Raw genomic sequence first — 257,380 nt, forward strand, 5'->3', positions numbered from 1 at the left:
TGCACTGGGGATGCCTACACAGCTCTGATGCTCCACAGAGCATCTCTGTGTCAGAACAAACAATCTTTACCTGGGCCAGTGTAAGTGGGCTGCTGCTGGTCTCTGCAAATGAGCCTTAGCAGCTATTTACCACCAGCAGCACAGCCCTCTCACACCCACCCAATGTCACTGCTCCCTCCTTCCCTGTTCTCTCTAGGTGACACAAATATCTAAAAACTCTTTTAAATAGTTGTGTGCTTTTAACTGATCATTTTCACAAAACACAGTATGGACCAACTAATCATGCAAGTTATCCTTGAGGATCCATAACCTCTGGGCCCAGCAGCCAAGAGTGGCCATGCCAGCCAGCCCAGCTGCAGCCAGGACAGGCTGAAGCTGCTGCAGCTTCACTCAGGGGAAGGACGAGCTGGTTCAACTTGTGAGCTCAGCTCAGAAAGGTCGTTGGTTGTTCCTATTCCCATTTGTCCGCTCTACCACCTGCCTGGAGTTTCTAGGCATTGTTCAGCTACTTAATCAAGATGTGGCCCCACAGAAGGTTGTGTTCTGCCCTAGCAGATAAAGCAGCCCAGAGCCTGGTTTTCCCCAGCACAGCAGGCTCAGTCCTTCAGAATGCTGAAAAAAACACTAGAGATGGTGCTGAAGGGAAAAGAGATTATTAATGGAATTCAGTGGATGGATGCTGATCAGCACATTTCTGGGGTGAGGGAGCCATGTGCAGGCTTCTGTCCTGGCTGCACCCAAACATCCTTCATCAACACAGTGGGGTGAGCTCTGCCAGGAGAGTAAACCCTGGCTCAAAACACTGAAGAAAGGATTATTACCAGGTATCTTCTTAAAGTAGCACCTGGCAGGCTGAGCAGTGATGGGCACCCCTGGCCAAGTGCTACACCAGCAGTGTGCCACAGAGCCTGCAGTGGGCTGGGGACTGGCAGGAGTGGGGGCACATGGGTGTGAGAAGTCCAGAGAAGGCTGTATTGATTTTTGAGGAAGAAAGCCAAAAAGTAGAAAACAAAAGGGGAAGGCAATAAAAGCTAAACTCCCACAGCTCCTTTTGATGTTGGAAAATAACAAAGAGATTGACCTGACATTATTACACCCCTCACTCTCTCCCTCTGGGTTATGTTTTTATTTCCCTGAACCAGTAATGATCAAAGCCAAGAGCCCCTCCATCACTGTGTGTTTTCCTTTTCACTCCAAACAAAAGCTGCAAAGGCTGCAACGCTTTCTCTCACGCCTGTCCTGGTCCAGTGGTCTGCTTCAAACAGAGCTGTTTGCAGGAGCAGCAGCTCCCATGGTCTCAGTAACCTCACCTTCACACTGCAGGGGCAAAAAAGCCCCACCCAGGCAGGGGAGAGGGAAAGTGATATACACCCTCCTTGTGGGGTGCATCTTGTCAAAACAGATGTCACAGCTTTTACAACTTGAATTGTTTGGGAAGAGGTGGAAATTCGATGTCAGGTAAGGCTGGAGTAGAAGCCTCCTTGAGGCCAGAGCATGGACACTATCTACACAGGCAGATAGTGATAGGGCAGGGGAAATGGTTTTAAACTGAAAGAGGAAAGCATTAGATTAGAAGTAATTCTTCCCTGTGAGGGTGGGGAGGCCCTGGCACAGGTTGCCCAGAGAAGCTGTGGTTGCCCTATCCCTGAGATTGTCCAAGGTCAGGCTGGACAGGGCTTGGAGCACCCTGGGGTAGTGGAAAGTGTCCCTGCTCATGGCAGGGAGTGTGAAACCTTTAAGAGCCGTTCCAATCCAAACCATTCTACATTTTATGACATCTGTAACCATAGGGAAGTGGTGAGTGACACGGAGGCATCAACTGTGCCATCACTGCAAGAAGCTGTGCCTGCAGGCACTCAAGACATCTTAGAATGAGAGAACCATTTAGGTTGGAAAAGACCCTTAAGATCATCAAGCCCAACTGCACTTAACCCAACACTTCCTTGAATTCTTCTTCAGAGAAAAAAAAGAAGAAAGAGAAGAAAGAAGCTGAAGTCATGACCTCCTAGCATACATTTTTCCAAGTATATTGAATAATGTGTCAGCCCTCTTCACTTCTCAGAAAAAAAATCAAACCCAAAATTATCACAGGCCACAGTATTTTCTAAATATCATGATTATTTTGTCTTGCAAGTAACACGAGTGAAGCAGTGAAGATACAGTATGTCAGATAAAGAGATGATAAATGCATGCCAAGTAAAACATCATTTGTAGTCTATTTAAATTCAGGAAGCATTGGTATTAATCTGGCAGATAAGTTGCTACATTGTGGTTACAGAGCTGCAGACACAATTATTAGCTGCTATATAATCTAACACGTCTTTTACTTGTCGAGGACCAGACTGCTGAATAGAATTGGAAAAAAAGTCATTGAGTCACTGGAAGAAAACTTAATTGAGTAAGGGTCAAGCAGTGGAAGCTGCAGTGATAGGCAAGAGGACTCAGTGAAGGAAGAAGCTACCAAGGCTTATTGCTGACTGGCCGCATAAGCATGGCAGGAAGATTCATGGCCATGTAAAATGGTCAAAGAAAATTCACCTTGGCAAACAAGAGCTGCTGGAGCTGAGGGTTTGCTTGTTTCTGCCATCTTCACAAATGGAGTTTTAGTACTGGAACACTTCTAGAAACAAACAGAGACTTGGCAGCAAAATATTCACATTGGATTGATATTTGCAAAAAAAAAAAAGGGTGGGTGGGGAGAATGGTTCAACTCTATTTAAATGATTATTTAATTGGGTCATATTTAGGTTGCCTGATCAAATAATCTTGCAAATACAGATGTGTAACACTGGGTTTTTTTAAAAACAAAACAAAACTTAAAACATCTGTTCTTCAGCTGCAGTATTTATTCTGTGCAGTTAAACCGAAGGCATGAGATCAAATCTAAATGTGGTTGGGTTATTTGTGAGCATCTCAGCCTGAAATGCTGCAGCTGTAGCTGCAGTACCCAATGAAACAGGACATGTGGGTTTAGACTACTGTTCATTGAATTCCTCCAGGTAAAACTGAGTGTACAGAGAACTTCTCTAAGCATTGTGACAATTTGTTTCTGCTGTTATTGAGTAGATACAACTGGAATTAGCACTGAAGGAGTAGAAATCAACACTGGACTTGGAAAATAGAATAATTTTATCTATTTATATAGTGTAATAAATAGGGTCCATTAAATCATTGGATATCCTCAATAGGATAGACACAGCCCTACAGCTTTTCCCTTTTGACCTTGTTTTTCCATGGGTGCAAGGGGAATCTCTGGTTCAGGGAAGAACAGCCCTTGCCAATGAGCTGCATTCCCCTCAGTGCTGCAGAGAAGCCCCTATGGAGAGGGGGCCAGTGGGTCCTTCCCACCTCACTGAGGGTTTAGATCCATCCTTGGCATTATACAGGAATAGCCAGAGTTCTTATCTCCATTCAAAAATGCATGGGTTTTCTTCATCCAAAAAAAAAAAAAAAAAAAAGGCAGAATATCAGAACTGGCCAACAACTGACTGACAAGAACAGTAGAGATGTGATAGCAGAAATTTGAGAGGAAGGGCAACATGGTCAGGAGCCTGCAATAGAAAAGGTATTTCACACCTCCACAAGCAAGTCCTGGCATCAGATTAAAGCTGGGTATCGAGTGCACTTGTAATCCCAGCCCTGAGAATGGGAGGGCTGCATTAGCACAAGACAAATTGCTGGTTGCAATAGAAGCTGGGGGATGCTCTGGGAAAGATGGGTTGTTTTTCCTGGAATACAAAAGAAGATGGCTTATCTGTGAAGGAGTATTCTTCAGAGGACACAGGTCCTGCTGGGGGGAGCAGGCTGGGCCGTGCTGCTGAGAATATCTGTCACCAGACTCCTTGGAAAAGGGATCTTTATGATCCTTACAATTCACACTTTCCAGCCAAGGATCTCATGCTGTCTGTACTGCCTGTGCCTGTGCTGCCTGGGAGCTCTCCTTCACCCCATTTTATGCTTATAGACATGCCTAAAAAGAGATTTATTCCTAAAGAAATATTTTCTAGAGCTGGTGATGAGCATTGCTGGTTGCCTTGAGGTCATCCCACTGAGCCTTGCAGGAAGAAGTGAGTGACTTGAGGCAAGGATCCTTAAAATGTCTGGTTTGGTGTTTTTATTAAAATAAAGGCAGGTGCTGGGTAAAATTGGTGCAAAAGATTTTGCGAAGTCCATGTGGGAGAGATGAGGAGGGCTTCCCTTCCAACTCAGAGGGAAGATCAGAGCAAATTCTCCACCTACTTGCTCAAACACAGGTGAGCGAGTTTTGATGCTTCACTGCACTCAGCTGAGCTCAGCAGAGCCTTTCCAGGGATCCCAACAGAGCTTGGAGCAGGCAAGATTGTTTCCCAAGTGCTTTGGCACAAGACAAAGCATTACCCAATGTCTGGCACTTCTGCTGAGGCTGGGAGCAGCCCATCTCCTGGGAATGCAAACCTTGAGAGCTCAGCAGATATTTGCTTTCCTTGCTGCATCGAGCCTGGATAAAGTCCAGAGAGCAGGACAGTAACAGCAGCTTGCAGAGCATCCTGTAAGGATTTCCTCTTTTGGAAGAAGCTCTGCCCTTTGATCTGTTCCACCTTAGAGAAGGAAAAGGTGATTTTAGTCCTGAGATACAGTCACCATGTGGAAATACCCTCAATTAGAAGCTGACTATAAACGCCAGCTCCCTACACACATGTGCACATACACACATCAGCCTCTATTCCATTGACTGTAATTAGTGGTACCATTTTCTGTTCTCTTTTGATCAAAGTGTTTTATTTCAGTCTGTCCAAAAGTCTCTTTTTGATTTTTTTGTCCTATACTTTGATTGAAAGCTTTAGTGAAGGAAATTCCTCCATGAGTTCAATAATTGGCATGCCAAGCCCTGAACAAGGCACCCAACAAACAGAATAATTCCTCATGACAAAGGTCCCATTTGGCAGCAGATGTTAACAGAAGCCCAGGGCACTTTAGGAGCATGTTTGACACTTGGTTTTAGCAACTTCAGGCCATAACTTAGATGCATGTCACCCCTGTAGTGACAGCAGGGGGACAGACATCTCAGGGGAAGGGCCACACAGTGGGACAGCCACCACTCTGTTCCCTGCCAGCAAAGACCATTAGACCACAATTATTCTGCAGTTTTAGGCTTTGATTGCCAATATTTTTGCAAGCAGTTATGTATACAAAGACAGAATTAATAAAATATTATTTAAAGCAATCCTTTATAGAAAGGCAGATTTCATTAAATATGTTAAGAGCTCTTCATAATGATTTTTTTTTCATTTATTATATTATATTTCATACTTATGAAGGATGCCAAACTAAAACCTCTAACCTAGTGCATCCCTGGGATGGAAAGTGCAGGTACAGGAAGGTGGCAGAACTGCACTGGATAACAGAGTGGTATTTAATAGGGCAGGTTTGGATGCATTAGATGCATCCTGCTGCCTGAAGCAGCCACAGAAATACAAAAAAATGTAACATTGAGGAAAGAAACTTCACTTCTAGGCTTATCCTCTGCTAGTCAGACAGCAACAGCTCACATGTGCCATCTAGTGATGCTGCTATGTCATACATTGGGAGTTCTTCAGGCAGGACCAAAAATACTCAGCAAGACTGGAGGGCCCATAGCCACGAGAGTGGCCACCACCAGAGCTGTACAGGCAGCCCTGTCTGACAGCCCCTCTCCATGCACAGGCTTAGGATTGATATGAACCCAGAGCTAAAAATAACCCAAATCAAATTTCCCAAATACAGTAGCAAGGCTTGTGTTCAAATCCACATATTCTTTTGTGCACGTGTATAAAAAATACACTTGGTAATAGTAGTATAACTAAATAGCCAAGAACTAAATAATAATTACTCTGAAACTAGATTAACTTGGAACTAAATAGCACCAGTAGAAAGCACCAGTAGAAGGCACCAAAGCTTAACTCTGAAGAAAAACCAAGATTTTTAAAAACATGTTAATTGAAGATGTCCTGGGACCATGATCTGAGCAGATGGGCAGATCAAAGCCTTGGCATTGTGTAGGATTTATAGGGACAAAGTACCAGAGGCAACAAATGAAGGGCAGACATTTACCATTGTAATTAAAGGAAGTGGGTTTGAAGGGCACTGACAGAAGAAGGATGTGGGAATAACCATTCCATTAAAAATGGAAATGCCTTTTGCCAATACGCTTACTGCTGCATTTGTCACTGGGATGAAGAACAAGTTGTGTGGAGTTTCCCATCTGAGGTGGGGAGGAGATGGGCTTGGAGATGCCCCAGAGCCTAGAGCCTCTCCCATGCCAGTGGGCTTCAGGCCATTTCATGTCATGTTGCTGAGGGCTGGAGAACCTCGGCACCCACTGCTCAGTGCTGGTGAAGAAGCTCTTCCTCAAGAGCTCAAGGGGGTGAGCAGCTCCAGAGCAGCTCCAGCAGAGAAAATGAGGCAAGAAGGGCGGGATGGAGAGTGACCAAAGGCTGCAAGTCCAGCTGCCTCCTAGGGACTCCATGGCTTGACTGGTGCTGTCAGAGCAGTAACACACTGAGGGCACAGGGGCTGAGAGCCCAGGCTCTGCTGATCCCAAACACTCACTACAGCTGTGAGATGAGTGTTTGGTGTCCAGCTTGTCCAAAGAAGTTTCCATATTTACTGATAACATCTCCATCTTTCATGCTTCTATTTACCCTCCTTGATTGCAGAATATTTTCAGCCTTTTTCAAGGCAGTTACATCTCACATAGGATGGCTGTAGCCACCTCCTACTCCAAGAAATACATTTTCAAAGCGTGAGATGCAGGGAGAGGAAGGGATCAGTGTTTGCCTTCACTGCAGGCACTCCACCATTGGAATTCTGCTCTCTCACACCAGCCTCTCCAAGGGGTTGGCTTTCAGGGATATTGAATCTCAGGGATGTGACCTGACTTCTCCCTTTGCTGCTTCAAGTCCTGTATTGTGCAGATCTGCAATATTAAAGACACCCCAAGATCCTTCCCAAACTGTTTGTTCCCCTGCTTCTTAGTTAGTAAGATGAATGGTTCAGCTAACTTTCAACCACCAAGTTGTTGCCCTTTTCCCTGAAATAACTGCTGATTTTATCTCTCATTTCCCTATACACCTACTCCCATATTTCTTTAAGTTTATCCCTGAAAGCCCCAAGTTTTTTCTGCTCACTTTTCATGGCCTGCAGCTTTTCTTTTAATATTAAGAGCATTGTTTCTGGCAAGACATTAAGGTGCTCATCAAATGCCAACATAAAAGCCATAAATAATACCCCATTTGCATTCATATTTTGATAGTCCCTCCATCTCTGCTGCGATGGTGTCTCACCCTGTCTGCATCCTCTTGGCCCAGGCTGTGTTCTTTCACCCAAGCTGGGATCACACCTTTCCTCTTTCCATCATGGGTTATTCCACCTGTGACAGTTGTCCATTCAGTGCAGCAGCAAAGGATATTCCTTCACTTGGACTTCAGCCTCTCTTCTTCACTTTCAAAAATCTCATCTCCTGGAGAAGATCATGGAAGTTTTGGCAACCTGCAAACTCAAAGATTGCTCCTCTTTCATTTTGCATACTGTCATGAAAAGGTGCTGCTGGTCTCCAGCGGTGGCTTGTGTTCCTCCAACAGCTGTGCTGCAAGGAGGTTCAGCACCACTCTGAGTTAACTGCAAGGTTTTAAATGCACCAAATGCATTACAGCCTGGCTCTGTGTCCACAAACACCCACCAAGAGGGGCATTGCTTGAACGTCTTCAGCTGCAGACCACATCTCTGTACACATTTAGCTTCAGCAGAGCCTGGTCCTTTTTTCCCCCCCTTGACTTAAGATCTGTCCTCTCCCAGGTTTCCACCACCTCACATGTTCCAGCCTAGGATATGTCACGAGAGACAAGATCTCAGTCTGCCTTTATTGCTGAGTTATAGGAAATGCTTTAAAGCTGGCAAAATCAGATCTCTGCTGGAGATGGTTTCAAAAAAACTTTGATTACCAGCTGATTTCATTAGGTCTTGTCCCCTTTTAAATAAATTTCAGGACTTCAGCAACAAGACTTGAACACTGAAGGTTAGGAATGGGATTAAGAGCAGCCATAAAATTGAGCAAAGCTCTCAAAAGTAAGGGCCAGCACCATGTATCTTCCCAATTATCAGATTCTTATGCTCTAGGGAGAAAATATCACTCAGCTTTAGCTTTCCTGCCTTCCTTGGGGAGATTGGTTGCATAACTCTCCTTTTTAGTAGTTCTTAGTAGAGAGAGACATGAGTTAAAGAAATTAAATCATTCTTGCTTTAGACCAGTAAGATTTGCACTGCCAGCAGTACACATTTGATGGATATCCCTGTAGCTGCTCTAAATTTAATCTTGTAATTCAGAGATTACAACTTAGAAATTCCTCAAAGAGTAAAACTCCCATTCATCACTTCCAAAACTATGGATGGTGTTTTCCAGGTTGCAAATGCTTCCTTCTTTGAGTTTGGAGTGTGCAGGGAAAAAAGGCAGAAGAGAAGAAAAATCTTAAAGTAAATTTACTCTGTTATCTTACTTTCTGAGGCTGGTTTTGGAGGTGGATAACAACATCAGCCCTCGCCCTCAAGCCCCAGCCTTCCTGGAAGGTGCCCTATTCACAGGCTCTCTGTGGCAGCAGCATGGCCATGAACACATGCAGTGCACCCACATTATTCTTTGAACCCCAAAATGGAAACAGGTTGTGAACCCAGCACAGATCACATGTGGGGTGTGATCATTAACACTTGGTCCTTTGAATCCAAGTTCAACCTTACTTAGGTCTGTTTTGCTCCTTCTTTTAGTTCCTTTGACATAAACAAGCTCACCTGGAGCAGCACAGCAGCTCAGAGGTTTCCTCCCACCCAACCACCCTTTCTGTCCAGCTCAAAGACTCAGGGTACAGGGGAAGCTTTTGAGCTCTGCCACATCTCCACTCTTCACTCCTCTGCCTATACTCAGCCAGCACACAGTAGTGTTTAAGCAGAGACCATGCCATGAGCACAGCCCAGGCTGAGACTGAGCAGCTGAAGGGCTGGCAAGAGCCACACAAAAATTCCCCCAAACCTCTACAAGCCATGCAACCAGCAGAGCATAAAAGCCAAGGTGCAGAGCACTGCTCTGCACAGCAGCTCTCACCCTCAAGTAGGTCACAGGAGACATAACACAAGGTTTTCCCCTTCATGCAAGAAGAATCATGTGCTCTTTATGTGGCAAGGAACACGCAGTGGAGGCAACTCTTGCAGCCCACTGTGCAAAGTCACATTCACAACCTTTTTCAGAAATTGAGTTGTGTGAAAACAAAGGAGTTAAAACCTTTTAGATTTATGGAAAGGAGTTGGGGTGTTTGAGGAATTGGTTTTTGTTTTTTTTCAGTCAGACTAAGAAAAGATAATTTGTTTTAATGATGGCTGTTTAGTGGGTTTCCTGATCAAAGGCAGCAGTGTCTGTGCAGAGATCACTTATGAACGTCAGGTCTCTCCAGCCCCCAAATAATATTGTTGCATTGGGGAAGTTTTCTTCAGGCTAATCCTGCCAGCCTTAACCACATGAGCTGGCTGGCAGAGGCATGGTGTGACTAACCTGGATCCAAACCCCTGGACTGGGACAAAGCAGGCAAATTGGTGCCAGCAGGGCCAGAGGAGGTCAAACAGCAGAGCTGGAGCACTGCTGGCCAGTACCCTTGCTATTAGAGTTGGGATTTTTTTCTGGGTTAGTCTAATGGTCCTACAAGATTTAAAGGCCCTTTAGTTCAGCCTCTCGTAAAAAAATTACTTAGTGGCAGATTTTGCCCAGTCTCCTACAGACTCCCAAACATCCTCCAATACCTTTAAAATCAGGGAAAACAGTCATAAAACAATCATACTCCTTCACACTATTAAAAAGGAAGGGACAGCCCTTTGCTGGCCTCAGCTATTAATGCTCCTACGAGCAGGAACAGTGACTGGCTGAGCTGGGCAGGGAAGGAGAGGGCTCTGGAGGACGACACTGACAGCAGCACATTCCAGGCTATGAGTACAGCACCATGAGGGCTTTCCAAAACAGTGACACCAACAAGCTGCACCAAAGTGCCCCCACATTGCCCAGCAGCACCACATACTGTTATTTTTTTTTCTTGTAATAGGAGCAAAATTAATTCCATACCAACAGCCAAACTACATGCAGCTACCTCTGACACTGGTTAAAACCAGCCTTGTGGTTCTTTGAACATTTGCTTGGCATCTTCCTGAAGCACTTGACCTAAATCTTCCTCCTATTCTTCCTTTTGCTTCTGTATATTCAAATTAACAACTTAAGGGAGCTGTTTTTCTGTGCTTAGCACTAATATAAACTCTAATGATACAGAGAAAAGCCTCATAGATCAGTCATGTGTTCAGCCTGTGACATCTGCCACACACCTTATTTATAAAGCAAATCCTCCTTTCCCTTTAGAGTAGCTCATGGGTTGCTGGGGCCCTTCTATACTGCACTAGTCAGACTGGAGATCTTAATTGACACTTACATGGTCTCTGCAGGCTGTAGGAGCTAATGAGCAGTCTCCATTTGACTTGCTCAAGAAATATTTAAGCAGAGCTGGACACATTTCATCATGTCTCTCCCCTGGACAAGGGTGGTACCAGATACCCACTTACCACCAGCTCCTGGGCTATCCCTTCTCCCCTGTATCCCAAATACACCCCAACAAGCCAGGGAGGAGCAAGGCGTTGCAGCTCCAAGTAATGGATGGGGCACTGGATACCTCCAGCAGCAGCAGCAGCAGCGTGGGATGCTGTCTGTGAGGATCACCCAGCACTGCTGCTTTTGTCAACCACTGCCCATCCGCAAAACACACAGCTGCACTATGGCAAAACCTGCTTCCCACATGCTGCACAAGAAGCAGCTTCTGGCAGACTCCCAGCCAGGAGCCTGCTGGTGCTCACACAGTGGCCTCCCAGTGCTGTTTACTCCGTTACAAGTAAGCACTTTGCACTAATGGCATGCATGGCCTTAAAGAGCCATTAAGTGCTATAGGAGAATTTGGGCTAATTAGTAAAATCCACATCAGAAGGTGCAAGTTCCTGCTATTCTTCCTGTTTCATTATGAATACTAGATCAAGAAGTTAAAGTCCAGCCTTTAAAAGGTGACCAACACCTAAACACCTTGGCAGTCTGGCCCCAGGCAGTTTGTGTGGGGCTGTGCAGTTTAGGGTCAGAGCCAGGATCCTTTCAGAAAGACATTTACTGCAAATCTGGGGTTTGTTCTTATAGACACAAACCTCCTGTGACCTCAGTAGCAGCCCCATTTGCTGATGTACAGAGGTGACCTTAGCAGTTGGCAGAGCAGGGCCACAGAGTCTAAGAAAATGAGTTTTGATCTTCTGAGCACACCTGAGAAGTCCAAGCCATTTCCACTGCTCAAACAGTGTGACTCAAAGCTCAGCCAGGGACAGATGAGGGATTTAGAACAAGAAGGGCATGATCATTTTAGGTATTTCTCCCAAGCTACTTCCACAAGATTGAAACACCCGATACCACAAAAGCCATGAAGAGCCTTTACGTACGACGGGAGAATGATTCCCATGAGAAGATCGTAGGTGTGGATATTGCCCAGCCCAGACATGTCTTTTAGGTCAAGCAGTGGGTGTCATTGTCCAGTAAAGGTATCCCATATTCATACCAGCCTTCAACTCTGCCTATCCCTTCAACTGACCACCCATGAGGAAAAGGTAAAGTTTTATCCCCAGCACAGAGTGATGCTTTTGGACTTTGGACCCTCCTCTCATACACAGAAGTGGCAGAGGGGAATTCGTGCAGCTGTTTCTGCAGACAGAAGCAGGAGGTTGGATTTAGCCAAGCAAGCGCTTTGCTATGCCAAGAACATTTTCATGTCACATTGGTATTGTTAGTTTGAACTCAAAGTACAGTGCAAGGGATGTTGGTTTGGCAATGAACTCCCTGTCAGGTTACTTAGTATTCACAATCCTGGACAGGAGAGCAAATCTACAAACTGTTTCTTAAAGAAAATATAAAGTGTCATTTTATTTTGATGTTTCAATAGTCTTTTTTTTAAGAGAGGTGATGCGCTTGGAAATACAAACCCTTCCGAATTCTTTCTATACTTTGCAATATGCTGTTTTGCCAGAGAATTGTGGTTCTGTTACCCAGCAAAACAGATAAACTTCCTTGTGCATCTTGATCACCTTGCCGGAGCATTGGAGTTTCCATGGTCGTTGGCATAGAATCAGCATCCCTTGGGAAGTTCTTCTGGAGATTCTGACATTGTGGTGATTACAGACTCAGTGGCCACACAGCCAGGTTTAATCCTCATCAATGTACTCATTAAAGCTTGTAGGTACAGCTGAACACCGGATAAAGCAGAGGAGTGGAATTGCTGTAGGTTTAAGCAATTTTGCTTATGAAAGATTATTTCATGGGTATCCTTAAAACTGGAATTTAGGTAGTTCTCAATAAGACCTCTATAAATCTCCTGATTACTTGCTTTTTGCTGACTTTCTCACTGCCAATTATTATTGTGGTTTACCTGTCTCCCAGTAGAACCTTTCTTAGTTTCCTAATTAAAATTCCATTGTGGGCATCATCTAAGAACTTGCAATCCAAAAAAACTCAGGCCATTGCACAAAACAGATCCAACTCATCCTTAATGTAAGCCCATTGCAATGGAGTCAACAGCTACACCCAAAACCAAAGAACCAAAGCCTGTGAATAGCTTCTGGGCTCCTCCAGCCTGCCTTTCTCCCACTGGGATTGCTCTCTACCAAAACTCCCAGGGATTTATAGCAATGTCATTTTCAACAAACTAACCTGGGATTTAAAGATCTTGTTTGAGGGGCACATCCTGATGTTTCGTCTGCATTTTGCTTTTCCCCATCCTTAACTGCCACTCCACACACTGCACTAATAAATGGTGACATCCCCAGTGCTGAGTCCCACCAGCATCACAAGCCATGACCACCTTAAGCATCTCTTGGCTAAGTTTGACGTATTTTGCTGGTTTAACCTTTCTTCTCCAACACTCCAAATATTTCTGCCCTTCTCACAAGGCTTAATTAGCTAAGGAAAAGCTCCAAACCCCAATGATGCCCAAACCTGAGCACAGCCACTGATGAGGAATATGTAACATCATGTGGTAGTGGGTAATACCATGAAAATGCCCATTTGTCTGGATAACTGAGATTCATTCCAAATTCATGCCTAACATGGAAACTAACACACCACCCTAATGCCAATTATTAGCTTCAAAGACAGCAGCACAGACTAATGCTGTAGACAGATAATATCAGACATCCCTATATTAAAGAAACACAAATGATTTAATTTCATTTCAGATTCACCTAGAAAACTCTGGCTCTCCCATATTATTGTGCTGGTCCCCGCTGGGAATGGCATCAGCTGTGTTCACCCATCCTTGTTCCATCCCAGATGTCATTTCTGTCCATTTGCAAACGTGGGCTGGTGGCACCACGCCTTGACCGACAGTCAAGACTGTCAATGCAACATATTCTAATAGCAGTTCCTGACTGTATTAAGGTGAAAATAAATCTCTTGGGGAAAAGTTAATCATTAATTTCAGAGATTTAAACCCCCAAACCTGTCTCTCACCCAAGTTACAGTGGGTTCTCATCTGATTCTGTATTAGAAAAATGAGCATCAAAGAAGTGTAAACTGATTTGGGCAGCAAAGTTGCAAGGTATTTTCTGGTTCAATCCAATTTTAACCAAGCATTTTATTTTTTTGTTTAGGAGCATTTCAGTAGCTCTCAGAGAGTTTTAACTAACTTGTTTCATGGAATAACAGGTTGCAACATGTGCTGGGTACCTTGTGGATGACAGGTAGTCTGTACTGACTAATTTGTGTAGGTCCTGTTGGAGAAACCACTCAGGTCAGTGGGAATTGTCCAAACTGAAACCAGCTGTTAGTGCAAGCTTTTATATGGACCTGGCTCTTTTCAAGATTTAACTCGCATTTGCTCTACTTCCTGTCAGAGGACCAGATCTTCTCAACTACTTATGTTTCTGGACCTTTCTGTTCTGTGAACAAAATACCCAGGGAGTTCACTCCCATGGCCAGTGTACCATGATGAGCTACACAGGGTGATGAGGAACCATGCTGGAGTCCAGCATGAAGTCCTACTCCAAATGGATTACATGGAAATGCAAGGAAGGAGTATAGTGCAGTTAAAAGAGAATATCTGCATAATGCATATTTACTTTGCATTGCCAAGAATAAATTCCATGAATATTTTCAGTGCCTTTTCCAAGGTTTCTGGCTTGTATTCTTTACAAAGTGACTTTCAACACCGTCTTGTGCATCTGTTTTCATTCATTAAAGAGTTTGTTTCCTCATATGATAAAAACAAATCTGGCAGCTGAAATATCTGTGCAGTGCAATAGCAGTGCCAAGACATCATCAAGGCTTTTGCAGTTTGAGGCTGGATCTAGACCTCACAAAATATTCCACAACCTTTTCTCCTCTTTCTCAGCTAAAATTCCATTGCAGCAGCTACAGCAGTGCCTTCAGCAAGCAAAATCTGAGAAGAGAGTTCAATTTCATGGGCAACTCCAACAGGATGCAGGCAGAGGGGTAATACCTCCATAAACTCATGCATCAGCTATTCAGCTACCCCATGCCAAAGCACTGGTTGTAGGAAACTGTCATACTATGGGGGTGAAAGCAATGCAGACCTATAAAAACATTACAAGGTTATATATAAAGTGCTGCAAAACCAGGGAGTTTTGTTTATATTCTCTCCTTATACATCCTGTAGAATTCTGTATGAGTCTTATTCATGCAATGGTTATAAAGCCAGCAGATTCTTTATAGTCATATTAATTTTCTACAATTCCCTCCAGTACTTGGACATCAGAGGGATTCTCAGGGGTTGCAGTGTATGTTAAGGGTAGCTAAAATTTCTGGATGCCTCTTTTCACATGATATAAATCTTTATCTCTAAGGGCTAACTTGGAGTGAAACTCGCAATCAGACAGTCAACACAAGGGCTGCATTTCAATTAAATGTCCCTTAAACTGTGAAAAGGGTATTTCTTGTGACTTTGGCAAAGCAGCAAATTTCACTCTGACAATAGTAAAACCATCAGCTAAGGTATGTACAGTATATCAGCTAGACCAGCCCCTGGAATACCTAGGAAATGTTTCCTATCTTCTCCCAAACTGTGAATTGGTATTTCCATTGCTAATCTAATGGCTTTCCATCAGTTACACAACTACTTATGTTGGTTTTGTCCATATATTTTTGTTGGAGTTTGTAGAGGACCCTCAAGGAACAACTCAGCCTTATCCCTTGGACTCATTCTAGAAGGGATGTGTAAGAGAAATACTTTCATTATGGGGAGTTTCCTCTATTAAGACCCTGTGAAATGCCAAGCCTAAATGTATACAGCCACCACTGGGAATAGTCACCAAGAGAGCAAATTGTAATTTCATATTTCAGGATCAAAGCAAAATGCACATTTCCCAGATGATAAAGTTGAGCTTTATACCAGACACTGAAACTGAGAAATACTTGCTCCTGAAGAGGGAGCAGAAGCATATTGTGCAACACATACACCCAGTGAGAAACAACAGGAATTTACAGTCCAGAGACACCCACAAATGGCTCAGAAATAAATCATTCACAGACTTGATTCAGGGGACAGTATGGAATAAGGAATACCCTGCAAATGACTGCAAGGACCTTAGATAGGCACAGGCAGGAGCCTTCTCCTAGAGACGGAGATCACAGCGTGGATCTGCCAGCCAGGGCACGCATTTCCTGGCCATGGCACCTCACCACAGGGCATGCTGGACCATGCTGGACCACACACAGCTGTGGCACAGCCTGCTCCTTCCTTGGAGCAAGAGCAAGGAGAGGAGGCAGCTGCCCATTTTCAGGCAGGCTTCAGTGGGAGCACAGACATGCCCAAGCCCTGCCTCAGCACAGGGTCGAGCACTGCAGGGCTGTGCCCAGTCTTGCAGCCACCTGGATTGTGATCCTGTCCAGGACTGCTGCTGTCCAATCAGCCCATTATCTTTCCTTCCTTCTCCTTTTTAAATTCCCAGTGAATTGCTGGGAAGTCTTTAAAATACATCAACTCCATGCAAGTAATTTTTAAACAAACAATTGGCAAAAAAGCTGGACTGCAGTGTAATTGGTAAGCCAGGATTTGATCAGTATGAAATCCTACCTCCAAGTGTTGGGATATGATTTTTTTTTCTCCTTTATTTCACAAATACTGTGGCAAGAAAGCTTTCTAAAATCATAGAATGGTTTGTTTTGGAAGGTACCTTTAAAAATTATTTCGCTCAGCTCCCTGCCATGGGCAGGGACACCTTCCAGGTTCAAGGTTGCTCCAAGGCTCATCCAGCCTCACCTTGTGGATCCACATCTTCCTTGGACAATCTGTGCCAGGGCCTCATGAGGAAGAATTTCTTCCCAATCTAACTTTGCCCTCTGCCAGTCTGAAGCCATTCCAGTTTGTTCTGTCACTCCATGCCCTTGTCCAAAGTCCCTCTCCCACTCTCCTGGAGCTCCTTTAGGCACAGAATGGGGCTCTAAGGTGTCCCTGGAGCTTCCTCTTCTCCAGACTGAACAATCCCAGCTTTTCCAGCCTGTCTCCAGAGCAGAGCTGCTCAAGCCCTTGGAGCACCTTTGTGTCCTCCCTGGCCTTGCTCCAGCAGATCCACACATCCTTCTGATGCTGGGGGTCCCAAAGCTGGAAACAGCACTGCAGGTGGGGCCTCAGGGGAACAGAGTGGAGGGGTAGAATCACCTCCCTCAACCTGCTGGTCAAACTTCTGATGAAACCCAGGGTACTGTTGGCTTTCCAGGCTGAAAAGGCACATTCCCTGGTCATGTCCAGCATTTCAACCTCCAGAATATGACAAGAAAAAAGTTTTGTCTGTTTTTCCTTATTTTTGAGTATTCAGAGATCAATGGGGAGAATAAATTGTGGTTTTCCTCCTTGGGTTCTGGGTTTTTTTTGTTGTTTTGGGTTTTTTTCCCTCAGTCCTGACTGATCTACAGAGCACCACTATAAACACCATTTTCTGTGATCCAAACTTGAAAGTCTTATTTCTGCCAGTCCCAGAAAGCAGCCCCTTATAACACCCCTGAAAGCATGTCACAGCAAAATGCATCTCTTAACACATCTTTTGACAGAAAGGTTTGTTATGTGAACTCCAAAGCACATGAAAACATTTTGCCTTCACAGATCTCAGCAGGAGTCACCTTATTTTTGTTTTCACATCATAAAGTTCTGCCAATTATTTTTAAACAGAAAAATGAGTCCAATTAGGAGAATGAGAAAGGAGGAACCCAAAGACTGACACATATGAGTTTGACCCATGCTGTCAGAACTTGCATTTAATGGTTGAGGTCCATTACCCGTTTGTGCAAGTCCTGACCGAGCCCTTTGTGCTCCAGCTCTCCCAGAGAGGTACCCTGGCTCTGTGGTAATAACAGCTCAGCTGAAACTGAGCCAAAGCCCCAGACTTCCTTTCACAAAAGATGCAAAAGAAGATTCTACAGAACACCTGTGTAAAACATTATACCCTTTTTGCTTTGCTTTTCTCATGGGGCGTGAAGGCAAAATTTAAATCTTTGTTTCTCTATAGATGAATTCAAAATGCACCAGTTGGAAGACTCACAAACTCAGAAGCAAGTACCAAAGCAGGCATACAATTGTTCGTTTGGACAAAGTCAGCAGAAGGAGTTAGTGGATCTTTCCCTGTGCACCAACATGGTTTCTTACACTGAGCTTAAAGGATGGTTGCAGAGAGAGATCAAAGCCCAAACATTATACAGAGACATTAGCTGAAGGTTTATCATACCTGTCATGGGATGCAAAACCATGTTCCTGTGGTCAGCAGAGAGCTCATGACCTCTCACAAGAGCTGACCACAGAATCCTGGTCAAATACCAATAGCTAATTACATTTTGGCTTTAAGCACTGTGTGAACCAACCACGGGAATCTCTGGTGTTGGGTGCAGAGAGCCCTACCAAACCTCACTGCACCTGGCTTTCTGTGAGGAATGGTGCAAGGGGCAGGAATCAGAATTTATTAGATGATTATGAGCAATTTAGGTATTTAAGGCAACCTGTAGGTAGATCTGACCCTTCCAGTACAAAGCTGCAATGCAGGGGGGACATGCCTCAAATGCTGGGTGAGCATGAGCTCCCCTTCTGCACAACACCAGCAGCACTCGGGATCACTCCCGTAGATAAACTGGCCTCCATTTGCTGCCTTTTCATCAGGACTGGGCTCACCAAATATTTTGATTGGCAATACCCCAGAAGTAGGTTTCCTGAATACAATCACTTTCTTTTTTCAAAGTATGTCAATAAAGGGAAAATGAAAAAAGTTGTTCCTTTGAAGCTGAGATTTTGAGGTGAATAAATATGGATGTGCTATCAATGCTGTTAAGACACATTCCTCCCAAATACCATGGCAACATAATAGAAAGAAAGCCATTTTCAAGGTCCCCACACCTTCCCCAAGCACAGGTCTCATCCGCTCCCCACACAGATGCACAGTGCCTTTCCCAGGGCAGGACAGGAGACAGGAGGTGCCCCAGGGCAGCCAACAGCTTTACCACGGACTTCCACCGGGTTGTAGTTCCACCTAACATACTGCAAAACCTCAGCATGAACAGCACAATATAGTTAACACCAAAACTCTTCCTATATTTGCACACATTCCACTGTGGCTGATGAGAGATTAATGTATATTCTGGAAAGAAGAACTGGCATTTACTGGTTTGGGCCATTCTTAGAGTAAACTTCCAACAACATATCCAGCCCTGGCTTCACAATGACATCAGTAACACCATGAAAGGTCTGGCCCTGTAAGTCATATATATGGTATGGCCATAAATTCATAATAGTTCAGCTTTTATACCTTAATTCAAATTTTGAACAGAACTCACACAATTCTTACAGCAGTTTGTAGCAAATGATTGTAGAAGGAGCAGTAGGTGTCTCCAAAGAAGCTAGCTGCTGTTTCACTGTGCTTCATTAGCTCCAAGCTGCAGCCAAGAGCAAAACAACAAAAAAAAAAAAACCCAACAGTTAGCTTAATTGGTTGAAAAGCAGTCATTTTCATTTTCTGTTCTTTGTGAGGTTTATGCTCCTGTGTTTTCTGATGTGGTTGCCTTCATTTTTCTTAGACCAGCTCCTCATTTGCTTTCTCCCCTGCTCACAGAGCGCTTGTGAACTGGAGAGCCATAGGGATAGGGAAAAGCCTCTTTTAAATGAAAAGATAGGAAACTGAAAAATCACATGAAGTGTTGTTCAGTGCTAGGGATGAGACACAAGCAGTGGCATTATTTGAGGTTGCAGGGCTGTTCTAAACCAAACCAGGGCAGCCCTTGGTGGCATTTCATGGGACTCTCCCCAGGGTGATCCACTTATATCAGCTTTGCTCGCATAAAGCCAAGACCTTTCAGTCCTGCAGTTGCACTGGTGTTGGTGGTAGGAAAAGTTACAGAGTAAATGCCAAGTGCCTTTCCATTTTCTGAAGGTGTCTCCTACACTGAGCTGCACACCCAAGGATGCACATCCAGGGCTGCTGCAGAGCAGGGGGGCTGCAGGGCTCTGCTGAGGCTGCCAGATAACCCAGACTACATGAAAGAGTCCAATTTTGCCTTTTTCCTCACTATTTTTATGACTTCTTCTTCTCCTAAGCAAGAGAGTGCCTTGCAAGCAGCTCAACTCCCCAGGGCTTTGTATGGTGTCTGTGGGAAAGGCAGAGAGAAATGGATGCACCAGCTCAGGCTTTGCTTTCACAATGGAGCTTATGGATGGATTCCTTGATGATGCACACAGTGTGGCCCACCAGTGACTCACAACCAAGGAAAACTCAAACCAAAGCTGCACATGAGGGGAAAAAAATGCCTTAAAGTTACATTATTATGTATAGTGAGTGGGTCTATAGTGCTGAAAATCATTTCCGAGAAACCCACAATGCCAGGCAGAGTGCCACAACCCTCTTCCTGCTTATTGTGCCTTCTCAGCATCAGTAATGGGAAATTTCTGCTTTGATTAATAGGTCCATGGCTTGTTTTTCTGCATGGAAACAACCCCTCTAAAATCAAGCATCATCACACAACAAGTGGTGTCACCCTCCAGCTCTTGCATGGGGGCAACTCTGAACGCAGCAGCCCCCTGCTGGGACATCACAGAACCCACTAAGGGCTTTCTGGACAGAACAAGGGAGGGAAATCCAGGACAAACACACAATATTGCTCATCTTCGTTTTTTAGCATTAGACAGAAAAGCAAGAGCTCAGCTTTGATCCTGACATGCAAATGTTTCACACATGGGGGGATGGCACAGAGACCTGAGCAGTGAGCAGGGCATGTCTCCACTCTACATTTGCTTTGTAAACTGAATCAAAACACTAACTAACATAACCATGGCTGTATGATTAACACACACACACACACACACACACACCTGATGTGTTATTGCCAGTGATTATATTTTATCTACTCACAACTCACAACATCTCCACTTTGCAATAGCCTGAGTGCTCAAGAGCACAAAAGTCTCCCACAAAAGGATCTCTTTTCCTCCTGCATGCAAACACCTTTAAACACAACCCTCCAGTTAAAAGCTTTCAGGTGGGGTGGCAGCTTTATCTGGCAGATTTTCCCTCTGCTCCTGCTTGGGAGCAGCTCGGTCTGGTTCAACCAGCTTTTAACTTGCCAATTAGCAAAGCCATGGCGATAAGGGGTGAAATGAATGACCAAGGGGCAAAGCCTGCAGGAGGATGGTGCCACAGCTGCCCCCGCAGAGCCAGAGGGAGATGCCACTAGGTGGTGACAGTGCCCACAGAAATCAAACGACCCAGGAGAGATCCCTATCTCCAGTACCAGGGCACCGGGAACGTGGGTTGGAAATAAATGGTTAGTGCTTCTTGTTTGTAAGGAATGGGAACTAATGTACTTGGTGTTGTGGGCAAGACGACCACTACTGATAAATACAAAAGCGAATGAATTTGCCTGCTTGGTGTGAGTGTGAAATGAGCTGTTTCTGCAACAGCCACAGAAGTAAAGTTTGTTTATCTTCATTTCCCCATGCCCTCTTCCTTGCACTTCCAGTGCCCTCAGACTGGGATCAAGTATAATCTGGGCTGTGGGATCCCCCTGACATTCCCAAATGGAGCTGATCATACTTCCATGGAGTCACTCTTCCATGGAGTGACTTCAGTTGCTCTGCCCCTTGTGCCAACACAGCCAAGCTCTTGGTTTACAGCATATTCAAAGCAACACCTCAGCAGCTATATGGCAGTCCACTAAATAATCTTGAATTCAGTAAATATGGGTGGTTGCAGATAATCCATCAAATCTATAAATGCTGATAAGCAGGGATTGGATTGTACCTGGTTACCTTGGTTTTTTCCTGTGCAAATACTTGTGTAAGTTTTATCCTGCAAAAGGCTTCTCTGCTACTTTCCTGAAATCAGAGTTGTATGAGAATTCACTTACCTATTTCATCTAAAAGTGTGACACATCATCAGACACTGGATTTGTCTTTCATTTTTTATTAATCACCTAAAGGATGCATTCAAGAAAATGTAAATTTTTCAATAAATGGCAGCAGAGGAGAAACTTTTTCCTGGCATTTAATTATCTTTGTCATCTCAAAATGAAATCAAGAGCTCATTTACATCTGGTTGTCTTGTTACTGTAGCATTCTCATCTCAAACATGAGAAGGAACCCAACTTGAAAAAACCCTGTAATACCCAGATTCTTTAAAAAATCCATGTGCATGTTGTGACCTGCTCTTTATTAGACCTGTGCTCCCTCTTGACTTGCTTCAGAGCAGCATTTAGCAAAGATAAAGTGATCCCATCATTACCACAGAGCAGACAACAAATCCACTGAGTTTTCTTCTGTTAAATATATCTGTTAAATATTTCTTCTGTTAAATATATCATATATATAAATATGATGAGAAGAGGGGGATGTCTGGAAAGGACAGAGAACTTAGAGAACACAGTGATAATATTTGCAAAACTACAGGAAAAGTAATGTTATTGCGGAGATGGAAAGACAAAAAAATCTGAGGATAGTTCTAAAAAAGAGCAGGGTTACTGATATGTAATTCATATCTGACTTAGGGTTTTGTTTACCTCTTTCTTAATCCAGCAAAAATGTTCTTCTCTGTCCCAAAGTGCAGCCCCACCAGTCAGACCATGTAGCACTGCAGGTCAGGGCTCTGCACTCAGGGAGACAAGAGGGAATGCAGGTGAGCTGTGCTGAGCCTCAGGTCAGTGCAAATCAGAGCAAATCCCATCATTCAGACCACTGCCATAAATCACACTCCAGTACTCATGGCAGAATGGGATGCAAAGGAAGCATGGCAAGTGTCCCTGCAGTGATGGAGCATTCTCAGAATCACAGAATTGTTTAGGTTGGAAAGGCTTTCTAAGATCATCAAATCCAACCATTAACCCAACACTACCAAGCCCACCCTGAACCATGTCCCCAAGTGCCGCACAAACACCTTTTATAATCCCTCCACAGATGGTGACTCCACCACTGCCCTGGACAGCCTCTGCCATGGCTTGGCCACCCTTTCAGTGAAGAAATTTTCTTTAATATCCAATCTAAACCTTCCTCTTGAACAATTTGGGGCCATTTTCTCTTGTCCTATTGCTTATTCCCTGGGAATTCTCTGCTTATTCCCTGCCTGGCTCCTACCTCCATTCAGGGTGTTGTAGAGAGTGAGAAGGTGCCCCTTGGAGCCTCCCTTTTCTGCAGCCTGAGCTCCTCCAGCTCCCTCAGCTGCTCCTCATAAGGCTTGTGCTCCAGACCCTTCCTCAGCTCCACTGTCCTTCTCTGGACATGCTCCAGCCCCTCACTGTTGAATTTGGTGATCTTAAATGTGGTATTTTGAATTTGGTGATCTTAAATGTGGTATTTTCCAACTTTAACAATTCTTATTTTACTAATGTCGTTCTTGTAGTGAGGGGCCCTACCACCCAACAAAAAAGCATTTACAAAACCAGTGTTCAAGAGCATAGAAAGGAAAAGAAATCTTCTCTGACTTGGCAAACAGCTGTCAAGTGCATCTGCAGAGCATTTTCAACTTCTCTTCATGAGTGATGCTCAAACACATTAGTTAGTGCTTAGCCCCAAATGTGTGTTTTGTAAAGCCCAGTTCTCACATGGGAACACACACACATGTATGTCAGCACAAACTGAGATATTCCCACTGCAAATCCCCTTTGCTTAATGATAGCACAAATTTTACTCATTTCTAAACAAAGTCTCCTCTCTTTATTCAAAAATCACTCATTTCTAAATGGAAAAAAAAAGAAAAAAAAAACAGTGAATTTTTTAACCAAAAAAAAAATCAGGTTTCAATTTTACAGTGAGTGTGAAGTACCCAATTCAGTATGTTTTCACTTTTATTAAACACTGCATTTATTTGCACAGCCCTTCTCTTACCCAGGCTGGTAAGTGACTGGAAAATCAAGGGTTTGCCTCTTCCAAGGCCATGTAACCCCTGACAGCAGACATTGCCAATATGCCAGCTTAGCACTGGGTTCCTTCTCTGGAATGAGGTGGGATGCCCTCAACTCTCCTGAGGAACAGCCACCAAGGCGACACCTGACATGAGTGTGTCCTTGCACAGAGATATGGGTGCTCCAGGGGAGTCCCCCAGGATGGAGGTGTCCTCAGCTGCCAACAGTTCCTCTGATGGAACCACAGGCTCGGCTGTGGAGAGTATGGCTATGAAAAAATACTATGCTAGAAGGTGTAAATAAAAAATATTTATTTTCAAAGCTGTGCTGGTTTTGTTTGTTTGGTTTTTTTTTCTCAGCTGTACAAGCACTTTCATAAAAACTGGAGACCAAAAGACCACTCATGTATGGAGCCACCTGGAACGAAAGGCAGCAGAGAACTTGAGACAGAAAAGGAAATCGCTTTCCCCATGTTCCCATCATGGGATGTTGGCAGGGAAGGCAGGGGGTTCCCTGGTATGATACAGCTTTTGTGTTCCCCTCTTTGTGCCAGCTGTGGGCCATGGGCTGTGAGCCAACATGCATCCCAGACCATGGGATTCTCTGAATCCACCCCCTTTTCTCCCTGTGCTGCTTCTGCACAACAGAAAGATGACCTTGACCAATCACCTGATTGCTGGAGGTGACACCCAACCTTGTCCACTGCCACAGCAAACCTCAGGGACTTTAAAACCTGATGGGAAAATATCTTTAGTACTAATTTACTGGTGGTTAATTGGTGCTTGAGGTCAAGGCTGCACCATTACTCTTGGGGAAGCTGGGGTGGGAAAGAGCTGGTGTCCCCGCTTTGGCAGCCAAGCTCAGGGCCAAACAAACACCTCATGGAGGCAACCAGAGATCTGGGGAAAATACATTCAGTGTTGGAAGATTAAAGGCAGGGTGTCAGCAAGAGCAAGCAGGTGCTCTCAGCATGTGCAGCTCCTGTCCTGGTTCCCCAGCCAGCGCTGTGCTCTCAGCCCCAGAGCCCCACATGCCTCAGGTGTCAGGTGGGGACAGAGCAATGGGAGGGACACACAGCCCATTCCTGCCACAGTGCAGTAACAGAACGGCTTGAAAACAAACTGCCTGTGGTTAGTGCAATGGAAAATATGCAAGAACGTTCTTTTCCCCAGTACACACTTGCCCTGAGCCTGCTCCACAGCTGGTGCAGAGCTCCTCCTGTGCCCCACGCCTTGGGTCCCAGCGTCCATTTGTGTGTATCTCCATGAACAAGGAGATTTCGTGACTCTTATTCCAACCATTAATCCACATCGCCAACATCATGGTACGCTCCAAAACCCCCTTCAGGACCACCTTGATGCTGAGCAGATGTACGAGAAGCCTTGTCCCCATATCAGTGAGGGCAAACATCTCTAGTTTGGAGAATTCTGCTTTCCATTGTGGTCCAAGGTCACCCACAACAAGAAGAGGGGTTCAATTTTAGAACCAGTACCACCAAGATGTCAATTACTTTTCCAGACTTATGAAAAAAAATCATTTAAATATTGCATCATATAAGCAACCTGATTCTTGAGCATAGGCTCTTTTATTCCCTCCCAAACCAGATGTGCAATGGAAGATGACAAAGCAAAAAGACCACCAAATAAATGTTTTCTACAGACACAGTTTATCTAGCCTTCATTGAAATAATCTGCTGTATCCCAGCACTGAATGCTGCAAATTGACAATGATTTCCATGTTTCCCCGACTTTCTGGCATGCATATGGAAGTGTGTTGCTATAAAACATAGGCAAGAATTTCAGACTAATTAAAGGGATTTTATCTGGTTAAAATCATATCTTTTTTTTTTTTTTTTAACAGACATCTCCTTGCCTGTGTGTTCTAAATAGCATCTTAGATTATTAAAGTTTTCAAAGCTAATTTACATCATGCTGTTTATTGTCTTCTGTTTATTTTTGCATGTCTCCCTGTATAGTCTAGTCAGCTCTAGCTTTCTTCCCCAGAACTAGAAAGTGCAAATCAATGGCATTTTCAGACTCTCTCGCCCGAAAGCAGGAGACAGGATGGATCAGTGGTTAGGGCACTAGACAGAAATACAACTCCCTGCTGCCAACATCCCGTGGGATCCCGGGCAAGGCGCTCACCCGCTCTTTGTCTCTCTTCCCCATCTGTAAAACACCATTTTCCTAACTCACAGGGCTGTCCCAAAGCACTCAACATTTCTTTTGAGTCAGGTAATGAGGTGCAGACATAGCTCATAGCCACCTCTGTGCCTGCCACCACTGTTTATCAAAAAAAACCCTACAAAAGGACTGAAGGGAGCTGCCTAGTGTAATTGTAGGCAGGAATGAAGCTGTAGGTGAAACATCTGACTTTGAAGAAAGGAGATACATGAAAGTGTGCAAGGGCGCCTCAGTCCCTGGGGTGGAATGTAAATACAGCTTTCCAGGCAAACACTCCGCTCTGAAATTGGAGTAACTTTGTTCAGGTATAAATACTGCGCTTTAAATAGCACAGCAGTGCCTTATCTGCTTATCTCGGCTATTAAGGAACCCTTTGTTTTCAGCAGATTGCCACTGGCCTGAGTGACGAGCTTGTGACTCCTGTGGTGAGCATTAACCAGAATAGGATTCTGCACAGCAGCCAGGGATGCTCGTTTTTCCCTGGTGAAATCCTCACACATTGCAGACAGCCTGGCCAGGTGGCTGGATCCGCACAGCGGAAAGTGTAGGGGTAGCAGAAGAAGAAGGCAGGACCCTCTTGTTCCCCACTACATGCCAGCCTGACATCTTAGAGGTTATTTATGGCCTCGAAGACATGAAGCACCTTCCCAAAAGTCCCAGGTCATCCCTTTAAAAGGGCATCCTAAGGCAGCTGACCCACCACAGGGCAGGCTGCAGTTTCTCACATGTATGTCTCCCTGCCCTGCTGCCCAGTGTAAAGCAGACAGGTACCAGAGCATCAGAAACAAGTCCTGATCCCTCTCTCTGAGCTCTGTTGGAGGCTAAGGTGTCCCTAGTAAATCAATATTGTTACCTTATATTGTCTATCAAGCAAAGGTTCTGGAGCAGAATCTGTAAAACACTTTATTTAATTCAACCCATTGTTCCTCTGTCTTCTGTACTGTACAGTACGATAGTAAGAGACATGAAAGGATATTGATACAGAGTTTCCCATTTCAAACAGATAAAATCCAACCCAGAGTCCAAGAGAATTTCTGTCGAATAAGTCTGGGGCACCAGGTTAGCTCCTTCTCTGACAAAGGCAGCGTCAGGCAGGGCTGGCCCTGCTGCAATTCTGGATGGACTAAAGGGGAAGGGAGCAGAGATAACACTCACATCAGACCCCACAGGACTCACCTGGGAGAGCACCACCCAGGCAGGCAGATAGGCTGGGCCCAGGCAACTCCAGCATGCAATGGCCCTGGTAAAAACATTAAATATAGTAACAAACAGATTTTTACAATGACAGAATTCCCAGAACTTGTCTGTGCTGGTAGAAGCCCAATTTTCTGGCACACTGCAGGGAGTCAGGAGCTGCACTGCTCTTTGGGGCATGATGTTACATTCTCCACAGGCCCGTTCAATCAGTTTAAAACCCTACACAAATACCAATGAACGTGTTCACCAGAACTACAGTGGGTGCTGAGTTACACAAGTTCTTAATGCATGTGCTAATCTGTAGCAATGTGAACCATTTGTTTTCTAAAGGTTACAGAGTGTCAGATTTCTTATTTGTAACAGAACCCTTCAAATAGAACCAAATTTATCTGTTTTCTCCTGGATACACAGGCTAGTAGCAATGATCTATCATTCAATTGCTAGCAAAATAAAAATATGCACCACTGTACACACACTGGTAACAGCACTACCTGCAATTACTGGGGAAAGCCCATTTGCCCCAGAAGATTAGTTGATTGCAATTATATATATTTACCAAATTTCAGCTCATCATACCCCTGTCTATGCAGGGATCAGCAGCATTTTCATGAAGAACCCTCTGGACATGGTGATCCACATGGAGCATTGAATTGCCTTTGGGGAATGTAAGCACCAAGAACTGATCCATTCCATCAGTAACTCTGGTGACACTGGATGGCTCTGAGGATCAGCCCCTCTCTAGCCACCCTAGGCAAGGGAAGCCCAGCCAGGCACATCTGCAGAACCACATTCATCACCAGCATCCTCTGAGTCAGGATCAGCCCCAGGGAATCGCGAGCAGTAAGTGCGGATCCCATGGATAACGCGGGGTGTCAACCAAGTGGACACATCAAGATATATTTCAAAGCAGAAGGCAAATAATTAAAAGCTTGTAAATGCTCTAATGCTCATTTCTGATAAGAGCTGCTAATTTGAACTGTGGGTACTCATTTATTCAGCAGGATGTTTGCTACAGCATGGCCTTAGCCATGTAACCTATGTCCATGTTTCTTCTCTGAATCAGGTTTCCAAGCAGCCCATACCTGGAATATTTTTTTTTTTTACTGAAGCTTCATTAAATATTAAGAGTTAGAAAGAAAATTAGAAAGCAAATATTTCCTTTACTGAGCACAAATGATTCCTTTCTTCTTGGCTCTGGTTTACAAGCATTTAAGGCAGAGGTGGATAGACAGAACAGGAGGTGACAGGCCTGCAGCTGCTCAGTGGGAGCACACAGAGCACCAATGCAGAGCTGTACAAATATCAAGACAGTGCTGCTTTTGATTGCAGATTTTATATAAAATGTTTTGGCTCCTGAAACAACTACTGGAAAAATACATGGAATCAAATTCAATCATCTGGGCAGAAATCCTATTGGAAATATAGAAATAAAGATATAAAGATAGAACTTTTCAGCAAATTACTGAAATGGTCTGCATGATTTCAAGTGTGACAGGTGGTTCCCAAAGGCTGTTTTACCTTTTAACCTGGTATTCCTCAGGGCAGCTCAGGGGTACCCACTGTCACACATGCCTCTGCCATGGCTCACCCCTGAGAAATTCTGACACCTCTTTGCCTCTTCCTTTGGGATCCTATAACCATCATTCCAGCATTTGTCACTCATAGTGAGTATTACTAGTAGTCATACTGTTATCCAGCTGTTTGCTTTGAGAGTTTTATTAAAAGGAAAAAAAAAAAAAAAAGGAGAGAACACCATATTTAGCTTTATGGACTCTTTTCTGTAACAAGACTTTTCCAGATGTTCCACCCCTTGATGATACAAGCCACAAAAGCATGTTTTATCAAGACATAAATACAAAGCAAGATGAAAGTCATGGAAATGCCTGTGTGTTCTTTTCTTAACACAGTTGTATTTGAATTGGGTTTTTTTGCATCTGTCAAGCATAAATCAAATGAGGGGAAACAATCCTCAGAAGTCATCCATTCCTTCACAGAATCAGTGTTCTCTGCCACAAATATTAGTCTTTGTCAAGAGTTGTTCTCCACTATGAACTTCCACTTCCCACATTCATGGAGAGGTAAAGTTAAATGTTATTAAAGCATTTCCAAGCCTGGACTGGAAAGTTCTGAAAGTTGGTGAAAGTTGCTACATTTATTGATCTGCATTATGAAACATTAAGTAATGAGTACGGTGCAAGGGGGAATGCATGGCATCTGTAAATCCTAATTTCTATTCCCAGCAGTCCCAAAACATTAATGAGTGGCTGTGGCTAAATCGCTGATCTGGGTATGAGGTTTTTTTCATATTTTCTGGAGACATGATAATTAATCATTAGTTTAGGTGTTCAGATGAAACTTCCTAATCAGTGGATACGAATAATTGTTCAGTTTAAACTTTTCGTTAGAGCCCTGGCAAGCAGGATATTGTATAAATGACAAACAGGCTGAAGTGATAAAAAGTGTTACTGTGTAAGCACAAAATGCAGCGGCACCAGGAGAAAGAGCAGCCAGTTTTTTCTGACGTTTCCCAAGCAGAGCACTGCTCGCAGTGAGCCCTCGGCTGTGCATTACCTATATCCTGTATGAATGAATCCCTTTTTTGTGTGGTTGCTCAAAGCCAATGTGTCCGTTTCTACAGAAGCACCCACAGGATCACTGAAAACCACATATTCAGTTCTTGTTAATGTCAGCAATGACGTACCAGAGCACATACTTGTTTGTCCTGTAGAAATAGAGGACTTCCACCACTCGAGCATGAGCCTGCTGCTGAATGCCTGTTCAAACAGAAAAAAAAAAAAAGAAGAAGAAGAAAAAAAGTTGTTGACATGAGAGGAAAAACCAGGTTTCCTGTTTGAACTCTTACAGGTACTGGAAGATATGAGTAACATCAAATCTTGGTCTGCTCTAAAGGCAGTCTGTGGTCAGGGGGTTCTCACATTTGTTTGTGTGGAACAGCTTTGAATTGTTTGCAGATACCGCGCAGAAGAAACTCAGAGATCCTTATCAGGGCAGAGGGCCTGTTATGAAATGTGTGCGTTTGTGAGTAGGTTACAGGAGATCAAAACGGCTCCAGATGAGATGCCTCACATGCTGTAAATGTGGTAGATGCTCCCGAGATACCTCCAAAAATACCACTTCGCAGCGTTGTCGAGTACAGGCAGTGGCCACCCTTCTTTCCATTTGTCACTGTGTGGCAGGCGAATGGAGTTTGGGGGATTTTTTCCAGATCATTCTTTGGTTTTTTGTGTGTGTGTGTCTGTCTGACTGTTCTAATTAAAAACTTTCCTTGGTTATGATTTTCACTAACAGAACTACTCAAATGGTTTCTGAGGGGGAAACCTGCAGCAAGGACAGACAAGGGAGATTCTGTATGAGTGGTACAGAATATTCTCCAGCAGAAAGGAAGGTGAACAGACCTGGATGGGGATGCAGCAGGCAGAGCTCTTGGTGAGCCAACAGGACAGGCCTGGACCACGGCACCCAGCGCAGCTCTGAGAGGGGCTGGTGAGAATTGTACCATTCGTAAGAGACTTCCCAAGGAGCCCTGTCAAAGTGATCAGTCAAAACTGCCACCAAAGCTCCATCTCCCTCACAGCACAGCCAAAGGGATACTGCTTCCTCCCATGTCAAAGATCAACCCCTAAACATTCCTCTTTCCTCGCACCTTTGGGCAAAGTCTAACCTGCTGACCAGACACTTCGCCAGGAGCTCAGCCATCCCTGGACCTGGAGCTTGCTCTCCAGCCCAGGACTCCAGGTGAGAAGAGCTCAAAGGGCCCTGCTTGGTCCCATCCTTGTGACAAGCAGCTCTCCAAGTCAGCATTCATATCTGTGCTCAAACACTTGCAATGCCTTCTCCTTTTGACCACCCCAACACCACAGTACAGTGCCTTTGTATACAAAAAACTAAGCCTCAGTTTCCCCCCACACTCTAATGTAAAACACGTCTTTCAAAAACTCTATTAAAAGGCCTCCCAGAGCCCTCCTAAACCCAAGTCTATCAGAGAACACAGCTCATTCACAGCTCCGTGTCAGCTTCATGAGTATTTTAGAGCTGCTTCAGCTCATTCGTTGAGGCAAAGCTCTCCTCAAAACTGTGAACCACAAATTGATGGCATCAGAGCTCTTGTAGCCCAAACTGAGCCCACACAGGAGCTTCCAACAAAACCAGAGGCAATTCTGCATACACTCCCGAGGAAGGGAACATGGTTCTCCAGGAGAAACACCCTCCTTGGAACATTAACCCCTTGATCTCTCACCAGGAAACCACCACGTCCCTTCCAACCCAAACCATTCAGCGATTCTATGATTTATTTTTATTTCATTTTTCCAGCTCACGTGTGTGAGGTGCTTCTACTACAGTCAATGCCCAGAGAAAGCAGGCTTTCACTTTGCAGGCTGTAATACGCATGGCAGTAAATTGAAAATTAAAACCATTGAATCAAGGAACAGAACAATTCTGTAGAACAACTTCAGCCAGTTGTGGCTCATAAAGGGGATTTATCTGGGCTAGCCACAAATCCATTTAGCTTGCAAAAGTCTTTCTTGAGCTAGTTGTAGTAACTTCTAATAAGCTTGAAGCAGAAATAAAAGCTACAAGTTTCTTACAAACCTGATGCACAGCTCAAACCCTCAGAGTACATAACTGAAGGTTCAGAAACTCAGTAAATAATTATCTACTTAAAATACTGAGTACTGTGTTTGTCTTCATTTCTAAGCTAGAACCCTGTCAGATAAACTGATGATTTTCTACACTAATTTTTGTAAACTTAGTGGAGTAGGAGTTTCTCCCCATAGTCCTGGATGGATTTTGCCAGCTTGGTTTTAAGTGCTGGTTCTGGCACAGAGGACACAATTAGCAGTATGTTCCCAATGGCCTCATACTGAAATTCCCCTGGTTAACTTAATACCTGTGTTAAGAGCTTTCATGAACCACAGCTATAAATCCTCCTGGCAACAAATCATTGACCATTTACTACTTATTTGATGATATCAGGATTAAGCCATTAATTATTTTGTAGTAATTCATACCAGTGTTATTCCAAATGAACTTATATCATTAAAAGTACATAAGATGAAACCTAACTCTATCAAGAATAGGAAAAAGCCTGTAGAATCCTAACTAGAAGTAACATTGAATTAATTCAGTAGTACATGATGGCCATGAAAGATATTAAAAAATGGGAACCCTGGTACAGCACTTCAGCATTATAAATTTACAAGAGTGAAGAGTTTGTCTTAAATACTAATCCATGACAATTTTTAATAACTTTTGAAGTAAAACTCTTTGAAATAACACACTACAAGTCTTTGTTCCTTTAAGTCTCCAAGTACTGATGTGAATTATTACATTCAAAGTGCTGTTCTCATCTACTCAGTCTTGTTTTAGCAAATAATTAGGCCAGGTGTGCTCATAATCTTTGTATCTTTTGAATATTAATGGTAAATCAGGAAGATAATGAATTTTACCCAAGAGGTAATCTTAATTCAATTGTTAAACATAATTTCTGTTTGTTACATTCTTTTAGTACCATTTTGATATGGAATTTTCCCTTTTTAACTCTTCATGTTTAAATGCTGCTACCAAATGTTTTCTTATTTGAATAAAATAATTACAAAAGTCCACTTCATCTTACTTAAATTTCTTCTTTTCAACATCTCCTTTTATTTTGGATTTGAGACAGCCAATAAGGTGCAAAAAGAACTCTGTATACACTGAGTAGAAGCTTTATTTCTTAAATCCAGACTTTCCTGGTAGCAAACACACAATACGGTCCTGCTCTGAAAATCCCACTGTATCACTCAAATTCCAGCTCTCAATATTGCCACACACTGTATGTGCCTCCAGATCTGAATTAATATTTATTCATCACCAATATTATCTGATTTTATGTTATCAAATACAGCATGCAGAGGGTGAGAAATGAAATAGTTTATTGGCTTATTAAAAATAAAAGAAAAATTTCAAAACATATTTTTAACAAAGCAGCTCATTTTCAAAGTGCCAAAATCTTTTTGTCTTTTTCTTTTTCTTTTTTTTTTTTTAATTCTATACTTTCAGAATATCTAACCACAAGCATTTGAGCAAACTAGAGAAAAGAAACTGTTGGTAATGTTCTGCACGTTTCAAAAGGCAGCAGGATATACACACAGTTTATGTTTCTATCTATAGAGAGCTGCAGGCAAACATACAGTGGAACAAAGATAGACATCAAGGTATATTTGTACCTGCTGCTTGTGTGCCTGCATGGAGATAGATTCTTAATGAGATAAGTAAACAATGGAAAGTTTTAAAATTCATAATTTAAGTGTTCTCAGCTCTGTATTTCTCTCTTACCTCTTCAGTAATAATTTTGTAATGTGCTTTCCATGAATTACAGCCGATCCCAAAGCATCCAGCACTGCTGGGAGAGCAGCTGTGGGTTCTGAGCCTGGCTTTGACCTGCACCAAAGCACAACCAAACATATAAAAGTGAAATAATTGTCTTTAATTCAAATATTTCTTTGGTGTTCTAGTAGAAAAACAATTTCTGAACCCCTGAGTGAAGCAGTTGCAACGTGGAAGATCCTGAGCAGAATTCACTGGTACACTTGACATCTCACTGCTTGTCCCCATGGCTTTGTCTGCCCAAAGGACAGGTGGAGTTTGTGCCAACGCCCAGAGCCTGGCTGAACGTGCAGGGAGGTTCCTCTGACCCAGCTAATGCTTTATTTCTAGTATAGAAAACACTGAGCACATGTTTGGGGGGAAAAAGAGACTCCATCATCATCTAGTGGGAATGACTGAAGCCCTGGGGGCTCAGCAGGACTATGATAACTCACAAACTCACACAAGATTCAGTTCAGCCACAGGAACTGATCCAGAAGTTGATGAGATCCATGTGCTCGTTTCCCAGCACTGCTGGAAGATCCATTCAAGCATCCACAGAAATCAACTGCTGCTAGCAAACAGAAAAGCAATTTGCTCTTTTTTTTGATTAAGCTTTCTTTTCCTTTTTACTGGCAAGGAAGCAAAAGATATTAATAAATATTTAAGAAACCATGCATTATTTTGTAATAGCTATGACATTGTGTTTCAAAGCTCCATCCCTGGCAATCTGTGTTAAATATTCATCCCAATACTTAAGCAATTCCAAAGAGGATATACATTTCTTTGCAATCAAACTTTAAAAATTAATTAAGTGAAATGACCAAATCCAGTAAAATACAGGTGATGACTGACTAACTTTGCTTTCTTACAGAAATCCAGTGCCTTCAAGCATCTTCTCTCCTCATGGTTAATAGAGTTCAGTTGTAAACTGATGGTTTCTTTCTTGGTCTTGGTAAAAAAGAATTTAAAAATACAACTTTGATAGTAATATTTGTATGTAAAACCAGAATGTGAAACAGAAATTAAGTAATAGGCTGAAGGCTTTCCTGAATTTATCATTTCATTCTCCAGTAAAAGTCCTCCTGGTGCCCAAAGACAGGAAGAATGTGTAGCAGTAGGTTTGGGAGAGAACAGAAAAAGGGTGTTCTTGAAGAACACCAAAAAAGGGCATGTGAGTTGAAATACTGTAAAATCATAAATGTAGCATAAGTTTAAAAAAATGTACCCTTCCTGTAGCCTTCCTGGGGGTTTAAAGCAGTACACTGGAACATCAGTATTTCTTGGGCATCTAAAATAACCTCTGAGTGTAGGAGAAAATGTAACACACAGGCAGGTACACATGTAAAAAGGTCAGATCAATATAACACATAGTTGTGTTTCATCTTGTGCAAAATCCAAATTTTGAGTGCTTGTTAAGAATGAAAGTTGGCATCCGGATGAGGTCAGCTTGGTACCTTCCATTTTATGTCTTTCTTCAAATTTCACAGGAGCTATAAAAGCTGCACAGATTTTGTGGCAATCCCTCACTGTATTTTATTCCAAGATAGAGGAACAATAGAAAGGAAGAAAGAGAAAAATAAAGCCATGATTAATTTAAAAAACTTTACTCTTAAAAGAAAAAGGTTACTCTCAGGTTACAAATGCCATTTTTCAGTTGATTAATTTCTCATTCCTAGTATATGTTTCTGTGATTATTTTTTCACTTTCAAGGTCTGGGTTATGTAAATGTTTTATTTTTGGCCACAACAGAGGCTGCATGTAACACCTTGGTGTGTTCCTGGGGCTCCTTTTGATGGATTCTCTATAGTAACACATTTTGTGAATTTACCAGCATCAATTTTATCCAGCCTATGTGTGGCTGGTAAACTTGAAAGTACTGCACAAAATGCAACGGTGGGAAATCACCATGGGATTTATTACCAGACTTCCACACTAACTCTTCAGTAGCTGGAAATCCAGCCTAAGAACAGTAATTTTGTCCTTTCAATACAATACAAGCCTGTAGTGCCAGGACACTACAGCAAAACACTTCCCCCAGCAAAACAAAAGAAAAGGCATAAATTAATGAGAGTCGTCAACAAAGTTCTACTACAATTCTCTCCTAAGTGCTTTGTGTCAGGATGATTCCTAAGTGCTTTGTGAGTGTCAGCTTTTTGGTTAAAATCCACACCACCTTCATGCTCCAGGGTCATACAACTTCACTTTGTCAGCTTTCTGGTCATGATCCCTCTCCCAGACACATTTCTTTCTTGGGATATCTGGAGTTACATTGACTTTCTGCTCTCAATCCCAGTTCTCACCTAGCCACAACCACTGAACCGAGCACCCAAACCCAGATCATGCCTTACCCATACGCTGCTATGTACAGCACAAGATTTCCCAGACAGTAATGTGCACATCTATATGTGCATTAGCAAAAAAACTACTCTGAATGCAAACTTTCCTGAACCCTTTGATGACAGCAATAGAAAGTGGGACTGCAAGTGCTGGTGCGACTCTGCTTACTTGCATTTCTCATTATTGTAACGAGCAGTCTACAGGCTCTGGAAACCAAGCAGCAGACAGAGACTTATTCTCCTGCAATTGCTACCTGCTGCTGATAAAACGTTACTGCACAGACAAATTCTGCCCTCAGACTTTATGTAAACACACGAACACTTGCAGGCTCACAAAAGGCACTATCAGCACCACTTTTAGTAGTGATTAGAAGGACAAGGCAAAAGGCAGAGTAATTATCTGTCTGGGGAAAATGCTGCATTCAACCATCCACATCACACAGCACCTTTAATTGAATGGCAGCAAAATGTTCAAGTAAAGAGGACAATGGGAAGGAATCTGCATGGCACTGGGTCCCAAAGACACCCAGAGCCTACGGTTCCATCATCCCTGCTGCCCACGGAGGTGTTGCACTGAAAACAATGATCAGTTTTCACTGTGGAAACCATGATGTACTCTGTACACAGACAGGAGAAAGTAGATTTTCAAAACAGAAACCCTAAAAGGGTGCAGGATAGCACACACCACCTGGAGTTTCAGAAAGTCAGAAGTTTGGTTTAGTTTTTCAAAATTTGTTGTATTTCTGTTTTAGTTTTATTCTGTTCCACCTCCTCTTTCTCTCTTTCAAGTCCTGTGTTACCATAATTATTCAATTCAAAAGGGCTTTCTCTAAACATTTCCAAGCAACCTGGGGAAGGCTGTACTTCCAGAGTCCGAGAAGTTACTACAGAATGTATTTTCCTCTCCTATCATAACAACCTTTCTGCTTCAACAGTATAGCTTTTCTTTCTGTGCCCCTCTTTAACAGCCCTCCACATGGCCACGAGGTACCAGTCAGAGAGTTTCCATTGACTTCACCAAGCTTTGGTTCACACTTTCTGTTTGAAAGTTTTCTGCCCCTTCTTATCTTCAGATCCCTTTACCGCAGCACTTCCTACCCACACAGAAACTACTTGGTACAAGCTGGAAATCTTATGAGGCTGTGGCTCTCAGGCTGGTCCCAGTCCCCAAAGAAGGTAACCTTTTAGCCTGCAGGGGGGTAACACCTGATCTGGACTGTCTATTAAAAAAAACAAAAAAAAAAAAAAAACCAAAAAAAAACCAAACAAACAAAAAAAAAAACAGCCATAAAAAAGCCTCAGATTTGGGCATATTTAGACAAATCTCTTGGGAGTACTTGGCCCCTTTTTGCCCTATAAAATCTGAGTGATTCTTCAGTGTGGGTGTCGAAGTGGCTACCCCCATTCCTCAGGACCTCGGTATCCAGACAGAGCCAGAGAGCCAATCAACACCTCATTATCATATTGGTTCATCAAGGATCTTCAGGAAACTCAATTTCCAGATAACGTGGATGTGGAAGCCTTGGCAAACACATCAGAGAACAAGAGGAAGAGCAACATGATGTTTACAACAGAAGTAAAAATCAATGAAGTCCAATATGGACAAGTATAAATGAAATTAATAAGCACAAATACACCCCTGCAGATATATCCTGCCAAAGGGTAACACCAAACAGGAGTCAATAATTGTGATTTGTTCCCCAAAATAAAAAAATTGAATACGCAGTATTTCCTGTAGTATACACAACAAAATGCAACAGCTGTGTTCTGTGTCATTGTGGTCTCAGCTGTGTCACCACCAAGCCATTTTGGGGATTCAACTTCAAGAAAGATTTGGAACAGTTGGAGAGAGTCCAAGAATACAAAAGCCAAAGAGAAGAATTATCAGACAACTCAAATATATGGCCCATGAGAGAGGACTAAGAAAATTGAGGTTGCTGAGCTCAATGTATGGGCCTCCAGCAAGGGAATGACATGACCACACTCTCTAAAAGATTTCCAAGCAAGAAAACATTTTATTGGGCATGTCCACAAAAAAATCAGTGAGGAGGATGGACTTAGACTCTGGCAAGAAAGATTCGGCTTAGACATCAAGAAAACCCTTTGAATGAGAGGAAAGCACTGGAATCAGCTGACTGGAGAGGCTGTGGAGCTCCCACATGGGAAGTTATTTAGAGCAGATTAAAGAGTTTTTCACCTGAATGATGAAGGCAGTTTTTCCTGTAGTGGTTCAGGGGATTGGCCAAAAGACGCGAGACATCCTTTCCCTGCTTATTAAACAGCTAACTATGGTTAGATTCTCCAGGCAGATCAAAGTGAACACTAAACCAAGCACAAAGAACTTCAGATCCATGGATGTTGCAATGATACAATTTTCTAAATTTTTTAAACCCTCAACAACAGTTGGTGGCCAGCCTTGCCCAGAAAGTCCACAAAGATGATGCAATTTCACTCTGCTGAGAGAGATCTGTGGTGGGAACAGGGAAGAATTCACCTTGATTGCTTTTCACTTCCAGTTCAAGAGTTGTCTAGGAACAGGCCTGGCTTGTGTGAGGAGGATGGAGCACTTTTCCACAGTATGATCTGCATGGCACACTTGGGCTCGTTTTTTTTATTTTTAGGTCTTTGTCTAACAACAATAACTACAAAGGCACTGGCACAGCTCTCAGATTTTACATCATTCTGTTCCCATTCCCACACACCTTCTGGCTGTCCCATACCCCCTCCCACCACCTTCTGAGCTCCCTGTCAATCTGAGCATTGACAGGGACATTAAGGATTTGTCACTTGTAGAGGTCATGTCTGAGATCAGCCTTCCCAAGCACTAGGAGACAGGAAGAAATTAAGTAGCAGAAGAACCAGTAACAATAATTGCCAACCAAGCAGCAGAATTGGACTTTCCTTGAGCAAAACTACTGCTGCTCCAGGAGCTCCTGCCACACACCCCTATCCTTCCTTCCCTTATTCTTCTCAGAATTGGCCAAGGCAAAGGTAAACATCCAACAGAACATCCTGCACTTCAAGCAGAAGCAGGACATAGTAATCATAAACCCCGGGCCAAATCCACACGTTATACTGATGATTTATCCCAAAGGAAGGTGTGGCCGCCCATTTCAGCCACGGTCTGAATTATTGTTCACGCAAGCTGTGTGCATGAGGCTCACTTGGGTTATCCTCCCTTAACTGGGAGGATATTTACTTACACAATCATTTCATGTAGACTTACTGTTCAAGCTTTTTCTTTTGTTCTTGTAAAGATTAACTTCTTTAAAAGATGTTCAAATAACAAAAAACTGAAATATATTTCTCTTGGTGTCTATTTCAAGAAATTAAATACTTGCTGGTCATTATATTTCACTGCTAGTACTTAGTGTTTCAGAAGTTGGGGTTTGTTCTATGTATACACAAAATTTATCACAAAAAGACTCGTAAACATAAATTTATCCAAACTTGTCTATTACAGAATAAAATCTGAATGTTGTATCAAAGAGGTTAAGTCAAGTCTCTAAATATTCTTACCCAAAACTAACTCCACTTGCAGACTTTAACTGCTTATTTTCTAGATAAATATAAAAGTCCTTAGAACAACACACAGGCTCATATACCACAACCAGTCAGAAATCACAGAGTCACAGAATGGTTTACACTGGAAGAGACCTTAAAGCCCATCTCATGCCACCCCCTTGCCATGGGCAGGGACACCTTCCACTATCCCAGGTTGCTCCAAACCCTGTCCAGCCTGGCCTTGAACACTTCCTGGGGTGGAGTAGCCACAGCTTCTCTGGGAAGCCTCACTGCCAGAACCTCACTACCCTCACACAGAAAAATTTCTTCCTAAGATCCAATCTACACTTATTGTATCTCATTTGAAGCCATTTCCCCTTGTCCTGTCACCATGTGTCACTATAAAAAGTCCCTCGCCAGCATCATATGCCATCACTGTCACAAGAAATACCATGGTAGCAGGAATCCCAGAGCACAGGAGACAAACACTGCAAGCACAGATCTTGGTCTTCCGCACTCAGCAGATAATATTGACAGAGATTAAATTGTGATTTAAAAAGCAAGTTATATAACTTACAACTGTGTCTCAGTGTCCATTCCTGCTTGTAAAAAAAGCCAGGTGAGGAAAGATCTCTGACACTAGAGAAGTCCTCAGAAAAGGATTTTTAAGTCATCAGAAACAACTATCTTCTTCCCCCATCAGTCATGCTTGCCATCAAGACTTTATTCTGGGTAGATATTTAACTGCAAGAAGCATTTGATGTGCCATACTCCTGCTTGCAGAGCATCTGGTTACATGGTGGGACAAGGAACTCACTGGTAGTGAAACTTCCCCTAGCTAAGAGAGTGGGATCAGCCAGGTCTGTACCCAAAATACAAGCTCCATGCATCGTGTGGATTTGGGAAGGGGAGAGAGTGATGGCAGAATGAGCCTCTCAGAACCCCTCATAAAATAATATTTATAAATGGGAAGCTGTTCAGAGCAGGGCTAGGAAAATAATGAAGAGCCTGAGGGAACAGGTGGTAGAGGGAAGATTAGAGGAATTACATATTTATATCTTTGACCAAAGGAAATGGTCCAGAAGCATCTGACAGGTACCTGCTTCACATGGAGGGGAGGGAAGCAGGTGGGGTGGGATAGGATGGATATCTTGGAGCAATTACAGGAAACTTAATAAAGAGAAATTTAGACTCAATATGAGAAAAGAAAATCAAATAAGAAAATTAGAATATTAAGTACTTTGAGGGTAAAAGGGTAATTTGTAGAAACTTCTGCACTGCAGAATTCAAAAGCCAGCACAATAAAGCACTAGCAAATATTCAGCAAGGAGAATCATCCTTTGTGAAGGAGGGAAATTGTCTTGGTGACCCACTAATGCTTTGCCAGCTGTAAGATCCAGTGCTCTACTTATACCTGACCACATCATGGGATGCAATGAGGTAAAGATCAATATCCTGGTTTTTAGGAGAGTCTTTTCTTGGTATCTCTGTTTGATGCAGCTCCACAGACCTGAGCTTTTGTTGTGCTCCACGACATGACCACCGGGGCCAGCAGGAGCCAAGTACAAACGGTGTCAGTCTGAATGGCGACCAGAGAGCAGGGAGAGCTGCCAGGTGCTGCCCTCGCCCTGGAAGGGTGAAACTCTGGAGCAGGGCATGCCATGAGGTTGTTCTCCTTGCTGCGGAGTTTACATCTACGACACAAACACCATGGTCTCACCCCAGCATTTATTTCAATAAACACTGGGAGAGCTTCCAAAGGCCTGTTGTAGGCAGTTATGAAATCTAACCATTGAGCCATTATATAAATGATCTTCCAGGCATTCATTATTATGGTTAGTGCTGGAAAATAACAAGACTTTGAGGGGCTTCCACAACAGTAGAGTCTTGTTTATGATCCCAGAGGCTCTATTCAAGCACATCAGAACTAGTCTAAACTCTGACTGAATTGCGAGACACTGTGGGGTTAAAACCATTACTGCATCAAGATTAAATACATCTGTTGTGAAAAACTCCTCTGCTTTGCATACATGATTCAATAAAGACTCTTAGAAGGATAATTGTTTTGCCCAGGTTATTAACTAGAATTTTCTTGCTCTTTTTTTATTACTCCTCAGAATAATTCTTAAGGCAAGCAACTCCTAATTGTGCAAGTATTGCATTAAGTGGAATGCTCTACCCTGAGTGTCCATTCCCAGATATTATGTTCTATTATCAAAAGTCATCCTTGCATTAGTAAATTAATTTTATATTTCAATAAACTAAAGCTGACAGTTCATCTATGAAATACATTTTTTTAAAAAACCCGGGAAATTGTGTTCTGAATATCAGAGTGTGAATTAGGTTTGTACAAAATCAGAACTAGTAGAAACCAGCATCCGAACCAGGGATTTGAGTTTGACCCCTTGAGCAGGGATGGCTCCCTAGCTCAGAGGTTAAATCACTTTGCAACTATTGTCTCTTGGGAGAGATATTCTTTCTTTAAAGGTTCAAGATGGATAAACAGGAATAAGAGTTTTATCCTAGACTAGTGGTCACTGAGCAGCCGCTGGAGCCCTGGGCCCTCCGCAGCAAGCCGCCCGTGCTGCGGGAAGTGCAACGCGCGGGGCCCGGCCGTGAGGAGCAGCCGGAGCGCTCCGAGGGGAGATGCGGGAGGAGCGCTCCGAGGGGAGATGCGGCAGGAGAGCTCCGAGGGGAGATGCGGCAGGAGCGCTCCGAGGGGAGATGCGGGAGGAGCGCTCCGAGGGGAGATGCGGCAGGAGCGCTCCGAGGGGAGATGCGGGAGGAGAGCTCCGAGGGGAGATGCGGCCGGAGCGCTCCGAGGGGAGATGCGGGAGGAGCGCTCCGAGGGGAGATGCGGGAGGAGCGCTCCGAGGGGAGATGCGGCAGGAGCGCTCCGAGGGGAGATGCGGGAGGAGCGCTCCGAGGGGAGATGCGGCCGGAGCGCTCCGAGGGGAGATGCGGGAGGAACGCTCCGAGGGGAGATGCGGCAGGAGCGCTCCGAGGGGAAATGCGGCCGGAGCGCTCCGAGGGGAGATGCGGGAGGAGCGCTCCGAGGGGAGATGCGGGAGGAGCGCTCCGAGGGGAGATGCGGGAGGAACGCTCCGAGGGGAGATGCGGGAGGAACGCTCCGAGGGGAGATGCGGCCGGAGCGCTCCGAGGGGAGATGCGGCCGGAGCGCTCCGAGGGGAGATGCGGGAGGAGCGCTCCGAGGGGAGATGCGGCCGGAGCGCTCCGAGGGGAGATGCGGGAGGAGAGCTCCGAGGGGAGATGCGGCCGGAGCGCTCCGAGGGGAGATGCGGGAGGAACGCTCCGAGGGGAGATGCGGCCGGAGCGCTCCGAGGGGAGATGCGGCCGGAGCGCTCCGAGGGGAGATGCGGCCGGAGCGCTCCGAGGGGCAGCGCGGCCGCCGGCGCTGCCCGGAGCGGCACAGAGCGCGGCGGGGGCAGCGCCCGCTCGGGGCCGCCAGGGGGCGCTGCCGGGAGAGGCCGAGCCCCCGCGGGAATGAACGGGCGAGTCCGGCCCGGCCGGGGGGGATGGGAACACCGGGAATGATGGGAACACCGGGAATGATGGGAATACCGGGAATGATAGAACACCGGGAATGATGGAACATCGGGAATGATGGGAATACCGGGAATGATGGGAATACCGGGAATGATGGAACACCGGGAATGATGGAACATCGGGAATGATGGGAATACCGGGAATGATGGGAATACCGGGAATGATGGAACATCGGGAATGATGGAACATCGGGAGGGATGGGAACACCGGGAATGATGGGAACACCGGGAATGATGGAACATCGGGAGGGATGGGAACACCGGGAATGATGGAACACCGGGAATGATGGGAACACCGGGAATGATGGGAACACAACACCGAGAGCGATGGAACCGCCGGGAATGATGGAATCACTGGGAGGGATGGGATCACCGGGAGTGATGGAAACACCGGGAATGATGGAAACATCGGGAATAATGGGAACACCGGGAGCAGTGGAATCACCGGGATCAGCGCCCTGTCCAGAGAAACTGTGGCTGCTCCATCCCTGGAGGCGTTCAAGCACAGGCTGGATGGAGCTTAGACCCGCCTGGTCTGGTGGAAGGTGTCCCTGGCCATGGCAGGGGGCTGGGATGAGATGGACTTTAAGGTCCCTTCCAATACAAATCATTCCATGATTTTAACCTAGCTCAGACCAGTGCCCTTGAAAGCCACATGACACTGATTGTTGTTTTTCCTTAAAGGCTTGACCCAGGAGAATCATTGGAATAGATTTGCTAGAACAAGGTAGTGGCAGTATTCCTCTCTTCTCCAAAGAAGAATTCAGAGTTAGGACATGGTTTGGGATTCCAGGAGCATAGGGCCTTACCTCTCCCCAGGTTCAGGATTTCAGGAGCATAGGGCCACAGCCACCCCCTCCATAAGCAGCATCCTGGCTCCCAAGCAGCAGCAGGCTGTGGGCAACAAAAGGCTGTGCATAAATCCTGCTCCTGATGCTTTTCCCTTGCATGGAACAGTTCCAGGCAGATTGGACTGGAGAAAGGGAACAAGGGTGGGATAATATTATTTCTTATTCCTGTTTGTTCATCTTGGAGCTTTAAGAGAGAACATCTCTCCCAAGGGACAATAGTTGAAAAGTGATTTAACCTCTGAAGTACTCTGAAGGGCTCCAACACCCTTCCCTGTGTTCAGGGAAAACTGCCATTTTGCAAAAAGCCTGATCCATCACAAGTATTGTTGGAGGAGTCCTACAGGTTTCAGCCCTTCCACAGAGGCAGAACTTTGCCTACTCGACAAATCCAGCCAGGGCAGAGGTGTTAAATAACAGCCCCAGTGTCGCAATACTCCTGTCCTTGCTCAGCTGTCACCCAGCCTTAGGGACTTCTGGAGCTTGCTGATGCCTTTCCTGTCAAACTTGACAGGAGCTGTCCCAGAACTTGAACAGCACAAAGAAGTGTCCTGCAGGGCTCTCAAGAGTCCCATTTTTAACTCTTGAGGGTCACTGGCTGAGTAGCCATAAGGGATAAAACAGATAACTGGAGATGCCACACTGGAAGCACAGAGAGCCACTAGTCAGCATTGCAGCCTCTGACAGAAAACACATTGTTTCTGCTATGTGGACAAACGGGTTGGACTAATTACCACATATGATCGTTATTATTTATGCTCTACAGACATCAGAGTTTTGTCTTTAAATGAATTTATAGATGGGGGAAAAAGATCACGAAGCTGAATAATCCCTATAATTATATGCTTAAAAATCCTGAATGGAAGAAATTAGGGGACACAAAGGAACACATAAACTAATTATTCCTTGTATTGCAGCTAACGTATTTCTATGGTAACCACTAAGGTCTTCAAAGAAATGAAATTATTTTAAATCACTTCATTGGAAAAGTCACCCAGTAAAACCACAAAACAAAAATCTCTCAAATAAATCTAAAGATGAAAGAAGAAAGCATGTATTTTCCTAGCTGTGGATTATTAGAACTATGAAACTGTAGTTTTATTAAGACCACTAAATAGGTTCTCTCTTACATGCTATGTGGGAGCTTGGTGGGTATGAACATGGGCACACAGGCACATATGAATGTGTGGGTACAGAAGAGAGAATTTCACCTCTTCTATACACCATGTGTCAGTATGGCCACGTGAACAGAGCACAAGAATGTATGGGTTTTAATAGTTGCATTTTGTGCTTCTTTTTCTTATTACATTGAAAGCTTTGTCCTAATCCTTACAGAACCTCATTTTCCCCTACACCCTTTTGCTAAGTATTTATTTGAATGTGGAGTGTCCCAATTCTGCCTCTCCCGTATGTGCAAATGTACATTAGGTAGGCAAAAAAGGCATACGATTTTTGTAGACCCACAACATGTGAAAAGCAGTGTAGTATTTAACAAAGACCAAGTTTACACATTTTTTTCCTCTTGAAATACAGCAAATTAATCAAAAACATGCACTTAAAACCTAAACCAGCCTGTCACCAGCTTCGTATTATTTAAGTTTAGCTCAGGGGGTGTATTGCCAGAGGAATAATTCAATCAGAATGGCCCACAAAGCAGGCAGGCTCTGGCTCTGTGGGAGGTTCAATTCTTCAGACTGTGCAGAGCTTGTAGCCAAAAAAGTTCATGCACACATGCCTCACTCTTCTTTTGACCACACCACTAAAACCAGTGGCTTCCCCTATCACATCTGTGGCCATGCTGGCAGCTACAGATAAAGGAGTTAACTGAACAGGCTCATATGAAGGGATCCTCAGGGTTCAGTTAGGAGGAAAGTCCCTGCAGTTGTAGCTGAGGAGCAGAGTTCAGACCTTTTTCACAGAAGTCAGAATTCTCTTCCTCCCTTTCAGCTCTGCTTGGCACTTTTACTGTCACCTTCTCAGATGTCTGCCTGCCTACAGTGCTGTGACCAAAACAGGAACTTTACTGCAGAAAACTCAGTTGAGTTCTGTACACCATCTGCCTCCCTCTGCTTGGATGAACTGTCCCAAAGAGAAGAAATACCAGGAAACTTCAGTGTCTCAGGCACTAAAAGGCTGCATAGCTCCCTTTTGTATAACTTGCTACAGAACAGCCATCATCAGTTTTACCATTTCTCTGGGATAGTTTTTGGCCACAGCTTTGCAAGGATATAAAGACATGGCACACATCCAGGCACAGTGCAGCAAGATTCATCCCTGCCTTTGGTTAAATAAGATTATTACTGCTCTTAATAATAGCAATAACAGTTCCTATTAAAACATCCTGCTGGCTTTGGAGAACAGGTTTCTGTTTTCCTCAGGTTCTAATTTTAGAAGCTTCTTGGGACTATGTAAACATGTGAGCTGGAAACAAACAAAAGAACCATATAGATCATTTGCTGAAAGCTTGGGGTGGGTGGTCAGACCCAAATACCCTGCTGTACTGAAGTCACTGCCCTGGGCTTCCACAGAAGAGTGCAGCACAGGGGATCGTGGGTCTGGCTGGGCTACTGCTGAAAAGAGCAGCTTTCCCTTCTGCTTCACTGGGAAAAGGCAAATCTGGGACAGATGAAGATGTACTGACAGCCACCAACACTGGGCAAACACTCTCAGACTGGGGAGAGGCAATGAGGATGTGCAGAGCCCGTCTAGAACCTCATCCCAGTAAGAGAAACCCGCTCTCGTTTGATGCAAAGCTCCTCAGCTCTCTGTGCCAAGCTCGTTGTGGCCCTGCTCTGCCAAATCTTTGTGCCCACTGCTATGTTTAGAAAAAAATGTAGTGATAAAATGTTCATTTTGCATTTGTAGTAACAGCTTTCTTCAAAAGATAAAACAGCTTTTCACACACTAAAGTGGACCTCTAAAGTCAAGCTTGTTCACATCTCATTCTTCTTTTTCATTAATCCAGAGGGGGAAAAAAAATCTACATGACAATTTGCATCACACTTCTAACAGACAGAAGATCTGAAAAATCTTCACGTGTTAGGTATTTTTTGATTTTGATTTTACAAAGCACTTAAGCAGGAGCTTAATTTACTGTGGGTAAGTAGAATGTGGCTCCAGTGGGACTACGTATCTGATTAAAGAATAAATGTAATTGTCTCTCCAGATCAATGCCATAATTTACTCCTCATTGAGTATCTGATAGATCTTCATTGTCTCTTCAATAAACTCATGCAGTGCAAAACACTAAGTGATGCAACTTACAAAACCAAGCACACACTACTGGAAATCTATACCCAGATATATATTAACATTGCTGTTTAAGTATTTAATTTCTATTAAATTTCCTAGTCAAATAAAATCCTTGGGTCTTTTTCTCTCAGAACTGTATACAAAGAGCTCATAAAAGCAAGCCTCAGCTTGTCCAACAGTGTCTTGACAAATTTCAGACACACACAAAAAAAAAAAAAACCCACACCGAAAAAACGAAAATCAAAAACAAAACTAGCAAACAAAATGAAGCAAAGAAAACCCACTCACTTATCAGGTCAGACCCTACAACAGGGACAAATTTTCAAGACCGTGGAGAATTACTTAAGGTATTTGAAGAATACAAGAATTTTGTATTTGTAAGTCAGCTATAGAGCATAAAATTAGATATTGGGGTTGCTTTTGCTGATAGCTGGAGCTTTGGACACGTGTTCCTTTATCTGCACTTCAGGGACCCTTATTCACTCGGCTCTGAAAGTTAACGCATCCATCAGAGGAATGATTTAATGGCCTTCACAGCCAACAGTGACCCTGCAGGAAGAATAAATGAGTATGTGTTGTTAGCTGAAGGCAAAGGCATGTTTTGCACACATGATGTCACTCTTGCAACTCAGGAAGAGCTAATTGCTTGGCTTGTTGTAAAGTCTCCTACTCGTTGGGTTCCCTTGCAAATTATAGTCGTCTGGAGAGCTGCAGCATGTCATCAGCACACAACAATGTTGTCTGAAGCGTAATTAATATCTGTCTTTCTTTTCAAGTTCCTTATTTACCCTCTTTCCCCCATGACAAATATGTTAATGACCTCTCCAAAACCCACAAGTTGTCATTTTCAAAGAGCCCCCGTCTTTCTGCCTTGAGCTGAACACTTTAGATTAAATCACGGTGAGCCTGTTCTTGCCCCCATTAAAGCTATTGAGGGTTTTGTCAGTGACTTCAGTGTAAGCAAACTCTCACAGTCTGTAATGGGAGTGGGACCACAGACCTATTTTGCTTTGCACCTTCAGCTAGAGGAAAAAAAACAACCAACATACCAAACAAACAATAGGCAGGGATTGCCTTACCATTTCACAGGATTTGGGGTTGAATCAGGAGTCCAGAGCAGCATAAGGATCATCAGACCATCCAGCCTCATGGGCTGAGAAGTTTTTATTGGGTTACAGGGTCTTAGAAGGCCACTGGTTTTGCCTTTGGCTTAGATTTTGGGAATGGGTTTTATATTTTTGAGGTTATTTTCAGCAATATTGACTGCTTATCTGATGCTCTGTTTGTACTTATCTGCAAAGAGTGAAATACTGCCCAGAGTTTAATACAGTTGTATGTGAAAATAAACATATAGAAGATTTATTCAGTGACAGCAATAAACGTATTGGTAGCCCAGACCGTTGTTGGGGAACATTTTGGCACCAGCTCATGAAGTACTGCTCACACTCATAAGGGGCTTGGATAACTCTGAATGCGTGTCCACTTTTTCGTGTGTGACTTTACAAATTAGTCAGGTTTACAAATAATAAATGCAGTTACACTAAAACCAGAAACAGGATCTTCTGTAATCAATTACCCACTTCTGTATTCTACTTTTCTTTTTCATTAAAAAAATCCCCTGACTAAATCATCTACCATACAGCAGAAAATTCCATACAACACACAAAAAAAGGTCCTATTTCCACTACTACTTAGCTTTTAATTTCAGATGTGAATAAAGCATTTCCCTTTCCAAGAGTTAAGCACATGGCAAATCCCCATGCTGCATTTATCAAGTTTTCACATGTTCTATCCCACCCAAGTTAGCAAGGTAGAACTTCTGGAATTCTTAGTGTATTACTAATATGAATGTACTTGCAGGAGGAACTGCAAGATACATTATAAATTTCTTCTTTTGCACATAGAACTGAAAAATAGAGGCTCTGACCCCCTTTTTCTATTCCAAATCGTGTGCTATAACCAGGTTTCAGCTGAATTACCCCTCTTCTATTGATCTAGAACTTTGCAGATCTCTGAGGACCACGACTGGAAGCAGATACTCATCTCTAATTCCAGCTCTGCCTCAGTGGTGATGCATTTGGGGATGAGCACTGTCCCCAAGGGACACTGCAAGGTCTGTGTACTGCTGTGGTCTCAGCTAAGGAGAGGAAAATTTTATCTTGACTGGAGCACCTTTTTCCCAGCACCTTTCCCCAGTCAGGAGCATTATACCATCCTATGAGGTTGCCAGTGAGAGCACCAAGGTCACTATTCCAAGAGGGATTTGAAACCCCAGACTATCTTGTAAGCATAAAATACAGAGAGCTCACGCCTCCCCCAGTGCTGCAGGCTGTGATAGAGTCTCAGTCCTGCTAAGCAGGGGAAGGAAGCCCAAGGTCTGTGAGCACTAGAGCACTAAAGTACAATATTCTAAAAGCCACCTGACATTTACATTGAAAAAAATATTTTCTGTCACATAGGTAGAGCAGCATAAAGCAAGCACAGTATATAAACATTGCTGAATGACAGGCAAAATCCATTTCAGCAGAATGCTTATTTTTAATGACCTATATTGATTCTCATTCCATCATGGTTTAATGTGTTTCTTCAGCATTATGTAAAAACCCTCCTCCTACATTCATCATTTAATAACGATAACCCGCACTGCATTTAAAAGCATGCATAAGTTTATAAAGTCTGCCAGACAAGCCCAGTGGATTTTAATGTTCTTCTCTCCTAGCAATAAATGGAGAGCTCATAGAATAGGGGCTGTGATTCAGGATTCTTGGGTTCTGGTCTTCATTTTGCAATACTATTGCTGCCAAACTATGCTTGACACCTCTGTGCTTCAGCTTGCCTAGTTCATAAATGGGCCCAGCAACACCTGTCACACGCTGTTGAAAGGTTGAGTTAATTGCTGCTCATAAATCACATTGAGAGCCTTGGAAAAGAGAAATATATATATATATATATATATGCAAAGCAGGAGCGATGTTGTAATAGAATTGCATTGCTTTCAGATACACTGTTTAAAATTAAATTCTTGGAGATTCATACATCTAGTATCGCTTTACTACCCATTAGCATTAAAAATTGCTTCCAGAACATTCAAAGCCTGCCTACAATGTTTGTGCAATTCAAGACAACATTACTATGACACAGGAGAAGACACTGGGATAGGAACAATTTTCCCTATCCATCTCCTACTGGAGTGGAGTGAGTTTTGCATTGATTCAAAGGCCATGGGACCCAAATCCATTCACCATTTCTAATCAGCCTGCAACAGCAACACAGCCACTTTATAAAACACAAATCCTACATTTAATAGCTCTGTCACAAACAAATGCTTCCACTCCCTCCTCTTAACAAGCACATTGGGTGGCTGAAGGATTTAAAATTAGGCACCTTCACTTTGGGAAGTGCTTTGAGATCTGACAAGTACAAAGTAGACTGTTAAGATTACCACTCTCACTTTGATTTGTTTTTCACCTTTCTCCATGAATTACTTGCTATCAACTCCAGCTGCTTTGTGGACAAGGAGCAGATCATGGGGTTAGGAATGAGCACTGTGGCTTTCAGGGTGGCATCCACAGAAATGGAGTTTGCAGTAGCAGAAACAGGATAAAGCTATAAAATTTGGATTAGATGAGAAAATCGCTATTTAGACTTCAATGATTTTCAAGGCATCAGTTTTAACTTCTTTCCATTAGAAAGACAAGGGAACATTACAAACTTTCAATCCATGCCCAGAATACTGCAGAATCCAGTAAAGCTGTCTTTTCTTGGGCTTTTGGCTCAATTTCAGCTCTAAGACAGAGCCAAAGTAGATAATTTCTGTGCCTTTTCCATGTTGCAGTGAAGTGGCACAGAAAGCAATAAAGATTCAGGGACGGAGGTGCCTACAGCAGTATGACTCCATTCCTACACATCTCTCCCACTGCTCCCGTGGGTTGAACACTCCCTGTGCTCCAGGCCGTGTACGTGACCACAAGTGGACCTTCGGAGGAGAGAGGACTTGAATCCCTGCTGAGCTGTTCCATCCTGGTATGATTTCCAACCACACCACTACGACAAAATCCCAGTCAATGAGACTCATCCTTCAGCCCTGCCCGGGGTACAGGGATCACCAGCTCCATTCCCAGAGCAGCTGTCCCACAGCTCATGTCCAACAGGCACGTGACAGATTAGCCTATTCTTTAACCCTTTCAAAATGAACTATTCCTGGTTCTTTCTCTGGGTGTGCTTGATCAGGGAAACCTGAGGTTTGCTGTGCTGTCCCTGCCCATAGCTGGGGTTTGGAACAAAACAATCTTTAATGGTCCCTCCCCACCCAAACCATTCTGTGATTCAATGGGGTTTTTTTCCCTTGAAGTTTACATGTCAGAAAATTATGCAAAGGCCTCTTAACATTTAACATCTTAACATTTTAGTAGCCACTTAGCACCAAATGAACAAATCAAGCTACATAAATTCATTATAAGTTATTTCATGCTTGAAATCAAAAGGAGAAGCATTTACCTGGATTACTCAAATCTGAAGCAACCAGATTTTGCAAGAAGTGGCCTGGACACTGAATAGAGCCATCAGTAGTCTGGAGAATGTAAACAGGGAGACAGGTAATATAAATAATCCATGACTGGAGGATTCAGCCCCCATTTGGGGGCAGAACACTGAAACTATAATTGCTCTTGCAACTGATGAATGAAAACAATTACTCATTTTATTTAAGCAGTTGTTAGTTCTGCCAGCACAAGTTTACGAAAGTCTTTAGTCAGACTGCTCATAAAATGAAATAATAGAGAAGTTTGATTTTTAAAAAATCATGAGATTATAAAAGAGCCCCAAAATGGATAAAGATGTTCAGGCATTCTCTTCCTATCTGGTTCAGACAAAAGGGACCTTTTTTCCCAGCTTTTCTTTGGAGTAATGGAAGCCAGAATTTTTACTATGATTTTTTAATGAGATAGAGAGCAAGCCAAGTCTTGGGACTGGAGGAGCAAGGACTTTATAGCTTCTCAGATGGATGGGGATAAAATTTGGGATGCTGGAGCAGTGCAGGCCTGGGCAGAGGCTGCTGGGAGCGAGGCTCAGCGCCTGCAGGGGCATGGCCCCACAGAGTTCCAACGGCTGGCTGCAGAAGGAGGCCAACTTGAGCACAGCAGGGGCAGGAGGAGGGGGAAAGGCTGGCTCAGCTCATCCTGCAGCAGGATGGAGGGACACAGCTGCCCCTGAGCCTCCTCCTCTGCCAGCACTGCAGGGACAGGTGGCTCCTCGGCCAGGGCCGGGTGCTCGGTGAGCGCCCACAGTCCTGCCAACCCCACAGCATCAAAGCCAGTGAGAAACATTTGATTCTGTGCATTTAAACTCCTCAGGCCCTGGCAGGAGGCTCCTCAGCCACTAAGACAAAGGTTGCCTGCAAAGAGCGAACAGATATTTTATGTACCAAACACTCGGTGCCTGAGGGGAAGAGGGGCAGGGGTGGGTCAGCAGGGCAAGACATGCAGGGGAATGGGATAGGACTTGTAGGACTTGGCATTCCCACTACCTCCCCACTGCGAGAGGCTTGTGGCATCAGGAGTGACAGCTGGGTGGAAACTCTATGCTTTCCAATGCCTTAAAACAAAAAGGATTTGTAAGATTTTTCCCCTTTCCTGGGGAGTGGTCCCAGGTTTGCCTCACAACTATTCATGGCATCAAAAGCACATTCAAGAGATCAGACAGAGCTACAGCAGGAAGAGCAGTTGAGGAAGAGCACATTCTTCAATTTACTATTACTTCTAGAGAAAGTCATAAATGTGCCAATATTTTGGAATGCTGAAACGCCACTGACAGAAAGATGAGAGACAAAGCACATAATGAGGTTCTGGTGGAAGCTGGAAGGGGCCCCATCCCAAACCTTTTCTGGATTCAGATATGCATTGTTTAACCACAAGAAAAGAAAACTTTTATAGCAGATATTTCTATTGTAATAAACAAGTTGATCTTGATGTAGTCTCTAGAGGGTCCAGGCAGTCTTTGTATATGACCTATCATCAATATTGTCTGGATGCTACAGTCTGTTCTTTTCACCTCTGTATTTAACACTGGAAAGTCACCATGCTCATATTTTCTTAAATAATAAGAATATGGCATATTGCTAAAAAAAATGCACCAAGACAAACAGTACTGACATCCATGGCAAGACCCTCTCAGACCACAGAAATCTTTTTGCTCCTTTTAAGCAGGGGAGCAGCACACCAAGAGGTAAGGCACACAGTGCTTACAGGTGCTGCTGCAGCTTCTTTTTGGCTAACTGGGATGTACACGCCTCAAGGGAAAACAGCCAAAGCTTTTACAAACCTCTTCTCTGTCTTGGCTTACAACACTTCTTTCTATGAAAACTGCCACAGTGTACAGTCACTCTCTAGGCAAGAAAGCACAAAACTCCTGCTGTTTTACAGCCCCTAAGGAGAGTCACCACCCCAGACTGAGTCCAGGGGAACAGTTAAACAGGGGCATAGCAAAATGGCACAGCATTAACACCTGTGAGCATACGAGCTCACTATAGCAGATACACCTTCCAGTGTGACAGATGCCAGGCACAAAGTGGACTGATTTGTTTTGAAGATCACAAATTTTACTGATAAACATATATATGTCAATAATCTGGAAAAAATGGCTTCTGGAAGGGGAGAATTTAGCTCAAGTTAAATTCTTTCTTCAGTTCACAGGTTAGAATTTTATTGTACTCAAATACTACTTTGTATGAACAAAAATACCTGGTACAGAACCTAGGAAGGTTCACACTGAGCTCAGGAAATCCTGTGGCATTAGAAATGGATAAGTTCAACTTTTCCTTGCCTTACCGTGGTGTGATCCAATATCAGTATTGAAAGAGAGGCTAAGAAACTTTTAGTTTCTCTCTAACTTCTTACAACCAATATCTAAGCTTCATTTTTCTAATATGTGAAATGAACGCACTTCACTGCAAAGTACCTAAAGAGCAGTGGGTATGAAGAGCTTCATGGATGTGCAATCAAGGGGAAAAACCCAAGGCTTAGACTAAAGCCTTATGCACCACCTTGGCATGCGGAGAAGATCGTGTAGTTTATTTGTAAGAGTAGCAAAAACTGGGATCCAGTTGTTCATTCAGCAATTAAAATTACTACTGAGGAAGGGGCATTTCTCCAAAGCCATTAAAAATTACAACAAGCTTAGAGTTTGCATTCAGCATAATATGAGGTGTTCCAGATCTCCTTTACCCCCATGCAGACATTCTGTTTGTGCTTTTGTTCAATGTGCCTCAAACCCTCATAGCCTAGATATTTTTAATTCTTTCCAAGCAAAAGTTCCAGTTAAACATAGATTAATAGCATGAAGAGTTTAATATTTTAATGATTGTAAAGAGAAGTCTTTTACAAAGTCTAAACAAGACTAATTAATAAGTAAATGTTCTTTGCTTCAGCTAGGCCATCTCAGATATCACAACAAATACCTTTAAGAAAGAAGCTTCATATCCTTCCACCATTTCTAAGTGGAGGGTACTGCTCAAAGAAGTCACTCCATAAGTTATTTCCCCAGCTGGATTTCCATGTCATATGCTTAGAAACAGAAAGGAGCATTTCTGCCATCCTTCTGTCTGAGTAAATCCCTGTGAATCTCTTTTGTCTGCTTGGATTGCCAGGAAGAAGCACTGAATCTCCTCAGCAATGTTTTAATTGGCTCTGTGAGAACATGCTCTCATCACTCCCCTTCATTCTCTAATGTATCTTTCCAAAATCATAATGCCTATTTCTCTAATTACTTTATTTGGCAGCCTGAAAATAAGGGTAATTACAGTCTTCTCTATTAGCTTGTAAGGAGGACAGAGGACTAGATGATTTGAAGGAAAGAGAAATCAGACCAGTAGGTCCTGATTATACTCAAACAGGAATTTCCAGAGGAAATTTGGTTGTCCATGAAGGACTTCTAGAGCAATTTTCCTTTAAACCAATACAAGACAACAGAGGCACAGTGACAATGCCACATTCCCAAATGAGATGTTGAACAAATGTCTTTACCACATGTGGTCATTAAAGATTTGATGTCAAGATGAAAGGTGTTAACCTTGGAAACCTGGCCAGACTCCAACATAGATAATTACATTCTGCCTCCCTGAGCAGTTCTCTGCAGAGCTCCAGCTGGACATTTCAGCCCTTGAACCGTTACCCAGCCTTGCTGTGAGTGGCTCAAGAAAAGGACTGTGCAACTCAACAATATTCTGTGTCAACAACTTGTATTATGGAGATGCAAACCTTAGAGCGGCAGCAAATCATGCCACAGAAATGTTTTTTAGGTTACTGTACATCACTGCAGCCCTTTAACACCCAAGCAGCCCGAGGAATGCCATGGAACCTACAATGCACATAACTTTTGCGGGACAGACCTCCTGAAAAGGAAAAAATATTGTACCTTCAGTCATAGTGCCTTGCTTTGGAAAAAGCTCATAGAGACAGGCGAGGGTTGGTGTTCTACTGGAATTGTTCCAAGTTTGCATCGTGTCACTATTTCTCATGGAAGAAGTCCTGCTTGGATCTGTGAGTTGTGGGAAAATTCTGCAGTCTCGTAACACCACAACCAACTGTGAACACAGCGTTTGCAGCCTGGCTGCTGGATGCCACCAGCACATTAAGAGCCGTGGCACTGAGACCTGCTCTGCAAGCAGAGCATTTACAATTCCAGACACACATCTCTGGGAGGATTCCCTAGAGGCAGATCTGCACGGCTGGGCAGATGCTCCCTCCCTTCCACCCCTGTCCCTGGGTACACACCCAGCCCCGCGCTGCCGCTGTTCCAGGAGGGATGGGCATGGACAGCCACCCCCCACACCACTAATTTCCTTTGCAAGGGTGTCAGGGCATGCCTGGGGATGGGAGCTGCTCTGCACCCCAAGGGGTGCCCAGTGGGTTTGTTGTAGAACCAGGGCAGTACTGAACTGCAGCCCCGATACCATTTTCTGCTTTCAGAGGGCAAACAGAAAGCAGCACGGAGGTTATTTTGCATGAGCTTCCCAAGTGTTGATATGATTGTTATTACCATATGCATCTTTTCCTTACAAAAGGGAATATATTTTAGCTCAAGCAGACAGGATTCTTGGGAGTCCCATACTGAAAAATACAGGCTACATGTAAAAACCCCAATGCAGAGACTCACTGATGTCTGTCACGCGCTGATTTAAATGCGAATGACTTCAAGGACTGCACTCTCAAACGTATCACAGGAAATTGGTGCAAAAGGAAAATTATTGACCATCCTACGAATACAGGAGTAGATAGAAGTAAATCCTTATTTATGCAAAACCCCCTAAGCCTATCTGATCTCATACTGATGGCCATTCTATCTTAGATTCATTTTGTAAGACCTTTAATAAAACTGTGCGATAACCAGAGCTAGGGATGACAGCCCATGTTAAGTTTCTGACACTGCAAAGAACAACGTGGATCATATTCAGAAATTTTCCCAGTGCTCAACATGCCACTTATCAAATTCCCTTCAAGCATTCATCACACCCATGCAAATAATTTATTCTTCCCCACAGAAGCTTTGTGTTTGATCACAATGACAACTTACTGCTTCTGCTCCGCATCACATGCATTATGGAGCTTCACACCCCAGAGCAAGAGCTAAATCACATCGAGGAAACCTATTGAGGTGACCATCCATTCCTGCAGTCCTTGCACACATTACACCTCATGAACTCACAAAGATTTAGTTATGTCAACAAGGTCTGCAGAACCAAGACCACTTTTGAAAAATGAGTTGTTAATCCTGAGAAGGATTAACACATTAGGAGATAAGCAAATGCTTAGCTCAAGATTATTGTTACAAGCTAGGCACTTTGATTATAAACTACATTTTTATCATTTAGGAGTCACCTGTCCTGCAAATACACATGCACTAATAATTTGTCTATGAAATCCCTGGGAAACCACAAACAGGTTTTAGAATCTACTGATCAGGGTAAGTAGTCTGTCAGAATAGCTTTAGCAAATAAAAGAAATGCAAAATACTGAAACATACCTAGAGGACAGAGTCTTCTGGCTGAGTAGGGTTGTAGGCTGAGACCCAAAGAGCTGGTAATTTGGGATGGAATAGCTTTTATAAATCAATCAGTGCAGAAAGCCAACATCACACAAGTTATGCATTTACCAGGCAGTGTTTGACAGCAAGAAAAAAGCTACAGCACAGAAAATTTCTGTGTATTTTAAGCCTCCATCCCAAACTGACTCCTCATACAATTCATCTGCAGGCTGTAATTTACTAAATCCATCTGTTGTTCCTACAGCTTGCTTTCTGGAAATTCTGCATTTCAAGGGTCTGCTTGTTAGAGAAGGTCAAAGAGTAAAGCAGGCCCTTTCATTTTAAGTGACTTGAAAGAAAAGGAAAGGAAATTTATATTTAGAAATAGCAATGATTAACTAGGGGAAATATATTAGAGTATTAAAATAAACGACATAGAATGGCTCTTACTTCCAATTAGGCTGACTTTACTTCAAGAAAAATATTTATATACAAATATAAAAAGCTGGGGAATGCTAACCTATACTAAGATGAAAGCATCTCATAACATAATTCATGTTTAGCCATTAAAATGGGGGATCACATTTTTACATACTTTTTCTTCTTGTCCTTCTAAAGTCTCTGCTTCTGTGCTTTCTTCTCTAATCATCAAAACTTTTCACAGCTTCTCTTTGTTAGCAAACCGCCTATGGCAACTGCACACCTTCCACATCTCCATAGCCTTCAGAAAAGCACCATCTGATGCTACTGCATCATTCTGGATCAGAACAGATTCACCACTGAATTAACAAAATAAGTTCACATACACTCTAAAACTGAAGGTCTCAAGAGTTAAAGTCAGGGCCGGGTCCACCGAGATGTACTCTGTATTCCTGACTGTGTTCAGGGCTTCTGTTTTCATTTCACATATTGGATGATATAAAGAACAGCAAAGCCATTTGAAAAAAAAAAAAAAAAAAAACAAACAGAGGAGAGCTGTGGGTATCTCCTGAGCACACCCCATTGACAGTGAAGTGCTGGTGGTGCAGTCCAGAGCCATGCAAGACAGCTCCCATCATCCCAGGAGCCCCAGGGAGTGTGTCCAGCCCCTGGGGACAGCACTCAAGCTTGTTTAAATCACTGAGCTCACTCACCACTGGTGCTACAGCCATCATCAGAGGAAAGGGAGGGAGCCCTGAGACCCCTTCCTAAATACTGTGCAGCTGATGCTGTAGGTGCCAGGTGTTCACTTCCACCTGATGAGCTAAAAGTGCAGCTCCATGTGTACTTATGGGCTGTGGTAGGCACCATGGTCACAGCCTTAAAGGGGGCAATGACTAACACTATACAAAGTAGATACTGAGGGAAAACATAATTCATACAGCTGGACTTCAACCAGGAGATTAAAATCACCCTCTATATGAGTACCAAAGTCTCCCAGGACCCTTACAGGCATAAGAAGTAGGCTGTCAATCTAAAACACACCCTAAGCTCGGGTGCACTAACGTCATGCAAGAACACTTGTTCAATCCTGACTCAGAAAAACCCTTGTCACCTACTGAGTCACCAAAACCACCCCTTGCAGCGTGGGTTTCCTTGGAGTCCTCTTTGTCAGCCCTGCTTAGACCTGACCCTGTTTTGCCTATAAGGTTTAACACAATGGGAGTCAAAAGTCTTATGATGCAATGAGCTGCAGTTTGTTTTCTCAGGGGCTCTCCCTCCTTCCAACAGCAACCCTACCAAAAGGCTTTTGTCTATGGAGTAGAATAAGGAGCATAACACAGTGTTTGCATTTACTTATGGAAGAGCTACACCAGCAGTTCCTCTCAAGACTCTGAAGTCAGCTCCAGTACAGTTACTTGGCCTAAGTTCATCTAAACTAAATGGGCTGACTTGGTTCAAATGTGTTGCACAACCAAATGATAAAATTTGGGGGGAGCGAGGGAATGACTAGTGATGACACATGTATTTAACACTGCATGTCTCCTCTTTCCAGATTAGGAGGAGCTGGCAAGCTTCAGTCTGTACACATGCCAGCAGCGGATGTCGGCACATATACAACACTTTTCAGAACAACATACTGTTGAAACATGTAGTTCAACTCCAAGGTACCCCTTCTGTTCAGTTAGCTCAAAACAGCTATTAGAATTGTATTGCTTAATATGGTAGGATTTGTAGCACAGCTTTTAATGCTGCTTTAATCTGGTTTTTTATAGCCACTTTGGAAGAACTCAGAAGTTGGTAGGAGCAGCCCTGTTGTGTTTTGCTCAAGATGCTCCACATCCATTCGAGCTGGGGAAAGTGACAAACCTGTTGGCAAGAGGGAAATATCAAGGATAGAGGGGGTGTCATAAGTGATACAGGAATATAATCCTTTCTTCCGCCTTCACGTGCCCTCACTTTCTTTCATTTTTCAGTCTGAAGTACAGAAAAGCACGATGATGACAAGTGTGTCTTGAGAAAGATCTGAAAGAAATAATGTCTTCAAAATAAATAAAAATATATTCCAAATTTGAAATTAAGAGTTCAGCAGTCATTAACAGAAAGCTCTGCCTTGATGACTTCAGATTTTAAAATAAGTTCAGTTCTTTCCTCCTATTTCTTTCAATAACTTTGGTGTGAACATTTATAAATTCATCATCCCCCTCATCCCATATTATTTTTCCTGCTATATTTGTCCCTTCATCTCTTCAATTATTTCATTCTTTGTCACAAACAATCACTAACAATCATTAAAAATAAATAAAAAAAAAACAACAGTGCAGAAAAAACCTCAACTTTTGGTGTGGGTCTGGAGTGATGCTGAGTTTATCAGAAGTAGCCAATACACCCCACATCACATGGGTCAATTTTAGACAGTGGAATAATTTTCCTTTAGTTTCTGGTCTGGCCACTCTATTCCACTACTGTTATCCTGAAAATTTCCCTTTATTCTCACTTCCTAGCAGCTGCTTCCATTTCACTCCCCCTTTCTTTCTGCATGGCTCTGGCTCTGGGGAGGATTTGGTCAGGCTGCAAAGGCTCAGGGAGGGCTTCCTGCCGTGGGACTCAAATGGGTGCAAGGCAGGAGCTGCCAAAGCCTCCAGCTCTGTTCTGCAGAAGTTTGATGTGCTAATGTGGGGATCACAGAGAGAGCTGCAGCCAGCCCTTTCCCCTTTTCCGCAGAAGCACCAGGCCCTGCAGGTACCTCCTGGGGAAGCAGCCTCTGGTTTGGGTCTTGTTCCTTTTACTGCCTTCTAAAGCATCCAGAGAGAGCAATTTTCCATTCAGACGTCCCAGGTCACCACAACTAAAACCAGTTTCACTGTCTGCCACTCACTTCAGCAGTTCACGGCTGCCATCCAGCCCCACTGTCAGCAATGATTCTCATTCTGATCTACCTAACCTAGATTTTTCCAAATAATTCCTAAAATTTCAAAATCAGTCATAGAATCACAGAATCATTAAGGTTGGAAAATACTTTCATCGTGAACAACTTTCAACTAAATACTGCCATGCACACAAAATCATATTCCAAAGTGTCACATTAACCTGGCTTTTGAACAGGAGGTGCCAGGAATGGTGACTCCACCACTTCCCTCCACTAACTCTTTTAATACCAGAGCTGACCTTTAGAAATGAGCTTGTTCAGACAAAAGCAAGCTGGGGAGTGCCTGTGTGGGAAATTACACTGCCCTGTCTGATGGAACACCTTTGGTGGGAGATACACAAGGGAAGAAGCAGTTGGAAGATGGGTCTGGATCACCACCTCTTAACCAGGCTCAGTTGCAGCCTGGACAGCATGTCTGAGCAGAGCCTGAACTAAAAGGACAATATTTGGATTTCTCCTGTACTTTGTCCCATCCAATGTTCAAACAGGAATCCCAGGACAAAGTGTACTTTATGTGAATTGTAGCAAATGCACGGGAAGGGGCTACTTCCAATGGGTTGTAAGGATTTGCTTAAAATGTAAAGAACACTTTAAGAGAAAAAAAGCAGCCCTGTACCTTGGTTTGGTAAAAAATCAAGTTTTATAGACCCGAAAAATCAACATACTTTTCCCTGTAGTTTACGTAAAAATTGTTGTGGAAGAAATGAGTGTGATTCTGCAAATCCGCCTTCGTGGATCCCTTTAATTTAGAGGCATGAGTCATCGGAGCAGGGACTCCTTGGATGATTGTGTGACCACAGGATGCAGCCCTGGAAAAGTGTTTTTGTAAACAAATAAACATGTTCCTTCCTGTTTGAAACTCAGATCTTTCAGCATTGGGCAAGCGCCTGAGAACCTGACAGTGAGAGTAATAAGAAATATTAAATGCAATGCCAGTTGCTTGGTCCAGTTCCAACAGCAAGAGGTGAACAAAACACACAGAGTGAAAAATAGATTAGTCTTTCAAAATCCTTTAATAATCTGAAGTGTTATGGGTATCAGGAACAAAGAAAATACTTGTTAAGTGAAATTTGCCTGAAGAGATGGTCTTACAACCTGAAAAACTCAGAACAGAGAGTAAAAAAACAAAAACTGGTAGAGCTGATGATGGCTTGTGCCATGCTGTGCCATACACACAGGGAGTGATCCAAAGATCACAGGCTCCAAAATGGATTTCACACTATGGTTTTGACATCTGATGAAGTCTTTTGAGAGAGATTATCCTCTTTTCCTGGAGAAAGCAGGATGCTGGCCCCAGTGAGCAGTCTGCACTACCTTTGCTACTTGACTCCCAAAGGGGAAAAATGGAGTCTTCAGTCCTAGCAGCTGGAGGCATTTCCAGAAAAGCATGTAGATATTCGAAAGCAACCTAAATATTGCAGTGTCAGCAAGTCAATTTTCTGTTGGTACTTTAAAAGCAAACTTCTGGAAGCTGTCAGGGAATCCTTTAAGTACATTTAGATCAATGCATGAAGTCAAATAAACACTTAAAATCCCTCAAGACTAAGAATGAATCCAGTCAGGGAATGGCTGAGCCACTGCTTGACCCTTTTTTCTGTCCCAGACCAACCAACCTGGAGGATGCTCCAGCCCACCTCCAAATCCTATACCTGGGCACACAGCAGCCAAGGAAAGGAGAACACGAGCCTTGTCCCTGGCCTCAGCTGGCTCGGGATGTTCCAGTTGCAAACGATAGATCTATTTTACGTATTAGAGCTTGTCTAGACTAAGGAAATGTTCCTGCTATGACTATGCTGAGGTAATTACACCAGTGTAAACCCCTTTGGGCAAAACAGAGCTTTCAGTGGCCTGATTTAGGCTGGTCACTTGCCAGGATTAGTTCAGCTGGTACCAGCCTGTCCTCCAGGAGCTCCTGCTCCCAGCTGGAATCCCGCACAGAAGTTTTCATCCGTCTCATCTGAAACGTTGGCACTGCCAATCTATCAGTCAAGCCATCCTTACGGGATGGTTGTGCAAATGTTTTTCTCCAAAAGGATGGTAAAGATTTATAAGGCTCTTCTTCTAGTGGATAACTGATTAATAGTCTACCAAAAAAGAAAAAGAAAAAAAAAAAAGCTGAAATAAATCCAGGTTTAAATTAATGCACATTTGGATTTGTATATGCGTATCGGAGAAACGTTTGCTGCAAATGCAATGAAATAGGAAAGCTGATGTAGGATGTTTAACCTGCCTGGGGTAGATGTGTCCCTTACCCACATCTAATGAACTTGTGTGTGAGGAAAAAATGTGTCCAAACAGTAAAATGGGAGCTACTCCAAACTGATCAATTCAAATGAACAAAAAAAAAAAAAAAAAAAAAAAAAAAAAAAAAAGAGGAAAAAATTCCCCTAAATTAAATAAATCCAAGGAAGGCCCTTTTAAAGCACAGAAGGTGGAACCCTAGTCTAGGAGAAGTCAGTGGCAACATTTACATTGACTTTAAAGGAGAGGCTTCGCTTACTCTAATGTGTAAAACCACACAGTGCTGCTGTGAATAGCATGGTACAAAATACATGTGCTGAGTTTCACACACAGCATTCAGGGAACACGATAAATGCAGGATGAGGAACAGGCGGACTAACAGACAGACTTGGTTATATTTTAATCTGGTTTACTGTTACCTGCAGGTGTTACAGTTAAAATGTTCTAAAAAGTTACTATATAGCCTTAATTCTAAACAGTTACTGGAAGGACAGCAAGAAACTCTAATAGTAAAGCAAACATGCTCCTTTTAAAGGTTCCTTATTAAAAAAAAAAATTAAAAAGGAGGGGGGAAAGTATGTCTGAAGCACAAAGATGACATCAGAAAAGTTCCTCAATTCACAGATGGCTGCACCTTTAAAAAAAAATTAAAACAGGAACCCTAGATTGATTTAATCACCCATACAAGCGAAAAAACGTAATGAAGATATTTAGTGCCAAATTGGTTTCTTGGGACCTTTTCCATGTAAATAATACAAATCAAACCTTGAAGTTCAGTGCAGATATGATCTGACAAGTAAGCCAGGCTTTTTGTTTTCCTTTGATCCAGCTCCAGAAATATTTTATCCAAGGTAAAGTCGGTTTTAAGTGTTTTCCATTTCGGTTTTTAATTTTGGATATTCATCATATAGGAAACTTGCTTATAATGCTTCAAACACCAGTCAGGCTGCACTGACTCACGGCACCAAACCTAAAGATTTTCTTGTATTTGCTCATAAGAGAGGGAATATCAAGAACTCCCAATGTGTCACTGGATCAATTTCCATTGCTTGGTTATTTTTAAGGGTACAGGAAATATGGACAACCCCAGCTGAATATTTCCAAATATCAAGACAAACCAGCTCCAGTATTTTTTGTACAGTTCCACTTCCCCTAGGTGTGTTGGGGAATAATACTTACGAAGGTAATAAGATGGAGAGGCCTTTGCTTTCAAAGTGATTCCCCAGATTCCCCACATACTGCCATTCCCTCAAGATGCCATCTGGGAGCAACAGTGCCTTCTCTTGGAAGAAAATCTTCACATGTTAGGGGTTTTTTGTTTGTTTTTTGTTTTTTTTTTTTTTGGGTTTTTTTTTTTTTGGGGGGGGGTGGGGTGGGGTTTTTTTTTTTTTTTTTTTTTTTTTTGTATTTTACTTCTCTGATTCTGTTAAAAATAAAAATAAAAAATTAAAAAAACCTTTTTCTATTCCATTTTAAAACCAGGATGTAGATTCTGTGGTTCAGAAATGTATATATATATATATATATATATATATATATACACACACATATATAAACCTGACCTTGTTCACAATTTTTAGTGTTGTATGCCTAAATACAGATTTAGGCACCTTGCTGTAGGCATACAGTTTTCAAAAATTCAGCTCTTGTCAATAATGTAAAATCCTGTGGATTCTCTTCCTTCCACAAATTGGTATGTAGTATATTTAGAATTAACAGGGCCCGTTTTCTCTTTTGACTCGAGTATGTGGTGTAAGGTTAATGAAAATAAGATGGATGTTTTATTTTGGGTCTTACATATAATATTATTAAATGTGCCCACCAGAAATGTAGGATAAAATATTTGCTCTGCTTGAAGATTATGTGATATTTGTATTCTAAGCCTCACCACAGTGGGTTTCTTTAAATAGAAGCTATACTTTACTCCTAAATTGCTTAAGGCAAAGGAAGCAGAGATGATGTTTTTATGAATGTTTAAATGCAAATGGAACTGAGAGTGAATGCTATGCTAGCTAACATCAAAGGCTCACCAAAGTCTCTGCATTAATGAGGCTCTTTGTTTCCTGGATCACAGATTACAACAGGTTTCCAACTCATTGCCAAGGCTTTATCTCCATTTGGGAGGGCTGTAAATCTCAGACGATTTTTTTCACATGCAAAACAAGAGGATCATCTGAAAGAAGAAGGAAAAAATCTTAAAGTAGCAAATATTTCATTCAAATTATTATCCCTCAAAGTGGCTGCATCTTGTTTTATTTTTGGGATGTTTAAAAGAATGGAAATTTGCCAACGGAGTTTCCTATGGGGCAGCTAATTCATTTGGAGGAGAAAACTAAGCAGGAAAAAAGCAAACAGCATCCTTCCCATCTTGTTCAGCCCGGCATCAACTGTGCCCCAAAATCAGAACAATAATTCTATGTCATGCAAAATCAGCAATTAGCAGAAAGAGATTTTGCTCCATTTAAATATATTCAAGTACTTTTCAAAGTGGCTCCAACTAGTTCTTCTCCTCCCCAAAAAGTAATGAGATTATATCCCTAGTAATAATACCCTAATTAAGAAGAAAAATAGGGACCAAGATTTTTAGCTTCCTATTCAAGGGCTGAATGTGACAATATGTTGTATATTGGGTCATAAAAAACAATTTACATGGCGTCATTACAGTCTGTAGCAAAGTCTCCAGGACCCAGGGCTATCTTGTGCAATCTTAATTAAGGAAAATAAATATCGGTGTGTTGTTTTAAGCTACTGGAGACATGCACAGGACCTGTCGTGTGTGATCAGAAGAGATGGGGAGTTTCCTTTTCCATGGGAACTGCTTAAAAAACCCTCCGACGCCGACACACAAGTGTCTAGTGCCTTCGAAATGGGCTGCGAAGATGGTAATTCCTTGTTTCCTGACCCTCGGGGCCAGGCAGGAATACTAATAATTTTCTGCCACCCCACGTCACGTCTGTGCTCCGAAGGGGCCGAGGGCGCGGTGGCGGGAGCACCGCCCGTGCCCGGGTGCGCACGGCGGGTGGCCAGGGGCACCCACGTGTGGCACGGGTGTGTCTGCACCCACAGCTGGGAGTGGGCAGCTGTTGTGGGCGTGGGGGGGTTCACACGTGTGCTGTGTGTGCCTGTGCTCAGACACGCGTGCCCTGATGTGTCTCAGTGTGTGTATGCGTGTGCACACCTGTCTGTCTGCGCGCACACACGAGTCCTGGCGTTGCAGTGTGTGTTTGTACACACATCCCGCTGAGGTTCAGCGCACACATATGTGCTGAGGTGTGTCTGTGTGCACACGTACACGTCCTGATGTCCTGCTGTGCACACACGTGTGTCTGTTCGTGCATGTCTCTCTGTGCACACACACATGCCCTGATGTCTCAGCGTGTGCACACACGTGTTGGTGTGTTCCCATGTGAGCTGATGTGTCTGTGTGCACACATGTGCACTGATGTGTGTCAGCTGTACCATGTCTGGCCTTCTGTCCTCTACGTTTAGTCATGTGCTGCTGGCCTGTGCTTGTAGATTCATAGGTGCATGTGAGCATGCAGATGTGTTTGTGAGTGCAGATGTGTGTGTACAGATGCCTGTGCGTGCCAGATGTGCAGCTGTGTGTGCTGATGTGTGCAGTTACGTGTTCTTTTGTGTTGATGTATCTGGGGCACGGGGCTGTGTGTGGATCCCACTGCTGTGTGCTGCTGTGTGAGTGCTCGTGTGTGCCAGATGTGCCAGATGTGCAGCTGTGCGTGTACACAGGTGTGTGTGTAGCTGTACACACACCCTTGCAGAAACGTGTGTGGGGCTGTGCCGACCCCGACACGTGCTGATGTGCGCTCACACACGTTGGTGTGGGTGCGTGTGAGATGTGCGCCTGCAGCTGTGTGTGTGAGGAAGCACCAACATGTGCAGGTGCGTGCTCAGCTGGGGGCATGCAGGAGTGGCTGCAGGCGAGCTTCTGCCACGGTGCGTGTGCAGGAATGTGGATGGGCACAGATGTGCACGGGCCGTGTGCGTGTGTGCTCGGATGTGTGTGCAGGCACGCCCGTGTGTACAGGCATGTGCACACACAGGTAGGCACAGGTGTGTGCGCAGATGTGCGAGCAGAGATGCGTGTGCATACCCGTGTGTGCCACAGATGTGCACACACACCCGGGGCTGCACCAAGCCCCCGATGCTGCCCACCCTCGGGCCACCCCGCACCCGGGAGGGGGTCACCCCGCCGTAGCGCGGTCGGGGGGACGGCGTCGGCCTGGCTGTGCCTTTAATGCAGGGACTTGGCGTCGCAGCGTGGTGTGTCAGTGTGCCGTGTCCGTGTGTGTCTCTGTGTGCTCGTACGCGTGTGCGCGCCTCTGCCTGTGTCTGTGTGTCCGTGTGTCCCTGTGTGTGCCCGCCCCCGGCCCCGCCCCGGCGCTGCCAATCACCCGGCGGCCGCTTTGATGTCGCAGCGCTCGCCCGCCGCGCCGCCGCGCTCGCAGTCGGACCGGGCGCTCCGTGCTCCGCCAGCCGCCGGCGCCCGCTGCTCCAGCCAAACTTCCCGGGGCTCGGAGGGCGGGGGGGCGGCGGCGGCACGGGGGGGCCCGTGGAGCCCGGCATCCCGCGACGCCTGCCCGCCCGCAGCCTGCCGAGCCCCCCGCGAGCCGCCGGAGCGGGGAGGGAAGAAGGGGGGGGCAAAGAAAAGAGTGACGAGGGAAGAGCAATTCTAATTTTTTTTTTTTTTTTTTTTTTTAAGGAAAGATTTAAAGGGAATTTGGAAAGGGGGAACAAAATTAAAGGGGAAAAAAGTTTAAAAGTTAAAAGGAAAGGAGGAAAAAACTTTAAAAGAAAAATTCAAGAGGGAGTTATTTTTTATTTTTAATTTTATTTTTTTTTAAGAGGAGGGAAAAAAATAATTGAGGGAGAGAAAAAAATAATAATTGCGAAGGGCTTGATCCGGGAGAACAATACTCGCCGGGAAAGTTGCTGCGCGGCGGGGAGGGAGCGGCGGGAGGAAAATGCCGCAGCTGGGCAGCGGCGGCGGAGACGACCTGGGCGCCACGGACGAGATGCTGGCCTTCAAGGACGAGGGCGAGCAGGAGGAGAAGATCCCCGAGAACGCCTTCACCGAGCGCGACCTGGCCGACCTCAAGTCCTCGCTGGTGAACGAGTCCGAAGGCAGCGGCAGCCCGGCCGCCGCCGCCGCCGATCCCGAGGTGAGCCGGGCCGGACCGGGCCCGCACGGCGGCCCCGCGCCCCCCGCCCCGCCGCGGCCCCCGCCCCACGCCCCCGCGCTGCCCCTCTCTCTCCTCCCCGTGCAGGCCCTCCGGCGAGTGCAGGATCCGCAGAGGGTGTACCAGGAGAAGCTCCCGGACCACATGGATGATGGTTAGTCACAGCAACCTCCGCGTGTTTCTGTGTGTCCCCCTCTCCTCATTCCCGGTTCCTGCTGGTCTTCCCCAGTGCGCCCCGTCTAGTGCTCGACCCCCGGTTCCCCAGCCCATCACCCTGCCACCCTTGGGAGTGAGGGATGCTAGCCTGGTCACCACAGCCCCCAGCGGGAAAGCTACTCCTGACAGCACCGAGGCTTCCCAGTGTCCCCACTGTGGGAGTCTGCACCCATGGGGGACCCTGGCACTCCCCAACACCTTCTCTGAGGACTATGGGACAAAAAGACTCCCACAAGATTCTGTAACCTCTTTGGGACCCCTGGCAGGCAGAGGAGTCACCTGTCGTAAGACAAATTTTTGACGGGGAACATTGATTTCAGCAGGTATGAAACATCAGGACCCAGGAATGTATAAAGGATCTGCCTATTCTGGTTACCCTTTCCTGATGCTCTCAGATCCGTATCTGCCCAATGGATCTATGTCACCTCTGGTGAGTTCCTCCTCTCCTTATGGAGAAGTTTTGTGGCCTCTTTCATTGCTGAAGTATGTTGCAGGTATTGTGCAGGCACCTACACGTGCTTTTCTTCCTGACAAATTGGAGCCCAGTTTCTGAAATAGCTGGACACTGTTCTGTCCAAGCCAAAAGGAAAAGCAGTGGGATGGGGGAAGAGATGCTCAGAAGGAAGCGCCTGCTTTGGTCTGAGTTTGCTGGAGGAGCTGCTTTCCAGTCTCCTCATCCTCTAGGTTTGGCTTTACTCTTTCAGTAGTCAAATCCTTGTATCTCATGGAAGAGTGTCCCTTCCTTTTTCTGGGTCACGGGCTTTGGAGAGAGCAGATCCTGGTCTCTGTGTTTGTGTTCAGGGATATGTCCCGCAGCTGAGCTTGTGTGTTAGGGCTCTGTTGTGGATGATAGCCCAGAAAATGGATCTTGTACTTCTAAAATGGCAATAGAGGCTTTTAGGAAAAGGCTTTGTGCTGCTGGAGGACTGTTCCCATCTTTCTCCTGGAAAGTTTTTCCCTCTGAGTTTAAATCAGCTTTAGTAATTCTGTATGTTCTCATGTTTCAAGTTTTGCTGTCTGAGTGATTAAACTAAAGTCTTCTTTACAAAAGTTGTTTTTTTCCATCACCTTCTCGATCAGAACTTCAGAAAATAATGTCCTGACATTGCAGCAGAGAGTCGATGCTGGTGTCACTCCTGGGAGCCGGCACTGCTGCGTTTGTTTCAGACATTGTTCCGTATTAGCCATCAGCAAGTGAGGACAGAATGTAATTTGGTTTATTTCAGGTTTTAACCTTTAAAGGGATAAAGTTTAAAAGAATATGTAAACCTGTCCTTAGTTCCAGTCATTTGTTCACAAGAGGGGTAGGATGTCAAACTGGTATTATGAAAAATGGATGGATTGTGGAGTATGAAACTTAGAATTATTTGTGGAAATCAGTGCCGTACACTCGCACCTGACCCAGCTGGTCTGGGTAGCAGGAGACGGGTACCTGCCTGTACCCCACACAGCTTTTCCTAGGAGATTCAGTTTTCCTGGCTGCAGACTGCTGGAACTTTGCTGAAGTTTGCAGATATCAGGGATCTATCCCTAAATTTTTAAGTCTTCCTTCAGTTTACAGCAAGAAAAGATGTGTTTGCAGGGCAGGGCACACTTACGTTGTTGTAACCCAAATAAGCATTTCTTCTGATGCTTCCCACCTTATCCAGGTAGCAGGTATCCCCCTCATTCACCAAAATATTAAGCTGTTTTCTTCCTAATAAACTTTAAATGTTTTTAAATTTCTCTTATGTAAACACACTTAATTTGCTCCTTGAGATAGAATTTGGGTAAATCCAGAGTTACGTTAGTCCAGTATCTTTTTGCTATGGTGGAATATTTATTTTAATCTTAAACTCTTCTAGATGGGCAGCACAGTGCAATAGCCTATTTATCAGCTGCTAGGCTATAACGTAGATTGTGGTTTAGGAATCACCTTTTTCCATGATAACAGAATAAAATCCGAGCAGTTGCTGTCAGAGCAGCAGACAGGAGCAAATGGACTGTGCAGAACTCAAAGGGGAGAAGATACAAGCGGCAGAGAAGGAAAGATCCCATCCCCCTGAGAGCCATCAAAATCATCCAGTGCCTCAGACAGCTTCCTTTAGGCCTGTTTGGATCCTGCCGTGGTTTATGAAGAGCTGATTTGATGTTTTCCGTTAAAAACCTGGCAGACAGGGGAGATTTCTTCCTCATGAAGGCTGGTCTTGCGTTTTTTTTTTTTTTTTTAACTTATTACAATAACTATTTCAATATATTATTCTGGGCAATTTTGTCTTACATTTCTATTGACTCTGCAAGGATTATCATGGTAAATTATGGATTGCTCTCATATAGATTTATTGCTGCTGTGTACATTATATAAAGTGTGGGCTATAATGTGGTGGCTGCTTCCAATAATCGAGGAGGTCAGATCTGTGACCGAAGATTGCAGATACTTAACCAGCCATAAAAGTGTGTTTAATTAATTCTTTAGCACAAGTAGAGTCAGGGAGGAGGGTTGTGTGAGTGAATAGGATTATGTATCACAATCATGCATGCACTTGATAGTGGAGATTGTATTTTGGTTAATGAGGCTTCCTGGAAACAGTTGTTTGCAAGTAGGATTAATTTTAGAATCTTAAAAAAAAAAATCAATTAAAAAATTAAACCAGGAGTACTTTGGCAAACTGTCAGGGCTTTACATTGAAAACAGTAATTTACCTGATTGAAAACAGAGTATAACTCCCTGAAAGATTCAGAGCAGCCGGCATTGAGGCTGGGGCTGAGCGCATGCCCTGCAACGCTCTGTAAAACCACATTTTTTTCAGTGGGCTCCCCATGAACCCTGTGAGGGAGCTGTGAGTGGCCCTGGACTGGCTCCAGCACCTGCCTGGCTGGGTGTGTTGCTACCAGCAGTACCGGGGTGCTGCTTTCCTATTTTCTTTCTGATTTTGTCAGCAGCACCACTTTTGCTTTGTTTCCCTCAAGGTGGTTGTAGCCACTTACTGTTATGCTGCTCAGCCGAGCATCCTGCACACATCTCCCAGCCAAAATTGCCTCTTTTTACCAAAACACACCCATCCATGTTATTTATGTGCTCTGCTGCTGCTCCAGAGTGATGCTCTGAAGATGGCTGGGTACCTGCTATCAGCAGCCAGGCCAAGCCCGGCTGATGCTCCCTGGAGGGCCAGCAGCAGAGAGGGTGGCAGGAGCTCCCCGCAGCAGGGTGGCCCTCCTTGGCTGAAGGTGGCAAATGCCAGTGTGGGATGATTCAGCTGGAGTGCTGCTGGTTTGGGCAGGCACAGGTTTCCTGGACTGGCAGTGGAGCTGTCGCTGGGGGCGTGGGCAGGGCAAAGGCGCTTCTGGAGCTGAGGACGAGGCAGAGGGCTGAGCCCAGGTGTCCCTTGTTCTGGGAGCTGTGAACCCCATCAGCTGCCAGGCTGGGGAGGGCACCCTCAGTCCGGGGTGTTTATCTTGGCATAGCCTGTGTGTGCATCTGAAATCCTGGCACTCTGCAAGCCTCAGGAGAGCCATCTCTCACCTGGCTCTCAGGTGTTGTGTGAGTGGTCATTCAAAGCTCCACTTTATCCCATCTTCTGCAAGGTCCAGCTTTTCCCTGAGAGAAATATATAGGACTTACGGGTTAAAAATCTGTAAGAAACTTCCAAAGAATATGAACAAGTTGAGGAACTGTTTTTCTAAATTAAATATAAAATCATAAAACTATATCCTTTTTTAAATAGTACAAATGACTTTGAATCAAATTAAGGTACATCCTTAGTAAGAGCAGCAGCCTTTTAGGTGGTTACAAACATTAGAGGTCAGACATGGTCAAACATGTTAACACTTTGATCAGATTAAAATATTTTTCTTGCTACAGTTGTATAATTGAGTTTAGACCTGAGGGGGTTTTCTGAACATTGTTATATCTTGTACTCTGTGGTAGTTAAATGGTAAAAGGAGCTCTTGTAAGTTTCTTTAAGTTCTTTTTGTAAATAGGTTTATAAAACAGGGGAATGAGCCGTGCTGCCCTGTGTATAGGGCACGAGGTCTCCCTGCTCCCATTGATGGGAGAGATTTGAGAGGAGTTCCTCACACCTTCTGTGTACTTCAGATGTGTTTGGTGAGTGTGTGAGGAGTGTAAAGGCAGAATTAAAATGTTCTGCATGTAAAGCTGAGGCACTGGACTTTCTGTCTGTGTGAGAAACAGAAGTTTAAGAGCCTCTTTTTCTTTGGAAAACAGACACTACCTCATTTTCCTAATTACTAAGTTGTCAAACCAGAGCTTGCATGGGAGCAGAAGAATGGGGGTAACCTCCCCAAGCGCTGCACAGCTGAAGTCCCCAAATAAGACAGCAGGACTCACAGATAATGTGGCTTTTCAGAGCCTGGTCCCTGTGGTCCGCTGTGCTCCTTGAGCTTGTTCAGAGGGTATGAAATGTCCCCTTGGGCAGGGCAAGATGAAAGTGCAGTTACTGCTGGCCTAGGGCCACAGGGCCCAAATGCCTAACACGAGGTCATAAAAGCATGGAGCTACAGTCTAGGGCTGCTCCTCACTGGACAGAAGCTGCAGCAGCAGCAGCTGAGGGGCAGGACATGGCTGCTTCTGCTGCATCCCCTTCCCCAAGGCTGCTCCGTCCCTCTGCAGGAGGAGACTGTGGCCCCCACAGCAGCTGGCGGAAGGAAATCTGCAGCTCAGCTGTTTCTCTGCCTCTCTGTCCTGACTTGCACTGTCAGGGCAATAGTTTAGTATTGCTTTTTCCTGTGTTGGGTTCCGATCTTGTTGAAACCAGTGGGAAAGCTCCCCGGAGTCCCCGTGCGATGGGGATTTGTCGCTGTGAGAGGGCTGCTGCATCTCTCTCCAGATGTTGTGTGTGGAGGGAGGAAGGAAGGCAGCTGGGAGCCAGCAGTAGCTCTGTGTGTTCCCAGCAGTGCCTGCTGCTGCGGGAGAGCAGCATCCCAGCCAGGTTCCCTGGCAGCAGGGCTCGCCATCGGGACCTCACCAGGACGGTTCCCTGTCCCCATGAATTGTTACATTCCCGGCACACAGTGTTAGGAGAGCGGTGCTGCTGATGGACCTCCTGGTAGACAGACAGATGAGTAATTTGTTCCCTCCTGACCAAAGCAAATCCACTTCTTTCAGCTCTTCTACCTAGCTTGAAATAAGATGATATTGAAAATAATGTTTTATGTTAAAGCACAGTTTTGGATACGTGGATGTATCAAGGCACAGGGCTTACGAGGTCATTTATTGCATGTCTGATTCAGTCTTGGTTTCCCCCAAGGAAAATTCTTGTGTTAATTTCTGAGTTCATATCACACCCTCAATTTTGAAGCAGAACTTCCCTTTGAAATAAATTAGAGAGTTCTGCTTAAGAAGCAGCGACATGATACAGCACTGGATGTGTGTGGTCTAATATAACCTTATTTTTAAAATTGTTTGGAATGAAAAAGAAAGAAAGCAAAATGTCACAGGGAAACAAAAGCAAGTTTTATGTAAATCTGTGCATGTGAATAAGTGTGCACGTGATCCAGACAGTTCAACAAGATCTGGTCTCCCACTGGGATTCCTTCACAGGCTACCCTGGAACTGGCTTCCCAGGCATGGGATGCTTTGTTGGCAGGGAGTTGCTATGAGATATGTATGGTAAAGGCACTGTTCCTGCAAATTTCCAACCATTGCTGTGTATGAAATTTTATGGGCTTGACCGGTTGAGAATCTGGAGCGAAAAGCAAAAACTTAACATCAACTCGAGTTCCCAAAGCTCATCCATGTTAATGATTAGTGGTTTTGAAATTTTAGCTGTGAAGAACAAAGTGATTTGGGTTTGAGTGGCACATGGCATGTCCAAGATGAGAAGTGCAGAGCTGGTCTGGTATCCAAAGCTGTAACTGAGAGAAGGGGGAGCAGGAGGAGCTCTGCAATGTGCTCACTCATGTGTTGCCTCACAGCTTGTGGTCCCTCTCATGCCATGACTCTATTGGCACCATGAAATTCTTGCACTGGGGTAAAAACCCTGGCTAATCCATGCAGTGGGGTGTGCTGGCATTTGCTCTGGCGAGGTACCCAGTCCAGTAACACGGCGTGTGTTCCTGTGACTAAAGAGACTTTGCTGGCTCCGGAGGGATGACTCTCTTGCCTATTGTCAGAGATCTTCTGCATAGGGCCAGATCTTAATCACAGGCTGAACCCTCTCTATCTGTAGCGTGATCTGCAAGGGAAGCAGGATTTTGGGATATGGCTTGGTGTGAGCTGCACACCTAAGATGGCAATCTGGTGTGGACTGTGTGTGTCTGTGTGTACATGGCATGGTGGTTATGGGCAGAGCAGAGCCTAGTGCTGAGAAACATCAACAGTTTTGAGGAAGCATCTACAGCTTGCCATTAACTTCACATCTGCAGTTCTTTATCTGCCTTTTGGCCGTGATTCATCAAGACCAAATTTAGTCTTTGTTTCCTATGGGTTGGCCTTTGAGCCCCCTTGCCAATTCATCACAGAGGAGGTGAGGAAGGACCTGAGCACTTGTGAGTGTCGTTACTCTGGCAGGGAGGCTGAGCTGGACAGAGTGGGTTTCGGTGAACAATAGTCAGACAGGTGCTGCTCTTCACTTACTAAAATCTCCTGCACCATGTGTAAGCCACAATTTCCTCAACAAATCCTCAAGGATTATCTTCCCTTGTCTGCTTCATTGATTTGAACAGGGACTAGGTGCCAAAACTGCCTTCTTGAAGGCATGGCCACTGTGGGAGCTTCTCTTAATCCCACCCCTCCGAGTCTTTGGCCAGAGCTGCAGCTCCCTTTCCTGTTTGCTGCTTATTTCATAGAAACACAAAATGGTTTGAGTTGGAAGGGACCTTAAAGATCACCACATTCCAAGCCCCTGCCATGGGCAGGGATACCAGCCACTATTCCAGGTTGCTAAGGGCCTTGGTTTCCCATGCCTTTGCCATTTCACCTCACTGCTCAGGGAGCCAGGAGATGGCTTATGTCAGCATCTCTGCCAGCCTGATGTACACATGCTCTTACCTCATCATTTACCAATGGTGGGTGGAGGGCACAGCAATAGGAGAGTAGCTACAAGTTGCTTCCTGAACTCTTTGCAGAGCCACTGCAGCAGGGAAAGCTTCTCAGCCTGATCAAATCCCAGGCTGGTGCCAAGCAGGGATGTGTGAGTCCCCCCTTTAGGCTCTTTCACTGCTGTACTTTGAATCTCTCTTAAAAAAAAAAAAGGCTATAACAAGATACTTGCTCATTAGTCTCTGTGTCTGGAGGATGAAACAAAGGTTTGGTAGGCAAACAGGTGACTCAGAGGGTTGGATACAGGATACAGAGCTGTTCACTTCCTAGTTTCCAGTTTTAATCCAGCTGAATCAGTAAACACCAGGTGCCTGTTCTGTCTGCTAGCTTGTCCAGTGGTCTGTCCAAGAGGGCACAGCTCTCTCCAGGCCCCAGGCAGCGCGTATGTTTCATGGGGTGAATGTCCAAAGATACTGCAAAGTCTGGACCAAACCCTCTGTGAACATCAACCGTGCTCTTGTTCTCACCATGAGACTGCCAGTTCAGCACATGCTGGTGGCTCACAAACCCACTGACTGTTTCATAAAGGAAGGGTTTGCAACACCATGTGCCTCTAAGGCTCGGTTACAGCAGGATCTTTTTCTTGGTGGGTTATCTTGGACAAAGAGCTCTTACCTTCACCTTCTTAAAGAGCAGCTTAGCACTGCTCTGTCACTGGTTTTTGCCTATGAGTCTTTATAATTTAGGATCATAAAGTCATTTGTGCTGGAAAAGCCCTCTAAGATCATTGAGTCCAGTCTTTAACCCAGCATTGACAAGGCTACCACTAAAACATGTCCCCAAGTACCACATCTACACATCTTCTAAATCTCTTCAGGAATAGCGACTCCACCACTTCCTGAACAGCATATGCCAGGGCTTGTCAGCTTCTTCAGTGAAGAAATTTTCCCTGCCATCCAATGTGAATGTCCCCCTGGTGCAACTTGGGGCCATTGCCTCGTCCTATTGCCTCTTACTTGGGAGAAAAGACTGAAGCCCCACCACACCTGGCTCTACCCTCCTTTCAGGTAATTTTAGACAGCAAGGAGCTCCCACCCTGAGCATCCTTTTCTCCAGGCTGAGTCCCTCCATGTCCCTCAGCTGCTCCTCATCAGACTTGTGCTCCAGACTTTTCATCAGCTCCATTGCCTTTCTCTGGACAAGCTGTTTATGACCATCCCCAATGAAGAACTCTTCCACCACCACCCCCTCTGTGAAGTGGCTTCATGGAGAAAGTAGGACACTTGGTCAGTAAAAGGGTTAACAGAAAGTGATGAAATCAGCTGTCCCCATCCAGAGCATCCTGCTGACTGGAGGTGCTGGGCAAGAGGTCACCAAAGTGGCTTTAAACCACTGCTCCTCTCCCGTTCCCCACCTCTGTGCTAAACACAGCTCAGCTGCCATGAGAAGAATCTGCTTCATTGTGTTTCACAGGGTCCCGAAATTAGAATTTTGTGAAAGAAAACAATAAACTCAACAATGATGTGGTAAGTTTTTGAAACCAAAGTAAAACTGGATACCAGAATCTAGAGCACTTTTCCCCTCTGGTTATAACAATTTTGCATTTGAATAAATGATAGGCAAAAAAAAAAAGTCTCAACAGTATCTCCTTTGTTCCATTGAAAAATCTGGAACTGTAATATACAAAGTACATGTCTGCCTTGAGGAGCTACATAGTAATCACAGACTGACCAAAATAAGACAACTTTTTTTTTTTTTAAGTGATTCAGCTTGTCTGCTCTGTGTTGAATTTGTTTTCTGCTGTAGTTTGCTCTGAGGAGTGGTGTAGATGAGTGTAAACTGAGGTTCTGCTCTGATGGGACCTACACAAAAGTAAAATGTGAAATCTCAAGGTCATAAAGTGTGTTTGACTGGGTGCAAGGGGGCTGTGATTATAAAGGCACTTGGGAAAAGACTTTTTGGGTCACTGGGAAGAGACTCTGCAGCAAAATGCTGAGAAAGGATCAGAAATGTGGCATTTTTATTCTGACGCTGAGGATATGGCACTCTGGAGATTGCTTTCATGTTTAGGAAATAAACCATTGTAAGATCTACCACATGAAAATTTGTTTTCTTAGCATGGAGAGGCTGATGAGGTGATTCTTGTTACGTGGTGCTGCCCTGGAATTACTGGTGTGGGAGTCAGGATACTGAGGAGGAGTTGCTGTCTTTGGATTCTAAGTGGGAGACACAGCACAACCCCTGACACCACCAAACACCAGGTTAAAAGTTGGCCTTTGAGCTTTGGCTTCTTGCTATAGCTTACAGACTGTGGCATTGCCAGATTTGGAATCTCACCATCCAAAAAAATATATGGATTTAGAAATCCAAGTGATGTTTTGCAAGATTGCATCATGCTGTGCTGAGTATTCCTTGGAGTGCTTAGATAAATTAAATAAATAGATAAATTAAGTATGAATATTAACCCAAAATTGAAACCAGAAGCAATAACATAAAATAAGAAATAAAATTTTAGAAAAATTAAATAAACATCCAAACCTTTTTTTTTTTTTAACTTTCTCTGATACAAAGCAATTTCTCCAGGACTGTACGCCATATGAAACACATTATAAATGCTATTGTAAAATCCACATCATTATACCACATGAAAGGCCAGGTCCTAAAAATAGCCATTCAGAGAGGATGCAGGCTAGTAGCAATTTTGGTGATCGTGAAATAGTTGTGTTGACATCTCTATGCATGCACACCCATGGAGAGCTTTGACTTTTGAATATTAGCAACTTTATGGAATTTTACATCTCATCCCATGGATAGTCCTTTACCCAAGGGCATCAATTTCTGATCTTATTCCCATTTTTCTAACCCTGATTTTATTGAGAAAATGGATACATTACTCTTTTTTTTGTTTTGTTTTTTTTGGGGGGGGTTTTTGTGGTTTGTTTTTGTTTTTAGATTTTATGTGAAACTCTTTCCTTGCTATCAGTTTGACAGTGGTTGGCAATATCAATTGTATTTCCCTCTCTCCCAGCAGGGAAATATATGTTTTTTTCCTGCAGTAGACACACACATCCCTGGTGTTTTGGGGAACTAACTGTTAAAATGTAAACCTAGAGCATTAGATAATAACACTTGAAGCTGCCACATCTATACAGCCTTTGTATCTGGTGTAGTATTCAAAAGAAAGTAAATGAAATCTGCAGTAATTACTCAGTGATGTATCCACAACAAAAAATTTCTTCCTTGTCCCAGCGATCAGAACTTGGCTTTTCTTTTGGAATATGAAAGGCTTCAGCCTCCTGCCTTCGGTGTGTTCACAGCAAAGCCCTGGCTGGGATCAACTGCCGTAGCTCTGGGATAGACAACAGAGTCCTGCCAGCTGATATCGCTCGAGATCTTTTTGAAGAGCTCATCAGATTTGGTTTTATTGCTGTTGTGTTTCGGTTTTCGCTTGTTATTTGTTTGAAAGCATTACTATAGGGTTAGTTTTCTGAAAAACGTTGGAATCTTCAGCACTGATCTCTCTTGTTTGCGTTTTTCTTTTGTAAGTAATATGATGGTGCTGGAGATGCACACCTTCACTTGAGAGTTCCTGAAGTCTGTGGCTTAAGCCTGTCCTGGATTTTAAGTGTGTGGCCCTTCTAAAACCACTTGGAAACAATCTATATCCTCAAAATAAGTTTGCTTCTGGAATTGGAGCAGGATCTGTGGAGATGGCAAGTGAAATAACAGGGTGTTGAAGAAAATGACATTGCTTCTGAAATAGTTGGCATGAAAATCATGAAGTCTGAAGTTTCATTCAGATCAGAGGCAGCTCTGGTTGTTGTGGGGCAGGACGCGAAGTCGCCCAGCAGTGCAGCTCCAAGGGGTTTACAGGGAGGTGTACAGTTGTTCCAGGTTGTTTTAACCGCAGGGCAGCTCTTGTCCCTTGTCCTGGGCGGGGGTCCTGTTCCAAGGCAAACAGGCTTGCCAGTTTTTACCTTGGTCAGTTGACTTCTTGCAGGCTGTTAACAATTCTGAAGAATCAAATGCTGTAAAATGACATCACAGAAGTGGGTTTGCTGTTGCTAATTTAGCTCCCTAGAACAGCTGGACTAGGGGACATGAGAACGCCTTGACAAGGCAATAGTTTTATAGTGTAAATGCATTAATTTCTATGTGAAGTCATCAGTAATTGAATCTCTTTCCAACTGAGGGCTGATAAATTTTGGCTCCTTTTGGCATCCTCCTATTTATAATGCAACAGACAGTGGTGTTTAGAAAAAGCTAAAAAGTTTTTATGTATCTGGCTTGAAGCTGGCATCATGCTTAAGCCCTTCTCTTTTCCATTATTAATTGGGTGGCTGAAAATGGGGTTATATCTGGTAACATCAGTTTTTTACTATTTTGGTGAGCTCAGGTTTTTCTGCTAGGAGCAGAATTCAAGTAAAAGCACCAAATGTTCCTGGCTGGGACTTCTGACAGCACTTGAATACAACAGTTGTTGTAGAGAAAATTTAATTTCTTGACTCAAGGGTACAGAAAATTACCTGATATGTTAGTGCCAATTGTTTGGCTATTGCCATTTACTGGAACTAATATATAACTACATGCATGTGTTCAAACTTCACAAAATAGAATGTTTTCAAATTGCAATACACTATTTGTACAGATCTAGCACATGGATCTGCTTATAAATGCATAGTGATGGATGAGGCAGGCTGCAGCGAATCCCTGAAAGACCAGCTCCCATATCCAAAAGCATCATTTTTCATCCAAATTTCCTGCTGAAGCCAATGGTAAATGCCTGACTGTGGGGTGGGCGCGTTGCTGTTTCCGTGGGCAGGAGCTGCCTCTCTCCTGCCTGTGCCCCGGGAGCTCGTTTGATATGGGAGACGAGTGATCCTCTTACCAGAGAGCACCAGGTGCTGTGGCAGACGGTGTAAATAGCCAAATAAACAGACATGAGTAGCAGCAGTTGTTTATGTGTTAACACAGGATGTTCTCAAAATCAGGTAAGAAGTGAGGCATGTTACCAAGTTTTATAGCAGAGGAACCGGATAGTCTTGTAACTGTCGTGCATGGCCACGGCAGAGGAAGCATGGTTTTATCCCAGCTTCAGCTCCCAGTCTCAGAGCAGCTTGTTTTTCTGTGACTCAGTTTCCCTCAGGAGCATTAGGAGCTTTATCATTTCATGTGTAAGCAATGCTTGGAGAGCACGGCAATGTCGCTACTGAAACAAAACATAAAATCCCACACAGGCTGCTGCAAGTGGGGATGTTTCGGAAGTGATCAGAGAAGGACTAGCCTAAAAGAGTAAGCTGTGCTGCTTATAAGACCACTTACTTCAAGATAATAAACAACTTGTAATTTCATAATCTTTTAGGAAGTTGCAGGTGGCCCTAAGACCACAACTCCTTCAAGGCAGCTGGCATCTTGCTTTAAAAACAAATCACCTTCTCAGCCTAAATGATAATTTCACAGAGTGGCATCAGCTGGATGGCAGCGATGATGGCATGGTCCAACATGTTGTCTGAAATACACATGACACACAAATCCTTGTTATTAAACCAGGAACAAATGTCATTTATTTACCCACTTGTAATATGGTGATAAGAACAACCTCCAGGATCACACAGCGTAGCTTTTAGACACATGTACCAAACCTCTGGATGCATAATTCAAACACTTTGTCATGAAGAATCAGTCTATTTATCTTGGAACCTTTTTTACTTAAACAGTAATCTCTAGGAAATCATTTAGTAGTAGTTCGCTGCCAGTTTGTCAGTTAATGGCTTGAGGCAAAATCTGAAGCAGATGAAAACTTTTCCAGGGAGATGGTGCTGTCGCATGGGGTGCAGAAAGGTTTATAGCAGAAAGCAAGAGAGGAGGCGGTCAGATGAGTTCAGTCCAACTTTTAGAATCATGAGGAAACTCCTCACAACAGGGCAAAGACGGCTTTTGCAAGCACATCATGTGTAGAATGTGAAAGCCATCAATTGCACCCATGTCAATTTCTAAGCCTAAATTTTCCTTACTGGAGGCTCCAGGTGTGAGTGTGTGGAGGCCAAAACCACATGTGTTTGTGGTGGCTGGGGCTCTGCCTTGCTTCTTTGCATCCTGGGCATTTCTGCATCTCTGTATCCCAGGTATCTCTGTGTCTCTGCATCTTGGGCATCTCTGAATATGTGTCCTGGACTTCTTTGCATCCTGGGCATCTGCATCTCTGCATGCCAGAATCTCCACATCCTTAGGCACCTCCCCATCCCAGATGCGGAGGCAGCCAGGTGGGAGAGCCGGGGTGCAGCCCCCCCTACTCAGCTGGGGTGCTGCAGGGTGTCTGCCAGGGCAGCAGAGTCCTCCAGCTCTCAGATGTTATCGCTTCTCTCTAAAAGTCTAGCAGCGAGTTTCAGTTAGGTAATGAGTTATCTGATTTCCCTTTAATCTGGGCAGCATCACTCCAGCGCGATAACCTCGAATCGCTGTTTATCTCACGCTCAGTGCTGCAGGAATAAAACTGGCAAGAATGGGTGAAAATTCACTGGAAAAGGAGCTGAAAAAAGCTGCCCTGGTCTGCACCAAATTCCTCCTTTTTGCAGCAGGTGCGGGTGAGAAATATCTGCCCTGAGTCGAAATTCTCCCAAGAGGCCACAAAATCCAGCTGAAGTCAATGCCACTTCCCTGCAGCATTATCTCCCACTCAGTGCTGTCTGCCCACAGAGGATGGTAGGGTGTAGGAACTGGCAGGGGATTAATGGCAGCCTGGTTCATAAAAAACTCCGCTGCCAGAAGGACGTGGGACCCAGACAGAAGTAAAGAGGGGCTGGTTCTCTCTGCAGATGCCCCCAAGTGCTATTTGTCTGAGAGCAGATTTTCCCACAGATCTTTGGCCTTCATATTATTTGAAGAACCCCCTCTGCAGCTGCAATCCTTCCCTCCCCCGAGGGAAAAACAGGGTGGTAACTTTGTGAACTGAATGGTGTGGAGGTTTAGGAGTACTGCCATGGGAGGGGAAGATTTGGCTCATTAGCGTGGAACATTGTGTTGCCAGGAACAGAGTTTTGGGGCAGAACTAATAACATGGAAGCAGATGCAGTCAGCTTTTATTAAACTGGTTTGTAGATGACTTTAAATAGGCAACAGTTGTATCTGGGGCTTTCCTTGTAAGAGGCAGAGTGGCAGACCCCAGCAGAAGCAGAATCTGGCTTAGATGCTGGATAAAAAGCACACAGGAGCTAACAAATTTCTCGATGTTAGGAAACATTTCTCCCAAATATATTTTTAAAAGAAGAAAAAAAAAAGCACAACTGAAAACTTTGTGATTGTGTTATAATTTTTAAACTTTTGGAGTGCACACATCTCACTCTGAGGAAGGAGCAAGCAGCTGTAGAGCCACAGTGTTCATAGTCTGAAGGACCCAATGTGATCTCACCTCTGCTTTATCCTGATGCACCAAGTACTCTACGCCATGGACTCCCAAGTTGCACTCAGTTACCCCATCTGAACATACATTAACTGCTTGACAGTGCATTAGAGGCAGGCATGGATAAATTAATTTCTAAGCACTTCTCCCTTGAACCACCCTTTCCGTAGCACCAATTAACTCCATAGTGCTAATCAGCATGAGCGATGGTCGGATGCCATTTCCTGACACATGGCATTCCACGGCCACCAGTAACAATGGGTTGAACTCACTCTGTGATTGCCTCACCCAAGCACACAGGTTGAAATGACCATCAGCCAAATACAAAGTGCCCATCCCAGCCAGCTCCCAGATCTGAGTGAGACCCTTGTTGCCTCTGAAGAGTCACCACAAAGACCATCCATCCTTGGGCAGACCCAGCAATGACAATTGCTGTGTGTCCTTAGAGTGTCCTCCTGGTCCTTCACCTCCTCGGTGCAGCCTGGACTGCCCATCAATGCAGCCAACTCTGCAAATCTCTGCAGAGGTGACTGTTGGGTTTTCTGACATCTCCATAGATGTCTGTCAGCTCCAACTCCAGCCACCATTTCACAGAGCAAAGAGAACCATCCAGAAATCCTTTCCCTGCTCTATGCATCCAAGAGCAGCCTGGCATACCCATCATGTCTTCCTCGCTGTGCTCCGCGCAGCCTCATCATCCATCCCAGTGTGGTTGAATAAAACAAGAAGCCATTTGGTTGCTGTACTCCATCCTGCCTTGGTTGTGCAATACTTTTTTTCTCAGGCAGTTTCTAATCTAGAGATTTTCTGGGATCTGTGCATGGCATTAAGGGAAGTCTCCTCATCACCTCAGGTTCTGTCTTTCGGTACCAAGTGTTTAAGACATAATTCCAGGCGTCCAGGGCTTGCTTTCTCTTTGTGTCTCCTCTTCTGTTGCTTTCATTTGCTAACATGTTGAACTTCAAAGTCTATTCTTTCTCATTCCTAATTTTTATGGAAAAAATGGTCTGAACCCCATTTGCATTTCCTCCCTGAGGATACTGGCAATCCTTAATCCTATATATTAAAGAATCTCAGTTTTCCCAGCAGCCCTTTATTCTGGGACTACTGTTCCACTCTGTTTTCTCCTTGAAATGCTCTCCTGTGGTTCAAAATTGCTCTTCACGGTGCCCCTGACCACTGTCACTTGCTGTTATGAGCTATTTGCATGGATGTTTGATCACTTTTTAAGCCCTTTTCCCTTCCCATCCTGTCCCTTGCAGGTAATTTGTGAAGGTTTCATGCCCATGGCAGTAGATGTTTGCTCTCAGAGGTTGCAGCATGGGCCGTGTGCTCTGCTGCTGGCAATAACCGGGACCTGCTGGAATAACTATTTATAAAGCCAAGAGATAGCAGGATGAAAGTAAATAGGGCACTATTTTATTCAGGCTGATTTTAATTTCACACGGATGGTCTCCATATTCCGTTTGAGTCCCAGTGACCACTGGCATTTACCTGCTCAAGAGGCAATTGCCGTCTGTGCTTCCCCTGCTGTGATGCAGGAGGGTACAGGGACCCTCTGTCTCTCAGTCCCTTGTCCCACTTCCTGCTTCCACACGGGACCACAGCAATTCCCTGTGTTCCCCAACTCCTGGGAGCTGTGGGAAGTAGGTAGAACACCGACTGCGCTGGCCGTGCAGATCCAGGGATTTAGATCACGCAAACCCAGTGTTCTCTCCTACAAGCCGTTCTCAGCAATGTGCTTGGTAATTAGCATGTTCATAAACACTTTGTAATCTTGTGATCATGGCTTGCAGATTAGCTCTTTTGCCAGCTTTGCGATTTCTTTGCCAGTTTTAGTTTTAATTGCAAATCCATTACTGCCAGCTCCCTTGCATATTGTAGCAATAGGCAAATTAAAACACTTGGACACAGTTGGGCGGGTTTCAGTTAAGAAATTAATTGTTACTGCCAACCAGTGCTTTTTAATGTGAGGGTGGCATTTGAGTTTGTTTTTGAGGGCATAATCTCCAAGACTTTCTTTTTTCCCTTCTCCTCCCCCCTCCCCAGACTGCGTTGCCCTGTCGAGCAGCTCCCCAGATGGCATGAAGCAAATGCTTGCCTCTTTGATCTCCTAGTCAAGAAATTTGGAAGTCGTTCTGAATTTATGAGAATCCTGTCTGAAATAAATCTGTCTGTGCACAGGGCCACACTAAGGCAATCTGGAGCTGCAGGCACAGCTCACCTGAACCTCCCGGGGAAGCACAGGATTACATCCCACAGGAGCATCGTGTGATGCTGTAGCGATAAAGAGAAACTTCATGCATATTGTTGAACATGAAAAAGTCTAGACAATCTACAATTTACCAGTCGGGGTAATTGGCTAAAGGCTTAATCCACCCTGATAATCCAGTAATGGTATTGTTGGCAGGACATTGATGTAAATATCACTCAGCAGTGCTGGCAGCCGCTGTCTCCTGTGATTGCTGCCATTCCCAATTCCTTTTCCATAGTTGTTAGGGCTGATGGGGAATTTTCAGAGTTCTGTGAACTTCTTGTCTTTTACAAAATCTGTCTGGGCTCTGTGGTTATTTTTTACTCCATTTGAATAAGTAACATTTTTCACCAGGTTAGAATTTTTACAGACCCTTTCCTCAAGAACATCTTTGTGCCTTGATGTACTTTTTTCCCTCGTGTATTTCTCCCATAGCTCTCTCCAGGCTCCTGATGCTGCTGTCACAGTTTGCCATCGCCCTTCAACACAAACAACATCTGGTCCTGCAGCGGACCTGTGCCAGCACTGCAAGCCACCTACCATGTATGTGTCACCACCAAACCTGGTGGCATTCACTGAGACTTTGGTGGCATCACTCTGCACAAGCCCTGACATGCCACCAGCATGGCTGGGGCTGCAAATACTGCACTGTGGAGGTCAGTGAGCTGAGCAGGGTTCTAGAAATCCCCAGTTTGCAGGGGTGTTTTTAATGCACTTCTATGTGCCCCATGGGGACAAAAAAGGGGATTGTACTACCACATGCAGGGAAGGATGGACAGACAGTCCAGCCTCCAAACATGAGTCTCCCACCACTGCAGTGCTTGTCCCCACATGCTGCCTTCCATGGCCTCTTGATGTGTTAGAGCATGGCTGGGCTTAAATCTTTGTTTAATTGTGCATGAAGCCAATGTCTAGAAACACCTGTCCCATTCTTGTTACTTCATTCTCTTTAATTCGTTGCTTCCATTTGCCTTGGTAAACGTGGTTGTTTTCAGCTGCCTTTACAGCTGAAGCCTGCATAGTACCAAGCACAAATGGATCCTGCCTGACTGGAGTCACAGAATCCCAGAATCACAGTATAGTTTGGGTCAGAAAGGACCTTAAAGACCTTCTCAGTCCATCCTCCTGGCCATTGGGAAGGATGCCACCCAAGAGATGAAGTTGCTCAGGGCCCCATCCAATTGATATGTACAACTCCTCTGCTTCAGAGAGATTGGAGTTGTGTTATGGATTGGAGCTCAGCAGAGGATTCCCTGATGACCGAAGCAGAACCACCCTGGGAATTCCTTTTCTGCAGCAACATTGACTTCATATTGCCAGCTGAAGTATTAAAAACCCTGTAGGTAATAATATATAAACTTATTTTGATCACTGACCCAGCTGAGATGACTGTGAATCCTTGACACCATTCTTAAGGCAGCCTGTAATGGTTTTTTGAACATTGCTTTTTTTTTTCTGCTCAGAAAACAATAGAAGCAGCACAGTTCCGCTGCAAACAAAACCTGAACATGCTCTAACTTACATGTGAAATATCAAAGAGCACTTATTCAGTACACATCACCACCCTTCCGTTTCACAGCAAACACCTTGTCACAGCCCAGAGACCTTGGGAAAACTATATATAGTGTATTCGGGCGAATGTCACCCTGGTAATTATCCCATAGCTCTGGCTCCACAATGTTGTGGCTAACAAATCCAGCTTTAATTGTTCATGATCTCTATCGGAGCAGACATCGGGTTTGAGTTCAGTCGGTACAGAGTCAGGAGGAATAAACACAAAACTACAGTAAGATCAAAGCAGCAGAGAGGTGCACATGTGCTAATAATAATAGCTTATGAAAGCTCATATTTTCCTTCAACAACATCCTGTCATTTATGTATCAGCTTTGAAAAGGGTAAAAAAAAATTCAGTGTAATTTACTTCAGCAAAAAAAATAGATGAGGCAGATATTTGATTGCAGCAGCTCGTGTGTGGTTTGCTATGAGGATTGTAAATTCATTGCATCCTCCAGTGCATGTGTGAGGGGAAGGTGCAGAGGCTGAGCTGGCTGTGACCAAAGTACCATCATTATCTGATTTTTACATACAGCTGGTGACAATGTGATGCAGAAGGGAGGATGAGGTAAACAGTCTCAAAGCCGGTAACCGCATCCACACCTGGTGCACCTCGATAAAATGTCTGTAAACAGTCTGGATAGAGTGAGGTTACAGCGAGGCTGAGGACAGCTAACGGCTCCAGGAGATGCAGGGAGAGGTACACCGAGGTTTGGGGATGGTGTTTTGGTTGGGGTGGAATTACCCAGGGGATTAAAGTGGGGATTTTGCCCTTTCATGGCCGTAGGCAGCTTTGCAGGTCGGCTTTCCTGGCAGTGTGTGGGACAAGCAGTGTGGCCGGGGTGACTGTACCCAGGAGGCTCTTGCTGAGCAAGGTCAGGCAGCCGTGATTTCACCTCCACACAATGTGACCTACTTTGGAAAGTCAGCCCTCAAAACTGGGCACAATGCTGACCATTTCCTCTGTCCTCTTACCTCAAACTTTTGCTATCAGCTTTTTTAATCTAGCACAGTGGCTTAAGCTTCTGTCGGGGGTTTGTCTCACCTGGCACTGAGGTGCCTGGTGAGCTGTGGGGGGCTGGGACACAGGGAACTGCAGGAGCAGAGCCATGGTGGGTGATGTGGGAAAGGAGTCCTGGTGTGTTGTGAGTCTGTCTTACACGTTGCACGCTGTGGTTGTTGACGTTCGGTTATGCCTATAGTTCTCTCTGCAAGCAGGAAAGGGTTTGGGGTTTTGGTGAAGGGAGGAAGGTTGACAATAAAAGGTGACAAAATGTCCCACTGAGTGGGCTGGCTGAGGAAGGAGAAAGTTGTTTAGAAAGAGAAGCAAGGAGAAGAACACAAACAGGAGCAGATACAGGAACAGTCACACTTCCTGCTCTTTCTGCACAGGCTCCTAGGGCAGGGTGTGACGATGGCCATGGGGTGACAGTAGCAGAGGACAGTCCTTGCACTGGGAAGGTGTTTTTCAGGGCTGTGAAGCTAGCTGGAGTCTACTCAGAGTCTGCAGCAGCTGAATCGCAGCAAACAGGGACTCGTTAAGAAACTAGAGCAAATAATAATGATCCATATGTTTAATGCAGCTGAAAGGCGTACTTCAAAGATTCTGTTATCCTAAAAAAGCCCAAGTATAGAGGGGAATATACTTGATCACAGCTTGGAAGTTTTGATGGTAGCGTTGGAAGTAGGTCAGCAAACGGTAATATTTAAATTAACTCCTCTTTCTGGCAACTAGATGGGAATGTAGGTCTAGAAATGGGTAAATGTAGATTCCCTTCCCAGCTCTGCCACTTTGACAAGTCACTTCATCTCCTCGTGCCTAAGGGAAAAATACACCTTTGGGCTCTGCCCAGTAATCATCAGCCAAATGCTTCCCCACCTATCTATAGAGTTTTAGAATATGTGATTGAAAAGTGCAAAGTGTTATTAACATTGAATTAATGTCTGCCATTACAATATGTAATGGAGTATTTCTGCACACACCCCATTTCCTCCTGCTCAAATGTTTTGTCAGACAAGTCCAAGTGTTTACCAGCTTTATAGCTGGCGTAAAAAGAGCCAGCAAGAGCTGGAGCTGCTGGTCGCTAGTGGAGCTGCTGGGCTTGTTTGATGGCAGGATAACTGGGGTGCAGAAACTGGCAGCAGAGCTGTCAGCACACAGCCATGGACCCAGCTTATGGCAGCAGGGTTGGGGTGGCCAGGGTGCCCCCTCAGCAGCCAACCCATGGCTGTAGACACATCTCCTGTGACACCTGCACACTGCGGCACTGTACCAGGAGGCCAGGCTCCCTCTGCCACTGGGTGCACAGTGGGGTGCAAATGCACACTTCTTGCCAGGGACACCCTGGTCTGAAAATGGGGAATGTGCTACTGGAGCACCTCACTTCTCTCTTCTGGGAGCTGAGAGCCTCAGCCCTCCCACCGCCTGCACCTCATGAACTGATGGCGGCATTTGCACTTACTTGGGCAGCACTGGTTCCTTTAATTTCTACCGCCTCTAAAAATATTGATTTTCTCTGTGCAAATAACAGCTGCATGTTTTTTGACGTACAGTTGTATTTAAGGATTCCCACCCCTGGAAATGTTCAAGGTCAGATTGGATGGGGCTTGGAGCAATCTGGTATTGTGGAAGGTGTCTCTGCCCATGTCAGGAGGGTTAGAGCAAGAGTTTTAAGGTCCTTCCCAGCCCAAACCATTCTGTGATTCTATGATATCAACCCAGATCTTTCAGAGCAGCATTGCTCCTTTTTGGTCATCTTCTCATCCCATCAGACAGACCTTCCCTGCCTGCCTTGGGTTTGCCTACCACTCTGCACAACCCAGCCTTCTTTCTCATTATCATGCCCTGCACAAACATTTCCCTTCTTTTCTAAAATATCACAGCACATGGTGCGAGTTACTGTCTAGACTGCATCACTTGAACCAAATGTATTCACTAATATGATATATTATTAGAGCTCACTAAGAGTAACAAACAAAGTACATTTCTTTGTTCACTGTTTAATTGTTAGTTCATTAGCTCGCTTGCTGATTCATAAAATATGAAACGCTCCAATAGGGTATCTAGTCACTAGTGCAAATTAGCTAGTTTCTAATGTACATAAATAAATTATAACCCTGCATTTACAATTTGCCTTTACTATAAGGCTGTGCAGAAATGCTTTATCTCTGCACACAAAATGACAAGTAAAGGCAGAAGCTGGGAGTGCTGTATCCTACACTTGCAGAACACGCTAGTAGCAAAAATTATCTCTTTGCTGGTGAGTAATTTGTTTTCTTTAGCTCTGAAGGTGGAATATGACAATGTTGGGTAGCTACCTTTGTAGCTAGGGCTGGATGTTCAGCTGGTGAGTTGGCAGGGCCATGCTCTGTGTACTGTCAGCAGCTGGGAAAGCCCTGAAGCTTTTGTTTTCCTGGGGCTCTGCATTTTCCTCTGGTTTGTCTGATCCACTGTTGTGCTCTCTCTCCAGCAGCAGGTCTTCCTACTTTTTGGCTATGCTTGTTGCTTATGAATTATTCCCAAAAGACAGCCATGTCCTCAGATTCCTAGGAAACTTCCAGGTATTGTGTGCCCATGTGCAAGACTCCCAGAGCATGTCACATCATCGTAGGGTGGTTATTTTCCTATGGATTTCTGTGGTAGGGAGTGTAATTCTCAAATAAAAATCAGAGAGAGAATTCTTCACTCCTTTCCAGACCATGATCAATGTACTTATGACTAAATGAATGATTCTCTAAAAGTTGTGTAGGTTTCTAGATAAAATTCTGCAGGCAGCTGTTTAATATCTGCATATTACATTGGTTTAATCCCTTCTCTGTTCTGTAGTTCTCTTAAATAAGAAATGCAGGCTATCAGAATCCAAAAGAGAGAGAACCAAAGTCACAGAATCACAGAATGGTATGGGCTGGAAGGGACCTTAAAGCTCATCTCATTCCAACACCCTGCCATGGGCAGGGACACCTTCCTCCAGACCAGGTTGCTCCAAGCCCCATCCAACCTGGCCCTGAACACTTCCATGGAAGGGGCATCCACAGTTTCTCTGGGCAGCCTGTGCCAGTGCCAAACAGCGCAGCAAACTTCTTAATTAATAAAAACTTGTGTCTCATCTGATTTCTATGGATACCAAGGATTTATGGCCAAAGATGCCTTATTTTGCTAAATTCATGCTTACTGCCTCTTCCATGGGCAGCGTTCCCAAAGCCTTTGCTGGGTGTTAGGCTTGGACCTGCAGATGCTCACGTAGGGAAATGATTTCACATATATGGATTTCACATATATGGTCTTGTCAAAACCAGCCTAACAATTGGTGCATAAAATTATTTGTATGTATTTGCAAGTGTTGGATTTATACATGCAAGATCAAGGACTTAATTTGTAAATTTTTTTTTGTTTTGCTACATGAAAGCTTTGCTGACTGTGTACCCAGAGGTCTCTCCTGCATAAATCCTGTTGAATTTCAATAAAAACTACTTGTATGCCTTTCTTGAGTAGATCTAGGTACTTATAAAATTTTTTAATTTATTATAAACTGAAGGATATTTCATCAGATCAGCTCACTGTGAGCTCCACATTTCCAATGACATGTTACCAGGAATCAAGGCCCAAAAATGTCTGGTTTTGACAGAATGAAATACACACTTTTTTTCTCAGCCTCTTTGAATGGCATTGATTAAACAGAGATTAGGATGATGTGGGGTTTGTATCTTCAGTTATTTTACCTCAGTACTGTACCATTGCTTTAACTGACTTTACCACAAAGCCTCTCAAACTTCCTTTTCTTTGCTAAATTAGCTTGTGAATTCTCCACTTCCTCACATGTTCAACACCTCCACCTCTGACAGATGTGGAAAAAGCCTTTTATCATGACATGTCCAAAATGTTCCCAGGCAGTGACCCTGGTGCACTCCATTGCTGTGATGGGACACAGTTTTCCAGACATTGCAGACTGGCTCTTGGGAGGGGACCTCATCCACAGAGTAGTGAAAGCTAAATCCCAGTCCCAAAGACATTTTAGGACCTTTGTGGTATCAAAAGAGAGCATTTTTCTTGCATGTTTTGAATTTGAGAATCCTAAGGCATGATTCATGTGGTCTGGGAGCTGGCAGGGCTTGCGGTGCGCTCTCCAGATGCACCAGGAGCCTGGAATCTGCTGTGCTCCGAGTGTGGGCAGTTAGGTCCTCACACCAAGTGAAATCTTGCTTTGGAAAGCTGGGGGCACCTTTGCCCCCCAGTTTGACTCCATCTGCATTTCACATGAGGCTTTTCTTGCTTGATCACTCAATGGATTTCTGTAATTTGGTCAGTATTGAGCTTCAACAATAAAAGCAAATTAATTCTACTTAATCAACCCCCAAATCTATAATCTCTAGTTCATGAAGGAAAAATATGGAACTGGAAAAATCTCATGTCCTGCTGTTTGAGCCAGCCAGACTGCTGCAAAGGCCTGCAAGCAACTCTTGACAGCATCATTCAGAAAGTCTTGCATGTTCATCTTATTTTGCTTGAATTTCTTCATTTAATTGTTGGGATCATTGGCTGCACTTGGCTTCCTACTTTTTTTTTTATTTTTTTGCCATGTGTGTAATGCTTCCCATGTTTCTTTGTAGATGACCAGATTAGGTGAAGGAAAATGAGTTATGCTTATTTCTGTGCGTTAGGTGTTTTTTCATGAGCACTGCCCTATGCAAAACAAGCAATGTAATTCTTTAATGTTTTCTTTAATCCTGACTCTAATCCAGTCTCCCTAGTTCCTCCTGAGTTCCATGTGAACATAGCTTCCTTCAACATACATTTTTTTCTTAATTGTTGAAGAAGAAATTTCTTGCTAAAGAGGTAGACAGTTCTAGATCAGCATCTCCTTTTTTAGGTTGCTCACTCTGTATTTTTTGAATCCAGGACAGCCATGATGATGAGGACCTCAGCCCCAGCAACAAGCTGTCATTAGGGTTAGGGTTACAGTTCAGAGAGATGCAGAGCTCACAACTCCAGGGACAACGGCACTCAAAAAGGCATTGTAAAAGCACCACAGCAGGGTGCTGTCATTGCCAACTCCACGCTTTTTAATCTGTGCCATTTAGGCGCATGAGGACTTCTGGCCTAGTGCCAAGCTGCCACTGGGGTACGGGTTGGGGTTATGGTTAGGGTTAGGGTTGAGAGAGTCCAAGAGCCTACAGCTCCAGGAGCACTGGGGCTGGAAGAGGCCTGCCAGGGAGATCATGGCAGGGCCACAGAATTGCTGCTGCTGCTGCTGCATCCTTCTGATCTGGACCAGCCGTGGTGCTGGGGCTAGGGTTAGGGTTGGGAGAGTCAAAGAGCCTGCAGCTCCAGGGACACTGGCACTTGAGCTGCATTGCAAGGGCATCACAGCAGCGTGCCACCATTGCCAGCTCCACACTTCTGAGCTGTGCACCTCTGGCCCAGTGCTAAGCTGCACTTGGGGCTGGGGTTGAGAGAGTCCAAGAGCCTACAGCTCCAGGAGCACTGGGGCTGGAAAAGGCCCGCCAGGGCAATCCTGGCAGGGCCCCAACATTGCTGCTGCTACATCTTTCTGATCTGGAAAACCCATAATGTTGGTTAGGGTTAGGGTTAGGGTCAGTGTTAGGGTTGGGGCTGAGGGAGTCCAAGAGCCTACAGCTCCAGGAGCACTGGGGCTGGAAAAGGCCGGCCAAGGTGATTGCAGCAGGACCACAACATTGCTGCTCCTGCATCTTCCTGATCTGGACCAGCCGTGGTGATGGGGACCTCAGCCCCAGGACAAGCTGCCATTAGGCCTAGAGTTAGGGCTGAGAGAGCTCCTTGGACACTTGGCCTGGAAAACACATGTCAGGAGGATCATAGCAAAGCCACAGCATTGCTGCCTCCACACCTTTCAGATTAGAGCCATGCATGATGCTGGGCATCTCAGCCACAGCCCTAAGCTTGCTGAAAGTTTGGTGTGAAAAAAAAGAAAATTCTGAAATGAAGTGAAAACAATTAAATGGAATAAAATGAAATGAATTGCAGCGAAATGAGCCAAAACCTAATGAAATTATTTTCATTGAAATATTGAGGTTTCATTTCCTTTCATTAAATGAAGAATTTTTATTTCATGAAAAGTAATGAAATGAGAAATTGAGGAATTAAGAGAAACGAAAAGTCAGGAAAGGAAATACAGTGAAATGTATTTTCGGTCAATTCAGTTCTCTGCCTTTCCCTTGGTGTTAGGGGCAGTAGTGGGGCTGAGATTCTCTGAGATTCTCTGGCCAGTTCTGGCCATCAGAATTTGACTCTGAAGGCCACCGCACAATTCCTTGAAGAAGACAACTTCCATGCTCTGCTGGTCCTGTCTGATTTCAGGACAACAACTCAAGGCAAAATATTTTACTGCAGATACCAAGAGTTTTAAAGTCATGAAACAAGCTTGCATTTAAAAGGAACAGTTGCTAAATTCAACACATATAATTGATGTATAATTTGAAGTAATAGCTTTGCAGGAGTGTCTGCATAGAATCTGACCTATATATTCCTTAGAATTGGTGACCATGTGGAGGAAGGAGAGAGCTTGACCCAGCTTGACATTCAGATCCCAGAGAAAGGTTGCATGACTAATACTGAAAAAACAGCCATATAATTTCAGTCTTGGAATTGCATCATTAACTCACAGGCTGACAACCGTGGAACCCAATATGGGCATTTTCCGGAGTCACTTCCTGATGCTCATCCACCTGAATTAAGACAAAAGAGTTAATTACTTTCTTTTGGAAAGCAACTCTCCTCTTAAGCACTTTGCCATGTTAAGAACACCCCTTCTGCAGTTGAGGAGGATTTCAGATGTACTCACACTTGCCAGGTGGTGGTGATCCAGCCTTTTCAAAATGCCTCTACATAAAATTATCCCAATCCCACAAACCACTCAGTATTATTTCATTGATGTTCTGCTGGCAAAGAGGCCTCTAAGGCTTTAGAGACTTGAATGGAGGCAGGTGCCTTTTTTATCCTCCAGCCTTCCCAGAAAATCTAGTGATGCTGTGGGATTTCCCCAGTCCTCAAAGGAATTCCCTCCTTGGGGGAAGATAGAGGTTAGAGTGGCAGCGTGGGTATTTGTTTGAATCTTCCTGGGGCTGAGGACTGTATCTCCAGTGCATCCTTCTCCTGCATCCCTGTGCCACCTGGGTGCTGAGTCCTCATTCCCTGGGAACATCTCTGGGCCACTCTATCCTCTCCATTTTCCCATTCTTTGCTCACTGACAGCAGACAGATCACACATGGAGAGAGGAGGTGCAGCAGTACAGTGAGTGCCTTTGAAACAGGGAATTAATCCAGTGACCCCAGTGTTCTGGGTACCAAACTCCCAGGGGAGCCCATGAGATTGGTGCCCCAGGACAGCAGCATCCTTGGGTACCATTTTGGGGCTCCATTATTCCCACAGCACTGCCTGTTGCCCTGCCTTGTAACTCAGCAAATTCTTGATCAGCTTTAAGGAAAGGACTGTTCTATATCAACTCTGTCAATCTCTGTTTCACATGTGTGGAAATGTCCTGACTTCCATATGCAGCACAAGTGGCTGTTGGGTTCATCACTTCAGCTGTAGCATGTAGGGTGCTATTTAGGGTGACTCACTGGGGTGCACTGCTCTGCCTCTTGGGGCATTTGGTTAAGACATAGCGCTTTCTGGGAACATTGGATCAGGAGAGAACAGAAAAGCAGCAAAGTGTTGCTACTCTGATACGTTTTCTAAAACTCAGCTTCTTAAATGATGATCAGAGCATGCCAAGAGCTGCTGGGTGTTCCTGCTCCCTTAGCAGAATCACAGAGGTTTGGATTTTCCCTTGTGACAAGGATGGGTGGAATGAGCTGAAAAGGAGGGAGTCAGCTCTGCTGCCTGATGGAGGGAGCACGGGTGAAGTGGTGTCCTCAAGTGCTGGGACCACCAACAGCAATGGAGATCCAAGCAGCTGCTGGGTCACCCAAAAACATGCCCAGAGAGAGGGAGGGGAGAAGCTTGAGCTGCTGTAATCACAGGTAGGAGTGGAAATGTCTGGAACTGATCCATCAGTGAGCAGTGGGCCGCTCCTTGGAAAGGCTGGGAATGACTCCTGTCCCCTCACAGCAAATGTGTGCTGATCTGGTCTTGGACAGTACTTTCTTTTCCAGTCTGGCTAATATACTCAGAACATGTTTAGAAATAAATTTATATAAAAATCTCTCTTCATGTTTCATTTCCAAGCCACCACACATGGATTTACTTGTGAATAATGCATGAGTCAGCAGGGTATAATGCTCATTACTCAGTGAGTACGCAGGGAGGTACTTGGAGCAGTGGCGAGGGCTGGGTGAATCCCAAATTCATCCTGTCCCTGGATGCTGGGCATTGTTGCCTGGAGCTGCCATACTGCTGATGCTGCAGAACCTGGGATGAGGAATTCAGCTCCTAATTTTTTTTTTTTTCTCCTAATTTTTTAGTTCATTTCTGTTGAGGTAAACTAAGCCTGTGACATGTCATGGAGTACAAGCCAATGCTGAAGTCTAATTTCTGCATCTTCTGCCTTCCCCTGCTGTTTATGGAAGGGAGGTAACAAGTGACGTTGGACAGCCACAAACTTTTAAATGAGGATTACATTGCCTACAAAGAATGTAGGCAAGCAAGATTTGGTGGTGCAACTTTCTGAAGAAAAGCCTGTCAGCCAGTGCTAATGAGAGTACCTGGTCATTCACAACTGGATTAATCTTCTTTTCCCCCAGTGAAATGCTTCTGTTTAAAGCACCTGCTGAAAAGGGAGCCATATTACGAAGAGTCTGGGTGGTAAAAAGTGTTCTTAAAGCCCTGGGTTTGCTTCCCATTCTTCAAGTAATGTATAGAGCAAAGAAAAGGCTCCCATAACATGGGGAACCAGGAAAAGGAATAAGGAATTAGGATCTGGAGAGTCTGAAATACCCAGCCTGCAGAATCTCATGCTGCTGGTTGCATGGAAGAGTGATAATTGAAGCAGAGAGACTGAATTTAGGAACAGAGCAGAATAAATTAATGTGTAGTCCTGGGGGGTGATTATCCCTGCTCCTGTGCCTGAGAACACCTGGGCTTGTCCAGTATCACAGGGAGGCACAGGGGGAGGGTGGTGAAGGATGAGCTTCTCCTTCTCTTCAGAATACAGTTTAGACAAACCCTGGCCAGACCAGAAAGACAACATGGCATGGAAATCAAAACACAGGCTCCTATTTCTCTAATGTACACAGGATACAATGGGCCCAGCATGAGATTCTTTTGTTTGTGGTCAAGAACTTTCTTTTTTCTAACATCAGACACTTTGGGGGTGAGGGTTTCAAATGAAACAGGATTCAGCTCATGCAGAAGTTGCATGCTTGCAAATACAGTGATGTGAGTTTAAACCCTGTGTGGTTTACCATGGAAAATAAAGACATGGTGTTTTTCACCTGAACTTTGGCTACACACAGACCAAAGACAGAGGAGACCGTGTAGCTAAAGCAGTGAAGAATTTGAGATGTGAAACTAAAATTAACTTCCTTGTTGTGCACACAAATACAGATAAACGCACACACCCACCCTGGCTGCTGTAGGGTGATGTCCTCGTGCCATTTTGGCTTGCAGAGCAGTCAGGTTGTAGTGAGCACCTGTGTCTGTGTCAGCAGAGGCTGAGCAGAGCTCCAGCCCCCCGAGCATGGAAGGAAGATTATGCTGGGAAGGACGCTGTGCTGGGAGGGAGTCAGCCCTCATGGACGTGACCTCAGCAATATTCCATACATACCTGGACACACATTCAGTGTCTGTTTAGCCCTGAGGACGCAGGCACTGGCACAGGTTGTCCAGAGAAGCTGTGGATGCTCCATCCCTGGAAGTGTTCAAGGTCAGGTTGGATGGGAGTTGGAATAACCTGGTCTAGGGGAAGGCGTCCCCGCCCATGGCAGGGGGTTGGGACTGGTTGAGCTTTAAGGTCTCTTCCAACCCAAATCCTTCTAGGATTCTGCAAATCCTTGTAAGCATGTTTAAGTCTTTCTTTTATTTGTGTGTGAAAATCCTCCTTGCTTTTGCTCATACAAGACCCATGTGCTTTAATGTCTCCGTGGATGACACATCTTTCCAGGTTAGAGGTGGCAGGGCATGGCCCTTCACTGGAGCTGTGGGAGATAGGAAGAATTACTTGTGCATAGAGCTCATTTAGGCTGGCCCTGCTCTGCTTCCAAGCAGGCTGAGGATTAAGATGGAGGTAGTAACACCCGAAAATACGAAGAGGCTTAGGAGTCCTTTCATGCCTTGTTTATTAGCAGCACAGTTACAGCTGCTGCCTGTTTTCCAGTGACTTGTGCCTGTGAAAGGAAAGCCAGGATGTGAATCTTCATGGTTTTATTTGTTTGGTACCCAATAAGTCAGGGGGAAAAGTATGGTACACCACATTTATAATGCATCATCTGAAATGGATCTTTTCCACCTTTGGGCTGGGGCTAAAAAAGAGACCTCCCATTATGGGTCTATGCAAAGGACACTTGTATGTGTTTATCAGCATGCATTAATGGAGTGGCTGAGGGAACTCCCTTCCACATCCATAAGTCCTTTTACTTTTGATTTCTCCTGCAGTGTTGAAGGTTTACAGCCTGTAACACAAAATATGTGACTTTCACAGGTCAGTCAGCTGGCCCTGGAGGAAATAGATTTTGGGTGTAGTTTCTCATTCTCATTTACTCCTCGTATTCCTCATTAGCACTAAGGCCCAGAAGGAGCTGGCTGCAGAGCACAGCTGGGAAGGGAAAGCCAAGATGTGGTCATCTTTCACATGGTGACAATTTTGTGAGGATTTGGCTTAAATGTACAGTTTAGCAAAAAAGTGTAATCTGTTTTTTGAGTTGGAGTAGGATATGTGTTAGGGTGAAGGTTTGGGCTGGTGGAGACCAAAAGCTGGAAGTGAGCCTTGGAACAAGGACAGAGCAATGACCTGCATGGGGGTTAGGGCTGTTGGGAGACACTGGATAGGAAGGGAAAATGTTAGGACTAAGATTTGGCTGAGAAAAGCCCTGAGACAGTGGAGCTGCTTATGGAATCATGATCTGGACATGATACACTGTTCAATTGGCACTTACCAACTGAGCTTTACCTACTGCCTTGAGCCTTGGCCATCAGTGCCCTGCTGGCTGTGGTTGGAAGCATGGCCCAGGGGCACTCAGCAGTTCTCATGTTGTTTTAGTGATGCCTGTAGTACAATCTCAGTGGTTTCTCCTGGTTCAAGCCCTAACCCTACATTCAATGTCAGCCCAGCCCTAGAAACCTCTCCCAGTTCCCAGACTAAACGAAATGGCTGCAGATATGGCAGCAGAGTCCACCATATAATCTGCTGGATTCAAACTCTAACCCTGAGCTCAGCCTCAGCCTAATCACTGCTCCAGTGACTCCTGGTGACCCCAGATTTCAAAGGAGTCACAGATTCACTAACCACGAGCTTTCCATTTTGGTGCTGTCTCCCCCAAATCTCTTTATTATCCTAGCCCATCAGTGTCTTTTGGACCTTCCAAAGTCATGCAGCCTGCACCAGTTCCAGAGGAAAATCATCTCCAAGAGCTCCATGTCCTCTCCCCATACTTTGCTCATCTGCCTCCACTGAATCTTCTCATGACTCAAATTTATCTATTCTTCCTGACCTGACTTACGATCCTAACATCTACTTCAGCTTCAGTGCCATTGTTTTCCTCTTGCCTAATACTAATCCTAACCAAAATTCTTGCCCTAGTCATAAAGATGGAAGCTATATACAACCTGCCTTAAATCCAGGTGGACCTCCTAGAATGCTTTTTTTGGGTAGAAACTGCACTGAGATCCATAGTCCCATCAGCTGGGACTGGGGTTGGAGCCGAGGTTAATATTGTCCCTCAAATGAACTTTAGGATTTAGTTTAGGCTCATGTTTCACAGGAGCCATGAGCTAGGAAAAAATGGGAAAGTGATGACACTTTCAGTGTCATATCTCCAGTCACTAGTGCTGGTTGCACAAGTGAGTAGGTCAGGAGTGTCCTGTCCCAGATTTCCCTGCCAGCTCTCACATGGATAAAACAAACACAGGTACTGTAGGTGCATGGTCGGACAAAAGTCCTCCTTGGAAAAAACAGACTTCAAGGAAGAGTATCTGATGTCATCACTGAGAGATGACTGGGCTGGAACAGTTTCCTTAATTAACCTGTAAATAAAATGTTAAATAAAATGTTTGACGGACTGCAGCTCCTTGCACAGTGGTGCAAGGATCTATTTCTGAGGAAATTCTTCTGAATTCCAAAAGAGATCAAGATACTCTGACTGAGAAGGGACTGTATCCAATAATAACTCTGAAGTTCACAAATAAGTCTTTGATCTCTTCTGTTTCATGACTCCACATTGCTTTTGAAAGACAGCTGAAATTTCAACCCCCACAGTAAAATTCAGCTTTTTTTTTGTTTTATCCTGTTTACAACAAGCACAGGCAGGTGGCAGGTCCTGGTGGTGTGATGAGTGTGAGGGAATGACCTTCCCTTCATTGCAGCCCAGTGACAAATGAGAGAGAGAGAGAGAGAGAGAGAGAGGGGAATAGAATAGAATAGAATAGAATAGAACAGAATAGAATAGAATAGAAATTTCAGTTGGAAGGAGTATGACAGCTACTCCTGTTTTACATATAACAAGAGGGCTTGGGATTTATGTAATCAACAGTTCAAAAGCTTTCAGAAGAAGAGAAGTTGCAGGCTGTTTGCATGCTTGCTCACAACTGAATGCAAAGCAACTTGAGGCCAAAGTCCATCCCAAATGCATCCCCCTGTGTTGCAGACCACCCCTGTCAAAGCTGTGTGAGGATGAACTGCTCCATTCCAGCCCCGTGCTGAGTGACAGTCAGCCGGTGGCACAGGGACAGCTGGCCATCTGTGCACCTCTCCAGGGAGGAGCACACAGCTGTGAGCACATCTTTTCTCATTTGATGCATCACATGTGAAAGGAGGAGGCTGGAATTCCAAGCTGGCCCCACTGTGCTCATGGCCACAGGGGAGCAAAGCCACATACCCAAAAGTTAGTTCAATGAAGCAGTCACAGGTTTTTCTGTTGATTTCCATTCAGACTTCCAAAGGTACTTTTACTTTTCTCTATGTTTTATAAAGCACTGCATACACCTACTTTCAGCTATAAATAAGAAATAATCGTGTGCATTTAGCACTTATTAAAATTCTTTTTAAATTTATATGCAAACGAGGAGCAGCCACAGGCTCCTGGCAGGTTGCCGATAAAGCCCTTTGTTCTGCAAAGATTCTACACCACTGATGAGGCAGATAAATTTGTCTTCAGTACCATAGTCTTGTCTTTGCTCTGAATCTTTTTTATAACTACTGGAAGGTGTAGGTTGAGAAATGCTGGTTTGATTAGCTGGGCTTGTGGTTGGTCCCTTTTCATGCCAAAATCGTTTAAGTGTTCCAGACATGGCATACACCCATGGAATCTACAAATATATCTCTCCCCAGTGCGTCATAATTCCTGGGGTAGTAAGTGATGAATCATCAGGATCTAATGTGAAGATAAGCTAATTAGCATTAATCAGAGCTCCTGCCCGAGGTGGGAAAATGCTAGGTGAGCAGTCTATTAGCTGCCATCTGACTTATTTAATTATTTTATTTTCATTTCTTTCAATTTTACAAATCAGACTCTTCAAAGCTTCCAAGCTCATAGACTGGTACTCTTTGGTGACATGAAAAATTTAACAGCCTTTTCATGTCCCTCAGTCTCCATCCTACCCTGATCTCACCCACCATCTTTCCTCTTGCATTGCCTGGAAGTCATCAGACTGTGGCTGGGTTGTGCTGTGGCATGGGATGGTTGCTGGGCTTAGAGGTTTCTCCCTGCAAGGAATCTGCCTGTAGCCCCCTCCTGCTAAAGTCTTCAAGTGACTATCTCCAGTATTTAAATTAACTCTTACCTTGTTTCAATATGAAGAATAGAGATCCCATCAGGTGCAGTAAGTGGTGATGAGACATATTTCCCTTATGTAGAGTAGTTGTGGTATCAGGCTATGTTCCCTTCTTTCTACTCGGGGCAATAACTTTTTCTTTGAAATCTTTAAAATTATTTTGCAGCATTTTTCTTCTAGTAATGTACCGTCTAAGAAAAAATCCCAAGCAGCAGGGATGACTGTAAATACTTCCCAAGGTGTCCTTACCCTGGCTGGGGCAGGGCTGTTGTAATCAGAGTTCAAGTCTGTCGTGCAGGAGCACGAGGAATTCAGTCTCAGCAGAAAGATGCCATCAAACACCACCCTCCATGAGTGCTGGCCCATTTGTTTATGGATTGTTTATGGCAAATTCTTTTCCCTATTGGCATCTGCAGCATGCCTCTAGCATGCTTCTGGATTTTGAAATGCATTGGCTTTGGTGGTGTGTCTCCTCACACCTCAGGTTTGGTAGTGGGAATCTCAGTACAAAGGGACCTAGGAATCTGAATTATCCATTAGCATAAAGATAAATAGCTTTCAGTGAGACCCAGGAGGAATTATTTTAAAGATGCTTATTATTTTAAAGGGCACCCAGTGTGCAGCATGGCACCTCAGGGAACCTGGGACTGTCCTGCAGACCCACAGCCCTGGCAGCCCACGATCCATCATGGTCACAGAACACAAAATGGTTTGGGTAGGAAGGGACCTTAAAAATCATCTCATTCCAACTCTCCTGCCATGGGCAAAAACACCTTCCACTAGACCAGCTTGCCCCAAGCCCCGTCCCACCTGGCATTGACATGATGTGGCACAGCCTCTCCTCCATGGAACAGCTTGTGGGCTCCATGGGAAACAGCACCCAGCAGTGGCAGCCCTGCTGGGACATGGGGAATGTGTGTCAGCCAACCCCCAGGGCAAGGAAAAGGGAAATATTTGCCAGTTTGTGGGCTCAGAGTCCTACAGTACTCCAGTCGTGTGGTCCTTTGCTGTAGTGGCCAATGCCTTTCTTTGCCACCCAGACAGAACTGAGGTTATCTTTCCTTGAAACTGCTGGAGATCTGCCATGGGAAATGCCTTTCTTTGATCTGGATTTTGCCAAGATCCCGTAACTTATAATTACACTAACTCTTCCATTCCAGTGAAACCCGCCCCTTCCTTTTTTACCCATGGCACATGGGATTTTTCGAGAAACCACTGAGACTTGCAGAGCAGCTCCATGTGCTGCTGGGGTGGGTTTTGCCTCTTGAGTTTGCTCAGATGTAGCAGAATTACTCCTTTTCACCTAAATACTGTTCCATAGCTCTATACTGAGTTGGAGGAAAAAATTACATAACAAAACCAAAAGTGCAGAGGCACATAGGTGCTTCTTTTATTATGGTGAATAAAGTCACCTAGGCCAGCTGAGAAGGTTTGTAGCCACCAGCAGATGTCATTGCAGCCAGCACAGCGTGGTACATGTCAGGTGAGAACAAAGGCACTGCAGGTATTCAGGTAATACCCAGTGGAGAATGTAAATAAAAAAATAAATCATGTAATTGGTGATTGCCAGGTAGCTCATTCTTAGATCACTGGTAGCTCATTTGTAATAGATAGAGCAGACATGAGGAATTACATCCCACACTATAATTTGTTTTCTGCTGAATAATTAAGATTTATTAGTCCCAAGCACAAATTATAGTAAATTAAAATACTAATACTTTTTTTTTTTTTTAATAGAACATACATGTGGATTTTGTTTAGTGGGAGTAGTTGTGTCTTGATAACCTAACGAGCCTGAGGATTAATGAGGAGGGCTGGTGAGGGGCTGATCTGCTCCACGCTCCAGTGCTGTCTCCCATGCTGGGCTTTCTGAGGAGAGGTGGAAACTAGGTGAGCTTTGTGGTCCCTTCCCACCCAAACCATCCCAAGATCCTTTGATTCTGTGATTCCTTGGTGCAGGAGGAGAGCCTTGGCATGCATGTTTAGGCATGTGTTTGCCTGGACGTTCGTGTGTGTGCACGTATTAATGCCCTTGTTAACCAAAGTTTTTAATGCTCACAGATTTCTATGCTAGTGTCTACAGAGTGGCAGACAATAGTCCTCTTGAAATCAGTGGCAAACTTTGCTGTCATAAAGACACAATAATGAAAAATACCCATTAGCCTCTGGTTTTGAGTAATTTCCCCACTCCCCTTCTTTCTCTGGGGTCAGCCAGCAAACAGTCAGAGAAGATCCCTGAGCTGCCTGTAAGACCTTGGTCAGTCACTGGTAGTTATTATTATTCCCTTGCATCAAATCTATAGAAATACTTTATATAAAATTTCCTGTTACAAACTATATTTACTGTTTGCTTGGTGAAGACCACAAGCAGAACTAAGTCTGCTGAGCTCCATCTTTTTCAGATTCAGGAGATAACAAGTCTCTATCCTAAAATACACTTTACAGTTAAGAAATGCAGTTTCTGTTAAACTATAGATCCAAATATAGCCTTGTACACATAAAAGACAGTCAAGCCAAGGCAGATGGATATGATGATAAGAGAGATGGACTAAAGGCAGTTTTATGGCCTGTCTCCTCTCAACACAATGAGCAAGTATTTATCTTGTGGGAAACTCTGGCTCTTCTACAGTCACTGATGAGGCTGCACCTCAAATTCTGTTTTGTCTTGAGTTTTGGGCCCCTCACTCCAAGACAGACATTGAGATGCTGGAGAGTTTGCAGAGAAGGGCAGTGGAGTTGGGAAAGGGTCTAGAGCACAAGTCTGATGAGAAGAGAGGCTAGGGAGCCTCATCCTGGACAAAAGGAGGCACCTTCTTGCCCTCTACAGCTCCCTGACAGGAGGATGGAGCCAGGCAGGGATCCATCTCTTCTCCCAATAAAAAAGTGATAGGAAAAGAGGAAGCAGCCTTAAGTTGCGGCAGGGAAGGTTTCGATTTAATATTGGGAAAAAATATTCACCAAAATGGTTGCCAAGCCCTGGAAGAGGCTGCCTAAGGCATCCAGGGTGGAGTCACCCTCCCTGGAGGGATTTAACAAACATGTAAATGTAGCACTTGGGGACATGGTTTAGTGGTGGCCTTGGCAGTGCTGGGTTAACATTTGGACTTGATGATCTTTGAAGGCTTTTCCAACCTAAACGATTCTGCGATTCAAGACCTGAAAGAACACCTGACAGCTCTGGAGATAATGTTGTGTTCTTGGCCTTAGATGAGATAAATCAGTGGGAAAACTCCATTGACTTTGGCACAGGCTGTATCTTATTTTCAGTTCCATGAATCCAAATTGTTCATCTTTTGCTAAAAGTGTTTGGAGATGCCCCAAACACTTCAGCTGGTGACATACAGAGTCACCTGTTCTGAGATGGTGTTTCCTTATGAGTCCCATCAGCTGGGTCTCAGCTCAGCTTGGGGATTTATTTCTTCAGAAAGTCCCAAGTTGCTTTATGTCCTGAAATAGAGGAGAGAGCCAACCAAAGAATTAAAAGGAAGATGTTATATTAAGCATGTGTTTTAAGAAGAAATTTCTTTATCTGTGTATTACCTCACTTAAAACCAAGAGGTATAAAAAAGTGTAATTCTCTGTAATCCATAGGATTTTTACCTTTCACATTCTGAGGAGCTTAGATGATGGCCAGAAGATAGATGGGCTTATTTTTTAATTGCAAACTTCACTAGGAAGAATGTAAATCCTAACCCAATGGCAATAGTGTTTTAATTGTTTTTTTCAGCAAATGTACAATTCATGGGTAATGAAAAGAACTTTTACTATAAAAAATGCAGTATTAATATAGGATTTAATCATGTGACACTGTCCTGAAGCAAGGATTCTTTTGTCTGTATATCATTGTCCTGGTGGTGAGAAAAGTTTTTCATTCCCAGATTCTTTCGAAAGCAGATGTGGGACACATTGACTTCCTGCTCAAGCCCTAAATAATACCTAAGCTTAAAAGTGTCAATATAGGCATGTGGAGGTTGTATGCATACAGGTGTGGTAGATGTTTTGGGGTTTTTTTAGTATAATCAATGTTCTCTGTAACCTCTGTTCCATTGTTCAACAAATACAGCTGTCAGTTACTGTAATAGCTCAGAGACCATGACAAGTAAGTTAAAACAAAAATCTGTGTTACAAAATGACCTGCAGTTAAATAGCAGATCTCTGGTGCTGCGCCGAGTTAGTTAATTATCTGGTTGGGGAAAAAAATCTATGCCAGAAGCTTCATGTTATCATCCATTCTTCCTTCTTCTTGATGTGTTTCCTTCTTTTCATCTAGGTGGGTGTAAATGGTGGGGCAGTTGTGGATCTGTTTGCATTTCATGGAAGCAGCTGGCTTTTTGGTGGCATCATGGTGGTATCTCTGGGGGCTGCTGGTGCAGGCAGACCTGGCACCTGTGTCCCTGTGACGTACTGGGATGTGCTGGGACGCAGCAGCTGCTTGCACATCAGCCACCCTGGTCCCTGCCTCCCATGGGACTGACTCCATACACACCCTTCTGTTTGCTCAGTTCTGCTTTGTTTAACTTTTCTGGAAAACCTTTTCCATGGAGTGCTGTGTCGCGGCTGACCTCAGGGCAGGGCGAGCTCCCAGGGCAAGCTGTGTTGGAAAACAAGTCTGACCTCAGCCAGCAAAGTTGGTACTTTAGCATTTTTGCCCTTCGCCACCTCCGTGAAATGGTGATATCTCATCTGGGGTGATGGGAACAGACACTTCCCTGGGGCTGCTTTCCCCAGTCAGGGTCAGGCCACCAGGACCCTCTCTGTGGTCAGCCAGGGGTACAGCCCAGCAGAAGATTGCTCTTGCAAATGTCACCAGAGATGAGAATCAGAGTATGAAAATACAAAGAAAGCTTTGGGATGAATGTGGCTTATATATGGGTCTTTTGCCTCCTGGGAAGGTCAGTGCATCCACCAGGACTCTGTCATGCACTTAAACTTCTCCAAGCAAAACTGTGGTGAAATTTGGTGCACCCTATGAAGAGTTGTGGATTGTCTGGGAAAAGTAAATAATGTGGCTTAAAATTCCTGGCCCTGTGCAGCCCTGGAGCGGGTGATAAGATCCCCAGGAAGAACTGCATCATTAGAACCCTACTGAGCCCTCTTAGGTTTGCTCCTGTTGCTGCCTGTATTCCCATGAACCCCAAACTCAAAGCAAAACGAAGTTGAAAGAGAAAAGTTTCATCAATTATTTTTCTCATCAAAACCATATGAAATTTTGACTTTCTTATTTTTTCAGTGTGAAGCCTTTCATCAGTCCTGCCTTGTGAATGTATGATTAGCCAGTGTTAAAATGAAATCCAAGACTGGGAACGTTTTGTGTGGTCTCTGGTTTCGAAGTGACAATTTTTCATGTCTGACCTAACCAGGTTATCCCTGGGCCATTGCTGAGAGTCACTTTCATAAAGCCATAGCCAATATCTGATGGGAGCTCTTGGTAAAAATATGCTGAGAAGCCAGCCTAGCCATAGCAGGATTAATTTATTATTTTTATTTTAGCATAAAAAATAAAGTTTGCTGCATTTATTAACAGGCCAAGTCATAATCTCCTATTATGGCACCTCCCGGCTCTGTATTTGGCTGTATTTGGAAAATGAGACTTTCATCCAGGCCCTGAAGTTTGGAAACCAGCTCTCTCCAAGCTGCTTTCCATACTGAGACACAAAGATGAAAATAATCTCATGACCATCCACTCCTTTAGTAAAATCTTGTGCAATTAAATCTATGAATCTCAATACCTGAAAAACAGGATTTGATGACACATGACAAGAGCTGAGTTAAAATATGGATGACTTGTGGGTAATCTTTATCATCACGAGTGTGGAGAAGATGAAATCAAGGCATGGGGTGGGGATGCACAGCACCAGAGTTACCTCATATATTCTCACCCCTTACCTGAACTTCAATTCTGAAAATAAGACCCAGAAGTATTTCTGAAAAGACAATTTTTTTTTAATGGAAAAATATCTGTAAAGGTGCTTTGTATGGAGTCAGGGGTGCAGTGGTGCATAGTGCATCACATCTCTCTTGGTTTGCTAACTCATTACCTGGCTTGTTGTGAGCAAATAGGAGATTGAGGCAGCAAGGCTGCATGTTCCCCTTCAGTCTGAGTCCAGCTCACAGGATCAGACCTCTCCATCCTAAATTTCATCCAGGAGCCTCTTCCCCATGCTGCTGAGGCTGCCAGGATTAGCTGTCAAGCATTTAAACTGCTCCTTGTTTTACATCTCATAGGAGGTAACATTTAAGGAACTTCTAGAAGTCAAGTGGCAGGACAAGATTAATTAGGATTCCTTTCTAATCCTAATTACAATGATATTTGCTTCCCACGATAGGAGTTGTTCATTATCATATGTATAAGTTTGTTTCTTTAGTCTGTCTGCTTCCCTCTCCCCAACAAAAAAAAAGGTTAAATAATATTTAATATGTTTTTGCAGTCATTAAAAAAAATCAACTCTTTTTAATCTGGTAAAAACATCAGATGGGCAGAGGAGAAACCCATTCAATTCCCTATTAATTTCCCTTGCTCTCTAATTATATGCAAATCCACCAAGCCCAGGTTTTAATTCAGCTGCTCGCATTAAGAGATCAGAGGAAGATTCAAAATGGGAAAGCAGAGTTTGACGTGTCATCGGGGGCTCGTACGAATTTGACTGGAAGATAAATTCCACATTTTAATTAAAATGTTTATTCCGCTCTGCACAATAATGCTTGCTTGCTTTCAGAGGAAAAAAAGGGTATTAAGCATTAAAGGAACTAATTCCTCCTATCGAGAAAATTAGGATTTCTCTCAGGCAGACACAGAGTATCATCCAGGATTAGCAGCTGTAGCATTCTTTGTAAACATGTCACCCTTGAAAGTGAGCAACAAGGAAAGCTGCTATCGCCTTACTGCTGCAGGGTGTCCACAGAGCATCCCTTTGGCTCCAGAGGTGATTATCTTCCCTCCATGGCCCCCACAGAGCCATTTATCGTGGAAACTGGGAACTAAATGTGAGTCAGATTAGGATAATGTGGGGGTGGCAGCAGGCAGCAGGATCACCAGGGGGTTTGGGGGTCCCTGTGGAGAGGGATGTCCCTCTCCACAGCCCTCACCCATCTGGCTTCACTGGCTGGCAACACCAGTGCTAGGGAGGGAGTGGCATCTGTCCCCACACTGGGCTGGAATGATGCTGTAGAGGGGTCTGGGAGAGACCCTGGGGAAGGCTCAGAGCAGCCGTGGTTCATTCATTCCTGGCCATCCATGCTGGAAATGTGCTTGACATTTGTATAAATTTGAAGGGATTTCACCAGAGTAGAGAAATGCACACTCAAGGAGGATGGTAATCTTACATATTATCATCCCTGGTTGTTTTGACTTGTCTGTTACTGGATTGTGGCATGGGCTTGGACATGGCCACCTTAGACGTGGTAAAACACCTTCCCTTGGTGTCATCTGACCCTGCGTGAGTGCGTGGCCTTGGCCATCAGATGCCATGGGAGAAAGCTCCCTCTGGACAAATCAGCAGCATTACAGTACCATTTTTATTTTTATTTTTATTTTTATTTTTATTTTTATTTAATATTACTGTTATTTCTTCCCAGCATTGTCAGCAAGTTGGGGATTTCAGACGGTGTGAGAAACTTGGGTTTGTTGTCTGTTTCTTTCAGCCAGTGATGTCAGACAGTGAGATCTCCCCTGAAGCTGAGCTGTGAGACTAGCAGACTTAAAAATGAGGAGAGGAGATGAGATGAGATGAGATGAGATGAGATGAGATGAGATGAGATGAGATGAGATGAGAGAGGAGAGGAGAGGAGAGGAGAGGAGAGGAGAGGAGAGGAGAGGAGAGGAGAGGAGAGGAGAGGAGAGGAGAGGAGAGGAGAGGAGAGGAGAGGAGAGGAGAGGAGAGGAGAGGAGAGGAGAGGAGAGGAGAGGAGAGGAGAGGAGAGGAGAGGAGAGGAGAGGAGAGGAGAGGAGAGGAGAGGAGAGGAGAGGAGAGGAGAGGAGAGGAGAGGAGAGGAGAGGAGAGGGAGGTGAAAAGAAAATAGGGGCTATAGTGCTTGCCAGGAAGGGCTGACAACTGTCCCTTCCCAAGCCTATAGACAAGGGGCAAATGTCCTGTGATAGGTCTCCTGTCCAGGTCCCAGTGTGACAGGGCTGGCAGCAGCAGGATGGTGTCACCCATGGTGGCCTTGCATCCTGGCACCGCTGTGATGTGGAGGGGCAGGTTTCACCCCTCTGATGTTTGGTTAATCGAAACGTCTTAAATCACATCAGTGTTTTTGAGGGGTTGTGTTTTGTAAACTCCCCCACACTCTTTCAAGTACATGGGCTGGTTTTGTATTTGTTATAAATGGAAAGAAAAAACACAGCCAGCAGCCAGGACCCCTTTCCTCATGCCCAGGGATTCTGTAAGCAAACATTGGCCTCCAGAAAACTGCACAACACTGGCACCTGGAGGGTTCTTGTTGCTGGCAGATGGCCTCAGAAATCTTGCACGTTTTTCCATCTGCTGCTTCAAGCACATCCCAGGAGAGGAAGGATCTCAGGATCACAGAATGGTTTGGGCTGGAAGGGACCTTAAAGGCCATGGGCAGGGACACTGTCCACTAGACCAGGTTGCTGCAAGCCCCATCCAACCTGGCCTGGAACATTTCTGGGGTATGGGGCAGCCACAATTTCTCTGGGAAACGGGTGCCAGTGCCTCACCACCCTCAGCAGGAATCATTTCTTCCCACTATCTAGGGATGTGACAGCCAGATGCCAAGCCCAGCCACACAGCCGGGGCTGGGGTTTGCAAACGGCTTCTCAAAGCAGGTGAAAATCCTTGAAACAAGCAGCAACAGGGATCACCACATGGCTCTCACAGTGCAGACCGTCAGTGTGTCACCAAACCTTTACACCCTGAGGTTTGGCTGGACCTGGTGCTGCCAGGCACATGGAGACAGCCATCCCTGGTCCTTTGGGAAACGATGTCTCAAGCCTGCCCACAGGGCAAGCTTTGCCTCTGTGACATGTTTTTGTTTTGCTTTCCTCCCTTGCCCTCTTGGACATTTTCCTGATTAATTCTGGGTACTGGACCAACTGCTTGCCTTTGAGAAGTGGAGTGAAATAAAGGAGGTCAGATACTATCAGCCTGCACAGGTCAAATGGGAGCCTTTGCATTCACAGCCTCAAGCGTTACCAGTAACTCCAGGGTTTGCAGGTTTTGATTCAAATCCTCAGAACCACAGGGCATGATGGGGACAGAGATTTTTTTTTTTTTTTCCTCTGTAGCCCAGAACACCAGAGAGCCAATAACCAGGGATGGATGTTTCAGAACAAGCTGGGGGTTGATGCAACCCCAGAATTAAATTGTCCTGTTTTTTGGGAGAGACTAGCAGGGGTTTGGTGCTGCAGTAGCCCCTGGGTTATATTGCCCCAGCATTTTGGTTCGTTCCATGAAGCCAAATGTCACCACTGCCTTTTGTGGGAGTGGCACATTGGGACTGGAGGGGGGTTGCTATCCCCTCCTGAGCAGATGCTTTGAGCATCACAGCAGGAGCATTTCCCAAGTGAGGCAAGCATTGCATGAGGGCACTTTCTGCAGGTTTGAGGAGGCATCTGGAGTGAGGTGGCTCTTCTCCTGAATAGAACTGTAAACATTGTGTGGTGATGTCTAAATTTCATTTTTTTGGGGTCTTTCACCTGTCTGGTATGTGGTGTAGCTGCCTCCACACTTGTCCCCTGTCACCCTAAGAGAGCAGCCTCTGAGAGGGACTTTTCATCTTTATTTTTCCATGCCTTTTTTATTTTTTAAATTTTCAGGAAGAACCACCTACATCTTTCTCTTAAAAGATAAATACTTGAGAAGTGAAACAGCTCTTCCTGTGCCCGTAAATGGTGAAAAACTCAGCTTATTTCCCCTGCAGAGTTTGACTGAAAAATAATAACTGTTATTGCTTAAAACCAGAAACCAGCAGCAGCACTGAAAAATTTTGGAAGGTTTTTAAGTTCTTTCCCTGTATTTCCCCCATCGCTGTAAGTGTTCAAGTGCAGGTTGGATGGGGCCCTGAGCAACATGGGCTAGTGAGTGGGATATATCTGCCCGTGGCAGGGAGTTGTAATCTTTAAGGTCCCTCCCATCCCAAACTGTTCTGTGACTAGTCCACGTGTGTCTGGAGCTTGGTCACCCCTGTGAGTGCTGGGACACAGAAGGTGTGAAATGCCAGGGAACTTGTTCTCTGATTCACATCCCAGTCACAGCGGAATCAGAATCAGGGGAGCTGTCTTTGGCCACTAAGGCAAGCACATCTCCTGGAATGTGCAAAGAAGATCAGGGCTACCCAGGTGCCTCATCGGCATTAACAAAGCAGAGCTGGATTTTAAAGAAGCTGAAAGAAATCAGGAGGAAAGGGAAGAGATGGGGAAATTAATGCTCCATCAACCACAAAATGCAGAGTGCAGGGGTAAAAACCAAAGTGAGGGCAATGTTTGGATAAAAACCTGAGCCAAGACAATATTTGCCTGTATGTGTGATATGTCTCTTAAACCAATCAGCTCCTTGTTGCAATTCATATGCAGAATTAATGCAAGAATTAATAACTGGAAATTATTCCTTTCCTGTCCATCTGACTGCTGCTCACAAGCATGTCAGGGCCAGCCAGAGGTGGGGTGCACAGGGCAGTGGGACTCTTCTGGTCTTGGGGATGAGGTCTCTGGAGGAACCCGTGGTTGTGCTAAGGGTAAGAACCAGATCCAGCTCTCTGTGGCACAGCCACACTTGTTGACCTGGGCAGTGGCCAGGAAGATGCTGCTGCTGCTGCTGCTCCTGCAGCCAAAATTTGGCTCTGCTGGAGTGGTGCAGGGCTGGATGAGGGCAGTGCCTGAGCATGGGTGGCTTTAACTTTCCCTGTTTCCTTTCCTCTGCGGCAGTGGGCTGGGGCGCTGGGACTGCAGCAAAAGTGAGAAAAGAGAAAGAAGTGTGCTGAGATGAGAAATGAGTCAATGCTGCCTTTGCCTGCGGGCTGCCGAGGGCTCCGGCCCCGGCGCGTGCAGCCAGTGCCAAAAACGGTCTGCAGTGGGTACTTGGGGTGATCTTTCATCACAGCATCTCCTGGTGTAACGCCGTGGGGAAACGAGGGGTGAAGGTGTCTGCTGACACGATCTGGGGCCCTGAGCTGGGAGATGTTACCAGAACTCAGAGTGTGCAGAGCTGGATTTGAGTCATGGGCTCCGGGTCCCAGTGCCCCAGGTGACAGCATTCCCCTGGGAGTCCTCCTGGAAGCCCTCATGGCATCTGATGCTGTGGGATGTGCCTAATAATGTCCTTAATCATACCATAGAATCACAGGATGGTTTGGGCTGGAAGGAACCTTAGAGATCATCCGGTTCTAGCCCACCTGCCATGGGCAGAGCACCTTCCACTAGACCAGGTTGCCCAGGGCCTCATCCAAGCTGGACTAATGCCCCCATCCATCCCTAATCATTTGCTAATTCGGATTGACTGGAGGGTAAAGAGCAAAAGGCACAGTGCCCCCGGTCACAGGTAGCTTCCCCAGCAGCAGTGCATGCTTGGTGCAGCCTGACCTTATACCTTTCTTTCTGTGGCACGATGACTAATTTTGCAGTGAAGAGGAATTAATTCCTCATTCAATCAGCAACAGCAAACCTTGGTAGGTTTTGTTTTTCATAGCTGAGACGTCGACTCATCTCACTCTCTCTGAGAAGTGATGTCAAAGCAAACACGTGTGGGGCAACTCAGGGCTGGACTGCAGCCTGCAGCTCCTGTGCTGCACCCAGGCACCCACGCAGGGCAGAGGAGCACAGAGACCTGCTCAGAGCTCAGCTTGGCATCCGAGCTGAGAACGGCCTTGGGGGATGTTCCCAGCAGCCGGACACACAGCACAGCCCTGGGACTGCCAAAACCCCCCTCTGCCATGGTGCTGATGGCCACCAGCCTGGCACAGCTGCCAGCCCCAGCTCCCTTCCCTTGGCCAGGCCCTTCACTACACACAGGCCATTGCTGGGCTGGCCCATGGCTCTTCATGTCTCTGTCTTTGGGGCTGGCAATGTGGGAAAATTTGAAAGTGATGTGAGTAATTTCACCTGACTGTGGCTCGGCTCCCCAGCGAGGCTAGAAACCACAGCGCTCGCCCTGGCCACCAGCTCCTGCTGATCCTGCTCCCTGCAGGCTGCTCCCAGCCCTCCCTCATCTCACCTGGGGTCATGGGGGCACCTGGCTCCAAGGGTCACAGAGGGGTGATGGGATTTTCCTCTCCCTGCAGGCTCCTGTGCATCCATGGACGGACAGTGGCTCCCACAGTGCAGGGTTTTCCAGCAGTTTTAGCTCTTGGGATGTTGGCTCATCTTCTGGGAGCTGTGGTTTGTGCAAGGCAGGCAGCACACTGTTATCCTCCATGGGGAGCACAGCACCCCTTGAAGTCACATCCCCAAAGAAAATTTAACAGCATGAAATGTAACATTTTTCACTATTGGAAGGGACAGTAGAGTTACACTACTTCATTTTAGTTTTGAATTGTCTTCTACCAGAAAATTAATTAAAGTCATTCCCATGCATAAAAGCAGTGGAGCCCGGCACTGGTGGGATGTTGGGATCCTCAGCAGCCCCCCAGGCACTGTGGTGTGACCACTGCTGCTTTTAATAGCTGTGTTCAGTTGTAGCAAGGAATACTTTTCACAGGTTACAAAACATCCTCTTTTTTTTTCATTTCTTTCTTTTCCTAAACCGATCTAAGCAGGAAAAAAAAATCTTTTTTTTTTTCTACAATATTTTCAGAGTTAAAAACTCAAAGAGTTTTACCAGCCATGGAATTTTTTTAGCTTGATCATTTCACTGAAATTTTGACTTTTGGCCTTCTGTGCTACATTTTTCTAAGGTTAACTTTAAAGTTTAACAGAAAAATCCTCCATCAAACCAGCAAAGTAAAACTACTCATTTTTAGCATGTCATGACTAAATAGATAAGTCTTTTAAAAATTAATTAAAATACTTGCTAATACAAGGTGCTTTCCAGAAAATGTTTGATTATAATCTCATACCATTCTCTAGTGCTCCACATTTTGATTAAAATCATTTATAGTTCTGATCAACCAGCAGCATCCCAGCAGCTTGTATAACCCCACTGCAACCTGTGGCCAGAGCATGTGTGATGGAAAATGGGAGCACAAGCAAAGGATGTTGAGCCTTATCAGGCACCTTGGAGCCAAAATACACTGAAATTCCAGTGGTGAGGGTGATCCTCATAGGCAAGATCCACTGGGTTTGCATGTGCTCAAAGGAAAGTTAGTTTTCTGTCTGGCCTTGCGATCCCATCCCAATCACACACCCAAGGCTTGAGTGGGGAGATCTAATTTTGCCTTGCCAACAATTAATCTTTCTTAATAATTAATGCTACTGTCTTTTCTCTTTGCTCCTCCAGTTGCCTCTTGTTATTAAAGGATCATCTTGGCTTCAAGGAGGGATCTTCTTCCCTCAGCAGCATTGGGTTTTTCAGTCATTTTCAGGGAGGTTGGTGGGACGGTTGTTGCTGACAGGGGGATGCACTGCAGCATCAGTGCCTGGCCCAGCACACAGGGGAGGAGGGGGCAGTGCTCACATGGGAGCTGGGCACTTAGCAGAGGTGCAATTTAGCAAATTTGAGACAGGGGGAAAAGCCCTCCAGGCTTGCAAACCCCATCCTGCTGCTCCATCCCCTCTGGAAATGCCATTCTGCAGTTGCTGTAAATGTGTCTCCTCATTTGTGCATGAGGTCGTGGCTGCACAGCTCGTTCCCCAAGCTGTCCTCAAGGGGCTGTGCTGGAAGAGGTGAGGCAAAGTTGTCCCCCCATGGCTGCTGAAGGACAGGAGGTGACAAATTGCTGTTGGGGCCATGATGTTTGGCACCAGCAATGTTATTTTTGGTGGTTGGGTAGTGAACAGCTCTGTCACTGCAGTTCTGGGCTGTGTTGAAACCCAGGAGACAAAATAAGATGCTTTACCAAACCACAGCACATCCCCTGTGATGTCCTGACCAGCAGCACCCGGTGTCCTCCCTGGGGCCCTTCTGAGAGAACATCAAACCACTGCCCTCGTGTCAAGCCAAGCCTCTTGGGAGAAAACATTTACATCAGGTTAACTTTATGGCATAAAACATTGTCAGTTGCTAAGTCCTGGCTTTGAAAAGCCTCTTCAAGGTTCATGTGCTGCAGCTGATTTGCAGAAATGTAATCTAGACCTTGCAAAAAATGGGGAAGTGATCCCTTTCTCTGGCATATGGATTTCTATAAGCCAGGTATGGTTTCATAGTGCAGCTGGGGAAGACCAGGAGCTGCAGTCTGGGCCATGGGCCACAACCATTGGCAGCTGCAGTCTTTGAACCAGGATCAACATGGAGTTTTCTCTATTTCTCCATATTTTTGTGCAGCATTTCCTTCTACCCTTAATTTTGAGAAATGGGTTCCTGTAACAAACTCCCTAATGGAGGAAGTGGAAAGGGGGATAAATAGCCCCTTGCAGAAATTTTTCTTGTCTCCTTGCTGGTCATCCTTCCCCACCAGATCTTTATGGCTTTAGAGAGTAGAGAAGTTTTTGAGTGAGGCAAGAGCAAATGTAGAAGGGTCATGGGGAAGACAGCTCTTGTTACTGGTGCAGCATGTAGTTTTCCATCTGAACTGATGGAAAAACTGAGTAATTGAGCTGCAAGTCTTGTTGTACCATCAGGTTACCATGCTTTACTCTAACCACGTGTACTCCCTGCTTTTCCCTGGGGAGGTATCCTGCAGATCAACATCAGAACAGCTCATCTGCCTTTGGAGTGGTCTGTGTCTTCTGTCATTGCTCTGAAAGCTGTTCACAGTTACCAGTCAGTGAGGCTGGCTGGTGAATGGTGCTGTGCTTTGGATCAGGCATGAGGCAAATGGGAGAGAAAGATCTGCCCTACTTTGAACAGAAGAAATGCTTGAGCTGAGGTTTTCAAAACAGCTCAGCATTGAGCTTGTTCTGCTCCAGTGTCATGTTAGAATGTACACGTAGAACTGCATATCCCTCATTTAGGCTTTGTGGCTCTTAAATAAGCTAAACCATAGCTAATTTTAGAAATATCACTGAAAAGCTCTTCTTCATCTCATTTCATGGCTAAGAATAGAAAGAGCTCAGAGCTCCAAACATGTGTTTAACAAAGCAGGAACCAGCCCAGTGCTGCTCTCAATGGGAAAACCACATAACCCATGGCCCTGCTGCAGGACAGGAATGCCTGTACCACACCAGTTTGTGCTGGGAAGGGGGATTACATTCCCAGTACCCCACTGTATGCAGTAAATCTACACCTGTTAAGCATCAGGAATTAGAGTTTTCATTCATTCTCAAATGCAAACATGCGTGCCTCTTGGTTTTTATTTGCATGAGCAAACCTTTGTGGGAAAGGCAGATGTAAAGCAGCGTCTCCATCAGCCTGTTTTCTTTTCCGCTTCATGGGTTTCCTCCTCAGAGCAGGGATGCAAAACACAGGACTTGCCCAGGGCTCTCAGTTCACTTGGAGCAGCTGGGATGGGTCCAGGACAGGCTGATCAGAGCCACTGTCTGTGTCTGTGCCTCCCTCACCAAAGCCAGCCAGAGCTTCATGCTCATTCTGTCTGAGCAAAATCATTACCAGAGTGGAAGGCACCAATGAATTGAATCCAGGGATCCTAAATGACTTGTCAAAAGTCACACAGCAAATCATCTGTAGACATCCCAATGAGACTGATGAAAACTGCCTGGCATGCCCAGCTCCTAGCCCCTGGAGAGTTGTCTGACCTGCTCTGTTCCCAAACTGACCCTGTTCTGGAGTGCTGTTAGTCCTGGTTTCTTTTGTGGATTTATCTGGGACAAATCCTAACATTCCACCACCAAGATGAAGTCAGTTTGGATTTAAAGGCAACCATGGGCGAAACTGGGCATGTAGGAAACAGCACGAGACGCTCGAGGCGAGGAGGCTGCGTAGATGGCAGCCTGTGTGTGTGTGTGTGTGTGTGTGTTCCTTGCTGCTGTGCAGCTCTTCCATACAGGTTCCCCTCTCTCTGCTCCAACATGCAGGAGGTCTTCCTGTTGTGCTCACCAAAAAGGGCCTTTTCCAAGGTGTTGGGCTCCAACAGACATGCTGCACATAACCAGGAGCAGCTGCAAGAGGAGACAGATTTTTCTTTGCTTACTTTTCCTGGATTTTTTTGCATCTCCAGTATTACCTCAGCTCCCTCTGGTCCTTCTCCAGCACTGGAGCTCAGACTAACAGGGATTTCAGCCCAAGGGCTAACTGGTGACCATGTCCTGTTTTCAAAGACATTACCCTCAGCATTTAATGGTGGCCTTGGCAGTGCTGGGTTAATGGTTGGACTTGATCTCTATAAAGTCTTTTCCAACCTAAATGATTCTGTGATCCTGTGTCTGTCCTTGCATGACAGCCCTGATTAAGAAAGCCCAAACATGACTTTCACAGTGAATATGAAGGATTCACTGTGAAAGTCCAGATTTAGACCCTGTGGTAGTCCAGGACAGAGAACAAGAGCTTTGCATTGGGTAACAGACTTGGAGCATTCATCCTGGAGTAAAAGATACTGGAAATGAATGGAAAAAAAGTTTGAAAACTTCAGGCTGGTTCAATCTGTTTTCCACTTATCCAAGAAATCACCTCCAGCTGTTTTCCCTGCTTGGTTTATGGATTGGTTTTGGGGGTTTTTTTTGCAGGATGCTGCAGTGTTTGTTTAGTAATGTGATTAGTGTTTGTGTAGTGCTTTTAGCTATTCCCAGCCTTGCTGGCAACAGCAGAACTGCAGAGGGCACTGGCTATCCTTGCTGGTGGATCCTGATGACTTCTGAATCCTCTCCATCATTGTGTCTTGCAGTCCAACAAAGTTCCCGTCGTGCAGCCGTCGCACGGAGTGCACCCGCTCACCCCGCTCATCCCGTACAGCAACGACCATTTCAGCCACGGCTCCCACTCACCCCACTTGCCCGCTGACATCAACCAGAAACAAGGTAATGGCAGCACTGGGACCTGTGTGCTGGGAGGGGGACAGAGCTGGAGACCACTGAGGCTGGCACCTTGCTGGTGCCAAATCAATGAGAAAAACCAGGACCTTTGGTCAGCTGGGACATTGCTGAGCAGGAGGAGGTTATTAAGTTTATTGGCAGTGCTCTGTGATCCATGAGCAGTTTGATACCAAAAGTGCCAGCCCTGCTGATGGAGTGTGCTCAGTTCTCTATACAAGCTGTCCTGCACCCTGAGACCAGACCAAAGCCTGCATGATAATGCACAAGAGTCGACCAGAAAATGGAAAGTAATCTTTCCTTTGACTCATACCCAAACTGTTGTCAGGTTGTCATTTTGAGAAAATAAATGCTTGAAACAGGAAATATTTTGACTAAACAGGATTGGTGTCTGATAGTTGACTGGATTGTGACATGTGTGTCCCCATAGCCACATGTTATGTGGTTGTCACCTGGTTTGGCTTTTTGTGTTCCTGTGTCAATTGGCTCATGGGGCTATAGAGGAAAGTACAGTATGTTGAGGTTAAACTTTCTAAAATAAACTGTAAATACATGTATGTGTTGAGGAATTCACCCCAATCCATCATTCCATCATTCTTCATGGGTTCCTGGCAAACTGAATGCAAAATCAAACTTTTCTCAACCTTACCTTAGTGTGGAACATCTGTTCAGATTACCCAGTTTTTTACACAAACCTGGGCTGATGGTAGGGTTTAGGTCTGGAGGTCACATTCTGGACTCATTAGGGATGCTGATGGGTAGGATTTAGGTCTGGTGTAAGGGATACCCAGGCACATCCTGGCTGTCTTCCAGGCAGCACACCGCTTATCAGCCATCAGAGCATAATAAACTCAGCAGAAAAATAGAAAGAGTTAACAAAATGAACTTACTAAAAGCTCAGGTAAAGAGTAGAGTCTGAGAGAAAGTGTGCAGGAAGGCAACCCGACACACCTTCCCCCACGCTGCCTTTGCTGTACCTGGCAGAGCTCTGCCCCTCCAGGAGCTGTTCACGAGCTGCCTCCTGGGAGCTCACTCCTGGGACTCAGCCTGGGAAGCCTTAAGTGATACAAGAGCAGCTCAGCCAAGGGCAGAGCTGGCTGTATCCCTCTGTGGAGGCTACGGCTGGCACTGGAGCAGTCCCTGAGCATTCAGCTCTGCTGTGGGTCAGTCATTCTAGGACACTGTCCTTGGGCTGCCCACCTTCACCCTCAGTGCAGGCACTGTCCAGTCTCCCCTTCCCATTTAGCCTGTGCTTCTACAGACACAGGGAGTCTATTTGTCCCAGAGACCCACCTTGTGCTATTTTCAAGGAAAGGTGCAGCCCATAATGCTCAGCTGGGTCTTGCCTTTGTGGTGCAGCTGTGATCACACATGCCCCATGCCTACACTGCTGGGGCTGAGGGTTTTCTCCCGTGCTCATCCTGGATGTGCCCCATCTCTGTTTTCATCACTGAAACAGCTCCCATTATCACCCAGTGTAAGCACTTGAGAGGCACTCTCATTCTCCCAGCATCCCTTTAAAGTTTCTCACAGTAGCCCAAGGACACACAGATGAGGAAATACAAGCAGGAATTCTGAGTCAGTGGCTGGTGGCCCAACCACTGGGCCAGCAAGAATAACTTGTGCTCTGACTTACGCAACTCGCAACTCGTACTGTTGGGGGTGCAAATCTGAGGATGTTCCACCAGCTGCCTTGTGCAGGCCTGGTTTTGTTTGACCCTCTGTGGGCCACTGAGTCCTACTTGAAGCAAATCTCAAACTAGGCTATATATTTCTGTCAGGTCAGTTATATGCTTATTTTAGCTGACTCCTAATAAAATGCTTAGAAATGGTTGGTATCATTCCTGTATAATCAGGTATCACTCAAACACCTAGGAGAAAAATCCAGCTGCAACTGCTTGCAACTCATCACCAATTTAGTCCATGTATTTATCATCCAGGATAGCTACTCAATAATCCCAGGTCCCAGTTTTTGTCTGAGGCTCGATAGCAGCCATCACTACACCAGGCCGCTATCAGAGCTCAGCCCCAGCACCCCTCCAGTTTCCCAGTGCAGGGGTCAGCTGGAGGCTGGTTGTGCCAGCAGCACCGTGGTTGTCTGAGTCCCACCCGCAGCCCCAGGCACCACAGGATGTTTTCCAGCCCAGCTAGGAACGGAGCAATGCTGCGTCTGTGTCCCCTGGCCATGCTGCCTGTGCCAGCAGCTTTGAAGATCACACAGGGATTCCCCATGCAAAGGGTGAATTCCCAGCTGGCACCATACCCACCTCCATAGTTCCTTGGCACCCATAGAGCAATTGTTTTGAACTCAAATTGCTTAAAATTAAGTTGGAAGTGATGCCTGCTGGAGCATCCCCACTGCCTGCTCATGGGAGGTCCTGCAGATGACTGATGGAGAGGGAGCATAGGAATGGCTTTGACCATCCACTGAGCACCCGAGTGGGCTCTCTGGGAAAGGCAGAGGGATGCCTGGAATCAGCCAAAACCTTACCAAAGCACGGTGCTCCTTGGCCTCAGGGTGGCATGGAGCAGCTATGATGCTTGTGCAAGAGCGAGATGTCTCCTCCACCCCCCCTTATGTTTGTGATTTTGAAGCAGTGTGGATGACCCACCACATCCCCACAGACAGAGCCACAGGAGACACCATCCTGCCACTTGCAGATGGCTATTTCATGTAGCTGTCCACAAGTGCCTGTAGATGAAGCAGCCAGGGGGGTGGGAGCAATCTGGGTCACCCAGGGAGTGCAGTGCCACGTTCAACTCCTCTCCTTCTCCCTTCTTCCAGGAGTGCACCGTCCTTCCCAGACCTCAGACATCCCCGGTTTCTACCCCCTGCCCCCCGGTGGAGTGGGCCAGATCACGCCGTCGATGGGATGGTGAGTGAGGAGGGCTCGGCCCATCAGCCCCAGCCCCGCAGGACGCGAGGGACGGGGATGGGTCCCTGAGCCAGCCCAACCACTGCTGCTGCTCTCCGTGACCTCCACGGTGCCTTCCCCCAGCTTCTCCCCTCCTGTGTGCTGTGTGAAGAGGGAGGAGAATTTAGCTCTGTCTTGGAGGTGGGAGCAGACCCGTTGAGAGCCTGGAGGCTTCTTCCTAGCTGAGGCATCCCTGGAGAGGGGTTACACCCTACCCAATTCAAAACTGCCTCCTGCTTTACATCTGTCTGTGTGGATTAGGGAACCCAGAGAGAGCTTCCTACTCACCCCTCCTAATCACAGCAAAAGTCTCTTTTTTGAGTAGGAGGTAATTTTCTCCCTCACTGGACTTTTCGGCACAAACAGTGCCCTGAGCACATCACCAGGGCACAAACAGTGCCCTGAGCACACCACCAGTACGCAGTAATCCCGTGGGATGCTCCATCTGCCAGGCCATGGTGTTTCTTGGGATCTGACACACAGGGAAAAAGTACATCATGGCAGGGACCTGCCAGGAAGCAACCCTGGTACCCACAGCCTGGCCACAGCCTGGCCAGTTGGTAACCACTGCCCCAGCAGGCATGGGAAGGGAGAGACCATGAGCTGGAGCACTCCCAAAATGTACCCCCTGTGTGGGTCAGCCCTGCAGAGCATCCTGCAAAGCACAGCCTGTTGGTAAACCTGCCCCAGGGACACAAGTTAAAAATACACCAGTGTGTTCTCGGTGGTCATTGCCACTGGTTTTTGTCCCTGTGACCATGAGCACACTGAGAGAGCTGCCATGTAGGCATCATCACCCCTCAGATTAATATTTAACCCCCAGTGATGATGTAGGGACATGGCAGAGGCTGACAGGGAGACTGGTGGCTGCAGGTGGCAATTCAGGGTTGCTGGGATGAGGCAAGAGTGCAGGGCTGATGATCACAGGGACAGTGGCCAGATTCCCCCAGTGCCAGTGGATAAAACCCTGGCAAAACCCAGCAGAGAGCTTCGGGCACAAGAACCTATTGCAGAGTGAGAAAGGGGAAGCTTCTCAAAGCACAAAGTAAAATGTTAGCTTTTGCTTTGTTTTGTTTATGAATTTCATGTTCCAGATATTTAACCACAAGGAAACAGAGAATGAGACCTTTGATACAGAGTCTGGCTTCAAAGAAATTACATTTTGCCTTCTGTGCTAAATCTGCTACTCTTGGGTGATGATTTAACTCCTCATATGATGTGATTCATCCTCAAGAAAAACAAGGACTGGGGTGACTGTGCTGTAACATGAAAAAAACAGTTGGAGCGGGGAGAAAGGAGCCTGTTTATCAAAAGGAAGGTCCACTCCTGGGTTAGGGTGATGCTGTTCAGACAGCCCTGGGCTCATGAAGGGAGGGCAGACTGGCTTTTTATGGAGATTTTGTGGGGCAGTTGGTGGTAGAGAGAGCTTTCATGGCTGAGAGCTGCTCCAGCATCCATGGGGTTTGGCATCTTCCTGCAGCCTCATCAGATGTCTTCATTAATGGCTAGTGGAGCAGATATGGTAAAGCAGCAAACAGCCTGACATGCAGAGAGCAGCACCTTGAGGCACATGTGTCTAATAGAGCTTTTGCTCATTCTTTTCCTTGCCCAACATGTATGGAAGAGCCCCAAACCCATTTGTGGAGTGCCCAGTCCTCAGCTGAGGCTCAGCACACCGCTGTGGGTGGTGGAGAAGCACTGAAGTCTGGCAGGTTCATGGCAGCAGCCAGCAGCAGGGGCTGTGTGCCAGGGGTGGGTGTATATGTATGTATGCTTCTCTGGGGATGCATTCCAGAGAAGCTGTGGCTGCCCCATCCCTGGAATTGTTCAAGGCCAGGTTGGATGGAATCTTGAGCAACCTGGTCTAGAGGCAGGGGATTGGAACTGGATGATCTTTAAGGTTCCTCCCAACCCAAACCATTACAGGATTCCATGGTTGTGCTGGTGCCACCAAGTAGCTGCCAGGCCAGGGCAGCCACACATGGGTAGCAACTTTTCCTCCACAAGCTGGCAGGCAGGAGCTGGGCACAAACTGGTTTTGTTCTCACTGAGTGCTTCGGGAGGAGGAGCTGCAGTCACTCTCTCTGTAATTAAGCTGGGATGACAGTCAGATAAAAGCTTCCAAGAGTCCAGTCAAGTAAGTTTTGCTTATGGGAGCCTGGCAGTAAACATTAGCCAGGAACCTGCAAATCATGTCACTCACCTGTGCCCAGGGCCGAGCACGGTGGTGCCATGGCAGCCTCTCCTCCACCGTCCCACAGCCTTTTTTCTGAGCCACCCCCCCATCACCAGGTGATCCTCTGGAGACAGGCGGAGAGAGCTGCGGTTGTTCAGCTTGGAGAAGTTTCCAGGGAGGCCTCAAGAGTCCTTTCCCGTACCTAAAAGTAGCTCATAAAAAAGAGGGAGAGGGACTTTTTATATGGGCAGATAGTGATAGGACAAGGGGGAACAGTTTTGAACTGAAAGAGGAAAGTTAGATCAGATGTTAGGAAGCAGTTTTTTACACAGAGGGTGGTGAGGCCCTGGCTCAGATTGCCCAGACACTGCAGCTGCCCCATCCCTGGAGTGTTCATGGTCACCGTCAGGTTGGACAGGGCTTGGAGCAGCTGGATCTAGTGAAAGGTGTCCCTGCCCATGGCAGGAGCTTGGAATGAGATGAGCTTTAAGGTCCTTTCCAACCCAGACCAGTAATTCCATGGTATGGGCTGTAATCGTGCACCATCAGGGACTGATTTTGCAGTTGCTTTAATTTTCATGTCAGAGGGACTTTGGATGAAGCTGCAAGTGCCTGACTCCATTCCTATCCCATTGCCTCGGCCTCTGGAGAACCCAGGTCGCTTCTGGATTCGCTCCAAGTGTTTTCTCGGCCCTGGGGCAGCCGCCTCCAACTTCAAAGGCTGTTTCGCTTTCCCGGTGCGCAGCAGCGCTGGCTGTTTGTTGGTGTGTTTATACCCACCAACATCTGAGGGGTCGGACAGGGCTTCTGCCTGCCAGGGTGTAAACAGCCCCGGCTGCCTTTCCTGCGGACAGATCCCGCAGATTTCAGTCAGGCCAGGAGGATTTCAGACAGCAGCAGGATCGGGAGCCTCCTTCCTGCCCAGCACAGCTCAGGGGTCTGACTGCTGCCCTGCTGTCATTATTCCTCTTCAGGGCAGAAACTTCTCTTTAGCCCTGAAAAATACCAGGCATCCAGGAGACTGGGTCCTTCACAGTGCACCACACTTAATGATAATGGAAATTTTGTGGATTTTTTTCATCATTAGAGCTGAAAATAGCTGGTTCTGAGTTTAGGCACAGCTCTGTGCAGCCTGGCCAGAGGATCCCAAGTACCAGCACAGTTGTAAGCACCCCACTGTGCCCCATCCCTGGAAGTGTTCAGGGCTAGGTGGGATGGGGCTTGGAGCAACCTGGTCTAGTGGAAGATGTCCCTGCTCATGGCAAGGTGTGTTGGAATAAGATGAGCTTTAAGGTCCCTTCCAAGCTAAACCATTCTGTGATTTTAAGGTCCCTTCCAAGCTAAACCATTCTGTAATTCTATGATCTCTGTTTCCATGTGCAGTTTTAGGTTAGAAGCAACTTTTGGCAGGTTTGCAGAACAATCCAAGGTATTTTTGAGCTATTTCCATATGAAAATGTGGGGGTTCCCTTGCTGGGAACAACAAGGAACTTCCTGCATAGTTATTTTACTATCTCAAAAATAATTTCCAGCCCCAGGTCTGATATATGTCTGGTCCCCAGTATGAAACAGCCTTCAAAAAGAATGCAGGACTGAGCTTTTGGCTTCTTTAAAACTGATGGGTGTCCTTAAAAGGGTGTGCTGAGGAAATCAGAGCATTCCTGAAGCACAAAGGCAGGGTAGCTACCTTCTCTCCAGGCTCCAGGAGTCTCCTGTGCTTGGGGCATCACAGCATCACAGAATAGGTGAAGTTGGAAGTGACCACAGTGGGTCATCTGGTCCAGCCTCCCTGCTCAAGCAGCGTTGTTCCAGAGCACATGGCACAGGATTGTGTCCAGACAATCCTGGGATATCTCCAGTGAAGGAGGCTCCACACCCTCTCCTGCCAACCTGTTCCAGTGCTTGGTCACTGCACACTAAGGCAGTTTTTGTCATATTTATCCTCCTGATGAAGCTTCTTATGCATCAGACAGAGAATCTGAGCAGGCTTTAATTTTTTATTTTTTGTCATACTGTGCTCTTTAGAGCAACTTCTTCTGTGCAATAGCAACATCTCCTGATTTTTCAGCATGCCTCTGCACTTTGCATTGTTACCAGGTAAACTCAAAGCTGCAGCGTTAGTCAGTACCAGGGGCAGAAGGGGGTCAGAATTGGATCCAACCTTTGTAGGAAGGCCCAGGTTCTCTCAAAATAACACCCAAAGCCCACACTGCCCCTCAAGCCTAAGGGACACCGAGTGTCCGCCCAAGCAGGGGCATCAGTGCTCTGAGTCCCGTTAGCAAAGGGTATCTTTAGGAAATACCACGTAGCTGTGGATACTTTATAGACTCTTTCTTCCTGATCCCAGGCAGAGCCAGTCTGTCTATCCGCTCCCGTCATGTGGATTTAGACAGCCGTATTCGTCAGCGCTTTCTGCTGGGGCTTCTTTCTCCAGGTGAGTATGAGCTGTGTCAGACAGGGCAGCTCGGCTGGTCGTGCAGCTTGCAGTTTGTGCAGCAGGAGCTTGCAGCAGACCACAGCCACCCAGGGACAGCCACGCACCCTCCCCAGGGCAGCCACGGGGAGAGAAGGCGCTTTTAGGCAGTGTCTGGTCCAGGGGAATATTGATGATGAAGAATGCACAACAGTTGGGTTTTATTCAGCAGTGCTCTAAAGAGTCAAAAACTCCAGCCTTCAGCTCAGCACTGGGAAAATGGGGTGGAATCCATTGCTCAGGACTTTGCTCTGTGTCACTAATCCTGAATGTGTCCCTGCTGCCACCACTGCTTTGCTCTGCAGAGATGGATCTGGTTTACTTGGTCTTAGCTTTAAAAGCAAGACAGGAGGGGGCAGTGATTTGCTGCCCTCCCATCAGAACAAGTCATTTCTGTGAGATACAAACACACCTTCTGCCTTCGGGTGAGCAAAATGCATCCCCTGTGGATGGGAATCACTGAGCCCAGCTCTTCCAGGTGTGCTGCTGGGCAAAGCCCTCCTGGTTCCATAGGGATGCCAGGGCCACACTAGCTTTTACTTCTGCTTCATGTTGTCCTGAAGAGCTGTTAGTGGAGATTTCCCACAGGAAAACCATGCAAATCCATGCTCAGGCGAGCCCTTAGCCATGCAGAAACCTGGATCCATGCAACCCTCGATCCGTACAACACTTGATCCATGCATCCCTTGATCCATGGAGCCTCTTAGCCTTGCAGAAGACGGGAGGGAGTGCTGCCAGTCCTCCTTTCTCACAAGGTATCACCCATGCACAGCTTCAAAAGTGAAGGCAAGAGGAGCTAACGGTTCCCTGTGGAGCCCCAGCAGCCTTCCTGAGCTCCTGCCTGCACGATTTTGGGGTGGATTTTGCAGCACTGCTGCAGCCGAGAAAGTACACCTGGTCAGATAAGGATCAGACTGTGCTGGTGGATTAAATTAAACAGCTTTTCTTTTCGTGCCAGCATATCTAATGAACAGTTCATCTCCCATGGGCAATTCTGCCATCTCAAGCTGCAGTCCTAAAGTGGCAAGCTTGGCAAAGCTGACTTTGCTGGCTTTGTCCTCCAAAACTCCGGAGAGAGCTAATGAAGCCTGAGAGCTAATGAGACCTCTCGTGATCTCAGCCCATGTTGTGGAGAGCATTGCTTAGGCAAGGTGCACCTCCTAGAGTTGCAGTTGGGTTCATGTTCAGACTTAGTCTATTTCTGTTAAAAGAAAGGTCGGGGTGGTCCTAATCTCTCCCATCCAAACCCCAGGTTGAGTTTGTTGTTCCTTTCTGCAGTGCTAATGAGATACTGCAACAATAGGAGTGTGAGCAGCTGAAACTGCTGGGTGAAAGCACCCTTGATCTCGGCCAGGCTGGCTCCTGCTGCAGGCGGGTTCCCTCGCTGTGGCACCGAATCCTTTCCATCCACGTGCCCACGGCTTGACCGGCCGTGCCACAAGGGTGACCCAGGGGTGGTGGGCACTGCCTGCCCCCCACCAGCCTGGCAGCCCCTGCGTGCTTTCCATGTCCTCGCTTTCCGTCTGCTTCGCCACGTCAGAGCGCGCTCCGAGGGACGCCGCCCCGGCTGCCCGGCCCCGCCGTGTCCCCGGCCTGGCGCAGCCCTCCCGGCACGGCTCACCCGCTCTCTGTTGCAGGTTCACTCACCCGCTGATGCTGGGCTCTGGCATGCACACCACTGGCATCCCACACCCCGCCATCGTGCCCCACTCCGGCAAGCAAGAGATGGAGCACTACGACCGAAACATGTGAGTGGGAAGTGCTGGCTCAGCAGCATCAGCACCTCAACACCCATTTCATTTGTCACTCTCAGTGCTCACACGGGGGGAGGATGCATGAACACTGAGCTGTGCATCTGAGGAGCAAATCTCAGGCCCTCCACCTGCTTGTGCTGTTGGGTTGTTTTGGAGTTGAGTCTTCTGGTGGCTCTGATGCTAACAGCCCCTCCTTTTGTCCCACCAAGGAAACCTCAACCAGAACCAAAGAGAGAGAAGGAAGCCAAGAAGCCCACTATTAAGAAGCCCCTGAACGCTTTCATGTTGTATATGAAAGAAATGAGGGCAAAAGTCATCGCCGAGTGCACCCTGAAAGAGAGTGCTGCCATCAACCAGATCTTGGGAAGGAGGGTAAGAGCTCACGGGGCCCAGTGTCATCACCTAGTGCCACATCCCTGTCCCTTACAGGACATAACAAGCATCTGCTTCAAATCCGGATGCTCTTATCCCATGAACACGGGGGCTGGATATGTCCTGGGGCGGGGTGGCCGTGGTGGGCTGTGCTGGGAGGGGACAGCAGGGCCATGCTTCACTGCTGTCTGTCCTTGCAGTGGCACGCGCTGTCCCGAGAAGAACAGGCCAAGTACTACGAACTGGCTCGCAAGGAACGGCAGCTCCACATGCAGCTCTACCCCGGCTGGTCTGCCAGAGACAACTATGTGAGTCCACCATGCTCAGACACCCACCCTATGACATGGCCTGGGGGGCTGGCTGGTGTTTACCAAACACCTGGTCCTGGAAATGCCATTCCTGGCAGCACAAGAGCCATAGACATTCACATTTCAGGAGTATTTTGAACACCCTCTTGGCTTATTGCCTGGCTAAAGGATGAATGATACATCCCCCTGCACCCACAAGCATTTATTTGCTTATTGTCCAAGCAAATACAAAGGAAGAGAAGCTTTTAAGTGCTGTGGATATATCTTTGGAAATGTAATTTTATGGAAGCAAACTGCTCTGTGCACCTTGGACAGCAGCTGAGGTATCTGTGAGGGTGGTGAGGCCCTGGCACAGGCTGCCCAGAGAAGCTGTGGATGCCCTATCCCTGGAAGTGTCCAAGGTCAAGTTGGACAGGGATTGGAGCAACCAGGTCTAGTGAAAGGTGTCTCTGCTTATGTCAAGGGGTTGGACTAAACTCTCCCCAAAAACAGACGGCAGAGATGATGCAGAAAAAGCAGAGGTGACAGGAAGCCCCAGCCCACATTTTGATGGGCACACATCTGGAGGGCATCAGCATTGCTGAGAACAATGGCACCATTTTCCTCCAAGACCAAGCACATCCTCCATGGAAATCCCAGTCCTGTATCATTTTCATCTGGTTCCTTTCTCCAGAAGATAGATGATGGGCTCCAAAAGTGCATATTGGTCCTCCCTGCACTGTGAACCAGCTGGTTTGGGTGTTGTGGTTGTTAGAAGAGAAGCTTTTCACTGCAAAGTTGAGCAGGAATGAGGAGGAGGTGGAATGTAGGTCACTTGTGCAGCACGTGATGCGGATATCAGGCAGGAAATACAGTTGCTCCCCCACTGCAGGAAAAGCTTACCGCAGCTCAGAGCTTTCCACCTTCACTCAAACCACAAGAAGTCACATAAAAAGTCACAGGTCAAAGGCAGCCCTGGGAGCTGCCTGTGCCACACAGATTTGCTTCCGTGCTGCTGTGCCCTCATTAATCAGCTCATTAGGGGACGAGGGGAGGTGCTGCATCTTGTGAATCAAAGAGGCAGTTTGGGGATAAAATAGGACTTTTTTATTAGTGAAAGAAGAATGAGAGATGGGTCCAGAACTGCAAAAGCAGCGAAATAGATTAGTATTGCTTTAAAATAAATATCTGGGGATTTCCTAAAACTTTCTTTCCCATTTGGATTCAGGGAATATCAAGAACCAGTTTCAGTTTGGGTATAAGGCACCACATTAAAGCATGTTTTGGAAATAGGGAAGTTTCTAAAATGGACCAAGTGCTTTTTAGAAACATAAGGAGGAATAAGAATACGACAGGAACATCAGCTATTGATAATATTCTCTCCATTGCAGGCAGCAAATCTTGTTTAATTCTATTACTCTGATTAAATGTATGAATTAAATTATCAGTTCATTAATAAAAGCAATAATGGGTGGGATCCCCAGGTGAGATGCATCAGACTGGGCTGACGAGTTCTGGTGTGAGCTGGCAGAGATGCTGAGCAGCGCAGGCACAGGCACTGGCTTTATTACAGCTGGTTTACATCCACTAATATTTTCCCTCACACTTTCTGACACAGCCTGCACCATAAATCTGGGTCTTAACTGCATTTGCAGCATAGCCCTGGATTCATAAGCCAGAGCATGGAGCAGTGTGTTGGGAAGAAGATGGAGCAGATGTGAGGGTAGGGGTGGGGACATGGCTGCCATCACCTCTCAAGTTTATTGCAGTTTCTAAATATGCACAGATCTTATGCAAAGGGCTGAGCCAAAATTCCTGTGGTGCTGGATCCAGGGGTATTGGAGATAAGGGTTAATCCCTGAGAAAGGGCACAAGCCCAGAATGAATCTGTGCTGTGCAGAAGCCATAGCAAGTGCACAAAACACGTTTGGGTTTCACTTTGAGAGTTCCTTCTTAGGAGTGCTGGAATGGGAAGAGGGGGAAGGAAGGGGACACCCTCATAGATAAACCTGAGTAGTCCCTGTGCAGCCGTTTCCAGTTTATCTCCTCCTGGAATGGGCTGAGCCACCAGCACTGTGGCTCTTACTGGATCTTACCTGGAAGCAGCAGCCATCCCCAGCAGCCAGTCCAGCCCCAAAAACACTGCACAGCTCCCTCAGTTCACTGGAGCACAGGTAACAGCCTTTCCTTTGATTTCCTAGGGGAAAAAGAAGAGACGAACACGGGAAAAGCAGCAAGATTCCAGCTCGGGTAAGTGCGTGCAGCCTGGCAGCTGTTCCTGCTTTCCTGCTCAGATGGGAGAATCCAAAGCAGTTGTTGGGTTTTACCATGTTTTCTTTTATTCTCCAGAGCTTAACTACAGAAATACACATTCATTATTTTTTTAAGCCATTGTAAATTAACATTTCTGTGACTTTTTAATAGACGTGTTTGATTTAGAACATGGGTAGTGTGTGAAAACTGCAAAGATTGGATTTTGGCAAACGTATAATAACTTCATATAAACTATCACTAAACTTTATCTGTTGAAAACATCCAAGGTGAATGTCCCCATCAGACCTACAGATGATATTAACTAAAGAAAACTCCTCTCAAATGCATCCATATTGTGTGTGGGATGAAATGTAGTGGCAGGACTGAAGATCATTCATGGGACCGCTCCAACTTTGGTTGTCATTTCAAAGTAATGTAGAGTTGAAGCAAAGTCATGCTAAACCCCACCCCCCTGTACCACCCTACCGATCAGAAAAGGCCCTTTTGACAGACTTCAGCTGGTCACAGACACATTCCCATCATCCAAGGCTATTCATGTGCTGATTTCTGAAGTATTTCTGCCACATCAGGAATAATCTGAATTATCTGTACCAATAAATATTCATTAAAAGGGAATCATTATCAAGAGATGTGTCCCAGCAATACCTTCAGTTTAATTAACACTGTTGATCTCATTCAGTGTCGAGTCTGATAAGAGGAATACAAGCTTTTAGGGCTTTACGTAGAGTGCATTGCATATTTTTATATATCCATACATATGTCTTGTCTGTGTGATACAAAAATTATAATTTTGCCTGTTACAGATTGAAAACCAACTACTGGTTGTACACAACGAGACACTGATGGTGGTTGAAAGAGAGAGGCTGGATCCAGCACAGAAATGTGCTGTTCCAGCTCATTGACAATACCAGCGAAAACCATCATGTGCCAGAAAGCAAACAGGGCTTCACCCTAACGAGTCCTGTGATTATACAGTAAAACAGCAACGTTTTAGGATAGGCGGTGGAGAACAGCTTTTCCACTACAAATGGAAGGGGTATGATGGGGGGCAGAGTGGAATACCCGGGCCTAGGTCTCCTTGGTGCTGGCTCTGCTCTCAGCCTGCTTCTGCAACGTTTCCTCCTCTTTTCTCCGTGCGCAGTCCGAGCTCGCTGGCAGCCCGGTAGTGTCTGCTGGAAAGGCAGGGAGCCGGGAAGGATGCAGATACAGGAGTCAGGATCGCCTGCGGGATTTGGCAGCTTTTCCAGACTTGAGACATTTGAAGAGCTGTGAATTTCCCTGTAATTGCCCACGTTTCTCGAAGCTGTTTCCCAAACCACCTCCAGCTGCCGGCAGTGATCACTGATATTTGCCTAACGATCACTTTTTTCCAGGTGGTGCCAGCGCCATTCTGTAGCAGAAAATAATGGGATTGTAGTCTGTTAGTCGTGTGTTAAAGTGGCTAAAATGATGTTGCCTCTTTTCTTCCTCGTGCTCCTCCTCCTCTTTGTGCCTCTGCCTTGCCCATTCTCCGCCGCGCATGCTTCTGTGTTCAGATCCTGCCTCTCCTAAGAAATGCAGAGCTCGCTTTGGCCTCAACCAACAAACGGACTGGTGCGGCCCGTGCAGGTGTGTATCGGCATCTCCTCGCTGCTGGGTGTTCCTGGGACAGGGGGTTCAGCTCCAGGTGTCCTTCTGCAGCCACCCAGGTGTCTGCAGCCATCCCGGCACCAGCGGGGGCTGCTCTGTCCAGGCAGGGATGGGCTGTGCTCTGGGCATCCTCAGTTTTCTGAGCTGCAAGGGACTGGCTCTGCTCTGGGGTTTTTAGCCCTTCCGAGGCAGTGTTGGTCCAGTGCTGTACATATTCTTCAGCTGATAGACTTCCTTGGTCTTCAAAGTTTATTTCCAGGATGGAGACCTCTGTGACACTTACATGAGGCTTTTTTCCTCCTTTAGTGCTTTCCAATCACATTAGTGGCACCCTAGGGCCAGCAAGTGAGAATTTAATGGGTGTTTTTTCCTATTTATACTGTGCTAACCGTGTATTTCAAGATCCAGCTCTTCCTGAGCCTTAAATTTTGCAGTACCTGCCATGGGTGGGGTGGGACAGCCTCAAGCAGCAAAGCAGAGCAGTGCTGTGCTCCTCAGGCTCCCAAAGATGGATTTGGTCAAGAAATAGTAAAGTTCACTTCAACCAAGTGCTGCTGGGCTTAGGGGGCTGCAAAGGCAGCCAGGCAGAGAAAGCTCCTGGGAGTTTCTGGATCTGGGTGCCGGAGCACAGAGAGACTCCAGCTTAGACAGACGTCTGCAATTTGCAGTTTTACACCAGTGCATGAGGAAAAAGGTGGAAGTAAAGTACTGCTTGATGTGTTCCCTCCAGCTTGAAGTGACTAAAATAATTTAGTCGACCCAAGTCTGACCTATACCTTGCTGCAACCCAAGCTCCAGTCGCTGTGGCTGAGCTTCACGTGAGCTCCCCTCCTGCACCTCAGCGTGCCACAACAGCAGAGCTCCCTGTTCGCCTTTTATTCCCTGGGTAGTGTCATCAAGCACCATTTTTTAATTGATTAAGAATCCAGACAGAGCTCCCTTAGTGTCTGGTTAAGACGTGAACATCCAGAGGGGGCTGCTGGAGTGCCCTGTGCCCCCTGCAGCTGTGCTGCCAGGCCGAGTGCCCCGCTCTTCCATGGACACTTCTTCCACCTTCCCTCTGCCTCCATTCCACAGCTCTGAACTCAGCTTCTCCTCTGCACGGCTTCCCGATTAACACAGGCTGCTGGAGTGCCCAGACACCTTGGCATGCTCTTCTTGTGTACTCCGTGTAACCAAGCCCTGGTCAGCCAGAGCTGCTCTGCAATTCTGTACTAACGCGCTGCTGCCACTCAGGGGCTCCTGCCCAACGTGCTCTGCTCACCTGTGGAGAACACCTTCCCCAGGAGGATTTTCACTCCACAGGAGAGGCTAACTGGTTAAGACTGGGTGTTCCTGCTCTAGAGCTTTCACACTCCTTCCCCATACCCTGGACAAACATTCCAGAGTGCTGTAGATTCCAAATGGAGAGGGATAAGTTCCCTTAAAGGGAGAGGGATAAACACCTTTAGCTGTGTAACATCCACCTCAGCACAACCCATGGACTGGGCCTTTATCAGCAGTCTGTAGTATCACATCTGCATTTTTCCCAGTGTTACTTTAAATCCAGTGAATCAATGGGCACATTCCTGTAATCTTAAACATGTCATCGAAGCTTTATCCTGCAGCTACTCCCAAGATGTCTCTGGGAAACACAGCTCTTCCTCGGGCTTATCTCTGGGGAATTACTACCCATGGAAAATACCCTCGAGTTGAATACTCAGTTCAGCTGAGCTGTTGTGTTTCCTATCGCATTAATTGGGTCAGCACGGCTATCGATGGCACTGACAGCAGTGATAGCACTGCTCTTGTTCACATCCAGTGCAAGTCATGTTTACTACTGGACTGGTTAATGCACATTCTCACACTGGCTGGTTTTTCATTAGGAAGATCAAAGAAAGGTGTGTGCCCGCATTAGCGAGTTCTCCATTTGATCAGTTTTCCTCAACTGAGACAGCCGAGGCAGGGAGCTGGGTGGGAGGTGTTCTTTTACCTGTTCTAGCTGTAAAGGTTCCAGCAGAGGAATTGTCCCTCCAATGCTGTTAAAGGTGACATCTTGAGAGCTCTTTTGTTTGAGGATCTATACTGAGGTGCTTAAGGACCCAAGGCAGGTGACATGAGGGATCTGTCACATGGAGAGGAGGAACACCAGCTCAACAAACAGTGGAGACAAGATAGTGTGAGGGACTGGCTCTGGACAACCAGATTAAAACAATCTGGATGTACAAGGGACATCTGGAACTCGGGATAAATACTGAACAGAATTGTCACAGGATGTGAAGGAATCATGGCCAAACCCAGCTACAGCAAGAAAGATGTGTGACTTTTATTTTTGATAACCCCCAAATCATAACATACAAACATGTGGGGAACCTGAGTGTTTCTTCAGGAGGGATTAAAGAAGGCTGGTCCCTGTTCCCTAAGGCAGGTGTGCTGCCTTAGGGACCTTCCCAGTCCCAGCAGATTTCTTGCTAGAAGAGCAGGGCTGGGGGAGGAGAGCTGCCCCTGGTGGGTACTGTCCTGTAAAAACCCCTTTGGGTCAGTAAAGCCATCCCCAGCTGATGAGCTCTATCACATTCCACAGAATGGAAGCATGGAACTGAGTCTGTCACCACTGCAGGACTGTTCTGCCAATCTCTCTCCCTAGTGTCTGCCCACATTGCATTTTGTACCTGTACTCCACTTCCCAAGGGAGAGGTGACATCCCAAGAGGAGCTCACAGCAAACACTTCCTCTCCAGGATCCCCATGGGCTGAAGTGTGATTGGTAGCTCTGTCAGGGCTGATTTTCCTTTAGCTCAGTGAGCAGGTGAAAGGTGATCTGTCCTCCAAGGAGCAACAAGTCCTCTGAAGGCCTCGGGACTGTTCCAGTTTTCAAAGCAGGACCTCAGGCACCCTCAGACCATGTCCCTCCAGCCAATCCCAGGCCATTTCCTTCCCTTTTCCTGAATGGTTGCTGAGCACATTTCTGCTCATCTGTATCACTGAGTTGTCCTTGGAGGTGGGGATGAATGGGAAGTACACTCAGATTCAGAGAGAACTCAGAGCAGAAGAGAAGAGCTGAGAGCTAAGGCCAGGTTGGATGGTACTTGTAGCAACCTCTGGTTTAGTGGAAGGTGTCCTTGCCCATGACAGGGAGGTTGAAACGGGGTGAGCATTAAAGTCCCTTCCAGCCCAAACCAGTCCATGGTTCTAAATAGATGATACTGTGCACAAGGCTAGGAAAGTGCTGGGAAATGAGCTCTTGGAACCTTCAGATTTTGGGATGAGAAAAGCTGAGACTGGTGTGACGGGCAGCGTCCCAGCAGAGCACAACCTGTGACTGCTAAGCACAGTGGTGCTGACGTGCCCTGGGACACCAGTGCACACGACTGTCCCACAGGCCCTGCGTGGGCTCAGTGGCAGCTGGGGAGGGAATGCTTTAGTCCTGAACTTGTGAGAGCCAGGCACCCACACAGAATTCAAGCAGTTAGGGTGGTGGCTGGTGAGGAGTGACCTCATGGGTTAGATTTTTATTATTATTTTGATTTTTTTTTTAGTTTTGGGGTGTTTATTATTATTTATATTATTATTTTTAAATTGTATTGTTTCACTTTTTAATTTTTTTCATTTAATGGCATTGATAATTATAAATATGAGGGGGGGTATTTCTTTTTTTTTTTCTTTTCTGTTTTCATTTTTATTACAGCATGTTGATGTTTACTCCTGTTTCATGCCCTCCTCCTCCTCCTCCTCCTCCTCCTCCTCTCCCGTTGCGGCCGAGCCCCTTCCTGCTGGCTCCGCTCCCGGCCCGCCGGCGCCGCCTGGCGGTGTCGCCGCAGCGCTGCAGCTCCCGCGGGGAGAAGGGGACGGCGGATCCGCGGGGCTGCGGGACCCTCCCGTTACTCACACAGGCCTCTCTCTGCTGTTCCAGGAGGAAAAAGAAGTGCATTCGGTACCTACAAGGAGAAGGACGCTGTGCCAGCCCAGTTTCTTCCGATGGAAGTGCTATAGACTCCCCTCCATCCCCACCGGACGCACTCCGATGCATCCCCTCCGCCTTCCCGTCAGAGCAGCTCGCAGCCCCCGCCGACGCCGCGCACCGCGACCAGCCCGACCCCTGCCCCGTGTCCGCACACCTCCCGCCCGCCTCCGGCCCCTCCCGACACGGCGCCCGGCGCTCCTCGGCGCCCGCCGCGCCCCCCGCCTACAGCCGCGCCTCCTCGGGGACATAGTCCCTCGCCAGCCGCTGGCCACACCGGGCACTCCGCTCGCCCACCTGGTTCCGCTGACCCTGGACGAGGACCAGAGGCCCAGCCAAATCCCCATCTCACTGTAAAACATGCAAAGTTTGGCGACAGGATGACTTAAGGATGATGGAAAACTCAATTGGTTGGGTTTTTTTTTTTTGGAGGGGAGGGTTGATAAAGATAGAAAAGCAATTTCAAAAAAAAAAGGTAAAAAATAAGTACTTGCCAAAATTTAAAGTGCTGATGAGTAAACAAGCCTTTTGTCCCTGCCCTGTGATGCTTTTTTTTTTGTTTGTTTGTTTGTTTTGGGTTTTGTTTTGGTTTCTTTTTTACTGCATTATCTCAAAGCGTGGCAGAGAGCAGAGCCACACCCCCAGCTTGCTGCTGTAGGTGGTAGGTGCTGTCAGTCTAACCCTGGCTTCGACTCCCTGCCCTCCGAGCTGCTTGAAAGTGTAGCTACTCACAGATCTCCCATAGCCCTTATACCAAGGAGCTGGAAAAGCTGGAATATGAGAATTTTTTTAAAGCCCGTATGTTCTGAAAAGGAAACGAAGCAATGCCGGTGTTCTGATCTGACCGGGTAAAACAGAAATTAAATATTTAAACTGATGAGGTGAATTTTTTTAACTTCTTGTTTGACAACAGGAAGATGTTGTTTGCAGGTAACAGGTCTCTGTGCAGACATGTCCCATTCCACGGTTGTACAGCAAGGCAGAGGAAAAGGGAGCACCAGCCAGGCAAAGGAGCACGGACCAGCTGCTGGAAGGGCTGATGGTTGCTCAGGGCATTGGTCAGGTGCAGGGTCTGCCCTGCTGTCAGGAACTGTCCTCTGCAGATGTGGATGGTCAGAAATCCCACCAGACCGACTGGCCAAAGCCTCAGAAATCAGTCTGTTGCTTTTGTAGGCTCTGATTGAGCTCTGCACCTCCACAGCAGCGAGCAGGGCAGGGCATGTGGGGAGCCAGCAGCCCCCGCAGGCTGGCCAGTAGCCCATGATCACACTAGCCCAGGGCAGAGGACCACGCTGGCCAGTAGCCCATGATCACACTAGCCCAGGGCAGAGGAGCACACTGGCCAGTAGCCCATGATCACACTAGCCCAGGGCAGAGGAGCACGCTGGCCAGTGGCCCAGGATCACACTAGCCCAGGGCAGAGGACCATGCTGGCCAGTGGCCCAGGGCAGAGGACCTCGCTGGCCAGTGGCCCAGGATCACAGTAGCCCAGGGCAGAGGACCGCTGGCCCAGCAGGTCCTTCGGCGGAGGTGTGAGCTCTCCTGTGGCGGGGCAGCGTGGCAGCAGAGCAGCACTCACTGCCCTGCTCTGTAGGCATCTGTCTGTACATACCCTCGGCGAGATAAGAACTCTCTTTTTCATGACTCAGTATAGAACATTTTAACAAACCTTATTCTAGCTTCTTCTAAAAGATTCTCCCTCCACCCCAGTGACAATGCCAAATGTTAATGTATTCTCTCCAGCTTTAAAATGTTTACCGGTTTCTGGTGTTGTATTTATATTTTGAGTTTGATAAACAAAAAACACTGTGGATGGATTATGAGCTCAATGAACTGATGTAAATCCTGAATAATTCCAAGTTCTGGATTTACTTCAGGTTTACAGTCTTCTCAGAGACCACAGTCTAGTCCAGTGCTGACTTTTTTTCCTACTTGAAAGAAATCTATTCCAGACTGCTGAAGAGAAAAATGACACCACACAGAGGTAGAGGGGGCACTATTTTTTCCTACTTGATAGATGGGTTTTGGAGTACTGAATACAAATTATGTAGTAATATTATTGTAGAACTGCAAGAAATTTAAGATGACCTTTATAATGTACAAACTATTTTTATATTTTTTTCTTAATGCAAAAACACAAACCATAATTTTTTACATTGGATTAAACGTAACTTTTTAACCAAGTTTATGCTTCAAAGATTTAAAAATTAAAAAAAAAAAAAGCCAAACCTAACTAGTCTGTAGAGCAGCTTTGGGTTTAGTCCCTTTATTTAGATAGTTTCGCTTCTAGTCATGTAGATGTTTTATTTCTGGTTTTAGTTTTGAAGATCTAAACCTATTTCTTTATTCCTCTCCTGTATAAATGTAACTTCAGAAGCACTGACAGAAAGCTATGTGCACAAACCTGACAAGTTTGCAAAGAGTCATTTTGAAGTTTGAATCATTTTAACCCTTAGAGAAGTAGCATTACCTGATCCAATGCCAACTGTACACTTTTGTACTGACTGCACTCAGAGGGTTAATTACATAGCACTAGATCAATATGCAATCTGCTCATTTTAAATTATTTTAGCAACCTTAGCCAACAGCATGTTCCGGTGCTGAACAGAGGAACTCAGTAGACTTGCCAGACCTGATATGGTCTCTTTAGTCATTTGATTTTCAAACAAACAAAAAAATACAGCTTTAAAAATGGCTGTGTCTCAGTTCATCGTTTGTCACTCTGAGACCCTCTGCTGTAAGGTGCTGTAAGTGTCACCTACTGGAAGCACCACGGATGACAGACCAGCCACCGTAGCCTGGTGTACCCCTTACTGGGTTTAAGGCTGGTGTAACTCAACACCTGACTGCTATTGCATGGCTGGATGACAGACAGAACTTAGCAGCAAAGCAAAGGCAGGTAGAAAAGAAGAAGCAGATGTGTCTAAGTAACACCAGAGGAAATTTCAGGGAAAGTCCTGATCAGTATTAAACTGGCCGAGGCACCCAGACCAGCCCTCATTCATTTCACACCCTGGGACTTTCAGCCGCTGATTTCAAGGCTCCTCTGGCCCATCCATGGTGTTGTGAGTCCCCGCCTCGACCAGCAAAAGGCTCATCTGCATTACAGGCGCCTCTCACTATTGTTATTCCAACTGACTCCTGCAAAAGCTCCTTAGTGACACCTAACACCCCCTCTCCAGGAGCCCTTGCCTTGCCCTCGTGGCACAGAAGCATTTCCAGAGCCCCAGAGCTGGAGCAGTGACACCCACAGCGTTGTCTGCGTGTGCTCTGCTCTATACACACAGGCCAGACCTCACTCTGTGCTTCCAGCTACTGCAGGATAAACTCAGAATACCCACTTGGGATATACTGCACTCAGGTTATACTGGGGTACCTGAGAAAATGTCATTATTTTTATTCCAAAACACAGAAAAGATACTGTTTGGCTGCCCCTTTCCAAGACAAAACAGCATGACTGACTTCTGTTCCATGGCCCCACGGCTGATAACCAATGCCAAAACAAAGTTACTAATACCAAAAAAAGTGTCTTTCAAACTGCCATATGAAGTGTTGCTATTTTGTGTTAATACTCTTTTTTAATAAAAGGAAGAGTTTACCCTGAAGTTTTTATCTCAACAAGATTTTTTTTTTTTTGAGTTATTTTACAGCTGTTTTAACTCTTCCTGAAATACATATTTGAATTCCTGGAATCAGTCTGAATGTAGAAGTCATGGAAGTACCACTTCATTAAAACAAGTAAAACCACTGTATGTATGTAGCAGGGATAAATGTTTTGCAGCTGTACCTTCATTTGTCCAATGACTATCCATCATTTGTTGTAATTTTTTTACTTCACTGAGTTTGTATTTTTTGGCTTTTATGTTCAAAGTATGTTTATAGCTTTATAAATAAAGTAATTGCCAGACTGGCTGTTCAAAAGAGGCCACTGGAAGTTATAATGCTATCAAACTCTCAAGTAACTATTTCTTAGCATTCAAGAGGATTCCTTGCTGTTGGTTTTTCCCTTCAGTATTTGTATGTTTGAATAGTTTTCAGAATAACTGCCAATAACCTTCAATGGGTAAGACTGAAATAGTACAGCAAGGGTACAAAGAAAACACTTTTTTCCTACAATTCCTACTGACACCCAGCCTTGCCTCTCCCTACCCCCAGACTCAATCCCTTTATCCAAGAGAAGCCTGATCCCTGATCATGCACCAACTTAAAAAAAAAAAAAAAAAAAAAAAAGAAAAAGAGGGGGGAGCCTCCAGCTTTAATACAAGTTAAACAGCAACAGAAAGTTTAACAGTGGGAAATCAGTCTCTCCTGCTTTCTGGAATTTCAGAGTACACAGCCAGTGCCTGTTAGGGCAGCAAGGAGCAGGTTCAGCTGAAGCATGGAACACAGGCAGCAGCCACATGACAGCCCAAACTCTCAGTACCTCCCCAGGGTCTTTCTCTACAGCTGAGCACCAGTATTACTGGAGTGGGTAAGACAACCGAGAGCTTCAAAAAACAGTCTTTTCCTGCTGACATCCCTGCCAGGCAGCTACAGAATTTGAATCTGGCTGAAGTCTGAGTCAGTACTGCAGGGGAATTTCAATTAGACAAAGTAAGTTGTGTGCAATCCTAACTACCAAGACTAGTGAGAGTATTACAAATCTGCCAAAGCTACACAATGCCTTGAGTGCACAGACCAGCCCTCCCCTACACCTCTACAGGTACCTCAGTGCCAACAGCCAAATGTCACAACCTGGGGCTTCAGCACAGGCTCCACCACTGCACATCTGACCAGGACAGCTCACGCTTTGAGCCAGCTGCTCTCACAACTACCAAGTTTTAATCCCAGGTGTAGTTATGCAGGCACAGCACAGTTGGAGCAGTGCAGTGAGGAAGATAAACTGTGTCTTTGTCTCTCCCTCACCCTGAAGCAGCATGAGGCATCGTGCAAGGCAGTGGCTGCTGACAAACATTGACACTGGGCTCGTGACAAGCACCCAAAGGAATTTACACAGGCTGCTGCCACCACACACAATTACAGCAGGCTTTTGAATATTAACTACAAACATAGCCACAGAAAGGACATCACATTTTCCTCTAGTAGCACTTTTAAACTGAGGTGCATTGTTTGCAATACAGGCTGCTGGAAAGGCTTCAGCATGTCCAAGTGTAGCAGTGGAGTATTTTATGCCCACTGACAATGTCTAACACACCCAATATAATGCACAGCAGCACAAAGGCAGGGCCCACAACCTCCTGAGAAACCAGGTGTGAGGAGCAGTTGTATCCAAAGCATGAGTTTGAATGCTGCTTTCATAATGGTTACATCCAAAATGTAGGTAATCTTGGTAAGCCATCAAAAAAGCATCACTCAGCTTCATCTCAAAGTTGTCCACTGTGTCTGACCACTACCCTGCATTAGTAATTTAAAAAATTTACATGTGTTTTTATTTTAATTAACCACTGCCTAGGTGCTATTATTTCTACACTCAGTAGTAAGTGACAGTAAAATTGTCTAGTTCCAAATAACTAGAACCATTTGCAAATAAAAGTTTAAAAGCCCTTTATTAATTCAGAAGTGAAACACCAATATTTCAAGTGAGATAAGTATGTTTATTAAGGTTCATTCTACTCTAAGGTTTATACAGAGAATGGAATGCAATACAAGCTAAGAGCACACCTCAAAGATCTACCACACAACCATCCCCTACTCCCTATAAGGGAACTGTAAAAAAAAAAAAAAAAAAAAAAAAAAAAGGAGAACCAGTTACTGTTTAACTAGTTGCAAGTGGCTTTGTCCAAAGAAGTTAAGCTTGATATTGCATTAGCTTTGTATGCAATAATTAAGTCTCTACAAGCTGAAGTATCACATACAGAGGCATAAGATTTCCTGTGGACACATGAAACCATGTTTCCAAGAGCTACATCACAAGGGTCTTTAAAACTGCCTAAAAACCAGCCACTAATGGCATGCACAGGTCAATAATATTAACTTTGGTAATGTCAGTCATTTTTGGTCAAATCTGGATTCCACTTTAAACAGTAACATGTATAAAAACACACCCATCCTGTGCATAAAGCAACACACTTTTATTTGCTATCACCTAGAGGCAGATCTTCAAGACATGGCTGAAGTATTCAAATTTAACTGTCAGGAGCTTGTTTAGTTCTAAATCACATTTTCACTAGTCTATAAGGCAAGACTAAAAGGACAAGAAAGTGGTCAAATATTTAATTATTTTTTTAAATGCAGGACAAGAACCATCTTGAAAATTATATAGCTTTAAGTAACACTTAACTTTTTTCCACAATGTTTTTGTAAGAAATCCAGTAACTTTTTAATATTATCTAGTTCCCCAAGACACATCCTGGTTTGTTTTTCTTTCTGAAGTTATCAATACCCTGTAAAGACATGTGTTTTGCTCTTCTTGAGGAAGAAGTCAGATGTTTTTATTTACAACAGAATCAATCCTTAGCACTGTAACTGGACTTCAACAGTTTAAAAGTGTAATGAAAATGACAACCTTAAGTGCTACTTTCCATACAGAATCCACACTTAGTTCAGTTTTATTCAATGCAAAGTAAAAAGACATCCAATTACACTAGTAAAAACTCAGATCTAGATCTGTACTCAAAAAACCACTACACATGCAAAGGGAACAAGATCCTGCTAACACAACTTCATTTGCTGCTGCATTTGTCTAATATTAACAATTATGAACAGGGCAGTGCAACTAGTATTTGGAACAATCCTTACAGTGTTCGAGTGTCAGGCACAATACTTCATTTCTCTTCACACCACTGGTTCTCTTTACGTACCTGGAAGAGCAGTTTAACTGTTAGTATAATGCAGTGAAATTCTAAGCCTTTGGCTGGAAATACCCATAAGCATTCAGGATAATTTACTGCAGGAAGACAAACCTGGAGCAGTTTTAGTTTTTCACACAGATTTTGCAATTATAAAAATCTGTCTTCCAAACTGGCCTGTTTATCAGTGTAAAGCCAGGTTTTTCATGCCCAGGTTTGAGCAAATCTGAAATTTTCCAACCAATTAAAGCAAATGGAGTACCTGAAGTCTAACCTGTTTATGACATAGCCTTGAAAAAATACCCAAATCTACAACTCATTGCCCTGTACTGAAACCAGGCATCATGTTCTGCTTTTTCCCCTACTCTGCCATTTTGCAGTTGGTTTGTTGGTCAAGTTTTAAGATCAATGAGTTTGTTACTTAGAGAACCCAAACTTACCTTTCCAGCCACATGCAGCAATTCATCTTCAGCATTCCTATGACTGCCCCAAACCAGCAAACTAAGACTGCCATAAACAATCCTACATGCTTTCCTATTAGACATGACGGAGCTAGAAAAATCAATACATTTTGTTTTGACCTTTTCAGGTAATGGGCTGCAAGCATAGTGGACACCAAAAAGTCTTCTGCTAGTAGAACCCCAATTAGGAGGAGTTGATGAATTAGTTTACATTTATTGGTAACAAGTCTGCTGCATCACAAATTGAGTTATGAAGCACCACACAGTAATTCAGCACAAACAGCCATCTAAATTATAATTAAACCCAGACCAAGTACCTGTGCTTCTTCCTCTTCAGTGAAGTCATTCTTAATATTGAATGTCTTGCGAATTTCTTCTGGAGTTTTCCCCTTGATCATGTTTGCCACTGTCTTGCATGTGACATCCAGCAAACCTTTGATGTCCAAGTAATTCGCAGCCTGTAAAAGTTTTCAGATTTAAGGCTTCCATATCAATATTCTGGCTCTGTAGATGCACTACAGAAGTTAAGTTTGCACTGAAATTTTAGAATACTGTATGCAAACAGATCACTCCCACTTTGAGAAGCTTCTAGCTAAAACCTTCAAGGGACAGTAGCTAAAACTTGCTTGCCAAATAGAAGGTAATCATTTGTATCATGAAAAACACTCCTCCTCCTCCCTTTACAAATAGCTTTCAGAAGTCTGCAAACATCCAAGATCTTCAGTGTGGCAGTACTGTTAACTAGCCAAGGCAGGTAACATTGGCTCACAGGTATACACAGTACAAATTTAACAGTCAAAGTCAGATTTTCATTTTTATGCAGATCTCCAGAACTCTAACTAGTAATAAGCCCTCAACTCAGACTTGAGAGCAACAAGAATAAAAGACAGTGCTATTTAGTAAAGTATTTTGATTGATGAATGAGTATAGATTAATACCAGCATTAGGCTAACACTCCAACATCCTCACCAATTTCAGTCAATACTCACCAGAACCACCTGCCCTCCCCACATGCCCCCTTTCCAATGAAGAAGTAACTCAAGAAGCACAAAGGCTTTATTTCTCAAGTGCATAGCAGCACTTCACAGGCACAGCCTTTACCCTTCTTGAGGACACTCACCAGGATAAGCTCAAAAAGTGTTCCTTGGTCTACTTTCAGAAACTCTTGATCCCACACAGGGATGTCATCTGTTCTCTTTTCTTTGTTCTCATCATCCTCAGGAGGAGGTGGATCATCCTTGTGATGGGTGCACCACTGAATCACCTAATTATGGTTTTGATATTAAAGTTTTATCCAAGTGATTCTCCCATAAAACACAACTATAACTTAACTTCATTTTGGAAGAAATTAGAACAATTGATCCCCAATCCCAGAATACAACAGCTTTCAGAAATCCCAAATGATTTAGTAGCATGTTAATTACTTAATCTTAAAAGCCAGCAGCTGGCACTATGAAGTTGTTAGTCCCTGTGCTAACATACATGGGCTGTACAAAGTAAACCTAAACCTCATTTTGCTGTATTTAATGTGTTTGCAGAAACATTCTTTGTATTAAGCAGACACTACACAGGGGAAGAGAGCAGAGTGGTAACAGCTACCAGCAGGTCACATTCACCCCAGAACAAAGTTCAGCCAGCAAGTTTGCCATTAGTGTTGGTTTGAGGTTTTTTTGGTGTTTTTTTTTTTTTTTTTTTTTTTGGTTTTTTTTTTGTTTGTTTGGGAACATGCAATCTCATGACCCAGACATATAAAAGAAGCGGGGATCTACTGCAAGCAAAATCCTGTTCCATTTCACCAGCCTGAGAGACTTCACAAATTTAAGTTGTGTCTGTTGTCTGTTCACTAGGAAACAATTCCTAACCCTCTATTTACCCCAAAACAGGCACAATACTTTGGTGCTTACTTTGGCACCACTTTCTATTTGAGAGCATAAAGAATCTTGGACACCACACAATTACAGTTTTCTCCCTTGACCCAATGACCATGGTCTGTTAATGAATTTAATACCACCAAGTGCACACAGTGTCTCTTAAGCACTGTCACTGCCACCCAGACACAGTGACTGCCACTGCCAGTCACTCTCAGCACTGCCTGTCCCTTAATCCTTCTCCAAACATTTGCATCTCATGAACGGCCACCTCAGTTCACAGAATCCAATTAAAACCAGTGCTTTAACACCATGAAATGCCGGTGTGCAGAGCCCAGCACCACTTCCTTAGGAAGCCTGTCTGGCTTACAGCTGCTGTTCCAGGTCACCCCTGTACATACTGTCACTATCCACCTGCCAGCCTCAGCCCACATGCCCGTGTTCATGCACCTTGATTTGGTTAAACTTGTAGCACATGAAAAATATTTTCTAACCAGTAGTTCATAATGCCCAACTCCAAGATGAGTTTTAAATTTCTTTACTGCCACGGAGCGCAACAGCTTTCATCTTACCTTTTTTAAGATGGCTGCATTAACATTTGGAAGAGGGACTGGGTCATCATCACCTTCATCATCCATTCCCAAATCTAAAAATGGAAAGATGACTGAGCAATTGGCAGACAAAACCATTTACTGAACTGGGATGCTTTATCAGTTCTTCACTATTTTGACAACACTGAGGCTGAATGATTGGTAACAAAGGACCTCTAAACTGAGAGGTAAGGAGCTTTTGGAAGGCTGTGTGGAGCTATGGCTGCATTATACATCCTAGATTGTACCAAGTTGAGGTTAAGTGGCTGATAAGGCTGCCTCATCAAATGAGAGCATCTACAAACCATCAGTAAGCTGTCACTTGCTAACTCAGTGTTCTGAATCTGAATATGAACTCAGATGCTGAACAATCTGACAAACATTTGTGCATTTTTACCACTTACACAGTTTCAACCCACAAGTTCTAACTGGGGGCTCCCAGTCCACTGATGATTAAATAAGAATTCACATCTACTGTGGTAAATAGACACAGCATCTTGTCCTCTGCATGAGCAGGAAATACTGTAGCCATAGAAGTGCTGCTCTCAGGCTCTGAATCATTTGTACCAGCTGAAGACATTCACATGGTAAGACAGCAGCACAAATCCTTCAATTAAAAAAAGCATTTTTAAAGCATGCTTCCAACACTTCTTATTTTAAAAGCTTGTCAGCACGCTCCAGGGAGATCTGGATTTGTCCCCTCTATATGATCAAGGAATCAGTGTAAAAGTTAGGAGAAAAAGATAAAGTTTCAACTTGATACAGAGAACAAATAACATATTAGCCATCTTTAATCAAAGAATGTGCTTTTTTTATTACCCAAATGCTAACAGCTGGATGACACCCTAGCTTGTCAAAGACATCTTGGAATTACGTTATGTAATTGACTAGCAATGCAGACCTTCACTCATTACATGCACAGATGGGCCAATTCTACATCATCAAGGAACCTAATTTTTAAGAACATATGACCATCATCACGCCTCAAATTTGTACATGATAAAAAACACATACTTCTCTATTTAGACAAGCCACTAGTGTTGTTATCAGTGGGATGCTAATTAACACTATTTTTTCTTTGAAATTACTCCACAGATTCAGAACTGAAACACTGCCATTAAAAGATATTGAAATAATTCAAGCAATATCTGAAGTTTAACAGATATTGTTATCAGTAAAGTCTGCTTAACTTGTCACCATCACCTCTGAACCAGCAATTTTATCTTTTAGCAGAAAACTGATATTTCATTGGTGGTCCTGTGGTACTCAGTACAACCCAAACTTTCAGCTCCTCCCCTCTCAGCTGCAGCACCAAACACACACAACATTAACTGATGCTCAGCCACCTGCATTGAAAATGCGTTCCACCTGTACTAGCAGACTGGTTCTCTCCCAGGCTAGAAAGAGGCAAGTTTATGGTGCCTAGCTTACACACTTCCCATGAATAACCTCCCTCTATCTCCAGCTGAGGGTCACTAAGCACCAACACTGGCACAACTCCTGCAGGAGAAAACTGAGAATTGTGCACCCTAATGCATTCCATTTCCTGTTTGTTTTGCCAGCTATGTTCAACAGCATCTTATTAAAAGAACAGAAGCATTCAATGCCTGACATAATTCAGTCTTATTTTTACTGTTCTCATAAGGTGTCACAACCAAACACTTAACATGTAAGAGCATAATATTAACTACATCTACAGAAATAATTGTTTCTAAGTTAATTCATTAATATATCCAAAAACTAGAAAAAACCACCAGTAAACAATGAGGATTTGCACTAGAGGGATTTGACAGTTTGCTCTGTATCCCAGCCATCTGGCAGATTTCCCCTCCCCCGCCAGGAGTTCTTTTGTTTCAAATTTATATCAGCAGGAGATCAGACCTAAGTATTTATCCCAAATAATTTAACAGCATCCACAAGCTCACAATACAGGTTTAACTTCGGCTCTTTATTGCATTGATTTATTATCTCCCACTCCATACAAGTGATATTTACAGTCTAAGATTGGTTTGTGTGATTAAATAAACTGAAGTTTTAAATATTAATGTTCTGTTTGCTTAACTCTCACAAAACTGAAGCAGACTGTAGGCAAGGCAGTGGGCTCTTGCATTTTGCTGACCTCCCTACAAGTGCTCTTAACCAGGGCTTTTTACAAGAGCACATCCACCCTAAACAGCTTCACCTACAGCTGCAGGAGTTACAGCTGTTCAGGCAGGAGACAGCAAGCTGCTCTACAGACCTGGGAATCCTTTTTCAGCACAGTACCAGCTTGTCTCAATTACTGTCCAAGAGGCTTCCTCAGGGTCTCACACGCTTACCTTCCAGCATAGTCTTTATAGTCACAGACTGTTTTGCAATTTCCACATCAACTTCAAAGATTTCTCCATCTGAACTCTGCAGTTTAATTGAAGGCATCTACAAGAGAAGGACAATTATTTCCACACAATGTTCAGCAGATGTTACAGGTTCAGCTGACTCAAAGATGTGTGTCACCTTTACTGCTGAAATTGTTTCTTCACAACAGCAGATAGCCCAATGCCACTTCAGGTGCATTCAGATTTTTCACTCCTTGAATCAAAAGCCCTAAATTCATTAATTCTCATGCCTAAGAAACAAGGATTGACTGAAGTCTAACACTAATTCATGAGCTTTTTTTCCTTAACTTGAAAGCATAAAATACACAGATTAGTCAATAGTGCTTTTATTTCTAGTATAACACTACAGCTATCTTTTGCTTGAAAAAAATGTCAACACTTCCAAAACACCACCTCCCTTCAAATCCAAACAACTGCTACTCACTTCAACTGCTCAAACGATGTCAGATCTCAAAAGCTGTTTTCAAATGATAGCCTCTGGAACAGAATCATAACATGGAGGTTGGAAGGAATTCTCCTAGATAGAGTCTAGTCCAGCCTCCCTTGCTCTAAAGAGAGTTAAACAGACCAGGTTACTCAGGATCAAAGGCTTTCCTCCAGAAAAGTGTTTGGTTTTCTGAAGAGATTAAAAAGCAATAATCTCCTACAAGGAAGGTCTTCAGCACTCACTACTGCCTTTGCAAAGCAGGAAGCAAGATCAGTACTTCCTTAGCATCTGAGATAACCGTGCATTTTAACAAAGTTTCTCAGACAAACTGCAGTAAGACCTACAATAAAGAGGCAGCAGGCTTGAAAGGTGTCATTAGCAAAAACACCATCAAATTCTACAAAAAAAGAATCATTCTAGATATGTAACAACTGAAACCCAGAAGTAAAGCACATGACATAGCAGCCAGGAGATTACAACTTCTGTCTGAAACTACACATGCAGACTGCAGAGTATCAGTGCACTTGAGCCAACCAAAGGACACTATAAACACAACTGTCTGGCCAAATAAATTTGTAAAATTTTTTCTCAACCAGCAAGTAGGATGTGTTGTAAGTTCCTTTACCACTCAAAATATTTGTAAGCACAAACCATTGCAACAGTTTCCTTTATTTTTGGGTCCTTGAGTTACCTGCTTCAAGATCACTGAAGCATGTGTTTGCACAGCCTGCAACTACTGTAAACAGCTCCAGAAGCAAAGAATTTCAATTTCAATTAAATTGTGTACGTTCTTCCTCCACCAAACTTACAAGCTCACACACTAGTTCCTCACAGTAGTACTTGAGCTATCAACAGTTATTTAACTGGACCACTTGAAGCAAATTTGCATTACCTCTTTCTGAAAACTCAGAGTAGCTGAGCCTGACAGCCCTGTGCAAACCCAGGCCAGGGGAGGCTCGGCCAACACGCGTTATTAAGCAGCTCACACCAGCCCCGAGTCCTCACTGCTTTAATTTCCATTTGACAGTGAGCAGACAGTTAATGTTTACACAGCAATGTAACCCTATATGACAGTGCTACTTCTAATTAAGATGGGTGTTCTGGAGGAACACAGTCATGACTGTTCCAAAGGTACAAGAGTGTGTGTGTGTATACATATATATATATACACACACATATATATATCTATAGGTATGTATTTATACACACACAAAGCCAGAATCTGGACTACAGCACAGATCTGCATTAGCAGTTTGAATGATGTTTGGGAAAAGTGCTGTAGGCACACATTTTAATATTAATGCATCTGTTCTTGCAGTGACTGCCTGGGAGTACTCCAGAACAAACCCAGCTCCATCGCCAGCCTCCCTGTGCCTGGGCTTACATAATGCTGCACAGCAGAACCAGGCAGGGATGCTGCCTTAGCCAGGGGAGCCCCAGCAAGGATATTTCCCTCCTATCATCCAAACTCACTTCTAACAAGACCTTCAGTTATTGCTGAGGGTCTGAAACAGCTAGAATGAAGCTAAACTACTGCCTTATCATTGACAACACATCAGAATTTCATTTTTTTTTTTACACCACTGAACTCAGTTTCCTAGAAAACAGGAAAAAAAAACAGAACTAATTTTTAGCAAGCTGCAGTACAGCTCCGGCAGGTGACAGTCCCTGGGCAGCAGCACCACCGGGTGACTAAGCAAACCAGTTCCAAAAGCTTTATTTGACAACAGCACAACAGGCTGGGAGCCGAGCGCAAGCCAAACCTGAATTACAGCAGTAATTTACTCGTCTAAGCCTGAAACGCCGAGCTCAGCCACCTACAGCTGCGCCTCTCAGCGCCATTCCGGATGGATGCCCGCCGTTCCCCCCGCCTCCCGCGCCAGCGCCGGTAACCAGGAGCCCGGTAACGAACTCACACCCGAGGCGCGGCCGCCGCTCGGGGTCACGGGGGGCAGTGGGAGCGGGAGGGGGAGGCACAGCCGCCCGGGAGCCGCGGGGGGAGGCTCGGTCTGCTCGGAGGCTTCACCCGCCACCCCCGCGGGCAACGCTCTCCACACCAGCCCCGCGGGAGCTTCACTCCCGCACGGCCCGAGAGGGCTCGGGCCCGGCGAAGCCCGGGAGCTCCATCCCTGCACGGCCCAGGAGCGCTCACCTTTCCGCCCGTCCCGGCCCCCGCGATCACCCCACGGCCTCCCGACCCTCCGTTCGCGCCAGGCCGGGCTCGCCGCGCGCACACAGCCCCTACTCCTGCCCCCGCGCCCCCCGCCCCGCCCGGGCCTCACCGTGAGGCGGCGGCGGCTCCGCGAACGGACCGTGAGGAGGCGGCGGCGGCGCTCGGGCCCGACTGCGGCGGCGGCGCTCTTATACCGAGCGGGGGAGGGGGAAGGACCCGCCTCTCGCCGCCTCGCAACGCCCGGGCTGCCCGCCGCGAACGCCTGAGCAAAACGCCCCACCGCGGCTCCGAAACGGTAAAAACCGGTACTCGCGCCGCCTTCCACGAGGTGCGGAGCGGGCAGCGGAGCCGAATCGAGTCTGGGGGGAGGGAGCGGCCGGTGGAGGGTTTTTCTGGCAGCCACGCAGCCGCGCCAGAAGCCGCACAATAGACGGAGGCCAGGGCCCCTCCCCGCGGGCCCGGCCCGGCCGCGCTCCGGGGGGAACGGGCCCCGCGGCGTCCGCGCTCCGGGGGGAACGGGCCCCGCGGCGTCCGCGCTCCGGGGGGAACGGGCCCCGCGGGGTCCGCGCTCCGGGGGGAACGGGCCCCGCGGCGTCCGCGCTCCGGGGGGAACGGGCCCCGCGGCGTCCGCGCTCCGGGGGGAACGGGCCCCGCGGCGTCCGCGCCGCCCCTGAGGGCAGCGCGGCGCTCCCGTGACGGCGGAGGGCGCCGGTGCCCGGGGGCTGGCTCGGTGCTCTCCAGCCGTCCCGGCTGGCAGATCGTGTGGTGAAATCGGTCATTCAGGGTAACACGGGCTCGCCCCAGGACGCCCACTGTGCTGGTGTTCCTTCACGGGGAGAAAGGCCGAGGCCCGGGGGTAAGCGGGGTGATGCTGCGAATATCTGTGGAGGCTTCCCGCAGGTAAACACGGTGAAATCCCATCGTCAGGGGTTGCTCCAGAGGCGGAAGACATTTTAGCCGAAAAACAACATTGAACAACCGGCTAGTTTAAAATTGTTCCAACATCAGCCAGCCTTCCTCCAGTGGAAATACGTGCGGGAGCTTTCATGGAGCCGGAAATGGATTTAGCTCTGAGTTGGACATCAGCAAGGATTTCTTCCCTGAAAGGGTTGTCAAGCACTGGCATGGTGGTGGAGTCACCATCCGTGGAGGTGTGCAAGAAACAACTGAACTGAAACACTGAGTGCTCTGCTCTGGCTGACAAGGTGCTGATCAATCAAGGGTTGGACTCGGTAATCTTGGAGATGTTTTCCAACCTTAATGTTTCTGTGCTAAGTCACAGATTTCCTGTCTCTTGGGGTCCCAGAGAGTCCCAGGCTGTGCACCCCACACGTTAGGGAACAAATGACAGCCAGACCCACTGGAAAATATCTTCTAACATGAAGAATATTCCCAGGATTCAGAATTTCTTAGTTGAGAATCTTGTTTTTCTCAGTTCAGTAGCCAAGCCAATGACTGTCAAGTATTCCTTACTCCCTTTCCTCCTTTGCTCCCTTCCCTTCCATCTGAGAGTAGAATCATAGAATATTAAGGGTTGGAAGAGACCTTAAAGCTGATCTGGTGACACCTGCCCTGCCATGGGTAGGGACACCTTCCACTAGATCAGCCTGCTCAGGGTTCTGTCCTGCCTGGCCTTGGACACTTCCAGGGGTGGGGCAGCCACAGCTTCTCTGGGCAACCTGTGCCAGTACCCATCTCACATAACAAGTGAGACTACGAACAGAAAACTATTCAGTATTAGATACCTTGTTCATTGGGGCTGTTCTCGGGAGAGATGGAAGATTCAAACAGATTCTCAGCTAGGAAGAACGTCCTAGAGCTCAGCTGATAGCCTGGCTGTTCTACATCAGTGTATCACTTAGAACTGGCCTCTCTATAAATTCCAAAGAACGGTTGGAGGCGACTGCCTGACTTGGGAAGCTTGTTCCATGGGCTTTAGGACGCTGAGCAGCTTGTTAGAGCAGACTGGAATACAGCTTTGAGCAACCTGATCTGACTTTGCAGGTGGATCCAGGTCACCCCTGTGGTCCCTTCCAGCCTGGATTACTGTGTGCTGCCCTGGAACTCTTCCTAACAGCTGAGGGAGCAGCCGGGGGGCCAGGTGATGCTCGGCAGCAGACTTGGACACTAACAGAAGTTCCTCAGAGATCCTGGTATTGACAAGCACCTAAACTCTGTTTACCATTGAATGGGACCTGATTTGCATTTTTGATTTCTGTGTATCTCATATATAGAGTGGGAAGCCTCTGGACTACATCTAAGATGACTTTTTGATTGTACCAGCATCGCATTTACCTCTTTCTTCCTCAATCACACCATCTCATACTCCTGTGCTGAGAACCACATTCGGTGCACTAAAAACCACTGCCTTTATTTTCCTTAAATTATTATTTTTTGTTTATATTAAAACTCCTTGGTTTAGAGAATCAGACAATAACAGAAGGTGGCCAGTGGCAAACCTGTCTACAAATTCTAAATCCTCTTTTCCAGTGTTGTCAAAGACCAAGGTTTCTGATTTGGCTCTTGACCAGCAAGCACAAGCTTACAGACTACAAATCAGGCTCAGCAAAGGGGGGATGGGGTTTGCTCTCAACACAAGACAAATATAATGGAATCTAGGAACAGGCAAAAAACTAAATTCCATGCTTAATTATAGTTGTGGATAAATTTAATTCAAAATTATACTGCTGAGTATACTTGGTACAGCTCTCTACAGCTTTCCAAAGGAGAAAATTCCATCCTCAGTGAATTTTGAATCCTGCTGTTGAATTAGAAGTTTGGGAAAGTTAAAACAGCAAAAACACCCCACACCCCAAAAAGAGACAGATGGCTGTCACAGATACGCTCTAATCACATGACAGCACCTCCCACTGTGCCCTACATATCGTACAAGGAACCTCCCCAGCCACTCCAGATGCTTCCCGTTATCTGTTGTGAACAAGCAGCTGCTGCAGCGGCAATAGCCCAAGTGCTGTGAGTCAGTCAGTATTAATGGCACAAAACCCCTACCCCTGGTTAAAGCTGCGAGGCAAAAACAAGATTGCTTAAAAAAGGAGTGGCCCAATTTCAGTTGTTCTGCACACAGGTAATGATTGCACTGCAAATACTCCTAAAGCTGAGCATTGCTCCCCTGAGTGCAGGGAATCACACCATGTATTAGCCACGGGTAAATTACAATTAAGGGCCTTTGACCACTGAGAATGTGAAGGAGGAAGGGAGCAGATTAACACCAAAGCAAATACCTGAAAAGATTGGAGCAACTGAGCTTGATTCAATGCTTAATCAGACCCAGAGGAGCCCTGACCTACATATTCACAGCATCCCTGGGCTGCAGGAGCAGCCAGTTGAGCAGCCATAGGGGAAGAGAGTTTAACATGCTGAATGTGAGGGAGCAGCCCTGCATCTGCTCCACAGCCTCACATTCCACTTTGACAGAGAAAAGGGATTTTTTTTTTTTAGCTGCTGGTGGTGATTTAGAGACTATGGAGGTAACACACTGATTATTTTTCAATACAAATGTGATGTGGCATTGTCAAAGTCTAATGACAATCAGGCTTGAAAGAGCTCAGCTTTGCTCCATCAACAAGTTGGAAAAATCCACAGAAGTCATCCTGAATTCACTGAACCAAGGAGAGCAAGACAGGAAAAGAGCCAGGTATGACCATGGAATCTGAAAACCTAATCTGCATGTAGGGGAGAATGAGACTTGCTGCAAAAATAATTCCTTTTTTTCAGGAATACGAAAGATGAGCATTTTTTAAAACAAGCAGCCACATCAAGTTTGAAGATAATTGAACTGACTGGTTCAGTGTAAAACCAGAAAACATCAGAATTATTCATGTGAGAGAGATGGTAGAAGGATGCTGGTGAGCTCAAAGGCCTGGGCCACTGTTTTTTAAAGCAGTCTTGGAACAATGCAGCAGCAGAAGAGGAAAATTCTTGTTCTCAGTACCAGTCTGAAAAAGCTAATTATATAAAAAGCTAATTATTGCATTTCCACTTCATCAAATTTTGTATTAAAACAGCATCCTTGAGGAGGTGTCACTTTTCATAGAAGTTGTACCCCAGCAATGCAAAATGGTGGGTGGCAGAGCCCAGCACTTGGGTGAGAATCCAGGTCAGAGAATCACAGAATCCTAGAATGGTTTGGGTTGTCAGGGACCTTAAAGATCATCCAGTTCCAGCCCTCTGCTGTGGACTAGACCAGATTGCTCAAGGTCCCATTCCAACCCGGCCTTGAACACTTCCAGGGATGGGGCAGCCACAGCTTCTCTGGGCAGCCTGTGCCAGGGCCTCACCATACGCTCAGGCAAGAATTTCTTCCCAACATCCAGTCTAGTCCTGCTCTCTCAGTTTAAAGCCAATCTCCCTTGTCCTGTCACTCCAGGCCCCTGTCCCAAGGCCCCCTCCAGTTCTTTTGTAGCCCTTTTAGGCACCGGACTGAGACCTGGCCTCTCGGGTCTCTCTGGAGCCTTCTGCTCTCCAGGTGAACACCCCCAGCTCTCCCAGCTCGGCTGCAGAGCAGAGGGGCTCCAGCCCTCAGAGCATCTCCATGGCCTCCTCTGGTCTTGCAGGTCCATGTTCTTCTGATGTTGGGGATCCCAGAGCTAGACACAGCATGGCAGGTGGGGACTCTGGGAGCAGAGTAGACACCAATGGACTGACAAAACCCAAGAACCGAATCCTGTCAAGCAGACATCAAGTGAGAATTTTTATCAGCTTCTATTCCTTCCTCTAACCGCACTCTCATTCCCCTTACATAACAACGGGGATTCAAGACAGTTTAAAAAGCTGAAGAGGAGAAGACTGAAAATAGAAATACCTATCTCAAACCTATTTGCAGCACCTATTTCCTAATCTCACTGTCACTCCACCTCCCCATATTTAAACAGTGATTTTTGTACCAGTTCTGCCCTGGCATCCTCTGAAATCATCTGGAGCACTCTGGAGGAGCCAAGCCCGGATCCTCAGGCTGCCGAGGGTGAGGGTCACTCCCCTCCAGCCACGTTAGAGGCAGTGCACGTCAGCCTTGCCGACCGCAGAGCAGAGCAGAGCGGAGCAGAGCGGGTCACGACGCGCCGGTCCCGCCAGGCGGGGCAGTGCCACGCGGTGGCGCCGGGGCTCGCGCGAGCGACGGGAGCCGTCTGCGAGCTCAGCCCCGGAGAGATGCGCTCACGGGCATTCCAAGAAAATGAAAAGCGCAGACTTTCTGTAGGTGGCCTTGAGAACGACCTTCAGCGGTACCGTATAAAACTGTAAAAATCCTTGATATAAACACAAGGGGAAGGGAACTGGGTTAGCTTTACAGGGCTGCCTGGCACTGGTCTCCAACGCTGGAGCCGTTCAAAGTCCAAAAAGCAGATTCTGGGCTGGTTCTGACACCGCAGATGATAAAGAGCAGTTACTTTGAGGTTTCAAAGTCCATGGGAATAAATACAGTGTGTTTCAGAAGTCAGCATTTTTAAATGCATTCAAAGCATTTTAAAAAGAGATTCCAGGGGAGAAAGGGACAGTCCAATAACATTTTGAGATGGCTGAGCTAAAGCTGGATAAACTCATGACCAGACAAACAGAACCCGTCACCAGCCTTTCTCTCTCCCAGGAAGCTGCGGCACCCCGTCCCCTGGGCATTGTCCCTGCTCCAGCAGCAGCCGGCTGTGTTCCTCTTCCCCGAGGACAAACACAGCAGTGGAAAAGGAGCAGAGCTGCCTGAAAAGTGGGTCAAGCGTGGAATGAAACACCCACCATAGGATACTCCCAGGCAGGGCTTCTTCAGCTGTGTGCTCCCCCACCCGCCCCCCTGCATTTTCCTTATAAAATAAAGAATAATGAAGCAGAATAGAGCAGCCATCATTGCCGACTCCTGCACTGATGGCCACAATAAAGGTTTTTCAGAGCAAGGTGTAGGGTTAGGCTGGATGTAAAGGGGTCTTTTCTCAAACTCCTGAAAAAGAAAGGCAGTTGGGAGCCAGGCTAAAGCCTTTCAGCCCAATCGATCGTGCAATTATCATTGGAAACAGGACACTGCTCTTTTACAGTTCAGTACTTTCACTTTTAAATGCATAATCTGGAAAACAGCTTATAGATTTATTGAAATTAAAAAACAAACAAACTAAAGCAACAAAAGCAAACCAAAATAACCTAACCTCCAAAAACCCAGATGTACTTGGGGGAAATCTACTGAGGAAGATGTATACAGAAGTCAAGACAACCAAAAGCATAGACTTAGTTTAATTTATACAACCTTGTGCAATGATATGAGTAGCTGCAAAATGGAGAGCGCTCTCCTCAAAATCACTTTCCTGCAAGTTCTCATGGAGGATGCTCAGCCTGATCACACTGCTCCTCCTCCAATTAGCAGCCCCAGGTACTATTAGCAACTAATGTTTTATACATTATTTATACCAAGCAGCAATCATTTTAGTTTCCATCCCAAAGTTCTTTTCACCAGAGAGTAATTAAGAGATCAGTAGTTCAACTCATCTTAAAAGACTAAAGCTTTCAAGCTCCAGCACAGGTTTTAAAAGGCTAAAACTTGCAGCACTGTTTAATTTAAAACCAAAAGTGTTGTTTCAGCCTTTTTTCCCTGTCCATATGCCAAAGCACTCTGGTCCCTTGCTCAAGAGAGCAGCCTGCCTTTATTCCCATCCAAAAGGAGTAAAGCCAAATGAATTAGAGCACCAAAATAACTTTTTGTAAAACCACAGAAGGCTGACTCATGAACTGCTGACTCTGCAGGGCTTTGTTGGTGTGTTCGTGGGTACTGAAAGATTTCTACACAGTCCAGTGTGATTTTTACTCAACACTTTACCTGTTTCAAACCTTCTCCCAGAAGAACTTGCAGAACACCAGTCCTCTGTGTCATGACTGCCATAGCACACAGAAGGCATCCAATGCCTTCTACAAGGCTTCAAAAATCACTGCTTGCAGACATTTTGCTCCAAAAATCCAAGCTCATACAAACCATGAGTATTGTTGCAAAAAATATGGAACATGTAAAAAGCCATTTTTCTGGCAAAATTTGCTCTAACCTACACAGCAACCATTAAAATACATTAAGAGTTTCCAGGGGTGCTCTGCATCCAGACAAAACAAGCAGCAATTAGAGCAATAAATGAGTGTGGAACAGGTGCCTAAGGAGGTAATGAGTGGAGGCACACTTTCAACTCACTGAATTTGGAGCAGCATTTAATTTGAAATTCAAAATTGTGATCACACTTGCATCTTACAACCATTTTTCCTGAATGAACAAGAGTACTTATTTTTCAGCCCCTTCCCAAGGTCATAGCTCCTCCAAGAACAGGAACTGCACTCCAGTATTACTAAGGAAAATAATGTGTTTATTGAACTATGAAAAAAGAGCCAAAATAAACCCAGCACTATCATAGCAGTTTGTTTTTGTCTTTTACAGGGGGAAATCCTTTACCTTTAAGAGTCGGGATAAATTTTTAAATTGTCAGAGCAAAGACTTGTCCCAAGGTCCTTGAAACACAATTGCTTTCTAAAAAGGACTCAGTGCTTCAGTTTACTACTATAAAAATCAAAATCAATCCCATGAACATGGATTGGTAAGTACTGGCACCATTCAGCAGTTTTTTCTGTTACTAGAGGAGCTTTTGACAGGAACTGGACCAAGAAAGAAGCAGGTGAAATGTCACAGCTTCCATTAGCAGGATGTCCCCTCACCACCTTTTTCTCAGGGCAGAATTTGTTCTGTCACCATCCAGACACACGGGGAAGGAGGTAATGCTCTACCTGCACTTTCCCATGCATGCAGTATCTTGGCAGGGTATGATCAGAAGACCTAAATGAGGTAACATTGCCCAAGCACTTGGAGCAGGGATACTGAGTGTGTATGGCAGCATCAGCAGCTAAAACAATCCGAAATGAACACCAGGTGACAGTCACACACGTTGGTTACCTTGGACAAACACCCACCTACAGTGGCAGCTTGGGCAGCAACGGAGCAGGGACTGGGGCAGCAGCCAGCCCCAAGCTCCAGGGATCTGTGAAGGGAGGGCCGCAAGTAGAGGAACAAAGCACAGGGTGGAAATAGGCAGAAGAAAGGTGCAGAAAGAGGGTGAAGGGAGAAAAAAATCTGGCAAATCTATACACCTCTGTCTGTATATAATGCATAAAACATATTTTGATTTCATGGGCCCTTAGTTCAGGACACACCTACACTACAGCAGTTTAGGGTGCTCACTTTGATAGGATATGGCCAATGACTTATAATGAAATTTTGAAAGCTTAAAGCCCTCCCCCTTTGTCCATCAATATTCTCCTGGCTCTATTCAAGTTCCAAGAAAGAAGAAAAAAAGAACAGCTCATGGAAAAGTATAGTTTCATCCCCAACTGGGGTTTAGGTTATCAGAAGGCAATGTTGGCCCTCCCCACTAAGAAATGGGTGTGACATTTCCACTTCAACACCGAACAACCACAATACAGGAGAGTTCCAGCTGTGCCTCTACTTTGTATTGCATGGAATGCAGCAGGCATAGTGGAGACAGAGGAATTACCAGTGATCTCCAAAACCTGCTCATTTCTCTGCAGCCACCATGCTCCCAGGCTGAAGCAAAGGAAGTTTTGTGCAGGTACCAATCAGCTACCAATAAATCAAACCCCAATTTATCCATATATTTGTTTTTTCTCTTGCATCTTCCAAACATGAGTTCAGCTGGTTAGTGCTCCATCACAGCAACATATTTTTTCTTCACAATGTGTTTTTTTTTTTTTTGCACTGGAATCTTCACACAGACCATCACAACATAATTATAGAGGAAAGCACAAAAACTGGAGTGACTCCAACATTGTCCATGGACTTTACTAACAACCACTTGGATTTGTGTACAGAAACTGAAGCAAAGAAAGGGCTGCTCCCTGCCAGAGCATATGAGTCATGCCAATTAAAGCAACAAGGAAAGCAGAAAATAGGGCAAAGTCATTCCTCTTGAAGGAATGGTGTCAATGAAAGCACAAAGTCCCATCTACACAAACAGAGAAAGACAAGTGACAGGAATGGAACATGAACTACTCTCAGCAAAGGATTGTTTTAATAGTGATCAAAGCAAAAGCTCCCAATATACTAAAAAAGCCACTTCAGGTGTACTTATTTTTAGCATGCACTTCTTCCTGTAAGAGATCAAACTACAGCAGACTGAGCTCTCCAGAAGCCATTTGGAACCCAACCTACCAGGACAGGGCTCAAATTCTGCTGAAGGAAAAGCAACCACTTGAGCCTTTCTGAAAGGGGATGAAGCAATGCTTGATGGAATGCAGCATCTTCTTTGCAAGTTACAGAATTAAGTGGTCCTCCAGCTTTTCAGAAAAGCATGTCTAGGACTAGACCTCTGGGTGAGTTGGACATCTGCAATATTTGTGTGTTCCCTTAGAAACAAGCAGTGTAAAAAACAAACCTCCATGTTATTACAGAATCTACACTGTGCCCAAGAAAATTAAAAGTCTCAAACAATCTGAATATTAAGAGACCTTCTACTAAGTCACCAGCCAGGTACATCATTTAGATGTACCCAAGAAGTTTCACACATAAGCCTTAAGGCAGAATAACATTTGAATTTTGGCTTTGAACCACATAATCAAATTTGGGTTCAAATTTTGAAGTTAGCAGAAAGGAAATATTTAAACAGAAGTTAACATAAACCACATACCACTGTTTTTCAGATTGAAAGCCTGGGCAAATACACGTAGCACTAAACTTCAAGTTGTTTCCTTTAATATTTACAAAACTGGTTTTATTCTTATTTTTTTCAGAAAAATTATGTTAAGTATTAGCACCTACATTGTAAATTACTCAAACTTAGATTTACACTTGAAATAAAGCCACACGCAATCAGTTAAGTGAACTTATATTCTTCCATTTCTGAGTATTTCAGTAGAGCACCAAGAGGGAAAGAGCAACATGTGAGTAACCAGCAAGCCGTTCTCAGCTGTGAGACACAGGCCCAGGCACCTTCCTGGGACAGGATTCAGAAGGTCAGAGTTTTCCAGCACACTCCAAATCACCTCAGTTTTAGTTATTTAGAAGGTGGAAATTTCTATGCAAGTTTATAAAACCCATCCAGCTACATGTTAGTTTATTAAACCACAGTTGACCTGAGATGCAATTAGAATTTTGACATTTTTCCATACTTAGTTCACAAGTTTATTATGAAAAACACTGCAGCTCTGTCCTGCAGTAACATTGTTTTACAGAAAAAAACAGTTCTGTTCAAAGTAATTCACTATCCTTGGACAATTACAAGGGACAATATGGTAGGGCAGAGTGGAAAAGGGAACTGAGTGCAGACAAAAAAAAAAAAAAAAATCAATACAATTAAATTAAACAGTATTCCCTGAAAATAAAACAAACAGTTTCAGAACAAATATGAGGCCTTGGTACTTATTTTAAAAATGTTCTTTAAGCTTCAATGATTGTTTGCTGCTACCCTTATCTACAGTCATGCTGAATAAAGCTATAGCTAAATGGAAAGTTAAATGTATTCACGAGGTGTTAATGTCTACATCTTATTATTTGCAGTCTCTCAGAGAAAGCAAAAGTAACTACAAATAGCGCTATGCCAGAAACTGGTTTCTTGACCAACAATGTTGCTTCAGCATGCAATGAACTGGTTCATTCTAAAGTGGTCACAGTTGTTGATGACAAGAGGCTTTGTATTGAATATGGCACGTCTTTTGGTCCATGTGAAAACAAAGTTTGAATGTTAAATATTTTCTGACACTTTGGAGTTACTGTTGCTCTTCCCATTTTCTTTAGGTCAACATATGGTTCATGGCAATACTGTACAGGTCTAAAATCTCTTTACAGGAAGTAGTCTGGGGTGCGACGAGTAACATGCGGTTCACCTCTACGCGGCGCCGGGTCGAACTGCAAACTGAAGAGCACAGACATCAGTGAAAACACAAGAGCTCAGCTGACATTCAGGGTATGTTCTAGCCATGAATTACAGGAGCAGTGGTTTAACACAAGTGAGTCTCTGCAAGTTTTATCAACCAAGTTAAGAGCCAGAACAAGTGTTCCAGCTCTTCCACTCCTGTTAGTATGTACTTTCAACCATCACATATTAAATTCCTTTTACCATGAAGGTCTGGAGAGAAATTAATTTTAGCTTTAAGACTCAAAGTGGTCGACCATTTGTATCTATTAGAAAGTTAAAGTCCCCAGTTATTATCAAAGAGGGCAGTTTGCACTGTGCTTTTGCCTCATTTACTAGTGAAGTTGCTGCTGCAGTAGTTAATTAGAAATTTCATTTAAAGACCTGACATCCCAACACCTAAGAATTCAAAGATTTCTAAAGTCTCCTGCCCAAGACTGGAAGGCATTACCTTAGATGTCACAGACTACTCCTGCTCTCAAATCACATCCCTACACAGCAAGTCATTAAAACTCAGGTAGTTGTACAAAACAAGACTGAGGAGTCTCACTTCAATCTGACAAAAGATCTGAACAGCAGCTGTTCCAGAGGCTTGACTCCAAGACTTTAAATGTGACTAACCCAGCAATTCCACACTCACTCCACCTCCTAAAAGCTTAGAGAGGGGAAAAAACCCCATACTTTAACATAATTAAATGGTATCTTAAAATCACGGGCAACATAATTCTCATTTTTAAACATACTTACAAGGAGTATTTTAGAGTATCATCAAGTTCCATAATTGCAGCCTGGTTGCCACAACGGTAACAATAGTTTGGAGCACTGAAAATTGTTACTACATTCCGATCATGGCACCAGTTGTACCCCTGGAGAGGAAGTAAAAAACTATTATGACAACCAAGGTAATGTACCCCACGTAACCACCTGGCTACAAACCAACCTTATAATGCTCACAGCCCTAAGTGGCATTTGTAGGGTTATTTTAAATAAGCTTAAAGCTGTATCTTTTTTCTCTTCTGGAGAGAAAAAGTGTAAAAAGGAATTTTGGCCTTCATAGGTTGCTTCCTACTAGCAAATATGAGCTAGATACTAAAAAAAAAAAAAAAAAAATCCCACCTAGCAATATTTCTCCATTGCATTAGCATTAAATAGTTAAAAAAGCAATTCTGAATTACACAATCCACTCTAAACCTTCAACTGTGATCACCAAAACCAGAGCCCAGACATATATTTTAAAATCTGAACTGCTGGGAATAACTGGAGACCAAGAACAAAAGCATGCAACCAAGCTAAAAACAAAAATTACACCTTTTTTCCAAGAGAGACACATATTTTAAAACCTTTTAATCTACACAGAAATGCAATGCACAGAATTTAATGCACAGAAATGCCACATCTAGTATCAAAGACTGGTTTGAGATATTACTGTAAATTTTCAGGAAAATAAGGCCAAAAAAAGGTTACTCCACTGTCAAACTCCTTTAGTAGCACGTGAATACTGTCAAGGTCAGGTTTCTGGAATACTCTTAGCTGGATCATCACCTGTCACAGCAGCATACACATATCTCTGACACACAGAGCATGGAATAAATGGACCAAGGACACAGTCCAAAGTTTGTTCACACAGGCTGTCCTGCTCACCTCCATTACCAACTGATGAGCTCTTGAAACCAACGTAAGGCCATTAGCATGGTTAAAGGTTTCTGAAATATCCTGTCCAAATGTATAACCTGCACCTCGAGGAGAAATTCCCCAGCCACCACGATCATCTGGATCTGACCATAGCAAGTCACACATCGGACCCTGTAAGAGATGTAGATGTTGTTTCAGAGGTGAAGTGCAAAGAACCAAAACCAACAAAACCCAAACATGCTTGCACATGCACCACCCCTGCACAACTCTTTAAGACTTAGTATGTTTCTTTCTTAAAGCAAGGACATGCCCCTCATTTTTCCTTTAAAAAATCCAGAACAGGAAGACAGCAGGCACTTTAATATTGCTAAGCTGATTTGAATTTCATTTTCAGCCTGCAAGCTTAACCCCTCAATACATGCTGAATCATCAATCTCATTGGCTTAGAAAATTATTTTTCAGTACCTCATGGGGAACTTCCTGCAAGCGATCAAGTGCTCTGATGTGATCCAGTGTATCTATAGATGGAGAGAGGCCGCCATGTAGACAAAAAATCTGCAAGTTAAGAAACATGAAGTTTATTTGCATTAATCAGTGCAGTTAGAACAGTTTAGAATAATTATGAGAAAATCTGCATGAGATTCCTTTAAAGATGAGAGCTGACAGAATGCAATGTTAAGAACTCCCTTTACAATCAAAGACATTCAACTTTGTCAGATGTCAACATACCTGGCCATCCACCAAGGCAGTTAGAGGCAGGTAATCAAAAAGGTCTGTAAAGTACTTCCAAACATTTGCATTTCCGTATTTCCTTAAACATTCATCATAGAAACCATAAACTTGTGTGATTTGCCTGCTTTCGTGGTTCCCTCGAAGAATTGTGATACGTTCACGGTAACGGACCTAAACAGAAGAGTTTTTAGCACATCAATGAGCAACTCTTCCCCAGAAGAGAATTTGCACTCCTCAATCCCTGCCACACATCAATAAAGCAATTAGAACCAAACCATTATGAAGATTAAATAATAACCTTTAAGGGAAAAAAAGGACTCATTTATTTCAATCTTCAATGGCCAATTACTTTTCAGATTAATTACAAGTTGTATTTATTATTACTAGGGGACTTCACTACACCTGTGTATTAAGCTGATCTCTTCAAGCAAATTCTTAAAGATTGCTACTCAGGCAAGTAAAACAAACAACCATTTTAGATAAAGCTCAGGCTTGCACCTGAACATTTTTATGATTTTTTAAAAATAAGTGACTTGGAAAGCCAAGAAGTCAGTTTCAGTAGCTCTAATACTAATGCAGTGAAAATCATAATAGATATTAAGTGTAGAAAGGATAGTAATGATATATTTTATATAAAACTGTGAAGCTGAGAAGCAAAGTTACCTTAAGAGCTACAAGCAATGTGACTGTTTCGACTGAATAATAGCCTCTGTCAACATAGTCCCCCATAAACAAATAGTTTGTGTCTGGTGATTTGCCTCCAATTCTGAAAAGTTCCATGAGGTCGTGAAATTGTCCATGGACATCTCCACAGACTGTGACTGGACATCGCACTTCTTGTACGTTGGATTCTTTTGTCAAAATTTCTTTAGCCTGTAAAGCAAAAAAGCACATAAATTGTGAGTTTGTCTAGGAAGAGCTGTTTTATTCAAAGCACGCTCTACCACTTCCAACTCTCTTTAGGAGCTCTTGTCCCTTCCTCCCCTGAAGCACTTGAGGGAGAATTTTATCTTTACTTAAATGCCATTTATCGTAAAACAGCATTTCACTTTATGAAACGCTGTTTGAATAATTAGTAGTTGCATGGCTACTTTTCCTCCTTGAGGATGGTATCTGAAGCAAAACTTCAGACTTTCTATAAAAATGGTTCTGCGAAGCATAGAACAATGAACATCACTACTGGAACTTAAAATGTTTTAAAGTATTTTGAAAAACTGAATCTAAAAATCCTGCCAGCATCTTACTTCCAAAAGCCCAAACTCGGACACAGCCAAAACACCACCAATACATTGGCAGTCACCTATACAAACATGTTCAACACACCTGCAAAGGCAGGGGGTCCTGCATAAAGCAGAATGAGAACAAACATCCACTGGTACCAGCAACTACAGAGCAGGCCATTACCTGCACAAAAGTTCTCTCAACAAGTTTTGTGATTAAACACAGAAAAGTAACATCAAGATGTGTCTTCATAAACCAGAACTGGGTACCATGTTTGTCATCACCATTTTTTCCCAAAAAATTGTGTGTATCAAAGTTGCAGACAAAGGTAGTTTGTATGAAGAAGCACAGGCTAAATATAGCACCAGAAAGGTAATTTTAAAATAATGCAAGACAGTTGTTACAGTTTGTTCTCAGAACAGTCACCAGACACATGCCACAATGATTTGCTAAATCAAGAAGCTATTAAAAATATAAATAGTAACAAGTTTACTAGTTACCATCTTATTAAGACTTCCCTGTTTTTCAAGAGTCAATGCTCCTATTAAAAAAGGATCCTTTTTTACCTCATTAACTCAATTACAAGAAAATATATAAAAATTATATTCTATTCTATAACCCAAGCTGTCTACAAGAAAGTGGCTGACACTCCCACCCAAAAGTGGTGTCACTGTCCCACACATCATCCTGGCTGACCACCATGGTCACCACTTCAAACAGAAGCAACACCTAAGTTTAATGATGGAAATTCAATGTTTCATTGCAAAGAAATTCAAAAGTACAGCATGGCTAAGCACTCTGCATGACACAAAGCTTTAGATGTCACTCTGCAGACATATTTACATCAAAAGTCAGTCTCATATGACAGTTTCCACTTGCGCTGTGCCCAGTACTAAAGATAGGTCATTCCTGGCTTGTGGTCGATGCTAAAAGTGCAGATGTATTTTAAGATAGCCTGACTTAACTTTAATGCAGTGACACTCACCGGATGTTTTGAAGGTGTTTTAACAGCCTTAGCCTCTTCTAATACTCTCTTACATTCAGAAGCATTAGCCAGCTTAATTCTCCTTTAGACAGAGAACATCACATATGCTAACAGCAGTTTGATATAAAAAAACCTACTCTTTAATGAGAATGTTTCTACCACTGGATTTTCTTAACACACTTGAAGCACTGCACAAAGAATGCAGCATTCATTTTTCATCAAAGGTATGCAGCGTTTGTGCTGAGAATGGCAGAGTTCTCAGCAACTGAGTTGTTGCTTCCACAGTTTCTGAAATATTAAATCACTCAGATACACACATGACCAAACATAGAGAGAAGTCAGACAGCTACTCTGATGGAAAAAGACTGTTCCAGGTCAATTTACAAAACAGCAACCTCTGTTTAAATCCTGCAGTGGAGGAATGCTGGTGCAGGGATTCCAACATTTCCATGTTTTAAAACCGGTTTCATGGAACACTGTGTTATGAACTGTTTAGTTCATTCATAGTCTTATGTCCCACAGTATTAGAAGTGGCACATACTCAAGGGCTTAAACACTCTACTTGGCTCTATAAAAGAGCTTCAGCAGAGCTGAAAGTAGAAAAAATAACATCCCGAAAGCAAGCCACCAACAAGCAGTCTACTATATCCCAACTTTCATAATAAATGAATTCCTATAAAAAGGTAAATTTAAAAAAAAAGTACTTTTAATATACCATAACACAATACAAGCATACAAATTGGTAAGACAACAGTACATTTGATACTACAATTTCACAATGGCAAGTGATCACTAATACTACTCCTGCAGTATCTGTGCCCCTGACTTTGTACTGGATCACACACAGTAACTCCACTTGGTTCCACTCCCTCTTCTTACTGATTCTTGAAGGTGCTGCTCACTCACCACATCACACAACTCCCCCTACCCATCCTACTCTCCAACAAATGGATTTCCCATCAACAGCTCTCCTACACTTCCTCAGGGAGAAGAAGCAACAGAGCACTCTTCAGCAGAAGGCAGAAAACTCCTTGATCTAACCATCTGACAAAGGAGAACTAAGAAAGACACACACACATAACCCCCTAAACTTCAAACACCCCAGGACCTATTGCCACAAAGGATAATAGGGCAACAGTGCAGTGTTTTGACATCAACATTTTGAAACACCCAGGCTCCACTGCCTATCATCAAGATAAACAATGATAAAATCAATAAACATATTTTCTGAGCACCTATTAATTCTTTTTATCTCTGCCTTTTTTCAGTTCTCAACAATTGCTACTATTAAGACAGCCCTGAACTTCTCTACACCTCCAACACTTAATTAATCTTTTTTTACGTAGCAGAATACCACCACAAGTCAAACTTCTGTGGTGCAGGATACTTAAGCAAAAACTTGTTACCAACAACCTACTGTATTACAGTTGTAAAACCCTGCCTCTGAATCAGTTTAATTATTTTTTCAGCACTACACTCTCAAATTTCAAAATGAAGTGTGAACACATACAGAATAAGACTGCAAAGAACACGTTACTTCCAGTTGATAAATGCTAATTTTACAGACAATTACTAATGAAGTCAAAGACAAAAAACACACAGCTGTGAGACAGTTACACAACAAGAGTATAAGAAGAACCAAGTGCAATGCTGTCATAAACACTGCTGCTGATGTGGAAAGTCACATTTTTACTCAGAACAATCTCAAAGTTCAAACAATAAGCAGTAAGTATCAAATTTCAGCTTAGTCATAGTGACAGGAATTCAGTGTGACTCGATACTGGCTTACTCAGTCATTTCTCTGTAAAGAGAAAACTTGTACAATCCCAAAACTTAACAAGAATAAAACCAATATTGGTTTAAATACACAAGAAAACAACCAATTTTCACTTTACTATAAAAAGAGTAGCACTGCATAAAAATTCAACCTAGTACTTAAGAATTAAACCATTCCTGGCCTCCTGCACATCATCTAAAGGCCCAAGCTGCTTTGGTGGCTCTGTTTACAAAGCACATCTCTACAAGATGCTGGTCTTAAAACACAAAGATCAATTTCATTGTTTTAAGACAGTACAAGAATTTTGAAAAGATGACTATTAAAGTCACTACCATGTGATTTTCAGATCCTCAGTTTATTTAATGAAATGCATGGGTTGTATGCATGCAGATGTATCTCTTATTTCCCTTGCACCCTCCAAATACTTTTATCCTATATGCCACAATTTAAGGCTCAGAGTCAAGTGCCATAAAAGCCATAATCCATCTGTTTTACTTTCTGAACTCACTCTGTGCTGAGGATATGCAAGTTTCCCTCATAAGCAGTGCACATCACCAACCTCGTCTCACAGAAATAATTTCCAGTAGTCCATTTCTACAAAATCCTCTGAATTAATCTGTACCCAAATTCCTCTGTGTTTCCAGAATATATCATATATTTCTTAATTACTCTGACCCCTTCTTAGGTCCCTACATTCTAGCATGAGCTCTGACAAGTCAGCCCAATTATCTACCATGAAAAACTCTGGGGCACATAAAAGAAAATAACAAGACCCAAACCAAACAGTAAACATCACTGCATCTGTGTAGAATTGTAAATCAATGCTTTAAGCAGCACTATGAACCAGTCATCAAAAGATTACCACTACTAACTCAGTAAGAAAATACAATCATTATTTTAATTAGACAACACAGCCCCAAAGTCATGGTTGCAGATGGTAACATGCCATTCTTGGCACACCAGAATTCACACCTGCAGCCCACCATGCTGTCCAGTAAAGTGTGTAATGAGAAGCATCCACTGTAACCAAGAAATAGTTATTGGTAGTTACCATAAAGATATTTTGATGAGATTGAAGACTTCAACCACACCCATAATTTCCTGTCACCAAGGTGCATGGGATGTGACTAAAGGCACAATGATCAGCTAATTGGGATGAATACTGGTTTTAGCTGTTCAAACATCATGACCTGGAAAAGGTTCCAGTTCCAAACAAAGTCATCCATTATAGTCAGCAATTCTTCTGCAGAGTCAATGCTTTTCAATTTAAAGATTTCCACACTCCTCACTTGGGGAGGAAAGAGAGCAGGTTCAGACAAAAGATGGGCTTATTTTTTAAAGCAATAGGTGTTCTAATTCACTGACATTTTAAACAAAACTAAATAAATGAAGCCTCCAATAACACCCTTCTGTGAAGGAGGCATGGCAGTCAGATTACACATGACACAAATGGGAAACTGATTTACACTGAACTTCACAATCCACTAAGGAGTTCAGCAGGAATGTGTAAGTAGCAACAAAATTAAAATACAAAGCTCCTCACTGACATTTAATTATTTAGTATTCCAAAGTAAAACCAGGATTTCCATACACACAGAAATACTGAGCAGCAAAATACTCTTTTGCCAGGACAGAAGTTGATTCAACTGATTTCTCTCTGGATTTGTGACTAGCACCTACACCTTCATTTCTAATCGCTTCTGTTTGGTGAGAAGAGAGACCAGTTTAAATAGAAGATATTAGCCAACCAAAAGAGCAACCCCAATTCCAGGACTGCTGTAAGATTAAAATAAGACCACCACTTTCCTTTATTGCCTGTAAATTCTAGAAAGCCTACAAGAAAGCATGCAAGCAGCAAACTTCTGCCAAATAACCCTCCCTTCCTTTGTATTACAAAAGTAGGGACCTACACCACTGGAAACCTAGATGGTCCCCTCAACATTTCCATTTGAAAAGTTCAGTAGTGCCTTACACACTCAGAGTAACTGTTAAGTGTTCTTGCCCTCAGAGGCAAATCTGGAAGAAGGGGAAAGGCTGTTAATCAATCAGTAGTTGACAAGAGCAGTGGGGATAGGAAGAGGGTCTTCTGAAAGAACTCAGCGTCATTATTCTGATTCATACAAAAGATCTTAGTATCTTTAAATTGAAGAAAAATAATTTAGGAAAAATCTCTTTAAAAAAACATAACAAGTCAAACAACTTAGGAACGCTTATGCCTTCCTTGCCTCATGGGAGCTCCAAGGAACACAGCAATGACAGCAATGCAGGAAGCTGACCACTCACAGGGATGTTTTTCAGTCCTCCCTGTAGAACAAGCTGTATTCATTTTGAATCATTCACCTTTAAAAAAAAAAAATAGGATACACTTACTCCCAAACTAGTTGTGCCTGACATCAACAAGTCCAGCTTCATGCAATGAACTCAGAAAGTTCTCAACCCTTTTGTTCCAGTAACTCCAACACAGCCATGCTACAGTCAGCACACCAGTTGGAGGATGGCATGTCAAAACTCAAGAAAGAGTTTAGAACCAACCAGCACCTATAGTAACACCTATATTGGAAGGCATGTTCAAAATATTCAGCAGAAATATTGGAGACCTGGCTACTGAGTAACTGAGCTCTAGTATTCATTCTTTAGTTAGGAATAAACTTTTTCCAGCTTAATATATACTACCTGAAAAAAAGAACAATAGCATTACTGAATACAGCATAATGTTTAAGGGTCCCTAAGCAAGAGTGAAAATTCAATCCCTGCTCCTGTGATTCCCCTCACACAGATCTGCTGTACGAGGCTACACACAGCTAGCCAGGTTTGGGTTTTGTGCTGGGCAAGGCAACCCAGGTAATTAACTGGAAATGGCTCGGAAGGGATCACAGAGCAGCACTTTCATCATATCTGAGGAGGCAACAGCCTCAGCACAGGTGGATTTGGAAGAGGACATCAGTCCTGGAGCCTCATCCATGTCATCAGCCTCAAACTGGCAGAACTCAAGTAGGAACTTTGACTTTTGACTTAAGAGTGCTTCCTGCTGTTAGCTTAAACTATGCTCAAAACAACACAAGTATATTTTACTCCTACTTGATCACAACTAATATTGCAACTAAAAAGCAAAAAAACCAAAGCCTACCATCTCACTACTAGCACAACTCCATTTTTACAGAATTTACTGTAGAATTGAAAAAAAAAAAAAAAACCAAAGCCAGAAAGCTGCTGATGGTACAATCACTGGCACATTCAAGCCTAAATTTTTATATGCACATCAAGATGTTCTATGTGAATCCAATCAAGGTGAGAAGGCTGGCAAGGCTGACACTTCAATGCCTTCTGTGGAAAGACACAATTTCCATTTTTCATTATTAACCATAACAAAAAACAAACAAAATGAAACAAAAACACAAAAAAAAAAAAAGGCAAAAAAAAACCACAAAAAAAACCCACAACAAATCAGAACACTGGGCATCAAACAATTTTTTTTAAGTCTTCAAGAATAATCTAAAACGCAGTCATTTAAGTGTTACAAAAGGCTTTGTACACTACACTTGTAACTCTTCAGAGACAGAAGGTGTAACTACATGGCCCCATCAATGACTTGATCCCTAGGCATGTTCAGCAAAGGAGCCCTAGACCACCCTCTGGTCTCCCAGAGCCCCCTGAACGGCTGCTGAGAGGCTCTCCCGCCATTGGCAGCAGCGCTCCCTTGTTACAGAATCCAGAAGCCAGGGCAGTGGCAAGGCAGAACTGCAACACTGCACATTCCTCTTCTGCCAGGGCAGAGGGACACAGAACCTGCCCAATGCACAGCCCACCACACAGGGCACACCATACTCTCACTACCTGGGAATTCTGTTGGGGCAGGTTTCTTGGCTGATTTACAGCAAGTTCAGACAGGAACATTCATTTTCACAATCGTCTTAGTCTGAAACATAGTTAGTTATACATGATGGATACAAGAACACAAAAGCTAGCTAATGGAAAAGCCCTTGCAAATGCAGCTGGAAATAGTTTAAAACATCCACTTCTGGCCAAAATAATCAGCTAAGAAAGGCAACTCCTGAACAGCATAGGAAGCAGAAGGGAACATGTGCCTCTGTCTGAAAAAGAAGTTGGACAGACAGCTCAGCTTAAAACACAGGAGAGAGATCCACAGAACATGTAAGTTTAATGTACTACAGGAACTGAACTTTGCACAGGCTTTTTTTGACCTAAAAGAAAGCTTCATCAGAAACATACTTGTCCTCTCAGAATTAAGTCACTCAACATAAGCTAAATGTTTGTGTAACTCACACAGCTGCAGTGGGTAACCTTTGGTTACAGAACATCTAACTTGGAAGATCAGATGTTAAAATGAAAATTCTACAAGAGGAAAAAAAATTAGAAAAATACACCATGAACAAGGTACATTCCAGAAAACAGTACAGCCCAGAAACACATTTACACTACGAAAATTAGCAATGGTGACAAATTAAAAAGCAAATGTAACCAACATCATTGTTACAGATCAAAAACTGCAGGAGTCAAACCTTGAATCAAGGTTTCTTGAATGCCTTTACCAGTATCAGCCCTTCACTTAGTTTAAAATATTCTGGCTAGCAGCACTATCTATTCAAAGGCATTTCACTAGCAATTCGAGAACTCTGAAACGCTTTACACAGTAATATATGACCAAATACTCTTCCCTCTCTCCCAAAACTACAGATGCCACAATCAAACTCACTAAATTACAGAGTCGTGTTTTTGAGGGAGTGGCTCTGACACCTCTGCCTCCACCTGCACTAGATACTGCAATAACCAGAGCAAACTCTATCCAAAAATTCACCTCATTCTTTTGTGCAATTTTAGACTGTCATCCCACCTTCCTGAGCAATGTGCCACACCCCGAGTTCCTGTGATAAAGGACATCTATACACAGAGACAACAAGATCATTTCCCTCCACCGTCACAATGTATGGGAAAGAAACTAAACCAGCATCCTTTCATTCAAAATGGCCAGTGGAAAAACTCTCACCTGGCAATAAAGGACTTCCTTTCACCTCTGCCAATAAACAATTCAGCACTAACAGGACAAACACTGCTGACATGTAACAGTAACTGGACTGGGTATATTTTGACCACTTCTTTAGAACTGCATTTCTCAAATGCTGAAGCAAAGCACACACAATCGGCCACTCAACTGATGTAACGTTAAACACACAGCACGTACTAAGCCTAGAATCATTTAACTGCCACTCAGAGGTTGATTATTTCAAATCATTTGTGAAAGTATAATGTATTATTCATGGTTACAAATTACTTCTAGACTTGGAAGATGTTTCTGCCCAGTTCCCACCACCACCATCACCCAGGTAACCAGGCTCAGTGAAAGACACACCAATAAAGTAACTGGGATGCACAAATGGCCACACAATTATCATGTTTGCAAAAAGCTGTTAAGTTCTTCAGGTATCAATACTGAAATACAAGAGAGCCCTTAGGCCTATTCTTATTAGACAGGCACCAGTCTGCACACAGGAAACCCCAGCAGATCAAGAAATACTTGTCAGGGAGATCATCCAATCAAACAGTGTTATCAGGAAAAGCCCTCATTTTTTTTAAATTGTCTATTTTAACTAGTCCTAGCTGTAATTCAATGTGGTGAAGAACAACAGTTTATACCAAGTAGGGTCTTTATCTGTGCTTTGGAACAATAGCTGCATTTGACACTGTCCTTAAGCTATTTACAGAAAACCAGCCTTTTGATGTGATTACATCCACAAAACTACTTAAATAGTCCAAACAAAGAACAATCCAATGAAATTTCTGTAAGTCAGTGCTGGGAACATGGAAACACATTAAAGCAAGTGCTGTCCCTCAGCACAAAGGAGCAGAACTGAGCTCTCATCCCACTTCCACAAACACAGCGGAGACAAGAAGATGGAAAACTCAAGAGTTCAAGGGCCTACTTCCAATTCCTTCCATCAGCAACCATGAGGAAACTTAACTACTCTTAGCAGAAAGTCCAAGTACATCCACCTGTAGTAATCAGCAACAAATCAACTTTCCCTTAGATCACCAGCCCTGTGGCTGAACTCTGCACAGTGCTGACCACACACTCAGCAGACAGAGAGAACTGTTACCCCACTCAGAGCTCCCCTAGAGCCAGCCCGGCCAACATGAAGGCTGCTGCTAAAGAATATTGTGATTGGCAGATTTCTCTTCCACAGTCTCATGGTCTCTCATCTCAACACAAAGTAGTCAGACACAAAGTTTTTTTTTTCTTTTTTCATTTACCATTATCTTGGTGATGAGCATTACACATTTATCCATAAATACAGCTCATCTCCATTCTTCACTGGGAAAAAATGATAATGTCATCTTGTGCAACACTGATGACTGGGACTGTATCTTCTGAAAGGAATGTCTAGAGGTATGCCTGCTTCTCACTGAACCAAAACCCCCAGTGCATTGAAAGCTTTTTGTACATTATACATCCCTCATGGTCCTGCAAGTTACCATACAGCCCCACAAAACGGAGCCATATGCACCCACTCCTGTGGGATTCAGACTCAGTACCCATCAGTTTATAAACGATGGCAAGTGAAATACTTGCCTCTCACATAAAGCAATACAAGGAAGAAGCTGGACCTCCGTCATGGGAGACGCACATGGAAATAGCCAGGCAGTGACACTGCCACTTGCTTGCAACAGCCTTTAAAATACACAGCCTGGATCAAATGGAAACAACGTGGATTTGCTGGAATACAAGTGAACTAAAATCTGTACTGGAGCAAGAGTGAGTCTGGCCAAAATCACTGCAAGTTCTTTATTAAGTTCATGGACAGTCGTCTCGAATCAATTTGCTTCCAAAATAACCTGATGTAATATTTAGAAATATTATTCCAATTTTAAAATATTCTAGGTACTTTCTGTGGCAAGTACCTAAGCTTCTTTAGAAGCCAGTACATCCATCACTTCATGTATTCCTTAATAACCAGTTCCCAAAAAATTTGTATTTCATCTTTCAGTCTAGAAATACATAATATCATCAGTAATTAAAAAAAAAAAAAAAAAAAAAACAAAAAAACACCAACAACAACCCTCAGCTATGAAATTACATCCAGAATTAGAATTCAACAGGAGAATGCCTCTGAATGGTAACAGAACAAAATTTCCCTGCATTTCCAAAATGCAATCTGTCCAAGGCTGGCTTTACAACCTTTCTAACCTATGAATGTCTCAATCAATATATCACCCTGAAACATTCAGGTTTCAAACTATCACCATAAAATATGGAGTTATATAGGATCTCGAATGTTTATTCTGTGAATTTCGTGAAACCCAGAACCTTACTGAAGGAAACCAAAACCCCAAAGCTAATCCACCCTTCAATTAGTTATAAACGTGCCTGTGCTTATTCACATCATGAAGAATACAAGAAAAAAAATCAAAGCAGCAGCTCTTTACCGCGTGCAATTTCCAAGCGCCTACCACAAGCTTTTATTTTCATTTTAATAACTCACGCTTTTGAGGGCTGATTTAATGTTTTAACCGGGGGGGTCTCTCGGGGGTCTCTCCCGAGGATCCATCGCGGCCGCGGCGCCATTTTAGGAGGCGCTGAGCGGGCGGGAGGCGGAGCCCAGGCTCCAGCACAGCCGAGGGGCCGCGGCTCGCCCGGCCCCGGCTCCCGGCCCGCTCCCCTCGCCGGGCCGCGCCAACCCCCGGCCCGCCCGGGGCCCCGCGCCCGCCCGGCTGAGCGGCACCGCCCCCGCCGGCAGCTCCCTGCCCGGCCCCGCTGCCTCCCTGCAGCGCCTCGCTTCTCACCTTCTCGCAGAGGCTCTTCACCTGCCCCTCGGACAGCTGCTTGCACTCGTTGAGCTGCTCCACCCACTGGTCGAGCTCCTTGGTGAAGACCTTCTCCTCCATCCCGCTCTCCCCCTCCTCCTCCTCCTCCTCACCGGCTGCTGCTGCCGCACCGCCCCGCGGGCCCCTGCGATCCGCGCTCCCCACAGCGGCGGCGGCCGCGACGCGTCAGGGCGGGCGGGCGGGCGCGGGGAGAGGGCGGCCCGGGGCGCTCCGGCTGCGGCAGCGCTGCCGCTCCTCGCTCCGCACCGTGTAATGGCCGCCGCTGCTGACGTCACCGCCCCGGCCCCACCGCGGGGAGGGGGACGCCGCGGGAGCCGAGGGCGCGTGCGCGCTGCCCGGGCGGGGCCGCGAGTGCGCTCTGAGGGGAGGGGGCGGGTGAGGGCAGCGGGCGCGCCCGCCCCGCGAATGGGGGGAGGCTGTGCTTCGTCCCGGTTCTCGTTCCCGGGTCTGCTCCTGGGCCCCCGGCGGCTGGCCCTGTCCCCATGGAGGGGTCCGTTTGAGGGGTGCGGTGCAGCCCCGCCCGGTCGCAGCCTTGAGGCGGGAGCCAGGGCACTGCCCTGAGGGGCATGGCGGTGCCGGCCCCTCCTGTGTCCGGGTGTTGAGCGCCGGCTCCTCGCGGGCCACAGGCTGGGCAGGGTCCTCGGCTGCCAAGCGCCTGCTGCCGGGTCGGGAGACGGTGTTTCCGAGGGCTTTGTGCAGCTCCGCAGTGTTTGTGGTTCTCCCTGCCATTAATACATACAGGCATCTCCGCGTCGGGTGCCAAGTGACAGGACGAGGAGCGCTCGCCGTAAACAAACACAGAAAGTTCCACCTCCACACGAGAAAGAAAGCTTTACGCTGTGTGTAGCAGAGCGCTGGAACGGGCTGCCCGGGGTGGGGCGTGGAGTCTTCCTCTCTGGAGGCTTTCAAAACCGCCCTGGACACGTTCCTGTGTCACCTGCTCCAGGTGACCCGGCCCTGGCCGATGGGTCGGACTGGGTGATCTCCAGAGGTCCAACCCGAGCAATTCTGTGATGCTGAGGTCCTGAGCCCGGTTACTGTGAGCCCAGTTACTGTGTCCGTCAGAGAAGAGGGAAGTGCAGGGCACTTGCTGCTGTTGGGTACTTTGAAATAAAGCATTTCAGTTCTAAATCATGAGCATTAAATACTATCTTAATTGTACCACCAGGTAGTGCTTAGGTTAAAAAGGCTGTGCTGCATTTCTTTAAAACAATTTATACTGAAAGAGTTCTTGGAAGTCCAGAGTTTATTATGACCTTTTTAGACAGAAGCAATGCATGAAGCGCAGTGTAAGCATTCAGTAAAGGAAATTAGTGGTGGACCTTTCAGGAAACTTTTAGGAAGGTGGTATTTTTTCAGGAAACTACTGGTGACCTCAGCTACCTTATTGTACTCAGGCACTTGCTACCTAAGGGAAAATATTTCAGTAAGACACAGATAAATTGCAATAAAAAAAGAATGTAGGAAATAGGCAGAACCAATTTCTAATGAATTATATTTCATTGCAATCTGCATCTTAAATTATCATTTTTCCCTAAATTTCCCTAAAGTTTTCCCCTAAATAACTTTTAAAAGTCATGAAATGATCCGTTTAATATTTTTCACTTAAATGGGTCAAAATGTTGATAAAATATTGATTTGCTAATTTCAAGAGGACACAATGACTTTTCCTAGTTATTTTGTGTTAATTGTCTTGGTCATCACTTGCCTAATATGGAGTCTGACTTGTTAAATTCTTTGCCTACTACTGAAGGAAATTAAGAATTCCATAGTGAGCAAGGGGTAAGGAATGTTTGCTTTCATGGGTCAGTCTCGGTTTCTTGGTGTCATACTCTCCTGATAGACATCAGTTGGTTTGAATTGCCTGACTTAGGTTTTGTTTATCTTCTAAAATAATCTTGCTGTTCTTACACAGGTTCCCATCTTCAGATGGGAAAAAACCTTAGTTTTGTGCTTAAAGTTGTAGAAGGAAAAGTACCATTCATTGAGAAGTGATACGTTTCAAGAATTCACTCTGTAGCACATTTTCCCAAAATACTCCTGAGCAAATATATGCAAAGAATATGGAGCAATAGCATCAACTCTTGTGTAATTTGCCAAGCTAAAGTTCATTTTCTTTAATAACTGTTGACTTTCTGGCATAGTTACATGTTTGAGAATCACACTGCAAACCATCTACAGGAGCTGTGCTTTCCTCACACCTACCAGATAAACATGGCAGGATTGCAGTTGCAGTTTTGTAGGCAAACAAGCCAAGTTAATAGTTTCTTCCTGCTAGTGTGGATCAGGCTGAACACCTCACAAATTAACAATCACTGCTGTCTTCAGAGCACTTGTGATGGTTCCCAAGCCCACTGTTGGTTCCCAGGAGCGTAGTGGTAAAGAAAGGAACACTTTGAAAAGGCTCAGTCATAGCTCCTTTTTAGAGAAACTCCACTTGGGAAGGGGTAGGTGATTCAGCCCTCCCTGCTTGCTGCTGAAAGCTGAAGCCATGCCACTCACTACAGGAGAATTCAGGACTCTGCAAAGGAAATTCAGGATTCATTTATCTGGACACACAGAGAAGGGGAAACCTTTGGTTTCCATCTCCATTCCAAGCACTAGCTCTGTATTTTATCCTCAGACTCTTTTGAATTGTCTATATGTGGGTCAGAAATCAGATCTCTTTCCTCCCTCTGACTTGAGAATGACAATCAATTGTTTAGAGAATCACAGCTGCTTTTTTCTTCTTAGATATTTATCTGAGCCTTCAAAGGAGAATGTAATAATGAAAGGATATGTGCTGTGTTGCATAAGTTGGGTGTTTGTCAGGGTTTCAGATACACAGTAAGATTAAACTCTAACCTGTGAGATGGCAGTAATAAATCATATTTAGTATGTGAATATATGCCAGGCATGTGTGTGGTTTGTACCTAAGGAGCTGCCTGGGTGCGGCTGCCCCAGTGAGTCAGGGGTACGGAGGCCACACTGCTGTGCTGACACCTGAGTCAGGGACCAGTGTGTCACATGTGTGGCATTCTGGAGAGAGGTGAACTGGTCAGGCTGACCGCACTTATGTTTACACACATCCAGCTGTAGGTTATTCAGCTGTTAGCCTATAGTGCCAACTAATTCTGTACTAGTCTGAAATCAATCTGAAACTCATGGATGAAGGTGTTAGCAACTGCAATAATCTTATCTGTAACACCAACCTTTCCATTGTACTATGAGACATCAGTGTTTAAATGCAGATTTATGTAGATTTATATCACACCGTCCAACTATACAACGTATTGTCAACTTAGCATCGTAGAGTAAGGAACACGTAAATTAGTTTCTTCACACTTGACTCTCTTTGAATATTTTAGTGATTCTAAATTATCCATCAATGCATGTCCAAAATGTCTGTTGCTATGTTTTTTTTTTTAATACTAAATGCAGAATTAAAGGGCTATGCAATACAATATAAAGACTATACTATACAATTTAAAGGCTATACAATAATGTAACAATGAGCTGCCACCTTTAGATGTAGGCCTGCCTACTTTGATTAATACATGGATTTCTGCAAGCAAAGAATATAGACACTGGTACATTAGTGTGGAAGTCAACTGCCTCTATGAGGAAAGAGACTTCTGATCAAATAAATTCAGAAGCACACATCATGTAATCTCTTGCATATTCAGATACTGGCCACTACTGGATAAAACATATGTTTTGTGTCTTAATAGTCCTATTAAATCAGATAAGCCTGTCATCTGAAGTAGAACCATTGCAAAAGACCAAAAAAAAATCCAGAACATTTTTACATCAGATATTTATTACATCATCACAAACAAATACTACTTCTGTATATTTGACTAATTTCAGAGTCCAGATAGTACATGACAAAATCAGTGACATCAGTAATACCACTATGAACAGTGGCCCACTCACTTTAACAGAATGGTTTCCGTAAAAGATAGAATCTCATTATTAATCACCTTGCATACCACAAAACATATTACTGAAATCTGCTAGTTCATCATTCACCCTTGTGTTTGAGATAAAGCAGGGAGTGCAGTGTCTTACTGAAAGAAGAAATTACACAGTAACCATGAAAATCACATTTTCAAATCACTATGGTTACAGATATTTCATAGTCAAGAGTCTTTTAAAAGCTAGGAATAGAGTGCTGATTCTCCTATGTTAGGGGCTTAATATTTGGAAATATTTTATGTCCTGCTCTCTCCCCATGAGTGTAGCACTGAACTCTCTGTGTCCAGCCTGGCTGGGTAGGAGCACTGGGGTAGTGGAGCACTGAGCACAGGGCCACATTCCTCCTACCTATCATCTACCAGTTTTAATCTCTAGAATACTTGACAAAGGCCGCCTCTGCCAGGACAAGTACTATCACTTTATCGCCAGATGGACAAATACATGATTTCAGCCCGATGAGGAAACAGATCCTGAAATTAACTCACTTTCCAAACGTGACAGAAGCACTGAGAGCTGCGAGTAGAGACCCCAGTTGAATAGATACTTGGGCTCATCCTTAAATTCCTTCCTTTTAAACAGATAGCATAAGCATCTGTGAAATGTCCTGCTAAGCTCATGCTGCGAGGCTTGAGGCTTGCTGATTGCTGGTGTAACGCCCTGATCAGCACAGCTTCTGTTACAAGTGCTTTCTTTGGAAAAACTCCTATTATTCAGTCCTTTCCATAAGCTATGTTTAAGTGCACAACAAATTATTAATACGTACAAGCAGTTGTCATGGAGATAATGTGATCCCAAGTGCGTTTTTTGTAAGTGGCACAAACCTGGCACATCCCACATGCCTTGTATGGACAATTCCTACATAATGTTTCCTGTGCTAGATATGGGATAGATATATATCTTTGCTTTTTATGCCAATACCCAGTGGAGAAACCACTGCTTCTTGCTTTCAGATAGCTGCTGACTTTAGGAATATGAAAAATGTAGGACTTGTAAGACGTGGGGTTTTTTTAAGCTGCAACATATTAAAAAGAGGCTGAACAACTAATTTCCGTGAAATCTCAAACACAATGCAACATCCAAAACCTGTTGAGGCTAAAACCTCACAGGATGTATTTTCTCTCCTCATCTTTGTCCGCAGAATTATGCCAAAATGTAGTAATTAATCCAAAAGGAGGCAGCTGGCTAATGTAGCTGGGGAGGCTTAGGGTCATAATGAGGATAGTTTTCCTTAGAATGAGACTGCTATCCTATTAAATGTCTATTAATTCCAGTGATGTTTTGTTAAGGATTATCATAACATTTCTACTCTTTAACTGTGCCCTTGCAAAGTAGTTCACTGTGCACTTCAACCATTCTTACCTTTATTCTGCGCCTCTTGTCTGGTCCTGGAGATTGTTGCACTTCGGCCAGGCAGCATCTGACTGCTGGAGCCATTCTGTACCTGTTTATTTAGGTGAATGAAGGAGATTCTCTGCATATTATAGCTGTCACTTCTTTTTTTTTTTTCCCCTGATATTTACTCGTCAGTTAATACTACATTACAGTTACTGTCATAATGACCTTGAGCTGGGCCAAGCAGTTAAGCTACAGAAAGTCTGCAAAAAAGATTTGCAGTATGAAAACTTGAGTTATTGCTCCCTCACTTTCCTGCCCAGTGAATGTATGTTTCTTTCATAGCACTGCCACTGCCTTGCAGTGAAGGGGCATAAACTCCACTGGGGAGTACCTGTGACTGCTAGTGCATGTTAATATGATATCCATATTGGTTTGGAGATGTCACAGGTGTCTTGTGTGACAAAACAGGCCCACACAACCTGCTAAAGATGGCTTGGCTAAACTGTTGCCTTGCCCTCCAGCTCAGCATCAGCTCTCAAGCCCACTTCCAAGCAGTGCTGGCTGCTGCTTAAATGCTTCCTCTGAAGAGAGACCCTGGGGAGGAAAATTTTCTTCTGAAATCTCTTTGTGTTTGGGGCTAAAGGACAAAGGAGAAGTTCACTGCACAGGCACGCTTAGGTCCTGATTTAGCTTCACTGTGGTTAACAATTGGATTATTAGTAATAGCTAGTTACAAATAAGAACCTGACCTTATTTTTAACCTAATACTGAATCAGATCTAATTGTAATAGGTGGGTTCACTGCTGTACTTTGCACTTTGAATATTCTCATTCAGAATTTCAGTGCCTTCCATCTTAGGTATTAAAAATAGGTGGCAAGTTGGATAATTCTTATTGTTCCAAATCTCGTTTGCAGCCTTACATAACAGTGTTCTCACCAAAAAGTTTATTTTAAGTGTGGAGTGGAAGAACATGCTGTAGCAACCTGAAATTACTTGCAATACTGTAGCAGAGTTATACAGAATCTGGATAGAACTGTCCCTTCTTTTTTTGATGGGCCATTTTAATATTAATCAAAACAAAGGTATTAACTAATATCAAAATGTCAGTAATTAATATCACACTGCCTGTGCTTTGGAAGTCCTGTGTTATCAGCCACAAGCATCCTTAGGTAAATTGCCTAAGCAGAAATTGCTGGTCATTCCAACTCAATAACAGTCCAAATAATTTGTGAGTGTAATAATAGTAAATATATAAACATGTAAAATGTAATAACAATGGTAAATTACTAAGAAAGATAATAACTCCAGGTGGATAGAACTGCCCTTGATAAACCTGAGCTTCCCCAACTTGATAAACCTGAGTTTTCTCATTAGTAACATTAGCAACACTGTGTTCATTTAGAAAGTACTGTCTCCATTTTTAGTAGCTAAAACCATTTATCCCTCCAGCCATGAGCTGTGACACCTTTCCTCACCTTTCTTCATCATATCAATCAAACATATGTGACTTGGGAAGGATGAAAAATGTTGGGAAGAGGTAGTGATCAATCCTGAGAATATTAGATACCTCCCTTCAGCTGTGACCAGCTCCCCTGCTCTCCATGTGATCACAATAACAACAAAACCTGATTTTTTTCTATTTGAACAATACATTTTATTTTTTCATCTTCTGTTTCATTGCATGCTGTAACCTCCCTCCTTGATCAACATCCTTTTCACATCAAAGCTAGCATTTATTCTTCCTGATTACTGTTGTTCTCCTCTATCCCTTTTCCTGTCCATAACTTCCTTTCTTCCCTCTTTTCAGCCTCACTGAATTGGATCAGCCAAATGATCTGCAACACCTCATGAGCTCTGAAAATGTAATTTTAAACTGTTTTTTTTTTCTCCCTGGAGTTCTGCATAAGATAAATATAATGGAAAAATAAAAAATACACTGTTATAAATTTCACTAATAAAAATCTCATATTTGGCAAAAGAATGAGAAATGAAAAGTGACACATTAATCTCACTAGATGGTAGTGCCAAGATTCTTGGCGTTTCAGCTGGCACTGGGAACTTACTGAGGGAGCACCTGACATCCTTAGTAATGTATTGTAGCATCAGTTACCACTGCTGAGCTCTTTCACTGGCAAAGGAACATTTCCTGCTAGCCCCATCGCCACATATTGAACTGCAGGTTTGTCATGCAGGTGCCACTCACACCTGGCTGTTGGATGCCCAAAACAACCAATCCTAAAAGTTTGCAGGTTAAAAGCTGCATTTGCACTGCCCGAGTGTACACTCAGCTTGAGCTGAGTAACCATCTGAGTCCCTCCCTGGCACTGAGGGCATCCAGAGCTCAGTCTCGCTGTACTCCAAGGCAGGAGCCAGTATTAACCCTGCTGCTGGGGCATGCAGAGATTTACTCTCAGGTGTCCATGTCTAGCACATGCATAATGTTAATTTGTACACTTAACCAGTGTGGTTTGCCTCCTCAGGTTACAAACTGAAAAGATCAATGAAGTTATGACTGTTGTTTTCACTGGATGAATAATTGCTCCATAGTTAAATAATGTTATCAGGTGTATTATTAGAGAGAAGAACTGGTTTCAGGAAACTGTCATTAACTTGAGCAATTATAATTTTTCAATTCAACAGTGACTGCATCTGTATCAGGACTGGATGAGTGAGAGGCAATCAGGGCCTGTCACAGCAGTGATTGATCTCAGCTGTGCAGAATGAGAGGGAGTTTCCAGCTTCATAAGGGAGGCTCCCCAGCACAGGAGCACTAGGCTCATGCTGTGGGGCACTGCCCAGCAAGTTTAATTCTGATTCAAATTTACTATCAAAAATACAGCTCTATTTTTTGACAGCGTCTAAATGAAGACAGTCAGGAAATGTACCAAAATCTACCAAGAAACTCATGTGTAATTAATATACCAAGTGAAAGAATTTCCACAATATAGGTGTGTACACTACAGTAGCCTTGAGATAGGGCTGACTTCTTCCAAAACAAGTTCTTCTGGTTTTATGGCACTATTTATTGCACTTCTGTGTTAAAGAAAATAACTCTTGTTCTCACTCTGTACTATGAAACCAGTATAGCAGGAGGCACCATGGGCTGGTGAACAGATCAGGAGACAGGAGAGGATGTCTCTTATGTCTGTTAAAAGATCTTCAAGGCCATTTCAACTCCCACTTTCTCTTCTGTGAAGTGTTACACCTACTATTAATTTTGCTAGTTACATGAGCAGATTTTCTAAACTGAAATACTCTTTCTTCAAAGTATAAGGTCTCTTAAAGAGAAAATTCATATTAGGAAAACAAATTCATTATTATGTCTGTGGAAAAGCTTCTGGGCAGTGTTACTGAATGCAAATACTTGCCTTTTGTTCATCTGTTTTAATGGTAATGCTTTATACATGTAATCCAGAAGAAGTATATATACACATATATACATCTACATATACATCTACATTCCTTGTAGAGAGGGTAGCCTCTCCAAAAAAATACCGATGGAGGGTATGTGTAACATGGCTTTTCACTTATCTCAGGAGATTCTGCAGTGTTCCGTGTCTTGCAGACACAAAGGTAATTTCACTTAATCTGAAAAGTAGCTCTGTGTGAGATGTCAGAACCACAGACTGGACAATAAGATTTCTAGGTGAGGGAGTGACTGAATGTATCCATCTGAAACTACTAATATATATTTTTAAAGTAGGGGTGCTACCAGCAAAGTACAGCTTATTCTGAAGTGAGACCAGGTATGTAGCAAATTCTGGTAGTTCCTGTGCATTCAAATCCCTTCTGCTTTCCTTTTTTGTAATGGGATTATGAATTGTGCTTTTTTGGTTTTGTAATTAAAGGGTAGAACAGATGGAGAGAACTTGAAGAGCTGTATCCATTAATTTAATGCAGAGAAATGTCTCCATGTTATAATTTAATATAATGGGATTTTACTTGAGTGAAATAAAACTCTACAGTCTAGTGCTTGGGAATGTTTACTATATGAGCAGCTTCACTGTTGAAAAGATTTCACTGAGTCATGCTATGACTCTCTGCCAAATACCAATCATATGACCAATCCAGCTAGAAAAGGGTGTTCCTTCATGCCAGTACATTTCACATGCCACTCTACATTGAACCTTTTTGTGGCTGTTCACCTGTGGATTTTTTGTGGCAGCAAAGGGGAGCAATATAATCTGTCTGAGTGAGTTTAAAAATGAGTTTTAAAAAAGAGCATGTACCAAGAAGCACAAGCCAGCTGGTCTAGTATTAAGAATGGTGTAACAAGAGGGGCTGGGTTTGACAAGATTTAGGGTAGACAAGAAGAAGAAGGACAAGAAGAAGATTTAGGGCAGACAATCCAAACCAAACATTGATACTGGTAAAAAGCAGTGAATATCTTGCCAGTTCCAGGAATCAAGATGCTACCCAGGAGATAATAAACAATTTCAAAAGTTCAGAGAACAAACTTCCTTATTTCTGTTGAAACAGGAGGGGGTTTTAATTTCTACAGTTAACACAGAAAAAGAAAATCCAAAAGTAGATGAATGAATTTCATATGCAGCAGTGGTGCATATAAACAATGCAACACTGCTAGATTTCCCTAAATCTCATAAAATATTTATACTTAACTGTAAATGTTTGAGTGAAACTTGTGCTAGCTACACTTAAGGAAATTTCTATTTTATTCCTGAAATGTTTTTTTTTATCTATGGAAAGCTATAGCAAATGTCTTGTGCTAGTGATTCTTTACTCAGCAAGCTCCAGCTGTAGATACATAATACCCGTCTCCCACTCAGCTCACCATGGCTAGCAATCAATACATTGTCTCCTGCATACAAAGGCGACTCCTCTGATAATCAGTCACTAGGATAGGGATGAAATCATCAGGGAAAATAGTACTAGAAAGAACACAAAGGCTCACAATGGGCTCAAGTGTCTCTGCTGCAACCCTTAACTCCAAGTAAAATATCCTACAGATTAACTTGCCTTGGTGACTACTGAGTAAGGAAGTTAAAGGGATGAGCACACATAGCACAGAAAGTTTAAATTACATTTCCCAGCAGTGTGATCTGTGAAATCACTGTTAGGCTGCGTGGGAATAATTGAGAGGTCACAAGGGATTATATGAGCATTTATGTTTCATTCTGGCATAAGTGTGTTCAGCTCCAGAGATATCAACCAAATTGTTTCCGTCTTCAGTAATGCTGCATTTGCCCCTAGGCCTTGAAAGAATATTATGTTTATTAACTGTACATTTATCCGTCACCAAGATCTCAGGTTTTAAAATTTTCAGTATTCAACTACTGAATGTATTGAAGCTTCTCTGCCTGGTGTAAGGAAATGAAAAACACATGGTTAATGGCTTCAGAACAGAGCACACCTCACCTCCCTCAGAATAAAGCAGAGCATTGCTTTAAATGGCAGCAGGCTTCGCCAGGGAACCTGATACGTGGTGCTCAAATCTTCGCCTACCGCTGGATGAGATGTGTCTCTCCCTTTTCCCTGCTTTCCTTTTCTTCCCTATACTTCTGTAGCTCTCAGTTGAGGAATGGCTCTTGCTCTGGCTCTTTCTCACTTCCCTACTTTAACCTCATCCTTCCTCCCCTTGAAAAGGACTTCTGGTTTGGAGAAATATTCACATCATTTAAGCTAACCCATGGTTTTAGTGAGCAGTCTCTACTTTGGCATCGCTTTGGCGCTCTTCAAACTGCAGCAGAGCACATTCCATGAGATAAATAGCAGCTGTATTCAAGGGACTCCAGGGGAGACACGAGTTCTGAATTTTGAGAGGATGCTTGTATATCTGATGTAATTTTGTCTCATCACAGCCTGCATAAGCTCCCTGTACAGCAGAACAAAGGACAGAATTAATCAATGAGCCTAAAAAACTTACAAAGGAAAATAACTATTTTCTTCCCAACAGCTGGTGCAGCTTTTTCCCTGTTGGATCTGTCTGTAACACCCCAAACCAACTAGAAAAGGAAATGTTAGAAACCCTCCAAAATAATGCTTGGTGCAGGTAAGGTAAGGTGCTCTTTGCCTGACACATTCACTGAAAATCAGGTTTTTCACTTGGAAAATACACTTCTGCAGTCAAGCAACTGTGATCTCTTTCTTAAACATTTACCCCTACACTCAATAAAATACTTAATAATTTTATTATCAGCTCCTCTGCAGAAAATAATGAAACCCAAATAGATAGAAACTTGTGGCAAAGAGCAGAACTCCCAGAGCTGCATGGTGGGTGTGACTGTGCTAAAGCCTCTTGCACAGCCCATGGGTGACTCTGACCTGGACATGCCTTCACAGAATCACTTAGTGCAGCAGATATTTCTGTATTGGGTAGTTATTTCCACCTTACTCACAAAAGACCCTTTACTCCCCCTCAGTTTTCTTCCAGCAAAGTGGTTCCTGCTTGTGTTAGGATTTCCTCTTTCCATGGTGTCCTATTTGCTAACTCTGCAGAGTGCTGGGAGGCATACAGCATACAGGAAAGAGCTTCTAATTTCCCAGGGCCAAAGTGTTTAACAGCAGAGATTAGCTGATTATCTGGTCTTCTCTCACCACCCTTCTAAAACCTGATAATTGCTTAGATCTGAACACAATGAGAACATTTCTAAAATAATTTAGATACTGGTATTTTGTATGAAAAGCATCATATTTTATTGCCAACTCTAGAATGGCATTTTCCATCAGTAGTTCTCAGTGGGCTTTGTAAAGTCAATACCACTTCACAAGTGAGGAATCAGTGTTCAGCAATGAGATTATTTACCCCAAACCATCTCAGCCAGCAGCACAACAAGGAAGGAACATGATTCAGACAGTTAGGTTGGCATCAGATCCAGCTGGTCATTTAAAATGGAAAATATGTTATTATTTATTTTTGGAGGATTTGCTAGCTCAGCCTCGCTTTCACTTTTTTTTTTCAGTCTCATAGAAACTGTTTTTCTTTTTGGGATCTTTAAGGTATGTTCTTCCTTCTTCTGAGCTGAGATCTAGTGAATGAAATCTGTTTTTCTGAGCTCTAACTCTGACCCCAAGCCCATGGAAGCTTTTTCTGGATTTGGTGACATTAAGCCCCCAGTTCCCTACTTACCCCAGGCCCTCAAAATAAATTTTTAGATAGGATTATACAGGAAAATGCATTAGGAGAGGAAGAGCATTTAAAAATAACCTAGCATCTAAATCTGGATGTAATCTCCTCTAATTCTCCCACTATCTGAGCACAGGCCATGGGGCTGTACTAGCCTGGTGTTGGTAAATTCAAGCCACGTGCAGGATATACACTTCACAAATATTAACAGCTGGAAGCAAATCACAAGGCAGGGAGCAAAGAGGAAAGGTAGCACTATCCTAGTGCTTAAGTTTAATCAACAACGCAAGAAGAAAGAGGAAGAAATTAAGAGGCACCAAAATTGTCCTCATTTTGATGGTGTGACTTTTAGTTGCCATGAAACCTGCAAGACTGTTAATATTTCAAAATTTTATATTGTAATGGCTGAATTTAAGTAGTTATTGTGTTTTAAAGTCACAAAATAAAATAAGTATTTGTTTTAAACTTAAACATAACAACAGGGCTCTTTATTTTTAACCCTGTTAATTTTTTTAACATTACAGATTTTTCATAGTTTTTTTAATCCAGCTTAGGTTGCTTGTACTTTTTTTTTCCTAGCAATATCAGTGACCACCTGGAAAATGCAACAGGGGAAAGCAAATGAAAAATTTTAAATATGTGACAATAAATAGGGAAATTGAATGCAAGAGGAACTGGAATTTGCATCCTAACTCCTGTGATAAACAAAGACTTCTAGACTTCAAAACTCATTAACTCTTCCAGTTTCCTTATTGCATGAGCTTTGGTGCTCAGCAAGATTCTTTAAATACTTTACAGACACCTCGTGATACCAGATAACATCATGGTCAAACAGAAACTGCTTTCCCTCAAAAATACAGGATGAACAAGAGAGCCCCTACAACACATAGAGTCTCAGTAACACATTTTCAGTACAACCAAACTCCTTCCAGTTTCAGATAAGCATGTGGAACAGCAGTTTAACTCAGCTGCACTAAATATTTTCCTAGTTCCAGTTTCTTTTACTGCCTCTGCAGGTAACTTGTGCTCAGTTACAATCTTGGGTCATGCTGTGGTGACTCGGCTGTTAATGTGTAACTGCTGCTCTTGCTCCAGGTGCACCATAACTCAGGGCTGGTAACAGGAAACATGAGGAGAACTATAAAATACCTACTGATTTTCTGTTAGCTTTTTTGTTTTTTTTGCAATTTATGTTGTCCAAGCAGATCTTCCTCCCAGAAATGCATGTTTGCATGCTTTCCCTACTCTTACATTATTGTGCCAATTCCTCATGTGTTTTCTGTGTGTACTGATCCCTGTAGCATGCCATTAATTCATGGTGCACTCAGTTATTTTAGGCATGGACATTTGGAGAAACGCAATTAAAACAAGACTAATTAATCATAGCTATGCAATTACTTTTTGTTTTCTTTTTTTTTTTTTTCTTTAGACACTGAACAGGCCAAAGTAATTGTTGGGATTTCAGTTTGAAAAGCCAAGGCTGTGGTTCCATGTGCTGGGTGAAGCTGCCCCTCTTTTCACTGTGTCCCTCCCCAGGCCACAGTCTCAGTGGTGCCACAGCATCTCCATGAGATTTCTTGCAGGAAAAGGATCCAAGCTCCAAATACCCATCTTTGGTCAGGTTATTTTAATCCAGATCAGGTCCTTGACCGGGTTCACCACATGACCCCACATGCAATTACGCCAGCACAGCTTAGGGAAAGATGTGGGACTGGGGAGAAACAACGTGACTTTGGGCTGCAGCAGGCAGAGCTGCTGCCAAGAGAAACATTGATCAAGCTGTACCAAATATTTGTTTTGAAATAATTTTGAAATACAGTTTCAGAGCACTTGCAAATGAAATGTGTTTAGTTGTTGGAGTAAAAGGCTACAGCCAAAGCTAAATCTGCCCCCTAATTATACAGAATAAACAGATACAAAATTAGACTATGGAGTCTAAATAGGTAATTTCACTGTTCATATTTAAATATCAGCTATTTAGCAACAAAAATATTAAATAAATATTTTTGATTGCTCATGCCTGTCACCCTGCTCACCAAACTACAGCTCATCATCAGTGCTTAGGAGTGAAGAGGTTTCCTGGGCAATGCCGGACCCCTAACTCAAGCATGTCCTCACCTCACTATAAAACTACACCAAAACTAGTTTTTGGCTAAAATGTCCTGTCTCACTTTTTCACAATAGCTTTATTTTTGTTAATGATGCTGCAACTGGAACACTTCAGTAAGAGACGTAGTTGGGAAACCATACTCTGTAAAAATTTGTTGTTTAAAGATTAGCATGTAAGAAAATACCTTTTGTTCAAACTATACAGAATGTTTTTCATCTGGCAACTGTTTTCCCTTTAAATAATAAAACATTAAAACCTGAACTAAAAATAATCCTGTTGACTGTTCCAGTTCAGGAAATTTCTATGAGCCAAGTTTTGTTGGTTTTTTTCAGTGGCTGTTATTCCAAGTTAAGTCAGCTCAGCAACTGCTGACTCCACAATCTCAACTGCTTTCATACAACCTTCATTTGCTTTCTTTTATTTTTGGAAACAATGACAAAACATCAGCTGGAACCCTCAGTCCAGAATTTTCTTAACATATCTGGAATAAAACAGCAGAGGATCATCTGCAAGAGCAATATTCCATAACAATGCACAGCCCCCTAAAGGATGTCTCATATCCCTACCTGGAAGGTCCTTTAACAAGTGAAGATGTTTTTCATGCTGTTGTTTAAAAACACCAGTAGGTTGTAATTAAAACAACCATTTTATGCAGTAATAAATATTTTAAGAAGAACAGTTCTCACCTTCCCAAATCCTGCACCATTCTGAGAGGCATTAAAATCAGCATTTCCCATCTTTCAGCAGTTCTACATCTCTGCTGTTACTCTGTGCTTTGGAGGAGAATTTGATTTTGTTTCTAGTGAGAAGTTGGCTTTCAGGTCTAGTAAGAATCTGATAGCAAATGGTGATTTTTTTAAGCTGCATTAAATAACATTTTCTCTTAAACCATATGCCAGCATCTAAAGTAAATCTGCCATTAAACAACTCGGAGAGCCAAATCCCTCATGAGTAGTTGCAAGGAATTGTGTGCATTAGAAATGGAGCTTGCTAGCAAAGGACACAACCAAAACTTTTCCTTTGCAGCAAAAATCCCGACGCTATGAATGTGTAAAAGACGTGGAGAAACACACGGGTGTTTCCAGCTCCCCTGGGATTCGCCAGGGGCTGCGGGACTGGCTGGAAGGGAGGCGGCGCTGCCGTCGCTCCGCAGCCTCGGGGCGGCTGGAAGCGATCCCTGCCTTTCGCAAGGCTCCACAGCCACACCTGCCGGCTTGGCGGGCTCGGCACAGCGCGGCTGAAGCCCGGCAGGTTTTAGGGGAATGTCACTCCGTAGCAATGCTTGGTGCCGTGTCACATGCCCTCTCACGGTGTCAGGAAAATGGTCAATGTGAAAAATGCATATTTTATGATTGGCTTTTCGCAAATATTAAATTGAATACTATATGTATTATGGTATATTGATTAGAAGTGCTGTTTTAACATTTTAATAGTATGGTATATGTAGTTTTGTAGTTAAAATAGAACCTATGTATGTGGGGGTTTTTTTACTAACTCAAGCAAGAGATGAGATAATGAAGAAACTCTTCACACAGAGATGACAATGAAGGGGGCCCATAAAGAATTACTGCCTCCTTATCGGAAAAGACAAACATTCTTCCACCTTCTCTCCGTCCTTATGGAACCACCAGGATTAAGGGGAAGAAGTTGACAAAAACCAGAAAAGTTCTTAATTTGCAAGGAATTTATGCATCATGTATGAGATGTATGAATATGCAACAGGCTACTGCTTTTAAAGATTATTCCTTTGTTCACAAGGCATGCTTATCGGGCTTAAGTGCCCGAGAGCATCCGGACATCCGTAATTCTTTGCTTTTTATTGTCTTGTAATTGTCCTAACTCTAAATTTTCATTACTCTAATTGTATTACTATTTTTATAACCATTTTATTATTATTAAACTTTTAAAATTTTAAAAACCAAGTGATTGGCGTTTATAACAGTCAACATCTCTAGTTGTTATATAGCTGATATAGTTGTTATGTAGTTGTATATAGAAAATAGTCAACAACAATAGTGTTACACCGAGAGCTGTCTAGAGGTTCTTGTAAAAACCTCTTTGTGGCCAAGCCAAGCATGAAACAAGCTAAAAAGTAGAAATTACGTTTACTAAGCTCCAACAATCTGTTGGTGCTTCTTTATATATTAAAAGATGATTGTATGGTATCTGCTATTCGACTGGAGAGTTTGCTTTACTCACCCTCCGTCTGGTGGCAACAAAATGGGTTTTTTCACTGTCCACTGTGTAATTCTTCACTCTGCAAAAGGCCAAATCTAGTGCTTTTCCATGATACAGTTATGCCTTTTGAGGATCAGGCTCAGAAAGGTAAAGACTTAGCCACTGTCTTTGAGTCTACACTTGTGTAAGAGAACATATAATCAATGTTTTGTGAAAGATTTTATAGAACTTCTGGGAAATACAGACTTTGGGGGATCTTTTGGGTCATTCTGGGGCTCCCCTGAGTATTCCTCCTTTATGGCACACCCACACACAAACCAAGGACAATTTGTTCTACAGAAGAAGTTTACCAATGTCTACATAGTTATGGGTTGATATCTGTTCATATCATTAGATAATCCATAAATTAATATCATCAGTTTATTAAGAGTCTTCTCATCTAGTGCTATTCAGTGTTGGTTCTCTACTTAAATTATCTCATATATATTTTGTCATTGCACCTACTTCAGTAACATCTGGGATGTCTGTGCCTTATTCTGTTGCTGTGTAACCTAGTTCACAGTTTTTGGCTCATCATTTTGAATAGGTACAGTGGGTGGGTGGAAGGTGAGTTATTATTTTAGCTCCTAGTTCTAGGGTAGGTAAGGGCCCCAGAGTTTTATCTAAATTATACTGGAGAAATTATTCCCTCTAGGAGAACTCTGCTGGCTGAGGAATGTCTCAAAATACTCTTCTAATTTGCTAGATAGAGGTTATGAATGGACTGTCAGGAAGCTGAGGCTGTTTCACCTCTCTTTAGCTAGTCCTTGTATCTTTATTTCCAAATTGCATTTACATGTGCTGCCCTACCCTTTATGTTTCTGTGATGTGATTCACACTCATGAACAGTGCCTGAAGTTCTTAGAGTCATGCAGTTTTTCAGCATGGAGTAGGAAATTAGACTCATAAGAACTGGGCAGCCAGGAAAATGCAACGTCTCTGACTACAGATTCTTCCTCCAACGTGCAAGATCTTCTCTGAGTGTGTCAGAGGATACAATGAGTTTTCAGCCCAGCTCAGGTGGGTTCAGACTCCCTGCCAGGAGTGTTTCCAGAGCTGATTTTACCTTATCCACCTCCATACATTCCTCTTCTGCATACCTGAGGGATATTGCCCAGCTTTAGGTCAGTCTAGAGCTTCTTAAACTACAGGGACCATGTGAGAAAGGTAGGATCCCTATCTTCCATAAACAGTTTGGAACATCTGATTAAATAGTTTAATTATTGCCTAATTTGAGTCACATAAAGCATTTTCTGAGAATCTCTGCTTCTCTTCCTTGGCTGTTTGGATGAAAAACAGATGCTTCCAACATAAACAAATAAATCAAATGTCTGAAATGGATGGCCTAATACCCCTCTAAAGCTGGAGGAAGAAACCAACTTCCTGCATCATGTCCTCATTCTGAAAGAACATTCTCCCTCCCTCCATTTCTATTTAGCTTCCAGCTACCACAGCTGGATGGTGCTGGCCACTTCTGAAGGGTGTACTTTATAATCCCTTTATGCTGTCTCTGTGGTATTCATCTTACATGGAAAAGAAAGGAAACCCAAATAAGCATACTAAGAGAAAATAAAATTAAGCCTCCTGAAAGCTCTAAAATGTCTGTGAAGGATTTTGAAGGGTTACAAAGAATTCTGGGGAATCTAAATAGCCTAATGGATAAATTTCTTTCCCTTCTCTCCAAAGCTCCATTTAATTTTAAGTGTTAATCTTAGTTGTTTTAACTTAATACCTTCTGAAAATGTGTCTGTAACACTAAGCCAATCCATCATCAAAAAATCAATGACTCTGGAGATTTTAACACGTCCCACTACAGCTATCAGAGATTTGGAAGGACAGAAGGAGAGAGAGAAGGAGTAACTCCTGCTGTAATTGAGCTGTGGGAGGAAAACTTGGCCTCTGGTCTTTCCTTATCCCTGTCCCCTAGAAATGAATGAGATCCTTCATTCCTCTGCAGCAACTGCATTTTCTATTGCAATAGAAAGAATGAGTCAGATGAGTCTGCTGGTGGTGAAAGCTTCACTGGGCTGTCTTCAGCTGAGGGCTTCATCCTTTTTGTTTGAGTTTTCATGGTGTTAAATCAGTTATTAAAAATGTCTGCTATCACCACGAGCATTCTGGATTTGTAAAAAAGCTTTTTGCTTGTCATTTATTCTAAGACTTAATGAACAAGCTATCTTTGTGGAAGAAGACATTTTACGTATGCTCTTAAAAATGAAATAGAGCAAGTTAATAAAAAAGAAAATGCATCTCAATTAGATTATTCTTCCTCCATCTGTTCTCTTAGATCTTTTTATGGCAGGAAATTGCCTATTGGATTTTTGATTTTGCTTAATGGAAATGGCAAAATTTAAATCCATTCCCATTCCCACTGACATCAGGGGAAAAAAACTTCAGTGTCTGAACACAACAATTTTTTTTTAAACCATTAGTGCCTGCAACTGCATCTCAGTGAATATAGTTAATTATAACATCAGTGAATTTAAGTTAACTGAAATACTTAGAAAACTGTGGACTGGCACTTACACTTATGAATCTCCTTGGCATTTCTGAAAATTCCAACTTCTCTAATTAGCAATTTCTGTTATGCCAAATTCTTCCTGTGTGGACAACCCAATTAAACCCTGTGAACTCCCCATATGACTTTGGGGCAACAGACTGTAACTGAATGGGATTTATAATAGGAAACAGGATTTCTAATAGGAAATAGGATTTCAAGTAAAGCAGTGAGTTGGGGAAATATTTTCCTTGCGTATTTTAGTATCCTGAATTTCAGGAAGTACTATCCCTGAAAATCCTGCTCTCCATAAAAACCTCCAAGTGTTTTTTGGAAGTATCTAGCTGCTTGACAAATAAGACATTACGAACAGACAATAAATCAGCTGGTTAAAAGAGATTTAAAGATTGTATACCGTAATCTCTTTTTGTATCCATGTGGGGATTGGTAAAATACATTCCAAATCTCTCATCAAAAAGCCTACTGTCTTCAAAACTGAAATGAATCCAAATATCCAACACTGCTGTGCTCCTCCCTGTGCTTCCTCTCAGAGAAGAATCCTTCCCGCTGACTCATTCTGCTCTGTAAACTCTGTCTGAGGTTTGAGACTAAGGGAATTAACCTGGCTTGTTATTTACCTCCATGTTTATAGCTCAGCACTGCCAGAATAACTGCTGCAGGGTACTGTTGTTGTAATTGTTACTACTACTACTAATAATAATCAATGTCTAAAGAATGAGTGAGACCATGACTTAGCACAGGAGTTCTCTCTCCTCTCCACAATTCCAAACCTCTACAGAATTTCATAATAGTAGGTGGACAATAACAGAATTTTATGCAGAATTAAGTCTTTAGTGGGAATTTAGTACACACTTGGAAAAACTTCCAAGTTACCACGTAGTTAACCATGTGTTCTATCTCCCCAAAGTTCCACATTGCTTCCTCACTTTTCCAGCTTTTTCTCTTGCATTGCTCCGTAGACAGCCCTTGCCACTGATCATCCAGGGGCTCAGTGCTAGCATGGAATGATGGAAATTTTTGATATGGACAATATGGAAAACCATCTGCAGGGCAAACAGGCGCAGGTTACCTGGGAATAACATAGATTACCATCTTCTACAGGTTTATAAAACAACTCTGCTGTTTGGTTTATATAATAACAGTGCTATTTTTAAAAATAATCTTTACACTGCTTTGACTGAATCTGGAACCAGAACATAATGGCAACACTGACCTTAAATGTAGGCACATTACATGTCACCATTTAATTTAGCTTTTATATGATTATTTTTCTTTTGCTAATGTAGCACTGTATCCAGAAGTTCATGTGCAGGAAACTGCTTTTTCTACAGAGTTGAATTAGAGGTGCCATCCCCCTCCAAAAAGCCCTACACATATATATTTTTATGTGTAGGGTCTCTTGAAATCAGTTAAGGAGCCCTGTACCATTGTGTAAGCACATAATCTGTGTAAACATCACCAGGGGCAGCTCATGCTTAAGCAAAACCTAAATCAGAAAGTTTAGTAATTCCCACTTTGTGTTAACAAAATATTCTCAGATTAAATCATGGTGTATAACAAAGGAAGGGGAAAAAATAAAAAGGAAAAAAAAAAAAAAACACAAAACCAAACAATACATTTTAATAAGAAGCAGATTCTGTTTGTCTTAAAAGTACTCAAGGCATGAAAGCATGGGCTGAAAAAATCCTCCTGCTACATCAGAACTGACTCTGAGGCACAGAGTGCCCTCATTTCCCAAAGTCGTCAATGTCCTGATCCTACTGCAATTAGCAACTCCTAATGTAGGTGATGAGCAAAAGAGAGCAGGATTTTGGCACAGCACAGTACAGATTTCGGCACAGTACCCAACCCATCAGCAGCAGGACAAACCAGAAGTGATTAAAAGACAGAAGACAGAGTGAAGGAGAAGGATGAGGTAGGAATGCAAAGTACTGAATATTTTTGGCTCTTCTGAATTTCAGAGAAGGGTCCAAAATCTCTGGAGCAGCATTGCTGCTACCCAAGTTCTCCTTCAATCATCTAGTCCAATGTTCCAATTGTGCAGGTAATTTCATACCAGTTAAACCTTAAACCACAAAACTAATCCTTGGTCTTAATAAAAAAATTAACACATTTGATATCTGTATGACAAATAACAACAGTAAAGAAAAGGTGTGCTCTAGAAGCAATAACATTTTATTTATGATTAATCTTTCAATGAGCTCTTTCATGATTGTTGTGAAGGTACTCAATTGCTTGTTCTAACTGGAAAAGGTATTTTTAAGCACTTAGTTATCCAATCCATGGAAATAACACTGGAGATCATCTAGAACTGTATGATTGATAAATTCAAATACTAAGTGAAGTCTTTTCTTTCTGCTTAAATATATGAATCAAGTTAACAACATTTTTGTGATTAAATCATTGTTGATAAAAGAAAAAAAAAAAACACTTTCTACCATGGTTTTTTATTTCAGTTCATAGAGACTTCCTCTAAAAGGCTGATAACAAAAACTGCAATTTGCTTAACTAAAGACTGTCATTAATTTGAAAACATGCTAAAAGTCTGTTTCTGCTCCCTCGGCCTTCCTCTAATATTCAAACACATTTACCACATTATTTTTCATGGTGCATCTTTAGGCTCTGAACCAATACGGCAGCACCAGGAATACAGCAAAGAAAGGAGCAGCTCCTTTCATCAGCTTAAAAATATCCTCTTGAATGTGTTTTATTTAAACTAATAAATCATAGATAAGAACTCCTATATTAAAAGAATCAGTAAAAATATACTTTTCCACACTGAGATCCATTGACCATTTAATTTTTACATTACTAGCTGCTGATAATTTGAAGCAGTTTTAGGGTAACTACAAAGCTGTTTTTATCTCGATATAAAAGTATGTTATTTTAATTACACCCCCCCACACTTGTTTTTTAATTGAGGGCTACACTCTCACTGGTGCCAGGTCTCCTTAGTGCCACCAAGAGCCAGGACATCAGTCCGTGTTTAGAGGGAACTTCGAGGGAAGCTGAGGAACCCATATGGCAAAATGTGCCATTATCCCTAATTAAAAATTGATAAGAACTAAATTTTTAAAACATCCAGTTACTGCAAAGAGTGGAAATGGGATGGATATAACGTATAGAAGTAAGGATCCAAATAAGAAGCTAAATTTATAACCTTGTAATCTGACCACAAGTTATTGTTTCTGTACTTGGCAGGAGTTCAGTTAAGTCACAGTGAGCTGGTGTGTCCGGCAAGGAGAAAACCCCACCTGACCCACGTCCAGACCGAAATTCTTGTGGACTTTTCACAGGCAGAGGTCTGAACTCAAACTGAGCTTTTAGGGGAAGTCTCCCCTCGCATGCTGAAATATCTTTGCGAGGAAATGCTTGCGGATGATGCCGGCGGTGTTTGGGGATGGCACGGCAGCAAACACACCGCCCCTGCCGCGGCCAACGCGCGCTGGGCTCCGCGGCGAGGAACCGGAGCCCGGTGATGCAGCCAGAGCTGGCAACAGGCCCTGGGGAGGCTCGGGCACAGGGCGAGCTCCAAGGATGGCCCCGAACGGCAGAGCTGGGATGTGAAAAATGCAGATTAAATGACAGGCTCTTCGCAAATATTAAATTGAATACTGTATGTGTTATGCTGGAAAGTTATTTTGTAGTACTGTATTAATCCTTTTTAAGTAGTGTGGTAAATATAGTTTTAGGTATAGCATAATATTAAAATAGAAGCTGTGTGAGGTAAGATGCCTTTTTGTGACCAGCACAAGGAATGGATAAGATAAGCAAGAATTCTTCACGTAGAAATAACAGCAACAAGACAAAATAAAAATCCTAAGACAAGATTTATTGCCTCTTTATCGGACCATACAGACTTCTTCCAGACACCCCAGAGCCAAAAGGATTGATTTATAAGATGAGGGGAGAAGCTGACAGAAAAATTCCTAGTTTGAAAGGAATATTTGCATCATGTATGAGATATATGAATATGCAACCGGCTATTGCTTTTCAGGGTTAATCCTTTGTTAGCAAGCCATGCTTTCTTGAGGAAAGCATCCGGACATCCGTAATTCTTTGCTTTTTATTGTCCTATATTGTCCTAACTCTGATTGTCCAAATTCTCATTGCTCTAATTTTTATTACTGTTCTTTATAACTATTTTATTACTATTAAACTTTAATTTTTTTAAACAAGCGACTGGCGGTTTTCACATGGGAGAAGCCTCCAGCCAGCTCTGCTGTCCCTGTCCCAGGGCTGGCTGGGGCTGAGGACATGCAAGAGCTCCGGGATGGAAGCAGCCCCAGCAGCGCCCAGGCAGGACAGCAGGAACTCACCCAGCTCACACACATCCTCTCGTGATGGGTCAAAGTCACCTTAGAAATTGTTTGGGTTTGTGAAATGCTGCACAAGAATCTAGTACTTACTCAAGATTAATATAGAATGTGCTGTAAATTTTTTTTTAATATAAAAATATGAATGCTATTTAAAAACATAAAAATAATAAAAATATAACCCAAATATATTAAAATATTTAAAATACTTTTTAAAATTATAAAAATGCCCTATCAAATGGCATTTAAAAAAATAGAAATAAAAATTGAACTTGAAACAGCTTTCTGATTGGGAAGTTGTTATATCCATCCCAGTATTATTCAGGAAGGAACACATTACTTTCTGTTCTAGACCACAGACTGTAAGGATTTTTTTTTTTCCAAGTGTTTGAAGCACTGTTACAGTGGATAGCTTTAATGGCTGCACAGAAAAAAACCTCTCCAGGAACCAAATGACAAAGTTAGTGTTGAAATTGTTGTTTCCACTCATCTCTGGAAGTCAGTGTGTTACAAATACGTGATGAATTGAAAGCATTTGAACTAAAATGCCCATAGTGACATTATAATGGCAGCGATGCATTTAAGTTCATTAAGCAAGGAAGTACTGCAAATAATTATCACCAGATACAAATCTAAAGTGGATATTTAGTGCAGATTTCATTTTGAGAGATATTAAACCACCTTTGCAAGGCCAGAACCTATGTTTTATTGTTAGTTGGGACTGATTTTTTTTAAAGTAGCTTGGGAAATATTAATTTTAAAACATATATGTGCCATGCAATCAACAGAACAAAAATTGCACCTACTACTTCAGAGAAGAAAAAAAAAGCTTTCAATTTATTATTAAAACTACCAGCTATACATGTTACTGCCAGGTAGGGTTAAAATATTCCATTAGATAACATCAATACACTGTTCCCTGGTGGTGTCAGAGGAGAAGAAATATTGTCCCTGATGAGACATTGCTGAAAAAGTTCCCAAGCCATGTGGAAACAGCAAAGTATTTCAGATTCAACTCCAGCTTGTGCTGGTGTTCTGTTTTTGTTTATTTCCCTGCGCAGGCTGAGGGTGACTTGGGCTTCAAAGGGCAGAGAGCTGCCCTGGGCACAGGGGATGCCCTGTCTGGGCTTTGAAGCAGTGCCTGCTAATACTGAATTAATTCATGTTGTTAAGTGACCTTCATTATGTGTGCAGGTCCAAGCTTGCATTGGTTTTCACAGATCGCTTTCTGCCTTCCAAGTTAACAGGAGCGAAATAAAAGCTGGATAAAGGTAAAGGAGCAGCAGTGGAATGAAAAATGGAACGTGTGTGGTGGGAGGAGGAGGGGAGTCCAGAGGAGGGGATTGCGTGCCAGGAACCATTCCTCACTAGTGTGGGGAATACTGTTTTAGTGGCTGGGGTATTACAGTTTCTTATCAAGCCTTTTGGAAAAGCTTGCTCCCCTGCAGTACCAGGCTTTGTGTGAATTCCTCACTTTTGCCATCTGACTATTTTCACTAAGGTGGGACATTGGATTAAAGTGGTCTGAGTAAATCTTTGCAGAGTTAAATCCCACCCCGTGTGAAATACAAATTCCTCTTCTAAATAACCCCGTCAGTGGTGCTGCTGCAGCAGGGCTGGCACTAACTTGGTGAAAAAGCAGTACTGAGCTTTGTGCTGGTAAACCCTGATGCTGTTCCACCACCTGGATGGCTGGAGGCAAAGGGAATGGGCAGGGGATGCAGACAGTGTTTATTTCTGTCATTTCATTATGAGTCCCATGATGTTTTGACCTCCTTAAAAATCATCTGAAAGAAAGGCAGGGAGGCACATGTAACCACACAAATCCAAGTTCAGGGATAATTTCCAAGACTGCTCGCAAGAACTGGGTCACGACTTCAAAGAGACCTGCTCTGTCTGTTGGAGTAATGGGATTTTTAAAAAGGGCCGAGAGCCAGGACATCAGTCTGCATTTAGAGGGAATTTCGAGAGATGCTGAGGGAGCTATATGGCAAAATGGACCATTATTCCTAATTAAAATTTGATAAGAACTAAATTTTTAAAACATCCAGTTATTGCAAATAGGGGGAGTGAGCTGAATACACAGCATAGAAGTAAGAATCTAAATGTACAACCATGTAGTCTGACCACAAGTTATTGTTTCTGTACTTCGCAGTTCAGCTAAATCACAGTGAGCTGGTGTGTCTGGCAAGGAGAAAACCGCACCCGAGCCCGCGCAGGCTGAAACGCTCCCAGAGCGCCGGGCAGCGCTGCTGCTTGTCCGGCCGGGCCCGGCGTGCGGCAACGCCGGGGCGCGGCACTCCCGGCTCTCTCCGGTCCCTGTCCCGGCAGTCCCGGCTCTCTCCGGTCCCTGTCCCGGTCCCTGTCCCGGCACTCCCGGCTCTCTCCGGTCCCTGTCCCGGTCCCTGTCCCGGCACTCCCGGCTCTCTCCGGTCCCTGTCCCGGTCCCTGTCCCGGCACTCCCGGCTCTCTCCGGTCCCTGTCCCGGTCCCTGTCCCAGCTGTCCCGGTCCCTGTCCCGGCAGTCCCGGACCCTGTCCCGGCTCTCCCTTTCCCGGACCCTGTCCCTGTCCCTGTCCCGGCTCTCCCTTTCCCGGACCCTGTCCCGGTCCCTGTCCCGGTCCCTGTCCCGGTCCCTGTCCCGGCTCTCCCTTTCCCGGTCCCTGTCCCGGTCCCTGTCCCGGCAGTCCCGGTCCCTGTCCCGGCAGTCCCGGCTCTCTCCCGGTCCCTGTCCGGGCAGTCCCGGCTCTCCCTTTCCCGGGCCATTTCCCGGTGCCTCTCCCCAAACTCCGCCGAGCGCGGAGCCGCGCGCACCCGCGTCCCCGCCCCCCCGCGCGGCGCGATGGTGCGGTCCGGTCCCGTCCCCCCCCCGCTGGCGCAGTGGTGCGGCCGGCGCCGGCCCCGCCCCGCGCGCGGCGCCGCCATTGCGGGTTGTTTGTGCGGGCGCAGCGAGCGCGGGCGGGAGGCGGCGCCGCGGCTCCGCCATGTCCACCCCGGCGCGCCGCCGCCTGATGCGCGACTTCAAGAGGTGAGCGGGGCCCGGACCCACCGCTGCCCCGCGCCTTTGTGCCGGGCCCGGGGCCGGTACCGAGCCCCCCCCCCGGGCAGGGGCGCGCCCCGCGGGCAGCGGCGGTGCCGGGGGGAGCGGGGGCACCGCCGGGGGAGCGCGGGGTCCCGCCGGGCAGCGCCGGCTTTGTTCGAGCCGCCTCGCCCGGGCGCCGACGGCTGGGGGCGTCTGAGGATAGAAGTTGGAGCGGTGGCTGCGAAGCAGGGCGGCCCGGGAGCGGCCGCGGGGTCAGGGGCGCCGGGCTGGCGGGGGGACGCGGGCGCTGCCGGACCGGGCCCGGCTCGGCCCGGCCCGGCTCGGCTCGGCTCGGCTGGCACGGCCCGTGCCGCCCGGCCCGCACCCCGCCGAGCGCGGCCGCTCCCCGCAGGCTCCGGCTTGGGAATAGCTCAGGCGGAGTTCAGAAGTGTTCCAGGCTTGTTGGGTCGGAGGGTCTCTTTGAAAAGAAGTTCGTTGTGATAGGCACCTGGAAACGAAGCGCCAGGAATTGGCGAACGCTTCGTTCGTGTGTAATAAGAACCCAAATGACCTTTAATGTTTTTATGCACAATCATGTGTTTAAAGTTTGCAGTCATGAAGAATCTTGTGTAATATATGCGAACTGCTAAAGGAGCAGTTATTAGTTGCAGTGTTTAAAATGTTAATGACTGAACCACTGACTCTGGAATAAATGATTTCCAGTCTGGCACGTAAACATACTTAGAACAGAGTGTGGAAAAGGGTGGGAGGTTTCCTTGTAAGATGTACAGTGAGGGTTCTCCAGACTGGGTCACTCAGGAGTAGTTGGAGGTGAGTCAGCTTTGATAGGGGCTCTTTTTTTAGCATAGCTATGTTATACCAGGCCCTGAAGCACATCAGTAAACACTTGACGTGTATTGTAGTTGCTTTACGTGGCTGCACGTAAAGCAGTAGCGACCACAGCCTGATTCCTGAATCTAGAAGCGGTAGGAGGTTTTTGGGAAGTGGAGCCCTCCCCTGCTGTTGTGTGAGTGTTAGTGTTTGTTAAGTGGGTGTTGCTTGATTCCTGTTCAAATCAAAACAGGATATTCAGACTTTTTATTGTAGTTGGTTACACAGATGAACCAGTGATTTTTTTTTTTCAGGCTGACTACCTCAGTTTTTCAAGATTGCAATCAGATGTGGGTTTTATGCCTTTAAATTCCTACAAGGACAGGTTTAATAATTTTGAAGTTAAGGCTGGAGAAAAGACTCTAAAGCTTCTAAAGTGGAGAAATATAACCAAGTAGACAATGTAAATAAAATCTATTAGTCATATATATAGCAACCTTGATATTCCAAAATTTATGTAACTTTTTCATGTCAGTCTTTGTTTTTCTCTGCTCTTTTGTGCTGCAAGTTTTGTATTTGTTTCTTATGTTAATTGTACTTCATACTGAGAGAACAGACAGTGTGTTGTGAACTCTGATTCACTTCAATAAATATAAACTGCTTTTGCATACTGTGATTGTCAGGAGCAGTCAAGAGAGAAGAGTTCAGCAGATTTATTACCACCTCCTCTAATTTGTTTGAATAAACAAATAAAAGGTTATATATTTACCTTGCTGGTAAAAAGGGAATACTAAAACCACATTTTTCCTGCTGTTTAGGACTTTCAGGATTAGTCCTATTTGCTGTCCTTGCCAGATCCTTTCTGCATTTAGACTCTGTGACAAGTAGGGTGCACATGTGCTTTGAAGTTGATGTGAAAACCAGAGTCATCTCCCAGATGCATTTGTCAGGCTGATGCTCAGGCGCTGCTGCTGGCCTGCAGCCTGGCTGTCATGTAGGAAGAAGTCCTGTTCCTGCTTTCCCTGACCAAAATAGTAGGTGGTTTATGCTGTTGGTACTCAGCTGTCTGGACTGTGTGTGCTCATAGAGCAGAGATGTAAACACAGAATTTAAAGGGGCTCTGAGCCAGCACCACTGCTCAGCATCCTTGGACAGCACATGGTGTTACCCCAGGCTGAGGCAGTGCAAGTGCAGGGAGGATTGCCTGGCTGTGCTGCTGACAGCTCTCAATAAATCTGCTTTTGCATATGGCATTTACTTAGAATTTGTCCCTTGGTCTACAGAGCTTTTTGTAGGGACTTGTTTATAAGTGTGCTGTGATATTATCAAACCTCATGGTAACACTCAAGAGTTGTTTGTGACACAAGGGCAGTCACTGCATTTTCCTTATTCTTGCATAACTCTGGAGGCAAAACAGGTGAGGGGAGTAGGAGCTGTCACCGAGGGGCTTTGAGCAGGTGGATTGATTGGGCCTGCTGGTGTACATTCATCAGGGTCTTGTGATCCTTCATATGGATCAGTGATAGACAGAGGGGGTCATTTGGATCCTGCCCTTTGGCTGCAGTACTTATTTCTGTTTGTGAGGCTTTCAGTAGGTAACATGCTTTTCCCTAGTCCAAGGATTAAGGAACTAAAAATAATTTCACATGTTCCCGTAATTGCTTTAGAGATAAACACATTTGTGGGACTGGTAAGAGGGAGTAGCAGCACACAGGTTTCCCCTTTGCTCCCTTTTGAAGCAATCAGCTTGTCAGTCAAAATAGGCTTATACCAAATTTAGCCACTTGTCATACATGGATCTGGGTATGCAGGAAAAGCTCCACGGACGGCCCCTTGCCTTGAGTCCCAGCAAGAGTGCTCTGTGTTTGTGTGTCACTGCCTGGATTTCAGCTCTTGGTTGTGGCTGCAGCTTCTTCTCCTCTTCACTGTGGCAGCCGGCAGCAATTGCTCTCTCATAGTTCACAGTGTAGCACCATAAATCCCAGCTGTCCATGGTGCTATAAGTTATTCTTACAGTTAATCCTTTGCTCCCTGAACACTTAATCAGACCTCTTGTGCCCTTGTGTCTCAGTGTAAAACATGAGAAAATCTTTGATGAGCGTTGCCTTGTAGGTCTGTCTTTCAGAGTGTTGATAGTCTGCATGTAATGCTTTATGTATTCTCTGATCTGGAATGAGAAAATATTTATAAAATGTGGATATTACTGGTAAACTATATCTGCAGGTGGAAGTATTTCATATATATGACTTGTGATTCTATGTAATTCTTAGATTGCAAGAAGACCCTCCTGTGGGTGTCAGTGGTGCACCATCTGAGAATAACATAATGCAATGGAATGCAGTTATATTTGGGTAAGTTTTTGATTATTATGAAATTCGATATTAGAGGGCTAAATATGACAACCTGATGTTTGTTTTTAGTTATTCTTTTGTTTCATGTATGTAAAGTCAGTAAACTTTTAAAAATGGCCAAGTGTTACGGTAAAATCTCTTTTCAGAGATAACGGGGAATGGTTAGGAAGGAAAAAAATTAAATTTTTAATTTGTTGAGCTTTGTTGTTGAATAAAGCTTGCATGTGGCTTAATAATAAATTATACTGTGTTAGGAAAAAGCAGAATTCCTCTTTAAAGTACCTAAGTGCCACATGTTCTCAGCCATTAAATCCAGATGTATTGGTGATTGAAATGAATCCTAGTAGGACAAGGTACAGGATCTGTCTGGGAAGTTACATTATGTATCCTGTGGAAGAGGAGGTGACAGTATCCTTTCCTAAAACTGAAGTGTGCTTGCTAATAATTTGCTCATTTGTTCCAATCTAGTCACTTAAAGGCATATGTATTGTTTGGGAGGATGATAAAGTAGATATCCCAAACAGAAGGTGTCTATGGGACGTGTCTTACATACAACACAGCTCTCAGAGATTACCTATGGATGCTTCTCTAGTGATTTAAATTACTGCTTCTGTCTGTATCTTGGAGAGGATGAGAAAGAAGATATACATTTATTGTGCCTGTGTGGAAGTAGGTAATGATCACTTTTAACTGGAGTTTCTTTTTAAAACCTTTCAGGCCAGAAGGAACACCTTTTGAAGATGGTAAGTTGCTAATTTTATATCCTTTGTCATTTTAATAAATGTTGGCAGTACTAACATTGTTCTGCTTTTGAAAAATAATAGATGTTATTTGTGTATAATTTGAAACAAACCAAGTAAGTGAAGCCATGAGGCTTGTTGGCTATAAAAATATGTATCTTGATCTAAGCAGTGTCTCATCACACTGGCTCATGGTTGGTTAGAAAGCTACGAAGCAATGCTTCTATCAAGGCTTTTTCATACATGCCCACAAGAGCTTTTAGAAGGGCTTATTGGACTGACACTGCCAAGTATGTTTGCACATCTCTTTAGCTGAGCTCAACAAGAGCTTTTCTCGTTTCATCTTTTGGCATGTTTGATTCATCACTATTCTCCTAATGAAGAACAGGTGAAAAACCTTTAGGTGTTCTCAATATAGGACTCGGTGAGGTTGAGGGAATCCCAAATTAGTACATAAACATGAAAGCTAGTGTGTAATGACCCTCCCTTAGGCATATGAGGAATAATGAGTTTAATAATTATAGTATTATTGCAGTAATTGGCAGCAGATGGGATTTTCTCTGTGTTGGGTTGGAGGAATTACAGTAAATTATTCACTGATCCATAACAGAGGTTTTCAGTGAATCAGTTGTGAGCTCCAAAGACTGAGATTGCTGATTATGAAATTCCAGTGTTTCTTTGCTGGCATCACAATGCCTTCTTAATGAAACGCCTTAAAGTCACCCAAGTCCATGGACCCAGCACACCTGGGTCATGGAAAAGTGGGATAATGTTGGATAAGGCTGCCTTTGCCATGTATGCAGTGAGTCTCCAAGCTCCTACCCAACCACTACTGCTGGGTTTATTTCTCTAAGCAGTAGTTCCATAGTTCCATTATCACTTGAAATATGTGAAAAGCAATCAGATTCACTGTTACTCTTTTAGATAATGGTGAGGAGAAATACTGTTCATGGAGCACATTAATTAATTAATTGTCTATGTTCCTGGATGTGGTCTTTTGTTGTTAGTTATCTGATTGTATTTATCTTTGTTTGGACAGGTACTTTTAAACTAGTAATAGAATTTTCTGAAGAATATCCAAATAAGCCTCCAACTGTTAGGTTTTTATCAAAAATGTTCCATCCAAATGGTGAGTAAACCATCTTTATTTAGCTATAATACTCATTAAATATTACAGTGTGGTCATGCATTCTCTGAAGCTCCAGAATGCTTAATCTCTCTTCACTGCCATCTCCTAAGTAGATGTCTAGGACAGCAACTGCTTGATGAAAAATTGAGAGTTATGATGCTATTAAGAAGCAGCTATCTACCTCTTACTAATCAATATGTAGCCTCAGTAGCAAAGCCTGTGAGTATTTTCAGCAGCAGCTGCACTTAGGTTGGTTTAAAGAGGCAGTTCTGGCTGCAGATTCCTGCCCCCTTCCATTTAACAGCAGCTGTGTCTGTGCAGCCACAGCATGAGCTGCAGGAACTGATGGGGCCAAGTGTTAATTATTCCTGCCAGGTGAGGTTTCACCCGAGTCCCTGCTTTCATCTGGTGCTCTGTGCCTGCCAGGACTAGCACCGGGAAGAAAATGAGGATGCTCAGTCGTAGAGGAGGTGTCTGACCCCATCTCATTGATGAGGGCAGCTATGAGAGTGCACTGTGCTGCCTCCCCCAGCACTGATAGGTTTTGCTGAGCGCAGAAAAGAACCTGCCTGCTGCTCCTCTGTAGAAATGATGCCTCACATACTGTGCAGGCCAGTTTGTCTCTGCCACAAGGTCTGTAATTTGTTGGGAACAAGCTGGAAGACAAGGGTGTAGAAGTTTGAGCAGTAAGTCTGAGGTTCATGTGAACTCCATAAGACTGAGAGGTATCCAGACAGAAGAAGGATTTCAGGCACTTTTCCATATTTTCTGCTGTCTGCCTTGGTGCCTCTCATAGTGAGTGTAGAGTGTGTGACAGTGGGGTGGAGTGAGGGTGTGAGTGCTTCCAGTCCTGCAGTGGAGGCCTTGCTGCTCTCTGGGAGGCCTCTCTGCTGTGACAGTGTGGGTCAGTCGCACTGGAGGAGCAGGACACCAAGTCTGCCCGTTCCTGTGCTAATGCCATGATCTCCAGACTTTCCTTCTTTCCCTCTTAGGTGTTCTGTTAATTTCAGTAATAAATCTTCAAAGTATGTGTCAAGCCACAGATGATGGTGAGACAAACTGCTGTCCTCTTTCCTAAAGCATTAATCTAAGAACAGACTGAATGGGAACAAAAACTGCCCTGAACAGTGCCATAAATCTGAGAGTTTCTAAGTGATACCTGTCTTGTATTTACAGTGTATGCAGATGGCAGCATATGTTTAGATATTCTTCAGAATCGCTGGAGTCCAACATACGATGTTTCGTCTATTTTAACTTCTATTCAGGTAACTTTGCATCTGTTTTACCAAATAATTATGTTACTGTCGGTCTCTATTCCAGAATTCACAGCTCAGTGATGAGGATAGCCAGGTATCTGTATCAAGGGGTGCTTCAAATCCTTATGAGATAAGCAGTATTTTTAGATCAAATAAAAACAAAGATGCTACGTAATTGCTAATTCTGAGATACAAAACTGCCGTTGTATATTTTTGCACAGGAAAGCAGTGTCTGGTTTGTTTTCATTTCAGATGCAGAAATTTGCCTCGTGTTTGAAACATTTAACTTTACTGTGAAGCCCTCAAAGGGACAATATTGCTGAAACACACTACTTGGAATAAGTAAAAATGGCCTAGCACAGTGGAAATGCACAATTCCTTTGCTTCTGTGTAATTGTTCTAATTTTTCAATAGTGATGTTTTTGTAGGAGACATCTTAGCCCCTCTTTGGTTCTGAATGACAGTATAATGTAATTACCAAATAGTCAGTTAGCTCCATAGTGCTGACTAGCACAAACTGTCTCTGGTTTGTGAAGCTACAAGTGTGTGCAGCACTGATGCTTAGGCAGGGTGTAATTTGAGGGTCAGTAATATAATTAGGGGTGCCTAACCATGCGTTTAACTAGGTTTCTTAACTGGGCTGTTCTGAGTTGTGTCTGCCTCTGAAACACATTTGAAAGTAAGTTGATTTTTTTCTTGATTTACATGTGTTGGTTTGTCTCACATTATGTTTTCCCCTTTTTCCAGTCTCTGCTTGATGAACCCAATCCAAACAGTCCAGCAAACAGTCAGGCAGCACAACTTTACCAGGAGAACAAACGTGAATATGAGAAAAGAGTTTCAGCTATTGTCGAACAAAGTTGGAATGATTCGTAACAGCTGCTGTGTTACTCTCCATCCTCATAATCATTATGTACAATTTAACTCTCAATAGAAAGGCTACCAGAAATTTCAAGTGCCACAGTTCTATGAATTTGCATAAAAACTCATTTGCAAACAAAATTAAACCCTCCAGTTTAGGGAAAGCTAAAAGCTTGTGTATCTCAATTAATGTCCTTTTTATTGCATGGTAAGAACTAAGTTATTGCTACATAAATTTGTAATATATCCTGTTTGTATTTTTTTTCCAAGTGTATAATGTTGGTGTGGAGTTTTCATGACAGAATATACACATTTTGTAAATCTGTACTTTTTCAAATATTGAATGCCTTATTTTTGAATTCTTTAGATTTTTAAATTGGAGAAAAGCACTTAAAAACGTTTTTATATATGAATATTTCATGTAAAACTGTTAAATACATAACCTTAGTGCAAGACATTCTGCTCTCACTCTATCTTTTCCAAGGGCTCATTTTTTTGTCCATGCTGTTGATACCCTGCACTTTACAAACAGAAAGGTTAATCCACAGTGCAACTGTCTTCATGGCATGTCTGCTTCTGCACCACAGCTTGACTTGATTCTGTGTGTCCTCAGTTGTATGAGGAAGAGGCATTTTGGTAGCTGCCAATTACAAATGGGGAAACAGATGTAACTATTTTGCTAAAAGTCCCATCTTAAACCAGCAGCAGAGTTGCAAACATAACCTGGATGAGCAGGTTTGGTGATAACGTATTCTAATAAGTTTTATTTTTCTGAAATATTGTATTTTACAAACCTGGAAAATGTTGTCATCTAAATCTGTCCTATATTCACGTAGTGATGCTGTAATGTAGTTTTGAATATCTTCTAATAATTAAAGAGGTTTCCCATTAGTTTCCCTTGGGGGTAGGAAAAAAATTAATCACCAACAAAAGAAAACATTTCTGCAGATTTAATGGAGTTACTCTTTAAAGCTGGACTGTGTACTGTGTGGTCAGGTCTCATATCTGTATCACAGAGGCTCCACATATTCTTAAATTGACAGTTTGAAGAACTTTGGCTTTGTTTTTGTAAGTGTTGATGTGGTGGCAATTTCTTACTGTATTCTGTAAACCAGGCTAGCTGACTACAGTAAAGAATTAAGCCATTTTTTTCTTTCAGCATTAAAATTGTAACAACTTTTCATAATTCCAGCCAGCATTACGTATATATTAAACTCCCCAAATCCCATACCAAAATACAGCTCAGTGGTGCCTAAAAAGCAATGGAAATTGATTTCACCTGGAAAAGAAAGTGTTGTTTATTTGCAGCATTCATTACTAGAAGTTATTCTCAATGCACTGGAAGAAGAATATCAATTTACACCTCACACCTGCTTGTAAAGGTCTGTGGTTTCTAGGAGCAGCACTCAAGTTTAGAAATGGCACTCAGAATACTGTCAAGCCAGACTCCTTGTGTAGCTTGTGGAGTAAAACTGCTGTGCCTTGGATAAGCATTAGTGTACAAAGGCTCAGAAAATATCAATGCTGTGTAATAACTTTGCTCTCATTAAGTCAGTTTACTTTCATTGATTTGCTGAATTTGTGTTTAAGAATTTCTCAATCTATGTCTGATTATAACAGAAACTCTGAAGGATCCAATTTGCTTTTGGTTATGGTGAAGTTACAGTAACCCTGGCAAAGTGGTGCTACATGGCTTAAAACATCAATGCAAAGATTTTTTTGTTCATAAATATAACGTGGAAAAGCTTCCTTATTCTAAGGATTAATCTAAACTTTGATTTTTTTTTTTTTTTAATTTGCCTCCTCTTTCAGGATTTTTGTTTCTTTGACGTGTGCATGAACTGAGATTTGCAGCTCATTAGCGTTCACATTAATTTGATTTTTCCTGAACAGCCAGTTTGGCCCAGTTATAGATTGATGACACTCAGAATATGTTTTTGTGTCTCTGGGATGTGTGAGAAAAAAAAGTGCAGCAGAAGGGGGTTTAATTAATGATGGGTACTGCAGGCTGCCTGTGCTGGGACCCACACTGTTCAGGGACAGGTGTTTCTGAAGGTTCTAAGAGCATTCTCTGCTGAGGGCAGAACCTGGGACCCACACTGTTCAGGGACAGGTGTTTCTGAAGGTTCTAAGAGCATTCTCTGCTGAGGACAGAACTTGAAGCCTACACTTGGTAAAGTCTGGGAAATGTCCTGCTGTCCCTCAGACAAAGGTGAGGTGCTGTATCCCAGGGTGTGGTGGGGAGGAGCATTCCCTTCCTCACCAGATTTCCCACAGTAACACCTGAGATGACTCTGCAAGCTGCGTGGGAATGTGGGAATGGTGAGAATCCAGCTCCATGGTCACCTGTGGGGACACACTGCTCTAGAGGAGCTGCTGTTTCTGGAGGTGGCATCCTGGAGCAGCTGGGGGCTGCACGGTGCATCCCCAAAGGATGTGGGAGAAAGGGTGACTTCTGTGAGCCCTCCACCAATACACATTACAAACAGAGAGCATAGGTTAAAATCTGCTGAACCTTGCTAGAAAGCAGACACATTACCAGGCAGAAGGAAGCAAGCCAGAGGTCATGGTGTAAAGGACACAATGAGTGTGAGCTGTCAGCACTCACTGGTGCTGCTCAGGGCCACAGATTCCTCTTGGAGCCTTCACATACCTGTGTTCAGCATCTCCAGTGGGGTTAGATGTACTGAGTGTTCAGACCTGAGTTTCCTTACTGCTCCCACCACCCTCCTTTTGAGACCATCTGGTCCATGGGCTGAGCCCTGCGGTCTGCCCCGAAGCTGTGTGTGGGTGCTGAAACAACAGGTCAGGAGTGTGGGACATGGGCAGATGAAAGCCCTTCCCCGGTGCTACGAAGAACAGGAGTGATGACAAAGACAGAAAGGTTCAAGTGCACTGATTCACAAGGGCACTCAGTAGTCACAATAAAGTTTGTGGCACAATTACCTTTTTAAATAGTATACTGGGATGCTTGATTTTTAATGTATTAGGAGATGTAATGCACTAAGCTTGCTAGGACGGTGGGATTAATTAAGGAAGGACTGATGGGTTCACAGTTTTGGATTTATTGCTTCTCATGAGGTGTTCATTCACTGATATTAAACAGTTCCTAATCACTTCTTTTCCATTGTATTCATATAAAGATAGAAAAATACAGTGGAGATGTCTCTAAATTATTCACCCGAGTTGTTGTCCTATATATCCATGTCATTCCTCTGATTTTCTAGATGGACAGATGGAGGCATCCAGGTTTGCAGTGTTCTTGAGTGAGTCAGGAAGCCATTGGTGGGGTTGTGGGTGTGAACCATTCCTGGGCATTCCCCAGTCTGAGTTTCAGGTATAAAACCACCTTTGCCTTCAGGTTTATCACACTAACATTATTCATAAGAAGAATCAAACACTGCACTGCTCGTGCTGCTTTCTTCAGATCTCAGTTCCCTAAAGATGTCTCATCCAAATGCAGTCCCAAGCCAGAACTACGGGACTTGGATCTTCACAAATGTGATTAACTTCACTAGTGTGAGTCGTCCCATTGGGATTCTTCACCACGGTACAGATAAATGTGTGTAATTGAAGAATCAAGGCCTTAGGCTGTGAGAAGTGAAGAAATCACAGCTTGAGGTACTATATCTGCAGCTTCTTTGTGGGAGGTTTTATATTAATAGTCAGTTAATTCAGTGTGTCAAACAAATAAAGCTTTAAATATTTAGAGATTAGGAGGTGCCTAATAAAAAATTTACAGGAAAAAAGGAAGTTTCCCTGATCACTACAGGGGCATTGAGATATTAAAAATAAAATAGGTAGGATAATGTAGACAGTTAAATACTTCACTTTTAACTTGTCAAGAGTCTGTGAGAATAGCTTTTGATGTATATAAAAATGCACCAGGAGAGGAAGAGACTTCTCATCCGGCCAGACTTCCTAACCTGTGTTTTTATTTGAGGTTTTTACTGTTTGTGGAAGCTGTCCCAGGCAAATACTATGCCTTATTTGTTTGGAATTATTTTCTGGAAGAGGAAAGGTGTAATCAGCAGGCAATCTGCTGTAATGTGTGAGTTGGCAAGGCAGGTTCTCCACCTCTGCTTTGGATGGGGCTCCATGGTGAGTGGCTGGTTGGATTGTGAGTGGGAAACAGTGACCAGAGACTCTGGGTGAGTGGGCAGCATTTGTGTGAGCAGTGCCAGCTCCAGCACTCTGTTTAATTTGTTGTTTAAGCATTAAAACAATTATCTGACTTCCTCTCCCTGGTTTAGTTCATCTTCCTAATGGAGGAGCTTCAGCAGAGTACAGAATGTGTGTGTCCTGTGTTGCCATGCTGACATTGGATCACAGACCCTCCTCAGCACACCTGACTTCCTTAGAAATGTAAACTGTATAAACCCTTGGATCCAGCCTTGGGCCATATGAACACCCTGTAGCTGGAGCAGTAACTCAGAGGCGTTCTTTTTATTTCATTAAAGTTTTGGGGATAAAACCAGTCCAAAACTAGAAGACAAGCAAAGAATATGTGCTATTGCAGGCAAGTGGACAGTTCTGTTGAACATGAATCGTCACAGGTAATCTCTGGAAGTCTCTTCATATTAATGATGGTGAAAGAGGTGAGAGGAAAAGGAGCTAAATCTAAGAAAAAATTAAATATATAGAATCAATGAACAAACCCCATTAACAGGATGCTGCACTGCTTTTGCTGTGCATTGAAAGGATATGAGTCTTCTAGAAAATAATTTATCTTGGATTATGTGTGTGTATAGGAGAGGGCTTTTTGAGCTATTATAGGAACTTGAGGTAGTAGTGTTTGAAAATAAATGGGCTTTAGGATTTGAGGAGATTTTTTGCTTAGCATTGTTACTGCTTGAGTTCATCTCATAGCTCAGCCACCATGAGCAGAGAACAAAAAATAGGCAGAACTTTTTAGACTTTCTGATAATGACTGTAATTAGCATCACAAGCTATGGAAATTGTGATATTCCCTAAAGGTTTCTTGTCATTATCCTCGGTTTCTGCATTGAAAATAAAGATTTTTAAGACAGGGTATCTTCTGTATTTAGTACTGTCCCACTAATGGTAACATTCAGCCTCCGTGACTGCGTGAATCCATTCTTAATGCTTGTGTCTGCTGTGGTCTGTGTGAAAGCTGTATCCTGCCAGAAAGCAAACATGCTCCTCTCAAGCAGGGATGTTGTTCAGCATCCAGAATGAGCCCTTTTTCATGATGTGGTCAAAGCACGTAGCGAGGGATTTTTTGAGCTGGTGCAAATGTTACTAGAAGAAAGTTTGTTTTAAAATCCCACTATGGCATTGTTTCAATCAGGAGTTCAGTGAGGTCATAAAATAATTTTTTGCCCTTAAACAAATGCCAGAGCTGGGTCACTCTACTGCCATGAGGGAGACGTGGTTTGATGGCACTGATAACAGAGACTTGGCTGTAGAGGCTGTTAGTGGTGAAGGTGGGCAGATGTCCCTGCCCCAGCCTCCACCTGTAGCACAGGGTATTCAGTCCTCAGCCCCTGGAACTGAAAGCATCTTGTGTTTCTTCCCTTGTTTTTCAGTTTGGGTCATTAACCGCCGTGTCTGATGCATTTCTAAGCTGAATAATTTTGACAGCTGCCAATTTGGTACACATACCATGGGCTGAGCTGGGAGCCACCAAGCTGGGGAGGATTCTGAAGCCTGAGCAGAGGCTCTACCTGGCACAGCAACGACCTCAGGCATAAAGGGGGCCCTAAATAGTTATTGATCAGGGGAGGAGTTGGTCAGAGAAAGGTCACCCCAAGCATCTGAGACCCACAGAGGTTTTTATCCTGGATAAACCTCTGCTTGCAGAAGTCATTGAACACATTCACATTGCTTTCAAAGCCCTGCTGAACTTTTAACCGCTCAATCTCAGTGTTAGATTATTAATTACACTGTTCATTACCATCACCATTTATTTACTCTATAAATAATGTTTTTTAATATTTTCTGGGTTTTTATATTTCCGTCAATTTTGAAGTTGATTTGGGTATGACTAGAAGATTATGGGTTCAGGGCTTTATCTAGAATTCTGCCAGAGAACTGCAATGTCCAGTAAATATAAATATTGTTATTTTATTACTTCATGTTAGTTCTATCATTATAGGACTTGAAGGATTTAATTCTGAAATATGACACTTCACACAGGCTGAGGCAAATTGTCTTCAATGACTGACCAAAGTGGGAAGAAGGCAGAAATGCCATCTCCTCTGAATTAATTATGAACCACACAGCTCTTGCTATTATCTGTTTACACATTATTGGCCTTGTGATGTGCTGGTGAGAGATTTTCTTTCACTGTCTGGTCCAAACGTACATTAAGTCCAATTTCATTAAGAAGGCTGCTCGCCTGCCTTGTTGAAAGGGTCATTGTGTTAGTTATTACAGTGTTTTCTTTGTGCTGGCTTCCCCCAAATTCCAGTAACTATTTTGTAGAAAAGTTGGAAAGTGAACTTTTGATGCCTGTGAAAGCTGCTTCATTGACTTTATTGACTCCAGAGCCTGAAGTTCTTTATCCACAGAGATCTTTTAATGGACACTAAAAAGTTTCAGCCAAAGCTTATAGAATTTGGTACTTATACTACAGTTAAGTATTATAGACCCAATGCTGTTCCCATGGAGACCTAGAGGAATTTTTCCATTGAATTAAGTGGTAGCAAAGCATACCCTTTATTGAGTGGGAAAACTACTGGACTGGAGAACTCCATTTGTTGTTCCCAGTTTTGTTTGTGTGCTTTCTCTTCTGTATAAAGAAATAGCAAAATTAGATTTTAGGTATTTTTAGTGAAATTTTAAGTATTTTCATTGTGATTCATCTGCTTCAGTCTTGTGTTTGGGGGTGAGAGGTGTGTGTTCTAGGGTGATAACCCACGTCAGGCAAAGGCAGAGCTCTCCTTTCACTCATTGTTGGTGTCTTTCTCTGCAGTCTGGGATGTGAAGAGTTTCAGTCTCCCACTGTCCTGCTTGGGAGAGGCCAGAGGTACAGCTGGTGCTGTTGGCAGGTGGTGTCAGTGCAACTCTCTCGGGTTCTGTGCCACCTATTCTTGAGGACACTTCATGTCAATTTGTGGAAACACCACTTATTAGTGCTGGAATTCCAATTGTTTACTTAATACTCAAAGAAATCCCAGGTAGACTTCCATGCTGGAAGTTTGGGATATTTCTCAAAGGGTTGTTGAAAGTCCCCGAGGAGCCCTGCTCCAGCCATGGCTTCCAGTGGGAGTTCTGCTGAAGGCACATGGCCAGATGCTGCAGTTCTGGGGTATAAACTTAGAGAAAAAAAATAAAATTGAGGCCTCAGATTGTACAATACGGTGCTAAAAAGTGGTTTTGGTTGAAGCTGTCATTAAATCCTTGGCTACTGAAGTCAACAGATTTAGGATTGATTTAACCAGAGTGAGAGTCTTGTCTATAATGAAGTCCTTTCATTTTGTCTCACTGAGATTCCTCTTGTTCTTTCTTAGTGCCTTATGACTTATTCACTCCATCCTTGCCTCAAACAAAGAGAAATTATACTATCATGATCGCCCTTTAAATATTTTCTGTTTGAGGACCTACTGAAAAGGCTCCAGAGGCAAATTCTTGGTTTAGAAGTTGCTATTTATGTCTAGACACATCTGAATGTTGTTACGCTTTGAATGTCCTGGATTGCTTGCTGCTTTCTTTGTAGAGATGGATGAGTCAAGAGAGAGAGCGCATTATTTTAAATTAACTTGAAATAAGCTTTAACCAGCTCAGGGTTTTACTTGTTGCAACTGGCTCCCTTGATAAAAATACATAACAGAGTAAGTGACACCACAAGGAAATCCTTGTTTATTGATGTTTTAAAGCAGAGCAGAAGCAGGTTCTCAATACATGACATTGGATTCTGTTTGCATATTATTATTTGAATTATTATAGTGTCTCAGACTCCTGGACATGGCAAGGAGCCTACATGGGCTCTGCCTTGTCTTTACTCCAAAGGGCTTCCAGCACAGGTGAAAGGCAGGTGATGACAGGGAATAGTCAGGCACAGAAGGGAAGAAAATAACAAAATCATGATTAGTGCCAAGAGAACTACTGGTCTCTTTTTGCTAACCAATTATCAAACATCATAATAAAGCAATATTTGAGCTTGGCAATTTATATATTTAATTAAAAATAGGCACACCTGAAGTAGAAAGCCAAATTGTCCTCAGTGTGTGTATTTCAGCTCCACAAGCAGGTTACACAATATCATTCTCATAGACCGGGTGATCTCCTCTGTTTTTCTGCAGTTCTGCATTTCTAAAAGTATTGTAAAGCACCACAAGTTAAATTGCTGCTTGTTTCTGTTCTTTCCTGCAAACTGTATTTGCTTACCAAGCAGGTGAGAGTTATGAGGGTCAACATGAAGAGCAGCCTGGCTCTCCAGCTGTACTGGTGCACATCCATCTGAAAAAAGGAGGGACTCACAGCTCTGAAATTACACCTTCCTTGCAATTTTGTAGGTATTTATCTCACTACATTCCTGGGTGGGTTATGTTAACAAATACACAGTTCTCCAGGATTTTTATTTCATGAGAAACAGTTCCTCTGGGTCAATCACAAGACTTCTTGTTTCTGAATTTGGAACAGGCAGGGCAGGACTCACTGCAATATTAGTAGGTAAAATGTTAGGCATGTACAGGTACAGACATAGAACAGAACCATAGAATCATTTAGGTTGGGAAACACCTTTTAAATCATTGAGTCAAACTGTTAACATCTCCATATCTGCCCTGGACCTCAGGGGTGGAGCTGCACAGACACTGAGTGTCTGTGCTGGCTCTGGCATCCATGCTCAGCTCAAATTGAATGTTTGGGCAGCATCTTCAGCAACATTTCATCCTAAAAGCTGGCAAGATAGAGGCCAGATGTATACAGGAGAAGTGAAACTCTGGGTTTGCATCATTTGAAAGACCACAAAATGTCATTAAATCTCTGCATATTAATTTATCCAGCTAAATTGTCTCACTGCTGACTGCATGCTGGGTAACATTCATTTTCAAAGGATGAAGCAAATATTTCAAATGAATGATCAAAAGAATATTTTTCTCTTTTCTCATTCTGAGTATGGAGTCTATGAAACATTTATTCAGGAAATGAAGTATTAGGGCCTGACAGATATCTCTAGTGTCACAGAGTAAGCAGGTTATCTGGAGATTTCTAGTGCAAACAATCCTGCACTTTGATGAATACACGAGTAATTGCCATTACAAGGGGTTGAAAGCAATATTAGATTGAAGTTGCAGTCATTTCAGCAATCATAAATAAACTCTCAAAATTAAGTCAATTAAAATGAGAAATATCTTTTTCCATCTGTGCATTTTTAAAGTGAAGAATAACAGAATTGTGCTTTAGAGTGTAAATAATAATATTTTTGTTGAGCAGGGGACTGGATGTAAGGGAAATAGATTGATGCCTGGTGTCTTAGGGAATTCTGCAGGAGGATCTGTGAAATGCTGCAGTCCTACATGGTCATAGCTTATGTTTGTCCTTGATTTTGTGTATGACATTCATCTGGGGTTTTGACACTATTTTCACTCAGTGTTGTCGTCAAAATGATGCAGACCTTCTCTGTTAACTTAAGTGTGTAGGAGCTCTGAGACCTTAAATTGTAATTACATTGCTTCAAATGTCAGGTTCTTCAACATCATATCCCTGCTGGTGATAGAAGCCTAAGCAGCTTAGGTGATATAAACCTAAGGAGCTTAATAGCTTCACGATGCCTTATAATGTATGGGGAATCTCCCTGCACAGGGAACCTGATAGGGGACATCTGAGTCACGGTGACAGCTTCAACAAGCAGGCAGGGAGGGTGTGATGAGCTCAGAGGAGGTGAGCTGATGATTTGCTATTTATAGATGCACAAAGAGGCTCAGAGACAGGAACTCCAGGCAGGGCCACTCTGCGCTTCGCTACGAAAATGATTCCTCGTCAGAGCTGCAAGCAAAACACAATTTGTAGCTGGCAGAATCTCAGGGTGCCCTCGTTGTATGAACACATGGGCATGCCACAGCAGCGGCAGCTTTTGATGAGAGCCTGAAATACAGCATATTTTAGCAATTCACTGCTGAATTTTATCTTTCTGTTCCTTGGTGTGTTTTGTTTTTACAGGGAAAGAATGAAATGATGCTGTCTATGCTCTACACCAAAAGCAGCCTCCTCTCATTATTTTAAACTGAAGGAGTGCCAATTAGATTAGATATGAAGAAGGGTTTTTTTATAATGCAGGTGGTAAAATATGAGCACAGGTTGCCCAGAGAGGTGGTGAGTCCATTGAAACATTTAAGGTCAGATTGGACAGGGCTCTGAGCAACCAACACCATGTCATTGACGGCCCTGCTCATTGCAGGGGGGTTGGATGGAAGACCTTGAACAGGTCTCTTCCAACTCAAACTGTTCTATAATTACGATAGGGTACAATTCAGGAATTAATTATTCCAGTTTATCTACTGGAAGACTCTCTTCTCAGCCAGTTCTGGAAACTAGAGTTGTGGTACTTAAATCCAGTAACCTTGTCTTCAAAGAAACATTGATGATTACAAAACCCAGTTGTGTCTAGCATCCTCATCACCTTCAATCAAAACCAAAGAGACTGTGTTTGTTTCAGTCACTTGGTAAAAGGGTGTCATTATTTAGTGATTTCTTTTAAAATAAGGGGAGAAAGGGCAGACTGAGCTCAGAGTTCCAGCTAGAAACCTCACAATCATTGCTTGGAGACCATGAGCTGCAGCTGCAGCACTTTCCCAGACCATTTGTGTCCTAGGTAGGGCTAAAGAGTAGTTTGGGCCATTTTCAAGCTGTGGTTTGGCCATGCCCTCTCTGCACCAGGGAGGGGAAGGCAGCGACCCTGTCCTAGCTACTCCAGTTCCAGAGAGGGGTTCAGCACCTTCCATTCAGTCAGGGAGGCACCCCCTTTGTCCTTGAGAAAGGAAAACGGTCAATTAGATGAAGCTATAAATCAACAGACATAATCTTACAAGCAGGTTGGAAGTTTTGTCATAAATTATTTTCTCAATACTCATAGAATAATAAAATTATTTGGTTTGGCAGGGCTCTTACAGATATCTCATTGCAAGCCCCCTGCCATAGCAGGGACACCTTCCTCTATCCCAGGCTGCTCCAAGCCCCATCCAACCTGGCCTTGGACACTTCCAGGGATGAGGCAGCCACAGCTTCTCTGGGCAACCTGTGCCAGGGCCTCCCCACCCTCACAGAGAAGAATTTCTTCCTAACATCTAATCTAAATCTCTCCTCTTTTAGTTTAAAACTGTTCCCCCTTGTTCCGTCACTGTCTGCCAGTATAAAAAATCCCTCTCTCTCCTTTTTATAAGCTCCTTTTTGGTACTGGAAGGTGCTGTAAGGTCTCCCTGGAGCCTTCTCTTCTCTAGGCTGAACAACCCCAATTCTCTCAGCCTGTCTTCCTAGGAGAGGTGCTCCAGCCCTCAGAGCATCTTCATGGCCCTCCTTTGGCCGTGCTCTAATAAGATCTTTTCTGCCTCTCTGCTGCAAGAAAAAAAACACTTCCCCACCCCACCTGCATGACTGAATGTGGCTCTGCTTCTGCTGTGGCTTAGACCCATCCAAGTCCAGGATCAATGTCATGCCTGTTTCACAGATGCTGAACCAAGTGCTTAGGGCTGAGCTCAGAGCCTGCACGCTGTTAAATCCCAATGAGCCCGACGAGCACGGGGGGAGCTCATCACCTCGGCGGATCAGGCAGATAGTGAAGCCACTGAAGCCCATGTCATATGCTTAGAAAGGTCAGTCCCATATTTACAAAAGCCCATCAGAGCTGAATTGTGCCCCGATTGAGATTATACTGGAAGGAAGACTTGGCTGTGCTGATGTTGACATGATTTCCTGAGAAAGTAAAATTCAGGCATTTATTTCTGATGGTTTTGCACAGCGCAGAGCTCTCAGCCTGATTTGTATTCAGCTGCTGCATATTAAGACTGGTCATCGCTCTTGTAAATGGTAGATAGGAAGAATTGCTATACAGAGAAATATTTCCTCTGTTTTAGGGTAGATTTTAGCTGTAGCCCTTCAACTTCTGATAACCAAAGCCAGAGTGATGTGTCTGGCATTCTCTGCCCTACACTCCCAGTTATTTATTCTGAGATGTGCAGGAAGGAAGGAGACGTGTGCAATCTCCATTCTTGTTACCAGGAATTGTGCACTTAATTCTCTGTGCATTGTAGTGAAAATGAACTAGTAAGATGTGTTCTGCATCAGCAAAAAGGCTCCCTTATTCAGCTGGAATGAGAACATGCACACTTTAACTTAGGAGTAAAGAAAATCGCTGTAAACGATTTCTTTAAACAGAATCTGTTGGATTTTGCCTTCAATTTTTGCTGAGAGTGAAGATTCTACAGAGTTTTTTCTCCTTTTTTCCTACCCAATTGCTAACCTTGCTGTTGCATGTGTTTTTGCTGCTTCTAGCACTTTTCATTCTGATGGCAGTTTTTCATCTCTTCACTAGCTTATGGCTAAAACAGTCCTTGTAACAGGAATTTCAGTTACTCACTCTCCAGAATAATTATTTCCATTTGTTCCCACTCTGGTCCCGGGGCAAAGGGCTTCCTCATGTCTTGCCTTGATGGATCTGTCCTCCCAATTCCTCTGCTTTGTACAAATGTCTTTTCTGCAGGTGTTGACACCAGGTGACAGCCCATCCCTGAGATGTATTTTAAGTCATTTCTAGCTAATATGTGGCCTGTACATATTAAGACTTATTACTACGACTGGAATTTCCCGGCTGGCTAATCAATTAATAAAAATGCATCAGCATACACATGCACAGTTATGGAAATGTGCATAATTCTGTGACTTACTCAGTCTGAAAACTTTGCAGAATGCTTCACAGACGGGCTGTGAAGTGCCACTAATCACAGTGCAAACTCCAAACACACACAGGGAATGGAGTGGGTTCTCCTCACACTGTTACTCAACAAGTCCCTAAAATAACCAGGGAAACACATTAAAATCAGAATCGCCTCACCCACTGTTCTTTGTGTTAGCTACTACACAGATCCAAGGTGTTATTTCTGTAGCAAAAGTTATAATAGAAAATTGCAACTCAGAGTTTTTTTCCTGAAGCGAAGTCATTGGTATACTGAGTGATTATCTAACAGTACAGACCTACAGCTTTATATGGTGCCTAGAGCTTTTAAAATTACAAGCCTTGATGAAACTGAAGGATCTGAAGCTGATAGATATCTATTAATGAAAGAAGCACTAAAATTTGAGAAAGAGTAGCTTCTTATCTGCTCCCTCCACCTAATAGCTGAACACTGTTCTGTACAGTCTTTTTTCCCATCAAGGTGGGTAGGGTGAAGGTAAAACCACTGCAGTTCTGTAAAGGCAGATGTTGGGGTACAGCATGAGCATCTCCACACCAACCAAACAGCCACGTACCAGGGAAAGGCCCAATGTTTGGAGCACAGGACAGGGCACTGCAGGGATGGCAGAGAATCCCTCTGGGGACAGAGCTCCCTGTGCTGGCACCTCACTGTGCTGTCCTCAGCCACACAGCTCAGAGATCATTTACAGGGGAAAGCCACCTGCTACACCTAATCTCTAAATTTCAATCAATACAAGTTAATATCAATTTTCCCTGGCTTGGTTGGGACCACATTTGACTAACCTATAATAAGCCACTTTATATGGAAATCAGTGTCAGCGCAGTCCTTGCTCCAGTCGAACTGTATCAGTTTATGGATTCACATTAAGTCCTGCAGCAATACAACTTTCTTCTGTAGCAAAGCCCTCAGAGAGTCATCAGCTTCCTGTAGCATCAAGGCATGGAAATATGAAGTGAAGGCTTAGGACATTTCGGCTGTATCAAAGTTATGAATTCTGCCTGAATTCATGAGGCTGCTGTATTATTTAATGCCTCACTGTATAAAGACTCAGAGCTTTGTTTCAAAATTTATGTTGTCTGCTTCAGGTCGGAGCTTAGAGTTTTGAGAGGAACAACCCAGTGTCACTTACTGCAATGATCTGCTGGAGGGAGGTGAGGATGCTCACCTGGGTGCAAGGCAGAGGAAATCTGGGCTCTGCAAGTGACTGACAGAATGGGAAAGCCCCGGCAGAAAGGAGTAAAGGCAGATGTGTACTTAAGGGCTGTGATGAGGGGACGTATCTGGTGATGGGAGGAGTGGTTACAAACAGGAATCATGAAGCAGCCTGTGCCCACAGAGGCCAGGAGGCAAATGACAAAATTAAAGCAGAAACCAAGCGATGATGTGGGTTCTGAAGGGCTCGGAATTGTCTGGAGATGTTTAATATACCACTTAAATCTGTGTGCACGCTCAGCCTGTGAGTAAATGCCTCGTGAGCCTGTCTGCCTTCCTCTGAGAGCCCTGTGCACAGCGCACTGGCTCGGGCTTTATTCCTCAAGGGTTAAACTACAAACTGAAGTACCCTTGACTCAGAGCTTAAGTGAGGGTGGTTTTGAGTATCCAGCAGTCTTACAGCAGCTGGAATGTGGAGTCTCATTCCTGAGCAGTAATGCCCGTGGACAGAAACCATGTCTGCAGAGACACATTTACAGCAGAGACACATTTACAGCAGCTCCCAGGTTTATGTTGGTCATAAGCCCCCCAGTAATGATCAGAGAGGCTTCAAGGGTGCTAACCTGCATAAAAGAATAAGTGGTCTTTAAATACTAAATAAAATAGCCATTTAGTGTTTCACCACTACGAGGATTTTTTGCTTGATGGGAGCAATATCCTGGCACTCATGGACTGTAGAGTTGCTTAAGGAATGAACCATGATGGATAAGCACACACAAATAAAATACTGACTCCAGCTCAGAGCTTCTAAATTCTACCCAAATCCCTTTGGCTAGTGTTTCACACTGGCCAGGCTTTGCTGGCAATAGGCACAGGGACCAGACACTTCACACTTTATGATAAATAAGAAGAAAGAAGAAAGACTTCACCCTTTATGAGAAGTAACCATGTGAAGTCAGAACATTCCGAGAGCAGAGGCTTTCTTAGGCCATTTCCAGCTAATTAACATTGTGAAAGTCAGTGCAGGCATTCTGGGTGGGAGATCTTCCTGGGATGCAGGGGCTGGGACACTGACCTCTCCACACCCATCAGGAGCCAGGGCTGCCCACAGCCTCAGAGCTCACTTTATGTCTGGCCTCCATAAAACACCAGAACAGAGATACCCATAAAACTGTCTTTCAGGTTACATTCAGTGAAAGGATGGTTTCCTTCACCCTCCAGGGTTTACAGTGGGGATTTACACACCTAGGCTGGAGACCAGCAGGTTGTGTGACCCTGTTCACCAGCACATCCACACATAGGCCCAGATTTCTTTATTTTTGGCTGCCTTGTGGCTTCTTTTTTGTCTTCAGTCTGGTGACTCTGTCCTGCAAAGGAAGTGTGTTTAGGGAGGTATGTCTATAGTTGCAGCCTTTTCATCATGTTCACTATCCCCGGTAGAGAATATTTAACTGCTACTGCTGGAATGATTCTCCAGTGGTTCACATTACTAATTATTGAACACCCATTACAATTACAGTACTCTCTTCTTTCAACCCTGGGGATAAATTTTAGAGTATTAAGATTCATTTTCTTTTTTTTTCAAAACCAGTGCAAAGCCAAACTTTCTGTGTTGCCCCTGGGTTTCACACTGCAAACTTGGTCAGTCAAGCATGCAAGAATCTGGTAAAATAAACCCTGGAGACCAGGTTTTAAATGGCCCTTTCACCATCCAGAATTCTCTTCTACTGAAAGTAGTTGCCCAAACTCAGCAGAGAAGGTTTAATAATAATTAATTACTCTAAGCCAGATAATGAAAAAAGTGGTATGGACAGACTCCATGTACACATACCAGTTGAAAGCATTAAATTTATTTTCTTCTGGTGCAAACCATCAGTAATCAAATTTCCATTACCCAGTGATGGGTGTGAATGGTCAAGAAAAATACTTAGTCGACAGAATTCCAATTAGAGATCTACGAGTATCCTGCTTTAAATATGGCAAAGTAAGGGAATGTTTTCCCAAGAGATTGGTCCTCTGATGAGTAAGTGTGGTTCTGAGTATTTCACTGCAGCAAGTATTTGGCAGGAACAAGATCAGGGAAAAAAGCCTCTCTCAAGTGCCTGAAGAGAAAAGGAGAAGTGGTTTATTTTGTAAATGAATCAGTCCTGCTCTGAAATTCTTCTTTAAAACCTGGAGAAGCTTAAAAGTATGGTGAGACTGTCTCCCAAACATGACTTTTCATGCTGTATTTACAGCACGATACTATTTATTCCATTTCTTCTGATTTGGAGGTACTGCTCAGATTTGGATGGTTGTTTGTGCCAGGTAAAGGATGCTATGAGAAGCTACAGAGCATAATCATTCTTTGGGAAAATATGAGCGGCCATCCTTGCATCTGGGAAGGAGGCAGGGTTGGGTTTGGTCCCAAAGATGAGGGCGTCAGGAGAGGGGAGTACTCCTGACTTCACTACAGTTCTCATGCCTTTCACAGCCATGTAGTTGGGGTTTGCCTCAAAACTGTATGTCTTAGCTACATCACACATGAGTTTGAGACATAATTAATATTAATAAAGCCCATTATGTAAAATTAGCCATAGACAGGAGATTCTTTAAAAGGTGAAATCATAATAGTCATGATTGGAGTGTCTGTGTTGCTGGGAAACTGGGAGCTGTCCTGGGCTGCTCCTCAATATTTCCCTTTCATTACAGATCTTTCCTCCCTACTTGTGGACAATGGGGGTTTAAAGGAGAGAAACAATGATGATTACAAAGAAAATTCTTTCTCTGAGTTTTGGTATTTTTTGCAGTTGGGTCTAGGGTCCAGCAGGTAAAAGACATGTGGAGATTCCTTAGCAATGGTGCCCTGCAAGGAAAACCAGCAGCAGCACAGGTGGGTGTAAGGCATGATGCTTATTTCTTTGGGAGTATTTCTAGGGGATCCTCATTACTCATGCTTCCATTTCCTCTTCAGAAATTGTGGGTAGGTTCCAGGTCAGGTGCTGTATCTGCAAATCCCTCCATTTCCCAGCACAGACTTTGGCCATTGACCTGCGAACACGTCCTTCAGCCACTCCAATATCTGTAGATCTGCCATGAGCATTTAGGTGCAGCCTTCAAAGAAAGCAGCTACACACTCTTGAAAAACCTGCAGCAAAAGTACATAAGCTTAAAAATAATCCCACAAGGGGTGCATTCAGCTAATCAGGAGTTCCGATTGTCTCGGTGTTTCTGCGCACAAATCAGCTGTATTTCGAAGGCTGAAGCAGGGAGTCACCACTGGAGCCTGATTACATATTTTAAGTGCTGCCTGATTAAATTAAACTTGGTGCTGTTTAAGTCTGATTTTGAGTAAATGGGAAAAATCAGAGATGCAATCCAGGCACTTTAAGCTGATCCAGATTTTAAGAATGAAAAATTCAGGACTCAGACCTAGATCCTGTCTTCAGAGTAGGCTGATTCAAAATCTTGCAAGGAAAGTCTCTGGGCTATTCCCCTGTAGTAAACTTATATTTGCTTAGGAATAAGTGACTTTTCTAAAGGACTCTGGAAGCCTTGTGTCCTCGGCACTGAGTTCACCGTAACAAAATTCTAAACCACTGAGTGGTTTACTTAGACACAGAAATAGGCATCACAAGGTATTTCATCAGTTCCTACAGTACAATCCAACCTTTGCAGGTTGGCACATGTATTCTCTTTCAGCCTTTTGATTAACTGCATAGTACCAAAACCATACGTATTTATAGCTTGCAGAATTAGATAAATTCTCCAGATGTGGCTTCCTTTTAGTTATGCTGAGATGACTGGAGATCAAAGCCTTTGATCTTCAGCCTGACTGAAACCTGCTGCTGATATAAGTCTAGAAAATGATGCAGTGAGGGGAACTGGCCACTCTCAACTTGCCCCAGAAGCATCTCAAACAAAACATATGGGATGAAACTTTGTGAAGGATATTTCTATACACACCATTGAGTCTCTACTCCTGAAAGTATAAGTCAGTTTTCAATGAACCTTTTACTCTTAACAACATATTTAAATAGATTGATTTTCTGTTCCCGCTCAGAAATGATTTAAGACTTTTCAGTGCATGCATATCCTCTATGATACACAGAACTGGCAGGAAATGTCATCATGAGCTAGTTTATAACCTCAATTCAGGCAATTTCCATTGTTCCAGATGTGTAAAGCAGACTTATAGCTGAGTTCCTGGTATAGGGAACTCCCTGATGCATCCTAGGCTCATCACTGCCAGCTCAATGATATCTTCTTCGTGACCCTTGGAAAAAATGATGAATAGCCAGGGAATTGCAAATTCAGACTGACTTCTGGCAACACGAGCACTTTATACAAGTCTTACTGGTTAGGCAGATAGCACAGTCTGAAAACCCTTATCTGGTACCACAGGCTTGTCCAGCAGCCCCAGCTGCAGAGCAGTGCAAAGTTCTGTGTGGCCACTTCTGCCTGTCTCTGCAGCTTCATGAGCCCCACAGCAAGGCCATAAACCCTCAGCTCTTTGGTGATACTGCCAAGAGAGCTCTGACTCCCATGGCCACTTTCATGAGCTGTTTGCTGTAAAAGAAGCTGATAACAAAACAAAACACACACAAAATAAACCCCAACCAACCAACTACAACAAAAATACCCATGCAAAAACCTTGTATTTGAACTTCAGTATAATCAGAGAATGGACAGATTTTCATTGGAGAGAAAAGGCAGAAATTTACTATTTTAGAGAGAGCACAAGAAATGCAATTTATTTACTAAATCATAAATTCTTAATCAACATCAGAAGTCAGAACTATAATTTTAAGATTACTGAAGATTATAATAAAAGATTAGCTCAAATACATAAGGGAAAATTCAAATGAAAAAGGAAGAAAAACAAATGCAGCCAGCAAGAGACATCAGGGTCAACAAGAAGTAGTCCTTAAGCCCATTAATAATGTGAGGAAAACCAATGAAAGGTTTGTCCTCCTGAGGGGTTTGGACCAAATGATCCTTAAGGTCCATTCCAAGCCACTCTGTGATTCTGTGCTTCTATGAATTAATGCCTATTTCACAATATTCAGTAGAAAGTAAATAGTAAATAAAAGTTTACTAGATTAATACTAAGGAAAAGAAAATTCAGCACAGATTAGGGTAAAATCAGGTTAAAAAATACTTAGATAAGTTAGAGATTTTGAAATTGGCTGGGCCCAACTTAATCCTGCAGTCCCTGACAAACTGTTATCTCAGAACTATTCATGGTATCTCTGAATTCCTGGATGGGCTGGGGTGATACCAGAAGACTGATGTATTGCCTATCTTTAAAAGGTGGGAGAGGTGAGAGAAAAAAGAAGAGGAGAATTGTACAACAGGCAGCTTACTCTTAAAATTTGGAAAAATGCTGGAGCAAATAGACACACACCTGGAAAATAAGAAGATGAGCAACATCCAATACAGATTTGCCGAGCACAAGTCATGTCACAGTGCTCTAATTTAATTTTACAGAGTAAAAGGCCATGGGGGTAGAAGAAAAAGAGGAGATATCAAATATAATGACTTCAGTAAGGTTTTTGACACACTGATGGTGTTCTGCTTTTTGTCCCTTGCAGGATTTCCCTTTCTTATATAATTTCTTTTAAAAATAATCTAGAGGAAAATTAAAATCTAATATTAACCAATTTTGAAGACCCTTTAAAGTTTAACAATTCAATATAATGTATAAAACAGAGGATAAAGATTACAATTTGTGAAGGGTGCCAGGACAAACTTCCCCCCACCTCTCAAGAACTCTCATGAGGGCTCACACCCCTCTTAGGTGACGAGTTGTGTCTGTGCAACCCATGAACACAAGGAAAGATGTGAGGAATGAGATGTCTTCCTGTTGCAGGCTCTCCTTAGATAAGGAGACACAGACACCCTATTTTCTCTTTTTTTCTGGTGTGGGTGTTTGGTTGTTGGTTTTTCTTGTTGTTGTTGTTTGGGGGGGTTGTTTGTTTGTGGGGTATTGTTTGCTTGCTTGTTTACATGTTTTTGTTTTGTTTTGTTTTTTTCTTTTTTCTTTTTTTCTGTAAGTCTGGTGTTCTCAACCTCTCTGTTACAAACTTACCTAATGGAGACCACTGGAAATAGGGAATGGAGAAGGGTGAGACTGTAGAGAATGAACAGTGGTCTTGTTTTTGAAATAAGCACAATGCAATAGTGTAGGGGAAGCAAAGACGAGCACAGTAGAAAGGGTCAGCAGTAAGCAAAGAGATAAATGACAAGTGCACAGCTTACAAGCCAAAATATGGCCCTCTGGAGCTGTACAGAGTGAGTAATGGGCACTCGCACCAGGCATAATGAGTGGACTGAGCCCTCTAACCTCTCTGGACTGCTCAGCTGAACTGAAGCCAAGAGCAGGAGTGGTTTGTTGTCTTCTGCAGAGCCCAGGTATTGCCCTCAGACTGCTGTTCAGCCAGCACTGTGCCTCTCAAGGGAGCAGACTTTGCCCTTCAGCCTTTATGTGATGTCCTGCTGTCGTGCCAGACCCAGCAGCATGCAATCACCTTTTGCAATTTTATCTCTCTATATATTTTTATGGCATCACCCTCCGTCCCACTCCACCTGTCTGTCCTCATCCCGCTTGGCTTGCAGCTCTGGAGCACACAGCTGCCTCATCATTACCTCTATCTGTAATGAAAAAAGTTTACAATCTCAGAAAGCCCCAAGCCCATATGGTTCAACATCTGATTTGTTTCAAGTCACTTAAGTCACAAGTTGAAAACCCTTCCTTGTGCATATTCCTGGGAGTCAGGGTGTGGATTTCTCCAGAAAAAAGTCTCCTGTCTGCCTTTAAAGGGAGCAGCTTTGCCTTTGATGTAGCCATAAGTGAGGAGCTGGCCTTGTCTCACCGTGTGTTTCCTTCACAGATACCTTGACTGCTGGGCATTATTTACAGTTCATACAGAAAACCAGAAGCAGAGTCTTACAACACGCTGCTAACCCTGCCCAGGCTGGATTTCTAACATCTGCAGCATGGTTTGGGTATTGTCACATGCAAAGTATAGATATTGTCACATATTCTTCACTTTTAAGGGAAGGGAATGTTCTCACGGCTCCAGGGTCAGGTGTGGGCACCAAGAGACATTAATGACCTGGAGCAGCTGGTCCCTCTCAGCTGGGGACACCCCTTACCCTCTGCCCAGGAGCCCATTTCAGCTCAACCCAGGACCCTCCATCTCTCCCTGAGCTGTGTCAGGGAGGTGCTGGGCTCCAGCTCAGCCACGGGCTGTGCTGGCTGTCCACCCCCTCCCTCAGGCTCAGGTTATGGTCCTTCTGCCATGATGGACCTGCTTGGGAATTGCTGGATGGTGTCTGACCTGGATCACCTTCAGTAGATCTCACCTTGGCCTGTGGCGTGTCCTTTGAGCTGCCCCATCTCCACGAACCTGCCTGATGATGTGGGCTTTTGGCTGAGCCTGGCTGTGACCTGTGGGTCTGCTCTGCTCCCCTTGCTCAGGTACTGAGGGCTTTGCTGGGTGTGTTACCAGGCTGGGCTCCTGCCTTCCATCCCTAGAAGCATTTTTAAACCTTAAATCTCTTTGCTTAAAGTTAAGTTTAGTGAATTGACTTGTGGCAGAGGCTGAAGAAGTCAGTAAAATATGACCCTTCCCCAGGACTAGAGGGCTTGTTCTGGGCAGATGATGTTGTCCAGGGCCACCTTCCAGCTGGTAAATGAAAGTTTTATTTTTGAGCGTAGGTGGATTAGGCTTACTACTGCAGTGTGGGGTATGACATGCCCTTTTTTGGGTGCAGGAGGGCAGCGGGAAGTTCAAAGGGATGTGGAGTGTTCAGATGCACCCACAGATTCCAGCTGACACAGGAGCACCACATGCTCCCAGAGCCCTGTACTCCTGAAGTATTATGAATTTTTAAAAAGATAAAAATTATATTTGTAGGTGACACGAATGGTTAAAAACACAGGCACTGTGTGTCTGGGTTGTCAGTCTGGAAGATGTTGCCTGACCCCTGGCATCCCACCCAAGACTGAAACCCAGGGATGTTGGTATTCCCAGGAAGGGAGGCAGTCAGTACCACCTGTGAAGCAATCTTCGAATGTCTGACATTTTCCTGAAGAAGGCTACATGATATGAAAACAATGTATTTTATTCTGTTAGATAATTGAACTAATCAATCCAAATAACTGAGGGTTTATCCCAAACGGAAGTTGAATCTAAATTCTGACAGTTACTGCTGCCCACAGCTTGCTTTTGTACTTTGAACCATTTCTCCCCTTTGCTCCCCTCCCAAGTAGAGACTCTCTCTGTGAGTACTGCAGACCTGCACTCTTATCTCCTGGTTAGTCAGCTGAGCATTGCTCGCATCTTTCTGCACCTGGTGCACATCCAGTATTTTGTCTGGACTAATCACTGGCTGTAAGTTACAGTTTTCTGCATCCTAACATTAGCACTGAGCTCTGTCGGGCGGGGGGGGGGGGGGGGGGGAAAGCCTCTTTTCTGATTCTTAAATTGTCTATCCAAAGTTGAAGAATGTTTTGCAGCTGTAATGCTGATAAAAGCCCTAAATGTGGAGCTTGCTAATACAAAGCTATAGCAGCAATTTAGCTCGTTATCAGGCAGTAAATAAGACTTACCTGCTATTCTTTGATCAACCTTTTTTCTGTTACGATCTGCATGTGTTGACAAATTATGTCACCAAAAAGAAATCCAAGTCTTTGATGAAATAACAGGAAACATGCATGTGCTGGAAGTCTAAAAATTTAAATAAAACTGCTTTAGGATTTTGGATAGTGGTGCTGGATTTGCTTAAGGTGCATGAGGAAGGGCTGGGCTCGACACTGGAGGGCCCGGAGAAGCTGGAGTGGCCTCAAAGTCACCCTGAGCCCCACACAGGTTTCAAGCAGTGTTTTCAGAACACTGGAACTGCAGCCACCAGATGTGACTGATTCTGCTTTGGGTTTGTAACAACAAACTGGCAGTTTCTGTAAATGGGTGGCAATGGATGCCTCTTTAGAGGATGGGTGCCTCAAAGAGATCTGCACCATGCATTTCCTCATTGTGATAAGCAGCTCTTTAAGGGTGAGATTTGGATCCAGGGCTCTGACATGTGAAACTCTATTATTATTAGAATGCTAACAGTGGTGCTTCATAGGTCCAGTGGAGCTTAGACATGAGTCTTGGTCAAATTCCAGCTTTCTGAACTGTTTCCCAGAATATTAGACAGGACTGAAACCAATAGGTTTCCACGGCTGCTTCTTGAAAAAACACGGCCAGAGAGCCAAGTGAAATGAGATAGCACAACAAGGGAGAAGTGTGAAGTTGGAAAGCACAGATTTGGACCTGAACTCCCCCAGAGTCTGGAGGCTTTTAGATCCAAATTCTTCATTTGCTCCATCTCAGAATGTGAGGCTGTCCCTTGCATCCCCTCTGCCTTGAATTCTCCCCAAGTGCAGGAGAGAGGCTGGGACTCTTTCTGAGGTCAGGTTTTTCTGCTGTAACTGAGCTCTGCAGTCAAAGTCTCTAAACGCTGGTTTTTCCCTAACTATAGGCATGTGACATCTGTCAAGTGGGGAAGGTCTCAGACTGTACCATGCTGGGGTCCAGCTGGCTCCTTACCCTGTCTCCAGCAGGCTCAGTCTCACCCTGTCTCAGAGGCTGCAGAAGAGCATCCAGGAGATGTGGTGGTGGGCATGTGCACAAAAGCCTGTTCCCCAGGAGTATTTTCTCCCCCCAGATATGTCAGTCTAATACTTAGGGGGACTGGCTCAAAACTTGATCTTTTCCCAGGCTGTGGCTCTGGGTGCACAGTTATATTTGCCCACACAGGACTTGGGGCTCTCCTTGGTTGTTGCTGATTTATGAGCATACAAGATTTCTTCCAGCAGATCTTACAGCCTACATTATCAGTTTTGAGTTCACCTCTTCACCTTAGTGAACATTAATTGACTACTAAATCAGATATTAGGAAGAAATTCTTCCCTGTGAGGGTGGTAAGGTGCTGGAAGAGGTTTCCCAGAGAAGTTGTGGATGCCCCATCCCTGGAAGTGTTCAAGGCCAGGTTGGAGCAGCCTGGTCTAGAAGTCTGGCAGAGGGATTGGAATGAGATGGGCTCTAAGGTCCTTTCTAGCCTACACCATTCTATCATGATTAATTAAACAATATTACAGTTAAATTATCCTTTATGTAGTAATATATTCAAATTAATAAGAATTAAGCCCAGAGGAATTAAACAGGAATCTTTCACATATCTTTCCAGTGACTCCAGCCCTTATTGATCTGAGTTCTCATCCCCTTCTACTGAACATTTTCCATGTGAATGGGAGCTACTCTGCCAGAGTAGCTTTAAATTGACCTTGTCCAGCACATTTTAACCATGGCTGCTCTAGGAGTAAATTCATTTCTCCTTCCCCACTCATTGGCACATGCAGGATGGTCAGGTAGATCCTGCAATTAACAGGGAGAGACTCACAATTCATCTTAACCTCTCTCACATATAGTGCTCAATAAATACATTTGATTGCAGCTTTGATGGAGCTGCTGGAGCTCCAGAGGGCTCATGAAATCAGTGTGTTCAGTCAATTTTTAACCTACAGAAGAAACCAGTGAAAGGTGTAGATCCATTTGTTGGGAAAACAGCTGAATTGGAGAAATGAAACATCTCACCAGGAACAAATATTGTTTGACAAGGTTGGGGGTAGCAAAATACTTTTCACAGTATTTTTCTGCCTGAGGCACCTAGCTTTTGCTGCCAATATAACATACAGGAGGGATGATGGTAACAGTGGTGAGATGGGGACAGCTTTCCCATGTTCTTTCTTCTTTGCCTCTCATCACAGCCACCAGCACAGCATGGGGAAAAAACCCTCAATGGGAAGCTCCCTTGCTGCCTTTTTGCTAAATTAACCTGTACAGGGGTGAGAGCTGTGGAGGGGGAAGGGGATTAGCCTTTCCAAATCCCTCTGATCCTCAGTTCTGCAGGAGTCTTGAGATTCCTCTGGAGACATTTTTCACTTGCAGTAAGTGCAGAGGCGTCCATGGGCTCCTTCCAGAGGTCTGGGAAGGGTTACTCAGGAAAGCCAACCTACTGCACCCCCTTAGGGCAAATACTGGGGGCTTCTAAGCTGGAGAGGCTGCTGACCACCCCTTGGGAGTGGAGGTACAACCAGGTGGAGCTGTGCCCCTGTCTGAGCCTGCTTACTCCTGCCTCCCGGCTCAGGGCTGTGCTGCACAGACTTGCCAGCTGTGGCTGCCCACAGAAACAGGCTCTATAACCTGAAGGGAGCTTTGTGATTCCAGACAAGCCTTTCTTCACCACCTGTGCTGGGGCAGGTCTCTCTCCTCCCCTCTCCTTAGAATTCACCCATTTGTTTTGTCTACATCTGCTGGATCTGGTAGGAGAGTCTCTGTAAGTCCAAGGAGTAGGAGGTCACAGCTATGCAGGAATTGAGGACCTTTTTAATTTAGGAAAGGGCTAGAAGTGCTGTGGGAAGCCTGGGATGGATTTCTTCTAAAGCTTTTTTGTACATTTGGGTGATGTGAAGAGGACTTGACATAACCTGACTTCATGAGAAAGCCAAGAGACCAGCCCAACAGTGGTAAAATGTCTGTGGTCTCCAAATCTGCCCTAATTTGAACTTGAAAGTGAGCTCCAAAGCCCTGCTGCTCACTTTTGAAACTACAACCTTTTCCTAGTGCAAGTGAAGTTCAAGCAGTCACCAGCTTGAAGGCTCTTAGATCCCCATCCCTGTAAAGAATAAACTCTGCCTTCCCACCACCCCTCTCTGCAGGGGAACATCAGTGCCTGTGGAAGAAGCTCTGGGAGGATTTTTAAGCTTCCTGTAGTTATCTCAAGCCTTCATCTCTAAAATGCAAGAGCTTTTATAGGCTTTGTATTCTATTAGTGTAACACCGAATGCCCTCGTTCTTCAGGTATTTATAGCAACTTCTGCAGCTCCCATAATAACTCTTCGTGGCTCAGCACCTCACAACCTGATGTCTTGTTATCCCCATTTCACAGATGTGGAAATAGGGCACACGGAAATTAACTGATTTCTGCAGGATCTCCTGTAATCCACTGCAGTGCCTTGACTATTCCACCACCTTCATCTGAGTTTCAACTCGGGTAGGATATTGTGGGCTTCTGCCATTCTCTTCATTTAAGATTATATAAAGAGACATAAATACTAATTCTAGAGCAATGCCCTGATTTTCAGCAGTTCTGAGGAACTTCAGATGTCTTTTGACTCAATGCAGATATCCAGGAACTCAGAAAATTAGGCTGAGTTTTAGTTGCTTAAATACTGGTGGTGTACTTGCTGGCAGATCAGGGGATTAACAGGAGGTGGAGAGTTTGATTAATTTTTACAGCTACCCTTGTCTCAATCAGGAGCTGAGCTGCAGGGGAGCCAGAGCCAGGCCCTGTGAACCAGGGCAGAAGTGGAGTGCAGGGCTCCCCAAGACACATGGGAGCAGGGGATGGAGAGCAAGGCTCTCCCCCCTGGCCTGATGAGGCTGCAGGATCTGCAGGATCCCAAGCACATTGCTCTCCCTCCATGCCTCAGCTTCCCCACCCACAAATCATGCATGGTAATAGTTAACCACCACATTGAAGTGACATACAGCTGGATTATTTTCCAGCTTGAGTTTCAGGTCTTTGACTTTGTGACAAGAGTGTGATGTAGGGGTTGGACTATTTGGATACTTGATAAGCATGATGTTGTTTTGCAAGGTGATGACACATTATGGATTAAGTTCTTTATTCCCTAACGATGGAGCAGCTTTGGAATGCACTGTGCATGCCGGCAGTGAAGGATGACTGTTGGGCAAAGGGCTGCTGTTGGTACAGGAATCTTTCCCTAAGCTGGTGGATAAACTGCTGCTGTGGGATGGTTTTATGCATCCAGAGAGGTTTCCTTCTTTTCTTCTGCACAGCAGACCATCACAAAGCTTGTGCATCACCAAAACCCCTGCTTTGTTTGTGCCATGAGGAACAACTCTGGCTAATCATAGAATCACAGAATGGTTTGGTTGGGAGGGATCTTAAAGATCATCTAGTTCCAACCCCCCCTGTACTGGTCAGGGAGATTTACACTAGACCAGGTGGAAGGTCTAATGAATGGCACTGGACAGAGATGGATCAGCAGGTGGTCAGCTAAACCTTCAGCTTTTTTGAGGAGAGCTTGTGTGTCCTGAACCACACTGCACTTGAGACTATGTGAGGAAACTCCAGGAAAATGGCTTCTTCCAATAAAACGATATGAAGACAGCTGTTGGTAAGGTTTTCATTAACCTTGCTCTGGGAATGTCTATTACTTCCAGCCACGGTGTCTGGTACTGCTCGGTACTGAGCACACGTGGAACAAACCATTCCTGCCCCAAAAGAGCCAGCAGTCCAAAGCTGTGCCTGCTTTGGAGACGTTTGCACACGGACATCAAAGGTCTGCAAAGCCCTCCCTGTCAGTGTGTTACACAGATGGAATCTTGGAAAACTGGCAGGTAACAACACAGGACATTTTTAGAGGGATTATGTTTAGTGCAGCACAATAGTCCTTTAGAGCCAGGGCCTTGATGTGCTGCTGGTTCACGATGGCAATTAGCTGGATTAAGTTGCACCAATATAAACAAAGTATTAATGAGACAGTTACAGTAAATGGAATGAGCAGCACTCGTCCTGTGCCAGCTGCAGGGGCACTGTCAGGCATTTGGGATGCAAAGCCTTGGGTGTTTGTGGCACTGGGGAGGACATTCACAGCCAAGCCATGAACATCCACCTGCTGTGGTGGCCTCTGCTCTAAATAGAGCAGGATGGGGAACAGCAGCACTGCTGGCATCCCAGCAGGCAAGCTGGCTCCAGCCCCCAAACAGGCAATGACAAATACTTCATCGTGGGAGAGACAAAGAGCTCAGAGGAAAGGTGAAGCAGCAAGGCTAGAAGTAGGACATAAAATCAGATTACAGCTTTGCTGTGTTTGAATTGCATTGCTTAATTCCAGTTTCTGCTGCTCTAAGACTAAACATCAAATAGAATGTTAAAATTATTTGAAACCAAGCTACAAGTCTCAACATCAGAATGCCTATTATCTGTGACCTTCTTACCATTAAAACCACCACATTATCATTATTGTACATTTTCAGATTATTATTAGGCTTCTGAACTCTGCTGCAGCTTGATTTATAGAAACTGCTTAGTCACTGGCAGCAGTGCTGTGCTGGGAGTGGGAGAGATGCTCGCTGGTGTTTCAGCAGAGGCTCCTGCCAAGAAACAGACACTGCCCTTGACAGATCATTGAGAGCTGCTGAGTGTTTCCCTCTCATGTAAAACTTCTGGAATAGCTGGAAACCAAACCAACCTTCCCTACCAAGAGCAGAGGTGAAAAAACTCAAGGCTCAATTAATGCATCTCCTCCAATCATTTTGGGCAGATTTATGTTGCCCTTTGCATGGAAAGCAACATTCTGGTTTGCCGTGTGCCTTGCTGGGAGAACTGCTCTGGACTTTGGGGAGGTAGAACTCCTGTGAAATTGGGATTTAGGCTTTGTAAGGAGCAGTCTGACGGGACAGAAGTAGTCAGCAATGCGGGAAGGAGCCACATCGGGATCGGAGGTGGGGGTGCTCAGCAGGTCCAGGCACCAGAGCACAGAAGACCACATCCAAAATGAAGTATGGAGGAGGGCCCCTGCTGCTTCATGACATGAATAGGGTGATGTTTCTGTGACCCCACACAAGGAGCAAATGCTCTGAGCAGAAGTTGCAGGACAGGCCCTTACATGAAGGGTGTTTTCCCTGGGTTGTACATGCACCAGGGCATAGTAAATGCTAATAATTTACAACCCTCTGAACAAACCAAATTACAAACCTGTTTCTTTTAGCTATTTGCTGAGTAATGACTATGCTGAGCTCTTTATAAAGTGGAGACAAAATCAGAGTCCTCAGCCCTGCATGCCCTGTAGGGAGTGATGCCTTGTTCACCACTGCTTCAGTCAAACTTGCATCATCCCCAGTGCTCCAGCAGCCCTGCAGGTCTGGCCCTCCAAAGCCCTTTGAAACCTGCAACTGAATTGAACTGAAGACAAAACAATAGGTAACAAACACTTCCATCCTGATTTGAGGAAATGTTTCAGCATCATTAATGAAGTGTGCCTGTTTGCAACATGCTGGTCTCCTGGAGATTCCAATCCAATACTTCAAAGAACACACATTGGTTAAGTAGCTGAGTCTTTAGTTTTATTCACATTGGAGTAAACCATTGCCAGATATTTTCAGGGAGCTAACAGGAGAGAAACAATGGCTCTATTTGGCAGAGTCCAGTGGATAAAAAGTATAAAGTCCTAAACTGCTGAAAATAGTGAAAAATAATGGATTGCCTCTTCTCTCCTGACTCAATACCTTTATTCTTTTTGACATTTATTTTTTTATTGCCTTTTCTCCTCTAATGCATTGTGGTGACTCATGTGAAAGGTCTGTAATAATGTTTCATTGCTGTGAAGTCACCAGATAACCACTACTCCTGCTCAGGCCCTACAGTTATGTGTGTTTAGAATATAGCCAGAAATGGGCTGACATTAATAAAACAGGGTAAAATAAAACGTGGAAAGAGCATTTAAAAGTAGGTACTGAGAAGTCACACACCCAGAAGACAATGATTTATATACCTGTCGGAAATCAGAAAGGGCATGCAATAATCTGGGTGATATACAGAGCTATTTCATGGGATAGCTGGTGCCACAGCAGCTCACTTCTGCCTTTCTCCTGTTCAAATAATTGCACTTGCTCACAGATACAATGCTTGAGTCAATATTTTCAGGAACTTTGCAACTCACTTAGGCCCAGACCATATCTGGCACTTTTTGCTGTCTCAAAGAGCAAATCCCATTTAATGTGATCCTGTAGATGTGCAGGGCTGTGCTGCAGAAGCAGGGCTGAACTGGGATGAGGCTCTGGAGAAGAGACCCATTGCTTAGTTAGCCTTGGATTTGGTGTTCAGGAGAGAGGTGTCACCTCCCTTAAAGTCTCTGTGCCCAGTTCTGAGTTTCCCAGCTCATTCAGATGCCTGGGTGTTTCTGTAAGGAGCAGAGAGCCTGTTCCCAGGGTCTGGACTTTCCTCTCTTAGCAGAGACATCCAAGGGCCATATTCCAAGTAGAGACATCATGGCTTTGCCTAATAATAAACGTATTGACTTAGGGCATTTGGGGGCATGAATCCAATAAATTTGTGTTTTGCTCAACATAATGTTGGCCAAGTCCCTTCTAGCCAAAGGCCATCTCTTCTGAAGCAATCAGGGCCCTAAATGCAGCAAAATTGAAAATTTATAACTAAAAAATGGAGTGAGGAGTGTTGGTTTGACAATATTGCACAGTCCTGTCCCAGTCTGCATTCAGTTCTCAGCTATTCTCTGCCTGCAGTCCAATAGTAAAGTCATATTTATTTTCTTGGCTCTGCTGTGTTAATGGAAAAGCCACTTAACAAAACAAATAGAAGGAAGGACATTTGCAACCAATTATGGTATTGCTGATCAGTCACATTGTGCTGGAAATTACACACTGAAGTTCAGCCCAGGCAGCTGATCAATGGCCTGGTAGCTTGGCACCGGTGCACACTATCAACTTAATAAATCCATGTAATTCCAGTCCCCGTGCCAGCATATATATGTGTAGTCAATATGACATCAATATTATATAATGATGGTTAAAACTAATTGCCCAAACACTGTGCTCTCTTATCTGCTGTGCAGCCCCACCAGAGTCTGATGGTGCTCCAGCAGGCAGGGTGGAATTAGGTACTGGCTGTTCCTTAAACATAACCCTGGGCATCACTTAAAATCATGGGTTTAAGACTTTTTTTTTTTTTTTTTCTTTGAAACCACAAGGGAAGTCAGCACTCCAGCATGTCATTCAGGGTTGACCAAATTGCCAAATTGCCAGCCAGCTCTGTGCCTCTGGGAGGACGTGGAGTGCACACCGGGTCCTGGCACACGCTGCAGGAATGGGGTTTCTCCTTGGTGGCAGATGCACATCTTGGCTGGTTTATGCATGGCTTCCTCCTCTTAATTAGCTCTGACATTTTAGCTGTTGTAATATGGGTTTGGCTTAGGAGTTAAGGCTGAAAACCTTGGGAGGTTTTTTCTGGAAATGAAGTTTGGTTTAAGTGCAGGAAATCTGGGATGCTTCTAACTGTGTTTAAGCTTTGTGATGGGCTGGAGCAGTGAACTACAGGAGCTTCTGAGTGTGCTGGTGGTCACTGCCTCCCACACCTGATACCACCAGTTTCAGTGCTCTCTGCTCTTGTAGTTCCCTCTTGTCACAGAAACTACATAGTTTGTACTATGCTGCAAAAAACCTGCAATTTATATTAACTATTTGGAAACAGCTTTTTTAAGGGTACCTGGACACTGAAGACATCCTAAAAGGATTTTTGTAAGTCCCAATCCTCTCCAGCCAAGTGATTTACTCATCTCCCCACCGCTAATGTTTTAAACATAATATTTTACCTGGAACCACAGCAACATCCACTCTGGCACATACACCAAGCCTCTTGGCCATGGCTTCAGCTTTTCTGGGAACAAACCTGGCCCTGTGTTATGTGGGACCTGCTGTTTGTCCCACATCATGACAACAGGAAAAGGGACCTTTGGGCAGTACTTGGCACAATAACTTTGGTTGTATCCTCACTCCTCAGCTGCATTTCTCAGATTCATCATGTCCTGGAATCATTGGAAAGATATGTGAGAGATTTCTATCTCATTCCTCTGTGCATAATTCTTATTAATTCAAGTGTTTTACTACATAAAGGATATTTTAACTGTGATATTGATTAATCAATCATCAATGAATCATGATAGAATGGTTTGGGTTGGAAGAGACCTTAAAGTACATCCTGTTCCGACCCCTGCCATGGCAGGGACACCTTCCACTAGATCAGGTTGCTCCAACCCATCCAACCTGACCTTGAACACTTCCAGGGATGGGGCATCCACAGCTTCTCTGGGTAACCTGTGCCAGGGCCTCAGCACTCTGACAGAGAAGAATTTCTTGTAATAACCAGTCTCTGTCAGTTTGAAGCCATTTCCCCTCATCCTGACACTCCAGGCCCTTATCTGATCAGTCTGATCTCCTGTCCCCCTCTGCTCTGTGCCAGTGACAGCTGCAGCTCACTGGTGGCTCCCAGCTCTGCTGCACCTTTCCTCCAGGGAATGCTCTGTTATCAGCACATGTTTATATTCTGGGAGCATGTACAGGAATTGAGCCATGGCTCTGCAAGGTGCTCTGCAAAAGTGGAGGGGAAAAGGCAAGCCCTGCCCTGAGTGTATGTTCTGCAGGCCCTAGGAGCCAAGGGGATATACAGCACATGCACACACAAAAAATATACATGTGTGTGTGTGTATACATATACATATATATATGTATATGTACATATACACATATATAGCTGTGTATACACACACACACACACACACACATATATATGTGTGTGTATATATATATACATATATATATATACAATATATATATATTGCCTTTCATATATATATATATATACAATATATATATATTGCCTTTTATATATATATATATATATATATATATATATATATATATATATATATATATATATAAAAGGCAATGACCTTTCTTTGGTAGCATAATTTGGTTTGGCTAACACTTATCTGAGAGCAGATATAGGGAGCAAGGAAAGGAGGGAAGAAAATCCTGATTCATGTTGCCCAGCCACAGCTGAAGCTAAGTTTGGTTGGGTTTTTGGCAGAAGTGAGCTGTAAGGATAGTTTTGAAGGAGGAGAAAGGAGTGGCTGTTCAGATTTTATCAGGAAGGTTTTCCCAGGCTTAAAAGAAAGCTGGGCAGAATGTGAGTCTGAGCTTTGGGAAGGAGCTGACAGAAGGATTATAGAGCCTGGTGGGGCAAAGGCTGTGGGCTGGCCATATGTAGGCAGGTTGTTGGTTCAGCCAGGTAAGAGGAGATGTGCAAAGGTAACAGGAATAAAGACTAGAAGGCAAGAAGCTCGTAAATTATGTAACTGAAGGACTGGTATGGTCGTGGAGTGAATTGATGTGGCCTTGAGGGTAACTGCTAAACCTGAAGTTTGTAATAACTGATGTAAGAAGAGGGAGGCTTGGAGGAGATTTTAAAAAATAAAATTTTAGGCACAATAAAAAGAGCGAATTTGAGACATAGTTCCAAGAAATCCAGCCTGGTATCACTTTGGTGAGAAGGAAATGGAGAAAAGAAGGAGGATGGCAGAAAACAACCTATTCCTGACTGACTGGGGGGTGTAAGGTGGGGGGAAATGCTGACTGGGCTGCTCTGTAGAGCTCTTGCAGTCTTTTTGAGTTATTTGGCTATTTCCCCAATTTATTTTTTGATTAATGGATTTTTAAAAATATCATTAGTGATTCTGGTAACTTACCCAGTGTCACAAAACACTGGTGACTGTGAGTGTACCCAGCCTGGCTCTTCTCATGGGACAACAGCTTCACACCAACTTGGTTTCTTTTGATATTTCCAGAAGTTCATAGCAGAAAAATACTCTGAGAAAATTTTGTCTTGTGGTGTCTTACCCTTTATAACTCTGGCCATCACTCAAATAAAAAATGGCAGTGGTCTGTGGAAAAAAAGAAAAATAATTGAAAAATTGATTCTTCCTTATGTTTTTCCAAACCACCAGAGCAGTTTACCATTTCTGGGAAAAGATGCAATCAGGCACTATTTCCCTTAATGTCAGAATGCAGAATAATGCTTAGATTAATTTTTCAAAGAAGACACTTTTATATTTGTCCTGTCAAATGGAGAACATAATCAGCTTTTTCTTTCTCTTACCTTAAATATTTACATCTAGAAACATTAAGTAGATTTGTTTTCCTTCCTTAGTGTGCTTGGTTTGGGAAAAAAAAAAGGATTTTACATTGATTTTTTTGGTCTGTTTGTGTTGGAGTATAAAACCAGGATGTAGAACAGTTGGAAATGGGTTGGGGGATTTATCTTGGAGGACATCATATCTCAGTATGGCATGAAGGGAAGAAGGTGTGAAACCCTGCATCCAGTAGCATCAGCAGCAACACTTCCTTCAGTTTTCATTACCTTTATTCGATAAGAATAATAGAATAATTTGTACTCTTTCAAGGTTTCTCCAAAATAAGTGACTTCTTTGTGATCCTCTTCAAACTGGAAGCCGCCTGACTATCTGAGCTCCCAGCCACACCAGCAACAGCTGTGTTTCTGTGTGGAGAAACCTTCATCACAACCTTGGCTCGGGGTTTGCACAAGGACACCCCAAACCGCTGGCGCAGCTGGGTGGGATGCTGAGGAGCAGTGCTGCTCCGGGTCTCCGGCAGGTGATGGGGATCCCACCTGAGCTCGTGTGGCCTTGCTGAGGAGGGAGCAGCTCTGTGTGCCTGAGGCATCTCCTGAGAGCTCTCCCCGAGGGAGCTGTGCAGCCAGGAGCTCCCCGAGGCTTGCAGGAGTCGCTGTACCTGCCCCCACGTGCTGTGACAGACATTTCCTCTCAGCAGATGGCTGGAGGGGGAGTGATGAGGGAGGTGAAGTGGTGCAGTCTCAGACTCCGGTCCCCACCAAAAGATGCAGCTCCCGAGGCTCCAGTGTGAGCGGCGAACCCGCGGATGTGCAGGAGCGCTGTCTGCTGAGACACACGGCCCCAGAGCAGCCCTGTGGCTGTCCTTGGTCTGGGGTGGCACGCACAGATGGGCATCTCCGGCAGCCTGAATTCCAGCTCCCGGCTCTGCCATGCCGGTGACGGCAGCACGTTTGCATAAGGAGCCACTGGGTGAGTAATACCTGCCTCTGCAGACACAAATCCTGCAAACACTTTGTGGTAAAGCTGCTGCTGCTCTGGGAAGGGAGGATGCACTTTACTCCGAAAGCAGAGGATGAAAGACTCTGTGGCAACGGCTTCTCTTTGAAAGGGCTGAGCCCAATCCTCTGCACAAGCAACAGTTTATTATCAGAATCACTGATCTCCGGAGCATTAATGCCCTGCCTGCACCCAAGGCAGCCAGCACACACTGCAGCCTCGCAGCCTTCTGCTGAGAATCGCAGTCTTACTTCAGCAATGCTGCTGCTAGTTGCAATAAAACAGTGGATTGACGGGATTCACCTGGTCAGTCACTTGTCGGGTAGCTTAGGATGGTACACGGTGACAGCAACAACCTGAAATGGCTGCATTTGCCCAAATCCTAAGCTACAGGTGTGCAGCGAGGCAGACCTGTGCCTGTCAGCACAGAACTGTCTAAAAATTAACCACATTTGCACCTTCCCTATCTGTGTGCAGATAAGAGTGTTACCTCAGAGACAGGCAGGGGATATTGCTGATAGACTGAACCTGGGTGCTGGGTAACTCCCGACTTCGACCTTGGCCACTTATATCACTGGAGCAAAATTCTGCATGCTTCTGTTTGCTTACATGGAGATAAGGATACTAGTTTCTGGATTAAAAGTGTCATTAAAGAGGCACATTATGATTATAATTATTATTTTACAAGCTGAAAATAGTGTGCAGAAGCTGGCACAGGGCTGCTGCTGAGGTTCTTCAAGGAGTGTGTGCCTTTGCAAAAGGCTGGAAGAAACTGTACAGGAGGATTTTCTCATACATAAGCTGAGGAAAAGGATTATCTGTGAAACAGCTAACAGTTTTTATTTACTGTGAAAATCTGAGTCTCACTCTCAATTTCCCATCAAGATAAAATGCAGGCATTTGGTTAAAATGGTAACTTAATGCTCCAGAGGTTTAATTACCACCACTCTGTAATCAAAATCAACACAGAGTGCAAGCTGTAGCTCCCAACTCCAACAAGAAATGCAGCTTCCCACAAAGCAGTCAATAAAAAGAAGATATATAACATGTGCTTGGATTTTGTGGTCCTTCCCACAGCTGAACTTGCAAATCTGCTATTGCTAATGGTTTTCTTTCAAACCTCAGGTTCTCCCTTAGCTTTTATCAAGCTCCAGAGCTCCTTGTCTCTACATTTTAACTTTCTCTGTGTATAATATCTATATACAAAGTACTGAATTAAGGGAGTTCGCAGTGCTGGAAGCTAAATTTCAAATGTTTTTTTCTTGTACCAACAGAAAGCACTGAACTAATCTCAATAGTGGTTATTACTGAAACTTTATAAGGGCCTTGGTTGGAAAAAGTGTCATGAAAGCAGGGATGTCTTCTGAGCTGAGGCTGGTGTGATCCCTGGCATGGATCTCCACTGATCAAATGATCCATCCTCCTTCATTGCAGGTGGTGCTTTTCTTTAAGGACTTCAGGACTTCTGGATCATAGGACCAGCTTGGGTCTTGCTTAGGACAGATTTTCCTCTGCAAGTTGAGATTTCTTTTCTTCAGTGCCTTCTCCCAGTGCATTTCCTGAATGGGGCTGTTGTGCTGTGCCAAGTGATGATCCCTGTGAAAATTGCACACGCTCTGTACTTTTTCTGTTCCCTTGCAAGTCAGGTTTCTTGTGAGCAAAGCTTTTACCTGTCCTGCAGCCACGCCCCTGCCAGGCACCAGGGCAAAGGTGTCCAGCACAGGTACTGTTAACAAAGCAGTCCTCTGCCCTCTGCCAGGGGCTGAGCCCTGAATTTACATCCTGGGATGCTCCCAGATGCTGCAGTAGCAAGCACAGAAGTTGCTCTCCAAAAAAACTTTGCTATGGTTTCTGCCCTCTAAGCAAGGGTTAATATTCCTCCTCATCAGCCCCCCATAAAAAGCAGCACATTTTGTGACCTGCTCCTACTGACTTGTGGAAATGAGAGATACCCTATTAGCAATCCCTGTCCAAACAGTGTTGGACTGGTTAGTGCCAGCACTTTCCATCCAGCACTAGTATTTGTTTTTCCATGCTCTTAATCTTAGAAATTGAATTGAGTCTGATAAAAGTGACTTCCTGAATATTGCATAACAGTTTACGTCTGTCGGAAGACAAACAGACCTGACCTTGAACTCAAAATGTTTCCTCCCAGCAGGTAAAAGCTTCCAAAAGTCTGAGCAGGGGATCCTTGTCTCCTCACTGTCCTGGGACAGCAATGAGGCTTCCCTGGCAGCCATTCTCTCCATAAAAAAAGCTCTGTAAAATGCTTTGGATCCTCCTCTGGGACCTGAGAATCCCCCGGAAAGAGCCGCAGCAGGAAGGCAGCTTCACGTTCTTGCTCCGAAAAGGAGGCAGAGGAGAAATCCTGTCCATATCTGGCAGGGTTTAGTCTCCAGGGATTAATTAAAGGCTTTTTCAGTTTTTCTTTCAAACCTCACAACATTCATCCCCGCCTCACTGAATAGGGAAAAGGGAGAGGCATTTTCTCTGGTGAAGCACCAGCCTGTTTCAATTTTCAGTTTTACATTGCAGTAATATGCTTTTCCTAAGGGAATACCACAGGAAGGGCAAACTTTGGCTTCTCACCATTGGAGCATTACGTCATTAAAACAAGCTGGAAATCTGAGCAGCGGGCAAAACAAATTAATAAACTTAATAATTCCCCATTCCCTTGGTGCTTCTGTCCCTCTTCCCTGCCCACAGGCAAGGCAGGTGGAGGTGTTGGCAGAGCCAGCATGGGATGGGGACCAGGGAACGAGGAGTGGCTGATGATGCTACAGGAGCAGAGAGGTGCCCTGCATCTTCTGAGCTGCTGGCACTGCTGGGGTTGGGACTAGCGGAGCTCTGGGGCAGCAAAATCCTTTCTCCTTTGACTCAGGCTTTTGGTGGTGGCTGCAGCACAGTGCCACCTGGCTCGCAGGACTCCCTGTGAAACATCTGGGGACTTTTGCACAGCTTTCCCACTACCAGAAAAGTGCAGGGCTTGGGAGACTCTGGGTTTTTGGGCAGCATCCTGAGGAAGCACCACAGCTCCCAGCTCAGTCCACTCCGAGTGCATGTGTGGTGCCCTGCAGTGTTTGTTTTCTGACCCCATTACCTATTCCAGTTTGGTTTTCAGCTGCTTAGGCTTGATTATTTTAAACCCCTCTATCTGATTATCAGCAGCCCAGCCAGGCCAGATATGGGGATTCTGGGGGATCCCCGGCAGTGCTGCAGAAGGATAATTTGCCTCTCATTCATGCTTCTGAGGGCGTTGTTCAGCTGAGAGGGCAGGGGGAAGAGTTACAGGTATATTCCAAATGGGGAGAAGGCAGCTCCCTGTGCAGCCCCTGTGCCACAGCCTCACGATTCTCAAACTTTGCTGCAGGATGCAGTACCTTGCTGCCGTGGGCGTGTGGGGAAACGCGTCCTGGCAGGCACCCAGCACCCCCAGGAGATCTCAGTGATGGGCACCACGGCACACACCAGTCCACGCTGGCACGGCAGGATGCTTCTGGAAGCAGAGCAGCCCAGGGACGCACTGGCATGGCAGGGTGCAGCAGATTGGTACCCAAACCAGGCATCCCTGTGCAACTTTTCCAGAGCTGCCTTGCTCTTGCTTTTCGGTTTTCTATTGTTGTCCTAGAGCTGTTTTCCTCCTCCTCCCCCAGCAGGATGAAGAAGCCTCCAGCTGGCCTAGGAGGCTTATCAGCTCTGTCTGGCTGGGTGTTAACAGTTTATTTGCATAAGTACCTGTCCCCGTCATATGCCGCTTGCCTTTGTGACTCACTGTAGCTGTTTATTTTTCCTCCAGCAGCCAGGCTTGCGGCTGCTGCTCCCTGAGGTATGCCAGGGCAGATGCCACCACCCCAGGGCACTGTGGGATGCTTGGCACGCTTGGGGCAGGAGCTCACCCTCCCTTGGCTCACCCGCTACTCCTGCCCTGCAGGACCAGCTTGGAAATTCAGTGTGTAACTAGTCGGGTCCTGATTTCTCCTGGCTGTCAAGATAAAATTAAACTGAGCCCCCTCCTCCCTCCCACCGCCCCCCTCCCCCACCCTGTTTCACACCTCAGCAGCTGTCCCTGGCTGGAGAGGGCAAGGCTTCACCTGGGACCACAGTCCCAGCTCCTGTTGCAGGGAAGGGTGATGGGTAGCTGCCTCCTCCCTGCTGATAGCACTCACAGAGTCATAGAATGTCCTGAATTAGAAGGGATCCACACAGACAATCGAGTCCAACTCCTGCACCTGCACAGGACAATCACAGAAATCCCACCATGTGCCTGAGGATGTTGTCCTAAGAGAATTTGGACACTGTCCAAATGCTCCTCAGCTCTGTCAGGCTTGGTGCTGTGACCATTCCCTGGGGAGCCTGCTCCTGTTCACGACCACCCCCTGGGGGAAGAACCTTTTCCTGATATCTTTATTTTAAGGAGCTGAGACCCTTAAAGCATTTTCTGAAGTCTCAGCTCCAAAGGCAGAGGCAGTGTAACCTTCCAGACAAACTCTTGAGGCTGTGCTAAAGCAAGCATTGTACAGCTCTGCTCCAAGTGTTGGTCGTGACCGCGGAGTCACCTCCTCAGCCAGGAGCCAAGCGATCTTGTTTCTGCTCATTAGCTCTGAAAGGTTTTTCCATCCATAATAAGAAAGTCATTAATGTTAAACTTCCACTGCCAGGTAGGATTGATTTGAAGATTACAACCACTGTAAAGGGGGGATGCATTGCATATAGCATGTGTTAAAGTCCTGGCATGCAGGAATTGTTGCTTCAGTGGTTGCCTGTCATCTGTGGAGCTCACCAAAGCTCATCCATGGAGCTCAGACAGATGTCTGGAAAGGGTAGCAAAGAGTGGCTACTTTCAAAGGGAAAAGGTAGATTCAAATCAGTAGCATCCTCTGCAGAAGGGCTGTAATCCTGTCCCAGGAGACAACAGAATTGGTGATCTAACATGTCTCCATGCTCTTGTTGCTCTGACATTTTACTAATATGGTGCATAGCCTAGAGGTCCTCAGTGTTCACAGATGGGAAATGCTCAGTGTGGGACTCCCTCTCCAAGGAGCTACCAAGACTGACTTATCTTCTCCTGAATGTGGCCCAGAAACCTGGGTGCTGTTGTGTGGTGTGTTCTGCTGATGTGCTCTGCTTCCTTTCCATGGCTGATGTGTCAGTGAATCAGCTGTCCATCCAGCCAGCCACTTCCTGTATGTAACAGTTATTTTTGACATATATCGTTCATCATATAAAATGCTTTTGACAATGAGCCGTGCAGGTGTGCGTTGCTCCTCTGACTGGGAGATGGATGGATGGATGGGTGGATGGATGGATGGATGGATGGATGGAAGAACTTGGTGAGAAGAAAGAGGGATTTGGCTCAGCTCAGCACATCTAGCCTCAGCTCTGACTGTGTGCTATTACAGGGCAGACCAAAGTGTGTGAGAAAGAAGAGAGCATGGAAAGGCAGATAACCAATAATTTGCTATGAGTATGATCATTGAAGAGGATCAGTGGATTTGGTTTGTCCAAAGAAAAATGCAGAGAGAGAAAGAAGCAACCAATACACCATGTGAGCCATTCAAAAAGTGGTTAAAGGAGCAGAACCACAGAAAGATAAATTCATGAAGCCAGGAGAGTGCTGCAGGAATCTCATTATAAATATCATGTTAAGTTGTAGATCAAGAAATCCCTGACTTTCCATCTTTATCTCTTCTCCTTAAATGCATTAGCAGCTGACTTGTCCTTCTGGCTACTCCCAGGTCTTCCTGAGACATTGTTTCCCATTCTATGTGCTTCCTTGATCCAGGCTGGGTTTGCTGCATGGGAACACTGATGGAGTGTCCATGTCAGCCCCGCTATGGTTAAAACCAACACTGTAAGCAAACCTTCATAATTTTATTTATGACTTTTGGATGAGATAATGGTTTTCCACTTTGAAAAGAAAGCTTCCTACTTCAACATTTATTTTCTATAAATGCCATGGCATTTATATTGCAACAGGAGACTATTCAGTGACATTATCTGATAAATATCGTGTTATACAGCTGCAATTTACAATGCATATATTTTTAACGGAGCTTCTAAGCTAAATTAAATGCTTCTAAAATATGGTACTTAAGGAAAACAAATGTCTGTTCTAGCAATTTTGTTTTTCAGGGTGCACTATTTTTTTAAAACCAGATACCATCTTCATCCTGTCAGGCAGTAAATTATGCACTTGCACTTTCATAAACTCTCCCCTTGGGAACTTAGTCAATGAAATGGAAATGTCTTTTTCACACCCTCCAACTCCAGAGAAATACAGGGAAATAGCCAACTTGGTTATAAACGGAATGTCTAGAGGGAATCCATATAAAATGTGGATTAATGCAGTCCTGATGCATGTATTGTTTAGCATATGTACCATTCACTCAAATGGTGCATTGAGTTGTGACTGGGATCATTAATGTTTCCCTTTTTTTTTTCTGAATTGGGAGAGTAATTGCATGTTCTGTGGTGGGATCTACAGGTACAAAGACACTCACTGGCACTGGACTGTGAACCTCCCTCCCAAGCCAGGAGACCTGCAGGAGGAGGAAAGCTCTGCTGGCCTGCTCAAGGAGTTCACGACAGCATTTACACCTCGGTTGGTCTTTCCTGTGTTGTGGGGTGGGACTGGGTAGGACAAGGGCTTGCAATGGCGTGTCCTGGCCGAGGGAGAACAGAGCTACTGAGGCAGCTGAATTCGATGTTCCTTGTAGGTCCCTTCCAACTGAATTATTTAAATCTACTTCTATTTTCACCATCCATCACCCAGAACCACAGAGTTTTGCCTGTAGCAGTCAAATGTCTTCATATGAAGCCCTGTGTGGTCCAAGGAGTTGTGCTATCCCCCCACCACATCACATGTGGAAAGTGTGAAAAGCCAGCAAAAAGGCAGCAAAGCAAAGGAAGCCAGGAAGGGATTTGCAGGGGAGTCTGCTGAGATGCCCAAGGATCCCTCAGAAGCAGGAGGAGCTACAGCAGCTCTCCTGTCCCAGGAAAGGCACTGAAGCTGTTCACCTGACTACTGATGGTCCTCATTTTCCCCAATCTACCTTTAAGAGCCCTCTAAAAGCCCCAGCTCTTCCACTCTGGGGAATGCATGAAATGTGAGATGTATTAGATGCATTTGGCAATTGCAGCAAACTTAGAGAAAACAGGAAAATCAACAGCAACAACAACAAAAAAGGAATCTTGTAATTTGGCAGAAAAAAATGCAGTGCAAACCCCACAAGAACGTGAGTATCTTTGCACAAAGCCACTTACGGATGCATTCCTTAAAGGTAATCCCTTCAGACAGTATGAGGCTGCCATTTCTTTGAAAGATATTAAAGCAGCTGTTGCTAGAACACAGAGAATTACCGAGCTATCTGTCAAGGGATGGACATTTGTAATGCTATATCTACTTTTTTTTTTTTTTTTTTTAATTTACAGTTTATTTTGATACCAAATTTCCAGCTACTGAAGGTAATTGAGACTGCAAACAAAATCTCACTATCCACTGATCTGCCAAATCAAATTTTTCCTCCTGTAAGTATAGTGTTTTTCCTTAGCTTCAGAAAGGAAAAGAATTATGCAGAATGAATGAGAAAGAAAAGGGGTTCGTTTAGAAAGGGATTAGTTTATATAATGACCATAGCAGCCTTCTCTCCATTGATCTGTCATAGTTCATTCTCGAAGATGCGAATTATTATCAATGTGATTTGGAACAGAGCTTGTTCATTTTCCTTCTGCTGCATCTGCTCACCACTCTCCAAATTAACACATATTTTAATAAAAACTAAATATCCTGACTGTAGCTGGGATATTGGATGGCCCCAGTTGGGATATGGATGCAGCAAGATTCTTATCATCTTTGTGTTGCCCTCCTGGAATGATTGTGCACTGCCCTGGTCCTTGAAAGGAATTAAAGTAACCATGAGGCTATTTTGATGACTTTTGGCTACCAGAGGCCTCAAAAGAGGGCATCTAAGGCAGTAAATTAGTAGCTGTGTGTGTCCTGTGCTGTTTTCAAGTTGTGTGGTGTTTCTGAGGGGTCTCTAGGAACTCTCTGTCACTGGAGCAGCTCCCTGCTCCATGATGTCCTCCCACACCCAGCACAGGGCTGGCTGGGTGTCGCAGCAGGAATGGGCTAAGGGAGCTGAGCTTCCCTCGTGGCTTTTTCCCTAGCTAATGTCAGAAAACAGAATAGTTCTAAAGCTCTTCAAAATGACATTAGATCTTTGTTCTATTTGGTGACTACTTGCACTCCCATGGACCTGTCCTATCAATCTGGTTCTCCTGTACTGTGGCAATCAAATTTGATGCCAATATGGCAACTGGGCTTTTCTCCTTCTCTCTCCTGTCTGCGCTGAGATTTTCACTGGTCTCACCTCTTACTGAGAGGTTTTTTTCAAAGTGTTGAAGAGTAACTATTTCATATGCTTGTTCTCCTGAAGTTGCTTTAACACTTTTGTAGCTCCAAGGTGAGCCAATTCACCCCTAAAATTCAGGCATTCACACCTAATCACTCCCAGCAGGATTCTCCTCCAAGGTGGGAAAGCAGCGCTGAAGTGACAGCTCTGCAGCGTTTTGGGGGACTCAGGGTAAGTGATGGGATTTAACTCTGCCGAACTCATACAAAACTCACAGAGACTCTGTCCTTCAAAACATCTGTTAATTCTACTTGTGTGCTCATCACCGAAAGGCTGCCTATATCTTTCCTTTCAGGTTTGTGAAAATAAGCACCGGTGAATGAAGATGAAAGAGAAATGTTGCTGGTTTCTTCCCTGGAGATCGTATTTCTTACTTGTTGCATAACTGCTTATTTTAGCATCAATCAGCCAAGCCTTTGTTGTGCAGACAATTCTGTCCTTTTAAAGGATTTGTGCAGTATTGTTTCTTCCAAAATGCTTTTTTTTTGTTTTCATTATTAGATTTATTTCCTCTCTTAGCAAATACCAACTGACAACACCCTGCAACACCCTGTCAGAGCTCTTCGTAAGTGTTACATGAATGTCATACTATGTAAACTGAGTGTTGTGTATAACATATACATGACCTTTCTGGAGAACCATCCATCAGGTACTGTCTCTGTGTGTGTCACGTTTATGCATTTGTACACAAGCTGTGTTTAAGTGTGCATATATGGTAGCCAAAAATCTCTTAAGGGGATTACTCAAAAAGCAGAAATGTCCAAAGTCTTGTCAGTGCAACTTCATCTACACCCTTTTGTTGAAGCAGAACAAGACTTCAATTGCATGTCCAGATACTCCTTTCCTTCTGCATCGCTGTGTGTGCAGTGAGACGGTCAGCGAGGGGCTCAGCAATGCCTATTGTTCAGCACAGGAGCCTAGGCAGAGCACATTATTCACCACATTATTCACATCTCTGACCACTTTTGGATTTCACAGCAATAGAAAATACAGCTCCAATATTTCTCTGTGCAGTTGTCAAAACAGAGCAAGGTGCTCATGTTCTGGATGGTAAAAATCTGCTGAGGCTGCAACCAGGCATGGTGTGGACCTGCCGTGCTGTGCCGTGACCTTCTTTAGAGGTGTAGTCCAGAAAGCCTGGAGAAATGGCCCAGAGGGTGGTAAGACTGTAGCATGCTGTACAGGACCAGAGCAGGGACCTGCAGGTTTCTCAAAAGACAGAATTATTAATTTCCTCATGGCTTTTTCTATAGCACTTTCCACTACACTGCCTCAGTGCTTCAGCACCTTCATTAATCCTCCCCAAACACTCATTCTGAAGATGGGTCAGAGTGACACATGGATGGATTAAGGTCAGTTTTGACTAATTCAGGGTACTCCATCTGAAAAGCATAACGTCTGCGTTTTCAGAGCATTTAACATGATACAGCACTTCATACGTGCAAGCACAGCACCCACTGCTTCCAGCTGCACAAAGATGGATGTCAGCAATTCAGGCTAAAGGCTTCCAGCCACGCACCACAGTGTGGGCAATACGGCTATCAGCAGCCAAAAGTTTGGGTTAATGACTTGTGGTGTTACATAGCCTGTGGCAAGGGCACGGAAAGAATCTGTTTCTTTGGGAGAGTTTTATCCTTTTGTCACAGTCTGCCTGTGTCTTGCAGCCCTTGCATCCCTCCTTGGGCAGTCTTTGGTTATGCAGGTAAGATGAGAACCTGGCCAAAATTTGTTTCCTTTTTGACTTACAGAGCAGATCCGTGCTGTGCAGGTGTCACTGAGAAATCAGATTGTGACAGTGTAACTAAGAACTGCATTAGAGTAAGTGTGCACAAGAAAATCTCCAGAAATTGGTATGGAATGCCTCACTTTGGACATTTCTCATGTCCAGACCAGGTAACACAGTGACCTTCACAATATCCCTTAAGGCAGACTGTGCTGTAGATGAGGTGAAGTCCTGTCAGGGTCTTAAAGACAGGGGCTGTGCTCATGAATCCCATTGCTCTTGTAATCCAAGGAAACACTTTTTAGTCAGTAGCTGATGTTTCCTGTTCCTTGGAGGGCTGCTGAGAGGGCTCTGAGCACCTGAAGCAGCAGGTGCCCTAGGAGCAGCATTTTGAGAGATTACAGCTGCCAGAACTGGGCATGTTTACTGCTATGTACTGAACTGCCCTTCAAAACCCAGGAACGTCACTAATTTGGGTGGATTTATCTCAAGGACCATAAAAGGCTGCTTCATGCCAAATTTCAAGACCCTGTTTTCAGTGTTAGTCCTAAGAACCACAGAAAGCTCAAGAATTACCAAAGTGATGCTCTTCTCCTACTCTGCTGTCATCCTTGGAAGTGCAAAAGGACTTGGAACGTTCGGAAAATATCCAGCCCAGGCTGCCAAGGCAGAAAGTTACAGCCTAATTCATTCAAGTTAGGTGACTTATAAGAAGCCACAACAGGGATGTAAGTTGGGGAGCATCTGGCTATTGTAGCTCTGGTTCCTAATGGTTTATAATTGGTAATTCACAGTTTTAGGGCTGAGCAGCTTAATGACTCGAAAGAGGTGATGGCAGATTGTCATTGAAAGACAGTCTTTAACTTGAATTTTAATCTTCTGCAGCAATGGTTTAAAACAGTGCAAGCCAACTTCTGTAGGGCCCCTGGGAGTTGGGGTAGATGTATGCTGTACATCCAATTATTATTATTATGATTTTAATTTAAGAAGCCGTTTCTATCCCGAAAGCACTGCTGTCGTTGTTTTTAATCCTGAGGAAAACAGCTGGCAACAGGCAGCCCTGAACCACCCAGAGCCCAAAACATTCGTTTGGGGAGGGTCACCCCTTGCGGAGTTGTGCGGCAGCCGCGCCGCTCCGCACCTCTCCGCGGAAACTCTGCGAAGTTCTTCTGGGGGAACACACACATACACACACACGCACGGGTCGGGGGGGCTCTTCTGTTGCGGTCGCATCCCCAGCCCCGCCGTTCCTCGCCCCTCCGGACCGGCCGCGGTGCCGGCGCGGAGGCTCCGCGTCCCCCCCCCCCCCGCCCCCCCGCAGTTCCCACGCCCCGCGGCCGCGGAACTTTGCTCCGCGGGTGCGGGAGGGAGGGAGCAGCTCCGCACCGCGGCCCCCGCCCGCCCCGCGATGGGCAAGAGCCGTCTTTTTGACGCAGGAGAAATGGCAAATTTTAAGTACGTCATTAATATGGCGCCAAAACCCTTTTTTTTTTTTTTTTTTTTTTTTTTTTTTTTAAGTATAAGCTTATTTTTTTTTTTTTAAGGTTGGCGAAGCCGCCCCGTGTACGCGTGTGCACAGCGCGGAGAGGGGGAGCGGGCGGGGGGGGGGGGCGGAGAGCGTGAGTGTGTGCGAGTGTGAGTGCGTGTGCAGGGCCGGGCTGCGGGGCGCCGGGGCTGCGGGCGAGCGGCGCTGGGGCTCCGGGCAGCGCCATGGGGCCCCGGCGGCCGGCGGGGGGGTGACGCGGGGCGGCGGCGGCGGCGGCGGCGCGGCCCGCGATGGGACCCGCGCTGCCCGCACCTGGCCCTGCCGCGGCGCCCGGGGAGGGGAAAAGGCAAAGAAATTGAAGATTTGGGGCGGCCGAGGCGGGGGGGGGGTGGGTGGGGGGGTGGAAGCACCGCCACCATTATCCGTCCCCGCTCCGAAAGTCGCTTCCCCGCCTCCCTGCCGGAGCCGGAGCCCGGGCGGCGGCGGGGCGCGGAGCGCCGGAGGAAGTGCGGGGTGAAAAAGAAAGAGAAACAGGCGGGCAGGGCTCGCCCGGCCGCGGCGGAGCGGCCATCTCGGCTGGGAGCGGGACCGCATCCATGGAGTTACCGGGCGGGCGCTCCTAAGGAGGGCCCGGGCGGCGCGGCCCTGGCAATGACACCGGATTGAGCCGCCGAGGGGGCTCTCCCGGCCGGGGACTGCGGGAGCATCCCCCGCCCCCGCCTCCTCCCGCCTGTCACCCCAGAGACCGGCGCAACTCCGGGCGGACACTCCTGGCCAAGGTAAAGGCTCGGCGGGGTGGCGGCGGGAGCGGGCTGGGTTTGCAGCGGATGGTTATTTTGCAGCTCCCCCTGCTTTTGCTGTATAGATGTAATTTTTTTTTTATTATTTATTTTTTTCCCTCCCTCCCCCGGCTGCCCGGGCGGGGGATGTGCAGCATTCCCGGGGCGGATGGCGCACGGTGGTCACTCTGCTTTGGAAGTGCGGGAGGGAGGCGGCGGGGACGTAAACAAGAACTTTTCAAGGCTCGGTTCGCCGCTTCGCCCCTTTATTCCCCGAATTAATGACTGCGGCAGCGGCCCCGCGCCCTGCCCTGCCCGCCGGGAGAGGAGGGGACGCCCCGGCGCCCCGCGGGGCTCGGGCGGGCTGCGGGGGCTCGGCGGGCGGCAGCGCGGGGCCGGGCAGCGCGGTCGGCAGCGGAGGGGCCGCGGGCGCGGAGCGCTGCGCGGGGCCGGGATGGCGGTGCCCGGGGGCGTGGCGGCTGCCGGCTCCCGCCTGCCCTCCCCTTCCTCCCCCCTTCCCTCCCCACCGCGGGGCTTTCCCCGCCGCCTTCCCCCGCCGCTGCGTCCCGGGGCTGCCGAGCCCGGAGGCACCGCCGCTCCCCCCCACGGCATCACCCGCGCTCGGAAACATCCCGCGTCCCCCCGGGCCGCCCCTCCTTCTCTCCCCGGCCACCTGCCCCCTCCCCAGGCTCCCTCCTGCATCCTTCGGGGAAGCCGGCGGCGCCCGCGCCGCCCCCGCCGCGGTCCTGCCCCTTCCCCACCTGCCGAGCGGCTCCCCAGCCAGGATGCGGAGCTGGGAGCCGCCCCCCGGCTGCCCCGCGCCCGGGGTGGGAGCAGCGAGCTGGAAGTTGGGAAGCGCTGTAAAGGCGGGAGGCTGCTGGATTGTCAACCTCGATCGCAATTAGGGGAAAATAAAATTTTCTCTCTCCATACCTATACATTTTGAGCGCTTTTTGAGTGGGAAGAGAAGGATGGCATGGCATTCACAGGGAAAATTCTCAGTGCCTTTCTCAGCCCCTTCAGTGAAAATTGTTTTGTAGGGCTGAAGCCAGGATCCTCCGACCGACCGCTTGGACAGTTCTA

The 257,380-nt window shown here is 44.4% G+C and overlaps 4 protein-coding genes and 4 long non-coding RNA genes across 17 annotated transcripts; 4 read left to right on the forward strand and 4 right to left on the reverse strand.

Annotated features, from left to right (window-relative positions):
* Positions 1-26,726: 26,726 nt before the first annotated feature.
* Positions 26,727-56,883, reverse strand: LOC137482817 (uncharacterized). The gene is made up of 3 exons (XR_011004229.1): positions 56,713-56,883; positions 29,522-29,594; positions 26,727-26,863 (listed from the first exon to the last, which is right to left on the reverse strand). It is a non-coding gene; the product is annotated as an uncharacterized lncRNA (long non-coding RNA).
* LOC137482816 (uncharacterized) lies at positions 56,090-59,134 on the forward strand. The gene is made up of 4 exons (XR_011004228.1): positions 56,090-56,417; positions 56,561-56,652; positions 58,688-58,799; positions 58,908-59,134. It is a non-coding gene; the product is annotated as an uncharacterized lncRNA (long non-coding RNA).
* A 7,597-nt stretch (positions 59,135-66,731) lies between these two features.
* On the forward strand, positions 66,732-136,480 carry TCF7 (transcription factor 7). 7 transcript variants are annotated; one of them, XM_068205753.1, is made up of 12 exons: positions 66,732-67,482; positions 67,588-67,654; positions 68,037-68,146; positions 117,636-117,768; positions 120,566-120,656; positions 125,219-125,305; positions 126,982-127,092; positions 127,308-127,470; positions 127,671-127,778; positions 129,959-130,007; positions 131,567-131,639; positions 132,551-132,678. In XM_068205753.1, exons 1-12 carry the CDS (start codon positions 67,285-67,287, stop codon positions 132,579-132,581), a joined length of 1,221 nt encoding a protein of 406 aa, XP_068061854.1. In that variant the 5' UTR covers positions 66,732-67,284; the 3' UTR covers positions 132,582-132,678. The 7 variants fall into 7 exon arrangements, with proteins under 7 accessions (XP_068061854.1, XP_068061850.1, XP_068061852.1 ...); XM_068205749.1 differs by lacking the exon at positions 132,551-132,678 and adding an exon at positions 135,552-136,480 and having other exon boundaries at positions 66,733-67,482; XM_068205750.1 differs by lacking the exon at positions 132,551-132,678 and adding an exon at positions 135,552-136,480 and having other exon boundaries at positions 66,734-67,482; positions 68,040-68,146.
* A 4,648-nt stretch (positions 136,481-141,128) lies between these two features.
* SKP1 (S-phase kinase associated protein 1) lies at positions 141,129-150,528 on the reverse strand. 4 transcript variants are annotated; one of them, XM_068205768.1, is made up of 6 exons: positions 150,391-150,528; positions 147,625-147,721; positions 145,289-145,362; positions 143,969-144,112; positions 143,166-143,306; positions 141,129-142,399 (listed from the first exon to the last, which is right to left on the reverse strand). In XM_068205768.1, exons 2-6 carry the CDS (start codon positions 147,719-147,721, stop codon positions 142,364-142,366), a joined length of 492 nt encoding a protein of 163 aa, XP_068061869.1. In that variant the 5' UTR covers positions 150,391-150,528; the 3' UTR covers positions 141,129-142,363. The 4 variants fall into 4 exon arrangements, with proteins under 4 accessions (XP_068061869.1, XP_068061871.1, XP_068061872.1 ...); XM_068205770.1 differs by lacking the exon at positions 150,391-150,528 and adding an exon at positions 148,800-148,822; XM_068205771.1 differs by lacking the exon at positions 150,391-150,528 and adding an exon at positions 148,106-148,127.
* Positions 150,465-161,161, forward strand: LOC137483019 (uncharacterized). Its single transcript, XR_011004310.1, has 2 exons — positions 150,465-150,576; positions 151,209-161,161. It is a non-coding gene; the product is annotated as an uncharacterized lncRNA (long non-coding RNA).
* Positions 160,131-175,629, reverse strand: PPP2CA (protein phosphatase 2 catalytic subunit alpha). Its single transcript, XM_068205760.1, has 7 exons — positions 175,318-175,629; positions 164,201-164,410; positions 163,535-163,708; positions 163,271-163,360; positions 162,815-162,976; positions 161,921-162,039; positions 160,131-161,173 (listed from the first exon to the last, which is right to left on the reverse strand). The coding sequence occupies exons 1-7, from the start codon at positions 175,417-175,419 to the stop codon at positions 161,101-161,103; spliced, it is 930 nt and encodes a 309-aa protein (XP_068061861.1). The 5' UTR covers positions 175,420-175,629; the 3' UTR covers positions 160,131-161,100.
* A 26,163-nt stretch (positions 175,630-201,792) lies between these two features.
* UBE2B (ubiquitin conjugating enzyme E2 B) lies at positions 201,793-209,543 on the forward strand. The gene is made up of 6 exons (XM_068205739.1): positions 201,793-201,924; positions 205,020-205,100; positions 205,818-205,843; positions 206,880-206,969; positions 208,146-208,234; positions 208,973-209,543. The coding sequence occupies exons 1-6, from the start codon at positions 201,881-201,883 to the stop codon at positions 209,099-209,101; spliced, it is 459 nt and encodes a 152-aa protein (XP_068061840.1). The 5' UTR covers positions 201,793-201,880; the 3' UTR covers positions 209,102-209,543.
* A 1,357-nt stretch (positions 209,544-210,900) lies between these two features.
* LOC137483004 (uncharacterized) lies at positions 210,901-212,261 on the reverse strand. Its single transcript, XR_011004308.1, has 2 exons — positions 211,174-212,261; positions 210,901-211,103 (listed from the first exon to the last, which is right to left on the reverse strand). It is a non-coding gene; the product is annotated as an uncharacterized lncRNA (long non-coding RNA).
* Between the last annotated feature and the right edge of the window lie 45,119 nt (positions 212,262-257,380).

This window comes from Anomalospiza imberbis, chromosome 15 (assembly GCF_031753505.1).
Source record: "Anomalospiza imberbis isolate Cuckoo-Finch-1a 21T00152 chromosome 15, ASM3175350v1, whole genome shotgun sequence".
In the NCBI taxonomy this organism is placed as follows: Eukaryota; Metazoa; Chordata; class Aves; order Passeriformes; family Viduidae; genus Anomalospiza; species Anomalospiza imberbis.

Coding starts and splice junctions, on each gene's coding strand:
- PPP2CA (XM_068205760.1), bottom strand. CDS start 175,419: ATGGAGGAGAAGGTCTTCACCAAGGAGCTCGACCAGTGGGTGGAGCAG. Junction 163,709..164,200: donor CATTGCTTGTAGCTCTTAAG/GTAACTTTGCTT, acceptor TCTTCTGTTTAG/GTCCGTTACCGTGAACGTAT. Junction 161,174..161,920: donor GATACTCTAAAATACTCCTT/GTAAGTATGTTT, acceptor TGTGCTCTTCAG/TTTGCAGTTCGACCCGGCGC.
- UBE2B (XM_068205739.1), top strand. CDS start 201,881: ATGTCCACCCCGGCGCGCCGCCGCCTGATGCGCGACTTCAAGAG. Junction 205,844..206,879: donor AGGAACACCTTTTGAAGATG/GTAAGTTGCTAA, acceptor TTGTTTGGACAG/GTACTTTTAAACTAGTAATA. Junction 208,235..208,972: donor CTATTTTAACTTCTATTCAG/GTAACTTTGCAT, acceptor CCCTTTTTCCAG/TCTCTGCTTGATGAACCCAA.
- SKP1 (XM_068205768.1), bottom strand. CDS start 147,721: ATGCCTTCAATTAAACTGCAGAGTTCAGATGGAGAAATCTTTGAAGTT. Junction 143,307..143,968: donor CACTTTTTGAGCTTATCCTG/GTGAGTGTCCTC, acceptor AAACTTTTACAG/GCTGCGAATTACTTGGACAT. Junction 142,400..143,165: donor CTGAAGAGGAAGAAGCACAG/GTACTTGGTCTG, acceptor CTGCTCTTCCAG/GTACGTAAAGAGAACCAGTG.
- TCF7 (XM_068205749.1), top strand. CDS start 67,285: ATGCCGCAGCTGGGCAGCGGCGGCGGAGACGACCTGGGCGCCACGGAC. Junction 125,306..126,981: donor GCTGGGGCTTCTTTCTCCAG/GTGAGTATGAGC, acceptor TCTCTGTTGCAG/GTTCACTCACCCGCTGATGC. Junction 127,093..127,307: donor GAGCACTACGACCGAAACAT/GTGAGTGGGAAG, acceptor TGTCCCACCAAG/GAAACCTCAACCAGAACCAA.